This window comes from Artibeus jamaicensis, unplaced genomic scaffold, assembly GCF_021234435.1.
Source record: "Artibeus jamaicensis isolate MK-2021 breed Jamaican fruit bat unplaced genomic scaffold, CSHL_Jam_final contig_233, whole genome shotgun sequence".
In the NCBI taxonomy this organism is placed as follows: Eukaryota; Metazoa; Chordata; class Mammalia; order Chiroptera; family Phyllostomidae; genus Artibeus; species Artibeus jamaicensis.
The window spans coordinates 66,639,989-66,864,970 of NW_026521486.1; the positions used below are offsets into that span (position 1 = coordinate 66,639,989).

General features: G+C 40.5%; 2 protein-coding genes and 1 non-coding gene across 5 annotated transcripts; 2 read left to right on the top strand and 1 right to left on the bottom strand.

Moving 5' to 3' along the window:
- The first annotated feature begins 64,461 nt into the window (after positions 1-64,461).
- LGR5 (leucine rich repeat containing G protein-coupled receptor 5) lies at positions 64,462-217,896 on the top strand. Of its 3 annotated transcripts, XM_037132167.2 has the most exons (18): positions 64,462-64,894; positions 121,898-121,969; positions 136,239-136,310; positions 149,903-149,974; positions 171,462-171,677; positions 173,706-173,777; positions 176,189-176,257; positions 177,838-177,909; positions 181,121-181,192; positions 181,345-181,413; positions 181,555-181,626; positions 185,012-185,077; positions 186,001-186,072; positions 210,312-210,383; positions 211,158-211,283; positions 212,514-212,659; positions 214,197-214,280; positions 215,283-217,896. In XM_037132167.2, the coding sequence occupies exons 1-18, from the start codon at positions 64,683-64,685 to the stop codon at positions 216,368-216,370; spliced, it is 2,724 nt and encodes a 907-aa protein (XP_036988062.2). In that variant the 5' UTR covers positions 64,462-64,682; the 3' UTR covers positions 216,371-217,896. The 3 variants fall into 3 exon arrangements, with proteins under 3 accessions (XP_036988062.2, XP_036988063.2, XP_036988065.2); XM_037132168.2 differs by lacking the exon at positions 177,838-177,909; XM_037132170.2 differs by lacking the exon at positions 171,462-171,677.
- On the bottom strand, positions 105,156-105,261 carry LOC119039434 (U6 spliceosomal RNA). Its single transcript, XR_005080611.1, has one exon. It is a non-coding gene; the product is annotated as a U6 spliceosomal RNA (small nuclear RNA).
- LOC119039426 (10 kDa heat shock protein, mitochondrial-like) lies at positions 122,177-131,742 on the top strand. The gene is made up of 2 exons (XM_053661857.1): positions 122,177-122,197; positions 131,422-131,742. The coding sequence occupies exons 1-2, from the start codon at positions 122,177-122,179 to the stop codon at positions 131,740-131,742; spliced, it is 342 nt and encodes a 113-aa protein (XP_053517832.1).
- Positions 217,897-224,982: the final 7,086 nt, after the last annotated feature.

A 224,982-nucleotide genomic window follows, 5' to 3' on the forward strand; every position in this document is an offset into this window, starting at 1 on the left:
AATAAAATAAAAGGACATGAACTTTAGAGTCTGAGAACTGAACCTTAATCCCATCCCTGCCATTTACTTGCTATGTGGTCTCCGAAGAATTGCTTAACCTCTCATGGTCTCCATTTGTGAGAACAAAGTAATAATGCATTGTTGTCCAAAGTAATAACAGGCATCTCATAAGGTTGTTGTGATGCTCCCATAAGATAACCTACATAAAAGACACAGCACAGTGTGCATTTATATATCCTCAACCACACATCCTCATTTTTTTCTAAAATGCTCCCTGGCGGTACCACTCGCCCAACTACTCCATTGTCATCAAATCGAATTATAGTAAGTGAATAATTTGCCTCCCCAGACTGTCATATCCCCTTCACAATGTACTCATTCTAACTCACAGGACACACATGCATTCCAACAGCAGTCCCTGTCCTTTCCTGGTCTTAGCTGGGACCCAGATGTAATGTAAAAGCCATCTTGAAAGGTTAGTGCATCTAACCCACACTCTTCTTTCCTGGGAAAATGGGGTCGGCCTTTTTGCTTCATTTTTGCTCTCCCTGATGCTCAGGACAAGGCATCCTACCATACCAGGGGGATCCAGGAATTCAGAAGAACAGAAATTACTCCCATTCAGAAAAATCATCTGGATTCCTCTGAATTAAACACTTAGAATTCCATATAGAGACTAAATTCACAAACTCAGATTTTCAGCAAGAGGCAGACCCTTCAGTTCACAATCACTGTTTTGGTAGAGAGATGTTTGCCTCATTTTATTCTGGACTTTCCATTATAATAGTTAATATTTACTTAATACTTACTATGTGCTAGACACTCTGCTAAGCATTTTACATCCATTGTGTTATTAATCCTCATGAGAAACCTAGTTAGGTATTATAATAATCCTGACTTTAGAAAATAAGAAAAACAGTGTCAGAAAATGTGTCCTCCCTCCTGATTTTATAAGGAATGGAAAGTTGGGGTCACCCTAGTGGTTGACTCAACCAAATCAGACAGAGAGCTAAAAAAGAACTAGCAAGAACCATCAGTAAGAATAAGCTATAAAACAGGATGGAAGAAAATCTTTTCATTTCTATGTACATCAGCCTGTGTTTGTATTTCACAACCACCTATCAAATAGTGTTACTTTTATTATAAAGATATTTTCTAGGAAAGAAGCTGAATTTCCCCAGCCCCATGTCAATTTTTAAGTAGGAGAAGGAAATAGAGAGAGCTATACTTGAGTTGATTGGGATGCTTGGTGTTAAAAAGTAAAAATACAAAATAAATTATTTTAAAAAACATTTCAAGATGAAACCACGGTACAGGCTAACTTAGAGCAATATGGCAATGAGCCCGTGATGCCCAGGCTGCAGGTCAAAATTCTGAAACCAGGTAGTTTCCTAATCCACCAAGTGCCATCATTTTAAATGAATTTATTCTGCTGGGAGGTTATTTCTCTCACGCTCTAGACTTTTTATTGACTATTGACTTGATTTGCCCTGGATCAAGTGAAGCCATTTTCTTGAATTGGTCAGCCCTACAGACTAAAAACCAGACTATTCATATGTTTTGCCAAGTTTGATATCAGAAATCACATCATGAATAAGCAAGGCTAATTTGATTGAAGCAAATGAGATCTTGTGTTTTTTGATGATTCAGTGAAATTGAGAGATGTTCATTTTCTCACCCAATCTAAAACATTGCGGTTGAGGCCATTTATTGAAGCCATTTTAAAATCAATTTTTAGGTATTTTTTCATAGGCAGTCAGCTTAGCCTCTATCTGTGACATAAGAAGTAGAAATTTTGTTGGCCCTAAGTTCCCAGATCTGGAAAAACCCCAGCATCTCTCTCTCCTAGTTGGGCATCACAGTGAAAAGCTAGTTGCTTCCTCCATACTTGTACCGGGTGGGCAGGCTTCCACAGATGCCTGATCGTGGCAGCAGGGTGTTGGTGCAGGATTCATCATCCCACGCAGACCAGAAATTCACATAATGATAATGTCCCACATCCTCCCTTGTGACTCTACTTCACAGCCCAAAGTCAGAAGCAGGTTTCTCCAGGTAGTTCAAGGTTACAGGGGCAATACTGGAAATCCTCAAACTAGCAGTTTAGTGATAAGAGGTGGCACTAGGTCTCTGTCCCTGACTTGTTTCCCAAGATGAAAGTCTTGAGTTTTCTGAATTAAAGCTTCTTCCACAGAGACAGTGATCTGGCTGTGCCATCAGCAACCTCCCCTGAGGAGAAAGACTATCTTACAGGTGCTGCTGTTTGGTTGCAGTCTCTTTTCTATCAGCCATTACTCCTCCCAACACCTCTGTTTAACCACAAAGACACTATGAGCCAGCATCAGAAAGGGATATGCTTTGTTTGCTCTGCCATGTTGAAAATTTTGTATTGAAAAGTCATATACTTTCAACCTGTCACCCTAATAACTAACACCATGAATCTACAGCATAATCCACTGGCATTGATAGGTAAGTCTATGTTCACAGCCTAGGCTGTAATCACTAGAGTGCAGATAACTGTTCCACCTGAGGATCAACTACATGGTACCTGACTTGTTGCCATGGTGTTATAGCTGTTTGAGCTAGCCAGCAAAAGATATTTCCTATCCAATTGAAGGATTTTTTTTAAGCATCTGCTATGTGTGTGGTGTTTTGTGTTTTTTATTAAATATATGGGTTTAATGTTTTCTGTCTTTACTTTCTCCATCCTTGACCAAGGTCAGCAAACGTTTTCTGTAAAAGGTTGTGCAGTAACTAGTGTCGGCTTTCAGGGCCATGCAGGCTCTGTCGAAACTACTCACTCTGCCTTTGCAGCATGAAAACAGCCTTAAGCAATTATGTAAACATATAAGCCCAACTGTATGCCAATAAAACTTTATTAACAAAACAGGTGAAGGGACAGATTTGGCCATAGTTTGATGATCCTGATCTAAACCAAAAGGTTGATGAGGGCAGGACACTCTCTTCTTGTATCCCTAGCATACAATGGATATTCAAATCTGTGATCTAAATAAATGAAAGTAAATTTTAAAGGACCAAAAAACTATTCTGGACCAGTCATAACACCTGATATGTAGTGTTTCACACTTGCCAGCATGGTACAAAGTACCTTAGTACAACGGTCCCCAGCCTTTTTGGCACCAAGGACTTTTTGGCACCGAACTTCGGTGGAAGACAATTTTTCTATGGACCATAGTGGTGGGGGATGGTTTCAGGATGATTCAAGCACATTACATGCAAGCTCACCTCCTGCTGTGCAGCCTGGTTCCTAACAGGCCCAGACAAGTAACAGTCTGTGACCCAGAGGGTGGAGACTCCTGCCTTAGTAGAGAGCATTTGCTGAATAATTGAAACTCAACTTTATTTCATACAAAAGATCAATCTCTGCCTTTTATTCTTGACTTATCCCCTGGATTATCTTGTGGACATTTATTCCTGGTTCAAAACATTATTAAATGATGCGTTAAACTTAGGCTTTGCTACAAGTGGAAACAAGGTATTGAAGAGCTGTTTCTTTTTCACATGTTCTGGCTCACATGTTGTTTTAATTTTTCAGCTTCATCAAGGCAGGTAGGCTGCCATCTGGTTGATTTTTGACAGCTCTCAGTGGTTTTAGCTGAAACTTTGGCAGTTGATTTTTTTTAATGAAGGCAGCCAATGTTTTGACAAGATTCAACCCTTCATCCCTAGAGAAATTATTGGGCTTTTAGAACTTGTTTTCGGACCAACTTTTCCCAGAAAGGATTCATATCTTCCCTCTTTTTTCAGGAATTTTCCCTTTTGCAGTCAACTGTCACAGCTGATCATTTCCTGGCTATAAAGGGAGTTTTTAACTTTCAGTTCAAAATAAGCAACATGACATTGCAAATAAGCCTTCAGAGACAGTAAACATAATATTTCGTAGAGACATTTACACAATATCCCTTATTATGACATTCCCAGATGGCAAAATAAAAGAAATAAGAATTATCACTGCCTGAAATAAATAATTTTTCTTCTGATTAAATAGAGAAATATCAGTTTTAGAGGTCAATATCTATAATTTGTCATAAATAGAGTCCTATATAGTTTGCACCCCCCCCCTCGCTTAACTTTTTTGTGTTTTTCCAGCTTTACTGAAGTATAACTAGCAAACAAAAGTCACATATATTTAAGGTGACCAATGTGATGATTCAACATAGATATTGGGAAATGAGTATCACTATCGACCCAATTACCACCCATCACCTCACAAATTACCTCCCTTTTGTGCCAAGGACACTTAAGATCTACTGTCTTAGCAAATTTCAAGTATGTAGTACACTATTATTAACTATAGCTGCCAAGCTACACATTAGCTCTTCAGAACCTATTTATTTTATAGATGAAAACTTACACCTTTTGACAAATGACTCTCCATGTTCTCCGTGCCAGCCCCTCCCTCAGCCCCTGGCAACCATCCTATTCTCTGTTTCTATAAGTTTGAAAGTTTTAGATTCCACATGCAGAAGTTTACATAGTTTCTTAACCAAAAAAAAAAAAAAAAATCTCAATATTCAGGTGAGAAAAAAATGTACCTGACTTCGGTTTTTTTCTCTTTTTAAAAAAATATTACTATAATGTCTTATTTTCTTCAAAAGAATTTATTTAGAGGGCTCAGAAAATTAGCACTGGGAAAGCTAACATTGCCCTAAAAAAAATAGGTTGTAGCTACCTTTCCCTACATGAGCCCAGATATGTCTGGCTATTGAAATCACCTACTCAGCTTTTCAAGCATAGAGATGACCGGGCCCCACTGCAGGGTCAGGCCAGGGAGTCCATTGCTTTGCTTGGCTACTCTCCGAGTGGCCCTGATGGCGTTTCAGATGGGAAGCCCCTGCACCAGTGAAGACTTTTTCCCAGCAAGATTCTGCATCTGATCAGTGCTTAATGATAATTTGAAAGGTCCCAGATTCCTTTTCTCAACAGTGGGAAGATTTTTCTTTTCACCCTTTTGATCTTCACCAAAAATTAGGTGCCACCAACAAAATCCTATTTACTCCTGCTGTAAAGTCAGCATCTGTCTTAACAACCACAGACCCTCTTTCATTTTGTAGCTATTCCACTCTTTGAAAACAGAGGCTAGTGTTCACACACAGAAGTGTACTTTTCTTAAAGCCACAAAACAAAGTGACTGTTTCTAGTTCTGATTGAAGAAAAACCATGTCTAAATATCTCTTGCTTTGATTGCACACATCAGTATGTGAAAATATTTACAGAGCCTAAGTATGAAATTCAGTGCAACCATGTGAAGTTATTCCACACTTCTGAAATTCAGACAGATGAGCACTAGAGATTAAAAGGAAGCCAAGTGACAAGAAGTATTTCTGAGTATCCACATGTGTTAGACAGTGAGGAAATGAACAAAAACTTGATGTAGTGACAGGTTTTTCTTTCCTGATTGCTTAGATTTTAAAGATTTTTTTTATTATTGCAGCTTCAGCAAAACTGTGGACCTGGGTTCTGGCACACAGCTGATCTTACGTACTTGTGACAGTTCATTCAGACTTCCAACAGTGACAGATTTCTCTATGATCAGTTTAGCACACGCTCTTGTCTTCTGCAGGCTCCTGGGCTTAGCTTATGGGGGAGCTTGTGTACTAAGAGAGATTAGTTACAAAGTTAATGCAACTCTTCTGAAACAAGATCTCTTATTCTTCGACGGGTTCATTCTCAAGGCAGTGGCAAGGTTTAGTAAGGCAGAATGAAAGCTCACCAGGCTTCCTGAGACTTGGCTCGCAACTGGACACAGCTCTGCTACTGTACTCTACCAGCCAAAGCAAGTTACAAGTCCAGCTCAGATTCCAGGTGAGGGGACAGACTACTAATTGAGATGTGAAGAATTTCAAAGTCACAATGCAGTGGGTATGGATACAGTGAGAGGTAGAACACTGGGGGCGTTTCTGCAATAAAAATCCATTATTTTCCTGATTCAACCTGTCTTTTCCTTCACCTTAGAAAAAGAGAGTCAGAGATGTATAAAATTCGAGAGATGTATAAAATTCGAGAGCTGAAAGGGAATCAAGCGGTTATGCTCTCAGATCCTTTCACTTACCAGAATGGAACTTCACATACCAGGAGGTTTACAGACTCATGTTCACATAGCTAAGTAGTTACAAAGCCAAGATAAAAGGTTTTCCACATTCTGGCACCATGCCCTTCCAGCATACCATGCCACTGGTTCCCCAGAGTGTTCGACCCTTTCTCTATAAAGTGCTCAGGACGCACTTATTTTGAAACAATATTTGAAAATGTACAGTTTTTTAATGTAAATAATCAAGTCTCCTTTCACAGGAAATATGAACACACAGCAAATTGTTACAAATAACTCTTTCTATCCATCATTGTCCATTATTATTTAGCATATAAACACAATAGTGATCAAACACACTGTATGCTACTGCAGGAAAATTATATAAATGGCTTTATTGTTACTTATAAGTTTGACTCAGTGTCATGGAATTAATAATTTCTTAAAATAGTGGAACGTAAACTGTTCTAATGGCTTATTTAAGAAGGTTTCTAAAAATACTTTCAGAACCATAAAAAGGTGTATTCATGCTATTCAATTTTTCCAGTTTTTTGGTTTATTTTGCTTTATTAATAATTAAGGAACTCTTAGGTAAGAGTGAAATGTGAGTTAACAGGTGATGACAACAGTAGACCCGATGTGCGCAGAAACCAGCTGAAGAATATAGAATTCCAGTCTGTTCCACTCCAAGTGCATTCTACTATATTCCATGATCAGGGCTGATAAACAGGCTGGATGAGAATGATAATAGAGTAGTTCTTTCCTAACCGAAAGTGTGAAACTAACTAAATAACTCACTGTATACTCAGGGAAATGGTTAAATAAATTCTGGATCTTCCAGAGAAATGAATAAGTCAATGGCAAGGAAAAATGTTCCGAAAATAATGTTCAAAAATAATGTTCAAATAAAAAAAAAAAAAAAGATGAACAGAAAAAAAGAGAGAAAATGCATACACACAGTACAATTCCAATTTATAAAATATATACAATAAAAAACTAAAGAGATCTACAACAAAATATGAACAGTAGTTTCTTTCCTTGGGTAAAAAGACTGTAAGATTGATTTAATTGATAATTTGTATTTTCTTTTTATACATTTATTTGTTTTAAAATCAAATCAAAATAAGTAAAACAAAATACATTATTTAAAAGTTTAGTAATTTAAAGAATAAGAAAGAAAGGTAAGCCATAAGATTAAAGTGATTGCATATATTTAGAATGCAACAGACCTTTCTAAAATAATATATTTGAAAAAATAATTACCAGACAAAATTTTTTTTCACTTTTTCTGATTTTATTTATAAAATAGCTGGCCACTTTTCATTAAAAGACTAATACATTTACACAATGTAAAAATATTTAAGTCATAACATGATATGTAGGAAAAACTACATTTAATTTTCACCCCATGTGTCTAATTTCCACTCCTTCCAAGAAGTAACTCTTGTTACTATTACATGTTCTATGCATAAAAAAATAATATCTGGCATATCCCCTCTCCACATTTATGAACATAAATGGGAGTAGATCAGGGATACAATTATAACCTTGCATTTTTTACTTTATAATGTTAGATTGGCCATTGTTCCTCTTAAGTCCATATAGCTTTAATCATGTATAGTGTGCATCTTTATTTTTTCTTCCAAAATTTGGCCAAAAAAGTGCACATTATACATAGCAAAATATGATATATTTGTCATCTGGGGATTATCTGTTAATGCAACATAACCTGCACCATCAGAACAGATATTCTACTGCATCTCACGGGGGTTTGTTTGTTTTTTATATCATTACTGTGTTTATTATATCTATATCTAAATTTTTTTAATTATTTTATTGTTGTTCAATTATAGTTGTCTGCATTTACTGCCCCCACAACTCCCCCTGACTCCAGCCATTCCCAACTCCCTCCCTTGCTTCCACCCTCACCCTTGGTTTTTTCCATGTGTCTGTTATAGTTGTTCCTGAAAACCCTTTTCCCCTTCCCCTCATTATCTCCTCCCACCTCCCTCCTGGTTACTGTCAGATTGTTCTTAATTTCAATGACTCTGGTTATATTCTGCTTGCTTGTACACCCACCTACAGCCCATCAGTTGGGCCAACTGTACCCTTGATAGAAGTCTTAAATATACAATGAAATATTATGTAGCCATCAGACAAAATATTTTTAAATGAGCATCATATATTTTAGTCATTCTGCATTCAAAATGAGTCATGAAACCATACAATTAGAATACATGATTCAACAATCCCATTTCACAGATAAGAAGTTAATTCGTGCCTAGAAAGGTTAAATAAAAAACTTACTTAATAATACACAGTCCACTTCAGAATCAAGACTCACAATCTAGCCATGCTTTTTCTAGTTTATCATTCTGCCTCTGTAAAAAGCACTAATAGAAGAAAGGAAAATACTGTGAGTTAACATTCATTAACTATGTTTCTTTAACAGGTGATTGTCTTGCTTACCTTCACTCATTCATGAATCCATCTCTAGAAAATATAGTAGGTATAGTAAAAACATTCTTACTTTTCCAGATTTACAATATAGGCAAATTTTTTATATTTTTTTATTTTTTCCTTATTTTATTATGTTGATCTCATATCAGACACTTTCCTCTTGATAACAAATCCCAATGTGCTTCAATGGTCTTAGTTTAGGAAGGGGGAGAGTGATACATAGAGATACAACCTGAGACATCTATTCCTTACTTACCAGTAAACAGAAGAGAGGAGCACTTTGGGAGAAGAGGCCAAGACTTGTTAGTGAGTTCCTAACCTGTTGAGATAAAAGGATGCAAATGACACAGGATGCATGTGCCTGGTTTCAAAGAGCAGATGGTAGAGGTAGAGATGAACAAACTAGAAGGGGCAAAAGTTGGTTTCCAGTTGTTCATATGGAAAATAATGTAATAATTACTGTAATAAATCATATTATAAGAATAAACTCTGTGTTTTGCATACTTGCAACTGTAAACCTACTTTTGTCTCCACCTGTACAAGCAACTAAAAGCAATACCGTGTTGTAATTACTATTTAAAAAGTCTTTACAAGCTTAAAAGAGGGGCTAGTCATTTCTATGTTGGGGATATGAGCTAAAACTGTTAAAAGAACCTTTTCTCTTTTTTTTTGGTTTCATGTCTAATATTTATTCTGTAATGTACAACTCTTCTGGATGAAAGTACAGTTGACATACAATATTGTATTAGATTCAGGTATAGAACATAGAAAGATTTAACATTTATATACTTTACAAAGTGATCACCACAAAATTGATATTGATATTATTAATATTCCCAATGTTGTACTTTACATCCCCGACTTATTTACAAGTCTGTGCTTCTCAATCCCCTTATCCTTTTCACCCATAACCCCCCTGCCCAACCCTCTGGCAATTATCAGTTTTCCTGTATCTATGACTTTGTTAGAAAAACCTTTTAAAGCTATAGCTGGAGCTGAAAATTCTTTAATAAAGTACAAGTTACTCACACAACAACAACAACAAAAAACAATCAAGTCACATGACCTTCCAACCCAAACTACTGTTCCATTAAAAAAAAAAGCATGAGTTATTTCATAGCAGAATGTTTGACTCATTTTATCTGATCTCTAATAATGTATAAACATAGATGATTATGAACTGAAAAGAATATAATCAGCCCTATATTAAGCATTATAGTGGAAACAAAAATTTACAAGACACATTACCAGCCTGTGAGGGACATGCAATATTATTGTGGAGTCAATATCTGTACACATAGAAATAAGGTAGTGAATTCGTTAGAAAAAAACAAACAGTGTTATACAAACACTATTTGTATAACAAATGCACCCCAAAATAGACACAATAAAGGTCTATTTTGTGTTCATATAGAAGTCCATTGTGCATGGTTAGAGGTGGCTTTCCTCCATTTGGTGATTGCTGAGAGTTTAGCTAGACTTCCTGTAAAGATGGCGGCATGGGTAAACACGGGTCACCTCCTCACACAACCACATCAAAATTACAACCAAACTATAGAAAAAACATCATTCAGAGCCATCAGAAACTGAGCAGAATGAAAGTCCTATGGCTACAGAATAAAGCAAAAAACTACACTGAGACTGGTAGGGGGGACAGAGAAGTGGAATGGGCTGATCTCATACCCCCATGTGGTAGATAAAATTTAGTGGGAATATCTAAGCAGTGAGGGGTCCCAACTCTGCACAAGGCCCTTGCAGCCCTGGGTGCCAGTGCCAGAAAGATAAGTTTTCATAACTTCTGGCTGTAAAAACCAGCAGGATTGAGGCTGTGGCAACAGAAACTTCTGGATTCCCAGACAGTTCCTCTTAAAGGGCCCATGCACAGGTTTACACAAACTCACTCCCTCTGAGCTCCAGCACTGGGGCAGCAGAATGAAAGGCATCAGAGACACATGAGGAAGAACTGAATTATCTGGCATCAAGGCAAAAGCTGGAGGGAAGCTCTCTCCCAGGCAGAAGTGCTGGTAGAGGCCATTGTTCTTTTTCTGAGCCTTCCCCTCACAGAGCCACAGAGCCAGCAGGCAGGCACTACATGTGAGACTCCATCAACCTGGCTCACACTGTTCGCCCCACTCTTGTGATTCTCTAAGGCCCTGTCCCACTGAATTTTGGGGCCCACCAGAGCTGTTTCCAGTGGCTTTTCCATTCAAATAGCTTGTCTTAGCCTGTGCTTCAGATTTTCCTAAATTCTCTCAAACAAGAAGCATCTGACTTCACTGAGCCCTATAACTCTCTCTCAGTTGCCACAGAACAGGTACTAGCAGCAGCAAGCCTTGATTCACAGCTTGGCCTTACCTGGACACCTCCAAGCCCAGGACAAACAACAACCATCTGCAGATCGCTTTTGTAGCTTATGCTCTGTTACCCCAGACAGAACACAGGTGGTGGCTGACCTTGGATGTGTCAACAGCAATCAAGGCTCAACTATAATAGGAGGATATATATACCCTCAAATGGTGGGTGCACCTTGAGTAACCACCTTGGGTAATAGGGGAGGCTTGTGCCACTGGAACCTACAGAACACCTACTATATTTGGCCACTCTACCGATCCTGGGAGACATAGAAGCTCTACCTAATATATGGAAACAAACACACAGAAGATGCCAAAATGAAAAGGCAAATAAACATGGCTGAAGTGAAAGAACAGAACAAAACTCTAGAAAAAGAAATAAAGAAAATGGAAACAAGCAATCTACTACATGCAGAGTTCAAAACACTGGTTATAAAGATGTTCAGTGAACTTAGTGGGAACCTCAACAGCATAGAAAGATACAGTCAGAAACAAAAAATACACAAATTGAAATAAAGAACAATTGATAGGGAAACAACAGTAGATTGGATGAAGCCAAGAATCAAATCAGTAATTTGAAATATAAGGGAGCAGGAAAAGAACCAATCAGAAGAGCAAGAAGAAAAAAGAATCTCCTCATTAAGGGGATAGTATAAGGAGCCTCTGGAGCAACTCAAAGTATACCAACATTTGCATTATGTTGATGTTGTAAGAAGACAGAGAACAAAACTTTGAAAACCTATTTGAAAAAATAATGACAGAAAAATTTCCTAACCTGGTGAAGGAAGTAGACATACAAGCCCAGGAAGCATAGAGAGTCCCAAACAAGATGAACTCCAAAAGAGTCACACCAACGCACATCATAATTAAAATGCCAAAGGTTAAATACAAAAAAAAAGAATCGTAGAAGTAGCAAGAGAAGAGCAGTTAGTTACCTGCAAGGGAGCTCCCATAAGACTGTCAGCTGATTTTGAAAAGAAACTTTGCAGACTGGAAAGGATTGGCAAGAAATATTAAAAGTGATGAAAAGCAAGAACCCACAACCAAGATTATCCTATCCAGTAAAGCTATTATTTAGGTCAAAGAACAGATAAGAAAAAGCTAAAACAGTTTATCACCACTAAACCAGTATTATATGGAATGTTAAAGGGTTAGAAGAAGAAGGAGGAGGAGGAGAAAGAAGAAGAAGAAGAAGAAGAAGAAGAAGAAGAAGAAGAAGAAGAAGAAGGAGGAGGAGGAGGAGGAGGAGGAGAAGGAGGAGGAGGAGGAGGAGGAGGAGGAGGAGGAGAAGAAGGAGAAGAGGAGAAGAAGAAGATTTGAAAGTTTTACTCAGAATGTTTTTAATTATGAAAAACACAGTACATAGAAAATTGATAAAAAGAGAAAAGTTAAAAGAAAAAAAATCAACTGTAATCTCACCTCTTGGAGATAATAACTGGTCCGTGTGTTATAGAACATTTTCTATGCATAGTTTTTCCTTATCAAAAATGAATGCAATCATCCAAATGACTTTGTATTTTTCATGTTTTATTCAGTAACATGTCCTGATTCTAGAGGAATGGAGAGGCATAATTGTTCTTAAGGGAGCTCGGTGTAGGAGAAAGGAAGAAAGGAAACCAGGGAGTATGAACAGAGAATAATGGGGGATTAAATGGAAAAATGAAGAAAGATTTAGACTAAAAAATGACAAGAAGAAGAAAACTTTGCTAAACTACTCAACAATATTGCTGCCATGGCATCCATTTTTTGTGGCTAAGTGGCCTGCAGTGGCCTTGAACTGACAATAGTTTCTCTGTACAGCACATGCCCTAGATCAGGGGTGTCAAACGCATTTTCACCGGGGGCCACATCAGCCTCGCGGTTGCCTTCAAAGGGCTGAATGTAATTTTCACTCCTTAACAGTTAAGGAGTAGTTTCTACTGCTGCCAGATAGAAATAAGGTGCTGGGCTGGATTAAACAAGGTGAAGGGCCGGATTCAGCCTGATGACCTTGTATTTGCCACATGTGCCCTAGATAATAGCCCACAGAGCCACAAATAAATGTTAGTTCCTGACATGATACCCAAAACTGCCCTGTAATAAGCATTCTCCCTCAGTCTTTTGGTTTGAACTGACAATCTGGCCCTTAGGCCAGCAGCCCCAAAGCACTTCCCCTGCAGACTCTCCTAAAGGCACACACCACAGACGCTGCGGCTCTCTGTGCCCAAACCACGCCTCGGTCTCCCAGGCAGGCAGTTGAGTGCGCCGTGAACCTTCTCCAGGACTCGTAACAAACTTCTCTATTTCTGCCTATCCCCTGTGACCTTTTGTGGAATCAGGCTCACCACCTAACATCCCAGGGCTCTACTTGACAAATATTAATTTAACAAAGTTACAATAAAGATGTTATAAAGATGCAGGCTCTCTCCTTCTTTCTCTGCCACTTTTTGAAAGTCTGTAGACCTCTGATGTCAGCTGGTGGATGATGAAAGATTCAAAAGAGGAAGGCATATCAGTTTTTTTAATTACAGTTTACATTCAATATTAGTGTGTATTAGTGTCAGGTGTACAACATAGTGGGTAGACAATCACATATTTTACAAAGTGGCCTCCTGATAATCCTAGTACCCATTTGGCCCCTTACGTAGTTATCACAATATTATTGGGTATATTTTCTAGGCTGTCATTTACATCCCTGTGACTATTCTGTAACTTCTTAATCTCCTTAGCCCAGAAGTAAAGTAACTCATGTCTCCTATTATCCACTGGCAGGAACTAATGACATAGTCTCACCTACGCCCCGGAGGGCTGGCAGGGCAGCTGCTTCCCGGCAACAGCTCAACGCTAGGGAGGGTGGAGCAGAAGTCTTAGATGGGTATCTGGCCATTGACGCCATAGATTTGTGTGGGGAGTCAGAGTGGAATTGGCTTTTTTTCTACCACATTAAAAAAAAAAAAAAAAAACACCTGGTTGGAGATCTAATTGATGACTCTCTCTGGATGTTAGAAAAACTTGGTCTTCACTAGTATCTCTCTTCAAATCTTAATATTGCCTACAAAGATATGGATGCTTTTCAAACTAGGATCTCTCCTAGTTATTAATACACATAAAGTATGCTTACATTGTTTTTCTCAGATAGTTGAAACCATTTTGTGTGAAACCATTTTGGCACATGACTAAATTGACATCTTTAGTGGCAGAGGGTTAGGTCAGCCTTGAGAATGAAAGAGACAGACCTCACAGTTATTCCAGATGAAGAGGTAACCAGGTTCTATGATCAAAACAATGGTTCAAAAGTATCCAAGATGGCTAACTGGGTGAATGATGAAACCAGAGTAACCTCACAAACAATAAAGTTTTGAGAGGGAAATTAAGTTTCATCAGAGTGTATTATGGTTAAAGTAATTATAGATATCTATATAGAAATTTATCTGGATGTAAAGGAAGTTCTCTAGAGACAAGCAATTAAATGTATAATTTAAATTCAGGTTATACTCTACTTTTTGAACTTCCTTTCTTAAATTGGTATGCAGGGGGAAGAAAGAAAAGATAAATAAAGATCAATAATATGTTTATGATATTAAATTTGGCAAAATTCAATCCTCTTTTTCAGAGGTTCTAACTCAGGGGTATAAAACTCATTTTCACCGGGGGCCACATCAGCCTCGCAGTTGCCTTCACAGGGCAGAATGTAACTCTAGGACTGTATAAATGTAACTGCTCCTTAACGATAGGCAAGGAGCTCAGCACTGTTGCTGGGTAGAAACAAGGTGCCAGCTGGATAAAACAAGGTGAAGGTCCGGATTCAGCCTGCGGGCCTTGTGTTTGCCACCTGTATTCTAACTGCATTTTGCAAATCAAGCCAATGTTTTATAGCAAAATCACCTGTCTTAGTTCAAAATTTAAGCTTTATCACACATTGTGAAACATCTAGCAAAAAGCTAAGTCTTTTAATGACCACTTATTCTCTAAAGTTAAACCAAACTGGGAGATCCAAGATCAGGTAGATTAGGTGGAAGTTATACTCACCTCCTCTCAGGACCAAACTGGAATTACAACTAAATTATAGGACAATCAACCTGAATAACCAACTGAAGACTAGGAAAATCTTATAGCCAAGGATTTACAAAAGAAGCCACACTGAGCCTGGTAGGGAGGGCAGAGAAGTGTAAAGGGCTGGCCCAGCACCCACACGTGGAGGCTCACATTCAGAGGGGACCCAGCTCAGCTGCAAAGGTTCCCCCTGAGAAGCTGCAGTCTCAAGCCCAAGCTGGGCTCTCCAGCCCAGAGCACAGAAGCTGGGAAGAGGTGGCCACATAACATCTGGTTGTGAGAATCAGAGGGCTTCTCCCTGTCAGTGACAGATGAGAGTCAGCTAGAGACACAAGTGCCCCCTTAAAGGGCCAGCACACAAAATCTCATTTGCAGCCACTCACCATGGGCTTTGGCAGAGGGAGGTCAGAGAAGACTGGATGTATGTGAAGAGAGACTGGGAATTGTGGCTCTGGGAAGACAGCTGAAGGGAGAGCTGCCATGACCTCTGGGCTTAGTCCCTCTCCTATGCCGCAGATGCCATATTTCTTGAGTGGAGCAATCTCTACCATATGGAATCACCCTGGGGAAATGCAATAGCTCACCCTTTGGACTCCCTGTTGTCCCACCCTACAGAGCCCCTGTCCTACTCAGGAGTCAGATGCCTGGACCAAGGTATGGAGGTCTGGGGAGACTCAGGAGGTGTCAGTGACTGAGCGGTATGGCTTTGGGGCAGTAGCCAATGCCCTCACTCTTCTGCAAACCTGTCCGGCACCTCCCCCTCACTGGAGATCTACTAGCCTCACTCTCTGGGCTCTTGGTGTCCTGACCCTCCTGACTCCTAGTGGCCCCAACCTGCTGAGCTCTGGGCAGAAACCAGGACAGACTGAGTTATGTGGCTCTGCGGGTGGGGACCACTACTGTCTCCACCTTCTAGCCTGACTGGCACCTCCCCCTCACAGGAGATCCACTAGGCCCATCCTCCCAACTCCTGGCCACCACACTCTAGTGAGCTTAGCCTCCCAACTGAATCTTGAATAAACAGAGTTGTGTGGCTCTAGGACAGGGGCCATTTTCCCCTCACATGCCTATCCAAGGCAGAGCCCTCCCACAACACCACCAAATCTTGGTCTGTTTGGGCCTGATAAACTCTGCTGGCCTCATCCTGACAACTCTTTAGACTCTGCCTCTAAAGGTGTGCAAGCATCTGACAGGTGTCAGCCTGATTTGGTATATGCTGAGACATTTGTTGAGTGGCCTCAGACCCAGCTCTGTTCAACCTGCCTCATCTGGTGAACATCAATCATCCCTATCTGGTGATTCACTGAGAACCTTATGCAACTTGAGCACCGCCAGAGACCTTTCAGTGGGACCTTAACAGACAGCCATTGGAGGCAAGGAATGGTGGGTCCAAGGGTGTCTTTGGACTTTAGCTGACCTGCTTCTGGGCCCAGACCAAGTAAAACCTGGCCTTTGTACATAGCTACATCCTTCCTGTGCACACCTAGGCCCGGCAGAAGCAGCCACAAACTGTGGATTGCTCTGTAGCTCCAAAACAGGTTGTCCAGGGCCAGTCACAAGCAGCATCTGACTTGGTCTTTACTAGAGCCCCTCTCAAGAGGCCCCAGAAGCAATGAGTGGCCAGCCCAAGCAACACTCAGTGGCCAGCTTCAGACATCAAAGTAGGATCCAATAAGCTTCACAAGGGGTACATCCAAAGGGAGAGACCTCGGCAGGTGCCAGACCCTGCTGAGGTGAATATCACTCCATGTGCTCAGCACCTGCACAATAGTTCATACATTGTGGTGGGGATTGATCCTCACAGTCAGCTAGCCTGAGCACCAACCCCACACAGAAATTGGCCATAGCAATCAAGATTCATTTACAACAGAAGGGCCTTCATAGTGCACGCAAGGCACGTTCTTGGAGCACCCAGCACAGGTGATTAAAGAGACTGCAGCACTGAGTCCCACAGGACACCTACTCCATAAGGCCACCCTAACAAAATTGGAAGTCATAGCAGATCTACCTAACACATAGGAATAAACAAAAAAAGGCAGTCAAAATGGAGAAACTAAGAAACAAGACCCAAATGAAAGAACAGAGGAAATCTCTAGAAAAAAAAAGAGCTAAATGAAATGGAGGAAAGCAACTTACTAGATACCAAGTTCAAAAGAATGGTTATAAGAATGCTCAAAAAATGTAGTGAGAACTACAGCAGCACAAAAAGGGACATAGAAACCATAAAAAAAGAATGAGTCAGAAATGAAGAATATAATATCTGAAATGAAGAATACACTAAAAGGAATAAACAGTAGATTAGATGAAGCAGAGAAGAGAATCAGTGATTTGGACAACAAGGTAGCAGAAAACAATCAGAGCAGCAAAAAGAAAAAATAATTTGAAAAAATACGGATTGTTTAAGGAAACTTTGGGACAACATGAAGTGTAACAATATCCACATCACAGGAGTACCAGAAGGAGAAGAGAAAGAACAAGGGATCAAGAACCTATCTGAAAAAATAATGAGCAAAAAATTCCTTAACCTGATGAATAAAATAGACATACAAGTCCAGCAATGCATTAAAAAGACCATACAAAGAATTTAAATAGATACTTTTCCAGAAGACATACAAATCACCAATTGATAAATGAAAAGATGCTCAACATCACTAATCATCAGATAGATGCCAATTAAAATCACAATGAGATATCACCTCACACCTGTCAGAATGGCCATCATCAATAAATCAACAAACGACAGGTACTGGTGAGGATGTGGAAATAAGGGAACACTTCTGAGCTGTTGGGGGGGATGCAGACTGGTACAGCCATTGTGAAAATCAGTATGGAGTTTCCTCAAAAAATTAAAAATAGAACTGCCTTATGACCCAGATATTCCACTTCTGGGAATATATTCGAAGAAACCCGAAACACTAACTGAAAAAATATATGCACCTTATGTTCATTGCAGTGTTATTTATTTACAATAGCCAAGACTAGGAAGCAACCCAAATGTTCATCAGTAGATGAGTGGATAAAAAAGCTGTGGTACATTTACACAACAAAGAACTACTCAACCTTTAAAAACAGAGAAATCTTACCTTTTGCAACAGAGTAGAGTTCTATGCTATGTGAAATAAGCCATCCAGAAAAAAAAACAAATACCATATGATTTTGCTTACATGTGGACTCCAATGAACAAAAGAAGCTAACAAACAAAATAGAAACAGACTCATAGATACAGAAAACAAACTGAAGCTGTCAGAGAGGAGGGAGGTTGGGGACTGGGTGAAAAAAAGTGAAGGGACTAAGAAAAATAAAACTCATGGACACAGACAACAGTGTGGCGATTACCAGAGGGAAAGGGGGGTGGGGAGAGGTGGAAGAAGGGAAAGGCGGGATAAGTGGTGATGGCAGCAGACCTGACTTTCCGTGGTAACACACCACACAATATGCAGATGATGGAGTATAGAATTGTACACCTGAAACCTATATATTTTTATTAACTGATGTCACCCCCCAATAAATTCAATGAAAATGTTTTAAATAATAAATAAGTAAAATAAAACTGAAGCAAACCCTACAAAGGTAACAGTTTTAAGCAAACCCGGATGCATTTTAGGCTTGGTGTGAAAACCAAGTGTCATGGTTCTGCTCTATTTCATCTCCTGGAATTCACACTCTGATTTCAACCGTGTGCTGGTTTCATTTATTTAAACCCATGTACCAGCATTAAAATTCAAGAGGAGGAGAGAAAAGCCTATATTAATGAATTTTTAATGACCTTAATTTAAACTTTTCTCAATGTAGGCAGCCAAGTTTGCACTGTTTTATTTTGTAATCATTAACAGCAGCAGAAAACAGCTGTGCAGTGCTTGTTAGGCACTGTTCTGAAGGTTTACACATATTAACTCATGGAACCTTCATAAAAGCCCACGAGGGAAGGACTATAATAACAAGCATGATGAAAACAAAGAAACTGAGGCACAGAAAGGTTAAGTCATTTGTAAAGGGTTCCCTGGCTAGCAAGCGTCAGAGCTGGAGTTGAAACCCAGGTGGTCTGGCTTTGGAACCTGTTCCCACTACTCCTATGATGTATTGTTTGTCCACTTTACAAATAATATTTCACCTTTGCTGCCCTTCATACTTGAAGACTTGGTCTGAGAGCCCCTCGGACATCATGTACAAAACCCTTTATTCACAGGGTATGTTAATCCAAACTGCCCTGACAACTAATCCAGAGGCCAGCCAGCAGCCACCGTGATCCCCTTCCTTTGCCAATCATCTAATTAAAAACACTGACTGCTGAGAGTTAATAGAACTCATCTGCTGGGGAGGAAGTGGAGAAGATAATGGAGAATAGAGAAGACTCCACCTCCCAGCTGTTCCCTGCCTTCTTTCCTGTAGCGCTAACAAGTTAATGACTGCCTGTCAGAAAAAGGTAAAGGGAAGGGCTAAGGAAGGAGGGCCATGCGGGCACCATTTCACACTAAGAATATATAATTATCCTTGTTCACAGAGGGAACTCTGTCTGAGAGAAGATATATAGCTTGCCCAAGATAATGAGGTCAGAATTTAAACCCCAGTCTGTGGAACGCCAAGGGCCAGGCCTGCTTTCCATGCTGAAGGAGCAAGCTCAGAAGGGGGAGAACAGTGAGATATCTGTATATCTTACTGATTCTTAACTTTTCTTCTATTAAAAAAATGACAAAGAGTAATTTTCAACATTGTTTCCTAGTTGGTATTACTACTAAATATTTACTGTTCGTTATTTTGATGCACAGCATGCAATATATTGAGAAGTGGCTTTATTAAGTAATCTCTAGGGAACATAAAGTGAGCAAAAAGTAGGGTAGTAATCTGGCAATAATAGCCACATGTTTTGTTAACTGCCTACATTGACCTGAATTTGTTTGTTTCCAATTGTCTCTCAATGTGCACATATGTGTTTGGTTGAGATATTTTCATTTAAAATAGTCACTTAAAGTTTAAATAGCTACGCTTATTGTCTCCAGATTAATTGATAAAGGATTGGAAACATTTCTTCAGAAAAAAAAGCAAATGAAAAGCATCAATATTTAAATTTAACAAAAGGTCTGCAAAGGGTTATTGCGGAAATAAATAAGACAATACATTTAAAAAGCATTTAGCATGATGCCTGGTGGGTTTTAAATGACTAATAAGTGGTAGAGATTTTAGGGAAACATTATAAAATACAAATATTAAATAATTCAAAGCACTACTAACTGCCCATTTATAGCTTTTTATATGTTTTCATACTATTTTAACCAATTTCAATGATAAATTTTAACTATTTCATATAAGTAGCAAACAATGCCTTTTCACTTATTTTTATATAGAAATACATACAGCATTTTCAAAAAAATCTTTTTTTTACTATACCTATAAAATACGTGTTTTGTACTTGTCATTGGTACATTGATTTACCCAGATTCCAAAAGTGATAACGGATCATTCCAACTAGTCTTCTCGGAAGCGTATGGCCTCACGTTCTGCATCTTAAAAAGCAATTTGACATTTCAAAAATGTCTTCCTATTGCTTTTTCCTATTCTCCAGGGATATGAATCCTCAGAAAACGCTGGTCTGAAAAGTCAAGTTCTGAGCACATCTGCAGGCAACTTACCCCTGCAAGGCAGTCATCAGAACTGTGAGCTTCACGGTGACCACTTGCCTGCATCGCAACCATAGTGGCTTGGGGGCTGTGGGAAATGCTCCTGAAGAGAAGGGAACAAGATTCTGTTGCATTTGTGACCTCTAGAGGCCAACATGAACGTACTATATTTTATTCATTCAATGATGCCTCAGAAGTACAATCTCCAAGAGTTTAAGATTTATGGGCTTTAGAAAATAGAGCAAATTCAGGGGAAAAGAGGTTCCATTTTAGGTGGATATGTTGCCTCGAACTAGCAACCACAAACCACAAATTGAAGTTTTAAATAATAATTTGAAAAAGCCTCAGACTCTTGGAGAACCTTCATGGAAAATGAAAACCTTGCCTGCTTTTCAGTGGAGCTGTCCAGATTAATTACGGACTGTGGGTAATCGTCCTATTCAGGATGAACACAGTAAAATGCATCCATTGGACCGAAGAGTCAAAACTTGATTCTAATGTTTCCTAGTTACATGCTCTGGAAAAATCATTAACCTCTCTGAGTTGCAGTGTCCTCATTTGGAAGTTAAGTAGTTATAATAAATCCTACCTTAACAGTGTTACTGATAGATTAAATGAGATGACTCAGAATTACCTTGAAAACTGCCTAGTACCAAACCTGTAACAAATTTCATTGTGATTACATCACTATTTGTTCAGATGCTCCATGTTACCTCTAAATGATAATACTTCTTTTGCCACAGTGATAAACCAAAACACATCAGTCAAACAAAGACTTCCATAAGGTGAGAAAACAGTGTTCACAACAGAGCTGGTGGCACTCTCTGCCCGCGTTGTTTTTGCACGACAGTCCTAAAAACTCTGAGTAGTAGAAGCAAGCATGGAGCAGCAGCAAGTTAGCTGCCTGATTAGATTTATTTACCTTTGTCTTAAAGATGACAGTTAGGATATAACCTCTGAAATGTTAGGACATTCCCTCCCTTTTCATCATGGCCAGAAATGGTACCCACTCATCTTCCCACACACTCTGCTATTGTGTTCGGGAGCTTTCTTAAAGAGCCAAACCTTCCAAAGTGGCTCCTTTTACAGTTAACGTGAAGTTTGTATTGATGTATGTTGGTATGTCCATCTATGATATAGGAAAGGTCAAATAGAAGATGGCTAAAGTGATGCTGCGAGCTCCCTTACCTCTTCCTTATTCCTATAAACCAAGTCTTATCATGGACACCTCTACTGGGACCCTTCTTCCATCCCACAGAACACTACAAGAAGAATTCACTTGACTACCATAATTACCTCATCTCTAACCTAAATGTCACTCCCAAAGCCTTACTCATCCGATCTGTCTCATGCTTCACAAAGATTTTTATTAAATCTTCAACATTCACTTCAAAACTGCTCTACTAAAATCTCTCCTGTTATTCTCAACAAATAAATCTACTTTTATTTTCTAGAGAAAAATCAGTGCCTTATAAAACAGGGACATTCCAAACTTTTTACCACCTGCTTACAAGTGCATCTATAGCCACAACTTCTGTTTCATTTGTCCCTCCTGCCTCAGTAAATGAGAATCTCTTCTGCCAGATTGCCACATCATGCCCTGGATATACATTCAGTCACAGATAAGTTCAACTTAAACCAGTTCAACTTCAAATGAAGGAAAACACAAAATATTAGTGGCTTCCATAACATAGAAAGTAATTTCTTATTTTCTGAAATTAAAACCTTACGTTAGCAAACCAGGGCTAATATAATGCCTCCACAATCAGCAGAGATATGATTTCTTTTCATGTGTTGTCTTCATTATCCTCAACATATGGTCTCTGCCGCATGGTCCAAGATAACTACTGAAGCTCCGGCCCATGTGGGTGCATTCCAGTCAACACGCAGTGCAGCAACTTTCCTCCCACTGGCCACAACCTAACCACAAGGCCCACCTTGCTGCAAAGGAAGCTAGGAAATGTGTTCTTAATATGCACAATTATGAACCCAGCTAAAAAATCAAGGGGAGCAAAGAGAGGGATAATGGACAATGAGGGAGGAGGAATAGTCCTAACACACAGTCCTATGAGGCCTTCTCAGCATCTTCTTTACATTCAGTTTCTTTTCCCTGTAGCTTTAATTTCCCCTGTCTAGTGACTCTTTCCCTTAGCTATTCAACCATCTTCCTGAACGGCATCTCAAACTACTGCTCTGTGTCTCTCCTTCTTCTCACCACCAAGTTTTTTGAAGATTTTACTCATTATCCTTACTTCCTTGCAGCATTCCCTTCACAGGCCACTGCAACCTGACATCTGCCCCTATTGTGCATTAAATTGTGCCCCCTCCCCCAAAAATGTTGAAACCCTCAGTACCTGTGAATGTTATCTTATTTGGAAACAGGGTCTTTGCTGATGAATTCAAGTTAAAGTGAGGCCATACAAACCTAGGATAGGCCCTAAATCCTATCACTGGTGTCCTTATAAGGAGGCCATGTGAAGACCTGGTGACACTGAGACACGCTTAGTGAACACAGGTGAGGACGGAAGCAGAGATCGGAGAGTTGCACCAACAAGCCAAGGAACTCCAAGGATGCCGGCAACCAGCCAAAGCTAGGAAGAGGCAACGAAGGGTCCTCTCCTGGAGTCTGCATGGCACTGTGGGTGCCTTGACTTCAGACTTCTAGCCTCTAGAGGTATGTTTATTCCCTCCAGTGAAAGGATAAATATCTGTTTTCTAAGCCATTAAATTTGTAGTACTTTGTTATGGTGCCTAAGCAACCTAATGCAGCCCCCAACCACGCCACCAAAACAGCCCTGACAAATGCCACTGTGGTCTCAGTCACTAAATCCAGAGGGCAATTTTCAAGACTCATTTATTTTCTCTCTATATACATCATTTCACAAAATTATTTATTCCCTGCCATTAAAATCCCTTTACCCTTGACTTTGGGGCACCATTCTCTACTGGTTTTCTCATCTCTCTCAAGCTACTCTATCTCAAACTTCTTTTCAAAACTTATTTGTTTCATATCCTAAATATGCTTATTACCTACATCCAGCTTAATGTGTTAACTGAGCTAAAACATATTTAACTCTCCACTTCCTCCTCCCAAGTTCCCAATGAAATGAATAGAACAATATAACATTTTTAAACCTATCTAGTTCATTTATGTATTCAGCAAACATTCAGTGTCTATTACAATACATTCCAAATGCTGTGCCAGTTGTTAAGATACAGAGATGAACAAGGGAGACTCAATTCCTGACTTCATGGAGCATTCATCCTTCCGGGGATATGATAACAAATTACCAAAGAAATACATGAGACAGTTATAAGTATGATAATACATGACATAAAAGAAACAGCATGATGAGATAGAGCTGAATCAGCACATTTTTCCATAAAAGGCGATTCAGGAAACCTTTTGGGCAATGCAGGCCACACAGCCTTTACCGCAACTACTCATCTTGGCTATTACAACACAAAAACAGTCATAGGCAATACACCAATGAATGGGTATGGCTGTGTTCCAGCCAAATTTAATGTACAAAAACAGGCAGCAGGCCACATTGAACTTGTGGGACACAGTTTGTCAACCAACCCTTGAGAAAGAGAAGAATTGGGACAAATCACTGTTTTATTTATTTATTTTTATTTTATTTTGTTATCCTCACCTGGGGACATGCCTATTGATTTTAGAGACAGGGGAAGAAAAAAAGAGCGAGGGATGGAAAAATAGATGTGAAAGAGAAAATCAGTCTATTGCCTCATACACATGCCCAGCTGGGACCAAATCCATAGCTCAGGCATGTGCCCTGACCAGGAATTGAACCCACAACCCTTAGGTTTTACAGGATGACACTCCAGCTGAACCTCACTGGCCAGGACATGGGGCAGATCACTTTAGACACAAGGATCAACATCAACCTGCTTGACAAGGTGGCATTTGCACTGAGATTTGAAGGGGAGACGGAGCCACACCTAACTCCCTCAGCATACCAGCTTCGGAATTAGCAATGAAAACAACAAAAAAAATGCTTTATTCTTCCTTTGTTAGGATTTGAAAGATTTGAATGATAATCCACATAAGCCACAAAATTCCTAACTCCAGATGTTGGGGAAACATCAATACCTCTATCTCCAGTGTGGGAATTTGCAGAACGAGAAAGATCACTCGACTTAAGACCATATTCAAGTTGTAAAGAGAGCTAAGGATCTGAAACACTAGATTACAATTTCTCTTCAAACAGACCTACTGAGAGAAATGGGAAAAAGCATTACAAAATCTTTTATCTGTATTTTAAGCAAGAGTGAACATATACTGCATATCTGAATGAAAAATTATATTATAAAGTCTACAAATATTGTTTTATTCAAAATCATTTTACCATATCAGCATCAAATTATATAATAAGTTATTGTAGAAAATTGAATCAGTGATTTTGTTTTTTTAAGGATGCAAAAAGCAACAGATATGAAGAACAAGCCAAGAGATAGAAATACTTGTAATAAGAACTCTATGCAAAAATAGAACATATAAAGCAAGAAATTATTAGAAATTGGAATAAATTTGCCTTTAGATGAGTGTTCTTCAACCCAAATGAATTAATGAATGTCAGATCAAATTTACATAAACCTAGATATTTACTGATGAAATTGCTGGATTTGAAGTCTTTCAGAAAAGAAAACTGCAGGTATCCAGGCCAGACTAGGGCGCAGGAGGTGCGGAGAGAAAGTGCACAAAGAGAAAACCGTGTAGAAAGAGATCTCCACAACACTGAATGCTTTGTGTGCTTTCAAAGGCAAAGACTCTGATCCAGGGATTCCGAATTCATTCAAATTATCATTTACATCTAAGAGCAAAAAGGTCTTACAAAGACTCAGGAAGCGCATCACTTCCACAAATAATTACCCTAAGAAGTACTTACTCTGATCAACTGAGACTTGAGTCAAGTTATTTTAAGGAAGAAAAAAACATAACAAAAAAGTTTATGGACAATCATGACAGGTTTTTGTATATGGTAACATTATCTCCATCCTCACAAACTCTTCAGTGATGCAAACTCTTGCTTACCCCCCAGAGAAGAGGTAGAACCTACCTCTCCACCTTCACACATCTGGGGTTTAAACCTGTGACTGCTTTAGCCAACAGTCCATAGTGTCGGCAATTATTTATGGACACTATGCTAGTTCCAGACACAGCTCTTTGCTGACCTGGCAGCTTCTGCTTCCTTCCCTTTGAAGTTCTAAGCTGCAGGTAGGAAGGACCACCAGTTCTGCTAGAGAGAGGGGCTACATGGAGGGGAATGAAGCACTTCAGACATCTGGCCCAGTTGAGCTTTCATATGACCCCAGCCGCAGCCTCCATGTAACTGTAAACACGAGCGACCCCAAATGAAAACCACACTAGAAGCCATCAACCCAAGGGAAAAAAATTTGAAAGATAACAGGGAACTCACGTTTTTCAAACACAAACTTTTGCTATGGTTAGTTATATAGCAATCGATCCTGAAACAATGGAGTGAAACATAATGTATTACCTAACTGTTGTTAATACTACCACAAAACTGTCCAAGGTGAAGAAAAAGTCTTAAAAGATACAATATGATACAAGATGCTAAAAACATTTAGTAACAATATTCTAGATCAAAAATTCCAGATTCTTTCAACAAAAGCTCAAAAGTGGGAGAAGATAGAGGAAAGAATTGAAAGTATAATGCATCTCTCAACTTATATGGAGAGTAAAATAGTTAATATTTCATTCTTGACATTGATAGAGAAATATGCACTTTATTTTCAAAAGGAAAGTAGTTTAATTGTTTCTGATTTTAAAAAATTAGTAAATGCTAATTTAAAAGATTTTTGTGATACAGAAAGGTATAAATAAAATAAACATGATTAGCAATCTCATTTTCTAGAGATACTAACAATATCCGTTTTACACATAATCTTAATTTCTATAGGTATAAAAGCTAGGATGTTAAGTGGCCTATTGAAAAATGACTTCACAGACCGTCAGAGGGGAGGAGGGTTTGGGGTCAGATGAAAGAAGGTGAAGGGATTATGAAAAATAAACTATATATGTATACAGATGTATAGATAGATAAATATTTCAGAAGGTATCCAGCCATGTAAAATGAAAAGCAGAAACATTTATTGAAGGAGACACAAGATACAAGAACCATTGTACACAGGACAATGATGTCTCTGTCCTCTTCAAAGTAGGCACCTTGGGACCTCCCACAGTTCTCCCAATTGCCATCAGCTGCCCCATCGTATTTTCCTGAATCTCACTGATGATCTGAAACCTCTTCCCTTTCAAAGGTGACTTTAGTTTGGGAAAAGCCAGAAGTTGTAGGGCACCAAATCTGGGCTGTAGGGGGGCTGTGTCACCTGGGTGATTTGATATTTGGCAAAAAACCTCAGCTAGAAACATAATGCATGAGTGGGCACATTGTCATGATGGAGCTGCCAATCACCAGTTGCCCATAGCCGCGGCCTTCTGAATCATCAGAATAGTTTCTGTGGAGGAATGTCCAAGCTTAACGCAAAATCTGATGCAGATTCATTGTTCTACTCATTCAGTCATTTTGAATGAGACAGCCACACAGTACACATGCTCACTCAACAACGTCTACCACCCCCACTGACTAGTACAGTGAAGCTGTTGTTCACACATGCACATTCCAGTCCACTCTCCTTGACTGCCAGGTTACATCCATGTTGTACAGACTGTTCTCGTTACATTAAAAATGGCTGGACTTTTTCCAGACAGGTCTCCTCACATAGATTTGGGCAACAGTGTGGTAATAGCCAGAGAGAAAGTGGGGGGTAGGTGGAAGTGGACAAAGGTGGGCAAATGGAGATGGAAAAAAATGGCTTGGGGTGAGAGGCACATTATGCTGTGTGCAAATGATGTTTTGTTGAGTTGCACACTTGAAACTTGTATGGTTTTATTAACCAATGTCACCCCAATAAATTCAATAAAAAGAGTAAATAAATAAAAGCAAAAAAATGGTTTCACAAATACTCCATTTCTAATTAAAGAAATTCTCAACGTGGTAGTATCATCTAGAGCATAGTCATCCACATAATTGCTACACCTTTGAAAAGTGTATGATCTCTTCACTTTCCACATTGAACAAGATTCTTACACAATCAGATAGCAAGCTTTGATACTATGTGTGAGAGTTTGGCAAACTCTCAAACTATAATAGATAACACTTGGTATGGTTTAAATGCAGCACGAGTCTACAGCACTTTCAAGTACAATATTTCATACTAAATAGATCCTATTATGCCAATAAGCTGTTCTCATTTGATAGTGATGTAAGAAGATACCTCTATTCATTGACATTCTAAGTGGGCATGACCTTAAATTTAAGAACTATTCACTAAAAATTGTTTCCCAAGTGTTTGTCCAATGAAATGCTTTAAGAGTAAAAGAACTCAGCATTCAATAATGTCAGAAAATTCTATCACAAACAACTGTTTGTGATAGAAGTTCTCCTCATTCCCCTGTACAAGATTTCCATGGAGGAAACATCCCACTGCTTTGGCAGTATTTAGTAGTATCCAACTTTTTAACTGTTGCCATCCACATAGTTGTAAAGTGTTAATTTGCAACTGTCCAAATTGAGCTTCTTTTCATATATGCTTTTAAGTTATTTAACTTTTCCTCCCTCTGTGAATCGTTACTTTCTTTATTTTTCCATTGGATTGCCTGACTTTTTTTGTTGCTGTTGTCAGTTCGTAGGATTTCACTGTAATTTTTTTTTATTTTATTTAAGTTATTTTTCAAGTACAGTTTTTTGTCTATTTCTCCCATCCCAGCCTGACCCGCCCTGTGCTCCCCACCTCCCTCCCATTTCCACCCCCTTTAGTTCTCGTACCTGGGTCCTTCCTATTTGTTCCTCCAAATCCCTCCCCCTTTTTCCCCTTAAATTCCCTTCCCTCTCCCCTTGGTCACTGTCCCCTTGTTCTCTATTTCAGATTTCATTGTATTTTAATCTTTTATTGGTAGTTTACATCCCAAGTATCTTCTCCCATTCTTTCTGAGAAATTGTTAATTTTGATGTCATCAATTACACCATTTTTTTCCTTATGGTCTGTGCTTTTTCTTCTTAATCTCATTTAAGAAATCATTTCCCACCCTGTTGTTACAAGGACATCATCCAGCATTACTGTATAGTAGCTTATAGTTTCATCCTTTCTACCTTTATTCCAGTGGGAGTTTTTTATTATTTTGTGGTATGAGCTTTGGCCCTGATTTTTTCCTCCAAATATTTTGCCAATTTTCACAATTCTGTTTATTAAATAACCTACCATTTCTTCAATGACCCACCAACAATTCACCAAGCTCCCATATACACATGGATTTGTCTTAGATTCTATTCTATTCAATGTCTATTTAGCATTCATAGTACCAGTATGACACTGAATTACTATAGCTTGGTGACATAAATTAATATCTGATATTTCCCTGTATTGTTCTTTTTAGGAATTATTTTAGCTATGTGTGTATTTGCATGTGCCCATTTCACTTTTTTTGTTTTTTAATATATTTGTTTGTCTTTTGTTTCTTGTAAATGAGGTATAATTGACACACGTTTTATTAGTTTCATGTGCGCTACATGCTTTGATATTTAATTATATGTCTTTTTTATTTTAACTACATTAAACTATGTTCTGATTTGGGAAAAATTTATACCTTTACAATATTGAATCTTCTGTCTACGAGTGTGCTCTTTCTTTCTTCCTAATCAGGTCTTTTTTTATGTCCTTTAATAATGTTTTAAAATATTCTCCATAAACACTTTTTCACTTTTAAGTCAGTTCCTAGGTAACTTATTTCCTTTAGCTATTTTACATATCATGTTGTGGTACATTACATTTTATGTTTAACTGACAATTGGTACAAAAGAATTCTATTGATTTTTACTGACTGATTTGTGTTCAAGCAACGAAGCTGAACTCTCCTTTTTTGCTTTAATAGCTCGTCTGCTGATTCTCTTGGGTTTGCTGTGTAAATAATTAAATCATCCTCACTTACTAACCACTTTGTCTCTTCCCTTACAGTCTTATCCTTTATTTCTTTTGCTTCTCATATGTCATTGGCCAGGACATCCAGTCCTCTGCAGAACAGGGAGGGCCGTAGCCCACACCCTTGTTTGTTATTGACCTTAAAGGGAAGGTGTCTAAGGTTACTCCATTAAGTATGATGTTGAACATTTTTACCGGATCTTCCACTTAGACAACACAATGTTAAATGGTGTGTTTATTAACAGAGAAATTGAAAACCTCATTTTGAGAGACAATTTCTCGCCAATATAACACTAAGCTCCAAACTAAACTAAAAGTTTGAACACGTTTTCCTCACTTAAAATAGTTTTAATTGTGCTTTTACATCCCACATTTCCTCATTTCCCCTTGCCAAATCCTGACCCTGGGAATGGAGTATAACAGTATTTATTAGTAACCATCTGTAAAAGGATTAGAATAATTTATGGCTTCAACTATACTCAAGTTCTGTGCCACTGTATATAAAGTTTGTAACTCATGGAACACTTTTACTCTCAAATCTGCAGTTTTCACATTCAAATTTTTGTGGAAAATTAGTATTTGGATCCTATCTCTATCTGGAAACTAACTAGCTATGTGCCTATAGGCAAGTTACTTAATCTCACTAAATTTATTTTCTCCTCTGTGAAATGTGAATTACATACATTTCAGCTCACAGAATTGTTGTAATGGGAATCAAAACAATACTTAACTCAATATTTTGGTGAAAATTGTATGTTCTAGTGATCACAACACTTACATAAAGCTATTGTTATTATTGCACAAACATTGTATTTAAATCTCACAAAAACTTTATGAGGCAGATTGATCCTATGTACATATGTATTTTTTACTTAACAGATGCGGAAAGTGAAGTTAATATTATAGACAGGGCTAAGATTCAGAGGTATCCAATGACACATTCTTATCAGGTGTTAAAATTTGAACTACTCTCACAAGGATTTACTGCCCAAGCACCCCAAGTTTCCCTCCCCCCTCCCCTCAACCCCGATTCTCCCCTGGGACCCATGCACCTCTCTAAGATGCAGCAACTAAAAGGCTAACAGCTCTCTAGCAGAAGGGCTCAAAGGCAGACTTGTTAATGACCATGAATTTCAGATTGTTAAATATTTTAAGATCGTCTTTGCTTATTATATTTGTCAAATATAAAATTTATACACAAGTCTTCATGATATTATGTTCTAATTTACATTATGGACTAAATAAGGAGGAAACCAAAAGGCCATAGTTTCAATGAATAAGCTGCTCATAAGTAATAAGTAGAATCCAGAAGGAAGAGAATGTCAATAGTGCTCACCTATGGAAAGAATTAAATTAACCAAACAGTGTTTTAAATCTCAATATAGTTAAGGCTGAACATTAATTTTTAAATAATGCATGTGCCACATTTATTATAAGACCATTTTATATTTTGCAGCAGAATTAAATGTTTCACTTCTAATGTAACTACATTAAAATTTTCAAAATTACAGAAAAGGAAAAAAAGTCACTTATAAGTCTACTCTCTAGTACAACCACTGTACCTTTTTTAAAAATGAATGTTTCATGATAAAATATGAAGTTATTATTGCTTTCATTTCGAAGCCTTAGACACATCCTACAAAGGCAGTCAGCGTCATAGTAATAGCCACTTGTTTCATTATCCCTCTTGATTTTGAAAAGTATTGCATTTTCAGTATGAAATTTAAGAGAGAATCCGGAATAGAAAAATAAAGATTTAAAAAAACCATGTTTCCATGTCTAAAATTCCCAATACTGAACGTTTTAAATAGAAATTACCTGTACAAGAAAGTAACTACAACAAATTCAGAGACCCTTATTTGTTACAACAAACAGCACTGTCCAACCTCTTGTGGATTTCATGTGGATTTCACTTTTTCATAAGGAGCTATAGCCTTTGTATCATACAAGTAGAAGTTAAAACTATGATATCTCAGCTCTGGTGGGGTGGCTCAGTTGGTTAGAGCACAGTCCTTGGACACCAAGGCCATGGGTTGGATTCCCAGCCAGGGCACATATAAGAATGAGCCAATGAATGAATAAGTGGAACAACAAATTGATGTTTCTCTCTCTCCCTTCCTCTCTCTAGAGTATTGATAAATAAAATTTAAAAATTAAAAAGTTAAAACTAAGTTACCTCATTAAATAAAAACTCCTATTATATCATTTTAAAAGAATTTATAACGGGTAATAAACGAAGATAATAAATGTTCACAGGTGAACATTTAGCTTACCACTAATTTGGGTTCCAAAAGTCTATGAGCTTGGGACTTGTAAAACTTGAACTCAGGTATCTTTTCTCATTGTAAAAATTTTCTACTTTATTTTCTGTTTTCTTGCATATATGTCATCTCCTACTTAAAATTACAAATCTTTTGAAATCAAGACCCATGTCAAAGTTCATGTATTGCCTCATGGGATCTAGCATCCTCTACTGTAGATGGCACACATCAACTACAGAATAAACGAATACTTGAATTAACAAACAAACTAGCGAAAGGAACTGATTGTTGATAATGAGCTTTCTGGGCCAGCTCAACTTGATTCTACAATTCAATTCAATAAATATTTATTAATCTACTCTGAGCCAGGCACTTTAACCATATAAAAGTACAAAACCTACAGTATAATACCAAATAGTCTAATCAGAATTTACTACGGGTTTACTTTTTTTTTTTTTTCAATGTATGGTTGCTTCTGGTGCATCCCCTGCTGGGAACTGGCCCCTGCTGGGAACTGGCCTGCAACCCAGGCATGTGCCCTGACTGGGAATCGGACCACAATCTTTTGGTTCACAGGCCCGTGCTCAATCCACTGAGCTACACCAGCCAGGGCCTGGGTTTACTTTTTTAGTGCATTTTGAGTTCCCATATCTTAGATCAGAAAAAACATCCTTGTTAATTCCTTATTTCATATTAATATTTTCATAAAACAAAGCAACTCCAGAAAATATGCATTTCTCTCTCACACACGCACACACACTCACAAAACTGAAGCAAAATGTGTTAAACAAAAGGGCACCTATTGGTTAATCATATCTAAATTCAACACTGATTAGCTTACTGCTCAGATTTCCATTTATTTGTCCATAACCTCACTCTCAATAAACATAAGATAGCTCCCAATCATATTTAAAAATAGGGGGGGAATCTCTTTCAAGGAATTTAATGCTCTCTTTTACCTACTTCCAAAACAAAAACCAAAAACAGTTTATAATAGCAAGCATTTGTCAACCAACCCAACCAGGAGCATAACTAAGCTACAAGACCACGTGGTCAGCCATCTGACATGCTGTTGACAAATCTCCCATTAAAATAGGTTACAATGTCATCATTAACAAGCCATCAGTCAATCTGTTGAAAGTCATTCACTATATAATTTCCTCTCTGAAGACATGAGGGTCACATAGCACCACTGTGTTAGACAGCTCTGAGAAATCTGAAAAATATTTAAGATGGAGTACGACATGGTGCATTATTTCCCACTTGCAGTTTTATACTATCAGACTAGCACACATGGCATTCTCATCAATAGCATCAGAGGTTCCATGGACATATCATAAGTAACATAAGATTCTATGGTTGCAATTTGCTTACAGTCATGACAAAAAGAAATTTCATGGTAGCTGCCTAGTTCCAGGAGTCATTTATTTTTATTAGAAAACCAAAGCCAGTGATGACATGAGCCGAGCTGACAATCATTGCTTGGGAGACACTGAGAACTGGGATGTCACTTGGCTGATGGTTAGTTGATACGTGAGTGGAAATTAGCCTAGACCTGGCTTACCCAAGGCATCTTTTGATTTTTTTCCAGCTAAAGCCTAATTTTTAAGGTGATTTTTAAAGAGAAACTCCCTGCTCTCTCTAAAAGTTGAGGGATGTTTAAACACATGGCCTGTTTGTTCCTGTGGAATGACAAAACTTTTTTAAAATTTTTATTTGGTGTTGTAAGGACTTGAGATATTTTTCTTGGGTCTCTAGTTCTATAATCTGTTTCCTGTGATGCTCACCATGGCCAATTTTCTTGTGAGAGAAACTCAATTTCATGGCCTAACAAAGCCCAGGAATCAAATTAAAGTCCAAAGTAAGCAGTCATCATAAAAAAACTATTAATAGATTTTAGTCATTTCAAAATTATCATTAATACAATTTGTTGACCACTTTTATAATAGCCACCGGTTTACTGGTTGTATTCCTGGAAATATTATTAATGCAATTGTTCATAAACTTTTTAAAAACTATAAAAATGATTTTTATGTTAAAATAACTTACACACAAAATAAATGTCTACCATTGTCATATGCTTTATAGCATTTCAAGATGGCTTCAAGGGCAGCAGTGTTACTGTTTTCCTCTTCACGGATTGCTTCCTCTCAATGTCCTTTGCTGGTTCCTCTTCAACTTCCTGGTCTCTTAACACTTCATTCAAGTATTGCAGCACTCCATCTTCAGGCTTCTCTACGTACACTGGTCTCTTCAACTTTCAGGGCTTTAAAGACCATCAAAATGCTGAGGACGTCCAAGTTTATATCACTAGTTCTAAACTCCAAACACGTACATTCAACCACTTACTCAACATCTCCATTTGGTCATCTAATGCATATCTCATGGTTTACATGTCCAAAATTAAGTGTCTGACATCCTAACCTCCCCAAAACATGCCCCTCACACTCTTCCCTATCTCAGTTAATAGCAACTTCTAGTTTTTCAGGCAAAAAAAAACCCATGGGGTCATCTCTGATCCTCCTCTTCCTCACATTCTACATCCAATTCATTAGAAGATTTTGTTGTCTTCACCACCAAAATGTAGGCAGTGGAGTACTATTTGGCAATGAAAAAGAGTACACACGCACAGAGATGAGTTTCAAAATGAAACATTAGACACAAAATGTATGTACAGGATAATTCTATTTATGTGAAGTTCAAGAGTAGACCAACCTAATTTGTAGTGACTGAGATTAGAATAATCATTAGCTCTGGGAAGTTGCTGAGGGTATTGACTGAAAGGGCACAGAGGAGTGTGAGGAGAATTATTCCATAGTCTAATCTGGGTGGTGGTTATAAGGGTGTATACACACATACAAATCCAAACTATTTACTCAATGTTTATCATTTTTATTGTATATAATTCATACCTCAAGTATTCATATGTGTGTAATATACAATGCTAGTGTCTCGGGGGAGTCAAAAGGTTATTCATTCACAAAAAAACCCCTGAAAATATTAAGCACATGACTCACAGACCCTCCCCCCTTACTATCAAAATTAAGTCAAAACAGGGGTGAGGTTATCTAGGAATTTTGTCTATGAATTTGAGAGTCTAGGTACCCCATGTAAGTGGAATCATGCAGTGTTTATTCTTTTGTGACTGACTTATTTCACTTAATATAATGTTGTCAAGCTTCATCCATATTACAGCATATTTATTGCAGAATCTCCTTCTTTTTAGGCTGAATCATATTCCATTGTATATATGCACCACATTTTGCTCCTCCATTTGCCCACTGATGGACACTTGTGTTGCTTCCACTTTTAACTATTGTGAATACTGCCACTATGAACGTGGGTGTGCGAACATCTGTCCCAGTCCCTGCCTCTTATTTCCTTTAGATATACACCCAGATGGGACTGCTGAATCATATGGTAATTTCATGCTTATATTTTTTGAGAAACTGTCATACTGTTCTATAGGGCAGCTCTACCATTTTACATTTCCACCCATGATGCACAATTTCTTCATATTCATGTCAATGTTTATTATTATTTTGTTTTTTAAATAATAGCCATCCCAATATGTAGTATCTTGTGCGTGTTTTTTCAATCCTCACCCAAAGGATATGTTCATTGATTTTAGAGAGAAGGAAATGGGCAGAGAGAGAGAGAGAGAAATGTCCATATGAGAAAGAAACTTGGATTGGTTACCTGCCACACGTGCCCTGACTGGGGATCAAACCCTCAACCTAGGTATGCGCCCTGACAGGGATGAAACCTGCAACCTTTCAGCGTATGGGATGACACTCCAACCAGCTGAGCTACCTGGCCAGGACACTTCGTTATGGCTTTGATTTGCATTTCTCTACTGATTAGTAATGTTGAACATCTTTTCATGTGTTTTATTGGCCATTTCTTCATCTTGTTTGGAGAAACGTTTACTCGGGTGCTTTCTCCCTTTTTAATTGGGTGGTAATGTTGTTGTTGAGCTGTAGGATTATCAGTTCCTTATCAGATATATTATTTGCAAATATTTTCTTCCACTCCATGAATTGCCTTTTCACTCTTTTGATAGTGTCCTTTGATGCACAAAAGTGTTTCATTTTTAATAAAGTCTCCTGTGCCTTTGATGTCCTATCTAAGAACTCGTTGCCAAATTCCATAGCATGAGGCTTTTGTCCTATGTTTTCTCCTAAGAATTTTATATTTTCAGCAATTACTCTTAAGTCATTTTGAATTAATTTTTATATATGGTAACTATGCCAAAATTTTTAACAAAAAGAAGGTAATCTATCTTAAAAACTTACGTTAGACTTGAGAATTCCCTCCCTCTGGTCTGACCCAGCTGCCAAGCTGAGAAGAGCACGGCTGCCCCCCACGCTGCTTCCCACGCCGCCCCCCACGCCCCCGCCCCCCACGCCGCCCCCCACGCCGCCCCCCACGCCGCCCCCCACGCCGCCCCCCACGCCGCCCCCCACGCCGCCCCCCACGCCGCCCCCCACGCCGCCCCCCACGCTGCCCCGGGGCCCTCACACGCCCACCCACTGACCTGCACCCAGGTCTACTGTCCCTCGGCCTTCCTCTCCCCAGTGAACACAGCAAGTATATTTCTGAACCTGTAAATGGAATCAAGTCTGTTATGCAGAAAAATGTGTAATTCTTGTTAGCCCTGGTCTTGTTGAACTTCAATTCGAATAGTAATTTCATCATTTAGTGGCATGTTAAGCACCCATATGTATTGGGGATTTTGTATAATTTTAAAGATCCATTTTTAGAAATGTTACTAATATTAACATGAGCAAACCTAGACTTGTAGGGGGAAAAATAGAACAAAAACCAAACACTAGCCAATCCTAGAATTTTTCCTCATAGTTAAATAATTATGATTACTCAATAGCAGGACCAGAAGAATGAATGAAAATAATTCAATGTAACTAAATTTAGAACATAGGCAGTTATCTGAAGCAGAGGGGCCAGTGGGGAGTTGGGTACATTTAGCCAAATTAGAAAGTGTATGTGTGCATTACCCACCGGATGGGGACCTTGGGTGAGAAGGGTAAGACCCTAGGGGCTAAGGAAGGCCATTCGGGAACATCCCTGAGACAACGGTAGAACCCAACGCAGCCACTAAGAGTCCACAAGACAGGGCCACAGCTCTAGTCAGGAGAGCCTCTTGTTCAAGGCAATAAAACAAGGTACTGCCTAGTGAAGGCAGTCACTGGATCGAAGGATGTAGTCTGCCAAGTGTCCTCCAGTGTCCAAACGCTGTCATTGCATGTTAAAAACAGAAACCTTTCTCAGTTCTTAAGGTCAAAGATCGGTTTTCTCTTACCACAGCCTGACACTTGGTAGTCAGCCCGGTGGTTATTATTTCTGAAGTTTCCACATGGTTTTCCACTTAATCTTTTTTATGGGGTATAATTGACATATAACATTATATTAGTTTCATGCATAGAATGTAATGATTCAATGTATGTATCACCCCAGTTAAAATGGTGTGATAAATGGTTTGATCATTGCAAAATGATCACCCCAGTTAAATCTAGTTAACATCCATTTTTCACTTGATTTTGATATCAGTAGATGAAGCAAACAGTGTAATTGGAAGCATCTGATTGAGCCACCAAAGCATGAGACAGGGCAATGAGAGAGTATGGTCTGGGGGCCGGTAGCCTATGAGAGAAAAACCTTGCATGTCATTTACTGGCTTTGTGACCATGAACCAATGAATTAACCTTTCTGCTTCTCAGCTGACACATCTATAAAGTATGAATAATAACCTCATTACCTCACAGGATAACCATAATAATCCTATGAGGTAATAAATATTTAAATATTATCAACTAAATCTGGAGCCACCCTAACTCAAAATCTTTTTCTTATGGTAAAATACATTTGCCTCATTTTTAAAACCATTTGCAGTGTGCACTTTCTACTCTTGTTGGCAGAGTGGGGGAATGTCTAAAACTCAACACGCCATACTCCTAGTCCAAGGCCCTTTTAACACATAATTCATTTCACTCTTCTCAATCCATAAAAATCAACACAAAGCACACTCCAAATCAGACAAAGCAGAGAAACCTAGTGCTTCTTCAACATGTTTTCCAGATGTGACTACAATTAACCACTTTTTGAAGGCAAGTAATGGATTACCGCGAGATTATAATGAAAAGATGTTGGAAGAAGCAATGTGAAAGCAAAGGATGAGTCAGTTCCATACATGTTTGAAACATCATTGATCAGATTCTGAGATACAGAAAAATATACACAAACAGAGGAATCATTTTGACATGTTTACTACCTAAACAACCAATGATATTACCTCTACCTACTTCCCTTCCCTCAGTCCATCCATGTGGTTAGGATCACTAGTCCCATTACTAGTTCTTTAGTTAGGACCCGGCTGTCACTCTGCCTTCCATCCAATTTACATCCTACTATCTCATCTTCTGGAGTAGGCATTCGGTATAGTTGATTGACCACCCTCCTCTTAAAACAGCTTCTTTCGCTGGGTTTTCATGACTTTAATCTCCTGATTAGCCTTTTACCTTACTGATCTCCCCTGCTTGTTCCTTTCCCTCCTCCCCTTCTCTGAACACTGGAACACCTCTGGATGCAGTTCTCAGACTGCGTCTCCTCTTCATGCTTGTTCTCCAGGGGATCTCACCAAACATCACCTGCATCAGCTGATGACTTCCAAATTTCTCTCCAGTCCTGACTGCTCCCAGAAACTCAGTTTTATACTCAACTGTCTCCATGACATCAATACTTCAATAACAAGCACAAAACAACTCTTGATAACCCTTCCCAGAGTTCTCCATCTCAGTGAACGACACCATGTACTCATGTCACAGACCCCAAATCTAGAGTATTCTTCTCTGTCTTCCACATCCCACACCCAAAATACTAGCAAGTTCCATTGGATTTACCTCCAGGACACATTCCAAATCCAATCCTTCCCTCTAACTGCACAGCCACCACTCTGATCCCATCTTTCATCAACCACTCCTTACTATAGCACTACTATCGCTGCTTCATTCCAGTACTTTGCTTCTACCCCTGTCTGTTATAGCCAAAAAAATATGCTAGAACATGTCATTTCCATGTTTAAACCTTCCAATGGCTTTTTATCACATTCAAAATAAAATCCAACACTTTATCTTGGTTTATAAGACCTTCATAATATGACCTTTGGCTTTCTCTCACAACATATATTATTTTTTGGTGCTGTCTTTTCAAGTTTTAGTTTCTGAGTTTTAACTAAAATCAGTATTTTATTTTTTAATTTTTTAATTGATTTTAGGGAGAGAGATAGAGAAAGAGAGAGACATCAATTTTTTGTTGTTCCACTTACTGATGCATTAAGGTTGCTCCTTGTATAGCCCTGACCAGGGATCAAACCCACAACCTTGGTGTATGGGACAAGTTTCCTTGTACTAGAAACTTGACATAGCTTCCTTCATTTTATGTATTCTTACAAGCCGGTAAGCTAGGTGTTATCACTGACATTTTATAACTGGGAAAACAGGCTTAGAGACATCAGGAGGCTGGCCCTCCAGTCCTCCATAGCTCTCTGTAAATGTCAGTTGATCAAACAAAAAAACCAATGTATCATCCCTGAAATTAACACACTATACTTACCAGTCAAAATAACCATCATTTCTTAGATACTGCGAGAGCCTCCTAACTCATCTCCCCGTTTCCACACTTGCTCACCCCATAATCCATCCCAGCCAAAATGATCTTTGTAAAATGTAATGATAAAGCAAACTGGCTTTAAACCTCAATCATTCCCTGTTATTCTTAAAGTACAATCTAAATTATTTTACCCTGCAGACAAATCCCTGGGCCACCTGCCAAGAACTCTAACTTCAAGGTCCTGTCTCCTTTCTCTCTAACCATAGGACTACTTCTATTCCTGGAACACTCCGAACTGCTCCTACTGTAGAGCTCTTGTTGTTCTGCACTCTTCATGCACACAGATCTTCACAGAGGAAGTTCATGGTCCTTCAGGTCCTGGCTAGAATGTCCCCTCCTCAGAAGGATCTTTTATCATGACAATGGAAAGCATCCCACTCACAGCTTCTTATCACCCGACCCAGTTTCGTTTTACTGACAGTACTAATTACTTCTTGTTATTTTCTTTTTTCATCCATTTTTTTTTTGTTTTTCAGTTCTTTCCATCTGCTCCCATTAAAATGCAACTCGATACCCTGCCTGTTACATTAAGCATTGTAACTCTAGCACGGAGAACAGTACCTGAGACACTCTAAGGTTTCAGTAAATGTTAATTGAGCACTGCTCAGACTTACCCCATTACTTCCAGAGCCAAGATGAAAATTCAAGGGTCCATCCACCAATTCTTTTTACTACATTCTGGCTTCTATATGAGTTTATCTTGGAATATAATAATTTTTAGAATGTACTACTTACTTCATATACACTGCCCCCTATTTACCAAGTCTTTTGAATTAAAATTACATTTATCTTTCAAGGCCTGCCTTCTTTTCCCCATGCTCCTTTTTTCAGCCTTAATCAAATCTCATCACTCCTCTATCCATATTAGTATAACATCTTTATTATATTTCATTTATGAAACTTAGCTTGCTTTGTTCTTTATTTGCCTCCCCACCTAGACTGTAAGTTGATTAAAGGTAGGGATCATGTCTAATTTTTGCCCTCTTTCTCCCATTGCCTATCCACTGCCTTGAACATTGTTCTTCAATAAATTCTTGGTGAATTAAGTTATTTTTGTCTTCATACTAAGATTGTGTTGTTTCCAGAGATTCAGGGCAGTTCTAATACAATGAACATCACTCAAGGAGGCAGAACAACCTGTTTACTGACAATAATGATACCTCTAGGAAATACAATGGAAGGACTAAGGTTCAAGGCCATATTCCACACAATCTAGAGTGAATTCCACAGAGGAACAAATTACATCTCAGAACCTATAAATATTTTTCAAATAATATCTATACAGAATGTTGAATTCCAAACAACTTTTGAAAACCACTAACCATTCACATTTTTCTCCAAATGTCACACAGTGTAAAACTGATGGATCTTTTGTGATCTGATGACATTTGTCTCCATTCCTGAAGGCACTATAATGGAAATGTGGTCCTCTATCATCCTGCTACATTTGGTATAAATCCACTAGATACTTTTAAAAAACATTTTGGGAACACACAGTCATGCAAACCAGTATCTGCCTGCCCCAGCAGGGGATGGTAAAAGACTTCACAAGCACCAGATGGGATTTAACCGCGTTAGTAAAACACAAAATGCTCCAAGAGCACTAAGTCACTTCATGAATGATGCAAAGCAAATATATTTGATTTCCATTATACATATTTTTCTTTCTTAAAAAATTTTAAAGTTTTCCAATAGAAGTTTTATAACAGTCCTCTGACATTTAATTTCTCTTAAAATTAAATTATAATTATTTACCCCACGGACACCATGTATATTATCAGTGGACAGATGACCAAGTTTCTAATTTAACACAAGACGAGAACATACAGAGTTCTAATGAGCATCCCCCGATTTGGGTGTGTTAAATGCCTGCTTCACCGGAAGTCTGAACAGTCCAATGCAACCTTTTACTTTCATTACTTCTAACTTTAATTTTACAACTATGCAGGTGCCGGTATTCTGATAAGTATTTTATAAAATGGTAATTGCTAATCACTTCATAAAATGTGACCTAGAAACACATTATTATCTAATTTTACTTTAAAACATTATTTCTTTGGACTCTTCAGGGAATATAAGATCATGGTCCAAAAGTAAAGCAAGTTTTCTATTCAAAGTGAGCAGAAGCACCAAACAACCATCCCCCCTACAAAATATCACTATGCAACTGGATTCCATATAACAAGCAGGCAGGTTGGGAGTAAGAAGAGACGGGATGTCTACAAATGTTCTTTACTTTCCTTGCACTTAGATTAACATTGAAAATGTTTTGCTTCGCTTAACAAATTCTCAGTAAATGGTTGTAATCCAGAAGAAAGCAGTTGAAAGTCAACCCAAGATTTGATTTCAGTGGCATTTGATATGTTAAGTATATGATCCACAAACAATAAATGACTCAAGGAAAAAAATGTATTTCCGTGGGGCACACTGAGAGCCACAGCCCTGTCTGTGAGCAGAGAGGTGTTCCTTTCCCTCCTATGAACCACCCCACCTACCTTAGATAAGAAAACACTTCAGAGCAATAAGAGGCTACAACAGAAATCAAAGGAGCAGGAGTCAAATACCTGTTAGCTCATTTGATGACAGACTCCATACCAAAGAGGTCAAGGTCATGAATTTGCTCGAGAGTGGGTTCAAGAAAGTACCTTGTTCACAGATGGTATCTTTAATCTCAGTGAGTGAATGTCACAAAAAGCAAATCTGATTATGTCCCTCTCCTACTTAAAACTCTTCAATGGCTCCCCTCTGACCTCAGGAGGAAGTCTGGGCTTCCTCGAAGGCCATCCAGAGCCGTGTAGGAGCTGGGCTTGCTTTCTACTCCAGCATGTGTCCCAACATTCCTCCCCCCCGCCCTCACGGACGTGCAATAACACAGTTCCCCCAAAACAGGCTGGTCCTTCAGTCTAGCACACCCTCCCCTTACTTTCTCCTGGCTTGTTCCATCCTTACCCTCTATTAGAGGCAGCTGCCCCAGGAAGTCCCCGCACCCCCCAAACCCTGGGAGAGCAGAAGTCCCGGGGTTGTGCATCTCTGCTGCTGACCTGCGGTGTGTGCCTCTCGAAAAAGCACATGAGGCCTTTTTGTGCCTTCTTACAGATGAAGAAACCGAGATTTCAGAAATAACTTGAATTCAATTAATTAGTGGTAGGAGAATTAAAACCCTGCACCTTCCCTTAACCATCGCACTCTGCAGCCGTCCAGGGTGGAGTCATTCACTGGAGCATTATGAGATGTGATTACATTAAATGAGATCACATATACAGCAAACGTACAGCATAGGACCTATAACACATACTATATGCTCAGTAAATACTAGCCGTCATCACTAGTATTCGCATTATTACTGTTTGGTCAGAGTTCTCTTTCAAGACAAAATGCTGGGAATCCTGCCAAATCCAGGATCCTTTCCCACAACAGAATCAGTCGTAGGTAATAGTGGTCTCAAACTACTTCCCCTCCTTTGTTTCCTCAGAAATCTTTAAGACCAACTCATGTTATGCTTCCAAGACCATCCAAAAGGGTTTGCTCTCAAACACAGTCCCTTTTCCATCCACCCACCAGCATCGCCCCTTGGTTCTTGAGGGCTCCTTTAAAGAGGCTAAAAGGGGATGTGTCTCACGTCTTTGGTGGTGTTATTCTACCACTGTTTCAGCGTGATATCCATCTTGATCCTTTTGGCTTGACTCGGGCCCATTATATGCGAGGCCAGGGTAAAGTGAATTTATACAAAACTCTTTATTTCTTTAGGGATGTGAAACTGAACCTTGTTCCGATGGCAGCAGCATTTATTTAAAGACAATCTGATTTTGTAGAAACTTAGAAGGAAAACAATGAAAACAGGAACTGTCTGCTATTAAATATGTTTCCTGTAACTCAAGCTCAGTCAATGGAGTCTCTGGGTCTTGCTGTTGTTCCACCTCTGGGAGCCCTGTTCAAATCAGCAGGGTTTTGTGAGCACAGATCAATGGCAGGATTTTCGGTTTCACAAAGAAACAAAGCTTTCCAGGGGAGAGAATCAGCCACTGCACAGCAAAGACCGGCGTCTTAATTACAAATACACCTCAGGGCCCTGAAGAATCGGGTTTGTTCATTGAATCTGAGAGTCATTCCTCCACATTGAGACTGAAGCACACAATTTAACATATTTGGCATTTTCTTTTTAAGGGTGATCCACACTTTGAAATGCCTCTTGCATTACTGCTCCAAAGAGCCCTCATGAAAGAAATAAAATAAAACCTTTGGTTATCATCGTATTCACAGTAGCAAATTAGAGTTGCAATTGAAAACCTTTCCAGTTCCTGAGACTACACTTAACATGTTAACCTGGAATCTGTATCATTTTGTTGCCCAGTATTACCCCAGGTGATTCAATAAAAAGGAGAAAAATAATAAAGTTAACATATTTAGCCATAAAAAAATGTCCAAGTTATAAATAGCTATACAATGTTTTCAGTCAGCTCCCAGATTGGAGATTCAGCTTCTTGATTTAGAATTCACAGTTTTGTTTTAAATTTATGGGTGAAAGAGTGAAAATCTAAAATGTGGCCACCACACTGGAGAACGACAGAGACAGTGACTCCGACCAGACTCCTAGGGTGAGGTGCTCGCATCACACACACGCGCGCACACACACGCACACACACGCACACACACACACACACACGCAGGGCTGACACCCCGGGGAGAAGAACTGAGTAGGCAATAGAACAGTAATCAGACTGAAGGGAGGAGCAGAGGGGAAATCTGGGGTGTCATCCTCATCTCTGAACATCTATGTAAAAATTAAAAAGCGCCTTCATCCCATATCTAATCTCAACATTATACTGCAAGTTCTAGAGATAAAGTAGGAACTCCTCAGGCAACAAAGCGGGAACCTCAAAGCACTAGGAGGCTCTCTCCACCGCCTTGCAGCCCTGTCCTCACCATCTCAGAGAATCGGATGCAGCATCCGGGAGCGGATGGTGGACTGTGCTCAGATCCCGAGACTTCTGCAAACCTGAGAAGGGACCACAGTGCTCCCCTCAGTGCTGCCTCGTGCATCCATTCCAGAACGGGGAAAAGGCCACTGCCTTCTCCATTCCATTCCCCCAGCTCCCACATGCAGGACGCCCCAGGCTTTCATAAACACGCGCCTGGCGACCTCACAGTTGAGCTCAAGAATCTTTACATACTTGGGAGCCATGCACTGTTTTCTCAGTATCATTTTCTTTTTGTTTCTGTGATGCCAAGAACTTAAGCATCATACTGTCCTTTCCTAAATTCCATGAGTATAATCTTTTTTTTTAACTGGGAGGGGGAAAAATGAATTAGCCATTTTAATGGTTCCAACACAGTGATTAACATGCATTTTTCCAGGTTTTCTGAAAATGAGAGTAAAAATATTTTTAAGTAAGAACAATGAATTTCAGGATGCTTAAAGAGGAACTGCATAAATAAATGATCCTTCCTGTCACATGCAGCATTTATTAACATGAACTTCTATAGCCCTCCATGCATCAGTGCACAGCTATTCTGAAAGTCTACGCAAATTTGGATATACCAGCCCAGGAACACTTTCTGTAGACAAAGCCCAGGACTTTTATGAGATTTTAAGTCTGGGAAATGGTCTCCACAAAATTTTAGGGGGGTTAAATTAATAAGAAGTTCCAAATCTTTACTTCATTCTCTTTTTCAGCCCTTTCATGCCACAAAACTTTTGCCCACATTGAGCACTTGGCCTCTGAGGACAGGGAGCATGGTCAAAGGTCCGGCATATGTGGCCATCGGCACAGTCTTTTCCTCTCCCTGGTTTATAAAGGAGCCCTACTCACATCCCCTTCCAGGAGCTACTGACGGTCCCACTGCCGGGGAGACTCATGATAACATCCGGTCCTTACCAAGAGCTCCACACATACGCAGCTGGCACTGTGCAAGGCACTTTGACTCATTCAGTCTCCATAACAAGCCCCTTAAATGACTACTATTAGTCTTCCCGTTTCATACATGAGAGGGAGAAAATGAAATGAGAGGATCCTTGCCCGAGCCTGTGCCATGAAAATGAGGTAGACCAAGGACCTAAGCCGGGTGCTCTGATGCCAGAGCCAGCACTCCGAGCCGTTGCAACATACTCCTCCTGAAGGAATTGTACAGCCGCGTCACTGAGGAGGCGAACGGTCAGGACAGCACTCTGGCTCTTTTCATTTTGATGTCATGTTATCTCGCCATCTTTACATGGACGAAAACTAGGGAGGTTTCACAGAAGTCCTGGAGAAGGGGTGACAGACTGAACAGCAGCAAATCAGTAAATGGAGGCGATGTAAAAGTTCTGAAGTAAAATAGAAGAATAAGTACAAGCGCACTTGTTAAATTTAAGTTCTCTCTCTCTCTGAAGTACTACTTTTTAAAACTATGTAAAAGAACATGGGTGTAAGAATGTAGAATGGTACGGCCACTCTGGAGAACAGCTTGGCAGTTCCTCAAAATGTTACACGCAGACAGGACCCAGCAACTCCACTCTTACCTACGTACCCAAGATAACTGAAAACACGTGTTCACATAAACACGTACACACGGATGCTGACAGAGGCATTAGGAATAAGTAGAAACAACAGTCCAAATGGCCATCAGTTAATGAATAAACAGTCCATACACAGTCTATACGTGGTGTGTCTATACACAATGGACTATTATTCTGCAGTAAAAAGCCACGAACTATGGATACGTGTTACAATGAAGGTGAAGCTCCAAGCCAGTATGCTGTCCCATTTGACCACATAGTGTATGATGCCAATTATACAAAGTGTCCAAAATAGGGAAATCTACACAGACACGAAGATTAGTGGGTTCCGGGGGCTGGGGCAAGGGAGAGTGAGGTGAGGAGTGAGGAGTGGTGGCTAACGGATGGAAGGGTGGTTTTGTGAGATGATGAAAGTGTTCTAAAATTAGACTGTGGTGATGGTTGTGCAACTCTGTATACTAAAAATGATTGAATTGTAATCTTTAAACAGGTGAACTTTATGGCACGTAAGCTATATCTCAATATGGCTGTTTAAAAACCGTTTACACGAGAGCATGGGCTTTCTGCATTTTACCACAGGGAATGGGCAGAAATGGTAAAGGTGTTTCATGCCTGCCTTTCAGCAGGATTTGCTCTCTTCATCTGTCTTCTAAAAGGCGACACTCGCTGCCAGCAGAGGGAGCTCCAACGACAGCTTTACCCACTCTGCTCAGTCCTGCAGCTTGTGAAGGGGGGTGGGGAGAAAAAACTATCTTCAGAAAAGAGTACCTATAGAAAAAGAATATTTCTTTAGAGAAAATAAAGGATAGGTGAGTTTTATCCTAACTTATCCCTACTAAAAGGATTGGAAAGTTGACATAAATATTCATCTCTTTAAAACCAACCCACACTGATCCCCTTGTACATCTCAGCTGCTCCTTTTAATGGCAATGACACACACTCTGGGCCCCTCTCACCGCAGGCACCAGAGTCTGCATTCACTCCAGGTCTCTACCAACAACAACCCCGGCCATATCCTCAAAAAGGACATAGCAGCTATCAAAGGCATAACGAAGCCAACAGTAATGCTGCTTGTCCTTCCTGAGATTATGTACAGCCAATCTTAATAGATTTTTAAAAATCAATCAACTCACTGACATGTTTCCCAGAGAAAACATATATAATTTTTAAAATGTATACGTGCTTCCTAAAATTGCCGGCCTCTGTTGCACCAGCTGTTAGAGTTACAATGGTGCATCAAAGGAGGCTAATCAATTTTACACAGATGAAGAAAATATAATATTTCAAGCCAAGCTTTGGAATTAACTAAATTTATATGCATGTTGTCGTGAAAAGAGCATGGAATGTAATTTCAAAAGATGCGGGGTCAATCCTCACTCCACCACCGGCAAGCTTTGTGACTTCGGGCATTTTACTCAACTTCTGCAAACCTCTGGTTTCTCTCTGGTTTCCATGAAACGTAACATGTAAAACATAATAATGTGCACCTTGCAGAGAGGTTGTAAAGATGAGGTGACATGTTCGATGCTCAATGGCTTCTCATAAGGTTAATTTAAAAAGGTACTTCCAAAAATTGAATCAACTTCTGTGAAAAAGATAGAAATTATTCTAGAAAATTACATTCTCTTTAGCTACATGGTAACATGAATGGCCATGGTAATCTCTTTAATGAATTGAAATATTTTGGGTAATTGGCTAAATCCAAAAAAGGACAAATATATGTTAAAGCAACTGCTTATAAAGTTTAAGTATTGTAGAAGTGCTACATTTGGAAAAATAAGCACACATGATATCAATGGAATGAACAAAATGAAATAATGATACTTAGTTTCTAAAAAAGAGAAACTGTTAATGTCCAAAAGCAACAACTATACCTTGGAGGCTAATTGTTCAGTTAAAGAGTATTAAGAAAATACTTCCAACACCTTAGCTTTATCACTTACCCAACTTTAGAAAAGCCCCTTAATCTTTGCAAACTTCAATTTCCTTACTTACAAAATGAAGATAACGGCACCTAATTCAGACAACATCAAGCATGTACAACACTTGTGCATGGTGCCTGGTGTGAGCAGGTGCTGGATACGTGATAGTTGTTTCTTTTGGTTTTTTTTTTGGGGGGGGGTTGTCTTGATATCTGAAAGCATCATTCAAGTCTTTTTGCACAGAGAATGTTTTTGAGTGTTTTATCTCAGATATTTGCAAATGAATTCTATTATTTCTATGGCTATTTCGAATAGATTAATTGAACTCACTCCAAGTACACTCCATTCCCATCACTTTATCACAACTGTTCTTGTTAACATTAGTAATGACCTGCATGAGGCTAAACCCCATAGACTGACCTTCCTCTACATCTTAAGTCCATTAGAAGCATATTTTACTGTTGATCATTTATTCCCACTTGAAACATTTCCTTCCCAGAGCTTCAAAGAACACCACTCTCCTGATTTTCCTCCTGCATCACTGGCTGCTTCTCCCAAAACTTTGCTACAAATGTTTCCATGCCCCATCCTCTGCAACAGTGACTTTCAACCGGCTTCCCCCAGTAACTTTTAAAACACGCAGCACCTAATTCTGTAGTAAGGGGCACTGACCTCTTTTCCCTTAGATTGCCAAATTCAAAAAAAAATCACAGCAGCCAACTCAACAATAGCTGTCTGATGTGAACGAAGCAGTTATACCTATTTTTTGTCAGGTTGGCAAAAAATAAATATTTTGGTGCTGCAGAACTTTTAGTAATTAGTCTATGTGGGTCAGAATTAACACATCCAGTTCCAACCTTCTTCCCCACCCCCCCCCAGAAACCTTTTCTTCCCACAGTCTTCCCGTCTCAGTTAACAGCACCTTCCATCCTTCCAGTTGCTCGGGTCGGAAACCTTGAATTCCTCCTCGATTGCGCCCTCCTTCTCACAAACCCCACATCCGATCCACCAGCGAATTCTGTCGGCCTTAGTGTCAGAAAACGTCCAGAACCCAGTCCTCATCCGCTGCTTGTCGTCGCCCCCACTACTCCTCTGGCCAAGCCATTGCTGGGATCACAAGAGCGCAGCCCTTTCACTGAACCCATAATCGTCCCTTCCCCACCTAGCAGGGTGGGGACTGAACATTAGACCAAGTTGCTCCTCTGCGCAAAGCCTCCAGCGGCTGCCCATCTCACTCAAAGTAAAATCTGAAGGCCTTCCAATGACCACCTTGAGGGCCCCCTTCCCTCCTTGGAGTCCTCAGGCTGCGCTGGCATCCTTGCTGGCCCTCGAACAGGGAGGCCTGCGCCTGCCCACTTGGTGCCTCTGCATTAGCTATTTCTGCTGCCTGGAGAGCTCCTCTCTGCAGGGGCCTCCGCGGCTCACTCTGAGGGCTGCTCTCGGGGAACCCTCCCCAGACGCTCTGCTCAAAACTGCGTTCGCCCTCCCTGCCTCCCACTCCTGACCTCCCCATTTCTGTTTTAACAAATTATCACGTGACACTCTATGTATTTTAGTTATCTATTTGGTCGTTGTCTGCTTCTCTAGAATGTAAACCCTCAGGAAGATAGAGGGAAAGAATTCCTGGCCGTTTTGTTTACCTGCTGTGTGTCCAGAACCAAGAACAGCATCTCGCCCCAGCAGGCACTCAGGAACTATTTGCTGAGTGAGTGAAAACAACGAAGGGGCGGTTTTCCTAGGCCAAGAAGAGATGTTAATGAACCTCCTAAATAAATTAAAGCCTGAAGGCTCTTGGCACTTAAACAGATCATTTTCAACTTTAAAAAACTTGCTTATGAAGCCAAATCTATTATAACAGACATAATGGTTGCTCCCTTTGCACCCAATACTCTCTCTGTGTGTATGTATATACATATACATACATAAATATATCAAGCCCACTAGGCAAACACACTCCTTTTTAGTGCCTAAGTTTAGTTTACACATCAAACTAAAATTGAAACCACAGGCATATGCTGCTCTTTCCCTCCGAGGATTTCCATTCTTGCTTCTCTTCGGGGATATGAGTGATATGCACTATTGAAGCACTTGCTTTTGGGGAATTAGAGTTAATATATATGTAAGAATTTAAACTAGAAGTCAGGAAACAGCTTCCGTGTTTTTACAATTTCTCAATAGAAGGAAAATTTTTCAATGAAATGAAAACAATACATTTCGTCACCCTAGAATGTACAACCTAGGGGAAATAGCCAACAGTTAAATAAATTACAGGACATGTGAAATTCCATCAAAATTTTTTACTAACCACATTTTGGGGCGGATTTTTGTGCTTGGTTTTTGTTTTTAGTGTACTTTAGGAAAATTGATTCTTACAAAAAGCCATCCTATAGCTCTGGTCAGCAAGTTGGCATAAAAACGATGTTCTAGCCAGAGACTAAATATTATTACCAGAATAAGTATTTTCTTTTTACTATTTTTACTTTATCTTTTTAAAGATTTTATTTATTTATTTTAATATATTTTATTGATTATGCTATTAGTTGTCCCATTTCCCTCGCTTCATTCCCCTCCACCCTGCACACTGTCTCCCACCCACATTCCCCCCCTTTAGTTCATGTCCCCCCCTTAAGTTTTTTAGCTTTTACATTTCCCATACTATTCTTGCCCTCCCCCTGTCTATTTTCTACCTACCGTCTATACTACTTATTCTCTGTACCTTTTCTCCCTCTCTTTTCCTCCCACTCCCCTGTTGATAACCCTCCATGTGATCTCCATTTCTGTGGTTCTGTTCCTATTCTGGTTGTTTGCTTAGTTTTGTTTTTATTTTAGGTGTGGTTGTTAGTAATTGTGAGTTTGCTGTCATTTTACTCTACATGTTTTTTATCTTCTTTTTCTTAGGTAAGTCCCTTTAACATTTCACATAATAAGGGCTTGGTGATGATGAACTCCTTCAACTTGACCTTATCTGGGAAGCACTTTCTCTGTCCTTCCATTCTAAATGAAAGCTTTGCTGGATAGAGCAATCTTGGCTGTAGGTCCTTGTCTTTCATGACTTGGAATACTTCTTTCCAGCCCCTTTTTGCCTGTAAGGTCTCTTTTGAGAAATCAGCTGACAGTCTGATGGGAACTCCTTTTTAGGTAACTGTCTCTTTATCTCTTGCTGCTTTTCTCTCCTTTATTTTTATCTTGGCTGATATGATTATGATGTGCCTTGGTATGTTCCTCCTTGGGTCCACCTTCTTTGGGACTCTCTGAGCTTCCTGGACTTCCTGGAAGTCTATTGCCTTTGCCAGATTGGGGAAGTTCTCCTTCATTATGTGTTCAAATAAGTTTTCCACATATTGCTCTTCCTCTTCCCCTTTTGATACCCCTATAATTTGGATATTGGAATGTTTAAAGATGTCTTGGAGGTTCCTAAGCCTCTCCTCATTTTTTTGAATTCTTGTTTCTTCATTCTTTTCTGACTGGATGTTTCTTTCTTCCTTCTGGTACACTCCATTGACTTGAGTCCCAGTTTCTTTCCCATCACTATTGGTTCCTGTGCATCTTCCTTTATTTCACTTATTTCACTTGGTTGTCTGACTTCCATACAGTTCAATTTTCTGTCAGTTCTGGTTGTTATTTTGTTTCTAAATTGTTGTTGTCCTTATTTTGGTTGTGTGAGGAGGCACAGTGTATCTGCCTACGCCTGCATCTTGGCCGGAAGCTATTTACTTATTTTTAAAGAGAGGAGAAAGAAGGGAGAAAAAGAGGGAGAGAAATATTGATGTGTGGTTGCCTCACAAGTGCCCTCTACTGGGGACCTGGCTCACAACCCAGGCATGTGCCCTGACTGGGAATCAAACAAGCAACCCTTTGGTTCACAGGCCTGCGCTCAATCTACTGAGCTACCCCAGCCAGAGGTTTTTCAATACTTTTAATTTACCACCTAATGAACTACTCTTTTTAATACTCATCTGCCATAGACTTTTTTTGACATTTTTTATTCCTTTTGTCTTACCCACATCATGTAAAATAAACAAAAATTTTACATTTTAAATGTTTTTAGTGAAAAATCTCACCTATCTCAACAGTTTCTAAGGAAAACGAATTAATTTTTAAAATTATTTTATATATGTTTTATATATGCTTTCCATTTATACCTCAGAATAAACTAAGTTGTTTATTTTCCTTTGCAAAATGGCCTCTCCATTTAAATTTTTCTCCATTTCAAAAGTCTGTGCTGTTCACTGGTCCTCTCTGTGTAACTAATACACCTTTTCCTCCGACTTGCCAGATTTCTGCCACATGTTCTGTCCCGGGCTATGAGCGTGGGCTCTCAGTGTGAAGGTTGAAAAGCATTTGGAAATGAAATAAAAAGCAAGTTGTCAAATGTTTTCAATTTCATGGAAAAACACAACCTCTTCTGACATTTCATATAAAACAAACCCATGGTACAAACCAACATTAGAAGTCAATGCTAGCAAGGATTAACAATTTGACTGTCCGCAATGTCTTGGCACTAAAGGGATCACTCAAGAGATTTTTTTTTAATTGGCCTTGCTCTCAAAATATCTCAGCTTAATTGTTACCTAAAGGAAGCTCCTCTACTGTGTATATCCACCTAACACTATGATGGAGGTCGCTCACACACCATTTATAACACTCAAGTCAGCCTTGAAGTCGAGGTGTTAAAATCTTGCTGGTTAATACAATTCATTGCTCTATTTTCTTTGTCTGCTTGCCGCTAGAATAAACCTGCAGTCAACAAGGCACCATCACAATTATACAGCATCACATGCAAATGAGAGGGGGTGGGGGGAAAAGGCAAATGATAAGCGAAACAGAAATCCCATTAATTTAGAAGGATAATAATTTTATGAATGTTTGAAATACTGTTTACTTCATCTATGAAAAGAGGGACTGCTGAACAAATTAATGGTATGAAAACCATTCTAAGAAATCTGGCTCATTTTTGCAGGCCATTTTCATTTTATTCTCTCATTGGTAAATTGTGCCCCGAAGATAATTCATGGCACTCAGATCAGCTTGCTTAAAAAAAAAATTGTGTGTCTGTTTTTAATCAGTGTTGGTCACTCCCACTAGACCAGAAGCTCCAGGAGGTCAGGGACCAGTTTCACTTCACTCACCATTACATCCTCAGTACCAAGCACAATGCCAACCCAGAGTAAGTTCTCAAATATTTACTCAACCAATAAACAAATGTCTCTTTCCTAGCACTGTCTGTGCCTAGCATATAGATTTACTTAAATAGTGGTCAATAAATTTTTATTCAATTGCATTAAGAGGGAAGTAGTTTCAGAATTACAAATTTATTCATTAAACCACTAAAATAATAGTTGTGAGACATTTTAAACTATTCTTTCAGGCATGTGCTTAATTTGACCCAATTTTGTTAAACCCAGTCACAACTGCAGTTTTCTTTTTTGTTCTTCATCCAAATTAGTAAACATATTTCTTTTCAGAAAAAAAGTATGTGAGTCAGACTTTTCTTTCCCTCGAATAAATTATTCTGCCAGCTATTCCAAATTATTACACGGTGTTCTTATATCAAATTTTTATTGACTAGTGACTAGTCTTGGTGCTGAAAAACTAAGAATATTTAAGTGTACAATAGATATAGACTATTATCAACCAACCAGGTACTAGTTCCTTAATAACTATATTCCTTCTGAATATTCTTCCTGGCTATGTAACTAAATAAAACCTTGTTTCAAATTGTGTAGATGCAGCCTTGTTGTTCCAATGACACCTGCATCCTACCCACAGTGAGGTACCTTCCAACAGACATGAAGTGTCGGTAGTATTTGACATTGACCCCCTATCCTCTGACGCCCTTTCTAACTGTCCCATTTGGTCTCTGCTAACTCCTCCTCCTGATTTATCCTCTAAGTGTTGATGTTTCTCAGATCTCTCTCTCTCTCTCTCTCTTTCTCATCTGAAAATCGGCATAAATAACATCATAGGTTTTGAGTCAGCGTGCTTGAGGTCAGACCCCTGATCCAACACTTTCTAGCTGTGTGATCTTGGACCTCACTTTCTTTATTTATAAAATGGGGGCACCGTATCCACAAACTAGGGGAGTTAAAAGTACATATTGCATAGGACGCTTGTCAGGATTAAATGAGATAATACCTGTAAAATGCTTAGAACAGTGCTTGATGAGTAGTTAGGGCTCAATAAATGCAACATATTTATCTACAATTTCTTTCTCCACAATTCCATCAATTCCCACACTTAGAGTCACCTCTTCTCAATGTCCATATGGACCATGAGCACCTCATCTACCAAATCCCTAACATAAGGACATCTATCCCTGCCTCGTCTCTGAAGTACCTGCCTGAAAACTCACCTGAGCCCTGGGCCACTCACTCTCAACACACTCAAATCTGGACTCTTCTTCCCCAAATCTGTTCATTTTTAACACAACCTTCCTCTCCATTGGTCAGATAGGAAACTGCTGTGTTCTAGCCGGTACATCCCACACTTCATAAAGCTCAATAAGTACACACTGAATCAGACCACTCTGTCGCCTTTTCCCTTCAATCAGCCCTCCGCCCTGGGCCAGAGTGAGCTTCCTGGAACCTAGTTCCTTTCCTGCTCACCCATCTACAAAGCATCTAAACTTTAATTATTCTCCTAATCTTCAGTTTTATAGCTTTATCCCTTACCAGAGCTTCCTAAAAGCCCAAAAGTCAACCTAGTTGAATTAATAGTGATTTCCCAAATGTGTTCTCAGCTTTTCTGCCATCATCCCTTTGCTCATACTGTCCCTGCTCTTAAATATCTGTTTCCAATGTCAAATTACTATCCATCCTTTGAGACACATCGCGCATACAACCTACTGCATAAAACTCTCCATGATTCCACCAGCGAGATGTATTCCCTCCTGCCTCCAAACTCCTCCAGACCTCTGGACTTCTCCTAAACAAATTCCCGTATGCTACACTCTAGTATGGTTATTTATTTAAACTGTCAATCTTCCTTGCCAAATTGAGAGGTCACACAGTGATGGAGTCAAATTTGCTCCATATTTGGGGAACTTTTTTCAAGTTCTCTAAGCCTCAATCTCCTCATCTACAGAGCTAGGAAAATAAGTGATCGTGAGGACATTAAACCTGGTGTTTACAGAGATATTTAATGGTGAGGAATATGGTTTTCTCATAAGTGGAAAATTATCACAATTAAGTAAAAATATGTGCACACTAAAAAGACTGAAAGGAAATAGATGTTAACAGCTCTCATCTTCAAGTGGTCTGCACGCTTTTTGTTTTCTTCTATGCTTGCTCATTTTCCAACATATCCACAACTAGCTCATATTCCTCTTGTAGCGGACTCATAAAACAAACATTTGTAGAATGCCTTCAGAAACTGTATTATTATAAACTGATGAGACAAAAAGTATTGAGAAAAAATAGTTTATAAAAGGAAATACTTTTTAAAATTACTAGGGTAATATATGAAGCTCAGTACCACCAAAAAAAAAGTGGCAAGAGACATTTGAGTCTTCAAAATGCATCATATTTCCCCATAATGTGACTGCAAAAGGATCAAGGAGAACAAAGCACCCTAGACATCGCTTTCCCCAAAACACTCACTATCATATTTGGTTAGGACACCGGCACAGCTTCCGAGTTTGGGTTTTGGAGGGCCCTGCACCCTGGTCTAACATTGGGAGAGAGCGGCCCAAAGAAAGAGGCCCGTGCATCCAGCCTGTGATCAAGAATTCATGCCCGGCTCAAGCCTGAGAATCCACATCAAGAAAGATCGAAGCTCCAAAGGTACATGTTATAATCGGCGCCCTTCATGGTTTGGAAACCTCTCAACTGCCAACTCAACATGTCCAATGTTAAATTTATTATCTTCCTTCCAAAGCCTATTCCCTTCTCAGGGCTTAAAATTAAGCATGGCTTTGAAGACTAGTAGGCCACATATTAAATGTCAGCTTTGCCAATAAGTGTAAAATTGGACTTCGAAAATGTTATTTAATTTTTCTGAGCCTTAATTTCCTTATTTGTAAAAAGGAGATATTTATATTTACCCTAAGGTCGTTGATAGAAATAATTTTTTTAAATGTGTTGAAGTCACCCTGTTACCAAACAGAGGTCCAAGGGGGGCAATATTTGGCCCACCTAGGGATGCCAAAAAGCTGCTATAGAACAACAGGTGCCCCTCCCAAGGACGGTATACTAATACCTACTGGGCTCATCTGTTCACTAGAAAGACATCTCTCAATGCCAGAGATTTGTGAAAAGGAAACGAAATGTTTATTCAATGCTATTCAGGCCTAACACCTCCATTAAAATATCAAAGTCCTTTAGGGTATACACTTACACACACACACACACACACACACACACACACCCCGCTCCCTTCTGCCACTGTCCCAACTCCAGGTACCATAAATCAGGAAAAGAGCACACATCCGTTTTTCCAGGCCACTGGTATCGTCAGTTGTGTTGACCGTCCAGGCAGGATCTCCAGTTAATCCAAAGTACTGTGATACCCTCTCATGGTCCACTGGCAAGAGTCCTTTGTACCCAGTTCCAGTCAAAGTCTCTCTTGCTTTTCAGGCCCCGTGGCCAAACGGGGCACCCCAAAGCCGCGTGGGCCTCTTCTACCAAAGCTGCAGGAGTCCGCACTCCACCAAAAGCATGTGGCTGTCTTCTTCACCTGGCTGCAGGGATCTCCATTCTGGCAAAGCTGCGTGGTTCTTCCCTTTCACCTGGGCAGTTAGCCCCTCATGTCCTGGAGCCCATCTTTTCCAAGCTCTCTCACAGGCCCTCTCACTCAGGAGTGCAGCCCCTAGTTTCCATCCTCAGTCCCAGCCACTACCTTCTCTCCCTGGCTCTAAACTTGGCCACTGCTATTTAACATATCTATGAAACCAGTTAAAGGTTATAGATATGTTAAATAACCATTCCAGAGGTTAGCTGCAAAACTATTGCTATGCAAAACAGCTCTCAATGTCCCTGCTCCATTTGTTTCTTTCCCCTGGGGTGGGTGGTGAGGACATCTTATATGTCTCTCCAATATTCCTATACACTTTGAATTCTGGACACCATTCCAAATCTTTTTTTTGCCCCCCCCCTTGGCTGTACCCTGTATCACTACCATTGCTACCATTGTTTAAAAAGCATGTTTTGTCCCCATCTAACTCCTAGGGATGTCCTTCCAGTCCTCAGCTCTTAACTCCTGTTGAGTCTGCAAGAACTCACTCTAAACACCACTTTTTCTATGAAGCCTTCTCTGAGGCAATTAGTTGCTCCTCCCTTTTTACCCTCATAGCATTTTCTTCATCTATGGATTTTACCTATTTTCCAGGTCTGTTTTCTCAACTCAACAGTGAATTACTCAAAAGCAGGTGCCGTATTGTAACCTAACCCATGTAGACTAGCAGGTAGGGTAACATGGGTTAACCTTGTTTAGAGTGTATAACTCTGTCTTGATTAACCTGTGAGCCCACTTAGATCACTCTAAAATTTGTAAAGTTTGTGCAATACTATCTTGTACTTTGCTAAAAGAATCACTGAAAGACAAAGACCAAGTCAGGTGTTTATCTGTATCTACACAATGGTTGATGTAGGTTTCTTATTCCTTTCAAGAACAAGCCCAGGATGTTTTGCTGAAATCGCCTGAGGGCTGAAAGCCCCAGAGATCAGCTGAAGCAGCCTGAAGGGTTCTCCCATGACTTCCTCGAGAACTTTCCACATTATTCCCTCATTATAATACTAAAGTCTCCACCCAGGAGCAGAGATTTTCTACCGTTTTTTAACATATGATGTATGTATAGCCATGTTTTCTGACTGCCCCTGACGAGCTGGAATGTCCCCACCTATATGTGCAACGAGAATGTCTACCTCCATGTTTATGCATGGCTTCCCCTAATAAAGATATTCAGTAGATCAGATGCTTTGCTTTGAGACACACTACTCTGGGAATGATCCGAGGTGTGTCTTTGCTGGCTTAAAATAAAGTTCCTTTTCGGAGTTGTCTTTTGAATGGCAACTACTGAGCATTTGGGCCAGGCCAGTAACAATATCTATTCATCACCACGTTCCCAGTGCTTGGATTCTATTGGATGTGCAGTAGATGCCTTTGAATAAATATATTCTAATTAAACTTGGGAACTGAGGCTTTACTAAAACTGGAAACTGAGGCCTAACTGTAACTCAGACTGTTTCACTAGCAAATGTTTCCAACCAAGGTGATCTCAAAATTTTACGACACATTCTACTTTCATGTGAAACCACAATAAATGTTCAAAGTACCCATGTCATTAGCAAACAAAAAACAAGTGAAATGTTGCCTGTTCCAGTGCTCCTATCTCCATAGAGTTGAATAGGCTTTTTAAGGAAAAAGTCTATAAAAAACAATAGAAAGTCCCTTATTACTACAAAAAAATGTGCTTACTGCAAAAACCCTGAAACAATTAGCTCTCCTTCTAACAACTGGGTAAACTTGGTACAATGCTCTCACCCTGCAAAGGAAGAAAGTGGGCCTTGCAGATGAAGTTGCTATAACTTCCACAGCTTGTAAATGACAGAGCAGAGGTTTGAACCCTGGTCTGTGAGAACCCAAAACTGTACCCTACTGCGATGCCATGTTGCCCTTCTCATACGTGACCGGCCCACCCTTACACCGTTCCACCAGCTCCCAGCAACCCTGTGGGAATTGAAGGAGAAAATGGACATGGGAAAAACAGAAGGAGTGTGAAAAAAAGGAACAGTGAAGGTTGGTAAGGAAATGAAGGGCATTTTCTCTTAGAAAATGTGTTTAGAATGTATTTTTTTTTGTAGCTGCCATGAGATTTCTTTCTGCCAAGTACCTATCCAAAATCTATGCAAAAGAAAAAAATCTATGAAACTTCAAATCAAAATGTTAGGCCTTGTTAAAGAAAAAATTAAAACAAACAGGCTCCTTTTATTAATCCACAAACCTAACAACACTCAACAAAAGGTTTCTGTAAATTTTAATTGCAGCAATCTGGACAATGTTTTATTATGACTCATTGACTTGAGCCACAATGTTTGTGCAATATATTCTGCCCTGCTTTATGAGATTGTAATTGCAGGGAAATGCTACTATGCGTACTCAAGTAAAATACACCAGACTTACCAAAATAAAGCATTTTGAGGAATAGTGGGTTCTTTATTTGTTTATTTTCCTTTATAAATCCTGTATATCCAAGGAATAAAATCTATAAATTTGTTCTTCTATGAGCTGTACAGTTCCTTCTTACTTTTACTACTTCTACTCAATACCTCTGGTTTTTTCTTTTCTGAAAATGCTTCTGATTGTTATTTATTATCTAGCATTTGAGAGAGCCAATTCCTAACACATAGAATATTTTCTACTAGCCATGTCCCAAGCATGTGGCCAGAATAAGAGTCAGGAAGTTGCACCCTGTACTCTGCAAGGGGGAGCATGTCCAGTGAGGGCCACTCACACACCTGGGCCCAGCCATGGCCTTTCTCCTCAGTGGGCTTTGCGCTTGATGGTACTTCCACCTTTTCCTCAACCAATGAGTTCTGACACTCCTGTTCTCTATCTTTTATTTTCTTCTGAATATTGTTTATGAGATAAAATTCCAAGGTTCGTTCATGTTTACCAAGTCATAATCCCTTTGCCAAAATCATAGTGTCACAGACGTTGGAGAATGCCTAATTTTTAAGAATTTTAAAAATAGAACATATCAAGAATGCTATACCATATATTATCCAAAACTCCTAGTGAAGTCGGGATGAGCGCCCTGCAATCGACACACATCAACACTTCTGCAGCAAATTGAGGAAATATTGACATGAAAATGAGAAAAAGACTATAAATAGAAACATACCTGTTCAGATCTGATTATACCACCAAATTTGTTTCAAAAAACCTTTACCTGAAATTTAAAAAAAAAAACCCTTTCCCTTCTCAGAGTTCTTAGGATTTCTGAATTGCAGGTGAGGGACCGTGGGTGTGCGCACACCAGAGACAGGCCCGCTGGAAGCAGTTCTGCAGAGAGGAGCTTATCAGCCCCTCACCATTTGGGAGCAAGGCTCCTGCTCTAAGCCTTGACATTTAAATATGGGCATGTGGACAGAGTGGATGGTTAGAAATTCTAAAGTGTCTTTCTAAAGGGACCAGAAAAAGACCCATCACACTGAGCAAGTGGAAGGGTCTGTCTGGATACTAAGGCAATATTTGGCAGAATTAAACAAAGCATGTGAATAAGCAGAAACGTCATTTAATTTCATGCATTTAGTTTTATTTTTCTCATTAGTTTTATTCCTAGTTTTAAAAGAAAATTTACCCATGGTTTACATGTGAATTTGATTGGACACATGTTCTCAGGAAGCAAGCTGCTTGTCAGGAGAACCATGTTCATTATCACACATGAAATGAAACAAGGGGATCAAAACTAGCTAAAGATTTGATGATATCGTATACTACTATTCTTTCTTTTAGCATGTTTTGAACATATGGACATACTTAAAGTTTTCCTTTATGTTGCATAATATCAAAGACAGATCCAATTGATTTTATATAATAGGCTATTTTAAAGTAACAAATAAGCTGAACGAATGCTTTCTTGCAAAATAAGTAATTCTGAAAGAAAATAGATTTTTATTCTTAAATCCTTCTCTCTTCTCAATTAATTAGATTTTGTTGGTGAAAGGAAGTTAAGAAATTTAGTGTAAGTCTGATTATATCATGAATGTAAAATGAGCAGGGCAAATAATGGGTGCTATACTCTTTTAAACAAGTTAAATAAGTCCATAATAGCCCACCAGTTGTGTAAACACTATTTCACTATACTTGTAAAAGAAATATTGACTTACCTGTTAACTAAAATTATCCTGGCATGCTTCAACTAAGCTTATTAGTAATTCTTGTGGTGTACATGAATGTTTTGGGATTTGGACTTTTATCAAAGATTAGAGAATTAGGAAATCATCCATTTAGCAAGCCCAGAAAATAGACACGTACCAGACTGCTCTTTACCAGAAGGGATTTTAGAAACTTGCAAACTAAGAGTCTAAGAAGTAGAAAGTGATTTAAATCTTGGCATGAGATAGTCCATTACACAACAGCTCATTAACACTGAGATACCATCCAAAATCATAAGTATGAATATCTCAACCAGACAAAATAGTAAATGAACCTACTTTAGCCTATTAACCTACTATCACCTGTAAAGGGTTTGTTTTCCTCTGATGTCTCAGTACATATTCTTTACAAAGAAATATGTGATGTTCTCAATAAAGTGATAGTAAACCCAAGATCCTATTCAGTCTATATGCAGCTACAATCCCAAGAGATTTGGAAAAGGGTACAGAACTTAAAGTCAGAAGACTCATGTTAGAATGTTGGTTCCATCACTGACTTGTGAGTCACAGTTAGGAAAACCACGTGCATTTTTGTCCTTCAACTTAGGAAAAAGAGTAATACCGCCTTTTAATATTGTTATGAGGATGCAGTAAGAGCATGCGAATGTGTGAAAGGCTGAATCAAGGCTGACGGTCATTATTATGCAATTTGAGAAGCTGATCTTTTTTCAATTAAACGGCATCTGCCACAAAACAAAGAGATCACTACTCGATAGCCTTACTAGAACTTTTTTCTTTTTTTGGTGTGCAAGGAATCAGGTTGCTGTGTTTTCATCTCTATCAGCTAAGATAAAGTGATTAATATCATGCATTCAACCAATAAAATCACCACTAGCTGAAACATTCTTATTTTCAACTCATGATTTTCTATGTTTTAAAGTCTACAAGACCTTGAGTGTTCATCAGGTCACTCTTAACATTCACGCTTCCTGGGCTTTCAGGTTTTTACTGAGCATTCTTGACTACAAGCGATCACAGCTAAATTCTCAGTCACCACCTCAAGCAATAAAACAAAACAAATTGGTTCATCCAAGTAAGAGGTAACAAAGAAGAAATGGCTTTAGCTCCAGGTGTTTAAAAGATGGCCTCAGGATTTTGTTTCACTCATTCTAATGTTCATTATCTGGTGAACTTCCTCCACGAAGAAGAATGGCAAGCCATCTGAGCCCCAGATTTCCTTGTCCTTAGAGCTCATGAAGCCGGAGGAGAAGGCCCTCTCATCCCAGGGTGCATGACAACCCCCCAAACAGATGCAGATTGCTCTATCTAGATCATGTAGGTACCTACGCAGGGGTAGGGAGGCGGGGCCATGGGAGTGTTAGAGCCCTACCAGAATCACCTAAAGTTTGGGAGGTAGTTTCCCCAAGGAAAAGTGTAGAGTGCTTTTACCAAAGAGAAAGAGGAGAAATGCTGGGCATGAAAAAAAAGTGACAGATGTTCATTTTACCTGGCTTCCCTTGTTTAAGTGAACTAGAAATCACTCTGCTCTATGTCAATTTATTAACAAGCTTCAATTCCTGAAAAGAAAGACACCACCATAGTTTGAAGATCTACTCTGCTACAGTCCAATTTCCAGACATTTTAAAATTTAGAACGATGTCAGTGACTAATATCCCCCTTTTACAAGGAAGGTAACTGAAACTTAGACTCATTCTGTGCCTCTGATCCAACAGCCCGAAACTGGCAGAAGGTGGATTCAAGGCTAGTTCTGCCTGATTTATTCCCCAACCAAAGTGCTACACCCTTCTTAGCAACCTGAACTCAAAGAAAGGGTTGTTGAATGTCCTTAGATGGTAGACACAATCATATTTGGATGCCTGGATTGACCAATCAGTCAATGAATATTTGTTAACTTCCCACTATCGTGAGCTCATAGTATGAGTCCTACTGGTAAAGACATCTAACTGGCCTAGTCCCTGCCACCAAAACTGTCAATAAAGTTGGAAAAAGGAAACAAACATGCAATCAAGAAAACTCTAGAGCTAGACTGTGGTGTTTATAACGTAACCTTCAGTGAGATTCATTCTATGAGCGGGGACGGAATGGCTGGGAGAAGAGAGAATAACGTGAGGATAAGCAATAGAGTGACAGTGGATGTGGTGTGCCTGGGGACAAGCGAAGGGACAGGCTAGCACTGGGCACTGCGGTGACATCCAGAAACCAGGGTTAACTCACAGTTTTCAGCAACTATTGTCAATTTTCCAAAAATCTCTGGGCCAGAGGTTTTCTTTCTTTGCAAAATAAAGAGTCTGGAGTTTATAAATCTTTGCGACTGACTCTCTCCCTCCATCTAATCCAGAGAATCACAAACTTGCCTACTAATTATGGGATTTACCCAAGAAAAGATCCTGTTAAGAATGCTCATTTAGGTCCAGGAACCTACACATTTTTAATAAGTTCCACACCTGATCGGCCAGGGTTGAGGATCACTTCTTAAACGACAGAGGGTAAATGCACCTCACACAGAAGGGAGAAAAAACCCTCCCAACTATAAAATCCAGAAGTTCATATGGGAAAGTCATCAGAACAGGCTAATTGGAAGAAGATTAACAGAGACCTTGAAAGCCAAAAGGATTCTCTGCTTTCACGAAGCAAGAAGGCATCGTGCCCCGGAGTGAAAATTGGGCATTTTTGTGAGCTAATGCGACAGGCTTGGCACGTCACCTCTTTGAGCCTATCACTCGGGTCCGAAGACAAGGACTTGCCCCTCACTGAGGCCTTCTCTCCAAGGAAGCCCTGAGTCCCTTGCCTCCTTTCTCCTGCAGAGCCGATGCAGGACGCGGAAGGGTGTAAGATCATGCACCTAAGAATCATTTGCCGCGGCCCTGCGCAATGATTCCTAAAGCCCCGCGCCTCTCCCGTGGGTGGGACTGCACTTACTTGGAGAACCCAGCTTGAGATGCAGAACGAACGAGCCGCACACAAAAAAGCAAACAGCCGTTTATCTTTCCCGCATCATTTAACTAGAGGTGATTTCCAAACGACCCTAAAACGCAGGAAACACAATCACTTCTACTTCTCACCGACCCCTCACCGATGAGTGAGGAAGGCAACATTGATTGGAGCGCTTGCTGCTCGCGAGCTGCGTGTGTGCAGCCGTTAACCCAGCACTTTGATTTTAGGGCAAAAGTGACCCAGAGAGTAAGACGTGAAGTGAGGATGAAAACGAACACCCATCGTCCGCCTGGGGCGCCTTCCTACTTCTAAAGTGGATTTTATACTTTTTTTTTTTCTTTAAAGCACTTCATGTATTTCATCCATTATTTCAAGCAGGCTTGGAGGAAACGCGCCACATCCTCCAGTCCCCGCGCGTCCGTCTGTGCCGCCTCAAACAGGTCTCTTTCAGCTCCCGGACCTGGGCAGCCGGGACGCGGGAAGGACTGAGGGTGGGGGTCCCCTGCGGCTCGCGCTGCGCTGCGCGCGGGGAATGCGCCCCCGGGAGGCAACCCGAGGGCTGAGAGCTCGCCTGCTGCTCGCGCCGCCAGCAGCCTCCCAGCCCGGGACTCTGCAAAGGAGGGAGGGGGCTGGAGGAGGGAAAGTGGGGCCGGGCCGAGGGTGCCTGGGAATCGGGGCTGTGCTGACGTCACTGGGCGCGCAATTCGGGCTGGAGCGCTTTAAAAAACCAGCGTGCGAGCGGAGATGCTGCTCCACACCGAGCAGGCCGCCTGCAGCAGCAACGCTCCCCGCCCCTGCAGCGGCTGCAGCCCGGGGCGCTCCGGAGGTCCGTGTGGCAGCGGCGGGCAGGCAGCGCTTTTCCTCGCCGCCCCGCGGGGAAGAGGAACGCGGTGCCCCGCGCCGCAGAGGCCCGCTGAGCGGCGGAAGCCCGCTGAGTCGCGTCTGGTGAGGCACAGTCCGCGGCAACCCGCACTCCGCCCTACAATCACGTCCTCCTCGCCACCCCGTGCTCGGGCACCATGGACACCTCCTCGGTCCACGCGCTCCTGTCCTTGCCTGTCCTGCTGCAGCTGGTGGCAGCGGGCGGCTCCCCGAGACCCGGCGCGTTGCTGCGGGGCTGCCCCCCGCGCTGTCAGTGCGAGCCCGACGGCAGGATGCTACTCAGGGTGGATTGCTCCGACCTGGGGCTCTCGGAACTGCCCTCCAACCTCAGCGTCTTCACATCCTACCTGTGAGTGAGCCCCCTCTCTACTCCGAAATGGGGACAAGGCGGGAAGGGACGCTAGTACAAGACCAGGCTGGGGGTTCCGCGGGTCCCGCCTGCTCCGAAAAGGGCAGGCGAGTTTGCGAAGGTCGTCTTGGTGGGCTGTGTTCGGGCCCCAGGGAAATGCACGTGTGTCAGCTGGTAGCACAACCACATATTCTGGGCCCTCAGGGAGAAGGTTTCAAGTGCAACCCCGGGAAAGCGCTGGTGCGCCGCAGCTCATGGTCAGGTTCTAGGCAGATCGCAGAGCGAATTCCTCCGGGTGTAGGCATTTGCCTGCAGCGTGGGCATTTGTGCCCCTGAGCCTGAAACGCACCGTCCGGCTGCCTGCTCCCCGCCCCAGTCTCCCCTCCCCTCGTGTCCGGCGTCCCCTTCATGCTATGCACCACGAGATGGGCTGGGAAAAGTTTTCCCAAAGGAGAACTCCAACTTGCCCAGCTCCAAAGGAACTTACTCTGCATCCCTTGCAGCGTCGCGTAATGTAACATTTTCTTCTTCCTTTCATTCTTTCTTTTAATGAAGTGATTAGAATGTGGCAACCACAAACCCCGATTAGAGCTGCCAGAATGTTATCTTTACCTTTGGCTGCCCCAGCCGCACTTTGAAGTGCCGCCCGCCACGGTGTAATCTTTAACCATCTCCTCCTCCCGGGAGGAAAAGGGAAGTGGGCTGAAGGCAGCGGGCCGGTAAACAGTGGCGCCGAAACCCAAGAGGGGACCTGAAGCTTTCTGTCATCCCCCGGAGAGCCCACACCCTTTCTTCCCCCCCAACACAAGCTCTAAAGAAAGCCCCAGCCCGTGGAGACGAGGCAGCGGCCCGTTTCATAATTTTGTCTCCGGAAAACCCAGACCCGGAGGGTAACAGGTGGTTGGGTGGATAAGGTGACTCAGGAGGGACCAAGGCAACTACTCCCCCCACCCCCCCGAGGGGAACCCGGGTTCCTTCCGGCAGACAGACCAGGGTCGAGGCCACTCGGGACAAGGGGCACCGGCGACTTCAAGGTGACATGTTTAGGTTTTAGTGTGAGCCCACCCCAAGCCCACGCGATCTTAGTGTCGGCTTCTCTAATGTTACCTTGGCAGGCGGAGCTGGTTGGGATGTTTGTGAACTCATTCTTTTCTCTGTTTAGTTTTTTCCGGAGGGAAGAAACATGAAAGGGCTTGCACAACGCCTTCTGCTAAATAGTGATTCTTTTTCTGGAGACAGAGGAAGAAAAAAAATTTTTTTACGTGTTTAATATGCATTCAAAAAATGGACCATCCTGCTAGAATTTTGGTATTAGCGGTTGGCAGTCCCCTCTTCATCTACCATAACATTATTTTACCTGCTTCTCTTTACCTGAAAGCACTATAAAATCATCTCCTTCCCTACCAGGTTTCCCTTCAATCACACTCATTGATGTGGTGGCAGTGGGTTTGTTTTTACAATGATGGAAATCTATTCTCCTAAGTGATTAATCTCTAAGAATTCACATTTTCTCCTCCTGAACAGCTGTGCTGCGGAGAGTAATGCTCATCCCCAAATCTCTCCGCTTTAACTGCTAAGCTCAGTGTTTCAAGAATCATGTGTTCTCCTGTACAGTGAGTTTCTGAGAGCAGTGCAGCAATTTCCCTTAAGAACCTAGGACTGTTCTTCGCAATCCCCCTAAAGAAATTAACTCTGTACAAGTGTGCAGTGCTCCCCAACCACCTATTAGAACCAAACAGTCCGTTGAAAACATGTTTAAGATACAGAAGATAAATTTATGAACAGCGTCAGGATGCTCTCTCTCCCACACGAAAGGACAAACATTTGTTAGGCTTCTGTTACCAAAATTTGGCATGAAATGCTGCTTCAGATGATTTTCCACACACCACAAATGCATTTAACTGCATCCTCCATGTGTGCGGGAAATCTTCCTGCCACTGTTCACGCTCTGTCGTTATAGATAACTTCTTGGAGTTAAGATAACATTCGGAAATTGTCATCTCATACTATGTGTTGACAGTCTGCACACTGGCCCAAGGGGATGTTTTCTCAGTTCCCTACACAATATTAAACTCCGGGTGTCTGGAAACATGTCACAGTGAATGTTAAATGCTTGCTTCTAGTGGTTAACACTTTGGGAAGCATAAGTGCAACATGTAGAAGCCAGTCCTGAAGTAAATAACTAAGCTGATGTTCTTCCTTATAATAAGTGACTCCACAATTTAGTCTCCTTATCGAGTACTAAATGCCAGGGTCCATGGAGTGCCCTTCTTTCATGGGCTGAGGGGTTTGGGGTTGGGGGGGTTTGTTTGTTTGTTTGTTTGTTTTTACAACCATGGGAAATCTGTGCAGACATTAAGGGTAGATGGTGCCCTCTTTTGGTTACACCTAGAATTATCTAACCATTTCTGCCTTCACTTGTATACTCATAATCTAAAAGAAGAATTTTTATTTACTCATATTCAAATAAAGAAGCATGTATCTTACTGATTCTCTTATCTTAAGATATAACTTCCCTTTGTTCTTGAAAGGGAACAGTGAATTACAGCCCCATTGCCACTGGGGCCCAGTCGTGATTAGGCTTTGATGAGAAAGAGGCTGCCTGTGAGGACTTGTGGGTGAAAGGCCAGACTACTGTCTTTTTTTGTTTGTAGAAGGTTATCAACATTTATTTGAGTCAAAATGTTATCTCCTAATCTTCCTTCCTTCCCCACAAAAGAACAAGTATTTCATTTTCTTCAGACAGATTGATGATGGCAAGTTCCAGCTGTATGCATTTGGCAAATAGATTTTACCACAATCTGAGAGCTGGCTACTCAGACTCCTAGGTAAAGAAAGTTTCCTAACTCTCTTCATAGAAGGCTAGAGCTATTTATGTGCAGTTTTATAGTCTTTCTTCCCCAGAAAAGCTCAGTCTTAAGCCAACATTAATATTAACTCTTTTTTCTTTCTGAACTGCATTGCCCAGCTGATCTGTAATTGGGCCACAGAACATGGTGGAAACACTGGAAAAATCTCGATCTTACTATTCCCTCTCTCTCTCTCTCTCTCTCTCTCTCTCCCCCTGTGGTTATAGGCTCTGACTTTACAAAAGGTTCTAATAAAGCTTACTCAGCAGAAAATAAGGAAAACACCAAGGTCGAGACATAAAAGCAAACAATAATTGTTGACAATGTTTAATATATCTCAATTTACCAGTAATGATTTATCAGAAATAAAGTAGCTCTAGCTTCTAATCTTATTATAAGTGAGTTATTTTAAGGTACCAAGTATGAACATTTTGAAAATACGTTCAAATAAGCTCTTAAAATAAGCTCCCCTCTGCTGCTTTGATATATTTCATCCAGTTAGTCTGGCATCCAAACAGAAAACTAAACTCTCATGAACTCCTGATATAAGAAATACACTTTTCTTTATTGATCTAGAACAGCCATTTTACTTTTAAATGAAAGCAGTTTTTTCTTGCTGTTGCAAGAAATGACATGTATATTTCATCCACAAGCAAATTTATGTCACATGAAGCAAAGGAACCAAAGGAAGATTTGTTTTTTAATTTAATGTATGTAGTTTGGGTACTTTTCCATGTGTAACTTTGGAACAAAATTGAATTTTACACGTAGTTAGTAAAACTGGTATAAATAAAAACCTATCAAAAACTACACTTAGTTAAATTAAGTACAGCCCTGGTGTCATGCGTGTGTTTTAAGCATTTAAAATGCAGTTCCAATATTTTAAAACATTTTTTACATCATTGAAAATGGTTTCATATAATTCTGCTTCCCCTCAAGCAAAGAAAAGCATTTTAAATAAAGGAAAATGTTTGTACTTTAGCAATAGTTACAAAAGTCTTAGCTGTTACAATAGTCTTAAAATTTTTAGCAATTCCAAAATTATAGTTTGCTCTACAACCTACTTTTAAAATTTATTTTGAATATAATGGTGCCCATAACTTTTCTGCATTTTAATCAAGTTCTTTCTTTTTCTCCAGGATTCCCAGGATTTTTTTTTTTTTTTACTAGTGTTTTTGTTAAGGGGCAATTATTGAAACTGTTGACTAAAGTAGTCTGAGTGACTTTTTTTAAGTAGTGGCTCTGATTCAAACAATTCTTAGCATAGGTTTAAAATAAGTATTGTACTCAATATGCTCAACATACAAATGGCAGAGTTCATGTGATAAGAATGAATTTTTACATACAATTAAATATGACCTTCAATCAGATCTTCAATCTTTTACCTTCTTACTCATTTTCTTCAAAGTAAAGGACTTCTGATAAGCAACAAAATGTAACAATCACAAATGAGTTAGAAGATTGGAATCAAAAATAAACTTTGTAGTGAAATAAATCTATTTTTAGATAATGGAACCATTCACATTTGGATATATTTAAAGAAGTTTAGAAACACAGAACTGGTCTATAATTTGTCATAAATGTTATTAATCTGCACTATTTGATTGTTTTTCATTTCTAAAACATATAACTAACTGTTGAAAGCATAGGAATGATAACCATGTAATTAACCCAATAAAGCTATCCTTTCAAGTTAAAGACATGCAGAATATGTATGCTTTTATAACTGATACTTAAGATCTACCTACCATGGTAAAGCACTTTTATATTTCTTCTATTAATTTCATACATTTAAGTCATTTTAGCTCTAAGTTTAATTATGTTTCAAATTAATCCAAGTCACATGCCAGAAGATAGAAATGAAAAACAGCAGTGAGCTCTCTATGAGCAATCTTGTAATTTTTTGGTGTTGTTTGGTTATTTATATAAATTTAGAACAATGCTAAATGGTACTTTTACTTGCAAACACCACACAAGCAGATATTTCTGGTAAACTGGATGCTTTGTGAGAATGCAAACTTCTTTCTTTGAGATCCAGCCACCTCATCCTGTGGTAGTGTTTTTCTTCATAGAATCTCACAGTAGAGAGATGCACCAGACTGGCATTGGAGCCACAGCTAATATTCTGCACACCAAAGAAAACAAGCTGATTACCTAGTTTTGTTGCCCATTTTGTGGAATCTTAGTAAAGTTTGATTTGTTAAGTCTGCTCCTGAATTCAAACCTTTTGGAACTCTTATTCCCAGATCTGTCAGGTTCAATCCACATTTTTGTTCGGTCAGTATACGTACCAACCACAGGCTCAATTTCACCTGTGAAATCCATTGTCTACAGCAAAGGAGACATTTCATGGGCTATAAGGTAAAATTTTAGATAATTTAAAAATAATTTTGTTCTTCATAGGTTACGTGGTAGGAAACAGGCCCATTCTTGAAATCCCTGGCACTTCCTCCTGCCCCTTCCAGTTAATATTTTTTGTTCCATAGACTGGGCCCGATGGATAGGCCTGATTTTGAAACTGGTAGGTAGGACACTAGTCGTTTGATTTCAGACTATCTAGTGATAATGCTAAAAGACTCTCAACAGGGTCATAGCATTAGTAGGGAAATAGTTTTAAAAAGATGCTTCATAAGCAGGAGTCCTTCCTCATACCCTCATCTACCGCCCCTTTTCTCAGTGCTTAAATCTGGGATTGGAGAAGCTGAAATTTACTTTGAGGGTAAAGGAATCAATCCACGTCCATGAAATCATCTTTCTTAAAGTCAGGTGGGATAACAAGCCAGGTGTGGGGATGGGCTCTCTTGCCTTCAGGGTTTATCTTCCTCACTAGACTGTCAGCTCTTTCCTGGTAGGAAATCTTCCCTTTCCATCCCAGAGCCCATATTAGTGTCTGACAGTTAAGAGGTATTTCATCAATATTTGTAATGCCAAATTGAATAGAATTGGCTGAACTGGCTGTTGAAATCCCAGTGGCTAAAAAAGGTCAGAGAAAGATAAAGAACTACCTATCTGCCAAGTACACAGCCTGAACAACATAGGCTACTGGTGTCCCCCAATTATGGTCCAGCCCCATTTGAAATATGGTTAAATTGTGTTCAGCTGAAATGATGCAATGAGCCGTTTCTTTTAACAAACACACCAGAATCTGAATATCTAAATTCTTTTGTTGTTCTAATAACAATAACAATAACAACAGCTGACATTTATGCTGCTCTCCCTGAGTTCCAGGCGTGACACAATCATATGGCCTCCCACAACTTCAGAGCACAGGTACTCTCTTCATTCCTGACTCGGGGCCCTGTGAGCTAATTCCTAGGATATTTCTATTGCTAGAAATATTTTTAGACTTCTTTGAAGTTATCTTCAGGACAAGTTTACCAGAAACACAAGAAAACCAGCTTTCTAATTTATGGTTATGCCTCAAAGTAAATGTGATTGGTGCTGAAATATTTCAGCACATTTTTCTTTTCAGGAACGCAATTTATGAAGCTCTGAGAAGTGTGGTTTTTAAATTTTCAATAAAAGGAGAATTATAGGCCAAGCCTTTAAGTTCTGTAAATACCTTTTCACTTTTTCTTGTCTCCAAGTCAAAGATAAATTGGGGTAGCTCCCTGGGTATTACAAAGAGCGACTGATTGGCTGATAACTTCCAAGTCAAGAATAAAACAATTTGTTTTCTATGACCAGATCTCTGTGTCAAGGAAGGTAGTTGCATTTTTTGGAATTATTTCTCTGTTCAGAGAGACATAAACGTTCTTAACAGGCCAATGTTATTTGAGTTTTATTCACTTTTTATAACTGATGAGATTAAATGAATTGATGTTGTGAAGATCTTCTCCATACTGTCACATATTTGATTGGAAATGGAGAATTATTTCAAAGTTTATATATATATATGTACATATACATAATATATTTTGCATATTATGTATGTATATACTATATGCTAACCTTATATGCATACCTTTTCAAAGCTTACACTAAGAAAAAACATAAGAATTTATGTAGGATATATGTATTGCATAGTTTAACAATTATGACACTGATACAGATTTCTTTGTAATTTATTAAATAGAAATCTAGATGGGTCAGAGAAATAGCTTTCCTTAACGGCACATTTAATTTTTTCAGTCCTTTAATTCATGTGCTGCTGTAAACCTAACCTGTGCTAAACATTTATTGTATTACAAAGTTACCATGAAATACAAATAGGTGGTGAGTTAATTACAAGTGATAGTCATTATAAATAGCCCTGCCTCAAGTAAGTACTGATGTTTAGAAAATTTAGAAGACATTGAAATATAATCTCTAAAATTTCTTAAAATGGTGCTCTCAAATCTTGTTTTCTATTAACTTATCATTAATCTTAAATTATTCAGCACTCCCTCATTTTCAAGTGTCTCATTTTTAATGTACGCACATTATTTTCAGACTCACTTTATCCCCCTGGCCTTCAGAAGGAGTTTTGTTCTGTTTTCTAACGTGGACAGTGCTGGCTGAGGGGGGAGGAAGCGGTCTCACGCACACACTGAGCACACACCGACACCTCAGTAAGAAACAGTTTCTTCTGCGCGGTGGACATGACACGTAACATTGACGTGGCTTGACAGTGGCCAGCCACCGCTTTTGAGGGGAGAGACTGAGCTGGCCGTGTGAAGGCACCTTCAGTTCGGTTCAGAAGCTGAAATGCAGAAGACAATCGTCCTGGCAAAGGGAGCCCAACTCCAGCTGAGCACGCGTGCACCGAGCTGACCTTCCTCCACAGCCTGCCAGCCGAGATTAAGGTTTCCTCAAGTGGTCCCTCGTTAGCCCCACCGTTTCCCCAGCGGTGCTCATCTTTCACAACTGGAAGCCAAATGTTTTAAACTCTTACCCAGTTTTGCAGCCAAATTCCTTTATTTCCTCCTTCTACCTCCTTTTCTCCCTCCCTCCCTCACTGCCTCTCTCTCTCTCTCTCTCTCTCTCTCACACACACACACACACACACACACCCACACACACACACACTGTGCTGGCTAACCTATATATACATACCTTCCTTCCCAAAGTCTATACTAGAAAAGAACCTAAGAATTACTATGTTTTACTAAAAAAACTAGTAAATATTTTTGTGTTTCCTTTTTTCTTGAAATCTTGATTAAGTAGAACAGGAACCTCTACAAAAGATATCTATTTGCAAAAATAACCTGCCTTTGGTCAGAAAGCCACAAAAGTGTAGTTCTCAAGAAAGTAGAAAACCACACATGATCTCAAGTGGAAAAAATAAAAAGAATTTGCTGGATTTTTAACCTTTAGCACATAACAAAGATATTATTTTAAACTCAGTTGGTTAATGTGGGCTGTGTTAGAACTTTCATTGTGTTGTGTTTGGGTTTCCCCAGTGTTATTTTAATGAGTTTATTAGTTCAACACACAAAACATCACATGGCACTTGAAGATCTTAGGCTATAAATTTTCTTGTGAGGCACTTACTTGAAAGAATTCTGTTACATAATCAATTGGTCTTTAAATTTGCCAGCCCAAAAATAGGCTTTTGCTTTTTATGTGCGTATACAGTAAGACTTATTTGATTATAAAGAAATAAAAATTCCCATGGAAGAATTACATTCCCTAATCATCATCTACTTAGTATATGTATTGAGACTTTGGCAATAAGCATCTATTTTGTAATGAATCTACAGAGCGAGTTTGGAGTCTTCCAGTAAAGACTGAGGTAACAAGTCTTCCTCTGACTTCTCCCTTCACCCTTCCTGTTCCAAAGGGACCCTTCCCGGACCTGCCTGCATTTGGTAATAGGTCTATTGTATTATTGTCACAGTGTTAACTGCCCAACAAATTACAGCCTAGCCAAAAAAATTAAAAATGGCAAGAGTGGTAATAGGCTACCTGAGGGACACTGCTGTCCAAGGAACAGCGCAGGCAGCCCTGAGAGACGGAGGCCTCCGCTGGGCGCCCTGACCCCAGATGCTTCACTTCTCCAGTGTCTCTCTGAATCCTTTTCCATCCCTCCCTTCTAGACAGCATCAGAGGAGGGCTGGAAGGATGCATTTTTCTTATCTCGAGACACTTTCTTCCCAGGGCCTCAAACTACAAGATGAAAGAAAGTTAGAAAGAATAGTGTTTGGGAAAAAGTATCAACTCTCAGTGCACCAAAATCGGGGTCTTTGATTTTAACTTGAGGAAGCCACATCGTCGCTATATCCTTGTGGTGAGAGACTTTAACTCACCAGAGCCCTATTCTCTGGGGCTCAGAGCAACAGAGTACAGGAGGAAGTTCGAGATCTTTTTTTATTGCGTCTTCAAGCTCGGGTAGCAAAAGGAAATCCTAGTTAAACCAGATTCTCCCAGAGTGCAAGCATACCTCATTGGAAGAGCTAAAAAATTTTAGCAACATGATTAACTGACAGCAAATATCCACCTTCCACCTTACAGCTGCCGGCGTTCCAGCTTAAATTCCACTTCCCCAAGCTCTTATAATCACGAGAAGTGTTGGGTGGGTATTGACTGATCCCAAATGACTATTATGTAGGAATGTGAAGCTCCCTTTGCCTTAGCTGTAAAAACTCCTCAGAACATAGTTAATTTGTGTATTGGGAAGGAAAAGGTAATTTTTGTTGATTTACATTAATTATAATAAAACCAATTCAGAGCTTGAACTAATAGCTCACTACATTTAGTTATACCATAAAGAACTCAAAGGATAATCTTTTATCCACAAATTACCAGAATGACTAAGCTGTATACCTAAGGTCACATTACACAGTGCAAGACTGAAATTTAATCATGATTGCTAGAGCATTGCCCTATTTGCCCAAATAAATGGAATGAAAATCACCCAGGTGTATTGCAGAGGTTTTGGATGATTCCAACGCAATGTCTACCCATGCCCAGGACTTAGAATGGGGAAGACTTTGGAAGTCACCAATTCCAACACCTTCTTTCATAGATATGAAAGTTGTGCTCACGAGAGGCATATGACGTTGTCAAAATCGCATAGCTGGCAAAAATGGAATTGGAACCCAACCCAGAAACCCTCGTCTAGTGCTCCTTCCTGTCAACTTTTTGCTCCAATGCCAGATACGCAAATGAATTCTAAAACTCTGTTACTTTTCTAGATGTTTCCAAATTTTTTATTTTGTGACCTCAATTTATGAGACCTCAATTTAGGTCTCATAAATGTCTCTGGTGACTGTCCCCATTCTCCTCTATCACTGAAATTACGTTAGTTCGGGCTCTCCTTACTCTTCTCCCGGATAACAGTGACAGTCTGCTCTCTCGGTTTGCGTAGAATCGGCCCCCACCAACAGGACACACACTCCTGGCCGTTCACTAGTTTGTCCAAAATGCAACTTTGCTCATGTCTCTCCTATAGTCAGTCCCTCAGCAGTTTCCTATGGCTTCCGTCATACAACCGAACTCCTCAGTTTAACACACTATGCCAACTTCTCTTGCCTCTCCCCCAGCTGCAAACTCTGCTGCTGGGTCCCCCTGCCCAGCCCCCCATGTGCTCCTCTCTCCAGACATGTCAGACTACCTCCTGCAGTGTCCATGTTTCATGCCTCCTGGTATTCACGCATGTCGGTCCGCTTGAAATGCTTTTATTCTTTTTCATTTTGCTGAGTTCTATGAGTCTTTCTACACTCAATTCAAACATCACAGGGTACTTGCTGTGATCCATGTCATGCTGACCCCACTGGTCACTGTACTTTACTACTGGACTATTTATCCCTTAAAGTATCAGTTTTCTTAGACCAAAGAAGGAGGCTCCCTTGGATTTGGGTCAGAGCACAGAAGTCCTGTGTATTAATCATGTTTTTCTTTTTTTTTTGTATTTTATGATGCTTTTCTCTCTGGGGGCCTTGATGACCTAAGATAGGCTGCCACTCCTGGGCTTAGCTGGTCCCTGGAAGTAGCCTGACTCTTCTGCAGCACACCTTTCCCCTGCAAACCAACCAACCCACAGCCCCCGTCTTTGTCAGGCTCTTGCAGGGCTCTTACACTCTAGGTCAATATTCCTTGCCCTGATCTCCCCAGGGCCACGCACCAGAAAAATGGAAACAGCCCCTATGCCCCACAGCCTGCTGAAATGACTCAACCTAGCAGATGCAAAGCCTGCTTACCCTGTCCATTTCTTCCCACAGAGATCATAGTAAAGGCTCTTGCCCCTGCTTTTCTCCTACTCCGGCCTCTGGACAGACCCAGGTGCTTCCCCATGGGGCCCTGCAAACCAGTGTGCCCCCTACTCTTGGAAGTAACCATCTTTTCAATAGCAGTTGCCTCCTGACCTGCTAGCCATGCCACACCTGAGTAATATTAAAGCCTGCACTTAGAAACACTCTGTGCCCACACATGCCTGTGCCAGAGCAGCTTCAAAAGGGGATGTGGCCAAGGCACATCTGAGAGACAATCGGCACCGTTTCTTCTCTCTGGGAGGCACTCCTATGTTTCCCTGAACTCTACTTTGTCCACACCTAAGATATAAGGAGCGATTCTTCTGGCCATAAATGTGTAACCGAGTAGATGAGCTGATATGATCTCTGGCAGAACCTGGCAATGTGGTGATAGAGATGTCCTGCCCTCTAAATTTGGCAGTTTGTAAACTCCCATGAAAGAAAATACATGCAAATAGTGCTTTTAACACTTTCGCCCCCAGTTTCTCATTTGATCTTCATAACAAACAGTAAAATAATTCTTAACTATCTCCACTTTGGGGATGAGAACACTTCTTGACAAAAAATCACAGCCCTATCTTGAATGGCCCTGGGAAGTGCTGTGTGCCTCGGATTGCTGGTCTGTAAAATGGCAGTAATGATGACATCTGCCACACTGGGCGGGATTGGCAGGATAATGCACCTAAAGCACTTCACACAGGACCTCTTATGTGGAGCGTGCATTAACTGTGAGGTGCCGTTGTGTTTGATGATGCTACAGTTGCGCTAACACGAATCCCACACTTCAGATATACGGTGTTGGCTCTTATTGTTATTTCCTAAAATATTTAAAGTAATTGCCCTGAAATTTTACAAGTGTAAGCATCATTTTCATTACATGAGATTTTTTAAATGTTAAAAACAAGTTAGAGAACAGCAGAGAGGTGCCTAGTTGATAAAAGAATAGGGGACACAGTAGAGGCAGCTTCAAACGAATAGGGCATGACTCAGCATCTGTTTAGATAAAAACATTCTAACTTTCATCTGTGATCCTTGGTTTCCAAAAGATAGAAGATTCTGTGGCTGAATGAAGTTTTAGATTTCATCCGGGTGTATAACACTGTGTAGATACCACACAAATCTCCAGGGTGGCTGGCTACTGAGTGAACGAACGCTTTGTCACAGACTGTGGGCTGGTGGCCCAATGTTAGCCAGTCCTGAGATGTGATTTAACCGAATGGCCCTCAATTTGTGGTCCTAGATTTAAATTGTTTTTGTCATCTCATTTATCATCTCACCCATCTCCACAAGTTTTCCTGAGTATATATGAAAAATTCAGTTTGGTAACTTCTTGGCCCCTTGGAAGCTCCAAACTCAGCAACTGACTTGCTACACACAGCAGCAGGCGAGAGGTGATGGGTTTAAGGGACTGAGAAACGACTGGTACTCCAACCTCTCCTTAGGGCCAAAGACACACTCATAAAAAAACAAGTTTTTAATGAAAAAAAAATGTATTCGGGCATTTCTTTATATTAACTAAAAAAATAATTCTACTCTAAGAAAAAAACTGACTTGAAGAATAGACTTATGTCTCTCTGAAAATACATTCAAAAGACTTGCATTTTTTTCTGAGGAATTTCTTTGGAGCTGTTTTTGATAAAAGAAGCAGTTGATTCGGCACAGTTACAGGAAGAATCTTTGCCGTCAGTGATGACAACAATGCCAAAATTGTTTCCTGGAGAATAATAGGCACCAGTGACTAAAATCTGTGAGGGGAGGGATTCCAAGCTATATAGGGAAGTCAACATACTACTCGCACTTGTATTTGAGCAGGGGGGCCTCTGGAATTAGGCTTAGTGATCCTCAGCAGAGAGGAGAGAGCAGTCCTTGGCCTGGACAGTCTTTTGATCCTGCCAGACAAGCCCCGTGTCACCATCTCCACGGATCCTCACACCCCATCCACAGCAGAGGCCGGCTGCACCGCCCGTCGCCGATGAAAGTAAGAGAGCAGGTCTGTAAAGGACAGGGGAGGTCTCCCCTGTAGCAATACTTTTGTGTCTTACTACAGAAATACAAGTGAAAATATGATTCTGGAACTCTCAAGCACCTACTGAATTACTAAAGCAGGAAGCTGATTTATTTTACAGCCCTAACGCCAGAACTGAAGAGCTTTCCAGGAGACCTCTATCCTGTGTTATCCAGCTGCACAGATTGGAGAAGTGGGATCTATCAGCCCAGCTTTATTAAGCAGTTTGAATAATCACTAAACCGAGAAAGACCAGAAGACAGCAAACGTTGAATGATTTCAAGAGAAGGGTCAGAAGGTCCTCTCTCAGGCAAAGCAAATTCTCCAGGTAGAAGGGGGCTAAGAGGACAGTGACAGCCCTGAGGAGACTGTGGCAAATAAGAAAAGGATCAGGAAATGTCCAGAGGAACTCAAAGGGGAGGTGAACCACAGGACAGAGTGAGCCAAGAGGACATGCCCCCAAGCTGGCACAGCCCCTGGCTATGATCTCTGCTGTGGGGTTGGCTCACCCAGAGGGCAGAGTTCAGTCCTCCAGGAGGTCTACTAACATGCATGCACACTCATGTGCACAGACACATCTCTGCATTTACATGTGGAAGAAAAGGAAACTCATTTTGGAAGCAACCTCAAAATCTCAAAATACAGCCCTAGCCAGGTAACTCAGCTGGTTAGAGCCTCATCCCAATACGTCAGTGTTGCTAGTTCAATCTCCAATCAGGGCACATACAAGAATGAATGCATCAATAAGTGGAACAACAAATTGATATTTTTCTCTCTCTCTCAATAAACAAGAAAATTTTTTAAAATCTCAATATATATATATATATATTTACCTACACTAATCACAGGATGATAAGGCAACTCTTAGGAACCGGGGGAGAAATTAACGCTATGGTGCGGGGAAACCAAACCAAACCAAAACATTAAGAGAGTTGTGCTTAGAAGTGTGGATTCATGGTTCTCAAACTTGTCTGTGCATCGGCTCCATCTGGAGCCTAACATTAACCATCTCAAGACCCTGACCACGCACCAAACCAATGGAATCAGAATCTCCGAAAAGAGAGTAGGCATCTGATTTTTTTTTTTTTTTACTCCTCAAGGCAAATTCAACGTGCAGTCAAGTTTTGAGAACCTCTGAGCTAGCTCTAGCTACCCCACCAACCAGCCATAGAATTTCTGGCAAAATACAGAAACTCTGCCTGTTTCTGCACCTGCAAAATTAGAGGTGAGCACAAGCTCCGAGGTCCCTCCTAGTCCTGCCGTTTTATGACTCTATCAGCTTGATGTTTGCATGTATTGTAACCGCGCAGGTGTAGCCCCCCAAAAGGCAGCTTCTATACACTCATACCATTTTGTGCAGCCAATTTGGGAGCACTGTTTACTCTCCTGCAGCGAGCATTACTTAAAATGACTTTGTTTGTTTAACAGTTTAGAGGACCTCTGCAGGTAGCCTCAGGATCCCATTCATTTCATTAACATTAAATCAACAAGCAGACCTTCTTTCTGCCTCTCTGGAGCAGGATTAATGGATTTTGGCATGATTTGTGCATCTAGCAGCAAAACCTCGTGCTGAGAAAGCTAGCAGGCTTGACTAATTCCCAGCAGTGCTAACTTCATAAACTTACTTTAAGCTTTTAACTTTGACTGAAGATTAAAGGTAATGACTTCACACTGCTATGTTTGAATGCATGATACTCAAGATGTATGAAAAACTGTACCAAAATGATATACTATTTGATAATTAACATTATGTATACATGTTTGTGGGTATGTATATATGTGATTTTACACTTACGAAAATATTCAGTCTTATATATCTAAGGAAGGATCTAAAACACTGAGAGATTTGTGGAATAAAAAATCATTACACTACACAGAGTATTGACAGCTGCATATGTAAAGTGTAGGCGTGAGAACCTGTGGTTGGAACAGCGTGCGTGTGCAAGTAGAAGTCCCAGCTTTGTGTGAAGGTGTAACATTGTAGACTGTTGGGTACGAATAATTTCCCAAGAAGCAAAATGATTCTCCTCTATGAGACCAGTTATCACCTACAAAGAATCCTTCACGTGACTATGCTTGTACTTTCTTCTTTCTGACAGTCTTAAATTCCAAATTCAGAGAGGTCTGCTCGAAGAAGAGAAAGAAAAGGGAAAAATACAATATTTCCAGCCCATCTGACAAGACTACATAAAAGCTTTTGATCAAAGGGTCTTAAGTACACTTTACTGGTGTGACAAACAACATTTTTATCCCTTTATTAGATTTATTTTTCTTCTGAAAACTGCAATGACCAGGGTACGGTTTGTGAAAGAAAGCTGGCAGGGTTGTGTTCTTTGATTCCTAATTAACACCTTCAGTCTCAAAAGAGAACCAACAGAAATACCATAAAATGTTGCAGCTGCATTGTGATTCCGCTTGGTTGGTTTGTTAAAAGTCGGCTGGGCATTGGCAGCTGCAATAAAGGGAGCGCTCAATGGGTGTTTTGTATTGTACCCACTGAAGTGAAAGAAGGCAACCATTTTATTTTTCAAATGGGCAGCTGCAGAAGGAAGTTTAAATGGAGCTAAATACAAGATCTACTGTTAATTTATAGTAAATATATAAAGAAAATAGAACCCAACTCTTAAGTTTTTACAGTCGCATTACTGAAATTTTAGCAAGAAATTACAAAGGACAATAATTTTGGAGTTTTTTAGCAACTGACTGGGGGAATTCGGCGGCAAGGAATAGCATTCACTATTAAAATCAAAATAGCCTTTTTGAAAGAGCTGAGGACGCCAAAGCTTTAGAAATTGTCATTTCCACTTTGAAAGGTAAAGGTATATCTTTCCTGTCTTTGGTAATGGAATGCCCTCCTCCCACTTTATTGAAACCTTAAAATTTGTTCAGATTGGAATTCAGTGAGATTCCATACAGCCCTACCTCACTGTTTTTTAAAGAGCACGGAGTTGAATTTTGCCTTGGGCAGGGGAATAAAGGAGGCATTTAACTCTGGTCAGATAAATCTCACTCACATTCAAAAATGCAATTAAGGAAATATGTAAATCTAGATGTTTCATCAAATGCTAGTGAAGGGGTTACTAGTTCTTTTCTAACACAATGACTGAACTAAAGAACTTCAGTGTCTGTGTAAGAACCATTGTCCGAGCCCCGGTCCCTGTTGGAAACAGAGTCCGGCCCGGCCGTGGGAAATACCTACGTATTTGACACAGGCCCTATTTCTGAGAGAAAGGAGATGGAAAAGAAAGTATGGCGATTTTACTGTTGCATTCTAATCAGCTATGATCTGCCTAATTTGCTTTGATCAGGAAGATAAACTAATTTTTCTATGGGCTGGATAAAAGTAATTAGCAAGCCAAAGCTTTCATGTTATTTCAAAAGAGCTAAAGTAAAGAGGATCAGAAATTGTAATGGTGGGAGTTAAATACATCTTTTCGGCTCATCTGAGACCATTGTTAGTTCAGAATAGGATACTGACACAGAAGAGGAACTCTGGTTAAAGATAGTTTCATGGGCTGCGTAACCATTGTAAATTCCGGGACCCATGATGCTATGAAACTGAACAGAATCACCAGAGAGTGCTTCATAATTGGTGTCTGTCATGCAGCCCTGTTCTTTTGTGAGGACAGCCTTACCTTCATGTGAAAAGGTATGACTATTGCCTGGTTTTAGAGCATTGTGGGGTTTTCCAGAAGCTCTGCATTTTCAGTTGTTATATTCCAGTTCTTGGGGTAGTTGGATCTGTGTACTTGAACCCTCAGCCACTGTTCCCCTAGAGCACACAGACACACAAGCTTGGGATTCTACAGTCCTGGATATACTAGAGCAGGATCTGAGATCAAACTGAAAAAGCTGATCAGGAACCTGACTCCAAAGATGCTTAAATTTCACAGCCTCATTCACTGGGTTTTGTGCCAGTTACCAACTTCAATAATGCGTGTCCTTCTGTCTGGTTTTTTTTTTTTTTCTCTAAACACCCAAACACATGTAGTTATTAGATGAGAAGGAAAGATTTTGGATTATGGGATTTTGTTTCTTCAAAAAAAATCTATTCAGTGTTAACTTTTTTCTTGTTGATGTGACCTTTGCGTTACTTCCTTTTCCAAGCTGTTGTACTAGATACGGTATCTGTAACCCCACCGTAAACTTAATTGCTTTTTTGGCTACTAATCTCCTTTGCTGGGATCTTAGATACCAAAGTGTGCATTTCACTTCAGACCAAATGTGTCTTTAAAATAAGTGGATCTCTTAAAAGGATCTCTGTGAGGTTGGAGTTCACCGAGGTTCAAGGTTATATGGAAACTATTAGTGTAAAATAATTCCAACAGAAACAGGAGTTTAAGAACACTATCCTATCTTTTATAAAAATTATTTAAAATAATCTGATTTACATTTTCTCAAGATTTTCTGCTCTTTTGAGGAAGCTGTAGTCAACAAGCATTCTAACTTTTGCATCATTGTTTGAAAAGTGCTTAGTAATAGCAGTGTTCAAACTTACAAATAAGTCTGTTTTCATCTTGTCGTTAACTATCAAAGGTCTAGAAAAGATGGCCACTACTAGGACTAAGAATTCAATCTACGGATATGGAGGAGATCTTTAACAATGCCAGCTTCACATTCCTGCATATTCATTCATTCACATAATTAATGTTTATTGATTGCCGACTTTGTGCCAGATGCTGAGAGTATAGCACTGCACAAGATGAACAGAATCCCTATCTTTTCAGGGAAGACAGACATCAAGCTACTGCTTATATAAATTTATATTACTAGGATTATAAAAGGGCTCTGATGGAGAATGGGAGCACATTAAAGAAGGAACTGCCTGGGCTTGGTGGCCAGAGAAGACTTCCTCTGGGAAGTGACAGTTAATCTGAAACTTGGAGGAGAGTTGAAAATGGCCAGAACGGGGGATTCTACCCAGACTCTCCCATTTGAGTCAGAGCACTGGTTGAATTCTCCTGAATGCACTCTGCAAATGCAGCATACACGGTGGTGTGGAGACCCCTTAAGTTCCCTGTACTGAGGAAAGTGGGTATTAATACAGTTACCCTGGGTGACAGAATCTCTGAGGCCTGCCCTGTCCTTACTAAGCTTTCTTAAAGGTCTGCATAGCAATGGGCTCGACTGCTTCTGGTCTCATAAGTGGATCTTCTGCTTTACTAGCTTATAGTATCACTGGGTATGCCAAATTCATTTCCAGTCCCTCCTAAACATAAATATGAACATATTTATTTGCACCTCTAAGTAATAACCTGAAAAGAAGAGATGATAATACTGCTATAAGGTCCTGTATGTTTTCCCTGGATTAGGTAGGGAGCCAAAAAGCAGAAGGCAAGATTTTCCATCTGTTCCCTCATTCACAGTAGACTCTTTCAGTTTGTCCCCAAGGGCAAGTTGGTCAGATGTATGGGCACACATTGATTTTAATTATACCTCCTGTTTACTTGGTACTTACTGTCAGGCAGGTTCTAGACTAAACCCAAGAAACAAAGATGAATCAAGGAATGGCCTGTACTCTCTGATGTTCACAATCTAGTTGAGGAAGAGAGATAAGTAAACTAAGGCAGTTTTAGGACTAAGAGCCTCTCTCTAGGGTCAGACACTCTTTGTTGGAATCCTGGTGCTGCCACTTGTTACCTTGAGCAAATACTTCAACTCTTCTGTGGTGTCAGTTTCCTCAGCTGTAAAGCAGAACATTTTTCATAGGGCTGTTCATGGGGTTGTTACTGGAGAGTATTTAGAACAGTGCCTGGCACATGGGGAATACAAGGCAATGTTAGCTATTTATTATTAATAGAGGCTGGTGTAGTTTTAGGAAAGTGTAGTGAAGAAAACCACTCACTCTACCTGGAGTTGAAAGTACTTCTCTGGGAGGGTCATGCTTGCTCTTAAAGCCTGGGGAAGACCCCTCCACCCTCGCCACATCCTCAGGGTGCAGGAGCCACCACACCAGCACGGGATCGGGAGTGTGAACACACATGGCTGGAAATGGTCAGATCTGCTGAAGGCAAGACAACAATAACTGGAAGTGAGAGAGCTATGAAGAAAGAATTTTGGCCAAGATGGAGGCATAGGTAGACACACTATGCCTCCTCAAACAACCAAAATAAGGACAACAACAAGTTTAAAAAAAACAACCAAAACTGCCAGAAAATAGAACTGTGTGGAAGTCCAACAACCAAGGAGTTAAAGAAGAAATATTCATCCAGACTGGTAGGAGGAGTGAGACAGGCAGCCAGGGTGGAGAGGACTCACAGCAAGGCAGTGGATGGACTAGTCCAGGTGGTAACTTGAAGATTGGGTCGTCCCACATTTGCATCCAGATAAACCGGGGGGGAATACCTGGGGAGTGAGACAGACCACGCAACCCAGGGTCCCAGCACAAAAATAAAGCCTCAAAACCTCTGACTGAAAACACCTGTGGGGGGTTGAGGCAGCAGCTGAAGAAACTCCCAGCCTCACACAAGAGCTCATTGGAGAGACCCACAAGGTCCTGGAACATACGCAAACCCACCCACCCGAGAATCAGAACCAGAAAGGCCCAATTTGCTTGTGGGTAGTGGTGGAAGTAACTGAAAGCTGGCAGAGAGCAGAGCAAGCAGCATTATTCCCTCTCAGACCCCTTCCCCACATATAATGTCACAACACAGCAACGTGGGTTGCCCAGACTTGGCAAACACCTAAGGCTCCGCCCCTCACTACTTAATAGGCATGCCAAAACAACAACAACAACAACAACAAAAAGGCCCAAATGAAAGAACAGATCAAAGCTCCAGAAAAAATACAACTAAGCAATGAAGAAATAGCCAAACTATTAGATGAACAGTTCAAAACACTGGTAATCAGGATGTTCGCGGAATTGGCTGAGTATAGTTGCAAAACAGAGAAAAAAGGGAAGGCTGTGCAAAGTGAAATGAAGGAAAATGCACAGGGAACCAACAATGAAGGGAAGGAAAATGGGATTCAAGCCAACGGTTAGGAACAAAAGGGAAAAGTAAATATTCAACCAGAATAGAGTGAAAAAATAAGAATTCAGAAAAATGAGGAAAGGCTTAGGAACTTCAGGACAACTTTAAACGTTCCAACATCTGAATCATAGGGGTGCCAGAAGGAGAAAGACCAAGTAATTGAAAACTTATTTGAACAAATAATAAAAGAGAACTTCCCCAAGATGGCAAAGGAAATAGACTTCCAGGAAGTCTATGAAGCTCAGAGAGTCCCAAGGAAGTTGGACACAAGGAAGCACATACCAAGGCATGTCATAATTACATTAGCCAAGATTTAAAGATAAGGAGAGAATCTTAAAAGCAGCAAGAGAAAAGGAGAGAGTTACCTATAAAGGAGTTCCCATTAGACTATCATCTGATATCTCAAAAGAAAGCTTGCAGGCAAGAAGGGGCTGGAAAGTATTCCAAGTCCTGAAAGGAAAGGAACTACATCCAAGATGACTCTATCCAGCAAAGCTATCATTTAGAATGGAAGGGCAGATAAAGTGTGTCCCAGATAAGATCAAGTTAAAGGAGTTCATTATTACCCAGCCCTTATTATATAAAATGTTAAAGGAACTTATCTAAGAAAAAGAGATAAAAAATATAAATAGTAAAATGACAACAAACTCACAACTATTAACAACCAAACCTAACAAAAACAAACTAAGTAAACAGCTAGAACAGGAACAGAATCACAGAAATGGAGAACACAGGGAGGGTTATCAGTGGGAGAGGGGGAGGAGACAGAAGGGGATAAGGTACAGAGGAAAATTAGCATAAATGGTAGGTAGAAAATAGACAGGGGGAGGTTAAGAATAGTATGGGAAATATAGAAGTCAAAGAACTTGTATGTATGACCCATGGACATGAACTAAAAGAAGGGATGTGGGTGGGAGACAGTGTGCAGGGTGGAGGGGAATAAATGGGGGGGAATGGGACAACTGTAATAACATTATCAATAAAATATATTTTAAAATAAAAAATAAGTAAAAAGAAAGAAAATCAAAAGGCCACAAGAATGCATGAGAAGACTGAGAATTTAATGTGGAGAAACTTGCTAAAATGCACCTCAAATCCTGACTGGCATCTGCCAAATAAAGTCTCAGGGCTTTATTCGGGTTTTCCATCAAATGACAGTAGACCAAGGCTCTGAGGGCCAGGGTTTGCATCTTGCCCTGTAACTGATTAATTATGTGACTCAAGGATACCATTTACACCTTCTGATCTGTTTTGTCAGCTGTTAAATGAAAAAATCCATCCAGTGTTCATTTTAGAGCAAATATCACCCTGGATTAACTTTATATACAGCAAGGAATGCTTAACATGCAACTTGATGCCTCCAGTCATGATTGATGTATAGGCTTTGGGTGTCCATAAACCATGGAAAAGTAGAAATAAAATCAGATTAGGGGCTTCCTCCTGGCCAGCTTCTTCTTCTTCTTCTTCTTTTTTGTTGTTTTTTAAAATATATTTTATTGAATATGCAATTACAGTTGTCCCATTTTTCTCCTCTTTATTTCCCCCTTTTTACCTCCCTGCCATAGTGACTTCCATTCCAACCTGCCTTAGACTTTATTTCTGTTTCTAATTATAAAGCAGGATTAATCTTCTTCTTTCTCCACATTCTTTCCCATCCCCCAAAATAAGAATAAATGAATGGACGGTTACTGGATAGCACTGTCAACTCTGCTGTGTCCCGTAACTCAACCCCACTCTCTTCTGAGGGCCTTCAGTCATCATCGACTCTGCCAAAAACAGAACCATGACAGATCTTCCCTGGAATTGCTTCTTATCCAATCTCATTGCCAGAGCCTCTCCCATTTGGGCCATTATCTCACTCTTGCACCTTTCTGGTCGTAAGCACTGCAGCTGGAACCTACAGTTGAGCTTTATCTAGACTGCCAGGCTCCCGATGACCTATGAGTCCTCCCCACTCCACAACCTCTTCCCTCATGTCTCAGAAGGGACATGTCCTAGCTCTTTCCCATCTGGGGCTTTCCTTTAATCTCCTGGGATCCATGGTTTATTCATTCAGCGAACTTTTACTTGGAGTATGCTATGCAAGATACTATGGGAAAACACAAAGATGAAGACAATACACAGTTCAATTTCCTCTAAAACTTTGAAATCTAAAAGGTTGGTATCATTCCATACTATATTTAAATTTGGTAACCTGGTATGTTAATAAATAGATTTCTATTTAAAGATAGTTATCACATTAGCATCTTCTATTTATCCCTCTTCAGTCTATTTGTAATCATGTTCCCCACTACTTGGCATTTGTAGGTAGTATATCAGTGTTTTCTGTGAGTGGAATGAGGATTCCTCCCTCCATTCTGTCATTTCCTCAAACTCTTTTCTTTCTCCTCCCTTTCACTGCCAAAATTCCTGAAAGAGAAGGCTACACTCACTGCCACAGTTTCATTACCACCCACTCTCTCTTTCATTCCTTTTGAAATCAGCCTGTGACCCCCACCATTCAACTGAAATCACTCTCTCTTAAACACCACCAATGACCTCCTACTGCCAAATCCAAAGCGCCCGTTCTCAGCCCTCCATCACCCCAGACCACTCTGCCACATGAGACTCTGCCAACATCCCCTCCTTTCACCACAAGCAGAGTGACTGCTCCACAGTTCCAGCCTCCAAATGCACCCAATTTGGAATCTGCCAGACCTCGGTTTGGCCACACTCCAAAGCTCAGTTTCCTTATCTATGAAATGGGGCTAATAAAGCCTATTATCTATGTCTGGCACACACACGGTCAGCCTCCTAATAGCTCTCCTTACCTCACTCTCACCTTGCACATGAGCCGCTGCCAAATTAATCTCTCTAAACTTCATAATGATCATGTCACTTCCCTGTTTAGAAGGCTTCAGCAACACCCTGGGGCAGGAGAACTCCACACCTATTGCCCTGCACGGGACGTCTCCAGTCAGCTAAATCCTTCCCGGCTGTGCTCCCACAGTAGCAATCTTGCGGGACTGAGAACCTGGACACACTCCCCTGGTATCTGACTCCTCATTTAATATCTCTTTATGTCTAGTGTCTTCACCAACAAATTGAAGTAGTAGATTATTTTAAAGCTAAAGCTTTCCTTAGCTCTAAAATGCTATGGTTTTTACCTTTTGGACTCATTTTCCCATATGTTCCCTTTAAGTTTCCTATTCTTCAGGCAAACTGAACTGGTCCTCATTCCCCTAATTTGCTCCTTGCTTTCCTGCCTCTGTGCCTCTGCTCTTACCAGTCCCTCTTTCCATCTGCATGTGCAAGAAACCTTTCTGAAGCTCTTCTCAAGTGCCATCTCCTCTTCCATGGCCAAGAGGAATTGTCCCACCCAATGGATGCCAATAGTCCTCTTGAATGGCACATTTACATTACATAAGTCCTGTTAGGACACCTGCAATTTTCTCCTCACTCTCCTCTGCCTCACTGGCTTACCTGTGCACTTTGGCCAATTCTGTCTTCCTATTGCCAGCTTTGGCTTTGTGCCTCTTTCTTCAAGATGCACCGTGCCTTGACATAGTCCAGTGCCTCACGCCCAACATCTTCACCCCAGGTTTCAAAACCTTTCACCAGCCCTGGCTGGTGGCTCAGTTGGTTGAAGTGTCATCCCGTATACCAAGAGGTTGCGGGTTCGATTACTGGTCAGAGCACATACCTAGGTTATGGGTTTGTTTCCTGGTCAGGATGTGTACAGGAGGCAACTAATAAATGTTTCTCTCACACTGATGTCTCTTTCTCTCTCTCTCTCCCTCTCTCTCCCTTCTCTCTTTAAAACAATGGTCCCCAACCTTTTGGCACCAGGAATCATTTTGGTGGAAGACAGTTTTTCCACAGACGGGGGGGTGTGGAGGTTGGGGATGGTTTGGGGATGATCCAAGGATGTTCCATCCAAGCTCACCGGTTGCTGTGCAGCCCAGTCCATAACAGGCCTGAACTGGTGCTGGTTCGTGGCCCAGAAGTGGGGATCCCTGCTTTAAAATCAACAAATGTATCCTTGAGTGACAATTTTTTAGAAAAACCTTCCACCAAAATGTCCCAAATAACTTTACTTCTCTCCTCTGTTGAGCACTTTTCAGGGTAAACATAAGCTAATGTAGCTGAGCTCGTACGTTAAGGGACAATGAGTTATAAGGACCTTGAATTTTTAATGTTAATTGTGTTATGGACTAGAATAATGCCTTTACAAATTAGTGTAAAATCATCAAATAAGCAAAAGTGTACTTTTAAAAACTTCAACTATTATATATATCTTTTTTATTTAAAATCTGGGTACAGTGTTAGGGTTGTAGCATATTTAGCCACTTAACCATAGATCAGGGGAAACTTCGTGTGTGTGTGTGTGTGTGTGTCCACTCTAATTAAGTAGTTTGTAACTGGAGCAAAAATCAGAATCACTCCTGAATATTTTTTGAAGTCCCCATTCCTGGACATCATCCCAAAGATTCTGATTTGGTAGATCTGGAAATGAACCTGGGAATCTGGTCTTGAAGAGTGCCACAGGTTACTGAGATCTGGGACCACACAGGTCAATGAACTGTGCAGTGCACAGTCACACAGCTCCAGGGAGAAACCTGGAGTAAATCTGATTGCATATTCTCTTTACTTCAACTTTAGCATAAAAAACATCAGGGTTAAGATCTTAGCTTTGACACTTATTAGTGTGTGGCATTGAGCATCTGTAAAATGGGACAATGAAAATACTCACCATAGAGGAACATAAAATTAGCCTGAGTCTACAAAACACTCAGGACTGCACCAAACACAGAGCAAGGGATCAATAAATGTCAACTATGATGATGACAATGATGATTATTTAAGTCCCTCTCTTCAAATCTCTAAGTGACCAAGTACTTTGAAGACCAACTTTCATAGTGCTAAAGGAAATATTTAACATGAGTTAGATCACTCTCCTTTTAAAGATTAGCATCTTTTGTATTTCTTTTTATTGTTTGTAGGTGATTAGAGTAAATTTTAGCACATATGAATTATAACATTTTGCATATGTAATATATATGTACATGTGTGTATGATCTTCAGTACACCAAGTGATCATATAAAAGTTCTTGACGTCATCTGGCCTTTAAGGCAAAAGTGTTCAGAAGACTTGACATAGGTAAAAACAAAGCAATGTTTCAGATGGAACTCGACAGCCCTTGGAAGTGTCAGTCTTTGGCCAAATGATACAGAAGCCCTTGCTAGAATATCTTCGCATATAGTGGACTTGAATGCTAGTTTTTTTTAAGTATTTAAATTATGTTTATTCTAACAAAATATATATTTATAACATAATTATAATTATTTATTTGTGTTATGATCAGTTTTGTGTCTCTTTCCATGACAAATATCTCAGTGTAAGACTCTAGAAAGACAGGAACTAAGCCTGTGGTGTTTATATAGAATCCCCTGAGCCCAGCACAGTGCCTGCCACACAGTAAGTCCCAAGTAAATATTTGCTGAGTGGAAGAAAGAAAGATGGGCAAAGCGGAGAACCAAGAGCTGTGCACAGAATAAACTTTGAATTACATGTGAAATATAAAAAAGAAAAGCTTGGCCTACCAAAGCTTACAATCTAGCTAGGGGTATGTGACATATTCAGAAATATGTACCATTCAGCACATTCCGTAAATGTCAGAGAAACGATGATTGTACAGAGAGGAGAGGTAGGGCCTCAGACTGATTTAGAAGATGGAATGAAAGAGACATAAAAATGAACATCCAAGTTAAGAAAAATCAGAGCTATATCACGGAAGGTAGAATTACAGTCCTGGAGTAAATAGAAGGAAAATAGTCCTAAGTCCTTATTAGAGTACGTTTCAATAGACTAGAAGGTGTGAGGATATGCATGTTGTTTGAATAAGTACATTCAATATCATACTTATTTTGATTTATTCTACTAGTGATACTTAATTTGAAATACTTTGAACATTAAGAATTGGCATGAGATTTTTATGTTCAGAAAGAAGGTTAGGGAAAGAAAGTTTTCCTGCAAGAAGGCTCAGTGTTGGAGAGTGAGTATATTAGCACCCCCTTGTCTTTGGGAGCTACAAGGAGGGACCCAAAACAACTGGAATTACCTTCTGGAGGATAGACCCCTTGTGCACAGGCTCCCCGACTAAGTGAGTGTTCTAGGAACCCATCTGTATCCGTGCACCAGCTGGCCTTGTCGTGAGAGGCTGCATTCAGCTTCAGTGAATTGTTTTTGAAGAGTCTTTCACCACATTTGCCCATTTTGTGATGGTTGATTTATGAGTGCACCCGCCCATACCTTGCTGAGTTCTCAGCAGTTTTTGACTAAAAACAGCATGACCCCCATGCTCCACACTCCCTATTCACCCAATCTCCTCCTGAACAACTTTTTTGGTATTCCCCTATGAAAAAAGTCCTCAAAGGGAAATGTTTTGCCCATGTGGAAGAGGTGAAACAAAAAACAACAGAAGTACTAAAAGGCATCAAAATCAATGAGTGCAGAAACTGTTCTGAGCAGTGGAAAAAACATCTCGGGAGGTGTATTGCATCAAATAGAGAGTACTTGGAAGGTGACTAAAGTTTAAATATGTAAGAAAATTTTATAATTTTTTATAAATAAAGTCCTGTTTGGGGGGGCTTCCCCTCATATGTCCCAAGATCCCCAATAAATACCTGAAACCATGGATAGTAACAAACCCTATACAGTGTTTTTTCCTATACATACATAGCTATGATAAAGTTGAATTTATAAAGTAGACAATTTCATGGATAGATTTGTTTTTACCATAGACGGTAGCAACCTCAGCATACAATTTTCCTTCCCTTAAGTCAAGAACTTTCACCTTTCCTGTGAAGAAAACACCTTACAAGTTCTCTTTGGTTTATCCAAATTGCTGGCATTACTATTTTGGGACTTTGGAGCCGTTATTAAGTAAAATCAGTGTTTCTTGAACACAGACACTGGAACCCCATGACACTGGACTGGATGACCAAGGTGACTACTGAGTGACTGAGGGTGGGGGCGAATACAGAGTGGAGACGTGATCCGCATTCCCAGCAGGATGGAGCAGGACAGTGTGAGATCTCATTCTGCACGGTCAGAATGGTGAACAACTTAAAACTTCTGAATTGTTTATTTTTGGCATTTTCCATTTAGTGTTCTCGGACCTTGGTTAACTGTAACTGAAACCACAGATGAGGGGGTACTTATGTACAGAAAGCTTCTTGGGGCATGCTGTCAGGATCAAACCTGTCTGGAGAGAGGGGAGTGCAAGAGGCAGGACTGGGCACAGGGAGTTGAACTGAGAGGAGGTTGCAACAAACCCTCAGCCATTCACATAGGGAACTCTGACGCTGGGGTAGTCCTTCGGAAGAGTCCCTTCATACCTCATACTGGCCAGTTATTGGATGAGATCTCCTCTTCCCAGCCCCTCTTCCTGCAGAGTGTGACCTTGAGCAAGGAGGCTCACTAATTGCTCAGCGGGACGACTCAGCCGGAGCCTTAGCCAGCTGTGAGGATGAGCAATTCAGTCCTCAGGTGGGACATCTGGGCAGCAACCCATCACATCTCCTACAATTTAATCTAGGAGAGGGGGAAACAAGGCTGCCATGCTTCTTAGGAAAGTAATCAGAGCTGACTTGCCAAAATGTGGCAGTGCTTGCTACTCTGAGAGTGACCAACCCTCCATGGGATCCTGACAGTTATTTCAGACTTTGGTCCACCTCCTCCTCCACTTTCTCTTCTGTTCCATAGGCTTTTTTAACTTTCTAGCCAGTTCCTTTTCTATCTTAATCACATGTATATGTGTCTGTGCATTTCTACTCTCCCAGAGAATGTTTGTGCTCCTTGGCTTTTCTCCACCTGCCTTTTAAACAAAACTCTGTCTCCTAGGATTCCTCAGGGAGTTACAGAAAAGCCTCAGAATACTACCATACTAGCTCAGCTTCATCTCCCAACCAGCTGCATAAACTTCCTCTCTTCCTATATTTACATTCTCCTGGTCCATTGGGTAAGCCTCCCACCATGTAACACCTGGCAAAAGTATGTTTCTCAATTCCTCTATTAGCAACTTACCTCTAAACTCACTTTTCAGGTAACATAAACTGATTAACTGGAAATGAGAAAACAAGCAGTCTCTGGTAATCCACAGCACAGAAGTTATCAGATGGCCACTTCCTAACCACTTAAAAAAGTCTAAATAAAAATAATGCAGTGAAACAACAGCAGCAAAGATGTTTTGTTGGACTTCAACTATGAACTCTTGAAAGGCAATAACTGCACCTGTTCTGTGCTCCTTTCCATTGCACAATGTCTAGCACACGGTTAGAACTCAATAGAATGAGATAATTTTTTATCCAGCCCTGCACCTGGGGAGACTGGCAAGCTGCCACCAACTAGATGGCTGGTGTACTTGAGCGATTCCTGCACCTTTACTTAGAAGTAGAAAGTCATGAATTAAAGCATCTAGACAGACTGCTATAAGGATTATCCATCGAATAGAACAGTGTTATGCTTGTATTTTTTTAACGAGGACAAAATATAGTGGTATAATCCTTCTTTATGAATCAAGAAGACAATCAAAGGAGCAAGGAGGATTATGAAATTATGTTACTTCTGTATCATCAGCCTTGAAGGAGCTTAACATTCCTTCATTTCATTTTAGCAAAGATTATACTTTATTAAATAGAATTTTAAAATGTTTTATTTGCTCATACTAAATTTGCAGTAATTTGGGACTTCTTGCCTGGTAAATATTAGATAATATGAAAATGAGGGCATTGTGCAGAGAAAAATCATCTTCCACTGACACCTTTAAACTGAATGGGAAGATAATGAAGAAATGCAAAGTAAATGTGGCAAGTTAAATACAGTTATCCATTTATTTGGAGATAAAAAAGTAATACAAAATATGTTCTACATCTATGATTCTTCATGATGATATTATTTTGCATTTGGAGTTTCCTGCCCCCAAGAATCCAAAATGGGTACTCCACATGATTCTTTTCCTCTGTCTGCTCTGGTCATTAGGGGTAGTACCTAAGGAAGATCTGGCAAATTGTAAGGAATTAAAAAATTATAAGGCTTTCTTAGGTATCTAGGTCTGGTTGTCATTCTCAGATTTTCCAAGTTAGGAAACTGTGGAGATAGGAACATAACTATGGCTCTTTGGGGAGCTATTATTTAGTGAAATTGGCAATGTGTTCTCCTTGCAAATAAGGAGAATGAAACTGATTTTAACATTGAAGTGAATCTGGAGTGATAATGAGAGTTACCAAAATAGTTATTTGAAGCAAGGTCTGAAGACTTGGAGTATGATGAAGGCAAAAAGGAAATAATGTAAACCAGATTTTTGCTGTCTGTTTTTTAACAAAAATAGCCATTATTTATAATGTGCTAGACTTCCCATATGTTATCTTATTTACCCCTGATATCAAACCAATGAGATTTGTAATTTCTATTCTGTAAGTAAAGAATAACATAGCCCTGGCTGGGAATCTTAGTTGGTTAGAGCACTGTCCTGATATGGCAAGGTTTTGAGTTCAATCCTTGGTCGGGGCTCATGCAAGAATCAACCAATGAATGCATAAATAGATAACAAATTGATGTTTCTTTCTCTCTCAAACCAATAAATAACATTTTAAAAATTATATTTGAAAAAAAATCAGAGAAGTTAAGGAATTGTCCAAGGTCACAAACCTAATAAATCATAGAGAGAGGGGATTTTTGAAAAGAGGTCTAGTCAAAGAATATGTATAAATGACTCATGAAATGGACAACAGGGTGCGGATTTTCCATGGGAACAGGGGGTAGGTGGGACAGGGGAGAGCAACAGGAGAAAAATTGGGACAACTGCAATATAACAATTATATATATGAGATTTATGTTAACCTGAAAACAAAGAAGCGCATCTGATTCCAAAGCCTATACTTCCCTAGAACTCCAAGAAGAATATCCAAATGTGAACAGTACTTGAATATCAGCTGTGATGACTATTTTAACTTGTTTTCAGAAGGATGAAGATTGAGTTAATAAGAAGTTACTTTAAAAGGTGGTGAAAGTGATTATACATTTGAAAGAGAATGGTTCAAGATTTCATGGTGTGGGGAGTACCCTGGAGTGAATTTGGCCTGAAGAGCTGCAAACGTAGTAAATGCCAGGGGACTCCACATTGAAGACTCTGGACAGTACCCATTTGTTTTCATTTTCAACATCTGCATCAGGAACAGCTGGCTGTCATTTTAACTGTGTCTCTAATTACCATGATCTCACTTGCGATAATCAAAGTGGTTTTGTGTGTTTGATTGTTTTCCAGTTAATAGCGCTGCTTCCCAAGGAAGGAGTAATTTGCATGTAACTTCAGTGATAATTAGTAACAACAAAAACTATCTTGGAATGATGGTAGAGGTCAGAGCTGATAGTTTCTTTTGGATCTGAAAGGCTAGAATAATTGATGCCAGTTTGGCCGGTTGCGTGGAAATGACAGGGACAGTAATTTTAGTTGCCATAACTCTGAATATTGTGCCTAAACTTGTATAGCATCTCTACTTCCAAAGATTTCCCAAAAGCCTTATCTAAATGCTTACTAATTCTCACAGTATTTCTATAAAGTTGAGAGAAGTACTTTTAAAAGCATTTGATAGAACAAGAAACATTAGGTGATATTAATGAGAAATAAGCAGATTAGTTTTATTACAAGCTGTGGAAGGTAAAAATGCCAATCGAATACTTCGTAATGCTTTATTTAGCCTTTGTCTGTTTTGTTTCTGTGGCTAAGTGCCAGAAGCCGAGCTGGAATGGTGAACTGGTGAGCAAGGCAGCACCTGAGACAGGTACGCATGGTCTGAGCAGGAGTAACTTGTCCACTTGGAAAAATAAAATAAAATCTCTGTTTTAAATAGAAACAATTATAAGGTTGTCAGTGGAAGGCTCCTGTGTGAACTGATTACACTTGATAAAAAATAACAAGCTGTGACAAATAGAAAAAGGCAAGACTTCAGTAATTTACTAAAGAATGTCTCTACTCAAAGCTTTGTGGCAAAAAAAAAAAAGTCTTGTTTGGGTCACAGTTGCAGAGTTGAAATAACAGCCCATGAATACCTACCTGGAGAAAGGACACTGTGCCCAAGGTGAATGCTAAAGCCTTCCCTCTTGAATGAGCCTTTTAATCCAGGGCTTCCCCAGGCTCAGAAAAAGTCTTTGGTGGTCCCACCTATGGATGAACGGGAAAAGCCGAAACTGAGTAGGCCCACTTGCAGAAACAATTTTAAAGATTTACTGATGGTTGACAAATGCCATGTATGCTTTGGAGCAGGATTTAAAGGAAATCCTTCCACTAAAGAGGACAGCTCTGAAGGGTCTCTGAGGTAGCCTCTGGTTCTCAGGTATGTGGACTGACGTTGGGTTTTCTTTCTTGCCCTGCTCCCCCCCCCCCCATATCTTTGCGAATTTCTAAAAGGTGTGGCTCAGAAAAAGACCAGAAGCCTTCCTCTAATAGATTTCTATGTCCAGAGGGTAGCCATATACTTTCACTTGTCAGTGAGAATTCAACCAGTGCTTGCCAGACAGTTGTACACACAGAGTATGTTTCTCAGTCACTTTTCTACTAACCTAGGGGCTGCAAACCCACTCTAATTTTGAAAGTTTAGTGTGACAGTGTTCAAATATACAATTAATGCTTTTTGAAGGATTGCGTTTTTAGTTTTATGTTAATATATAGATTATTTTAGACTTCTGGAATATCGCAGCCACTGATCCATTATAATCAGACTTTAACGAATATAGGCATCCACTTTTCCGTGCATCTTGCCGTTGGTTTTTGGCCCAGGTAAACTTTGTGCAGCCCGAAGAGTAACACATTTCCAAGGAGATTACATTCAAAACGCTTCTTTCTTCACAGGGTAAAAATCTGAATGCAATTTTAAAATATTATGCAGTCACAATAGGGATTAGAATTGGCCCCACTTTCTACTTTGTCACCCTTCTACTCTGTTGGTGAAATCTTGGCGTGGCTTTAAAAACAGGAGAACTCCTATCTTCCCGATCCCCGGATACCTACACAAGTCACTTTACCCAGGGCGTGGCCTCTCAGACCCGAGCTGCCCCGCTGCTGTCCTGGGCGCCTGAGTGTGGGTGGGGGAGCGCAGTGGCAGCAGTGGGGGTGGAGGTGCCCATTTCCCCGGGTCCCTGACAGTGATCTGACAGAAAGTGACACTAACACAAAGCAGGGGACAGGGGCAGAAGATGGGGGTGAGGTCAAAGCAGAGAAACTGAGAAAATCCAGTGAAGTGGAAGCTGAGAGGATAAACGCGTTAAGGCTTAGAGCTACTTTCTCTGCTCACTTCAGTCAGCCGGACACCCCAAGCCAGGAAGAAACGCTGCCACTTAACTGCCTTGGTAACAGTGAAGGGTCAGGAAGGAAGGGTTTGGGCACCATCTCTCTCCGCAGCAGCTGGAAAGACTAACAGCCACTTTCCTGCTTTCTCATTTAAAAGTTAGAACCTACTGAAAACTCACCCGTAGCCAGAGTGGCATTGCACCGCACACACCCCTGTGCAGACGGCTCCCTTCCCGTTCGTGCTTTCTTACCCGGATTGTCGGAATGGCCCCCCAGCTGTCTTCCAGCTCATGCTCCAGGTTGTCACCAGGGCGATCTTTTTAGAAATTTCCTTCTAATACCATGCATGTTTCTGCCCAAAAACCTTCAGTGACTCCTGGGGTGCCCCAGCACCATCAGTAGGCGAGTATTGGTACTTGGTCACGGAATCTAAAGCATCTCATCACTGGTAACAAAGTTACTCCCGTTTCAATGGCCTTTCAGCCCTTCTGGCTTCATCAATGAGAAAGTCTCAGTGAGGGCGATTTTGTCTTCAACACCTCTTTTATGCCCACTAAACTCCCTTCTTATCAAAGGGCAAACAGACATCAGGCTCAGTTTGACCCGGCAGCTTTAATTAGGAATCTGACTAGAATTTAATAACATCTTTCTATTTACAGCACATGCTAAACTGGTTTTCTACTTCTAGGTAGTGGTAGAAGTTTTCCATTCTTATTCGACTTACCTAGGTAATTTGAGTTAATTGATAGGTATATCTATATATCTAAAGGTAATCTACATATGTACATGCATGCATACATATGTATATATGCATATACATAAAAGAATATAAAATAATAGTTCAGTTACTGTTTTTATATGACAAAACAAGGAGTGAGTAGTTTGGGAAACATGGAGCTTTGAAATAAAGCTAAACTCTCTCCATGGCCTAGGAAACCCACTACAACCTTCCTCCACTCCCATCCCCAGGCCGGCCCAGCTCCCTCCACCACTCCATGTACGCCCTGCATAGCCATGCAGAGCGCACACTGGGCCTGTTGGAGATCGTGGGCCGTCTCTATTACCTAGACTGTCTTCCTCAGTCTCCGCATCTAGATCTTTCTTCTTCATCCCTCAACTCTCAGTACTAGGCCGCCCTTCCAGGAAGTCCTTCCGTCCCATTACTTTACCCCCCCCTTCCCATTCTCCCATCGGCAGTTTTAAGCCCCCCCACTGAGGTTTCACAGCATCTTGATTACATCTGTACTAGAGTGTTTATCACTTCTCTACCTCTTAAATTGTTTATCTCTCTTCCTAGTCTATAAACACTATGAGGACAGGAATTTTGTTTAGGTCTCTTACACACCTGTCTGGAATACAGTATTAATTCAATAAATGTTCGACGAATTATCACATTTTTTTTTTACTGGGAAAGCAAACAACCAGGAAAGCTAATAACCAAAACCTTAAAAATAGCACAGTAAATGATATATCAATATGCAATCTCCATTGATTGATAAGACTGAGGGCTCCACCAAAATATGAAAATAACCCGAATGTCCATTTGGATAAATACAACATGCTCCATCCACACAACGGGGCATTATTTGTCCATAAAAAGGGCCAGCACGGATATGTAATCCAACACAGGTGAGCCTTGTGTACGAAACGTCCACAGGAGGCAAACAGAGAGGCTGAAGTACACTAGTGGTCGCTGAGGGTGGAGGGGGTGGGAGGGGCTTGGCTAATGACTGCTAATGGGCATAGAGCTTCTCTTCCAGGGGACGAAAGTGTTCTAGAATTAGATTTGGGTGGTAGTTGCCTAACTCTGTTAGTGTACAAAGAAAATCATTGAATTGTACACTTTCAATGGGTGAATTATATGGTATGTGAATTGTATGTCGATAGCTGTTGTTGTTGTTTTTGTTTTAAAGAATGAGGTGCCCTGGCCAGGTGGCTCAGTTGGTTGGAGCATTTTTCCAAAGAGTAGTGGGTTCGATTTCCAGTTAGAGCACATACCTAGGTTGCAGGTTTGGTCCTCAAACAGGGTATGTAAGGGAGGCAACTGATCGATGTATTTCTCACATCAGTGTTTCTCTATCACTCCCTTCCTCTCTAAAAACAGTGAATGTATCCTGGGGTGAGGATTAAAACAAAAAGAACGAGGGCTCTAAGTCATATTACCTGACTTTCAGTCTTCCGCAATTTATCAGCTAGTGATTGTGGGCAAGGGATTTAGTTTCTCTGTGATTCAGTTTCTTTTTTGTAAAACAGAGGTAATAATAGTGCCCATCACACACGATCATTGTGAAGACTCAGTATGCTGACCACAGTACCTGTGAAATAGTAGCACTCCAAAAATGTTAGCTGTTATTATTGCTAAAAGATTACGTAGCATGTCCTGAATCAACAAGAAAAATGTTACATATTTTAATGTAATTATATTACTCGTCTTAGTTATTTCACAAATGGTAGCATGCCTATACCATATATAATAGTTTTGGTTAATAAGCCATCCTGTATATATTAGGGAAAACTCATAATAAAATGCATGGATATCCACACATTATATTGCAATTTAATTCTCAGAACAAGCCTATAACTATTAGTATCCCCATTTTAGAGACAGAAAAGTGGATACACAGAGTGGGTCACTTGCCTGATCAGTGGCAGAATGGAAAGCTTCTGAGGCACCCCCACCCCCCCCGCCCCCACACTGTCAGTGCCCTGGCCGGTGCTCCAGGCTCTCCTCTGTGCAAGCGTGTCCGCATAAGAACTGCCTGATGGAGCTGACAGGCTCCACATTGCTTTCCTATTTAAACACACCTCCCACATCAAACTGTCACAACAAGCCCTGCTGTCTTGTCTGAGACTTTACACTGAGAAATATCCTCTTGAAATGGAAAACAGGCAGAGCCTTTGTCTCAAGAATGCTGTTAAATAAACATAACCTAAGAAAGGATAGGCCTGGGGGGTCTGTACCACAAGGGTATGATCCTTGTCTCTCAACACCAGCATTACGACACTATTAAGAATACTGGCTAAACAAGTGCTTATAACATCTGACTTCAATCATTGTAGTCAGTAGCAAAAAATGTGTTACACATGGCATATGCATACCACAGCACAGGCTGATTGTATGAGGCACGTCCTATGATCAAAAAGGACAATGCAAAACTAATCCTATGTGGGTAGCATAATTCACTGGGAACATCTGGGCACAAATGTCATGGTTTCAGGTTGAATTTTCTCTCCTAGAGTATTCAATAAATCCATAGGGTGAAGCTTTGGCTCACATATATTATATTATAATAATCCATGTATGAGCATAATCATATTTGAGTATTTAATTTCACTAAATCTCTGCCTTCAAAGAGATTACAATCTTTGTCAGAAGGATTTTAATAGTCCATATTGCATTTGGCATTCCTGGTGCTTTTCATGGGTCTAGAACCTGGAAGCTTTCCAATAAATGTTGGTTGAATCAGTAAATGAGTGAATAAGTGTGTGAATTATGATCTGTAGGAAAACTCCATAACACAGTTATGAATTAACCCTTATTCAACATTTTTAAAAGTTCATTATTAATTTGTTGAATGATGAATAAATGGACTTTAAATGAATCAATATGACAAACTGAATTTTCAGAAAGAGACTGAAAAATGAATAAGGTTTTTTATTCATTTCCATTGCCCTATCTGTTTAATTCATTTAAAAAACGTTTTTAAGATTTGGTTTAAAAAGAAGGGTAAATTTGGGGTGATGACCCAGGTCATTCTTAATTTTCAGAAGATGATTATTGAATTAAACAGATCTCCCTGGTGTCATTATCTGAAACCAATGAAATTATAAAGCAGTTACATATAGACCTTCAGACCCTGAAGTGATGATGCACTCTGTGCTCGTCTGCACCCGTTAAAGAGTCGGAGTCGCACCGGCAGATGAGTAATGCCTCATTTTTGCTGGAGTCAGTCTTCCAGCAGCCTCAGCCACCCAACACCGAGCCAAGGCATGTGATAGGACTCTGAGTGTCAGATATTACTGTACAAATCCCACACACACACTGAAGCCTCTTTAAAGAGGAGCCTTTGACTCTCCTCCATATCCTATTTGTTTTCTTGATAAGCTTGATTACTTATCTTCTGAATGCCCGTTGAGTATACATTGCAATTATATAGAAGCTACGCACAAAGTAGCCTTTCACTTTTCATTAACAACTGCCTGGTTTATGAACTAATAACCCAATCATGGTGAAGGAAAAAGAACTGCCCAATGAAACCCCCCAAATAGAACAACTCTATCTGCCTTCATTTGGTGTGAAGACCAGGAGTCCCACCGATGACATTCAGTAGTTTTGGAAGATGTTCTAGTGCAGGTACTGGTGTTGTTGCAAGGGTGTTTTTATATGGGTCACTGATTGCCTGAGGGAGTAGGGTGGGCTGGAGGGAGGGGCAAGGGTGGAGAAACCTGGACAACTGTAATGGCAGAAACAATAAAATATTTCAATTAAAAAAATCATTGAAACTTCAGAAAAACAAAAGATGCTCCAATGCAGGTACTGGTGTTTTATAATGGCAGGCATGAATAACCAAGAAAATTTTAAGTTATTTTTAAAAGACACTGAAGTAGAGAATAAATTTTTTTTTTAATTTTGGCATGAAATTTTAACATTAAAAAGTTGGGGCATTTTAAAGATAAGATTAAATTTAGATGGGAAAGCTATTCCAAAATAGATCCAGTAAGTGGGGAGAAATTGTTTTTGTATTTAACATATGTAAATGAGTAGTTTACTTCCAAAATTTTTTGAGACACAAGATTAGCAAAAATATGACAAAGCAACATGTGTTACTGACTCTAGATTATGTCCTTGTTTATATTCAGTTTTCACATAACAATATGTGGAAAAATCAATTTACTTTAACCTCGTAAGGTTTATTTTAGATGATGTTAAAAACTATAAACAATGTGGCAAGTGCCCATCTACAAGAATGAGGCTGATAAAAAGTGAATTATATAATGGTTAAACTTGGAAAAGGAGGAAGAATACATCATAGCATAGAGTTACTTTAAAGCTTTAATGTTGGCCAAAGGAGATTAAATTGCCTTTGGGGTGTGCAGATGCAGAAGATTCCGTTGGTGTGCTTTTCAAAGCAAAGACAGATGATATTAGGAAATAAAGCATGAGGGCTTCTGCTTTAATCTGTCCACATTATTGTTTTGATCTATGACTAATTGGAATCGCAAGAGGGTTCAAGAAGATTCTTACAGCCAGTCTGAGGCTAGCAGACATGTAAGCCTCCTAAAAATGCATCTAGGAAGATTGCTTGACCACAAAGGAAAGAACATGTGAAGAATTGTTCTAATTTAAGCCTATCGGTGTCTAATTCAAAATTAATATGCATGTGCACAAAAATGACAAAAAAATCATCCAAAATGAAGAAAATCAATGCTTGCTACCAAGAAAGAGAGGAAATGAACTAAAATATACTACACAATCACCAAAAATAATACATGGCATCCTTTTTATGTCTTTAAATTAAAAAAAAAAAGAACTAACACCCAAGAGTGTTACTATATCCAAAGATGATGTCATATCTCTCTCTGCTAAAAATCGTGCAGTGGCTCTCAGAGCCTCCAGGATAGTCTGGGCTTCTCAACATGACCTAAGAGGCCAGCTTGGTCTGGTTCTGGCCCTTAATGCTCTTCCAGCCTTGTGTTGGGTCGTGTTGCAGCACAAGCAATCCCCATTCAACTATGCCGACCTCTGTGTAGTCTCTGGAGAACAGCCTGCTCTTCTTATGCCCTGATGTTTTTATGCATGCTGTTCTCCTACCACAAATGCTCTTCCCTCTTTCACCCCTCCCTTTACCTTAGCCAACCCATCTTTCTAAGGCTCACCTTAAGTGGTAGATGCCTCTTGGAACACTGTGATAGTAGAAACACTGTGATTTCCTATTTAATGTAAGTAAAAATATCCTTTGTAAGTTTGGTGGAGAAAGATTCTCACACAACTAAAATCTGGGAGGGATTTTTATGAGAAGATTGGTTTTGTATTAGATCTTATAGGACTAAGAAACTTTTTATCATTTTTATCTTACTTAGAAAATTAAGACTTTTATTCTGTATGTCTCATTTTTTTCTTTGTCATTTTAGTACCACCTTGGGACATTGAGAGTTAGCTTAGAGATGCCAGTAGGATAGAAAAATCAGCAATATGTCTATGATTAATCAGCAATATGTCTATGACTGAAACACAGGGTTCCACTACTTAGGAAAGTTGTTTTCTTTGAGCACCAGGTCAGATGGGACTCACACACTAGTGAGGGAATAATAGGACACTGTCACCAACCACATCAGTAGGTGGAGAGCAAAGTTACCCAAATGCACCAGTTGGAACTCCCAACCATTCCCTCTGAACACCTACCGCACCTCACTATATGTCTTCTGACACTACTGAAATCTCCTGTCCTTCTTCAAGACACCCTCCCCAACTAATGAAAAATGTGTTGACATCTTTCTGGACATGCAGCATTTAAAGACATACTCTTTGGAAGCATACAGACTCATAGTGTGGTCACTCCAGGTAAATTACTTTCCTTGCATCCAAGCTGTCTCTGTTCTGGGATTCAAGCATGACTGAGGAAGGGTTTATTTACACGGAAGACCCAGAACTCTCCTAAGAAGTATCTAAAATGTCCAAGTGCAAAACTGGGGTTAAGAGCAGTGGCATCGTTAATGGTGGTGGCATTGGTGATGGTGGTACCAGTAGAGCACTGGACACTTTTTAGTTTCAGTGGAAAATGCCTGGGTTGAGCATCTGGAGCACCATTGACTGATCATTGATAGCATCTTAGCACATCACCACAAGTCAAGGCAACAGCAAGAAGAGGTCAATGGCAGATACCATACCATGGTCAAAAGCACTAGTTCTCAACATACAGATATGTCATCCCAGCCAAAGCTAAAACTTCCAGAATAATGCGGGAAGGAAAAGTTTATTGGAGATTAAAGTTCCTCATTGTGACTAGGAACAATGCCATACAAACACATCACAGCTATTTTTAATCAGGTTGGTATGGATTGGAAAAATAAAGCATTATACCTAAAATGAGTAGATATTTGAATAACTGGTATTGTAGTTTTAGCTTAAGAAAAATATCAGAAACACTTAGCAGATTAAACATGTGTTTATCTCAAGTGGCAGAAAGTATTTTAAGTAACAGAAAAGTACAAAGACAAAGAAAACAGGAGAAACGATTACAGTAGGCAGGATATGCTAACAAACTTGTGAAATGACTTAGCAGGGATAAAATTATGACAAAGATTACATTTTTAAAAAATGACTTAGCAAAGAAATGGCAAGGGGTAAGTCAAGAAGCAAGCCAACTCCAATGCAAAACCCTAAAAAGGGGTACTTTTGAAGGTCAAAGTATTATTCAAAATAGAGTCACTGAAAGTCTTAATAATAGGCAATCCAATGTCTCTCTCAGCTCACAAAGCCAGAACGCTGCCTCCTCACCACCCAAACTCCTGCCACAAATATTAACACTGGTAGAAGACTAGAAAGTTATAGTCTAAAGAAAGTGGCCCCCTAGAGACTTTGGACCAGCAGTTTTCAGCCAGTGTGCTGCAAGAATGTTTAAGACACACACTGCCTATTTAGTCAGGGGCACTGACCCCCTTTTTTTAATCATCAAGTAAAAAAATGACAACAGTCAACCAACAGTAGCCATCCAGTGTGAATGAATCAAAGTTTAAACTATTTTTTTAGTCAAATGGTCAAAAATACATATTTTGGTGTGCCACAGAATTTTAGTAATTTGTGTCTGTGTGCCGTGAGGTGGAAAAGGGTGAGAATCACTGTCCTGGACTAAGAGGTGCAAATGATGGCCTCTGGGAAGTAGGGCTCAGATGTGGAAGGTGGGGCATGGGATTTGTTTTGTCTTGTTCTGTTCTTTTAAATATGGAATGCTTCATGAATTTGCATGTCATCCTTACACAGGGGCCACGCGAATCTTTTCATGTCACTCCATTGTTAGTCTATGTGCTGCCGAAGCGAGAACTTGTTCTTCTATTTGTTTTTCATTATAAAGCCTGTAGTCATTGAAACTGTACATAACCATAAAATATGACATCATACATATGTATATAAGTACAACCGTAAATACATGTGTACATACATATATGATAACTTTGACTTAAACTTTTAATTTTAAAAAGGAAAATAAAAGTATAAAAAGTTTCTAGTCATGAAAGCACACTTAAAAGCACACACTATTGTATTTATGGATAAATCCTTGTCTTATCACTGATAATTTGAATAGCTTTCCTGAGAATTTTTTTTTTTTTTAAATAACGGCCTCTTTTCATGACAACAAACTGCCAAGGACATAGTTGGTAGGACTGCCACAGACAGCCGCCCAAGCTATGACAGCCCCACCTGCGGGCAGCTGGGACTGGCAATGTGACCGCCGGAGTAAGTTTCCATGAGGGCTGGGGCTCTATTTCTTACTGTTTGATTTGTAGTAAGGTTTGTACACTCGCTTCCTCGTGGCCAGCACACCTCCTTGCCGCTGTTACTCCTTCTACTTCATCAGCAGTACGTGCTTGTTGAGTTCCCACACGTGACTCGGCTCCTTAAACAAGATTCGTTGTAAAGATACCAGCACGGGCTTTCCCTTTTGGACTTTTCCCCATTGTTTTTCTCTTCCATTATTTCTCAGTTAATAATTATACATTTGATACCACTTACACTGACTGACTTTTTAAATTTCTGATTCTATATGTAGCCAGACTTGGTCTCAAAGACTCTAAATGCCATACTTTTTTGCATTTCCTTAAGCTGTGTAACTCATTAACCAATAACAATGAATGATTACTCCTCTGGTTGTTTTTTAAAAGTTCATCAGTGACTTATTGGCTCTTGAGGCATTCATAATCGTATAAATTAGTGTTTCCTGGCAGATGTTAAGGAAATGCAGACAACTGCCTTTATGACAGCAATAATTCGAAAGACAAATAGATAAGCCATGTTATTGGCACTAAAATTACATTTTTCTCAAATCAATTCAGCATTTGCTCTTTTCGTTATTGAATGTCGAGTTTTTCAAATCTCTCTTTTAATTGTTGACTCTGCTCCCTCTACTGGAATCTCGGTTAAATTGAATGGAAAAACAGTTTATCTGAAATGGAATGGTGTCTCTTTGGAGCTGACCTATCAGCCCCAGACTGAAACGAAGACAATAAGCTGGAGAAGAGCTTCCTGGGCATAAGAGAGAAGTGCTGCCGCAGCGTGGACAAGCTTTGTGTCTCTCACCTCCGCTTTGAAGAAAAGGACATTTAAACCAAACTCTGGGGTAACTGAATGCAGCTAAAGGTCCATCTTGTAGCGTTTTGCTCTTTTCGATAATTACATTTGTTTTCACTACTTTGTTTTGAGTTTAAAATGCTTAAAAGTATTGCAAAAATAACAAGAGCAAAAATAATCAGTACATGGTAGGCACTCCAAAGGATCTCAGAATATGCTTTATAAATATTGCATCCACATTCCCCATACAGCTGACTTAAGAACAGTAAAGATTCTCCCATTTAATGGGAGAAAAAAGTTGATTTAGGGAGGAGTTTACTTACTTATGAAGGCTGACATACTCTTCAATAGCAAAATAGAAATAGAGTCCATGCCCATCTATGTAATTTTTAAATACAATCATGTTTCCACATCTCCCATATTCAACTAGAAAACTGACTCAAAACTAGTCAATGAGATTTATTGCATTCCTTTGTACTTTTTCTATCCATTCGTATCTATTTAATAGATTAGCATTTGTAGTAGTTATTTTTAAAGGTACATTTTAGACAATTGCCTAAAGAAAACACGGTATTCTTTAATCTGCTTTCTATACTACCCTCTGAGACCCACAGAAATATACTTAGTACAAATAATTCTCCTAGAAATAAGAAAGGAAGGGAATAACGTCAGCAGATGCAGCATTCATTCAACCGGACAGTCACCTAACATAAAGAATGTGTCCATGGTCAACCATGTGCCGGATATCACGCTGAAAGCTGGTGATCTCGCACCCCACCTCCCCCGGTCCTCACGGCATTCAAGAAAGGAAGATGGGACAGTAAATGAAGATGTGACCACAAACTGTTTTAAGTGAAATGAGTGGTGGTGGCCAGTTGTGGAGCGTGGAGGGGGAGGGGGGCAGGAGGAGGCAGAAAGAAGGGCAGGGGAAGGTGGGAAAAGAACTAGTCTGGTTGGAAGTTCAGGAGGACTTATGTGGTGGAACCCTGGCTGGGTTGCTCGGTTGGTGGGAGCACCGTCCCATGCACCAAAAAATTGCAGGTTCGATGCTGGTCAGGGCACATACCTAGGTAGTGGGTTTGGTCCCCCTGTTGCGTGCCTACGTGAGGCAACCTACTGATGTTTTGCTCTCTCATCAATGTTTCTCTCTCTTCCTTCCTTTCTCTCTAAAATCAATAAACATTTCCTCAGGTAAGAATTTTTTTAAAAAGGACAAAGAGGAGCCAGTCTTTGGAAGGGAGAGTGAGGTACAGTGGGGCGCTGGAGGCGCAGGTAAATGGCACAGAAAAGGTCTGGGGAGGGAGAGCACTTGGGGTGTATGAGGAACTGCAGGGTGACCGGTATCACGGGTGAGCCAGGGGCCAGTGAGTCTGGGCGAGGGTGGAGGGCTAGGCGGGAGCCAGATCAGCCAGGGCCTGTCGGCCACGCTAAGGCATTTGGATTTAATCTAGAAGCAAACAGGAATCCGTTGGTGGATTTCAGACAGTGCTAGGGAATTATCTAATTCTGTTTTGAAAAGCTACGTTTGGCTGCCATGTGGCGAGTCGGTGGCGGGGCCAGGAGTGGAAGCAGGAAGTGGGAGAACACTCAGGAATGAGCGATGAGTGGGGTCGAGGCGGGCAGATGTGACTAGGAGCAGATGATGACTGCTTCCTCTGGCCGGGGCCTGGTGCCAGGCGCCTGACGTGCAGTTTCCCGAGTCCGCCCGGCTCTAGCAGAGCCGGGGAGCAGGAAACCGCAGCACGGGGCTCCTCCAAACCCCTTCCCTTGAACAGAAAGTTCATTGGAAATAAACTCCTTGTGTCAATCTCAAAGGCAAAACCTCAGGACACACTGGGAGAATCAAAGGCGGTTTGGTGTGACTGGAATATAGACTATTTGGAAAGGTTTAGAGAGAGGTAAACCTAATCCAGTGAATTGGAACTGGATCGTGGGAACTCCGGCCAACAACCGGTGAAGCCCTTTCCAGTGTCACACACTGAGCTACCTGCACGCACCTACATTACCTCGTTTAATCCTCATTGTGGCTGATGAAATAGAGATATTACAATACAAATTTAGGAAGTTCAGATCACAAAAAGCACAAAAAGGAAAAGTTTTTTGTGCTGTTAGGAAAAGTTTCCTAACAGCAACATAGTAATAGAACCGTCATTTGAGACCCTGGCCCCTTTTCCAAATCCACAGCCCATTTCCCTTTGCTCATTTTACAGCTAGATAGCATCTAGGCTCCATTCTGCAGATGCTGGGCAACCAGCAAAGAAAGGCCTTTTGAACCCATGGGATAGGGTAGGATGATGGGTCGGAGTCACCCTTTTACATAATAACTCAGTTCCTTTACATGTGCTTCAGGACATTAGCTGGAATGTGGATGGGAAAGAGTTCAACCCATTGGCATGAAAGGGACCCATAGTCACACCGTGTTAACTGCAAGATATTTCAGCATCTTGCTTATTGCACAGGGCAGGGAAAACAATAGGAATTTCTGCCTGAGTAAAATAAAATAAACGTAGTTCCTTTAATGAAAACTTTTGGAAGGTTTTCTTTGAAATACTGCCTTGGAGGTCTTTTCTGGGTAATTATCATGGAGCCACTAGGCACAGCCACAGGCCCAGAATTGTTTAAGAGACCCCATGACCCAGCTCCAAAGGCACTCCCTGGATTAGATGAGCACCATATCACATAGCTTTCTGCTCTGCCTTTTATTTTTTATTTTCACTGTCCAATAATAAAGAAATGAAATTATCTGCTAAAAGGTATTTACGGTGTGAAAGAGGAGTATAGAGTGAAGGTCCTTTTTGATTTCCTTTTTTAAAGAAAAAAATCATTAAGAACTTATTTTTTCTGTCATCGCCAAAGGTAAAATTAACAGGTTCCTGTGTGTAATTTGTGAGTATTAGTTCAGCGATTCCCACCCAGGCGTGGGACCTCAGGGGACATGTTTTTGGCAATGTCTGTGCATTAGTTTGCTCAGGCTGCTGTAACGAAGCGCCGCAGACTGGGTGGCTTACCCAGCGGCCATTTATCAAGCTCTGGAGGGGAGCCTCCCAAGATGGAGGTGTCAGCACAGTTGGTTTGTTCTGAAGCCTCCCCTCTGTTTTTGCAGAGGGTTGTCTTCTTCCTGTGTCTTCTCTCTGCCCCTGTCTGTGAGCAGGTTTCCTCTTCTTATAAGAATACCAGCTGTATCAAAATAGGGCTTGCTGTGATTAACTAATTTTGACTTAATTATCTTTTTAAAGACCTTGTCTCCAAATGCAATCCCTTTCTCAGTTATCGAGGGTTAGGACTTCAACATACAATTCTGGGGGGTGGGGAGTGGGAGATACAGTTTGGCCCATAGCTATCTAGAAAAGTCCTTGGCTGTTACAGGTGGATGGGTAGAGGGGCTACTGGCATCTAGTGGGCAAAGCCATGGATGCTGCTTAACACCCTACAATCCACAGGATGACCCCGCGACAAAGAATCATCTGGCCTGAAATGTCAACAGGTTCAAGGTTGAGAAACCCTGTTTTAGTTCCAAAGCCAATTGTTTTGTTCTGTTTTAAGCATAAAGAAAAACAGAATATGTTACTCAAGTGGACGTAATAGTGTGAATTATAGCACGGTCTTAGTCAGGACTCTGAAAATGTCCATGTCCAGATATCTCATGCAGAGGAAAAAAATGTTTCACTGGGTTTTGAAACAGCTTTTTGGAAACATAGTTTAAATTATGTTTTGAAATTTCTGGTTTGGTAAGAAAAATTGGGAAGAATTTGTGGGTATGAAGGTGCTTTGTATATCATAAAGTTCTAGACCCCAAAAAGGAAGCATAATATAAAATACCAGTTCTTTTATCTTTTAGGGGAAAGAAATTAAGATAACTTGAGATGGACTGGGAAAAGGGAGAGGACGAAGGTAGAGAGGACCATTAAGAACTCATTGCACCTGGCTGGTGTAGCTCAGTGGATTGAGCGCGGGCCTGCGAACCAGAGTATCGCCGTTCAATTCCCAGTCAGGGCATATGCCTAGGTTGCAGGCCAGTTCCCAGCAGGGGACACACGAGAGGCAACCATACATTGATATTTCTCTCTCTCTCTCCTTCCCTTCCCCTCTAAAGATAAATAAAAAAAAAAAAAAAAAAGAACTAATTGCAATTGCTCCATCTCCCCTCTAAGATAAGTGGGAAACCCTGGCTGTCAACTGGAATTCTGGAATCTGGAGCTAGGGGAGAGATGGACCAGAGTCTGTAGACCATAGAGCTAAGCAGCTATGATGTCCAGAGGCTAAATAGAAATAGAGCAGGTAGTCCAGAGAGGAGGTCTGAATAGGCTCAATCCCGAGGGGACTGTCCAAGAGGAAAGAGCAGCCAGAGATGCCACAAATGTGTGAACAGGTGCAGAGAGGTGGAGAGACTTGCTCCAAGGCTCCTCCTTACATGTGAGGTACTTAGGAGTGAAAAGGTCAAGCGCATATTAAGACCTGAATTTAAGCTTTGGAAGTGAAAACTGGAAATTAAAGCATGAATTCCAGGATGCAGTGTAGCTGCAGAGGGGCCAACCCCATTAACTTTGGAGTGAGACAGACCTTTTTCAGACCCTGGCTTTGTCCTTTACTGCCAGTGTCACCCTGGGAAAATCAAAGTTTTGTGTGCCTCTGTTTCTTCATCTGTAAAATGGGTTGTTATCTAAAGGTTTGTTAGATTGTGTTGGGGGTGGCATTTAATGTTAGTTACTATTATTCCAGAAATATTTCAGGGATATAATCAATAGGACTAATGACCATTTAGAGAAGAGTGGAGATGAATGGTAGGATAATGCAAAAAAATGAGTAAACAAACCATTGGTTTCTAACTTAGTTGCTTAAAAGAATGGTAATACATTAAACAAGATGAAGAGACACAAAGGGAAAAGCTGGCTTGGGGGAAAGAGAAAATAACAAGTTCATGTGAAATGTATTGCATTTTAGGTGGCTAGTTGATTAACCACAAGGAGGAATTTAAAAAGGAAGCTGATAGAAATGCAGATCTGTAGCACAGGAGCAAGTTCAAGGCTAGTAATTATTCATAGAACATAGAGAAAGGCAGAAGAGATAGAACTTTTATGTTATTCCTAGATATTTAAACTTTTCTGATGGTTTTTGGTGATAGTCCTCTAGAATGTATCAGGTACTATACTATATTGGGGGTGGGGGAATTGGTTCCAAACTGGTTGAAAGCTATTGAAATATCTATAGCTGTAACACTAAATGATCAAAGACTTATGTGTTTTATATTACTGTTATTATTATTCATTGTTATCGATTGCAGTTCTTACATCTGCATTCCCATATCATTACCTGCCTTGTTGAGTACCCCACTGGTAACTTGTTGCCATGAATTTCCAAACACAACTAAACTAAAATACTCACCAAGATTGCCAAAATCAAAAATACTTCCCTTCCGATAGGGACCTTTTCCTCTGAGAAAAGTTCATATAAACATTCATGACTAACTTTGTGGGCTTTTGCATCTGACTGTTCAAAAAGGGTTTGATTTGCTGTAGTTATTTTCTGTTGGTTGTGTTTTGCTGTCTGCTTATTTCTCTATTTTGGATGTGTTGTAAGCACTTGAGATTTTTAGATAAGTGGCCTCCCCACAAGTAACTACCTTATTCTTCTTTTGCTATTGATATAATATAAATAAGGCAGATGAATGCCCAGTCACGTTAACTATTTCAATCTATGAGATCAGAATGATAATGTAATTTTTTTTCAAATGAGCTTTGCTTTGAGTCTCTGTCTTTACAAAGCTTCTATTAAAACATTATTAATGAAGCAAGGGGACCAATAGAACATAAGCCAGCTGTCTCTAAACATGTTTAAAATTATCCTGTCATTTAAAATATATTTTCAAAATAACCATAAGCATCAATTAGCTAACATTTCTCCACTCGTGTTATGTCTGTACAGGTAAGAGTTTCAATGTGTAAAACATTAAGCAATCCAATTATAGTGGTGATGATAGCAGAACAGGTAGTGCTTATATTATGCCAAGGGCTATTTTAAGTACTTTACTTAGAGTAGCTCAATTATTTCACACAACAGCTCTATAATGCAGACACTATTATTATGACCCCCATTTTAGAGATTAGGTAACAGAGGCACAGAGATGTTAAGTAACTTGCTGAAGGTTGTTCAGCTCAGAAACAGCAAAGCCAGGACTCAAACTAAGGCTGAATAGCTCTAGAATACATACTCTTAACTATTTATTACATTATCAGCTATTTCAAACAATACCTTTGAAACCTCAGGAAGAATAATAATATGAGAATAAGAATGAGAACATTATTAGCTTGTCCTTTACAGATCAATGTATAGTTCCATGTTTTACAAGTGTTACTTTTAATACAAAGGTCATCAAATAAGACAAGATATTCTTCTTCAAACTTTGTAAAACAAGGATATCCTGATGGCCAAAAAATCATATGAAAAGATACTCAACTAAGACACAAAGGAAATGCAAATTAAAACCATAATGAGAAACCACTCTAAGTTAGCTATGGTGACTAAAATTTAAAAGAAAAATAGTACCAATTTTGATTATGACAAATGGAAACAACTGGATGTCAAACAATTATAATTTTCTGACAGTACTGGTGGGAATATGCATCAGTCTAACCACTTTAGAAAACTATCTGGTGGAATCTAATAGGAAATTTCTGCATACACGCACCAAGACCCAGCAATTCCACTCCTAGATACATACCCAACAGGTAAGCACACATACACTGTGTTGAACAAAAGTCATATTTAAGAATGTTGATAGCAGCACTATTCATAATAGGCACAGACTAAAAAGAATGCAAATGTTCAACCCAACAGTAGAGCAGATAAATAAACTGTGGTATAATAATAACATGACATACTATATTCCATTGAGACATAAACTGTTGCTTTGTATGGACTACACATGAATGAATCTCATAAACAAAGTGAGCTAGAAAAAAAAACTATGCTGTGCATTACTAGGTGAAAAAAGCCAATCTGAAAAAGCCACATACTGTATGATTCCCAGTGTATGACATTCTGGAAAAGGCAAAACTGTGGAAACAGTAAAAAGTTCAGTGATTGCCAGGAGGGGTGGTCCGAGGAGGGAGGGGTGACTAGAGAGAACACAGATTTTTCAGGTAGTGAAAACACTCTGTGTGACGCTATAAGAGTGGATACATGTCATTTGCCCAAGTCCACAGAATGTAGGACACCAACGGTAAACCCTAGTGGAAACTGCAGGCTTTGGGCAATTGTAACATGTCACTAAGTCCATCGGTGGTGACAAACGTGCCACCATCAGGTGGGCCCTGTCGTAATAGGAGAGGCTATGCATATGTGGGAAAGAGAGCGTATGGGAAATCCTTCCAGTGTCCTCTCAGTTCTCCCGCGAACCTAACACTGCTCTAAAAGTAAACCCTTTAAACAAAACCTATGCATCGTATCACTCCACCTATGGTAAGATCAAAACCAAGCAAAACCTAACAGAAAGTGTTAGAAGTGAGCAGACTCGTTCCTTTCGGGGGGAGTAGAGCATAGAAGGGAACTTGAGGGAGCTTCTGAGGTGATGGCCGAGTACCAGGGTGTGTTCATACTGAAAATTCATTAGGCTGGACGGCTAAGATTCATCCATTTTCTCATATATGTCATACTTCAGTAGAAAATAATTTTCAAAGGTACATTGTTGTGGAGTTAAAAACAATAACATGAGAAAAGTACCTGGAAATAACATTATTCATATTATCATAAAATGCTGCACCTTCCCTTTTGAAGTTCATGGCTTATCTTCAGAAACATATTTGAAAAGTGATCAATTAAAAAGTGCGGGAACGGCTCCAGCCTGGACCCGTTGTTAACAAAGGCGTCTGGCAGAAAGCTAACTGCTGCTGGATCTTCCAAGACAAGCTCAGAATGATTGTACGTGGAAGAAATAGGAATTTCACTGCACTGCTAAAGAAGAAAATATTTGTCTTCAACTGTGGCAGAGATTAAAGAACCATTTTTGCTGTTTCTTGATTTGTTTAATAGTCGCACTGTAAGAAATGGCCTCTTTGTTCACTGACCCATGTGCCGTGTCTCAAGCACAGAAAGTAAAGCTGGATTTTGAGATGGTGGACTAAGTGCCTGCTGCAGTCCTCCCTCCACTGGAAACGTGAGAAAAGATGTTTTAGCAAGAGAAGGAGGAGAAAAGGAAATACAGGAGGAAAGAAGGGGAAGGAGGAGGAAGGGGAAGGAGGAGAGAAGGATGAGAGGGGCCAGCAGCAGCAGGGGAAGAGCGGGAGCTTCCAAGGAATGAGAATCTTTGGGGGGTCCCTAGGACAGAAAGCAAAGATATCAACCGAAAAGAGAAACCACAACTCTAGGGGTGACCAAACATCACTGTGGAAGGTGGGCACAACCCAAAGTGGAGTTTGTTTCCAAAAATGTTTTCTACCAGACAGTTATGTACCTCACACTGAGGAGCAGTGTAGTCAGATGATGAGAAACATTATATATTTTTTAAATGGATATGATCATTTGCCCACTCACAGAAAGGAAGCAGCAAAAGAGGGTTCAATTCGACATTCACTAAGTATCTTCTGCATGGCAAGGCTTGGCTATACTTGGAAGTACTAAGATTAAAGAAAAAAAGCTGGCCATTGGTCGCAAGTACAGCCTCCTGTGGGAGACAGATTTAAACACTTCGTTTTGATGTGATGTTGATAACTGTGTGCAGTGATACCGGAGGACAGAGAGCAAACCACATACACTGACCTTAAAGGTCAGCGCAGGTTTCCTGGAGGAGGTGACACCTTACCTCCGAACTTGAAGGATGAATTAGAATCAGTATTCTCACTCTGAACATTAGCAGGTCAGCGGTGAAGAGTTGGTGTGCTACATGATGGAGCTTGTATGCAATACTAACAAATGTGGATTTCATCTGGAAAGATTTTAAGTAGGGTGCTGATTTGGCTAATTGTGAAACTTTTTATAGATTGTTCTCATTGCCATTTGGAAGATGGCCTATGGGGATGACTGGTAGCAGCCAGCCACAGAACTGGGAGGTGATTTCAGGAGAGACTGGTCAGAAGAGGTGAGGGCCTGCAGCAGGGCAGAGTCAGGAGGCAGAAAGGGGGATAGGCAGAGATGATGAAGAAAGGGAGGAAGACTTGATGGTATCCGAGATTCAGGCGTTTTTGCCTGGAAAACATGATGGCATTAACCAGAAACTGGCTTTTCAGAAAAACAAACACGTTTGGAACAGGAAATAATAATTTCCATTTTGGACACGGTGCATTCCTGTAAGATTGCTAAGTGGACACATCCAGAAGGAAATTAGTTATATGATTCTGAAACTTAGGAGGGAGATTAATGCTAGGAATATGAAGGTTATGGGCCTTTAAGTAATACTTAAGCCTCTGGGAGCCAACACCTCCAAGAATAAAAGGCAGAGGTTGAAGAGCACTAGGCCAAGGGCACAGCTCCGGAGCACACAGATGTTTAAGGGGTAGATACAAGAAAATTCCACAAAGGTGTCTATAAAGTAGCAAGGTTGGGAAAGTATAAAATGAATCCTGAGAGAATGATGACTTGCAAACAATAGAGTTTCCAGAAAGAGCGCCATCTAATGCAGAAGAGAGGCCTCGTAAGCCAAGTGTTGATAAGATTTGACCGTATGGAGGTCTCTGTTTCTGCGGCAAGAGCAGTTTTATTAGTATGAGGATGGAAGCTTGTGTGTTGTGCTTGGAAAGGAAATGAGAAGCGAAGACTACCACTGTAAACCAGAAACAGCCCCAAAGGGAATGAGAGAGATTGAGTAACAGGTAAAGGAAGACATGGCATCAAAAGACCCTGTTTTCCTTTTGCTTTCCTCATGGAAAAGACTTAACTATATTTATATATTGAAATGGAAGAAGGAGAGCTTTAAAAAATACAGGAAATCAAAGGAATTATTCATGGTGTAGTGCACTATAGCATCCTAGACGGGGAGGGACCCAGGAGCAAGTCTGAGCAGGGAGAAAAGTGTGGGCAGAGTAAGCAGGCTGTAAAACAGAACAAGAATGTGGCCCATGACGTGTTTGGTGATTCAGAGAATTCCATTTGTTTCCATGAAGTAAGAGGGAAGGTGTCCCGTAATGGGAGTGGCTGTTGATGAAGAGGTTTGGGGCGAGCGGTAAAGCTGGAAACAGTCCCTCTGGGAGTAAACTGAGCAACAGCAAATAACAGGATTGCGCGGCAGTGTCAAGAGCCCACGAAGGCCATGAATTTATAGTCACTAATCTGCACACTTGTGAGTTTTTATTTTCTAGTATCACTCAGTACCCTGGGATAGTAACAGAGAAGAATTAGGGTGTTTTTCCAGGGCTGGGGCTTTGCCAGGACAGTGAAACAGAAGACGGGCGCTGGGACCTTGAGGGTGTTGGTGACTTAGTGATGCAGGTGACCAACGCATCATCTGAGCGAGACTCAGGTACAACAAGGCTTTGATACTACAAGGATCAAAGGACTAGAGGTTGGAATAGGGAGCAACTGAGCTGAAAAGATAAGAGTTTGTGTCTGACACACAAGGGTATGTGAAGCTAGATCTTAAATGGGGGGTGGTAAGTGGGGGAGCACAGGAAGAGTCATTTGGAAATAGGGAAACGAATGCATTCTAGACAAAGAGAATCACGGTGTATAGACAGAGAGATGCCACGGGGAACAGCAAGAATTTCAGTGTAACTGGAGCACACATTGCACAGAGAAAAGTGGCATCAAATCAAGGTGGAACAAACGTTAGGCCAGACTGTGAAAAGCCTAAGAAGTTTGGGCATTAGTTCCTCCAAGAGGCCTGAAGTTCCCAGGCAGGGAGTCCAGTATGGCTACAGCCGAGCAGGGGCTCCCCCATGCAGGCTGGACTCCAGGCCAAGCTCTGCTTGCCAAGGCAGTCACCCCACTCTGTGGCTGCTTCAGTAGGAGAAAGACCTTCTATGTGATTTACACACGCCTCCAGGGGATGAGGCGTCCCTCTTCCACATCATCCCCCTAGAGAGGGGCGGATGTCTTTCCTATTGGCCGACAGTGGCTCTGAGTAGAGTGATAATCAGATGGACTTTTCAGGGCCCACTCTCTGAGCACAGTGTAGAAGATGACCTAGAATGAGGAGACACAGTATGCAGTAATAGGTATGACAACAACCGAGAGGCCAGATCCTGAAGCAAGCCCTGTCGTAGAATTAACACTCAGCATCTTACAGACTTAAGGACAGTGGGATGACTTTCATTCATTCTCCACTGTGTTCCTAGACCTGCCCACAATTAATGCTCAATTAATATTTATCAAATGAAGACAATAGAGCTACAAACAACAAAATACTTTTCATGAGAAAGATGCTGTCTGATTGGATGGAGTCCTCTAGCTTCGGAAACAGTACCTTCAATCATCTTAAGGCTCCTAAGTTTTGAGTGAGTTGTAGACCTTGGAGCACTCAGCTAGAATTTTACAGGCGCTCCCGTGCAGTGTTTCTCAACCTTGGCTGAACAGTCAAATTACCTGAGAAGCTTTTAAAAATCTCAGGGCCCATACTGGACAAATTAGCTCAGAAACTCTGGGGGTAGTACCCAGGCATTAATAGCTTTTAAAGCTCCTGAGGTGATTCCAATATATAGTCAAAGTCCCCCTTGGAACATTGCAGCCCCTGTTCTATATGACCAGATGTGGTCGTTAATGCATAGACAGAAGCAGGGTAAGACAGGGCAGAGCAGTTTAACATATCCGACCACTGCGGCACAATGAATCATCTGGTTTTTTCCTGAGATCTTTGTACCTAGTGACCAGTTCTTCAAAATTAATTCCAGTATCTTGGCAAAAAAATGAAAAAAATTAAAGAAATCCATTCTACTCCCTCACTGATTTTAGGAAACTGAATCATGGGCAAAATGTGGTGCAAAATAGAGCCACTATTAAAAATAATAGTTTAGAAAGTAAATAATGTGCAGGGTTGGAAATGATTTTAAGACCCCCTTATTTGCTGCTAATATTATACGTGTTCCAGGTGTCTGAAAGACCAAGTCCTATAGAAAAATGAAAGGAAAAGTTTAAAAATAATTTAAGAGTCAGAATGAGGATATTTCTGTACAGAGTGGAAAGATTGTTCTTGTTTCATCATTTTAGACTCAAAGTTAGTTAAAGTACTCAAGTAATTTAAGTCTCTTAGGACTTAAGAGCAAGAAGAACAATGGTAACCAAAGAGGTGTCTAAGGACGCCTCCTGCCCATGGGTGCTTTTTCTGATCCACAACAGATAAGAAATTAAGAGTAAAGGTTTAGAACTTTTATAGCAATTGAATAATCTCTGCTGAATCACATAGAATATTGAGACTTCTACTTTGTGTATTTTTGTGTTTTTATTTTACTTTTTGTAATTAGTTTTATATAAAAATATAAGCCCACAACAAACTAGAAACTTTCAAAAATTGTCCTCTCACCATGGAGAGTTTGGGAACCCCTGGGCCGGGAGACCGCAGCTACAGCTGAACATCGGGGCAAAGGGTGCCCGCAGAAGGATAAAGTGAATACAGCCAATTAAACTCTACTTTACCCACTTCGAATTTATATGAATTCATATTTCAAAGGCCTGCTTCCTTTTACCTTAGACTGTCATTATAAAAAGTTGTTTTCTGCTATCGGCTTATCTGCATTGCTGGAAGCTATTTAAAAGAAAACAGCCTATGTTCAAAAACAGGTGGGAAGTTTAAGGTTTAGCGGTACTAGTTCATTTTCTGAAAGGAACCACAATGTCAAAAAACATGGAGAAGTTCTTAATTCCTGTTGGGAAAAGGAGGTACTCTCCTTTTTAATAAGAAAATTTGGGGGGGGGGAGGTGGGCTGGGATGGGAGTAAAAGGCAGAAAATGTGAACCACAATTGAAAATACAATTGAACAACAACAATTAAAATTAAAAAATAAAAATAATAATTTTAAAAAGAAAAAGAAAACTAAGCCACTCTCTTCTGATTGCAAATAGGTAATCACAGGGTTTCAGACTATTACTGCAGAGATACCTTGTTTAAAAACAAGGACCCCTGCAGAGGGAGGTTGATACTCCCAGGATCACACAGCGAGTGGATGCAGAGCCCTGAATTCAAACCCAGACAATGCTGCTCTCCTTCTGCCGCCTTCCCACAGAAAGTGCTCCCCGGGGGGAACCCTGAGAGGGGATGCTTATATGAAAACTTCACTTCCAGGTAGCTGAAATTAGTAATAAATATTAAAATAATGTCAAATGCTTATGAACCTCCTTAGTGTGTCAGTTTCCTCATTCTACTTAGAGCTTCCTGTGCACAGAGACTAATGTGTGTCCCAAACCGATTCGCACATCACTCAGAAATACACACCAGAGGAGTGCTGTCCTCCTCGCCTGTCTCCATGCTGAGACTGGTTTGATCTGCATTACCATCAACATGCTTCGAGAGCAAACCACCTTGATCCTTGTTAGGAAATAGTGGGATATCATTTATAACATCAGTGCATGTCCCTGACAAATAGCAAGTCCATGTAGAGATTACATAGTCGCTGTGAGGAATCCAGAATCCGCATTGACTAATTTAACCCATGTCTGTTCAGGGAACTAAACAACTGTTACTTCAAAGAAATATTTGCACAAAAAGAATAAAAATGCTAATCAATTATTTGGCTCTCTTATCTAGACAGTGCCAGGAAAATCCAGATTTTTAAATGTGGACAATAGAAATTTTTTCAGTCTGTATTTTTGGCATTGTTTAGTGTTAGCTGGAGAGTATAATCTTTAACTCGGCTATATTATTGTTTACTGACATTAAAATGAATAATTCTGCTTTTTTACCACACTCTAAAACATTTAGCATAATATTTTATATTCCTTATTCATATTAGTGGATTTTTTCTTATTTTTAAAAGAGTTTATTTGAGCCAAACCTGAGGACAATTGCCAGGAAGCAAGGTCTAAAATGCTCCCACCTGTAGCTTTTTAAAGACAAAAAGTACATGGTTCCTCAATTCTTAGCCTCACTGATTAAAAGTTAATATTTGATAAAGCAACCAAGCTATCAATGCTGAAATCATCCAGTAGGTGCAATAGATGTGGCCACTTCAATAACAGGAAAAATCCAGATTTCTTTTTTAAAAGCTCATGGGTGAAATGAGTGAAGGTGGTCAAAAGAGAGAAACTTCCAGTTATAAGGTGAATAAGTGCGGGAATGTAATGTACCCATGGTGCCTCTCGTTGACAGTGTTGTGTTGAGTATTTGAAACCTGCTATGAGAGTGAATATTAACAGTTCTCCTCACAAGAAATAAAACCTTTTTGTAACTGTGTGTGGTGACGTATGCTAACTAAACTTGTGGTGGTGATTGTTTCACAATATATACCTGGATCAGATTATATTGTACACCTAACACGTTATACACCAATTAAATCAATTAAAATAATAAATATGACGCTCACTGTATTATCTCGAGGTAAATTTTAAGTATGTAGACCTGGTCTGAGATTATAATGGCAGTAGTTCAGAATCTTCGGGTTTGAGCAATGAGCCTTTTTTGATGTCAACCTTGAACTGTTAGATTAAGTCTTAGTTGGTCTTGATCAGAATCGGTCTAGCAGTCAGGCTTTGGGGAGCTGAGATACAGACAGCACATACTAGTGATGCTGAGGGATTATGTGGGGCACAATAAAAAAACCCAGAAAAGTCAAAACAAAATAAAATCTAATTACATGGAGTTTCGCTTAAAACAAAAATTGATTGAGTTCTGCCCGAAGTGGCGTGTTGTTTCCTGCGCCAGGAACTACTGTGCGGCCCAGCAGGAAGTGTGCTGCGGAGCGGGATCACATTACACCCTTGTTTTATGGTTCATTTCACTTATTTAATGCAATCTGAGAACCTGCAAAAGGAACACGTTAGAAGGAGGGACTAGGCTTTTTGTCTTGTTTTGTTTTGCTTTTTTAAGTACCTTTGAATCAAGACTTTTTTTTCTATGAACACACTTTACAAGGTGTTCATAGTGCCATAGAAGCAGGACTTCCAGGGTTGCGCAGTGAAGACATTTCTTTTTCTCACACAATTTAAAGCGAGACACAAAGTTGACTTATGTCTAGCATCAAGTTCTGTCTTTCCTTGCCGTCCTATTCAAGTAGTTTTAACGTGAAGAATTACAACCATGACCATGAATGGTCTAAATCATCCTGAGTCCCTCCTAGGGTCTCTAGCAAGCCCATGGTGGTGGAGGGAGGGGTGGGAGGTTAGGAATATGTTCAAGATGCAACATAGCGATTCATTTGTCAAGCAAAAGAATGAGTTCATTTGACTCTACTGCTTGAAAATGTGTGAATTGAACAGCTGGATTTCCTTGGGATGGCATATGCCGCTCCTCACATGCTGTCTCTTTTCCTCTCCAGAGACCTCAGCATGAACAACATCAGTCAGCTGCCCCCGAGTCCTCTGCATGGTCTCCGCTTCCTGGAGGAGCTGTAAGTACCACTGCAGTCATGATGCGTCCAGTCAATGCTGGACGTATTCTTGTGTTTGTCTCTCATACTTACTGTGGGAACCAGAAAAAACAAGGCTGAAAAGCTGTCAGCACCGGCAATTTTGGCACATGAGGAAGCACTTAGTTGGGAGGGGGAAATAAAAGAATTGCTTATGATTCTGGAAATCAACTTATAAAAGAGTTTACCATGAGGCTACAGCCTTCTAAGGTGAGACTGGGCCAAACAAATTAAAATTTTAAAACAAAGGCTGTTTAAAAGAGCTGGATGGCTCTTTGGAAATAGTTAAGCAGCAGGATATTAAAAGTTTGAATACTGGTTCATGTTTATTAAAATAGCAAGTAAACCTATAATCAAAACCAAAAACTGCTGCTTCGTTCGGCTTGTGACAAGGAGTCCGCATTTCATAGCCCTAAAGCTTTTTGTCCTGATCACTCTTAATTTCTATTTTCCTACTTTTAAATTTAGCTTCCCTCAAGGCTTGAGCAGAAAAACATGAATCCACAGAGGACTGAAAACTGGGCTCTCCTAAACTCACTGTGATAAAAAATAAATAAATTACATTAAAAGGGAGGAAGCTAAATTGGCTAATGATACACAGAGAAATCTTGATTAAGTCTAGCAATCAATTTCCAGAAGATGAAAAAGAACTATATAAACCAGAAATCTGCATGTAAAAATCCATTTGATCCTCTTACCCTTTTGAGTGATGGGGACAGAGGAAGTGATGTACCATGGTAGTCTTCGTGAAGACAGTTTGGCACCATCAGCTGAGTAAATCCTCTGACTTTTGATTAAAGGAATTGTTTAGGCAATGACCTCTTCTCGAAATACTTTTTAAAAATAAATCCTAGAACCAGATCTAATTTGGGAGTAATTTAAATTGTTGATGTACCACATGACCCACCGTGGGAATTGGAAAGAGCGTTTCATCACAACCAAATTACACTACATCAATCTTTTTTCCCCCAAAAGGACAATATTCTCATATTTCTCCCCTTTAGTTTATCTATATTTATTTTGACACCTTATATTTTTAACAAATGCTATTGTTTTAATACTTAGTTTGGCTGAATATGCCCAGATTATTATGGAGGGGTTTGCTAGGGAGGCTTAGGTTACTAGGCTGTTCAGCGCATTTTAACCCCTTGGAGAGTGGATGTTCACTCTGGGCTGTCCAGAAAGCTGCTTTTCCATCTTCTTTTTTCTCTCTGGCCATTCCTGTACCTCGAATTTAACATTCCTCAAGGTTGGGGTCATGGCTGTCTCCCTCACCACTAGTGTGTTACAGATGATACATTTTTGAAGAATGAGAGAATGAACTTGTAAGAAAGCAAGATGTGTGAAAAGAGCTTATACAAGTTAGCTGCCTTGGAATAAAGTTAGAGATTTAGTTGGCATAAGCCAATCTTTTTAAAGATTAATTTTAGTAAGCTTCAAACATCAGGATTATTTTCTTATTTACGTGCTTCTCGTCCTCCCACCCCACCATAACTGACATACAATACTTAGTGCTGTTTATCCCCATATTTTTAAGGCATGTATTTCCTATCCTTTTCTCTTTCATTTCCTTATGCAATAGCAAAAGGACACCTCAACATTATACCATAAACTGAATTAATAATAATTCACTTCCCCAAGGACTTTATTTAATAGAGTCCCTCCATTAGTAACCCAACTTATTCAAAATAACTCTTCTTTCTTCATGAGATAAATATTAATTCAGTTCCAAGGCCAGTTTTTCAAAAGATAATTGAGAAAAATCAGGAAACAAAAAGAAGAAGGGAACTACCATTTGAAAATGCTGTTTGTCTGAATTGTCTTTTTTTATATCTCTGGAAACTCCATCAAGTATCTTGACAATGGAATCATAGCATTTCAGAAATAGAGAACACCTTTTAAAGACCATTCCATTTTCTCATTCTGTTCTTGAATTACCTCTGCTGAGCTGGCCAACTTGCTGAATTTAAAAATGAGACCACTTTCCCATGTATAATTCTGTGTTGCACCTAATGATATTCTGAAGACATCATTATTTATTTAGTAGCAAAAGGAGATAGTATTTATAGAACATGGAAAAATGATTAACTCTACTTATTTTTTTTATTCCCAAAGCTAAATTTAGGGGTTGCCTTTATTATGTTGCTAATTGTTTCTATTAGACTTAGCCATGTTGAAGTCTATGTTCTCTTTGAGAATATAAGTTCTTCAAAATGATGTAATTATAATGACAACAATAGCTTGCACTGTGCAAAATGTTCTACCCATATTATCCAACTGGATCCTCTTAACAACCCCATAAAATTAGATATTATTATTTCTAGTTCACAGAATCATTTTTAAAAAGCTAAAGTATAGAGAAATGAGAAACTCACCCAAGAAACTGGAATCCGAACATGTCAGAGCTAAGATTCGAACCCACTTTCAAAGCCAGACTCAGAAAGTAGAAAGAGGGTCAGGAATTGTGTGCTCCATCTGTGCTTTTCTCTTCCTCCACAGCACCTAGTCCAGTGGTTTGCACAGTGGAACACTTTAAAGCTTTTAAATTGAGTTTGTGAAGATAGTGTGTATATGTGTATCTGTGTATGTGTGTATGTGGGGGAATGAAAGCAAGAGACTGAGAGAAAAACTGACAAAAAGCCATCTACCTAGCCGGTAGGGATTGGGTATCCAAGCTATTCATTCACTAGGATCATATATTGTCTATGTGAAAAGTATCATCAGAATTTTCAGGCATAGAATTTCACCAACTTAGCATTGCTCAAAAAGTACAAAACCTTAATTAATGTTTTTACATATGCGTGCATATAAGTAAGCAGTATATTTCACATAATATTCTGCCTGAACTAACAGATGACCAACCATACAGCTAGATAGACATTAGATACCTGTCCTTTCATGTGTGTTTATTATCTTTTATGACAATTAAGACATGATTCTGAAAGTAATTCTTTCATTCAGTTTATTCAGCTCATCTCTATGCCTTATCTCTTTATCCATTAAGTAGAAAACTGCTACTGACACTGTCAATAGTACTAATAGAACTCAAAACTCAATTTTTTAAAATCACTGTTAATAAACCCAAGTTACCAGTCTTTTCCCTTAGTACCAATTATGCAATACAGGGTGGGGCAAAAGTGAGTTTACAGTTGTTCATATGAGAAGTAATATCATAATTAATAAATAATAACACAAGAATAAACTGTGTTTTGTGTAATCACAACTGTAAACCTACCTTTGCCCCACCCCATGTATCATTTCCCTAGTTTAATTCCTTTAACTATATTTTAAACCCTGCAGACAGCCCTAGCTCATTCCTCATCCATCACTGGAACTTACCACCCCTGCCACAGTTCAAAGTGCTCTAGGAATCAGTAAAGCCCTAGAGGTATTCACTGACTTCATATTTAAAAAAATACATTGTAACCCTGGAGAAAGTGACTATCTGGAATAAATACCTAAGAAGAAGAATAAAAGCCATCATAGTTACGGTATTTTGGACTATAAGACGCACCCCCAAATTTGGGAGGAAATGGAAATGTGTCTTATAGTGCGAATGCAGCTTACCTGGCTCACGGTGGGCGGGGGGCAGCAGTGGAGCTGGGTCACAGGTTACTAAATATTTTACCACACATTTTGCTTCAAAGTTTTTTTTTCTCTTTTCCTCCTCTAAAACCTAGGCACGTCTTACGGTCTTACTTACGGTCAGGTGCATCTAATAGTCCAAAAATACGGTAAGTGTCTCTCCTGACATTCTGAGACACTTACTTACTACCTGTGACACATGTTTTGGCACACTCAGGTCTCATTTGTTATTTATTTTTTACAAATCTACAAGGTCACCAGACACGCACAGGCCAAACGTCCTGCTGGTGCAATGCGATAGCGCAGGAGGAGAACTCTTCTCTTTAGGGGGGCGGATGGGGACAGGGAACCCCGTTTGATCTAGGTGTGCCAAGGCTGCACCGTGTGGAGGCAGAAGCCCGGGACTCCTGTCCTGTCCTGACCCTGCCGTTTACTACCTGGTCATCCGCTTGACCTCCCTGCGCCTCAGGTGATGCTGGTGAAAGCTTCCCAGCCTGTGTTTTGAGATGTTTGTGAGGATCAAGTGAAGTGATGATGAAAAAACTTTGGTAAACTAATTTACACATTCAGTTGTAGTGGTAAAATTAAAACACTTTCAAGAAGCTTGTAACTTCCTTTTTTTTTTATTTCATGAGCTTCATTTGGACAGGTATCCAGGGTTTGTGAGAGAAGCTCTTCCCAAATATGAGCTTTAATGCTTTAATGACACAATCAATGTAGACAGTTCTTTACCACATTTTCACATCCCGACCAATAATTGCATTTCCCTCCAACAGTATCTCCCCCATTTTTAGTTATTCAGTTCTACTAGGGACTTAATGTTAATGTTTGCTATTTGGACACATAAAAGATTCTATACTTGGTCACTTAGAGTGTGGCTCAAATGTTAGGAGCTAATTGTGCCTAATGCTGGCATCTGCCCATTCCACTAAACCTAGGTTAGTAGTTCGATTAAACCAGAGGGAGATGAATCGTTACCATTTCAAACAGTCTTAAGTTCTTTATTTCCAAGTAGTATTTACAATATTCCCAGATTCTAATGCTACTGGAATCAAGTACCTGATTTAGGAAGAAAATATGAGAAGCCCTAGGGAGGTGTCTTCTAAGTTTCTATTGTCCCCTCGCCCTGTTTGCTCATACTATGATTGGCCTTGAAGAATCTTTATGTAAATAATAGGTATCTGTTATTGCATATGAAATTTATAATGAGAGATACCACCAAACTTCCTGAAAGTACAACCTATGCTTGTTAGTTCTATTTCCCTACCTTGTTGCAGAAAATGGTGAGAGCTGTACTGCCTGTCTTTTGAGACATTCTTTTCCTGAAGATCAAATGAACTGACAATGAAGGAGCTTTGGTAAACTGTAATTTACATATTGGATCGTGTTAGTGAAATGAAAACACCTTCATGCCCAGGAGCAATCTCCCCGCCCCTCAGCTGTCACACTTCATAATCTCTTGCCTTACGGTTCTGACAATTGATTATAAATGCTGCTTCTTTGAAACTTTTTTTTCTCCAGTGTTATTTCATGAAAGTTGTTTTTGCTTCTCTTCCAAATGTCTCTCCATAGAGGATGTAGGCATTTAGATATCTGACCCTGTGTGTGTATGTGCATAAATATAACTGTATTTATGTGTGTGCGTATTATAATACACATACATTTTTGTGTGATAATTAGGGCACTGTTCTGAAAGCGTCCTACCTCTCTGCCTCCTGTTCTCTTTCCCTTTAGCATTCTATTCCAACTCCTATAAAATTTAGACATTCCCCCGGAATTTCTGCATTTAATTTTATTGTATCCCTGCTCAGTACTTTACAAGTAATTCAGTTCAACACATATTTTTTGAGCCACTGGGAACATAAGAGTGGATATAACTTGCAATGGTTCAGTCATTCATTCATTTAAGAAATGCCCACCTGGGGGAGTTTACAGTCTAGTGGGGAGACAGACAATAAGCAAAGAAACAGCCATCCCTGTTTGAGTGTGACGATCAAATGTTTGACTGTGAGAATAGTGCTGATGAACACAAACATGATTAGGCAGAAAATAATCAACAAGAAAGGGAAAGTCTCTATAAGAAGGTAACACCTAAACTGGGGTCAGGAGGATGCGGAGGAGTTGGTGGCCCTCACAGGTGGGGTAGAGTGGTCCTGGCGGGGAAGTAACGTGAGCAGAGTCCCTGAGACAGGAAAGAATGTGACGTGTCTGTGGGTCTGAAAGAAGATCATTGTGGCTGGAGCAGAGTGAGAGAGAAGGGCTGTGGCATGGGATGGGGCTGGAGGAGAGGCCCAGATCAAGCAGCACAGTTCAGACACTGGATGGAACGAAAACAAGAGCAGTGGGAAGCCATTGTAGGGTTGTATGCAGCTTACTCAAACAGCAGAATTTGTGATGTTTTAGAGTGTCTCTGATTTGTGTATGTAAATGTATTGGGGAATTATGGAAGGAAAGAGACCCATTAGGAGGCCATAGACCCATTAGGAGATCACTGCAGTTGTCTGGGCAGGAAACCCAAACTTTGAACTATTTCTACTATATAGATGACCCCCAAATCCATATTCCTAGTTTAGATGTCTTTTCTCTCTGACTGCTAGCTAGACTGGTGGTTCTCAAAGTGTGGTTGCCACCTGTGGGCTTGTTAGAAATGCAAATTCTGTGCCCCACCCCAACCTAATAAATCAGAATCTCAGGATTGGGACCAGAAAACTGTCTTTCAAAAGATCTCCAGGTGGTTCTGATGATAAAGTTTTAGGACTACTCCAGGACAGTAATTCTCAAATCCTGAGCAGTTCCCAGACTTACCTGGAGTGCTTGTTAAACCACGCCTTGCTGGGCCCCACCAGAGCTTTTTCAGTAGGTTGGGGACAGGAGGGGACGATGTCAAGAATTTGCATATATAGCAAGTTCTCAGGGAATGCCAGTACTGCTGGTCTAGGGAACACACTTTGAGAATCATCAGGTACCTAAGTGACATCTCCACCTACTCCACAATACTTCAAAACTTAACAGCATGGGACCGAATTCCTCCGTGCCTCCCCCCGGGAAAGCTTTCCCCCTGTCTTTCCTGCTTGCCGTCAGCAAGTTCCAGTTATCCTATCTGTCATTCTTTGTCTTCCACCCTATCAACCATTCCCAAGTCTTTATTTTAACCTCACCATTCTATATTGTCTTTCTACCTGTTTACTCTATTTTTATCACCATCTAGTTCAGGGTCTTATTGTCTCTTCTGGATAACCGTTAAAAGCCGTCAACTAACAACCTCTCCCAATTCTTGCAACACTGGAGTGAATCATTGTCTCTGGAGTTGGGGGACCATAAAGGTCTCTGGGTTAATTTGTCAATAGTGAACTATGAGAAATCTATTGCAGTTTCCCACCTTGAATATGCATTAGAATCACTTGGAGCATTTTTAAAACTTCTACTTACCAGGGATCATTCCCAGAGATTCTGATTTAATGGGGCTCAGTGGGAACCCAGACATCACTTGTTAAAATCAATGGGGTGGAGAGACTGAGACCCACTGGGATCTCAGGGATCTGCTGAGATCTGCTGGGATCTCCCCCTGCTATGGAAGCTCACAGCAGAGGAAGACAGTGGGAGACTCATCAGTTGATTGAATGCCGGGGTGTCAGCACTAAAAAGGAGCTCTGAAAGTGAGAGATGACTCTGAGGGAGGTTTTGTGTTTTTTTTTTAAGATTTTATTTATTTATCTTTAGAAAGGAAGGAGAGAAACATCAATGTATGGTTGCCTTTCATGCATCCCCTACTGGGAACTGGCCTGCAGGGAACCAGGCGGCAACCCAGGCATGTGCCCTGACTGGGAATCGAACTGCGATTCTCAGGTTCGCAGACCTGTGCTTAATCCACTGAGCTACAACAGCCAGGGCCTGAGGGAGGTTTTGAGATCAGGTGGCAGGAGACTGATGAGGCACAGTCAATAGAAACAGGACGTTCTGGAGGAACAACTGGTATTTCAAAGGCAAGAGGATGTCTGGTTCTGGATGTACTACATGGCAGGCGCCAGCAGGACAGCCCACTGCAAATGTCGATAATGCAGTGAGAAAGGGGGTCTGGGGCATGATGAGCCTGTTCTAGAGATAACGATGGAATCATTTACAAAGAGGTGATTGTGGACGGTGCTGGGGTAGAGGAGGACCTTGAGAGAGGGTATAACTGTGTTTCCCAGTGTGTTTCTCTATTAAAATCACCTGGACTGCTTATTGAAAATGCAGATTTCTGATTCCTTCCTCCAAGAAACTCTGATTGCTAAATCTGGGTTGAGGCCTGGGGCTCAAATTTGTTATGGCTCCTAAGGCAATGGCAATACACACTGAAGTTTGAGCAGCACTAGAAAGAGGGGGAAAAGGTGTGAGGACAGAGAGTGAGGACCATCTATGTTTGGAGGATGAAAATTTACAAGAGGGCTAGCAAGAAAAAGAAAGACAACCCATCAGGGGTGAGAGCAGCAGATTGTGCAGAATCTGGAAGCCAGTGGGAGGAGGACTTTGAATAAGAAGCAGTGAGCTCTGACTGGTGTTGCTCAGGTGGTTGGATGTCTTCCCCAAAACCGGAAAAGTCGGCAGTTCCGTTCCCGGTGAGGACACGTGTCTGGGTTGCAGGTTCCATCCCCAGTCAGGATGTGTATGGGAGGCAACCCACTGATGTTTCTCTCCCTTCTCCTCTCTCTAAAACTAAAAATAAATAAAGTCCTTAAAAGGAAACTTTAAAAAAAAGCAATGAGCAACAGTTTTCTTATGGATAGTAAGTGATTCAGCCATTTCTGTCCTTGCATTATTTCTGTTTTTGACCAACTTAAGCTCCAGACCAACCTACTTTTAACCAAAGTTATGGTTTAAAACCCCAAATTTTAAAACCAAAATGCTACATTGAACTAAATTTTCTTGTGTAAACTTTTCTGGGTAAGCATGAGCAGATAACTTGACTTCTCCTGGGCTCACTTTCCTTCTCATGAGGGGAGTAATCATGTCACTTGTTTAATATGATTACAATAATTAAATATCACAATGCATATAAAGTATTTAACATTGTGCCTAGGACTTATGAGTTGTTTAGTAAAGGCTAGGTACTATTCGTAGCCTAAAAGCATTGTGCATGCCATACTGAAAGTGCTCAAAGAAATGGGTGGATTGAAACTTGGTAAGTAATGAAGAGGAGTATCCTTCAGTGTTTTCTGATCTGGTCATGAAACAAACCTGGGAGCCACCTTGGAACCGCTATGTCAGACCTGAAGCAACTTTAGGCCTATAGCCAACAAACTGTCTTTGGAAACAAGAGCAAATGATTGATCAATAAATATTGACTCAGCTTCTTGCTCTGGGCAGGCAGTTAAGATTCCTGATCTTAGAAGGTTACAATCAAACTGAGGGGTGGACTACATACAAAAGAGACAATGTTGTATAGAATACGTCCAATAGGAAAGTTGACCGTGCACTGAGGCAATTAAGGAAGACTTCAGAAAGGAGTGGAAAATTGAACTTCATTAATGTCTGGTGAAAAACACCACTGGACATATGCCCACAAAAGTATCCCCCTGTTGTCCTGAGGAGTTCATTGACTTAGTCCTTGAATTTGAAATCTGACACTTTTTATCCTATCTAATGAAAACAAAATGGACAGTTCAACAATACACTGTTTTCAGAAGGAAGACATTTTCCATCTCCTGGGTGCAGCGACAGTGGCCGGGGCAGAGCCCACAGGACAAATCTGGGCACGCAGCCCTCATCCTGGGGAGGGGTGGGTAGTGGGGTGGACATTCCTGTGCACTGGGTGGCCTTTTCCCAAGCTCACGTGTCCAGTGGGATGGACTGCCAGTCTCTCCTTGCAGCCTCAGTTGAAGAGTGTGGTAAGACAGGCATACAGAAATTTTCTTCCCCTCTTTGACCAAGTATTGGTTGAAAAGAACACTGTGGAAACTGTAACCAAAGGAGGCATTATGCTTCCAGAAAAATCTCAAAGAAACGTATTGCAAGCGACAGTAGTAGCTGTTGACCTGGGCTCCAAAGGAAGGGGTGGAGAGATTCAGCCCGTTAGAGTAGAAGTTGGTGAGAAAGTTCTTCCAGAATGTGGAGGAACCAAAGTAGTTCTAAAGGGCAAGGATTATTTCTTATTTAGAGATGGGGACATTCTTGGAAAGTATGTAGACTGAAATAAAACAATATAAATGGCATCGCATGAAGCTGCCCATTCCACTGAAGCTCTGAAATCATTCATGTAAATAATTTCTGTGTCTCTTTTATAATAAACTAATGGTATCCAAAAAGAACAAGGTTTTTGGCTGGATTTCACCAGTTAAATATGCTTAGTTTGTGGTGGGCAGCAGGGAGATACCACAGTTTTTAAAAATTGCAATTTTTTAAGGCATATTAGGAAAGACACTTTTTCTTCAAGGGAAGAAAAACAGTTGATAGAATGTCATAATCTTTGTATCCAAGGCTGCTGAGTAGGCTTCAACAAATCGTAACAAAAAACGAACTGCGGAGGGTTAAACTGTAAGTATCTGGGCCCTGCTGACTAGCATGGGAATGGGTGTCCAGCCTGAGGCCCGCGGGCCACATATAACCTAGGAAGACTATGAATGAGGCCCAACACAAAATTGTAAATTTACTTAAAACATTATGAGATTTTTTGTGTAATTACATGTCACAATGTATTTAATGTGTAGCCCACAGATGCCAAAAGGTTGGACACCCTTGTAACCTACCACAGATGGGCTTGGTCAGGCACAATGATGCATTACTGCCAGCAGAAGCAAGACAGCAGAACACAGCTGACTTCCTGTTTCACCCTACCTGTGCCTCACTCTTTGATGACCCAGACCCTGGCTTCTGTGTGGATGAACCCAAAGCCAAACCTGTGAAAGTGGTGGCCGCCCCCCCCCCAAAAAAAGGAGAGCACTTAATCAATGAAATAGAATCATGGACAGTTTATGTTAATTGACTATTATGTTTGTTTGTTTTTTATTTTATTGTCTTTCGAAAGTCTCTAATAACAATATTATTGTGGTGTATTTTTTATGGTTTTGGTTAACTTTAGGAGGTTTTTTTTCAAATGGGAATATTTTGAAATCAGAAGAGAAAAACTTTAGAGATTTTACATTTAAGTGGTAGTTTACAGTTATTGGGTGAATTATAACACAGAAGAGTGAAGGGAAATTCAGAAATAACAATGGAATCACTGAAATTAACATTGGAAAAATCACAGAGAAGGAAAATAGTACCAGAAAGCTGGAAATAGACAAGGGTCATCCTGCTGTTAGCCCTCACCTAATTTCTAGAACAAGTTAATTTAGCATGTCTAGAATATGCACCCTCTAGATCTCATGTACTTGTAAAAGTTAGAAAGTAAAGCAGTAATTTCTAGGAGCCAGCATGAATTTGCCAAGTAATCTGAAAGGTCTTCTTTTAAATCATAAGGATATCATATTCAAGTTAGTTCTGCTGATTATTTAAGTAGCACTGTCATTACATAGTTTCCATGCTCTATAAGAAAAGACTAGATTACTTAGATGCAACTGGAAAGCAACAATGTTTTTTGTTTTACATAAAACCTGTCTGAGCTTTGGTATCTTTATCTGCAAAGAGTGGATAATAATAATCTCTGATCAACCTCCTGATACCAAGTATGGCAAAGTGCTTTTAAAATGTAAGCAATATGCAATAAAGAAATCTTACAATAAAAACAAAAAGGAAAAGCAGGTAGATGAGAGAAAAGAATAACGGTAAGCAGGAAATATACATGTAAGGTAAAAACAGTTTTAGGGCAGAAAAAAAGACCTTAGTGGAAGAACTCTATTTTTTTCTAATTTTTTTTAATAAGTGAAGTGAGATTCAGGAAGGTAAAATGACTTCCTTTAAGTCTCATAGTAAATCCATGGTGAGAAGAAAGAAAACCAAAAACGGAAAGAAAAAACCCCACAAAACAACTAAGAGAAGTCAAAAGTGTTCTTTTAAGAACTGATCTAAGTGGGCTGGTAGCATTGACCTATCCCTCTCGCTTAGCTCTGAAAATGCCAGTCTGCCTCTGGACCTTGGCCGAGGCGGCCGTGTTGGACCATCGTTCCTCGCACAGTAGTTTTCCCAAGGGTGCCCATCAGAAAGCAGGGTCCAGCACCCCTTCTGCTCTCAGTGCTCACCGCATTTTATCTACACACACCTTTCTCTCCCTGGGCTGATATCCAGAGAGGAGGGATATGGGCCCACATGATTCCTTTGCTCTGGTCCCTCCATTTTACAAAATGAAGGAAAAAAAAACCATTTAGATTACTTTAGAGACCCAAATTACTATAGAGATAAAAAAAAACATACATTCTCAAAAATATTGTAGTTAGTTGGTATAGCACAAAAACACCTAATTATTTGATTCATTTAAAGAGGAATGTGTCTAATGATTTCTTTTTAGTGGCAGTTAAGTCAGTAAAACTAGTAACGGTGGCACAGTATGGGAGCAGGGCCTTTTCCACATGATATAAAAAGTTTTTCTTATGAAGTTGTATCTTCTTGTAGAAATGAAAATGATGAAAGAGAGATCCCCATGGAGTCATTTTAGAAACAGAGAGAAAAAAAAACACCTTTCAGCCAATCGGTGTGTCAGTCTCCAGGGTCAGAACACATTTGCCCAGGGACTTGTTGGTTCAAAGTGTCCCAGGAAAGATTTGTGTGCAGTTCTCACCATGTGTATGCTCATTTGAAAGTCTTTTTTCTGTTGTTTAAAATTACTAAAACCATCCAACACGGCAAAGAAATAAGAGAGGAAGAAGGCGATAATTTCCTTAAATTGTTGTTTTTGTCAGTGAGATAGTCTTCCCTCCACAGCCTAGCAAATAGCCAACAGCACATCATAAATTCTTTTGCTCTAAGACACACTCCCCTGATAGTACAGGTTGGTGGTCCCCCAGCTTAGTTCTGAGCACAGACGCAGGGTCTCTCAATGTCCTTGCCCACAAAGAAAAACGATTCATGTGAAGTAAGTTATGTTTCAGGAAATGTAACAGAAAGGTAGTTGCCCTAATGGTAATTGAAACTAGTAAAGTAAAAAAAGACAACTTTGGCTGAAAAAAATAGAAATGAAAAAATAAACTAATAAAGTAAAAAATAAATAAACGTCACTCTCTCCTTTTCATTCCCAAGTCAGTGTCTCGGACACCCTCATGCTGCTCAATGTCACAGCAGCCCTGGGCGTGAAGGCCCCATTGCAAGGCAACACTCTGGGATTCGAAAACGTGCTGTCGAAGTCATGGCTGTGAACGGGGACTTTTTGGTCGTCCGTAAACAGCTGCTTGTCAGCTTAGTCTGATCAGTTAAACCAGCTGGATCATCAAACTAGCCCGAGCCTTCCTTAGTTCAACAAGCAACTCTTTAATGTCACGGTCATACACAATTCATTACTTCAGTAGTATATGTAGAACTTGGGAAAACTAATCAAACGCGTGCAGGTTATCTGTAATGTAACCATAAATATAAAGTGTTACTCTTTTTTTGGCAGCTCACATTTCCCCTTGACCCTAGTGGTTTGTCGGGTTGGATTTTTCTTTCTTCATATCAAAGCCCACACCTCTGGTCACCTCCGCCTGCTGCGCTGCCCCCGCGCCTAGCGTCTTAACTCTAGTTGTGTCTGTGCTTCCACTCTGGCCCCTCTTCTCCCCCCTAAAAACGCTCCCATCTTAGAAAAGTATGGGATTGTCTAACCCCGATGCTGAGCACCTGAAATTAATACAGAATAATATTGAACATAAACTGTAATTGAATTTTTTAATTGTAAAATAAACAAGAAAAGAGGGCCCACCTGGAGGACCCCTTTAAAATTCAGATCTGAGCACCTCACTCCCCTTCTCCACGTCCTTATTCCGGCCTCCAAAGCGCTGCGCAGAGTGGCCCTGGACACCCCGCCCCCCAGCTTCCCCTCCTGGCGTTGCCCCCTGGTCACGCCACTCCAGCCATGCTGGCCTCCTCGTGGTTTTGGGACCCCACCAGGCCCACTCCCCGCTCAGGGCTTTTGTGGTGCTGTCCTCACACAGACGCCCGCTTGGCTCAAACCTCTGCTGAAGCGACCTCTCAGCACTCGTTTCTCCCACCGTCCTATCTGTAGTGATAGACTTTCGTTCGCCCTTGCTACCACCTCCCACTGCTCCCTATCCCCTCGCCTAGCTTTTGAATAGAAAATTGTTAGAGTATAGATAGATGATAGATAGATAGATAGATAGATAGATAGATAGATAGATAGATAGATAGATAGATAGATAAAAAAGAAGAAAAAGAAAGAAAGAAGAAAGAGAAAGAAAAGAAAGAAAGAAAGAAAGAAAGAAAGAAAGAAAGAAAGAAAGAAAGAAAGAAAGAAAGAAAGAAAGAAAGAAAGAAAGAAAGAAAGAAAGAAAAAGATATAGGTACAGATATATAGTGCGTAAGCTATTACATGGTTTCTGTAAAGTAAGTGATTTATTCTGTATCTTCTTAGGCACTTTTTTTGTCAGCTTATTGATTAGAAATTTACAGAAATTTTTCACAAACTATAACAAAACAAGGTCTTTTACAGTTCTTTTTGGCATTTGCGGCTTGAACATAATGGCACCGTAATTTTTTAACGACTAAATGAATTCCACATGAAGACAGTCACGCTCACTCTCTCTCCTCTCCCTTAAACCCACAGACGTCTTGCTGGAAATGCTTTGACATACATTCCCAAGGGAGCCTTTGCTGGTCTTTACAGCCTGAAAGTTCTGTAAGTAAACTGGACGTTATTTGCTGTATATCTGACTGTTGTGGTGAGTGGGTGCTAATTAACTTGTAAAGACTGAGTTCCGCTAATGAGCCATTTGGAGCCGTGCAATAATTCATCTGAATTCAAGTCTACCTTCATTGGTGCCACAGACCGATATTATACCTGACTGGATTTGTATGGAAAAAAAAACTCTCCTTCTTTAACTTTAATATCTAAAATTGTTTGCCTGTAAATAACCAATTTATTTTCAACTCACACTTTTAAAAGAATGTTTCCAATTTGTGTGTCTGTGTGTGTGTGTGTGTGTGTGTGTGTGTTATGAAGTTGGGGAGGGTTTCTTGAATTATTTGATCACCGAGTGAAGAAGTCACCATGCTAATATAATGAAATCACATCTTCAAGCCACTTGCAAAGTTTGTTTCCTTATGAATAAGGATTAGCTAAAATAACATACCAAGTTTATGTTGCCATTGTAAGTAGATGTGGAAAAGCCTAGTGATTGTACATTGAGTAATTGAGAAACGTTAATTCACTGAGGCATGTAAAAGTGGGTTTTCTTATTATTTAGTGTCCAACTTCCCCATCTGTTTATCAAAAACCTCATTATTATTGACTACCTCCTTCACTGAGTACCCGGTTGTTTAATTTTCTTTCAGTTTATTCTGTGTAGGAAAAAAGGAGGCACCTAGGTAGAGAAAATAAGTAACACAAGTTGGAAGTCAGAACAGAAAATTTTTCTCAGAGAAAATATCCTAACTTTATTTCCTTTCTTTGAGATAAAATTTAATGAACTCTAAAAAGGCATTGATATATTTTGCAGAGTGGAAATTACATTTTATTCACTGCAGGGATACATAGATGATTTAAGTTTAATATTTGTTAAGTATTAAATTTGTTAAAGGTCAAATTCAACAGCAGAACCATTTTTGGTCTGCTTAAGTGATTGGATCTGGCCCCCTCAAGCCTTGAATTATTTTTGCTATTAGGCAGAAATATTTTTAAATTGTCATATTGCCAAAGCCTAATGATAATTCATTATGTGGTAGAATTCCGAATTACAGCACCAACTTCAGGACACATATGTCTCCATGAACACAGCAAAATATTTGGAACCCTTCAAAATGTATCACGTAAATCAAGTTTGGATAAGACAAATAAGGTGATGTGTTTCCTGTGTCAACCTATGCACCTCTAAGAATTTCGACATTGTTAAATTAGGTACACTGGAACTGATTATTTCAACTCACTAAACAAAATGTAAATCACATGTACAGAGCCAGAGTGTATGTGTGTATGTGTGTCTGTGGTGTCTGCATGTAAAGTGTATCTCCAGCCATCATGGTTAGATGTGAATTGTGAATACATAATGTGAAAACATACAAATTATATAATATGAATAGCCATGAATTAGATATACACTAGGTATGATAATTATGTAGAATTATTTTACAATTTTGAATTCTCATGTTTAAATTGCTTAGTTTAGAATGAATCTTTTGGCATTCTTAATTTTCTAATAATATATTTCTAATTTTATCATACTACCCTAAACATGCATAAAATGGGAGACATTGTGTGTCTTGACCACGTGTCTCTCCCCAGCTCCCAGAACAGTGCCTGAATCACAGTAGACACTCAAGAAATATTTGTTGAAAAAATGATTCAGATTGATGATACAGAGAGAACAAAAAGTTTCTAGACTTGTCAACTTTTCTTCATTTTGTATTTAGAACTAGTGCTATATGTCTATTAATATGTTATCTGTTGTGTTCTAAGCAAAAAATATGGTCTTCTACCTGTCAGCGGGTTTTATGTACCCTGAATACTTCTGCTCACACCTTGCTGCTTCCTGTGGTGCATTTTGCCTGAACACTTCAGAGAGCTTTGGATTAATCTGAATTAACAGTGAAAATCATAGGTTAGATCTCCAGCTTGTCATTTTTATATGTACCTTTTCTGCCAGAAAAAAAAAAAAGAAATGTGGTATTTACTTAGACACTCTCATTAATCCTCACCTAACTAACCAATGTCTCCTGTCTCCTATAGAGTCAGGGGTTCAGCAAATGCTAGTGACTGTGACTCTCCAAGTGTCATTAAACAAATTACTGCTGGAAATACAATGATCAATAAGTGCGGGCCACATCCAAAAGAGCTTATAATCTAGTGGTAGATCATGGGGTCAAGATAGTGGAACCAAGGCAGACAAATAGATCACCCTTGATTCTTCTAGAAAGTGTGTCTCGAATTGTGTGTAGAGCACTATGGAACTACAGAGGTTGGGAAGAATTTAGTTCAATCTGATAATTAACATTCAGCTTCCTGGGAGAGATGTTTTTACAAAGAGATGACCTAGGAGTTGAATGTTCAAGCACGACTAGGAATTAGCCAAACAAATAAGGTGGCTGACTAAGGAGACTATATGCACAGAGACACAATGGCAAGAAATACCTGGGAAGGACTTCCGCCAAGATGGAGGCATAGGTGGAAACACTGTACCTTCTCGCACAACCAAGTTTAAAAACAACAAAGTTTTAGCAACAAAAACACAGCCAAACCACAGAAAATTGAACTGTACGGAAGTCTGACAACAACGAACCTTTCAGCCAGACTGGTAAGAGGGGCAGAGCCAGCAGCAGAGCAGGGTCGGGCAGGAAAGATCCACCAGACCTACCCAAGCGCACAACCCAGGTGCACAGGCAGCCGTGGGCGGATCCCAGGTGTGGAGTAGCAGCGAGCGGACCCAATGAAGGCACAAGGCAGCAGGCTGACCGCGGTCACACATTTGCATGCAGATAAACTGGCGAAGGAGCAAGCAGTCAGACAGACCTCTCAGGCCCCAGCAGCAGGAAGCAGCAGACAGAACAGCTATTGCCCCCCTTTAACCCCGCCCCCACATACAGCATCACAACCCATCGACCTGGGTGCCCCACCCCTTGAACACCTAAGGCTCCGCTTCTAATATGTAAGGGGCATGAACAGACCAAAACATGGCTCAAGAAGAACTCAAAGCCCCAGAGCCTATAACTCTAAGCGGCCAAGAAATAGCCAAACTTTCAGATGCACAGTTCAAAACACTGGTGATCAGGATACTCACAGAACTGGTTGATTTTAGCCACAAATTAGAGGAACATATGAAGGCTAAACTAATTGAAATGAAGGGAAATGCACAGGAAACCAATAGTGATGGAAAGGAAACTGGGACTCAAATCAAGGGAGTGGACCAGAAGGAAGAAAAAAATTACCAAACAGAAAAGGATGAAGAAACAGGAATTCAACAAAATGAGGAGAGGCTTAGGAACCTCCAAGACATCTTTAAATGCTCCAACATCCGAATTATAGGGGTACCAGAAGGGGAAGAGGAATAGCCATGAGTGGAAAACTTATTTGAACAAATAATAAAGGAGAATTTCCCCAATCTGGCAAAGGAAATAGACTTCCAGGAAGTCCAGGAAGCTCAGAGAGTCCCAAAGAAGGTGGACCCAAGAAGGAACACACAAAGGCACATCATCATTACATTACCCAAAATTAAAGATGAAGGAGAGAATCCTAGAAGCAGCAAGAGATAAGGGGACAGTCACCTACAAAGAACTTCCCATCAGACTGTCAGCTGATTTCTCAAAAGAGACCTTACAGGCAAGAAGGGGCTGAAAAGAAGTATTCCAAGTCATGAAATGCAAGGACCTACATCCAAGATTGCTCTATCCAGCAAAGCTTTCATTGAGAATGGAAGGGCAAATAAAGGGCTTCCCAGATATGGTCAAGTTAAAGGAGTTCATCATCACCAAGCTCTTATTATATGAAATGTTAAAGGGACTTATCTAAGAAAAGGAAGATAAAAAATATGAACAGTGAAAGGACAGCAAACTCACAGTTATTAAGAACCACGCCTAAAACAAAAGCAAACTAAGAGGACAGCTACATCAGGAGCAGAACCATGAAATGGAGATCACATGAAGGGTTAGCAGCAGGGGAGTGGGAGTAGGAGAAGGGGGGAGAAGGTACAGAAAATAAGTAGCATAGACGGTAGGTAGAAAATAGGGGGGAGAGCAAAAATAGTAGGGGAAATATAGAATCTAAAGAACTTGAGACACATGGTCATAAACTAAAGGGAGGGAATGGTGGGGGAAGGGTGTTCAGGGTGGAGGGGAATGAAGGGGGGAAATAGAACAAGTGTAATGGCATAATCAATAAAATATCTTTAAAAAAACAAAAAGCGGACTTCCGCCAAGATGGAGGTTTAGGTGGATGTGCCGTGCCTCCTCATACAACCAAGTTTAGGGACAACTAAATATTAGCATCAGAAAACACAACCAGAACACGGAAAACTGAACTTTTCGGAAGTCCGCTAACAACAAATTCTTCAGCCCGACCGGTAAGGGGCGAAACCGGGGCGAAACCGGCGTCTGGTGAGGAGCTGCAAGGGAGGGCTTGGTCGGACCCGGGCGTGGAATCCAGACGCGCGAATCCAGACGCACGGGTTCCAAACCCAGGATTGGACCTAGTGAGCGACCGAGCAACCCACCGGGTGAGCGACTGCAGAGGAGACAGTGGGGAGGCGGTGCAGCGAGTTGACTGCGGTTGCCTAATTGCACGCGAGCGAGGGAGTGGGCGGTTGGACCGGCCGCAGTGGCGATAGAGGGCGCCGCCATTTCCCCGCTCTGACCACGCCCCCACATACAGCGTCACAACCCAGCGACCTGGGAGTCCAAGGCGCAGTTTCTCACATTTAAAGGGCCAGGACAGACCAAAAATGTCGCAGGGAGACCTCAAAGCCCCAGAGATAAATCTAAGCGACGAAGAAATAGCAAAACTCTCAGACGCACAGTTTAAAACACTGGTCATCAGCTTCCTCACAAATCTGGTTGATTATAGCCACAAATTAGAGAAACATATGAAGGCTAAATTAAGGGAAATGAATGGAATTCCACAGGAAACCCATAGAGATGAAAAGGAAACTGGAACTCAAATCAATGGAGTGGACCAGAAGAAACCAAATAATGGCCAAACAGAAAAGAGTCAAGGAGCAAGAATTCAAAGAAATGAGGAGAGTCTTAGGAACCTCCAGGACATCTTTAAACGCTCCAATATCCGAATTATAGGGGTACCAGAAGGGGGAAAGACACAACCACCAGTGGAAAAACTATTTGAACAAATAATAAAAGAAAATTTCCCCAATCTGGCAAAGGAAATAGACTTCCAAGAAATCCAAGAAGCCCAGAGAGTACCAAAAAAGTTGGACTCAAGAAGAAACACACCAAGGCATATCATAATTACATTAGCCAAAATTCAAATGAAGGAGAGAATCCTAGAAGCAGCAAGAGCTAAGGGGACAATCACCTACAAAGGAGTCCCCATCAGACTGTCAGCAGATTTCTCAAAAGAGACCTTACAGGCAAGAAGGGGCTGGAAAGAAATATTCCAAATCATGAAATCTAAAGACCTACAACCAAGATTGCTCTATCCAGCAAAACTTTCATTTAGAATGGAAGGACAGATAAGGTGCTTCTCAGATAAGACCAAATTCAAGGAGTTCATCCTCACCAAGCTCTTATTATATGAAATGTTAAAGGGACTTATCTAAGAAAAAGAAGTTAAAGAAACATGAACAGTGAAAGAACAACAAGCTCACAGTTATTAACAACCACACCTAAAACAAAAGCAAACTAAAAGAACAGCTAGATCAGGAGTGGAAATATAGAAATGAAGATCTCAAGGAGGGTTAGCAACAGGGGAGTGGGAGGAGGAGATGGGGGGAGAAGGTACAGAAAATAAGTAGCATAGATAGTAGATAGAAAATAGATGGGGGGGGCAAGAATAGCATGGGAAATATAGAACCTAAAGGACTTGAGACACATGGACATAAACTAAAGGGGGGTAATGGTGGGGTTGGGGGGCAGGGTGGAGGGGAATGAAGGGGGGAATAGAACAACTGTAACAGCATAATCAATTTAAAAAAATAAATTAATTTAAATTAAAAAAATAAATAAATAAAATTAAATTAAATTAAATTAAAAAAAGCAACAACAACAACAAAAGAAATACCTGGGATGAACAAGCCACTTGAGCATTTAGGAGAAGGTGGAGAGTATCTAGAGAAGAGCCCAGAGAAGTAGAAAGAGTCCTGGTCACAAGAATTCCATATGTCCTGTTCAAAAACGCATGGACATTATTACATTCTAGGCACAATGAGAAGTGAAGAAGGAGTTGCAAGCAATGGAGTGGCATGTTTGGACTTCTCAGTGTAGCTAGATCACTGTCACGGTGAGGAGATTCCAGAGGGGTAAAACCCCTGCCAGGAATTGTGTACACTCTTCCCTTTACTTTGCTGACTTAAAGATGAATATCCTAGGAGCAAATTCAACTGCCAAATATTTTGAAAGTATTTCAGTGTTAGAGCAATGGTTCTCAACCATGGTGGTGGTTTTAGAAAAGTGTGAGTGTATCTTTGGTTTCCCATTTGATACCTAGGAGTAAACTGTCGTGTGCTGTGCAGCCCAGCCCAGCATAGAGTTCCACCTGCCACATTACACTTGACTTTGGCCTGCCCCTCCACACCAAATGTAAATCCATAATACTTTCATACCTAATAATACTAAAGGTTTTTCCAAGAAGTTCTGCATAAGACTAATAATTTGTATGGAAAAAAATTAATGGAATAAACACGATCTCTCAAAATGAATAATTAATTTCAACTTTTGCATCATGTCTACTCTCCATATTACATTATTTCTAACCACATATTTAGTTGACAATGCTGTTAGTGCAGTAGAACAAATACCCCAAACACCAAAAAACAATTAAAAATATATAACCATGGAGATGTTAAACTTCTTCCTAAAAATGATTATCATTAAATTGGTAGGGAAACATGAATCATAGGGCTCTCATTGAATATTATTAACAGAGGTTGCTTTATAAATGTTTTGTATTATGGCCTTTTAAAATTTTTGGAGCAAAATCTATATTGTGACAATTATATAATCATTTACTTATTTGGGGGTGGCCTGTTGCTTTTTTTAAAAATCTAACTCTTCCAGTATCCAGCTTCTGTGAGGGCAGCTTCATGCCTACTTCTTTTCCTATCTCAGCCTCAATTTCCCATTGCCTCTGTGAACTATATTCTCCAGGGTCTCTTGAAGGGCTGGAGACCCATGTTTGCTTCAGTGTATGATGGAGTTTTTAGATAGGATAGATGTTTTTTTTGTGATGCTTCAACCCTGTCTTGTCCTGAAAGAGAATTATTTTGACACTAATCATTGATAAGAAACACTTATTTGTGATAATATCCATGTTCATTTGTAAGAATGTCACACTTCCTCATTTCTCCACTATGACATCTGTAATTTGTCTTGGCATGCTGTATTTATTTTAATAAGGGCTATTTCCTCCTTTTTCTTATAATATATGTGTTGTATATGATACATCTTTTTTAAGTCATTATTTTTAAATTTTTTAATATATTTTATTGATTATGTTATTACAGTTATCCCATTTCCCCCCTTCATTCCCGTCCACCCTGCACATCTCCTTCCACCCACATTTCCCTCCTTTAGTTCATGTCCATGGGTCATAAGTTCTTTGGCTTCTACATTTCCCACACTACTCTTGTCCTCCCCTGTCTATTTTCTACCTACCTTCCATGCTACTTATTCTCTGTACCTTTCCCCCTCTCTGCTCCTCCCACTCCCCTATTGCTAACCCTCCATGTGATCTTCATTTCTATGGTTCCCCTCCTAATCTAGTTGTCCTCTTAGTTTTCTTTTGTTTTAGGTGTGGTTCTTAATAACTGTGAGTTTGCTGTCCTTTCACTGTTCATATTTTTTATCTTCCTTTTCTTAGATAAGTCCCTTTAACATTTCATATAATAAGGGCTTGGTGATGATGAACTCCTTGAACTTGACCTTATCTGGGAAGCCCTTTATCTGCCCTTCCATTCTAAATGAAAGCTTTGCTGGATAGAGCAATCTTGGATGTAGGTCTTTGGATTTCATGACTTGGAATACTTCTTTCCAGCCCCTTCTTGCCTGTAAGGTCTCTTTTGAGAAATCAGCTGACAGTCTGATGGGAACTCCTCTGTAGGTTACTGTCTTCTTTTCTCTTGCTGCTTCTAAGATTCTCTCTTTCTCCTTAATCTTGGGTAATGTAATGATGATGTGCCTTGGTGTGTGCCTCCTTGGGTCCAACTTCTTTGGGACTCTCTGAGCTTCCTGGACTTCCTGGAAGTCTATTTTCTTTGCCAGATTGGGGAAGTTCTCCTTTATTATTTGTTCAAATAAGTTTTCCACTGGTTGCTCTTCCTCTTTCCCTTCTGGTATCCCTATATTTCGGATGTTGGGACATTTAAAGATGTCCTGGAGTTTCCTAAGCCTCTCCTCATTTTTGTGAATTCTTGTTTCTCCCTTCTTTTCTGTTTGTTTTTCTTTCTTTCTTCCTTCTGGTCCACTCCATTGATTTGAGTCCCAATTTTCCTCCCATCATTATTGGATCCCTGTGCATTTTCCTTCGTTTCACTTAGTGTAGCCTTCATTTATTCATCTAATTTGTGACCAAAATCAACCAGTTCTGTGAGCATCCTGATCACCAGTGTTTTGAACTGTGCATCTGATAGGTTGGCTATCTCTTGGTTGCTTAAAAGTATTGGCTCTGGGGCTTTAATTCGTTCTTCTGTTTGAGCCATAATTTTTTGGTCTGGTCACCCTTGCTAGGTATGAGCAACAGGGCCTTAGGTGTTCACCAGGGCAGGGAAACCCAGTGACTAGGTTGTGATGCTATATGTGGGGGTGGGGTCAGAGGGGGGTAATAGCATTTGTTCTGCTCTCTCTCGGATTTTGGTTCCTTCTCCCACTTCCTACAAGCAAATTGGGCCCTTCTGGTGCTGGTTCCTGGGTGTGTGGGCTTGTGTACATTCTAGGACTCTGTGGGTCTCTCCAATGAACTCTCCTGTGAGGCTGGGAATCTCTCCCAGCACCTCAACCCCCACTAGTGTTTTCAATCAGTGCTTTTAGGCTTTATTTCCTTGTGCTAGGGCCCTGAGTTGTGTGGTCTGTCTCGCTGCCTGTGTTTTGCCTGGTTTATCAGCACGCGAATGTGTGACCGCATTCAGCCAGCTTCCTTGTGCACCTCAGTGGGTCTGCTCATTGCCTTCCTGCACCCAGGTCCACCAGCCACCACCTGTTCCTTCTGAGACTCCTCTCCCCTCAGCCACCGACTCCACCTCTCTTACCAGTCTGGATGAATAGTTGTGGACTTCTATACAGTTCAATTTTCTGTCAGTTCTGATTTTTTTTTTTGTTTCTAAATTTTTGTTGTCCTTAATTTTGGTCGTGTGAGGAGACATAGTGTGTCTACCTACGCCTCCATCTTGGCCAGAAGTCTGATACATCTCAACTCTACTTCTTACCCTAGTATCTGTCTAGACCTCTGTTCTCATTGTCCTGTTCTCGTACAGAAAAGCTTCTGATCATGTTATTTTTCTCACACCCAACCTTATTTATTAAAAGTACAGACAGTCATCTGACTCATTCAGATAAATGCTCCTAGGATAGTCACATCTAAGCATCATGTATAAAGTGATACATATATCACTTAATTATAAATTACTCTTATTTCTTCTTTATAATACAGTTAGAACAGTACACTATGTTGACTTTTTTCTTTTCAATGATATATGTAGATAGGTTATATTTTTATGAATTTTATCTAGTATAATAGATGAAGTATTATTGAGTCTAAAAGCATTGAGAACCACAGTGCTGGAAGTAAAATGCTGAACAAGACAGACCTGCTCTTACCCTCATGGAAACTCTCAAATGTTTTATAAAGCCTGAAAGTCATGGGAAGAGGAAATAACTGATTATATTGTCTCATGACAAGAAAAACAATATAAAATTAATATTTGTCTGGGGCCCTGACCAATATAAGGAGGGCAAGGAGCTCATATGTTAAAAAAAGAGGAAGGTGATAGTGATACAATCCACTGAGATGGGCAATGCAGAGGGAAGCGGCTGCCTTGGCTCAGACTATCTAATAAACAAATTGTTACTGTGACTCTAGAAGGTCGCTGATGTTTAAGATTATTATCCCTATAAATACTGACCTTCACAAAAAATAAGTTATTGGTTCTGTATTCCAAAGTACCCAGTCCAGTGGGATTCTGAACCATGCTGTCTTCAACAAAGGTTCATGTTCTGTGGTCATTTGGTCAAGGAATGGCTCCTTTCCTACCACCCTCTACCAGAACCAAACCTTGCAGAGGCAATGGGTAAAAGCAACCAGTAGAAAGGTCACAATTAGCCAAAGTTTCCTCATTCCCACACAGGTCCAGAATAGAGCCTTGATCGTTTCTTGATGCCTACACACAGGATAATTAGGCAGAAGAAATGCCTAAGGATCAAGCCATAGGTTGTTACAAAGTCCTCATTCAATATACTATCTCATCTCCCTCTGCTTCACTCACTGCCCATATTCTTACTTAGTCCTGTTAGCAGAAAAGGAAACCAAAAAATTGTACAGTTGGAGTCACACGGGGATGTTGTATGGAATAGTGAATATTTTAAAGCTCTTCAGGGAAAGAAATTAAGAAGCTATGAAGTCATCCTTTGTCTCTAGAGAAAGTGTTTCATTTTGTTTTCCTTCCCATATGTGAATGAAAAAAAATGAGGCTGTAAGTGGCTAGACCCATATTCAGCTCATGTACATTTTACTTATATCCAATGTACTAATAAAAGAGTATTTGCAAAAGAAATCAGCAGACATGTTGGAAATGTTTTCCATTTTAATTGCACTCCATGGTGCTGTAAACGCTTTAATTGTTTTGTCTCCCACTGGAATATCTTGAACAAAAATACAATTTTCTAATTAACTCACTGGAGACTTTTAAGGATGCAATGGAGATAGAGATCTTGCTCTTGTTTTGTCATTTGAACATCATTAAACAAAAGTTCTTTATTTAGAGAAAAATCAGGACTTCAATTGTTTTTTTAAATTACATTTCTGGTGTTTTACTGATAGCATTAGTTAAAAAATTAAATTTTTGGAAAGTAAGTCAAAAGTAGCTTTAAAACTTACTAGTAAAGTTTAAGTTCCATTTTCTGAGGCCATATGTATAAAGTTGCTGAAAAATTTTGAAACTATTTAATGAAGGAAAACAATCTAAATATCTACTATCTTCTACCCCAGTTTTATAATATTTTAGAAAGACCACAAATTAATACTTTCACTGGTTAGCAAAGTATAGAAGAACAATGCAATGTACACTTTGTACCAGCAATATACTGTCTATAAAGTTTAAATATTGATTAAGTTCATATTTGTATCTTATCATCACTAAATTCATCATTCAATCATGAATGATGTAGAAAACATTTCTATGAAGTTAAAGTCATATATCAAAATGGCTCAGAAAAATGTAAAATAACAGAAATGTAAATTTTTGATGTTCAGGTAAATTATGCAACATACAGCATTCAAGCTACAGTTTTTCCAAATTTCTAATTAGCCATTGAAATGTGAGATCTCCCTCAAACTTGACTTTGTAAAGAATTAATATATTTTTAGACCATTAATTTATGAAATGTCAGTGAATTCAAGTTTAACATAATGAAATTATTTGAGTAAAACTATTGGAATACAAGTGACACAATTACATTCCTTAGAAAACAGAATCACAGCTGTGGTGAGAAAAACATACATTTTATGACCTCCAAATATTTTTTATATCTTATTGTATATGAGCTCATATTTGTATTTATTAAAGTATAATAAAAGCCTTTATATTTTAATTCCCACACACCTTATTAATCAGATATTATTTTATTCCCAGTAAATAGATAAAAGATCAAGAGTCAGGGAGCTTAAATGCTTTGCTTCCCAAGACTTAAAATGTAAGGCTTATCTCCAAACTCAGTGCAGCCTCAAGCTCATGTGAAAATATTCTACCAGAAACACTTAGCATAGCACAGGGTGGGTCTCAATGTGTGCTGCCTTGCCCAGCAGCACCAACATCAGCCTGGGAGTTTGTTGGAAATGCAAAATCTCTGGCCCCTACCCAGACCTACTGAACAGTGAACTGTGGGGGTAGGGCCCAGCAAACCATGACTTAAACCTTTCGCTGGATTCTGAGGTACCCTAAAGTTTGAGAACTGCTGGCATGGGTTTTGTTGTTGTTGCTGCTGATTTTCTTTTCTCACTTAAAACGTCACATTCAGTACAATCTCATTCAACTATTGGTTTTGAGAAAGGGTTCATCAATTCACACACAAAGGGCCAAACTTTATTGATTGCTTACTATTCGGCAGGTATTGTTCTACTTAAACTCATTGGATGGTCACAATAAGCCCGGGTTGGTGGGAGGTAGATGTAATTACCGGTCACTGGGTTGGGAGAGATTCAGTGATTTGCCTCAGGCCACACTGCCAGTAACAGGGAAGAGGTATTCAGGTTCAAGAACCCATGCCATACCCTAGTCATACGATATACCATGCAGCCCGAGAACTCTACAGTAAGCAGATATTCCTCAAGAGTTAGACATTCATGGAGCTGAATCCTAGTCCTGTACTGAAAAGAAACTTCAGCAGATGAGGGAACTAGGCAAATTGTTCCTGAAATCCACATATAAGTTTATGACCTATATATGGCAGAAAATTTTCTTTAGAGTATCTGTTTTCCTAAAATAGTCTTTTGCCTCCGGCTTACTCGGGCCATGAAATACTCAGGGGGATGGGATCAGTTGCAACATTATTGTGTTATTTCATGAATAAGGTAGCAAAATATAAGGAATCTAATGGGAATTTTTTCCATGCTATTTCCCCACTAGCAATCATACATTTTTATTACATTGTTGCCAAGTGTCTCCATTCTGTAGTCCTCATGTTCTGAAAAGAACTGTTGAACCTAGGTGAGCAAAGGTGGAAATACATCACAAAAGGAGTGTAATATCAAAATATGACCATGAACAAACAAGAAAAGAGAAGATCTTTAGTCGCCTCCTACTGTTATTCTTATTTCCATTTTGTCTAATCTATATAGTCACCAGAGTGATCCTTTAAAAATGTAAACAAGATCACATCATTTCCCACTTAATCCCTTCACCGAGAGTTTCTCAACACACTTAAAGGTTCATCATGGCCTGCAAGCTCTCCGTGCAATGGCCTCAGGTTCTCTCTCCCAATCTCTTGCTCTCACTCATTCCTCCCCTACTACATTAACAAGTAATGCAAGCTTCAACCTCAGGTCCTTTGCACTTGCTCTTCCCACTTCCTCAGTAGCTCTCCCAGATAGTCTGGTCTCTAATCAAACATCAGCTCCTAAGAGAGACCTTCCATAACCACCTTTAGGAAAAAATTCTCTCTCTTTGTTACCACCTATCCCGAATCCATGCTTTGTTTTTTATTCACTTGTCTGATGTTATATACTGATTCATTCATTTGAATTGTCTGTTACTCCCCACAGAAACTTAAGCCCACAAGGGCCAAGGGTTTGTCTGTTCTCTGCTGTTTCCCTGACACCTAGAACAGGACCTGGCCGCTGTGGTCAGTTACTGTTCATTATTGTTAACTTTCTTTAATATTTCTCTTTATTTGTTTTATGCACAGCATGCTGCAGAATAATCACCTAAGGCAAGTTCCCACGGAAGCGCTACAGAATTTGCGAAGTCTTCAGTCCCTGTAAGTATAGTTGAAATGCAAAATGTCCTCAGTATCAGTTTGGGAAGGAGCATTGAAATGTCCAAGTGACCATGTTAATAAATTCCTTGACTGGGGGCCCTGAGTTGTGAAAGAGTTTCCATTAGAGCAGCAGTTCTTCACATCCTCATTGAACAGTATGTGTGGGAGGGACTAGTGCTGGGGTTTGGAGGTCCAGGGCAGAGACTTAATCCGAACACCTCTAGTGAAAAGCCTCTTACGTATGCTGTATCTCAGAGCAAAATGTGTACCTCCGGCACCTTGGCCTACATTTCCCTGCAATTTGAAGTTCCTGAACTGAAATCGGGAATTATTATGTTCTCTTTCTTTCTAGAAAAAGGGGTGCCACAACCTAGACATCTTTCCATCTTCAATTTATTCTGTTTTTCAGGTGATCTGAGCTGCCTTGTAATGAAATTTGCTGGGTCAAATAAAGGCTTCATTTTTTAAGTTTCATATGTACATCAGGGGTTCTCAAATCTATAAGCTAAGATCTAAAAGTGTTATCATCTTGAAGCCTTACTGCGCAGGTCTACAATCCAAGCACTTCCCCATCACCACACACAAACTATCCCAGAGATACACACAGACCCCTCAGATTCACACATCACACAAAGATGTGCGGACACACCACACACAGACACACACACAGAGACACACACACAGAGACACACACACACAGACACACCCAGCAGTGGTGCTGGTGTGCCCTGCTCTGAATCCACAACTTTTCCAGCACGAGTTTCCACCCTCCACTGATTTAAAACCTCTGAATAAATAAAAATTAGTTCTCAGATGTTCTGGGGCTTGGATTGTAAGCAGCTGTTTACAGTGAATATTTGGCAAGACCGTGGCATGAGTGTTTGGTCGGTAAAGCCTCGTCTCATCAGCACGTGTAACTGTTTACAGTATATTGCATGATTTCCGGTCTACACAGGTGTAATATGCACGCTCCTCTTACCCATATGGTAGGGCCTCCTCCGCCAAATGCAATACTGACTCCTGGTCTAGAATGATGGGGGAGGCAAGTGCATAGGAAAGGCCAATAAATATCGCAGACTCTAGTTGGAAATCACTGTAAAAATTCCACCAGTTAATAATTACACAGAGTTTGCTTAATGCCTTTTGTTGAGGTGACAGGAGAGAAGGAGGAACGTGAGATTTGGAGATGATACTTTCTTCCTTTGATCTTTTTTAATTCTTCAACTGAAAGCAAATCTGTGCCTGAGACCTTTTGAAGCTTTTCACTCCAGTCAAACAAAGTGACTTCCTAGATTTTCACCATCCTATAGATAAACAAGCCCACAAGGGCCCCTTTGTGGCATGGGACAGGTCTGTTGCATTTTCAGGAGCTCCTTAATGACATAACAGTATCACTCCTCCTTTGTTGCACGAGCCTTTTCCTGAAGGAAAGGAGCAGTCAGAGAAGCAAGCGCTCTCCAGTTGGGTTGTCTGTGTAAGGGCACGGGGTCTCATGGCTGAATTGAAAGTGAGATAATAGCAGTGGCCAATGGGAACTTTAAACAGCTGTGAGGCAGGCAGAAGATAGAAGGATAAGAGTTTGTAACCAAAAGCCACTATCAGCTGAAAGAAGAGCACAACCAGAACACACACAGAAGTGAACTCTTTGAGAAAAAGAAAACCATGAATCTTTTGTTCACCCGAACTGGGTGGTGCCTCTCTGATAAAGGTGTTCAGATTTAATTTCTTAATGTCTAGATATTTACTATTCACCAGGTGTCTCTTGCATTTGGTTTCTGGTTCACAAAAACAATTGCCTTTGAAACTTTATAAGTATGTGTTCCCTGTAAAAAAGCCAAGGGTTAATTTTCGAGTATGATGCTTATCACATCCAAACTGAGGCATCTACAGAGACTCTTGGCCCCCAGTGCACGCCGGATCATATCAGCCGGTTATGTCTTGTTTGTCTGGGCTCCCTTCATCCAGCACTCAAACAGGCCCATGTGAGGTGCTGAATGTTGGCCATGCGTACGTCCATATACCACTTTTCCTCACTTATCTGTCTTAAAGTATGTTTTATTGATTATGCTATTACAGTTATCCCACATTTTCCCCCTTTTTCTCCCTCTGCCTGGTATTTCCCTTCCCTCCGGCAGTCCCCCCACCCTCAGTTCATGTCTGTGGGTCATGCATGTAAGTTCTTCGGCTTCTCCATTTCATATTATTCTTGACATCCCCCTGTCCATTTTGTATCTACCAATTATGATTCTTAATTTCCGTACCTTTCCCCCCATTCTTCCTGCTGTCCTTCCCAGCTGATAACCCTGCAAATGATCTCCATATTGATGATTGTGTTCCTGTTCTGGTTGTTTCCTTAGTTTGGTTTTTTTTTTTTAGATTCAGTTGTTGATAGTTGTGAATTTGTGACAGACCCCCACCTATGCTGTTCTGGAACAGCTGTGGGGTCTGATTGCCCACCGCCAAGAAGTGTGACTCCTGATGCAAGAATTTGGTGACAAAGGAAAGGGTCTGTTTATTTAAAGGTTATACAGATTCAGAATAAGGGCAGATTTCTGCCATTAAGTCCCACTTTCCTTTAAAACACCCCAAAACACACAATCCTGCCTCCCTTTGCCAACCCAGGCCAGGTTCAGAATATGCCAGTCGAAGGTACCTCTTTCAGAAAAGCAGAAGTCCACGGGGCAGCATTTCCGGTCGCAGCTGAGCATCCTGGGCATCCCCCAGGAACCCACGTTTGGTTGGGCAGGTGCCCGTAATTCCCAGCACCGTCAGCCATGCCGCCTGTGTTCTCCAGGCAGGTTTCCCAGCAGGTCTCCTCTTTCTTACCCAGGTCTTAACCCAAAACCACGTGGCAACTCCTCGCACACCAGACCTCATGATGGGTTGTGGGGGGCAGGGGGCACCTTCCACATCCTTTCAAACCACGTGGCTGCACCCTCGTGTCCTCTCAGGCCACGTGACCAAGTCCTCAGAGGAGGAGACAGAGCCTCTCCCTCACCACACACAGCATGGTGGGACATCTCCTCCTCTTCCCAGAAGCTTTTTCTGAGAAATCAACTGATAGTCTTATGGGAACTCCCCTGTAGATAACTCACTGCTTTTCTCTTGATGGTTTTAAGATTCTCTCTTTACCTTTAACTTTTGGTATTTTAATTATGATGTGTCTTGGTATGTTGCTCTTTGAGTCCAAATTGTTTGGTATTCTCTGTGCTTCCTGGACTTGCATGTCTATTTCTTTTGCCAACTTAGGAAATTTTTCTTTCTTTATTTTTTTTCAAATAAATTCTCAATTTCTTGCTCTTCTTCTTCTCCTTCTGGCACTGCTATGATTCAGATGTTGGTACATACAAAGTTGCCCCAGAAGTCCCTAAGCCTCTCCTCATTTTTTTGAATTCTTTTTTCTTCCTACTCTTCTGATTGAATGCTTTTTTTACCCCTGTGTTCCGAATCATTGATTTGATTCTCTGCTTCATCCTCTCCACCACTGGTTCCCTGTAGATTTTTCTTTATTTCATTTAGTGTAACCTTCATTTCTTCCCGTATGTTTTTACCATACTCAGTGAGCTCTTTGAGCATCCTGATCACCAGTGTTTTGAACTCCACATTTAACTCCACATTTGACTCCACGTTTGAACTCCAGAGGTTGGTTATCTCTGTTTCATTTAGTTCTTTTTCTGGGGTTGTGTTCTATTCTTTCATTTGAGCCATATTTCTTTGCCTCGTCAATTCGGCAGCCTCCCTGTGTTTGTTTCTGGGTATTAGGTGGAGCTGTTTTGACTCCCTGTAAAAGGCACCTGTAAATTGTGTGGGGCAGAGGCTTAGGTGGCAACCAGGGTGGGGCAACCCGCTTCACTACTTTGTGGCTTTGTGTAGGGGGAGGGCTTGGGGAGGGAACAATGCTGCTGCCTGGCTTCTTGAAATTTGCCCTACACTCACCCTGTTTCCAGTCACTTCACCCACTTCCCAGATGTGACTGGTGCCATTCCACCTGTTGCCCTGGTGGTAAGTCCCAGAGTGGGTGGGTTTGTGTAGGCTCTCTAAATGAACTCTCCTGAAAATCTGGAAGTTACTTCTGCCACCTCAGCCCCCATTGGTTTTTACAGCCAGAAGTCATGGGGCTTTATCTCCCCAGCACTGAAACTCTGGGCTATGCAGTTTGGCTTGGGGTTGGGATCACTCATTCCCAAAGTATCCCTCCTGATTTTTATCCGCCACATGTGAATGTGGGACCCTCAGTTCTACTACCACCCCCTCTCCACGCCACGCTGTGTCTCTGTGAATCTGCCCCTCCTACCTGTCTGGATGAACGTGGCGCCTTTAAATCCTTGGTTGTCAAACTTCCATACAGCTCAATTTTCTGACAGTTCTGATGGCTATTTGTTTTGAGAAGTAGTTGCAGTTCTCTCCGTAGTTGTGCAAGGAGGCAAATTGTATCGACCCACACCTCCATCTTGACCAGAAGTCCTCACTTGTGTTTTTGTGTGTGTGCTGCTTTGACACAAGAATTCAAATTTGACAAGAAAGCATAGACTTAACCACCAACCACACCGACACCAAACTGTACCAGGCAAAGGTGCCCCCTACCCAGTTTGTAGGTCTGGGCAATAGTGAGCCCCTTTAAAATGTTAGTATTGTCCCAGATTTAAGTTGTTTAATAGTATTTCACTTGCTTTTAAGCATTAATTTTGAGTCTAATGCCATCCCAAACATTTATTCCTTATCCCCTGTCCATTCACTTCCCATGCCATCATTAAGCCTTCATGCTACTTGTGTTTCGGTATGAGTAATGAAGAGGGTAAGACCTGTCCCATCCATTCTGCCCACACCTGGGAGACCTCCCTTTGGTTACCCAGCTCTTCTTGGATTGCTGCTAGTCTTAGACCTTCACCCTTCCCCTAATGGCCCCTCTCTTTGCCTCTCTCTTGAATTCACTCCATCTTTATTGATGTGATTAATTTCCTTGTAATATATATGCACTGTCCAAGAAGCAATCCACCCTGCCCAGAGGAGTGATTGCATCACCCCTAGATACTTGCCTGGCTTTGTAACTTCTCAATGGAGAATCATCTGAAGGATCCTGCCCCCCAGAACAATTAAATCTCAATGTTAGTGTTTTCTAACAGGCTTCATTACAGAGTGAAGAGCTTCTTAAATGAAGGTCAGGAAAACTAGTCTCCTGAAACATTCTTTCAGGTGATATGTAGATATTCCCCTGAACTCTTTTTAAGCATAAAATAATAACAAAATCCATACTTTGCAATCCAGTATGAACTAACATTCTTAGAATATGAAATAAATGTCAGGGTTGGTTGTCTTGTTTGTGTTTCATTGAAACAGCTTACATCTGCCTATTAATTCTACTGACTACCTGGGGCAGGTAAAGTTAGGAGGCCACATGCTGTGTTGCCCTGGTATTCAAATGTGGTCCAGCAGCATCAGCACCTCCCAAGATATGCTGAACCTCGAGCCTCTTCTCTGCCATAATTAAAAACTTCATTTTAACAAAATTCTCAGGTGATTTATACAGCCAATGCACTTGAGAAATCAACTTTTTTAGTGTCCTGTGACCCTAACAAAGGGGTGTACAAGCCAGAATGATTAAGAACTACTGAAATAGATCACTGGTATACTTTGTTCCACTCATATAAACTTGGCTTCATTGAGTAATGTTTAAGAAACCTGATATATTGAAATTGGTAACACTGCTGCAAGGAAGAAACAGATTGTCCTCAAGTTTCAAGAGATGTAATTTTCCATTGATTCCACATAAACAGAAGATATTTTTGCTTTGTCCATAATGAAAACAGATAGGTACACTTGTGTTCTTTTAACTCCCTCCCGATGCTTACAAATCGCTCCGCTAAAGAAGAGGAGGTCGGGCTGCGCAGCCCAGAGCCAGCCCTGCGTGATCTGCACGTTGGCCTCCGATGTGGTCGTGACCGCCCGGACACCAACTGGGTTTCGTAATGTAATCAAACATAACTTAATTTCCTTTCTGTTTCTTTGGAAGGGAATAGGAAATGTAATCAGAATTCACAGTGAGTTGTATTTCACCAAGAAACTTTTGGCATCATAGTCATTTCGGGACTGGGGTCAGATTACAGTGATTTGAGGGAAACTCCAAACTTAACCCTCCCTTACCCTCACACCTTGTATTAGTGGTTAAGAAATCTATGTACTAAAAAGTCTTTGCTTTATTTGCTGATAGCCATTAATGATGTTCAAGCATGTCATTAGTGAAGCTCAAGATGATCAAAGAAAATGACATATCCAGTTAACCAGGGTACTACTTAATACATGCTGGTTTTTATTTCAAGTCTACACTACCAAAGTTAATCATGGAGCATGCACGGTCACAGAAATAATAGTGTGGTAAATAGAAAATGCAAGAAGAATGAGACGTATCTTCAGTGCTGTCTGTATTCCCCAATTAGCTAATACTCACCTTCAGAGTATCAGGCTATTTTTTTAAATCTATGAAGAATGTGTAAGTCCTGCCTGGAACATGATCTCCCCATGCCTCTTATTGTCATACCACTTTCAGGGCTACAGACCCCACCTTTGGCCCTGTGAAATGTCACATCACCTCACCTGGACCTTTTATAGTAGAGCACTGCTGATAATAGTCCAGAAAGAAAGAAAAGTAAAAGGAATGGGTGGGTGAGGAGGAAGCGGCGGGACTCACAGTGCTGAGCAGAAAGTAAAGCAAGCCTAGAACCAGCAGCAGTTTTCTCCGGTTAATATCCAGAAGCCTATTGGGTTTCCAACCCCCGGATAAAGAAGGGGAAGGAAGTAATAGAAGACAAAGAGGTGTGGGCAGACACAGAGAAAACAAGGTGAGGTAGCCAAGAGGATGAGATTAAAGGATCAAAGGGGTTTAAAAACAAAGAAAGTAATGGTTTTAGTATTAGTGACATTATTTCTTCCACTAAAATACCCTCCAGAAAAAGAAATTACAAACCTACTTAATAAAAATACACCATGGTTTTGGTTTGTTTTATTTGATCACAAAAGTGCCAGCATATTTTGTGGGATGGAATGGACTTAGAAAGGGATCAAAGATTTTGTCTATAGCACTAAGAGTTCACTGTAAGGAGCCAAGTACAAACTGGCACCCAATGAATTGTTACAAGAATTTTTTTTTGCCTTGTCTTCCCACCTCATTTAAACATAGGAAGAAAATTACTTTCAGAGACAGAGCCCTTTCTATGCAGCGTTTATAAGAAGAGAGCTCAAATTAGAGCATCGTCCTCAGAATCATATATGACAAAATATGAATACATCATGCAAGACCTCATGCATGAAAGCTCCCTACATCAAGTCATCTGCCAGCGCTACGATAAATCACATGCATGACAGTCATCGTGGATAGACAAATACCTAAAAGAGAACATGAATGTTGTGGAATGAGAAGTAAAATAAACTTCTTGTAGTCTTGTGAGGTGAAATGAAGGTTAACTTTGGAAAGTAGATTAAACTCTTTGGAGAAGCTAAGGGGTGGAAGCTATGGGAAGGCAAACTGTGAATGGGCTAGGGTTTCCCCTTTTCAGGATAGAAGGGGCCTGTGATGGATTGTGAACAGGCACAGCCAGAAGCAGCAGAGTATGGGGACACTGCAAAAACAAAATCAGAATGTGGAACTGATTTAAAAAGCAGCAGCCAGCAGTATTTATTAAGCACCTTTGCCTGCGTCATCCCACTTCATCCCTGCAGCCACCTTAGTGAGGAGGAAGCAAAAAGCTCAGAGAAGCTAATTGACCTCAAGATCACATGGCTTGTGGTGGAGTCAGGTTAATGTGTCTGCAATAAGTATTCTCATTTTTCTGGCTCCAAGATCTGCCCATTTTCCCACCACACTATCTCACCTTCCTCAGGGAACCCCTTGCAGAGAACAGACTCACAGCAGAGCACACTAAGGTCAGGGAAAGGAAGGAGCTTGACCAAAACACATGCTCCTTTAGGCATTTGCTTGTGAAGGTTTACAAAAAGAAAGAAAAGCCATAATGCTGCATGACAGAAACAAATACATTGAAGGAGAAAAGGCAACAGTTTTGGGGTGTTTTTTTTTTACAGTGTGGCCTGGTCATTTCCTTTTAGTGTTTCCTTACTCACTTGGTCATCTGATCCCTCATTACCTGTGAGGTTGAACTTGACTCCTCTTTGCTAATGAAGAAACTGTAGGTGGAAGTGGTATCTTATCTCTGCTGTAAAGGTAGAAGTTGGTCAGACAAAGACAAAAGGGACACGCATTCCAAACAGAGGGAAGTAGATGTATAATTTTTTCTTTTTCTTTTTTTAAGTATATTTTATTGATTATGTTATCCCAGTTGTACCAGTTTTTCTCCCCTTTAGCCCACTCTGCCCTGCACCTCTCCACCTCCAACATCCCCTCCTTAGTTCATGTCCATGGGTTGGACACTAAGTTCTCTGGTTTTTCCATTTCCTATACTGTTCTTAACCTCCCCCTGTCTATTTTGTGTCTACCAATTATGCATCTTATTCCATGTACCTTTCCCCCCATTCTCCTGTCTCCACCTCTCCACTGGTAACCCTCATTGTAATCTCCATTTCCCTAATTTTCTTCCTGTTGTAGTTGTTTGCTTAGTCTTTGTTTTTGTTTTTTAGGTTTTTTAGGTTGTTGATACTTTTGAGTTTCTAGTCATTTCACTGTTCATAGTTTTTTATCTTCTTTTTCTCAGATAAGTGTCTTTAACATTTCATATAATGATGGCTTGGTGATGAGGTGTCATTATACTTTACCTTTACTTTAACTTTACTTTATCTGGGAAGCGCTTTATCTGTCCTTCCATTCTAAATGATAGTGTTGCTGGATAGAATAATCTTAGATGTGGGACCTCGCCTTTCATGATTTCAAATACTTCTTTCAAGCCCCTTTTTTTCCTTTTTAGTTTATTTATTTTATTTTCTAAAGATTTTATTTATTTATTTTTAGAGAGAGAGGAAGGGAGGGAGAAAGAGAGGGAGTGAAACATCAATATATGGTTTTCTCTAGCACATCCCACTCTGGGGAAATGGTCTGCAACCCAGGCATGTGCCCTGACTCGAAATCAAACTGGTGATGCCTTGGTTCTTAAGCCCCTTCTTGCCTTCAAGGTTTCTTTTGAGACATCAGCTTATAATCTTATGGGCACTTCTTTGTAAGTAACTCTCTCCTTTCCTGTTGCTGCTTTTAAGATTCTCTCATTATCTTTAATCTTAAGTAACTTAATTATGATGTGTCTTGGTGTGTTTCTTCTTAGATCCAACTTCTTAGGGACTCTCTGAGCTTCCTAGACTTGCATGTTTAGTTCTTTCACCTGATTGGGGAAGTTTTTCTTCATTAATTGTTCAAATAAGTTTTCAATTTCTTGCTCTTCCTCTTCTCCTTCTGGCATCTCAATGACTCATGTATTGGAACATTTAAAGTTGTCCTGGGGGTTCCTAAGCCTCTCTTCATTTTTTTTTTTAATTCTTGTTTCTTCATGCTGTTCCAATTGGATGTTTATTTCTTCCTTTTGTTCCAAATCATTGATCTGAGTCCCAGTTTCCTTCCCTTTTCTGTTGGTTTCCTGTATGTTTTGCTTTCTTTCACTTTGGGTAGCCTTCATTTGTTGTTTTATTTTGTGACCAAGCTCAATAAGTTCTTTGAGTATCCTGATTATCAGTGTTTTGAACTCTGCATCTGATAGGTTGGCTATCTCCTCATCACTCAGTTCTTTTTCTGGAGTTTTGATCTATTCTTTCATGTAAGCCATATTTCTTTGTTTTGGTGCACCTGTTATTGTAAGGGGCTGAGATTTTGCTATTCACCGGGGCAGGTTAACCAGAGAAACTGGGACTCAAATCAACAATATGGGACAAGAATAAATAAACATCCAACCAGAACAGAATGAAGAAACAAGAATTCAAAAAATGAGGAGAGGCTGAAGAACCTCTGGGACAACTATAAATGTTCCAATACCTGAATCATAGAGGTTTCAGAAGGAAAAGATCAAGAGCAAGAAGTTGAAAACTCATCTGAACAAATAATAAAGGAAAATTTCCCCAACCTGGAGAAGGAAATTGACTTCTGGGAAGTCCGGGAAGCCCAGAGAGTCCCAAAGAGAAGCACACCAAGGCACATCATCATTAGGTTACCCAAGATTAAACATAATAAGAGAATCTTAAAAGCAGCAAGAGGAAAGGAGAGAATGACCTACAAAGGTGTTCCCATAAGACTATCAGCTGATTTCTCAAGAGAAATCTTGCAGACAAGAAGGGACTCAAAAGAAGTATTTGAAGTCATGAAAGGCAAGGACCTACATCCAAGATTACTCTATCCAGCAAAGCTATCATTTAGAATTGAAGGGCAGATAAAGTACTGCCCAAATAAGGTCAAGTTAAAGGAGTGCATCATCACTAATCTCTTATTATATGAAATGTTAAAGGGACTTGCCTAAGAAATAGAAGATCAAAAACTATGAACAGTAAAATGACAACAAACTCACAACTAATCAACTACTGAACCTGAAAAATCAAGGAAAAAAATGAAAACAAAAATTGTGCAAACAACTAGAACAGGAACAGAATCAGAGAATGGATATCACATGGAGAGTTTTCAGTGGGGAGGGGAAGGAGAATAATGGGGAGAAATGTACAGGGAATAAGAAGCATAATTGGCGGGTACAAAGTTGGGGGGTTAAGAATGGTGTAAGAAACAGAGAAATCAGAGAATTTATATGTATAACCCATGGATATGAACTAAAGAGGGGAAGGCTGAGGGTTGCAGGGTGCAGGTTGGGGGGGAATTTGGAAAACTTGTAATAATCAGTAAGATATACTTTAAAAACATTTATATAGATATGGAATTAGTACTACCCATGTATAATGCACATCCTTATTTTTCCCTCAAAATTTTGGGCAAAAAAATTACACATTATACAAGGCAAAATGTGGTAAATTGGGGAGACTAATCTGGCAGCAACCTACAATATTAATTGAAGAAATAAGAGGTCAAAGGCAAAAAGGATCAGCTCAGAGGCTGTTGTGGTAATACAGGTGTAAAAGATAAGAGACTGAACTAGACAGTGGAAATGGAAAGTCTTGGAGATAAAGATAAATGGAGAAAACTTGATGAATGGATGGAAGGCAATGGAAGATTCAAAAATGACCTCCAGGTTCCAAACCATGGTGGTACCTGGGAGACAAATGGTGCCCCTGACAAAAAGATGGTATTCTTTTTCTATGGAGAAAAATAAAACTGAAGAAGTTAATACTCATGTTACTTTGGCTAAGGATCATCTCCATTATAAAATCTACAGCAGCAGTGGTGACCACTGAGAAACTGAGCAACTTAATGTAAATTGATTTTAAAATATATTTCTTACCTGAGTCTTGCACTCCAAATGATGCCAGGGAGGCAGAGGTTCAGGTCAGTTGGATTTCATCTGGCTGCTGGTCCAGCCAGCTGACCAGTCTCAAAATCACTGCACTTCATTGAACTTGATGACTTATCTCTCCCCAAGCTATAGAAGTAGGAAAAAATCATTTCTTACTTTCCAGGGGCAAGTCTAAAGCAATAATTTTTCTTCTTGGTTTACATTAAGTTTACCAGCAAATAAGATGGAGAACATTTATAAGACAAAAGCAGAAATTCCCATATAAATAATCATGATATTTATATATATTCATATGTTTAGTATCTTCCCAGGATTAGGGTGGGAAATTTCATTAAAATTTTACTTTGCGGCCACTCTGCATTTTTTAAAAGCAATACTAACAACAAAAGTGACTCATATTGAGACTTCCGCCAAGATGGAGGCATAGGAGGAGATGCCGTGCCTTCTCACACAACCAAGTTTAGAGACGACTAAATATTAGCAACAGAAAGCACAGCCAGAACACAGAAAATTGAACTTTTCGGAAGTCTGTTAACAACAAATTCTTCAGCCTGACCTGTAAGGGGCGAAACCAGCAGCTGGCAGAACGGAGTAACACAGGAAAATTCGGTCAGACGGACTCAGGCACGTGGAATCCAGGCGCAGGGTTGGACCTAGTGAGAGACCCAGCGACCTCGGGGAAACAGCAAGGGACCTGGGCTGCGGGTTGACTGTGGTTGCGCATTCGTGCTCGGATAGACAAGCGAGGGTGCGGGCGATTGGACTGGGTCCCAGCGGGTCCCCATGGCGAGCAGCAGCGGAGGACTCCGCCATTTCTTTGCTCTGACCCCACCTCCACATACAGCGTCATAACCCAGCGACTCTGAGTGGCCCGGCCCTGGTGAACCACCTATGGTTCTGCTCCTCACCCAGTGGGCGAAACAGCAGAGGGGGCCGCCATTTCCTCGCTCGACCCCCCAAAACCACAGAACCACATGAGGCTCTGCTCCTCACCCAGTGGGCGAAATAGCAGAGGGGGCGGCCATTTCCCCGCTCTGACCACGCCCCCACATACAGCATCACAACCCAGCAACCTGGGAGTCCAAGGCTCCGCTTCTCACACTTAAAGGGCCAGAACAGACCAAAAATGGCTCAAGAAGAACTCAAAGCCCCAGAGCCTATAAATCTAAGCAATGAAGAAATAGCAAAACTCTCAGACGCACAGTTTAAAACACTGGTGATCAGGATCCTCACAGAACTGGTTGATTATAGCCACAAATTAGACAAACATGTTAAGGAGAAACTAATTGAAATGAATGGAATTGCACAGGAAACTAATAGCGATGAAAAGGAAACCGGGACTCAAATCAATGGAGTGGACCAGAAGAAAGCAAATAATGGCCAAACAGAAAAGAGTGAAGAAGCAAGAATTCAAAAAAATGAGGAGAGGCTTAGGAACCTCCAACACATCTTTAAATGCTCCAACATCCGAATTATAGGGGTACCAGAAGGGGGAAGAGGAACAGCCACCAGTGGAAAACTTATTTGAACAAATAATAAAGGAGAATTTCCCCAATCTGGCAAAGGAAATAGACTTCCAGGAAATCCAGGAAGCTCAGAGAGTCCCAAAGAAGTTGGACCCAAGAAGGAACACACCAAGGTACATCATAATTACATTAGCCAAGACTAAAATGAAGGAGAGAATCCTAGAAGCAGCAAGAGATAAGGGGACAGTCACTTACAAAGGAGTTCCCATCAGACTGTCAGCGGATTTCTCAAAAGAGACCTTACAGGCAAGAAGGGGCTGGAAAGAGGTATTCCAAGTCATGAAATCTAAAGACCTACATCCAACATTGCTCTATCCAGCAAAGCTTTCATTGAGAATGGAAGGGCAGATAAAGTGCTTCTCAGATAAGATCAAATTCAAGGAGTTCATCATCACCAAGCCCTTATTATATGAAATGTTAAAGGGACTTACCCAAGAAAAAGAAGTTAAAAAAGCATGAACAGTGAAAGGACAGCAAACTCACAGTGATTAGCAACCACACCTAAAACAAAAGCAAACTAAGAGGACAGCTAGATCAGGAGCAGAACCATAGAAATGGAGATCACATGGAGGGTTAGCAACAGGAGAGTGGGAAGAAGAGAAGGGGGGAGAAGGTACAGAAAATAAGTAGCATAGACAGTAGGTAGAAAATAGATGGGGCGGCAAGAATAGTAGGGGAAATATAGAATCTAAAGAACTTGAGACATGTGGTCATAAACTAAAGGAGGGGGGATAGTGGGGGAGGGGTGTGCAGGGTAGAGGGGAATGAAGGGGGGAATAGAACAACTGTAATGGCATAATCAATAAAAAAACATTTAAAAAAGTGACTCATATTATACTGAAGAATGTATATGTATCAATATGAATGTGATCTATAGGAGTTCATATAGATAAAATTCTATCCTGATAGAATTTTAGTATACTGATCATCTAACTCCAATGATCCACTGGTTCCAATGCAATAAAATTTAAAAGCAATAAAATTTTATCATAGCAAAGATGTAAGGTACTTCTTCAAATTGTATTTTTAAATCATTTTTTTTAATTTTTCAATTACAATTGATGTATATTATTATATTAGTTCAGGTGTACACCCCAGTGATTTAGCATTACATTACTTACTAAGTGATCATCTAATAAATCTCACATCCATCTGACACTGTACATAGTTATTAGAATATTAACTATTCCCTATCTTGTTCTTTACATCTCCGTAACTATTCTGTAACAACCAATTTGTATTTTACCTTTTTCACCCATCCCCCCAACCACCCTCCCATCTGGCAACCATCAAAATATTCTCTGTATCTATGAGCCTGTTTCTGTTCTGCTTAGTCTTTTATTTTGTTTTTAGATTTAGTTGTTGATGTATATGTATTTATTGCCACTTTATTGTTCAAATTTTTATCTTTTTTTCTTCTTCTTAAAAAATACTCTGTAACATTTTATGTAAGTGCTGGTTTGATGGTGATGAACTCCTTTAGCTTTTTCTTGTCTGAGAAGCTCTTTATGTGTTCTTCAATTCTAAGTGATAGCTTTTCTGGGTAGAGTAATCTTGGTTGTAGGTCCTTGCTTTTCATCGCTTTAAATGTTTCTTGCCCCTCCCTTCTGGCCTACAACATTTCTGTTGAGAAATCGACTGACAATCCTATGGATTCTCCCTTGTAGGTAACTAACTGCTCTTCAGATTTTTTGTCTTTAACCTTTGGCATTTTAATTATGATGTTTCTTGGTGTGGATTTCTTTGGGATCATCTCATTTGAGACTCTGTGCTTCTTGGACTTGTATGTCTATTTCCTTCACCAAGTTAAGGAAATCTTCTCTCATTATCTTTTCAAAAAGGTTTTCAATTTTGTGCTCTCTCTCCTCATTCTGGCACTCCCATGATATGAATTTTGGTATGCTTGATGTTGTCCCAGAGGCTCCTTACATTATCCTCATTTCTTCATTATTTTCTCTTTTTGTTTCTGATTGGGTATTTTTGCTTCCTTATATTACAAATTACTGATTTGATTCTCAGTGTCATCTACTCTGCTATTGATTTTCTGTACATTATATTTAATTTCAGTTATTATATTTTTCATTTCTGACTGGTCCTTTTTTATGATGTTGAAGTTCTCACTAAGTTCATTGAGCATCCTTTTAACCAGTGTTTTCACTCTGCATTTAGTAGATGCTTGTTTCCATTTTGTTTAGTTCATTTTGTGGATTTTTGTGTTCTGTTCACTGTTTGGGACATGTTTCTTTGTCACCTCATTTTGGCAGCCTCTCTGTGTTTGTTTCTATATATTAAGTAGAGCTGCTATATCTCACAGGCTTAGTGTCCTTATGTAGTAGGTATTCTGTAGGGTCCAATGGTACATCCTCCCTGATCATTCAAACTGCATACTTGATGTGTATCCCCCATGTATGCTGCATACACTCTCCTCTTATAGTTGAGCCTTGATTTCAGTTGGTTCATCAATGAGAGGAATTTACCCCTATGCTGATAAGCTACAAGGACTGGCTGTCACTGACCACCATAAAGGATCAACTGGGCAGGGCCCAACCCACAGAGCAGGACTTACTTCAGCAGGGCTCTGGTGCCTTCTGGGTCCACCTCTCAAGTGTATCACTTGTGGAGGTGGTTTAGGGGTGATGGTTCAACGTGGTCTGAAGCTGTGTTCTGTGCACTGGCTCTAGGGTCTTATGGAAGGTGCAGACCAAGGCCCCTGGCCTTGATATATGGATGGATGCTACTTGTACTGGGCTTAAAGGTGCTCAGGAGAGGCCAAAGTGGGAACGAAGACAGGTTGTTGCTAGTACTGTGCCTGGGGTCCCTTAGCAAGAGGTATGGGGCACACTGAGGCCAGATGCTGCTATTTGAGAGATTGTTTAAAAATCCGAAGCATCAGCCAAGACAGGCCATTTATATGGAAAAGCCAGTGGAAACAGCTTAGGTGGGCCTGGAAATTAGGTGGAGCAGGGCCTCAGGGAATCACGAGGGTGGGGTAAACAGTGTAAGCCAGGTCGATGGAGACTTAGATATGGTACCCAACCATAGGCTCTGTGAGTAGACAGCTCATCAAAGAAACGGTGGCCTCTGCCAGCACTTTTGTCTGGAAGAAAGCTGCCCCCTAGCTGTCACCCAGATACTGGACTCCTTGTATGTCCCTGATTCCTTTTAAGCTGCTGCCTAAGCACCGAAGCTCAGAGGAGTGAGTTGGAGTAAGTCCATGCATGGGCCTTTTCCGAGGAATCGCCTGGGGCTCCAGGAGCTCTCCATCTCACTCAACCACAATCTTCGCTGGTCTTTACAGCCAGAAATTATGGGAACTTCTCTTCCTAGCACTGGAACCCTCAACTGGGGGTCCTGGTCTGGGGCTGGGACCCTTCACTTCTCATGGGGACCTCTGTAGCCAAGATACCCTTCCCAGTTTTTATCCACCACCCGTGAATATGGGACTGCCCCATTCTGCATCTCTGCCCCTTCTACCAGTCTTGGTGTGGCTTCTTTAATTCCTAATTGGAGGACTCCCACTCAGCCAGACTTCAGGTAGTTCTGAATGATGGCTGCTCTGTAGTTCAGTTGTAACTTTGATATGATTGTGGAAGGATGCGAGTTCTGCACTTATCTATGCCACCATTTGACCATAACGTTAAATTACATTATACACAAGCCTGAAACAACATGGTTTCATTTCATAGCAAAAGTAAAATAATAATTTAAAATGCTTTTATTTTTTAAGGTATTATAAATAAACTAAATCACCGTGGTCTTTTGACTATTCATGAATTGTTCAAAAGGGTCTCACAAAATGTATGAATGGATATACAAGAGAGTTGGTCATTCTTTAAACTTATGAATAAAAGTGTTGATCCAGATATAAAATAGCAATGTCAGTCATGAAGATGCCTTGAGTCATAATGAACACTTGTTTATTGAAAGAACCCTCATTTACTGAAAGAACCCTTATAAGCTATTATACCTGCAGCTGCAACATTCTTCACACCTTAGTTTTTTTTCCTTGAGTCATCCTTGTTAATAATTGACATATTACACTCACCTCAGATATGAAATTAGCCAAGATCAATGGCTTATCTTTTGACTAACGCTTTCTTCCTTGTACTTAATGGCTCATCAAAGACATTCTCAAACAAAGATACAAGTTTGTGTGATAACATTCACAAGGTGTCATATAAAAGATATATGTAAAGAACTGTTTTTCTGGAACAATAGCAAAGATGAGGTCATAGATTCTCTAATCCCTATAATAATGCCATTTAGAAATCAAAAATTCCTTTCAGGGGTGTGGAGCAGACTGGCAACATATTTTTTTTAATTATTTATTCATTGATTCTAGAGAGAGAGGAAAGAGGAAGAGAGAGAAAAAGAGAGAGAGAACAGTCTGTGGTTCCACCTATTTATGCATCACCCATTGGTTTCTCCTTGTATATGCCCTGAGTAGACATGGAACCCACAATCTTCGAATATCAGGGTGATGCTCTAACCAACTGAGCTACCTGGCCAGGGCAAAATAATTCTTTTAAAAAAGAAAATGTGTCCAATTAACCTTTTATACAGGAAAATATTATGGAAGAAAATTCAGACAGAAGGCAAGAAAATGATCACTTTTGTTTTGTCCTTGCCTGACATAAAAGATTGATATTTTTCTTTTGCTTGTTCTCTTCCCTAGCCCATCATCATGTAGTATGTGTTGATATTAAAGAAGTACGTTCACAGCTAACATGCAATTCTGCATTATGTTTAGTTTGTATAATACTGGGTAACACTCACCCCTGCTCCTACGTGGGCTACATCCCCCCAGATGCCCAGGGTGGAACATGGAGTCACCATAAGTTCCTTGCCTCCCGCTCTGGCAAGTCCCGTGTTCTGTCAGTTTCACTTACTTAGCATCCCTCGTATCAGACTTTCCTCTTCATTTCCATACTTCTCTCAGGGTCTCATCTTTTCTCATCCTGACGACTGCCACTGCTTTAGTCACTTTCTCATCAGCTCTTCCTGCACACTGCTCTCAGAGTGATTTTTCTACAGCCATTCCCATTGTTAAAGTGTTTTATTTTGCAGTGTCTGACTGCATGCAGGTTTTGTGCTGCCTTATCACATTACTTAAATGTGATAAGGTGCTTAAATGCCAAGACCATTGGTGGAAACTTTCTTTGAGAGTGTGACATCTATCACATGTCACCACTTCTCCTTTGCCATTAGAAAGAAGAGGTTATATTCTGTAATGTATCATGAACAAACACTAATGTGTCAGAACAAAATACTCACATGCACACACACAATGATAATACTGAAGGCTGAAAAATAAGGGTGACTTAAGTCTAATTGCAGACATCTCTTAATTATTTCTGTTCTGAGAGATGAAAGAAGTCATCTGCATTTCTCAGAACTGAAATTTCCTGGCAACTTAGCATTTATATTAACTAACTTTTGACTGAGGCAAAATTTGGGTCTACCTCTTTTCTTCTGAGTTACTTTGATGGTGAAAAGACAAAAACACATCCTGTTAACCAGCTTCAAGTAATAATAATTTAAGATCATTAAGGTGCATTACACTTCACAAAGCCCCATTGTATTATTTTCTTTAAAAAGCAACCCTATAAAATAAAGATGCATCATCTTGTTTGTACAGGTGTGCAAGCTAATTCTATTCACTTGGCCATAGTTACAAAGCTACTATGCTGTCTTGGACCCCAGGAGTTTTCATCCAAAAAGTCTGCACTAATTCACAGATTCTGAGCTGCTTGCACACACACACACACACCCTATTGACTTACATGAAATAGAAATAATAATAAAGAAATGCTTAGAAAATGGAACTATATAATGTGTTATTTTTTGTTGTTCTTGACAAGGTTATAGAACCACCTTTTTATGTGTTTTCATGTTCTGTCTAGTGTTGTTTTTCTTATTCCCCAGTGCTTAAATATTGCATCTTTCTATTTTCTTGAATAGAACATGTCCAGCTGCCGAAAAAGACCAGACTGATATAATACAGGCTCTTTGTTTACTCACAGAATAGGCACAAGTTGCACCCTACCAGCTGCTTTGTCCACAGCCTTCACTTTGTTCTGTAAAAATCACCTGTAAGATTGGTTGGATAGTTAACTCCATACTCTGGTTTAGCCTGGGGACCTTCTGTTAAGATTAAATCAGATATTGCCTCTGAATGTGAATAATATACCACTCTTTGAATTAGCTTCCACCACTAAGACAGGACATGGACTTCAAAACACTGCCTTTAGAAGGAGTAGCATTCATTGGATCTTCTTACATGAAAAAACTGGTCAGGCAGAGTAACACTTTAGTGCTACACTCAGAATATCTGAGTACTGGGTCTGGGAGTATTAGCACTCAGCATGTTAAGGTTATGGAGAATTGCCCTGTCTTGCTCATTGCATTCTAGATAAAAAATTGCTCTAAGACTTCAGTGTAGAGGCCAGATTACATCCCTTTTTCTGGGGAAAAAAAAAAAGTGAGTCCTAAAAGATGTCTATCCAGAGAAAGGGACTTATTAACATTAGAAACTGAGCCCAGGGTCACTTCAAGATCCAGCAGAAACTCTGGGATTCCCTTAAATGTCAAAGAAAACAAGCCTATGTCTCAATGCTGAGAGAGTCTTTTCTTTCTTTCTTTTTATTTAAAAATTTTTATTTCTTGCCTTTAGGGGCAGAGAAGGAGGGAGATAAAGAGAGAGAAACATCAATTTGTTGTTCCACTTATTGATGCATTCATTGGTTGATTCTTGCATATGCCCTGACCAGGGATCAAACCCACAACCTTGCCATATTCAGACAACACTCTAACCCACTGAGCTGCCTGGCTAGGACAAGAGAGCCTTGTCTATAAACGTACCCCACAGTTTGCACTCAACTTTAAGGGTGGTCATTTTCAGAACTCTTAGAAGCCACTAGGCACTTCAATGCATGAGCAACTGGCAATATGTCAACTAAAACACAGAAGCTCATATTATTTAAATAACGTCTTCATTCTTTAATCAGTACAATGATTACAGAGAGTTCATATACGTGCTTTACTTCTAGTTGAACAACAACAATCACCTCCCAACCTGCTGATGGGCCGAGCTGGTGGTTGTGGAGAAAAGGAGAAGAGATGGAGTCGAGTTTTCCTAAGTATTTGCAGCTCCATTTGCTGACAGAATCTTGAGCTCTATGAGAACTGTGACTCTGCTGCCTAGAGTAATAGTTGTTCCATGGGAAGTTTAATTGTGAGTGGGCTATATCACTGAACTCTTAAAATTTGTTCTAAGTGACCTTATCTCCATTGCTGTTAAAATCTGGCCCACGGCACTAAAGATACCCCACGAGTTCCCATTCATTCAGAAGTAGGAGCCAAAGGATGGGTGAGTGAAGAGACATTTGTGACCAAAAGTGAGGAAGCCACTCTCCATAGCGCCATTTTACAGAGAACTCTCTCACGTCTAAATTGTTTAAAGTTGGTGTGCAGGGGATTATTTCCTGATCCCGGTGTTCTTCCTACATCTGTTTAGTCTTAAATGCTTCCTAAAATATTTTTCAAAATCCACTTGTGATTTTCTAATCCTTCTTAATGCATGGACTGCTTACAATGCAACTCTTCTTTTTTTTTAATCCTAGATTTGAAAAATGCAAACAAATGCATGAGCCTTAAGAACAGGTTGGAAAAAAAATAAGTGAGGGCTGTTGGAAGCCTAGCTGAGTGAAAGTGGTTCTATTGTTCCCGTACATACAGAAAATTTTAATTATTTATCTGCCCGGTGTCTTCAATCAGAACAGGGAAGGCGTTGTAATCACAGTCAATGTTGGTGTCAGATTCGGGAGAAATAAACGTATTGCACTCCCTCTGCTGGCGCTGAAGTTGCAACAGCTCATTAACTGAACCTGAATTTAGAAGTCTTTCCTATTTAAAAAAAAAAAGTGTGGGGGGAGTAGGGTGGAAAAAGGAAGCAAAAGCTGGGAATGCTGTTAATTTTATTATTCATTTAAAATGTCGGGAAAACCAAACATGTGCCCAACGCCAACGGTTAGGATGAGCGAGACAGCCGGCAGATTTTAGGCTTTCTAGCCCTGTATTAAGAGAAGGGAAAGAATCCCCTTTCCTCTCTCTAATGCCCTTTAAAAACTACTCTGTCCCTTTCAAATACTGAAACAATCTTTCCCCAGTGCTTAATGAACAAACAGCTGGATTAGTATGTTCAGTATGTTCAAAAACTGTCCAGGGAACACAAAGCCACGTATTTAATTCAGGGTGAAAGGGAGGGGAGAGAGTATCTTTCTCTTGGTGTCAGAAAGAAAAACTAAAAGATCCTCAGCTGAATCTTTATGCCTCAGGGGAGCTGCCCACAAGCCAGAATCAGAGCACCATGGAATTTTACAGCCAAGGGGACCTAGCAAGCAGTAGCTCTAATCCTCAGCGAGAAAGAGAGCCTACGAAGTGAGCAAAGGCTCCAGATGTCAAGGGATCATGAGGGCCCAGGCCCTGTTTCACTCGTGTTAACCAGCACACAGAGTTTTCTTGGAAGGCTCATCTTGCCTGGGCTCTGCTCTCTTTTCCATTCCTGCCTGCTTTCTTCCCCAGGCGGCTGGATGCCAACCACATCAGTTATGTCCCTGCCAGCTGTTTCAGTGGCCTGCATTCCCTACGGCACCTGTGGCTGGATGACAACGCTCTGACAGAAATCCCTGTCCAGGCTTTCAGAAGTTTATCAGCACTGCAGGCCATGACCTTGGCCCTGAACAAAATACACCACATACCAGACTATGCCTTTGGAAACCTGTCCAGCTTGGTGGTTCTGTAAGTTCTATTGATTTTTTTTCCTCTCTCCCTTTTAAGTTTCTAAATTCATAGTGAGACCTTGGCCTTAAAGTGCTGGCCATTCAAACCTCTAATAGGGGCATTTTAAGGGTGAAAGCCCCTTGAACCTCTCCCTAAAATGATTCATAATTTTTTTAATTGTATGAAAGGATAAAACAACATTTATGGAACCTTCTGAGTGCCAAGCACTTCTGGGCATTCGAAGGCAATAAAATAAAATCTCTGCCCACTGTGTACTATACGAGTAATCACCACACTGTACAATTAGTAAAGTTAGTAAAAATGCCTTTTTCTGATAATAATTTATAATTCAGGTCAAATTGGAATATGCCTTTCTAATTATTCCATGAGCCCTTCTTGAATTCCCTACCAAGGAAAGAGAAGCAAGAATGAACCCAACAGTGAACTCTGCATGTATATGCACCCCCAATGGGTCTGGGTTTCCTGATTTCAGTAAATCCAAGTGATTCTCAAGAATTTGGGAACTCACTCTCAAGAGTGATTCTCAAAACCATCAGTCTTCTTTAAGAGTGCAGCCACATGCCCAGGTGTCAATCGATGCTGACACAGGAAAATAGCAGCTGCTTACCAGGCTGTAAGGTCAGTTCCTGCAGGAACTTTAACCAAAGCCTCTTCTGACTTACTTGTCCCTCGGCTCCACACACGCCCTCCTGCCCATTGCTGCCTTCAATCATTCCACTTTGCTTCGTTGCATCTCTGTCTCTCACACCGTACTATATACTACTTTGAGGGCTGGAAGCATCTTACCCATTCTTTAGGTTCCCCTCTACCCCCTTCCCTATGTGTTGCATGTAGAAGATCCTCAATAAATACTACATAGATCTCACAGGAACCCAAAGTATATTTATTAGACTAACAAATTTTGGGTGATATTAACAAATTTCTAAACTGAATTTTACACACAAAGATGATGCTACAGACACACCAGAAGCTGGATAGGTGCTTTAATTTATCTTCCACTAGAGCAGCAATTTTTAATTGTTTTTATCCCATGGCACATATAAACAAATTACTAAAATTCTGTGGCACGCCAAAAATAAAAAAATTTTTCTCAATCTGACAAAAAACAACAGGTATAATTTTGATTCATTCACACCAGTTGGCTAGTATCCCGTTGGCTGGTGTCATTTTTTTTTTAATTTGACAGTCTAAGGTAAAGAGGTCAGTGCCCCTGACTAAAGAGCCAGGTATTGCATGTTTTAAACATTCTCGAGGCACACTGGTTGAAAATTTCTGCACGAGGGGAAATAGATTTACAGAGATCCAGCTATTCTTTCTCACTGTGTCTTCCTTAAGCTTATTTTCCAAAAGTCTCTTTGGGTCTTGGTACAGTTTTCAGTCATGCACACAGTACTCCCACTGGCTTTGACCTACCTGACTTACAACTGAGCCAAAGGTGATAATTATACACACTAATACTGTGTCAAGATAACTAATTTCCTTGGACAGTCTAAAACTGATTGCTATATTCTGCAGTCAAAAGTGCTCTTTTCTGTTAACCTGTCACCCCATTCTGGGAATGTAGCCTTTATAAGCCATCAGCTTTAATAGAAAATGTGCTTAGTACACCAAGGACCATTCCTCCATCCTCCATTTGTCAATGACCATGAGTATCTCTGCTTATCACCCCGCATCCCAAAGCTGTGCTACATAGTCCATGTGGGAAGATCCACGGAGCAACCACGCCAAACAACCTGAATTCACTCTCATCAATCACATTGCTCGTATTATGATACATTCCCTGATATTTCAAACCCAAAAGGTGAAACTGGGACTGCCTATTCAGTTCTAGGGTATAGAATCATTTATGGTGAGAGTAAATGGAGCATATAGCCCTTTTTTACAACAAGTAGTTAAATAAAGCATTTGTTATGTACAATCAGTGCGTTCTTCAGTGGAAGATTCTTTGGAGTTAAGCAGTCAGGATGTCGCGCTGGCTTCCTTGTGCAGCAAGCCTCCCTGACCGTCTGTACCCTTGTCCTGCAGGCATCTCCATAACAATAGAATCCACTCTCTGGGAAAGAAATGCTTCGATGGGCTCCACAGCCTAGAGACCTTGTGAGTTGACCCTTTATGTGTTTCCCTTTTTCAGTGTTTTCAGTGAGTATTCTGAACAAATCAAGATAGCCTTAAAGTCAAGCTTGCTGTTTTGTTTGGTTAATTGCCTGAGTTTTAAACAGATATTCACAGTGGCTTTATCTTACACACCAACACACGCCTCACAGAGCTAAACAATAACACAAATTGTATTTGAATCTAACAAGAGTGAGATTCTAAGTTACTTGGAATCCTGATAAGCTAAAATAGATGCTTCCTACTGAGCAGTGACTATTTGCTTCGGAGTGTGAATTCTCTGTCAAGGATCAGTTCTCTACTGTCACCCCGGCTCGCTCCCCATGGGATGGGAGGACTCAGACCAGGCTCCAGCCCGAGATGAACAGGAGTCTCATGAAGAAACAGCAAGGATTCATGCAAAAAAACAAATCTACAGACTAAAAAGTCATGGAAGCTCCATGTATTGAGTATATCTATAGTGAAATATTGTACTGGGCATTTGGCATATTTTGTTTCCTCTGAGAGCAGACATTATTATCCCATCTTAGCTCTAGTGCTATGAATTGTTTTACCAACATGACAGCTGATCAACAGCGTAACTGGGGCTTGCTTCATTCTCTAGTTTGACTCTGAAAACCATGTTTACTGCTATATTCTTCTTCCAAATAATAGGTCAAATATGGAATTTTTAGTTGTTACCTATTATAAAAAGAGAGCCCAGCCAGCTGCCCATAGCCTAAACTGTATCCCAGAGTCACTTGGAGAAGGGCTTCTTATGGGCCCCACTGGGCCGAGCCTTTTCCCAGGTGAGGAGCTGCTCTTCGCTGCCCTGTTGAGTGGGAGAGGTGCGATGAGGGTGGAATGACAAGCAGTGAGGGGTCCGAGTGTGCTGGGAGAGGAGGGTGGCTCCAGCTGTGCCCCCAACCCAAAGCCCCATGTTTTTAACACTCAAGGGCCATAAAGCGCACAGGGCCACTGACTCTATACCGCCGGCTCTGACCGGGAGCACAGGAGGAGATGACCACCTGTCCTCTGGCCATGGGGCTCATTATTCATTTGCATACAGATCTTAGCAATTTGCATATGATTCGTTTAACTTCTACTCAAGTCCGGTCCACTGTTGTTGGCCGTCTTCTTCAGGCCGATTGGCCCTGACAGCTCTCCTCCCAGGGTTTCCTAGTCACTCTGTGTTTCCTCCCAGAAGAGAGGAATCGTCCTCATAAGGAGATGCCAAAGAAGAACTTGTCCAGGCAGGACTTTGATGTCAACTTAATGGCACAAGCAAGCAGTTTCCATCAGCTGCTAGGAAAAAAAATGAGAACTTCTCCCTTATCTACATAGGGCTGGGCTGGGGATCTCGGCCATGGAAAGCACCTCCTGGTCCTTTTGAAACTCAACAGGGACAAAAACAAGATGGACTTTGATGGGTATTTCCATAAACAGGGTTTCTCCCCCACCCCATGTTTAAAGTGAGGACACAGGATTGCGTGTAAATACTGTAGAACAAAACATTCCAGGACACAATCCTGAGTCTTTTTGCCCCACCCCCCCTTACCTTGCCCAGGGCTACAGAGGATCAGTAAATTGGTTACTCCCAACCTCTTCCTTTCCCTCACTCGAAATCCAAGTAATTTATAAGGCCCAATCCTTTTTTAATCAAAACAGAGCATCTGGAGAGATTTACAAACAGGAAGAAAATTTATGTCCACAAAGACACAAGTTTCCTGCCTGCAGTATAGCTTCAGGATGGTTTGTGTCAGACAAGTAGGGATTTTGATTCATGTTTAACTTAGTTAAATTATCTCTCTCTTAAAATTAAATAGCAATTCTTCTCCACAGAGGAAGATCTAACCACATCTGATTGCCTGGCCAAAAGGTTTCTCTGAGTCATCTGGGAAATCTGCCATTCCCAGAGACCAGCAGGCAATCGCTTTTTCATGTGAAGATGTAGATAGAAGGTGGAGCAAATCTATTAAGCTCTTGTGAGTAATAGAACTGAAAAGCCATTTGTCTCATAACAAACAGAGAAATTAATTATTTGGGATTGTTTGACTATTCCATCTTTGGTCGTGAAAGGTAATACGGAGCTTTGTGTCACAGACCAAGGAAAACATCACAGTTCTGATCCAAATCATTATTTGTGTCCCTGAGAAAATTCTAGACCTAATGTCCTTCGTGAGAGTACTCTGCATATACAAACCTCTCCAGAAGCAGGTTGTCATCCTGGACCTTGGGTTATGAGGGATACACGCCCCCCACAGGACTCAGGGACAGAGCAGTCCTCCAAGATGTCCAGAATAAGAATTTTCATCAATGATACTAGCCCTTTGAAGTGGCATGTCAACTTTCCTTGTAATGGTAATATATGTGAATGTGTAGCTAAAAAACTGAAAAGACTGTTCACTTATTTTCAGAGATTTAAATTATAACAACCTTGATGAATTCCCCACTGCAATCAGGACACTCTCCAACCTTAAAGAACTGTAAGTATATAGGACAAATATAATGGGAAATCTCTATTCTTTTTTTTTTTAAGATTTTACTTATTTATTTTAGAGAGGGGAAGGGAGAAAGAGAGGAAGAGAAACATCAGTATGCAGTTACCTCTCATGTGTCCCTTGTTGGGGACCTGGCCTGTAGCCCAGACATATGCCCTGACTGGGAATTGAACCAATGACTCTTTGGTTCACAGGCCAGTGCTCAATCCACTAAGCCACAGCAGCCGGGGAAGAAATCTCTATTTTTCATAAATTTATTTTTAAAATATGTTTGATCACTATACATGTGACTTACTAGAAAAAAATTTAATTCATATAAATGACAGTCAAGTATACTTGAAATATACTTTAATTGATTCTATTACCAGCAAACATCAATCTTTTTAAATTTATAATGGATTTCTCCAATATATGTATATTAGAAAAACTGTACATATTTCTCTAAGCCATACTCCTTTCCTAACATATATTACCCCAAAATCTATATACTTTATAGATTTGTACAGAACTATAATAGAATTCAGTTAATTGCTGAGCATTTTGAAAAACATTCCTAGGCTGCACAAGTCGCTACAAACCAGAATAAAATGTATGTGTCTAGTGTAGTGCTAGATGCTTTCACATTCTTTAAATACTTCGTGAATCTTATTTAATTAAACAAACTACAATTTTACTAAAATAAAGCTAACTTTCAGGTCTTGGGTTACATATATTGTCTTTTGTATGCTATAATTAATTTTTCATTGTACCTAAAAATAACCTATGTAAGCAATGTTCTAACACTTAGAAAAGAAAATAAGCATAGAGCTATTTTCCTGGCAGAGAGAAACAAGACACACAGCCAAAGGAGGTAGACAAGAAAGCTTGTTTGTTAAAAGATAATAATAATAAAAACTTTAGGAGGTTCAGCCTCAGGATAACCCACCTGTGGCCAAGCTGGGAAGTAAGTCATCAGCATCACCTGTGGCTGGGCGGACCAAGGACCGCCACTCACCTCACCCACAGGCCCCCGAAGACCTTTGACTCTGGCCCCCTCCCATTCAGACAGCACCAGCAACAACAGATAAGAATCAATCTGCTTCCACAGATTTCCTGAGCACCTTCCTTTGGCTCAGGAAATTCCATCCTCATAAGGAGATTACTGAAATCTCTATTTCATTGAAGCTTACCTCACTTTTCTCTTAGCTTCAAATGGGGTCAGGAGGGGTGTTCATAATCCCTCTCCAAAGACAGTTCTCTCTGTCTCAAGTTGTTACACAGTGTGGTGCTCCAGCAGATAGTAACAGATGGATTTTCTTTACATAACATCACGTCATAAGTTGCCATAAAGCACACTTACTATTTTCAGCTTCTTTATTTCTCTTTCAAGATGGCAGCTGGCGATTTCCTTTTCTCCTACAGAGTCAGTGAGGGCACCTAAGCTTCCTTCCAAACGCATAGGTGAATGTAACCTTATCCTGCAGTTACTGAAGGGGCTGGTTGTTGCCACGTGAGAAGGGTTGAGGACTATTAAATAATTTTACCCCACACATTATTTTTTATAAATTGTTTTTTCTTCTTTCTAGAGGATTTCACAGCAACAATATCAAGTCAATACCTGAGAAAGCATTTGTAGGCAACCCTTCTCTTATTACAATGTAAGTGGCTATAGTTCTTTTCGATTTTTTCATCCAGAGAGTACGTATTGCTCCTGTAAATATGTTACAATGAATGTTCTATATTTGCCCAATGTTTTTCTCAGTCAATGTAAGACTATGCAGAGGAGTCCATAGAGAGGTGCTGTGCCAGGTTTTAGCTGAATGCTGAAATAACATAAAAGATTCTTTTTTTCTAGAACCTTCAAGTTGCACTGCATATGCGTCATATCTTCAGACGCCTTGTTTCACTTCACAATAATCTTGCAAAAATGCTTTGCTTCTCTCTATTTTCTAAGGAATAAAACCGATTTTTAAAGTATCAGTGTCAAGGTCAGCTGGTCATTCAGAACATGAATTCAAGCATGCCAGAACTATCAATTATTATATACAAATAGGAGTCTTTTACCACGACAGACTCCAGCCTCAGCTGATGGTGGACGGTGGGAATACTGTTCTGTGCTGCCTCTATATCCATTCATTGTTAAGCCCAAGCATTGAGTCACATTTATACGATTACAAGGTATGTCGTAATTCTAGAAATATGCATATGTCATAGAAAGACATATATGATGATTTATGTACTATAAAAGTATAAAATAGACTTACAACTATAACATATAATTAATGCTGTTTCACATTTAGCACAGACATAAGATTGATCCTATACAGATATGTAGGAAGATGAAAATATGTTAGTATTAAGCTGGCTCTTAGTTGAAAGACCATCTGGCAGACTTGAAGTCATGAGTGAGGGGTCTTGAATATGGGGGGAGAGAGTAAGGACAACTGCTGAACATGACTCTAAGGGCGTTTCTTGGCAGATACCCATCCTGTGCCAACTTAATTGAGAGGCTTTCTGGAACTGTGAAGCATTTGTCACAAATGAGCTGGAGTCCGTCTCAATTAGCCCTGACAACTGAAAGAAAAATACCATTCATCATTCCTGAAATGTTCTGACAGTATGTTGGAAAACGAAGGGTTTTAAAGTTTATTGCCTATAAACATTAGTCCTCATTAGAGAGTATTTACATAGTAAGAGGTTGGCAAATCGCTTTGGCTTTGCTTCTTTTGCCTAGCAGCCACAAGAGGGGGGGGGGTTTAAATCATTCTTTTGATATGCTAATACTGGGTGAGGAGGACCAACAGCCCCACCCACCCACCCCACCCCCCGCCGCTCCACCCCCTGTCCCATTTATTAATGCTTCCCTTCAGCATTTGGTGTTGACTGAATCCCCCTGAAATTCTCCTCTCCTTGCCTCTGTCTCTGTTTCCATCTCTGGTCATTGTCACCCCCACCACACCTTCCATTCCCACTTTCTGTGAAGGCAAGGGCTTCCTGTGTGCAGACTACCCAGACCTCATGGCCACCCTCTGTAGTCCCAGCTGCCCATCAGCCTGTCTGCTAGCCCTTACCTCTAGATTGTTATCAGACTAAGGCTCATCTCCCTGCCTTCCCCATCTCTCTTGAAACACAGTATCCATATTGTCACTCTCTTACTGTAAAACACAGAGATTCAGGATTATTTATTTACATTAAATACAAACTCCTTACCCTGACATTCACAGCCTTCCTTCCATGTGGCCCAAGCCAACCCTCTTGATCAGTTCCCCAAAGCTCTACCCAGTTACCCTGTGCCAACACCCAGACCAACTAAATTCATGGAATGAATTCCTTTCCTTATTTCCTTTGCTCCTACGATTCTCTCCCCTCACTATGCTTATTGGAATTTTGTTTTCCAGGGTCTATTTCAAGTGATATTTCCATGAAGTTTTTCCTGGCTTCATGAGAGAACTCTCTTCTGAGAATCCTATAACTCCTTATTTATATTTGTGACGCTTCTGCCTCATGTATGCAAGCATGTGCATCTTATGTGTCTAGTGTGTACATATATGTGAACATATAAGCATGTAGTGTAGATAAAGGATAATGTAACATTGTGAAGAAAATTTCTTTTGTAATCCTAACACCTATATTCCAGCTCTTTCTTTTGGAACCTATTTAGTGCAAGGGAAAAGAAGAGGTCAGAGGCTAGAAGCACAGAAGGGGACTCAGGTTTGTCAGGTGACAGTGACATCCCAGGCAGTGTGCCAGATGTTATGGACGCATTAGCTCTCTCGATGCATACACAAATGCTACACGTTAGTATTAGTTTCTCAGTTTCACAAATTAGAAAATTGAAGCTCTGGGAGATGATGAACTTGTCAAAGTATTTGAGCCTAAGTTTATTCCTCCAAATTAAGGAGAATAGAATTTCAGTGTCTACACTATAGATTTTATTAAGTTGTTGGGTGGATCCATGACAAATGCTTTGTCAGCTAGAAAGTGATAGAATCTTATGTATTTGTTTTATCCTGGATGATCCCAAGGTTCTTTAGGGAAGAGACATTTAATTGTTCTTCTTCAACTCCCAGCTGTTAGCACAACACCAGGCGTGTGGTAGCTACTAAGGACAGCCTCCCCAGCGGATCGGTCTCTCGGTCCCTGCACTACCTACCCTCATATGTTGAGCACAGTAGTTGCCAACAAATACCTATTGAATTTCACTGAACTAGAGGGATGTCACAGCTCAGAAATGTTTCTGCGGCCCATTGGCCAGGCGATATAAACACCGTCACATTGAGAATATCTGTAAAACAAAATATTTCTAAGCTCTAATAACATCTCACCTTTTAGAGCAATAACTAATTCCAAAAAATCTGACATTATTGTTTAAAAACCCCAAATACCTCATTTCCTCTCAGATAATCTTTGGTGTCAGTTTTGTGTATCATGATAAGGTTGGACCAGAGGATATCATCTTCATGTTCACATATAGAACTTTCCCTTTATGTAATTCATGACATGCTTGCCTGCCCCCCCAATTATCCATTGCCATTCAATTGATAGTGCACAGATGTTGGAGGCAGGGAAGATTTTTAAATACTAACTACAGTCAGTTCACTTGCTTTCTTTCTTAGAAATTATCACTCTATCTTTCTGTCAGAAATTTTTAATTTTATACGGCATGAATTTCTTACCAAAAGTCTCATAATATGAGTTAAAACATTTTTGAGGTTTGCCTGAAACCACACAATCAAGAATGTCATATAATATAGTATAATCAAAATTACATAAATACACTTAACGTACTTGTTGAAATTTGAACAGATACTCATCTGCCATTCAAGTTTTATACTAAGACATTGTTTTTTTATTATTATTTCTTTTCAGACATTTCTATGACAACCCCATCCAGCTTGTTGGAAGATCCACCTTTCAACATTTACCTGAACTAAGAACACTGTAAGTTTTTCTCATACATATCATTTTCCCTTTGTAGAGTTGCTGTAAAAAAGCAGATGCATGTTAGAAGTTGAAGTGTTTTGAAAATGAGAATAAAAATTACCCCTTTCTAGAATCTTCTCCAGATAATACTCATGTGCCCCTCCTCCTAGGACTTTGAATGGTGCCTCCCAGATAACTGAGTTTCCTGATTTAACTGGAACTGCTAGTCTGGAGAGTCTGTAAGTACTTGAGAAGGGTCTTGACTTTGACCAGAACAGGCACTGCTTTTAAAGTCTGACCACTCTGAATGTCAGTGAATCAAACTATGTCACTGCGGGATGCCTGAATGAAAGAATCGTGTCTGGTTTGTGTTTCCACAGGACTCTAACTGGAGCACAGATCTGTTCCCTTCCTCACACTGTGTGCGATCAGTTACCTAATCTCCAAATGCTGTACGTATCGGTAAAGCAATAATGTTGTATAAACAGGCAACTTCCATTTAGGGAAAGTGGCATGCGTTATTTGGGTAATCCTTTAAAGGGGGAGAGTCCTTTCCTTGCAGGTCTCCAGGAGGTCAGGCCTCCTTTGCCCACTTTGGGCTGGGGAAGTGGCTCTGACGTGACCCTGGTAACGATGGCCCGTGCGGCCTGTTTCCAAACCCCAAACATTCTCCCGTTCAACTTCCAACTGGCACACATTTCCTCTCAGAAAATGGATATGAATGAGCCCAAATAGCTTCATTTCCCCTTCTAAAGACTTTGTAGAGCAGGAAAAAAGAAAATAACAAAATAGATCGAAAACCCACTCTGATGCCAAAATAAAAAATTGTGCTATCAGGCCCACACAAAGCCTGAGGAAGGCAACCAGACATTCATCGGGTACCACTGCAAGTGCCATGTTCTAATGTTTCACCTAATGGTTAAACTGTTGGCATACGTCATTTCTGTTGGCTTGGAGCTTTTTTTTTTCTCTGCCTTTTTCACGTTTTATGAAAAGTAGTTTAGAGGACCTAGAAGAGCTTTGTTTTGACCTTCCATTTTCAGCCCTCTCCCTCAGCTCCCAGTGAACCGTATCGTCGCCCTTGCAAGCAGGGTTGGGACTTAATGAAAGGGCCTCTTGCCATGGCCCTGTTCTCATACAATAGACATCTACGGCAGTTGAATGCCTGCAATTCCATCATAGGCTCTACCTAGCAGCAGAACTACAAGCAGCACTCCAAAGGCTAAGTGGAAGAATGGGAATGTCTGCCATGCTGCTTCTGCCTTCCCTGACTCCCGACCACAGTTGCTCGGTGATACGGGGTTGCAATAGCTCCATGTGATAGCTTTGGTGTTGGCCATTCATGTTTGAAAGAAACATACAGAAGTAGTCTCCTCTTCTTCACTCAACACTTTCCTGGGGGGCATAGATACAGTTGAGAAAACTGAGAATTAGGGAAGTTAAGTACATTTGTCAAAGTCATACTACAAGAAAGTAGCAGAGTCCAAGATGTCGGTAGAGGCATTTTGGTTGAATAGGTAGGAGAAAGTATGAGTATGGCAGGTGGTGGAAAACTTGGGGTCGTCTCAGAATTCTGCCTACCATACCCAGAATAGCTGTAATTGTCCTCATTTCTTCTGGGAATGGGCTCAGTAACATGACTAGGATTTCACTTCCTGTAATTGATAGTAGGGAGCCAGTATTTAAAGTGCATCTGTCTCCACTGTGTCACCCACTAAATGGTAAACCACTCAGGCCTAGAACTGCATAAGTGGAGGCTGACTGACAAATTGGTTATGAACAAAGGCTCTGGGGTCTGTTTTCCTGGTTCAAGTCCAGTCTCTGCATATACCTGTACAGCATCTTGAGCAAGTTTTTTGTTCCTTCTTGGTTCTGTTTCCCAATCTATAAAATGGAGGCATAATTACTTCTTTCACAGGATCATCATGAGGACGAAATGACTTACTGCATGTCAGATACTTGTATCAGCACCGGCGACATTGTAAACTCTCAGGCAGTGTTAACTCTCATCATCATGTTTCTCACTTGCTTTACACCATTATTCTTTCCTCAAGTTGAAACTAGAAAGGCCTGAAAAAAACACAAGTACTAACCTAAATGGCAACCTATATTGCCATTTCCAAAGCATTTCAGCCTACAATATTGATTTGTTCTTCATAAGAACTCTGCAAGATCAGCAAAGCAGGTATCTTCTCCTTTAAGAAGAAAACTGAGAAAGATGCCAATGCTTTGGCCAGTGTATTAACCAAACACAATCAGTTGAAGTTGAGAGCAGAACTTGGGGTCCTGACCTCTACTACAGTCTACTTTAGGCTCTAAAAGTAGAGGTCAGAGAGCTCCCCTTTGAGGCTGAATCGTCCACTGAGTACTTGTTACTTGAGGAAACTTCACCGTACATGAGTGGTTTGGCCCCAGGTTGCTTCACCTCCATGGGCATTACTTGGCTGTGTGTGGCCATCCCCACATATTAGCAAAGCGGTGATCTTTGGTGAGTCATTTCACATCGTATGGGGATAATCCTAGTGTCTGCCTCATTAAGTGACCATAAGGATTAAATGAAATAGTTCAGGTAAAGCTGTAAACATGGGATCTATATATGAGGAGTTCTTGATAAGTTAACCATGAAAATCATTAGGTAGAAGTTAGGTAGGAGGTGATAGATACTGTGTGCTTATGTAGGAGAAGGTTTTATGTACCCTGCACTAAGGGCTACACAGGAAGGAGTTGTCTCCTTGAAGTCTGTGGAGATGAGTGAACTAAATTATTACCACCTTTGGTAATATGTGTGTCCATTTTATTTTACTCACTTTTCAAAATAGCAAATCATATTGTTAATCAGGTGTAATTGTGTATAGGTGGAAGGTATGGTTTTGTTATTTTGTTCATTGATTCAGTTTGGTCTTCAAAAACTCTAGTGTACACTATACATTTGTGTTTGTAAACAGCTTTATCTGAAATATATGCATAGTAAATTATTGTGTTTCTATATAAATTTCATTTATTCAATAAGCATAGGATGAAGTGATCAATTAAAGAACAAAATAACTTAAAAGCCTCTTAGAAAATAGTACTGATTTTTTTTGTTGCAGAGTAGCGATCTGGTTTTAAGAATTATAACTGGGCATGAAAAGGTGTTAGCTGATCAGCTGATAGCTTCTGAAACATGAGAAAAGCTTCATATATATATTATATATATATATATATGTTATACATATATATAAATGTTACTTTATCTACCATCTTTCTTTTTTTAAGCTTTCTGCAAATTACCATGGCTTGTTTTAGATTAGTTATATTATCCTCTAAATATATCCAGATGTTTTTATTATTCTGTAATTCGTTGAGTTTTGGCTGAAGATTTTTTAGATTTCCAACCCCCCCCCTCCAGTGTAGTGATTGATTTCAAAATTAGTGCAATGTTTGGAATTGTTGTTGGGATTTTGTTTTAGTTGATTAGAAAAGAACCAACAATGATTCTTTTTAGCTGTGGAAATACAGCAGCCCTTAGAAAGGGAGGCACAGCTATTTAATTTGATTTGTACTCATTTCAGTAAGATAATAGCTACAACATTGAGATCATCACTAACAAAATATAAATAAATTCATTGAGTAAATTATTTAAATAAATTAAAGAAGTATAATAGTTACATTTTAGCAAACATTTAAATCTACTGCTTAATCCAGTCATACTGGTGACTACCCACCCCAGGTCAAGAATGGAGAAATGTTCCGTGCCAGCCTTCGGGGACACCCCATCGTAAAGGGAAAGGGGAGCAAAGCATGCTTCCTTACACTTAGCATGTAACAGATATTCCCTCTGTGCCTTCTGTTTTTCAGAGATCTCTCTTACAACCTGCTGGAAGATTTGCCCAGTTTTTCAGTCTGCCAAAAGCTTCAGAAAATGTATGTCTATAGAGTCTCTAAGTCACCTAGCAAAAATAAGAGGAGCCCAAACCCACATTTCCAGGGGTCACTAGGGAGATATTTGATGTGTTCCCTTTGGACACACACAAGGTGTGACTATGTAGGATGGGAATAAGGTTGGGAAAACAGACAATATTATTTCACCATGCATTGTGTGATAAGTAAACCACTTACTAAGCATTTCCCTTTTTTATCATGAACTTGGTGTAATAATGATGTAGGTTTGTTTGAGCTCTGGAGTTTTGCTAAACTTGTATACCCAGTACACGATGGTGTATTTTTTCATATGAGGGACTTGAGTTTGCTGGTATGTTTGTTTCACAAGAGTCATCTTTGGAGGAGGTACCATATTTGCCATATTTGAGGTGCCATTGATGCTCTTACACAGGAAACATTTCAGAATTCCTCTCTTAAAATTGCCTCCTCCATAAAACCTCAGCCTTATTGCTGTATAGTGATACTTTGTTTTCGATCAAAACAATGTTAACCATCTATCCTCTCCCACTTAATATTTTTTTCTGAAAGCCTTTGGACAATTAAGGGGGAAAAATAATCCATCTTTGAAAGGTAAAGATTTGAAACTCCTGAAGACCCGCAAATGCAAGAAAAGCTTAGAAGGTAGAGCCAAGAGAGGCGCCCTTAAAGTGCTTCAGTGAAGATGGCATTTGGAGGATAGGTTCATATTCACTCAAAGAAACCAGCTGCTTTGAAAGAGAAAAAAACAGTACTTAAGTGTGTAAATTGTAATGTGTTTAAAAAAATTGTTTTAAAGGTCACTTGATAGTCTCATTTCATGTGTTTCTTTGATTGAGAGCAAGGTAATCACTCTGTAAAAGTTCTCTGAGGACTAAACTTTGAAACCAGTGACTTTGAAATCAACCTTTGGAACTCTGTCATTTCAGAGATCTGCGACATAATGAAATCTATGAAGTTAAGGGCGACACTTTCCAGCAGTTGCTTAGCCTCCGATCTCTGTGAGTATTGCCTTCCAGCACCTTCCCCCTGCAGAGCACTTTCTTTCTTGAGTCTTCCCTTAATACTTTCTTTTCACTGTATATGTATGTTATTGGGTCTTTTTGAATGAATTTGCTATGAAAAGGCAAATATTCGGGATCCTTTCCAGAAATAAATTCAAAAGTCATAAATTTGCACTCTGCTCTCTGCCAGTCAGCAGAACTGAAACTTTGATAAAGAGGAAGGATGCTGTCCTGATCAACAGCTGACAAAACGTGTCCCTGTCCACAGCCTGGATTGTCAGGGCTTGTTTGCATACAGATATGAAATGGCCACAAAATTGTTTCTGCCATGTTTTCTTTGGTGGTCGAACAGTTTTTCTTTTTTTTTAAATCATTTAAAAAATTTTTTCAATAACAGCTGACATGCATCATTATATTAACTTCAAGTGTTACACCTCAAGGATTAGATATTCTATAACTTACTAAGTGATCACCCTGATAAATCTCGTGCTCATCTGACACCATACACAGTTATCAGAATGCTAGTCGCTATATTCCCTATGTTGTACTTTATATCTCTATGATTATTCTGTAGCAACCAATTTGTACTTCTTAATCCCTTCACCTGTTTCACCCATCCCTCAGTATAGTCTTCTTCATGCTTAAGAGACTACACCTTCATAAAGTAATACCATTCCTTAAAACATTTTATATTCACCTGTAAGAATCTCCTCCAAAAAATTTAAAACCACCTTGTTTTTACCTTAATTGTGTTGCCTTTTTCTTACTTTTGGTCTGTGAGGTTCTTTTACTTTTTAAAATAAGTGCAATACAAAAATATATTACTTACTTTTATATCCTACCTAATTCACCAGGTTGGAGTTCTGGTTGTTTCCAACAGTCAGAGATTTTGGGGTTTTTTTTGATAATACTATATTGCACTATTGACATTTGTTAAGAGAGCAGAATCAATTGCTGTCACCAAAAAATATATCTTATGAGTAGATTATATATTTATATGCATATATAAAAGAAATTAAAGACTGACTTCTAAAGATAGCAAAAGAATGTGATACAGACTCTGAAGGCCAAAAGCCTGAGTCCCCTGAATTCCTCCTCCCCCTTAGACCTCCCGTCCAGTGACTCCCCAAACTCGGCCATCTTCATTTCTCCTACCCACTCTCCTACCACAGGCTGAGGGAGTCACTCACCTGGATTGCCCTGCCGTCCTCCTTCACAGTCTCTCCACCATCAGTCTCTATCCACTCATCTCATTCTCCAAAGAGATTCTTTCTTGAGTATAAATGGAATTGTGTTACTTTTCCACTTCAAAAAACTTATTCTCCTATGTCTTCAAGATCAAGATCAAATTTCCCAGCACTACCTTTTAAAACCTGCTCCCAACCTCCTGGAACACTCTCATCTCTCACCCATGCATTCCTAGTCCCCTGACACACAGACACTGTTTTTCCTGGTCTTATGGCCCAATAGATTCTTCCCCACTCCTAACTTGCCCTCACCCATCCTGTGAGAATATGAATCTCTGATGTGCTTTGCACGCTCTCTGCTGCAGGACTCAACCCTCTGCACTTTCACTGGGTACACCATACCCTACTTGAAAATGACAAGGATTTCTTCATTTTCTTATCCCCAGGTCTAATGCAGTGGCTCTCTCATTAGTTAAGAATTTCACACATGCTCTGAGCAAAAGATCAGCACTGCAATTTTTCCCATTCTAACTCAATGCTCCAAATCTGTGCTGTTTCTCAGTTGTTTCTTTTGAGATGGACTGCTGCCCAATGATTTCTATAAGAAGAGGTGACCAGCTCAAATGACCCATAAGACCACTGAGTACAGGACGCTCAGTTGTGCTTAGACATAGTTCCTACATATTTCTACTTTACTCTTGTGACTAAAGATATGCATAAGAAACATTGAGAGCCAGTAGGGTAGTGGAGTGCTAAATTGCATTGCATAGACAGAGAATAGGAGAGTATATTAATTTGGTGATTACACAGCATAAAGAATAAGTGTGAAACAGGTACATAATGGAGAAATTGGTGAGGGTTGCTGTCTAAGCCATGAAATTGGAATGAATGCCTTTTTTTTTTTTTTTTTACCTTTTCACACTTCCAGATAAGATATACTCTCTGGTCAGATAACTATGTGACCCAATCTAACTCAATTTTAATAAATAAAATAAACCCTTTTAATAAATTAAATCTGTTTTTGCTTGGGGTTGGAGAGATATCTCTATTTTTATAGATCTCCATGGGCCTTCAGAAGTGGACTCAATTTTCAGATCCTCTTCTTCCCTTTTCAGATTTTCTAAAAGCTGTGGCATGGTTAGAATTGTAGTTTTAACTTTGTGTTTTGTTTATGTGGCATTTTGAATTTCAGATTCCTCATCAGTAAACTGAGTGAAATGTAGAAATGAGTGTGGAAACTCATTGAAACCTGAAAATCACATGTGAATTATGAATTACTAGTATTTGGGGGGAGAGCATGTCATCAAGTTGTGAGCCATAGAGATTAGAAAGCTCTGGATATGGTCTAGAAATGGGAAAATAGTGGTGACATTCTATTAAAAGCTGAATGAGACCCTAAAAACCCAAATGGTGATATATATATATATATATATATTTATTTTAATATTTACTCGTCTATTTAACCAATAATTACCAAATGTCTTACATGGGCACGGCGCTGTGCTGGATGCTGGGATTAGAGAGCAAATATGCACACCAATCTTTGTCCTTGTACAGTTCAGTGAGATTTAAAAAATCAAACTAATATGTGTAAATTCACAACTATGATAGATATTTTGAAGGAAAAGACTATGTTGTCATAGAGCACATAAGGAAGAGATGGAGTGTTTGACCTGTTGAGCGAGGTCAAGGAAACACATCCTCAAGGAAGTGATGGCTGCTCTTGGACTTAAAGTGCAGGAGTTAGCACAACACGTGGAAGAGGAAGTGAGAGTATTCCAGGCCCAAAGACGAACATAGGCAGAAGTCCTAAGGGAAAAGGCAGACTGACATGTTCAAATGTCTCAAACCCTGCTCTCACCATACCACACTCCTCCCTGAAAACTTTGCTGAACTGTAGAAGAAAGTACTAAGCATGTCTTTATGAGAACAGTCAATAGGTTAGCAGGCTAGACACGACCATAAATGCTGCCTGACCAGTATCAAGTCGTGACATTCTTCTAAACAAATGGTGCATCCTATTTCCTTTTCTCAATCACTGAAAAAATGTGATGCCATTTTTAAATGTAGGTGACTCTGACACTCCTTACAGAACCAGTACCTGAATGCAAAGATGTGTCCATTTGTAGAGCTTGTAATGAGTCCCGTCTATTCACCAAAAAACCTATCTATTTGCATTGTGCTCATATACATGACTGAAAAATACATATTTCCATTTGTTTGGATTTATTCTTTAAAGTATGTCTTCCCTTGGAGAGGAATGTGTTTTCTTAGCATGTGTATGCAGTATGACATGCTTTGCACTCAGTGGTTGCTCAATTAATATACGATGTTGGCTGAGTAAGTGATGAAGAGTTACTTTCTTTCAAGTCAAGACCATCGGGCTCTTTGCCAATCAAACAGAACTCTTAAGTGTCCTGTCAAAAGCCAGATAAAACCCTGCAGTCAGCAAAAAGTCACTTATTTTGAAATGCCAAACATTTTCTTTACAGTACCTTAGTCTCTGTTTAGGGTGCCTCACCCAGAGTAATCTGGTGGCTCAACTGTTTTCTATTATATCATAACATTCAATACTATATTGTCAAGATGATGAGTCAGAGGGACAGGAGATACCAAATCAGTCCCCAGGGACTTTGTATTCTATCTTTCAAGCCAGCATGAAGTGATAGGCATCTCATAAGATAACGAGTTCAAAAGCTAAGAAAACTTCGGTATGAAAAGGAGAAATGTGAGCTAGGGCACTCAGTGGCCAATGAGTCCAATAACTAGACTGGCTCCACTCCATTCACACAGTGCACGTATGAGGAGACAAGAAGAAATCCCAAGTCCGAGGCCGGATGTGGGCAGGCTGCCCTGTGGCTCCACGCACAGTCTCTGAGTTCGTGTATGAGGGAATGAGTTCGTGTATGCTCATTGATGGCATTCAATGCTTGACCTAGAAAGAACTCAACTATCATGGACTTTGAGCAGTAACAAGGGGCCCAACTATCTCCTGGGGAAGAAGAAATTTCACAGGTAGAGCAGTTAAAGAAAATCCCAAAGATACACAAGCCCACACACCCAGGAACCAATACCAGAAAGGCACAATTTGCTTGTGGGTAGTGGCAGAGGGGACCAAAATCCGAAAGAGAGTGGAACAAATGCTATTGCTTCCTCTCTGACCCTGCCCCCACATTCAGCATCAAAACCCAGCGACGTGAGTTACCCCACCCTGGTGAACACCTAAAGCTTTGCCCCTCATACATAACAAGTACAACCTGACCAAAACATTATGGTTCAGGCAGAAGAACAGCTCAAAGTCCCAGAGCCAATACTTCTAAGCAACCAAGAGATAGCCAACCTATCAGATGCACAGTTCAAAACACTGGTGATCAGGATGCTCACAGAACTGGTTGATTTTAGTAACAAATTAGATGAAAAAATGAAGGCTACACTAAGTGAAATGAAGCAAAATGCACGGGGAACCAATAGTGATGGAAACAAAACTGAGACTAAAATCAATCAAGTGGACCAGAAGGAAGAAAAAAATAACCAAACAGAAAAGGATGAAGAAACAAGAATTTTAAAAAATGAGGAGAGGTTTAGGAACCTCCAGGACATCTTTAAACATTCTAACATCCAAATTACAAAGGTAAAAGAAGGGGAAGAGGAAGAACAGTAAGTGGAAACTTTATTTGAACAAATAATAAAGGAGAACTTCCCCAATCTGGCAAAGGAAATAGACTTCCAGGAAGTCTAGGAAACTCAGAGAGTCCCAGAGAATGTGGACCCAAGGAGAAACACACCAGGGCACATCATAAATACATTAGCCAAGACTAAAATGAAGGAGAGAATCCTAAAAGCAGCAAGAGAGAAGGGGACAGTCACCTATAAAGGAGTTCCCATCAGACTGTCAGCAGACTTCTCAAAAGAGACCTTACAGGCAAGAAGGGGCTGGAAAGAGGTATTCCAAGTCATGAAATCCAAAGACCTACAACCAAGACTGATCTATCCAGTAAAGCTTTCATTTAGAATGGAAGGACAGATAAAGCACTTCTCAGATAAGATCAAATTCAAGGAGTTCATCATCACCAAGCCCTTATTATATGAAATGTTAAAGGGACTTACCTAAGAAAAGGAAGATAAAAAAGATGAACAGTGAAAGGACAGCAAACTCACAGTTATCAACAACCATGCCTAAAACAAAAGCAAATTAAGAGGACAGCTAGATCAGAGTGAACCATAGAAATGAAGATCATGTGGAGCGTTAGCAACAGGGGAGTGGGAGAAGGAGAAGGGGGGAGAAGGTACAGAAAATAAGCAGCATAGATGGTAGGTAGAAAATAGATAGGGGGGTAAGAATAGGGGAAATACAGAATCTAAAGAATTTGAGACACGTGTTCATGAGCTAAAGGGGGGGGAATGGTGGGGGAGGGGTGCACAGGGTGGAGGGGAACGGAGGGGGGAATAGAACAAATGTAATGGCATAATCAATAAAATAAAAAAATATTTTAAAAAAAGAAGGATCAGCACCCAGGACTTGTCTGATCTGTTGAAAAAGTCAAGGAGCTCAGCCCTCTTTCTGGAAGAGCCAGGCACTGTAAAGCAAATAAATCCTGCCTACTGCTGAGAATGAGTAATAAAATTATTTATTGCCCACTTCCCTCCCAAAGTCAACAAAATTATAAAGTCAAGAAAAACATTTCAAAAGCTCCATGGTCATTGGGCACAGTCACAAGTATATAATTGCTGAGCATATTGAAAGAGATCGTTGCCTGTTTCTCTTTTCTTTTTTTAAACTTGACTTTCGTCCGGACAGTTTCACATTAAATGCCTGATCTTTGGGTCTGTATTTTCCTTGCTGAAAGATATCGTTATGCTAAGAAAATATTCTACTCTGCTGGTATCATCCTTAAAGAACTATTAATACCATAATTATAAATGGATATAATTAACTCACAGCCTGGCAGCTTTTTTCGAAATTCTGTCTCTTTTCTCCTTCCTGAGCTTATTCTAATCTCTGACTGTAACTCGTAAACATGTCTGGAATTGTGAAATGACCCAGTTTGGGTCCAAATCAGGTCGGCAACACACTGTCACGTTTAGGAACTTAGTATCACCAACGTAAGGTAAAAATTAACGAACTAAACTAAAGAGATATACTCAGTGTTGCAATTTCACCAACATTTATACTATTTATTATTTTGTGCAAGAAACGTGTATAGGATATTTTTATTTGCAAGGAGACACAACGCTACACCTAGGAATGCTAAAATGAGTAAGATTAAGACATAGCGGCCAATGAGACTAGAAGATTGCTGTGTAAAGTGTCCTACATACCCTAGGCCCTCAATAGGTACCCACAAATGCCTTCAAAAAGAACTTGCAAATGAGTAGATAGGTGCCGTGGTTTGATTACAGGCATTTATCATGATACCCATGACAAATGGTATAGAGAGAAAACCTCACAGGCAAACCGCTCTAAAGAGTCCCCTTTACACGAAACCGAGACTCTGGGTAAGATATGTGAAAGGAAAATAATTACTAGAATAATATGTTATAAATGTGATTAAAACACTCAATGTACTGAAAGCAGGGAGATTTCATAGACGATTAATTTGAAATACAATGTGCCAGAGGCTCCCCCAGCCTGTCCACCCCCTCTCCGCCTCCATGAAAGGGTAGAATATGACCCAATATATTACCACACCCTTTGTGCCCCTACAGGATCTTTTCTCCACAGATTTCAAAGTGTTTTTACAAAAGTAAATTAACAAGCCTCATCATCTCTTCTCTCCACAAAGATGGGTCATTTAAGTAGCACAGAAATTTACCAAAGTGGCCTACTCAAGGTCACACGAGAAGTCCTTCCTGTGTAATCTAGAGATGGGTATTCGAAATGTAAAAATACCATCCAAATTCACTGTATGCTTCGGCAAGTACCGCTGGAGGGACCAATAATCTTTGATCTGTTCAGCACGCTCTGGCCAGCTGGCCTTTCCTCGGCCTCATCAAGCACCCACACACCTGGAAACCCAGACTCCAGCCCTCCTCTTTCCCATCTTATCTGCCGCAAAAGCTGAGTGAGGACAGAACATGACTGGTTTTTTAAATTTTTATGTATCACTTTGATTAAATAACTAGTTGGCCATATCTTCTTTTGTTTTCCCAAACCCTTCTATTAATCCAGTCAACAGATATGTATTAAACACTTATTTTGTTGCCACTCACTGTGCTAAACAGCACAAACGCTACAGTCATGCTCCGGCCTTCCTGGGAAAGACCTACAGACAGTAAGCAAGATTCAGACACGTGCTCAGCACTATGAAGATGACAAGTGTGACGAGCTCAGTGAGGCGGGTGGGGATGGATGGACCAGGGAAGCCCTCTCTAAGCAGGTGGCGCTTAAACTGAGACCTGGAGCATGAGAATAAGTCACACTTTTTTTATTCTATGTTTTTGTATTTTACAGATTTTTATTTCTAATAAAGTCAATCAATAGCAATCTTTAATATCCTACGTAACAAGCTCTTTGGATATCCTTTTCTTTTTTTATTTCCAGAGTAAAGGGGTCTTAAAACCAAAAAGTGAGAAGATCGTCATGGTTTATCCCCAGTAGTGATGGTCCATTTCTTGCTATGCCCTCATAAGATGCCACCAGGATGGAATTACAAACCACTCTTACACAAGACTGTGGCCGAGCTGAGGTTTTTGTCCATTATAGCGCAGGAAGCTGATCTGTGGTGACCTGTTAGACCTGGACTAATTAGCTTGTTTTCTTCTTCTTTTTTCCTTATATTTTTGCTCTTTCTCATTTTTCTTTACTATTTTAATTGTTCTTGTTGTTCTCTTTTGTCATTTTTTTCCTTTTTCATATCACCTTTTTCTCAGTGTTTCTTTTCTTATATTTCAAATATTTTCTTCTTTTTCTTTAGAAAAATTTTTTAGTCAGTATAGTTAGTATTGGTATAGTTCATATAGTTAGCATTATTTATTAGTACTGGTAGTTAGCCTTTTTAGTGCTGTTAGTATACTTAGTATTGGTATAGTTAGTATAGCCATCATTGCTTTTTAGTATTGTGTATTAGCATTGTTAGTATTAGTTACCATAGTTTGTATAAGTAGTATTGTTAGCATAGTTAGTAAGCACAGTTAGCATTCATTGATAGTATTGTCAGTGCAGTTAGCAAGTCACCATGGGAAATGAACTTGTAGCTCCCTCTGCCTACATGGAGCTCCGTATTGGCCATTACAAGCTCCTGAACACCGTTGGCAGGGAACCTTTGCCAAGATGAGGTTGGTCCAGCACTTTTTGACCAGAACAGAGTTGGCTCCTCTAGACTTTTTCAAGAAGTCCATTGTATGAAGACGTTGAATCACCCAAATATCACAAAGTTATTTTAGGTGATTGCCACGTAGGAAACATTATTCCTTTTCATGGAGCAGTGAGTGGAAGAGCCTTATTTAATTCTCCGGAGTCCACAGCCACGTGACTGAGAAGGAGACCCTAGCCATGCATGCTCCAGCCGCTCCTATCGGCAGTACAGTGAACTGCCACCAGTGGGGCAGCATTCGCAGAGACCTGGGACAGAAATTATACTTACAGGTGCTGAGCTGAATGCAGATTTGCAGACTTTGCCTCAGTAGTAAGTTACTGGCCAGAAGCTGAGCATGTTCTGTGGTACCCTGTTTTATGTCACCCCAGAGTCTTCCATCACCAAACCTATGATGGATGACCCTGGGGTTGACGTGTGGAGCCTGGGGGTAGTTCTTTACAGGAAAGTGACAGGACTATGCCATTTGTGGGAGAGGAATTGTGGAAAGTGAAGCAGCAGGCACTGAGTGGGCACTTCCATATACCACACTATAGGTCTATAGAAGATCAAAAACTTTTTAAAACAATTAATGACCCTTCACCCCACAAAAGAAGAACCCAGAGGATATGATGAAAGACCCATGGCTCGACATGGCCTGGAGTAGGAAGTCAGGCCTTACAGCAAGGTGCTCTATGATGACATGGACCCTCAGGTAGCAGAAGTAATGAAGGACCTGGGATTTGAGCAAAACAAGACCCAGGAGTCAGTAACGGGAAGACAATATGACAAAGTGATGGGCATGCAACCTGATCCTAAGTATCACAAAACCAAAGTGAAAGGCTGCATCATTGGTAAGCCCCTGCCCCCTCCCCTGAATCCAACAACTGCAGTCATTCCCCATCCCAGGAGGTTCAGGCATCGGAGCAGAAGATCGAAGAGCCTGCCCAACCCTGAGCTAGCCTGGGGTTGAGGACGACCGTTCCTGCAGCCTGGCCTTCAAGCATAGCCCTGGGGGCTCCCCCTTCAGCCACAGCAGCAGCAGCCACAGTGGTGGAGCCCCAGAGAAACCAGCAGCGATGAAAACTCCCTTTGTGCGAGGCAGCCTGATGGTGAAACCCCAGCCTCTTCCTCTGGCCGCAGCCAGGGCTGGCAGGGAGTTACCAGGAGTATCTACAGTTTCTTATTAAACTTAGGTGGCTGTGGCCATCCACTAACAAGCAGCATCTCAAAAGCATAAGAGTCAAGACAACATAATTTATAAAATTGTCAACAGCCAAGACAGAGCCACAGTCAAAGACTCTGAGGGAGGTCGAGCCGCAGTCCCTGTATTTTAAATGTGGAACTTGAAGGTGCTGAGCTCCAGGGTGGTTGGCCAGTGGTGCAGGAAGTCAGCCAGAGGCTGGATACAGACAGTGGTGGGTGAGAACGGTGCCCGAAATAGACCCTGTGTATATGCAGGGCCCCTGGGTGAGAGGACTCGGTGCAGTGGACAATGGAGATGTGCAAACTGCCATGGTGTTCTCTTCCCGGGAATCCTAGCAGGAGAATAGCTGGCATCTCCCGACCTTCAGAAGCATCTTATCAAATTTTTCTGCTGAGCTTGGAGGACGGCCTGGAGGCCCCTGGGGGTCAAGAGGAAAGGCCGCCTTGGCTACAGGTTCACCCCTGAGCTCCCACCTGAATGAAACTTTACAGATGGGATTGTTTCTTCTGGGGGCCTTCTCGCCTCCCCTGCTTGTCTTTTCTTCCATGTTTGTGTGGGTTCTTTTTGTTTTAATCCTTACCCAAGGATATGTCCACTGATCTTGGGAAGAGGATGGGGGAGAGAAAGAGAGAGAGAGACACTCACGTGAAAGGAAAACATTGATAGGTTGCCTCCTATATGAGCGGGATCAAACCTGCAGCCTAGGTATGTACGTGCCCTGACCGGAAATCAAATCCCTGACCTTTCAGTGTATGAGGCAATGCTCCAACTGTGTGAGTTCTTATTAAAGTAGTTGTCCTTCCAAATTTTGTAATAAACTTGATGCCCCATAGAGGTGTATTGGAAACTCTGTTTTTCATCCTCCCTGCACAGAGTCGGGGTTGTGCATCCCCCAGTTTGAGAAGTGTGTAGGAATGTACTACTTAGACTTTATTACGGGAACTCCCTCATAGCAACGAATGTGGTTCCACAGGAAGAAAACCAGCCCCCAGCAGCTGGGCCAGTTCCACCAGCGCACAGCAGTGGGTGAGTGAAACAGGCAGAGGTCTCTCTCTGTTCTCTGCAGCTGATAGTCTGCCCTGTGACCTCAGCAGGAATCATCTCTCATGACCTCTTGGCTTTGCTTACTTCCCTTTCTGCTGGTGTCAAAGGGCAACTGGGCCTGCCCATTCTATAAGTCAGACTTTTAAAGTCCTAGAGAAAGAGTGCTTCAGGCACAGGGAACAGCAGAGATACAGAAAAGTGCTAAATGGATAATATAACCAAAGACACTGAAATAGAGAACAGGCTGACAGTGACCAGAGGGGAGAGGGGAGGGAATTTCAGGGGAAAAGGGGAAGGGTTTGCAGGAACAAGTATAAAGGACACATGGACAATAACAAGCACAGGGGATGGAAGCAGGAGGGGGCTGGGGAGGGCTGCAGGGGTGTGGAGGCTCTGGGATGGGAGTTAAAGGCAGAAAACTTTACTTGAACAACAAAAGGAAGAAAGAAAGATCTTGGCATTTTTCAAGGTGGCCAAAGCTTAATGAGCCAGGGTGAGAACAGCAGCAGGTGTGGCTGCAAAGGAAGTGCAGAGCTTGTGGGCCCTGGGAAGGACTGAGGATTTTTTCTGAGAATGATGATCAACCCCTGAAGGGTTTTAGGCAAGGAAGTAACATAATCTGCAACCATTTTTATCTGTCTCTACATATTACAAGATTCACCAGGCAGGGCAGGTTTTTCTTATGCCTTCGAACCAATGAAGAAATGAGCAGGGAACAGCATGTTTTTCCCACTCTAACCCTTACCACACAGTTTCCTGAACACGCAGGAATGCACATGAAAACATTGTTTTAGCTCTGGCTGGTGCGGCTCAGTGGATTGAGTGCCAGCCTATGAACTGAAAGGTTGCTGGTACCCAGTCAGGGCACATGCCTAGGCTTCAGGCCAGGTCCTCAGTCGATGTTTCTGTCCTTCTCTTTCTCCCTCCCTTCCCATCTCTCTAAAAATGAAAAAATAAAATCTTTTTTTCATAAAAATATTGTTTTAAAAAGAAAAGACCCTCTTGCCTCTGTGAAGCTAATTCATCGGTCTGGTTTAGCTGATCTTGCCCTTTGACTGAGGGGTGCCTGTGATGTTCCTTTGATTCATCTGTCCCCCTGTGATCCCAACAGCACAGGGCATAGACCTGTGAGTGACTCTCGTCACATCGTGTTGTCATTAAGTGGTGCCCTCCCTCTCCTTGCCCTGATCTTCCTTTCCTGAGTTCTCTGAGGACCGGGATCTGTGTCACTCACCTTCATGTTTCCAGTCGCTGTCACAGGGCCAGGGCCAGAGTAGGGGCTGAGAAAAGACAGATGCGCATCACTGTGGCGACTATACAGTAAATTGTCCCAAATCAGGACACATTAAAGTATAAAAAAGAATGCGATTAGTGATTGTGCTAGGACAGCAATGTACAGTAGGAAGGGGATTGAACTGGGATGTGTGGTCACCTTAATATTCGATGTAAAGAATAATAAACAAAACTTCAAGTTTGAAAATCTTTTAGAAGGCATTAATATTCCATTTGCCTGAGGTGGTTCAGACCAATAGTTCCCAGAGAACGTGGACACATGACAGCAAAGAAAATGTTTGTAAGTAGCAGGGATTCAAGATTAAGTAACATAGACTCACACTTTCATAATTGATTCCCTTTTTAATTCTACTTTAGCTTTTTTTTTTTAAGATTTATTATTATTATTTATTTATCTTTAGAGGGGAAGGGAAGGAGAGAGGGAGAGAAACATCAATGTATGGTTGCCTTTTGTGCGTCCCCTGCTGGGAACTGGCCTGCAACCTAGGCATATGCCCTGACCAGGAATCGAACTGCGATCGTGTGGTTCGCAGGCCCGCGCTCAATCCACTGAGCTACACCAGCCAGGTACTTTAGCTTTTTTAATTATTACAAAGAGAAACTCAGTTTGCAGCTAGGTTATCTTTAATCCTCTCAAGCTCCTGCTAATCTTCCTTTTTAAACAAAAAGTGAACAAACCTCGGGATCAGAACCTTTGAATAAGAAATGGTATTTGGCTGGAATTTAATATTACTAAATTAATTATGTTTATTTTATGCTTTCGTTTACTACATGGCAAATTATGATCATTTTCCATATAGGATTGGGATATAACATTTCATTTTTAATTAAGTTTTTGAAGTAAAAAAGAAATAACATTTAAATTATGTAGATGATAAAGGTCACACACAGATTTTAGCAGAAAAAGCATGAAGTTGATGTACAAATGACTGAAGTTTGGAAAAAATAAATCAGATGACTCCAACTCTTATTTCTAAACCTACCTTGAGAGTCCACATTATTTTTTAAATATTTATATAAAATTCATTTAAATTAAAGTAATTTATAAAATAAATGTGTAGTATATATATTACTTTTTCATTTATATAATTTTTTCTCATTATAAAGACTTCATGCTTATTGCTGGGATATGACCCTAGAAAATACACAACAGTGTAAAGATATTTAAAAAATGAAAAACACAAAATAACCCAATCCAGGGAAAAACACATTTAATATGTGAATTGCTTTTTTTATTATTTTGTATTTTTAGAAATATAACTTTGAATCTAAAAATGTTAATATATATGTAACTCTAAATTTACCTAAAAGGCATAAGAGTTTTATTTAAAAAAATAATTAATAGAATGAGTTTAAGTATCAAACCTTCCCTTGAGTACTTAAAAGTTTAATTTACTCAAAAATAATATACATGAAATATTTAGCCACATACTTACCCAGTAATTTAAGACACATCTTTGCCAAATAAAATTTCGTACAATTTTAACAAGTTATAATGAGGTGACTGAAGCTTCCTCTTGGAAATTGTGCCCTTAAACCCCTGCTCATTTTACTTGCTAGGGACATACACTACCCAGCTCTTTGCAAAATTTCCTTTCTTCTATGGAGAATAAAAAGAGCACGTTGAGCTGTGTTCTAGTTTTCTATGAGTGGAAATGGCTTCGACTGCATCGCCACACCAAGCCAACAGGTGTAGGCAGATAATTATCTACTTTTAAAAATGGCACAGGTGTTGAAAATATCTACATTTTTTCCAAAGCGGAATGTTAGCATGGTATAACTATTACCTTAATCACAAACAGGCAAGGTGGTTAGAAAACAACAACTGCAACAGCAGCATTAACGAGCACTCCACACCAAGATAATAACCCGCTGTTCCACCGACAGCTTTATGTTCCACCCCTCCTTAAGGATTTCTCTATGCAGGAGAACGACTGCACCATCACTTAATTTTCATGTTACAAGGTGAGAGAGGTTGGGATTATATTATTTTATTGCAGCACTTTGTCAGGAAACATAATGACGCTAAGAGAATAACCCATGATTTTGAAACAAAGTCCTGTCCATTCCCACCAGCTCCACCCAACCTGAATACCAATACAAAAGACTATCGTCTCCCTGAAGACTAGGATGCCAGAAGGTAGCCGCAATCTCTGTGCTTTAAACAGTGCTTGGTTCTTAGAAAACTGTTTAATATTGTTGCATCAATGAGCCATTAACATAATAGTTACTCTTTCTAAATACCCAAAATGTATTTAGTCCTATTATTTACGATACCACTTCCAGAAGTTCGAATTACCTGTTCAGTCTCACTGAGAAAATAGGCTCAGAAGTGTCAAGTAACGTGTCAAGTTCACACAGTGATGTCACTTACAATTCCAAGCCAGATATGTCTGAGGCCAGTGCTTCAGTTTTTTTTCTCCTACAGAGTGGAAAAGAGTTATGACTTCATAAAGGGTTTCGTACATGCAAAAGGAAAAGTCTAAAAAGATTCAGTGCTTTTTTTAGAAAAACATCTTTATTTTTTATTACAGTTTACCTTCAATATTATTTTATATCACTTTCAGGTGTTGACAGCACAGGGGTCAGACAGTCACAAACTTCACAAAGTGTTCCACCGATATTTTCTGTGCCCACCTGGCACCATACATAGTTACGACAAAATTATCGACTATATGTCCCATGCTGTACTTTATGTCCCTGTGACTATTTGTAACAACCAACATGTACTTCTCAGTTCCTTTGCTTTTTCTCATCCAGTCCCTCAACCCCTAACCATCTGGCAACCATCAGTCTTTATCTATGAGGCTGTTTCAATTTTGTTTGTACATTTATTTTGTTCTTTAGATTCCGAATATAAGTGGAATCATATGGTATTTGTCTTTTTTCTTTTTTCCCATTCTGAAATGAATTTATTTTTATTGTGTTTTTCCATCACCATTTAGTCCACTCATGACTCCTGCCCCACAACCACCACACTGCTGTCCATGTCCATGAGTCCTTTTCCCTCTTTGCTTGACCCCTTCACCCACTAACCTCCCCACCCTTAGCTATCATCTTGGTCTCCATCTACAAGTCTGTCTCTAGATTCATTGTTAGTTCAGTTTGTTCAGAGTTTCTACATATGAATGAAATCATATGGTATCTGTCTTTCACTGACTGGCTTATATTTCACTTAGCATAGTGTTCTCTGCACCCATCCATGATGTCACAAAGGATTAAATGTTCTCTTTATGACTTAGTAGTGTCCCATGAGTTTTATCCACTCATCTATGGATGGACACTTGGGCTGCTTCCATATCTTGTCTATTGTAAATAACACTGCAATGAACATAGGGGTGCTTCTGTTCTTTCACATTAATGTTTTGGGTTCTTTCAGATATCCCAGGAGGGGAATCATTGAGTCAAAAGGCAGATCCATTTTTTCATTTTTTGATGTGTCTCCATACTGCTTTCCACAGTGGCTGCACCAATCTGCATTCCTACCAACAGTACAAAAGGGTTCCCCTTTTCTCCACATCCTTGCCAGTACTTGTTTCATGATTTATTGATGGTAGCCATTCTGACAGGTATGAGATGGTATCTCATTGTGGTTTTAATTTGCATTTCTCTGATGATTAGTGACATTGAGCATCTTTTCACATGTCTGTTGGCCATCTGCATGTCCTCTTTGGAGAAGTGTCTATTCAGATACTTTGCCCCTTTTTAATTGGATTGAGGTTTTGTTGGTGTTGAATTTTGTAAGTTCTTTACAAATTTTTGATATTAATCTCATATCAGATGTATCAGTGAATATGTTCTGCCACTCTGTGGGCTGTCTTTCTATTTTGTTGATGGTTTCCTTTGCTGTGCAAAACCTTGTTAGTTTGATGCCGTCCCATGTGTTTATTGTTTTCCTTTTGTTTCCCTTGCCTGGGGAAATGTATCCGATAAAATATGACTACAAGCAATGTCAGAGATTTCGTGGACTATTTTCTCCTAGGATTTCTATGGTTTCAAGTCTAACATTTAAGTTTTTAATCCATTTTGAGTTTATTCTTGTGTGTGGTGTAGGAAGGTGGTCTAGTTTCATTTTTCTGGACATGAGGGTTTATGTCTGGGCTCTCTATCTGTTCCATTGACCCATGTGTCTGTTTTTATGCCAGAACCATGCTATTTTGATTACTATCGCTGTCGGATAAATGGAGGCAGTCTGGCTTCCTCGCCCAGGTGCCTGGGTAGCTAAGGGAAGCAGTGTTCCCACAGCCTTAGAGGCACCTGATAACTAGTGTTCTCATAGCCCTGAGACTGGGTCCAATAAAGTGTTCCCATAACATAAAGTGAGCTCCCATTCGCAGAATTATGCTATGTAATTTCTGGCATCTTGCCAGCTTTGTTCCCCTCTAGTATTTAAACAGGTAGGGACTCCCTGCTGGGGGTGGTGATGATGAGAGACAAGCATGGGGACAGTTCCCAAGATGGGTGCCACACTGGGAAGCAAGGACTATGACATGAGACATGCAGATAGACACGCAGCTTGTGGCATGTGTGGCTTGCCCACCCATGAATAAAGACGTGCCAGACATCCCAACAGCTCCATAAATATTTTTCCATCTGCACAAATACCATGAACCTGCTTGGCCTTGAAGGGTGGTAACACAATGGCCTTGTAGGATAGTTTGATATTAGGTAGTGTGATACCTCTAATTTTGTTCTTCTTTCTCAAGATTGCTGTGGCTATTCAGAATCTTTTGTGGTTCCATGTAAATTTTAGAGTTCTCAGGTGAAATATGCCAGTGGTATCTTAATAGGAACTATGTTAAGATTGCTTTGGGTAGTGTAGATATTTTAGTGATGTTCTTTCTGTCCATGAGAATGGTATATGCTTCCATTTATTTGTATCTTCCTCAATTTCTTCAGTATCATAATTTTTTCAGTACAGGCCTTTTATCTCCTTGTTTACATTCATTGCTAGGTATTTTTTGTGCATTTGTAAATGTGATTGTTTTCTAGTTTCCCTTTCTGATAGTTCATCATTGGTATAAAAATGCAACCAATTTCTGCATATTTATTTTGTATCCTTCTGCTTTACTAAATTTATTTTTCAGTTCTAGTGGTTTTTTGGTGAAATTTATGGTTCTCTATATACAATATCGTGTCATCTGCAAATAATGACAGTTTTATTTCTTCCTTTCCAACTTGAATGCCTTTTATTTTTTCTTGTCTAATTGCCATGGCTAGGACTTCCAGTATTATGTTGAAGAAGAGTGGTTAAAGTGGACATCCCTGTCTTGTTCCTGATCTCTTTTAGATTTTCCCCATTGTGAGATCAGCTGCGCATTTATCATATATGTCCTTATTATGATGAGGTATATTTCTTTTAGTCCCACTTTGCTGTGAGTTTTTTTCATAAATGGGTGCTGGATTTTATGAAATGCTTTTTCTGCATCTAATTACATGAGCATGTGATTTTTATCCTTCATTTTGTTTATGTGGTGTATCACATTAATTGATTTGCAGATATTGTACCAGCCTTGCCTCCCAGGAATAAATCCCACTTGATTACATTGTATGATCATTTTAATGTATTTCTGGATTCAGTTGCTAATATTTTGCTGGGGTTTTTTGCCTCTATGTTCATCAGAGATACTGGCTTATACTTTTACTCTGTAGAGTCTTTATCTGATCTTGGAATCAGGATAATGCTGGCATCATAAAATGAGTTTAGGAGCCCTCCCTCCTCTCTAATTTTTTGAAATAGCTTGAGAAAAAGAGGTGTTAGAAGAAGCTGTGGTCTCAGATATGGCACCAGCTTGCTGGCTCTTTGGGGGAATGTTTCGGAAAAGGGGCAATGGCATTTGCTCACCTCAATCAGACATCTCAGTTTTCTCCCCATATGCAACTGGGGCCTTGTAAGCAGCTACTCTGTCGCTGGAGCCCAGAAGGAGCGTGTCTGAGCAGGTGAGTCTGTGTGTGGGTTCTTTAAGAGGAAATGCTTGGGGCTCTAGAAGTTTCTTCCATTGACTCAATCCCCACCAGTTTTTACAGCCACAAGTTGTGGGGGCTTATCTTCCTGGCACTGAAACTCTGTGCTGGGGGGCCTGGTGTGGGGCTGGGACTCCTCACTCCCAAGATATCCCTCCTGAATATTTATCCACCACACGTGGTGAGGGACCAGCCTGTTCCATGTCTTCACCCCTCCCCCTTCGCCAGTCTGGATGGATATAGTTTCTTTAATGCCTTAGTTGTCAGATTTCCAATCAACCCAATTTCTGACTGAGTGATGCTTGTTTTATATTTTGTTGTAATTTTGATGTGGTTGTACAAAGAGGTGAGCCATGTCTACCTACACTGCCATCTGACCAGAAGTCATTTATTTAAGTTTTTTTCTTTTTTCTTGAGGTGTCCTCTAATGCTATGAATTTTCCTCTTAGGACTGCTTTTCTTGTGTCCATAGATTTTGGATTGTGTGTTTTCATTTTCTTTTGTCTCAGGGAACCTTTTGATTTCTTTTTTGATCTCATTGTTAACCCATTCATTGTTTAGTAACATGTTATTTGGTTTCCATGTTGTATGTTTCTCTGTTTTTTCCTTATAATTTCTAGTTTCATACCATTGTGGTGAAGAAAAGAAAGATTGTTGATAGGATTTCAGTCTTAACTTTCTTAAGACTGTTTTATGTCCTAACATGTGGTCTATCTATGAAAATGTTTCATGTGTGCTTGAGAACAGTGTATATTCTGTTGCTTTGAGATGAAATGATGTGAAATATCAATTAAATCCATGCAGTATGAGTGTGATTAGGACTACTGTTTTCTTATTGATTTTGAATCTGGAAGATCTACCCATGGATGTCAGTGAGATGTTAAAATCTCCCATGATGCCTGTATTACTGTCAGTCTCTCCCTTTACGCTCATCAAGATTTGCTCTATATACTTAGGTACTCGCATGTTGAGTACAAATATGTTTACAAGGGTTATATCCTCTTGTTGGGTTGATCTCTTTATCACTAAATAATGTCCTTCTTTGTCTGTTTTATTCTTTGTTTTAAAGTTTATTTTGTCTGATGTAAGTATTGCTATCCCAGTTTTCTTTTCATTTCCAGTGCATGAAATATCTTTTCCCATCTCTATGCCTCCGGTCTGTGTGTTTCATTCTGAGATGGGTCTCTTGTAGACAGCATGTATAAGAATGGATATTTCTTATCCATTCAGCTACTCTATGTTTTACGATTGGGATATTTAAGCCATTTACATTTAAAGTGATTTTTAATAGGTGTGCATTTATTATTATTTTATTCTTTTTAAATACATTTTATTGATTATGCTATTATAGTTTCCCATTTTACCTCCTTTATTCCCCTCTGCCTTGCGCACCCCCTCTCACCTGCATTCCCCCACTTTAGTTCATGTCCATGGGTTGTACATATAAGTTCTTTGGCTTTTACATTTCCTATACTATTCCTAACCGCCTCCTGTCTATTTTCTACCTACCATTTATGCTACTTATTCTCTGTACCTTTTCTCCCTCTCTCCCTCTCCCACTCCCCCACTGATAACCCTCCATGTGATCTCCATTTCTGTGATTCTTTTCCTGTTCCAGTTGTTTGCTTCATGTTGTTTTGTTTTTTTATTAAGTTCAGTTGTTAATAATTGTGTTTGTTGTCATTTTACTGTTCATATTTTTATCTTCTTCTTCTTAGATAAGTCCCTTTAACATTTCATATAATAATGGCTTGGTGATGATGAACTCCTTAAACTTGACCTTATCTGAGAAGCACTTTATCTGCCCTTCCATTCTAAATGAAATCTTTGCTGGATAGAGCAACCTTGGATGTGGGTCCTTGCCTTTAATGACTTGGAATGCTTCTTTCCAGCCCCTTCTTGCTTGTAAGGTCTCTTTTGAGAAATCAGCTGACAGTCTGATGGGAACTCCTTTGTAGGTAACTGTCTCCTTTTCTCTTGCTGCTTTTTGAGATTCTCTCCTTCATTTTAATCTTGGGTAATGTAATTATGATGTGCCTTGGTGTGTTCCTTCTTGGGTCCACCTTCTTTGGGACTTTCTGAGCTTCTTGGACTTCCTGGAAGTCTATTTCCTTTGCCAGAACGGGGAAGTTCTCTTTTATTATTTGTTCAAATAAATTTTTAATTTCTTGCTCTTCTCCTTCTGGTACCCCTATAATTCGGTTGTTGGAACATTTAAAGGTGTTCTGGAAGTTCCTAAGCCTCTCCTCATTTTTTTGAATTCTCATTCCTTCATTCTGTTCTGCTTGAATGTTTCTTTCTTCCTTCTGCTCCAAACCATTGATTTGAGTTTGGTTTCCTTCCCATCACTCTTGGTTCTCTGTAGATTTTTCTTTACTTAGAAAATAATCTGACCTTCATTGCTGCCTGGATCTTTTTTATGCCATTTAAGTACCCAGTGAGTTCCTGGAGCATCCTAATAACCAGTGTTTTGAACTGTGCTCCCCTATCAGCCAACTGATAGGTTGGGTATCCCTTCATTGCTTAGTTGTATTTTTTCTGGAGCTTTGAACTGTACTTTCATTTGGGCCTTTTTTTTTTTTTTTTTTTTGGTCTCGGTGCACCTGCTATGTCTTGGTGCACCAGGGCAGGGCAACCACATTGCTGTTTTTTGACACTGTATGTGGAGGAGGGATTAGAGAGGGAACAAAGCCTCTTGCTCAGCTCTCTGCTAGTTTTCAGTCATTTCCCCCACTACCCACAAGCAAATTGGGCCCTTCTGGTGCTGATTCCATGTGGGTGAATTTGTGTACATTCTAGGACCCTATGGACCTCTCCAACAAACTCTCCTGTGAACAGAGTTTCTCCTGTTGCTGCCTCAACCCCCACAGGTATTTTCAGCCAAAGATTTTGAGGCTTTATTTCCCTGAGCTGGGGTCCTGGGTTGTGGGTCTGTCTTGCTCCCCAGTTGTTCCTCCCAGTTTATCTGCATGCAAATGTGGGGCCACCCAGTATGCAATCCCCCACCTCACTGGGTCTGCCAGCTGCCTTGCCCACCCAGGTCCTCCAGCCACTGCCTTGCCATGAGTTCTCTCTACCCAACTGCCCATCTCCACCCCTCCTACCAGTCCAGATGAATGTTTCTTTAACTTCTTGGTTGTCAGAATTCCATACAGTTCGATTTCCTGTCAGTTCTGGTTGTTTTTTGTTTTTAAAATTTGTCGTTGTCCTTATTTTGGTTGTGCAAGGAGGCACAGTGTATCTACCAATACCTCCATCTTGGCCAGAAGTCATCATTTTGTTCTTTATAATTTTGTTTCTCTCTTTTTTTTCTTTCTTCTTATTAATGAAGTCTCTAGCATTTCTTATAATATGGGTGTGAAGTAATGCACTCCTTTAGTCTTCCTAATCACCTGTGCTAGGTGCTCCAGGAACATCCTTTGTGTGGGGTAAGTGAGCCATCCTATTGTAGTTCTCTAGATTGCTGTTGGCCCATTCATTGGTTGGGTTGACTCTCAGGCTGGATGACTATGAGGATTGTCCTTGACTACAGCGCATGAGCTGGTGTGCAAGGGCTGACCCCATGAAAGGAAATTCACTCCAGCAGGGGCTGGTGCCTGCCGAAATCTCCCTTTGGGTATGCCACTTGTGGAGCTAATTGGGTCAGGCTCTGATGTGTTCTGAAGCCCACAACCAGGTGTGTTGGTTCTGGGGCCTCTTAGGAGGGATTCCAGGGCTTATCAATATCAAGTGCTGCTTATAACAAACCCTAGGCTACCTGTTTGGAGCTACAAAGCAATCCACAGTTTGTGGCTGCCCCTCCTGGGCCTGGGTGCAAATAGAAGGGGCCAAGGCAAACAGCAAGGCCAGCTTCCATCGGCACCAAGCCCCAAGGCATGTTAGCAAAAGGCCCACAAAACCCTGAGATCTACCTCCATCTGTTAGGCTCAGTCACTGAAAGAGCTTCTGGCAGTATATGTGTTGTGTGAAGTAGGTTGTCAGTGAGTCACCAGATAGGAGCAACTTGTGTTCACCAGGTTAATACAGATTCCCACTCAGCACCACTGCTGGGTCTGAGACCACTCAGCAGAAGTCCCAGGTGTACACCAAGGTGAACACCACCCACCAGAGGCCTGCAGACCTTTGTGGTGGGGAGAAGTCTCAGGGAGTCATCAGGGTGAGGTCAACAAAGTTCATCAGGTTAAAGCAGACCAATATCTGGTTGTGTGGAGGGAGCACTCTGCGTAGGAATGGTGCTATCAGGTGCAAGGGCAAACGGCCCTTGCCCTATAGCCACACAACCCAGTCTCTGCCACTCCTGAGTCTTCTCAAGAGCTGTCCAAGAAAGTCTGCACCGTGGGCCCAGGGTGACAGCATCTAGCAGACTCTGCCACAGAGCTAGAGTTTGTCAGTGCAGGCCCCCAGTGAGTTGAAGGATGGGGCCAGTGGATGTCCCTTGGGAGTTGGGGGGCTGCAATGGTTTGGTGTGAGGGGGGAAAAATGGTCCTCACCCTAGAGTCACAAAACTTAGTCTTTTCCTGTTCATCTCTGACACACTCTGAGACCATCCAGACCTTGTTCTGGGCCCTCTAAGCAAGTCTGCACTGTGAGCAGTCTGGCAGCAGCCAGCAGACTCCTCCTCAGGGTAAGAGTTTGGCACTGCTGGGCCACAGGGAGTCAGGAGGGTGGAGTTAATGCGTTCACTTAGGCTGGTGCTATACGGAGAGGAGTGCTCCACCCAGGAAAGATGGCGTCTGTGTGTGGTATGGGTGAGGGACTCAGCTAACGGGACTTTGGCAGTTGCCCCTCAGCCTTCTCTCTGAAGCCACACTGCCTTCTGAGTTACATCTCCTTTGCCAGTGCCTATGGTGAGTGGCTGCAAATGAGATATTTGCACTGGCCCTTTAAAAGGACCTCTGGCTTTCTAGCAGATTCCCATCTCTCCCTGGCAGACAGAGTCCCCACTGATTTTCACAGCCACATGTTATGTGAGCATCTCTTTCCAGTTCTGGTTCTCCAGGCTGGGGAGCCTGGCATGAGGTCGAGACCCTTTGGTCTCAAGGGGGGACCTTTGCAGGTAAGATATTCCTCCAGAATCTCAGCCACCACCCCTGGGAGCGGAGCCAGCCCTTTTTACTTCTTTACCCTTCCTACCAGTCTCTGTTCAGCTAGTCTTCAGTTTGTTATTCAGCTAGATTGTTCTATAATTTAGATGTAATTTTGGTTTTGTCCTGGGAGAAGGTGCCACCTTGGATCTCAAATCTCTTTTAATTTATTCAAATATGTACGCTTTTGTTACCTGTTTTAGTTAGGGATTTAAAAATATAGAAATTTTAAGTTCTTTGCTCCATTTTTAAAATGTAGAAGTTCTTATTCCTCTGAAATTATATGTATATGTGTGTGTGTGTGTGTGTGTGTGTGTGTGTGTGTGTGTGTAGGGGAGGAGTATGGGAATTTTATTTCTCTTTACACTGTAGATTTTCTTTGTTGTTAAAGGATTTTATTTTCAATGTATGCTAGCCCCTCTTTCATTCATTTCCCAGTTAAAAATTTAAATGTCAGCCTAACCCACCTGGCTTAGTTGGTTGGCCATTGTTCCACAAGGCGAAAGGTTTCTGATTTGATTCCGGTTGGGTCACATGCCTGGCTTGCAGGCCCTCATGCAAGATGCAACCAATCGATGTTTCTCTTCCTTTCTTTCTCCCTCCCTCCCCTCTCACTAAAAATAAATAAATAAAATCTTTTTTAAAAAAGGAATTTAAACACCTGCCTCATTTACTAGGATTTTTAAAAAAGCTTCTCTGATTTCCTTAAGGCCTGGCACCATGAGCAATGTAGACAAATAGACAAATTCTTGTTGAATTTCATTATATCCAGGGACATTTTCTAACTTAAAATGTGCTTGCTGACAAAGCATTCGCCCTGATCACTCAGAAGTCCTATCTCTTCCCACTCCCCTGCCACCACTCATCTTAGAAATGCCCTAATAAAATTTTATAGCCATGTTAAAGTCAACTTCTTACCAAGAAGAGGTTAAAAATGAAAATATCCACCTGAATAGTTTTCCTTGATTGATTTAAACAAGGTTGCTCTAAAGTTCTCTTTAATCATTTTATACTATTAGTATTTTTATCTGAAGGATGATTTGACAAGTTAATTGTTCCTATACCGGATTAAAATTAAATTTTGTTAGAAGAATGAATATATATGATAACACTTCACACAGTCATTTTTTTAATGTATAACCATCTCACTTTTTCTTTTAAATAGGAATTTGGCTTGGAACAAAATTGCTGTGATTCACCCCAATGCATTTTCAACGCTGCCATCTCTAAGAAAGCTGTGAGTGTTGTATCGTTGGTTTATGGCAGGTCTTTTAATAGTGAGGGACCACCTAAGCTTACAGTGCGGATTGCCCAGCCCTCAGTGTCCTCCACACTAGAATTGTCAGACCAGAAAGGAGCCCCTACCCCTCCCAGACCATGGGGGACATTGTGTGGATAATTAAAGATCTGAGTGACAGCTGGTTCTGGTGCCTGAGGTAAAATTTTGCATTTTTTTGCTGAGTGATCAGGTGGAATGGACTAAGATGTCAATATTTTTCTAAAGGTCTTCTATTTTATAATTGGCTATCTTAACTAATAGAAAACCTTTCTGTCCCTGTTTTCCTTCCCTTTCCACCTCCTGCTCTTTCCCCTCTTCACCCCCCCTTGTCCAACAGAGAAAGAAGGAATTGGTCAAATAGAAGTTAAGGGGAAGGGAATAAATCCCCAAGGACATTTTTCCCCTCACCCCTAACTTAATCCAGTGGGCATCACTTCCAAATTAGATGTAGCAGCTGCCACCTCACTTTCGAACTTCCCCACCCCTAGCCAAACTCAGCTGAATACAGAAATGCCCATGTGGATGGGACAAAAACATTTCCCCTCTGCAATTCTGATTGTAAACAGAAAAGGTATAGGAACTCAAAACAAGGTGGCTACTGTTACCATTACAAGGGAAGATCCTGCTCAGAAGTTTCTTTGGAACAGCTTAATAATCACAAGGTTGCTTTTTTAACATGAGCACTTGATGCTAGCACGGTCGGAAAGCCAACTGCTGTTTGATGTTTTGCAGGGACCTATCGTCCAACCGCCTGTCGTCTTTTCCTGTAACTGGGTTACATGGTTTAACTCACTTAAAATTAACAGGAAATCATGCCTTACAGAGCTTGATATCATCTGAAAACCTTCCAGAACTCAAGTGAGTTTATCATTGAGACTAATAAGATACATTTGTGGTCATGTGAAATAACAGACGTGTTATAGTGGTTTTCAAAGTTTATGAGGTCATGGGACCCTTTTGAATTGCATTTCATGCCCTCGAGTCTTCTGCCCGAAGCATCGTTCGGGTGAGTTCCGAAGTGGGAGAGAGGTTCTTCCTGCCCACACTGCCGGCTCTCGGAGATGCCTCCCGGAATCATGGAGTTCACGGAGAGAGTTTAAAGACCACGGATCCAGGGGACAGAAACTAAGACATGTAATTAAATAACATAATAGCATTATTGTACTCCTGTTTACATTCTTAAATTCATCTAGCTTGTGTATATACTCTAATAAAATGTACTAAATTAATATTTGCTTGAGGAAGTAATGCTCTTTAAAATCTGTTATGGTTATTATCGATAGACATCTCATGAAAGATTATATATACATGTATTCTTAATCAAAGTATTCTTTATGTACTTTCAAAACCATAACCCCAAAAGAGAATTTGGAAAGTAGAAGGGGGGGGGATCTGAAAATACCCTTAAACAACTTTTTATGCTATTTCCTTCCAGACTTTGTTTGCAATGTATTTTTTAAGGTTTTATTTATTTATTTTTAGAGAGATGGGAAGGGAGGGTGCAAGAGAAGAAAAAAAACATTGATGTACTCCAGTGTTTTTTGAAAGAAAACAGCTGCCTCTCACACAACCTCTAACTAGGGAAGTGGCCCTCAACTCAGGCATGTGCTGTGACTGGGAATTGAACCAGTGACCCCTTGGTTCACAGGCTGGCACTTAATCCCCAGAGCCACACCAACCAGGGCTCTAATGTATTTTTAATTGTTAGAATCATAGTACATATATGAACTTTTATGTTTTCACCACTTAACATTTTGTTATACCATAAGCACTTTTTAATGATGCTACGATTTTCCTAGTAGTCATTTTGTAACTGTTTTATTATGGAAATTTTCAAACATAAAAGTAGAGAAAAATATACCTATCACTCAACCTCAGCAATTATTAACATTTCAGAGCAATAATTTTAATAATTCCATTGTTATAAATAGCATTATAATAAAACATCTTTATGCACATAGTTAATATTTTATTTACTGAAGCTGAAATCCAAAAGTAGAATTAATGAGTGAAAGAAGATGAACATCATATTTAACAATTTACTTCTTAAGTGTATGTTCTTTTTTCTTTGGTTTTGTTCATTTAAAGGGTTATAGAAATGCCTTATGCTTACCAGTGCTGTGCATTTGGAATGTGTGAGAATGTCTATAAAATTTCTAATCAGTGGAATAAAGGAGACAACAGCACTACAGATGATCTTCATAAGAAAGATGCTGGAATGTTTCAAGTTCAAGGTAAGATCAACTGCCCTGGCAATGAAATTGTGTCAGGAAGGGCCTTGAAAAGTCATCAAACAGATCATCTGAACTCCAGACACCTCCCTGGGAATCAGTCCATGCTGCGAATCCATGCTGTGAATCCATGCTGGAATCCATGCCACCTTTTCAAGACTCCCAGGGAGAGAGAAAGCTCCTTGTGCATTCATTCTAAAACTTTCTTATATTTATTAGATCTCCCTTAGCACATATTGTATAAATATGGGGTGATTATTAATAATGATGTCAATATTTCCATAAACTTTTAAAAGGGCCTTCTCTCTGTGGACACTTTCTTCAAACATGCTTCTGGGCTCTTTTCTTCAGAAGAGAGAATTCATTTCCATTCTTATGTTCAGGACATCGGCATTTTAGATGCCTCCATATTTCCGCAGAAGGGCTTAAGAATCCAACTTCTTATCTAACTAATTCCAAAACATTTCTCCCTCCTACCCCCCACAGGGGGATCTGCCAGGAAGGTGAAATGAGATAATGTCTGTGAAGCACTTGGCTTTCCTTGAAGTAACACCTTACTTAAACAGACACCAATGTACCTCAAACCACACCTGTGGTCATGAGGAGGCCCTCTGGGCAGCCTCAATTTGCCTTTCCCTGCCAACTCTGCATGTTTGCGCAGACTGGCTTTTATTCCTTTGGGCCTTAATGATCCGTTGATTCCCAAGCAAGTATGACTCAGTCTCTCTGCATGTAACCTTCACATTTCTTCCTACACACATCAGTTTAAGAAGCTGATATTTCGGCCCTTGGCTTTTTTTGTTTTAGGCCACAGCATGTGTCTTGCACTTCTTGCTGCTTTAACTTTTTGCTCTTAAAAAAAAATAAAGTAAAACAATCAGAGTGCCTACTATGTGCCAGGCAGTGTTCTAAGCCCTAGAGGTATACAATGAACAAGCGACACAACATTCTTGGTGGAGTTTATTTTCAACAACAGGGATGCTCAGCCTTGGGCCACCTATTGGAATCCAATGGAAGCTTTTAAAAAGTACTCATGCCCAAACCCCACGATTTAATCCGCACCTTTGAAAAGTGTGTTAGATCACAAAACTCCTGTTTCACGCGTACCTAAACCAGGCAACATCAGCGAACGCAGCCCAGAACACTTCACTGCAGCTCTCCAAGCGTTGGCAAATAGGGTAAAAAGCTTCTTGCACTGGAGAGGTTCACAGCCTTTTTCTAATTTAGGTCAGTGCCACGTGGTGCCATCATGAGCTCCAAGGAACTAGAACAGAATGAGAACTTAGATGTTAGGACCTGGAGTCCAAGGTTATTTTCCCTTACGCCCAGCTTTGCGGGGTAGCCTGAGTGAAGCATCCAAAAGCAACCATATAGCGGACTTGCAAGGAAGCCAGAGCCCAGGGAAGAGCTGGATGTCTGACTTTCAGTTCCCTTTGTAACCTTTCATGCCTAAGAGCAATCCAGGACCCTCCTTCTTGATACCTGGTCCCCCTGAAAAGAGAGACAGAACTAACCATTCCAGGACCTCTCATTCCTGCAGATGAGCGTGATCTTGAAGATCTCCTGCTTGACTTTGAGGAAGACCTGAAAGCCCTTCACTCAGTGCAATGCTCCCCTTCCCCAGGTGAGAAAGACACCGGAACGGCCTCAACAGCAATCCCCGCCACCGACTCTCAGGCCATCGGTGACATGTGGCTGCACCTCACAGCACAGTCTGTGCTCCCTTTGTGGCTACTCAATGTCCTGCCCCATTGGGACCTTTACAATACACATATTCATTCCCTGGAGTTGGTCTCCATTCGTAAATAAAACTTTTGTGGGAGACTTTGATTCAGGCTAATGGAAACTATGGCTGGAAGCATGTGTAATTTTTTAAATGATATTAGCAATTTGGCCTGAACTACTAAGCAACAGTCTTGCTTCCTGTAATCACTGATTTTTGAAAGTGATTTCTTCCCTAAATAGCTATTTGGTTAAAGCAAAAAATAGTTTCTACGTATAAGTAAAAAATATCTGTATATACAGATTTCATAAATTGTCCCATTTCCAGAAACAGGAAGGGCCAGTTGGGAAAAAAAAAAAGACAGCTGGGAAGGTTAATATTTTAATTTCAACAGTTAGCATGTCCCTTGCTCTCAAACATCAAGTGCCATTCCAAACCTAAGGCAAGATTTTCAAGAAACATGCCTTCATACTATCCATATATCTTCTTCCAACATTATGGAGTATTTGCCTCGGATTCGCCTTCCCTGCTTACAGAATCTTCTTGAAGCACTCCGAAAGAGAAAAAAGAAATACTGCAAAGCCCAGGAGACCTGGGTTTTTACCTGGCTCCAGCTTTGCTGTGTTTAGGGGCCCTTAACTGAGTGATTTAAGTTCCCCAGCTGCATGTCTCTGTGCATAGCCTGAAAACATGAGCGCCTGGGTGTGCTCACCTCATCATTGCCACCCAAGGCAGTAATGACGGTGGCCGAGGAAAGTGGAGTGTGCCCCGAGGAGACTGGGTGTCTCTGTGGCTATTACCTGCCGCTATCGCTTGGTGTCCCAATAAGAGAAACAGAGGTAATTTGGCAAAAGTCGTAAGCCATAATGTGATACCCAGTCTTTTTCTTCCTTGGACTTCTAGGGCCCTTCAAACTCTGCGAATACCTGTTCGGTAGCTGGCTGATCAGGATTGGAGTGTGGACCATTGCAGTTTTGGCCCTTACTTGTAACGCCTTGGTGACTTGGACAGTGTTCCGAGCCCCTCTGTACATTTCCTCCATCAAACTGCTCATCGGGTTAATAGCAGCGGCGAACATGCTCATGGGGGTCTCCAGTGCGGTGCTGGCTGGCGTGGACGCGGTCACTTTTGGCAGCTTTGCACGGCACGGTGCGTGGTGGGAGCAAGGGGTAGGTTGCCAAGTCGTCGGGTTTTTGTCCATTTTCGCTTCAGAATCATCTGTTTTCCTGCTGACTCTGGCAGCGCTGGAGCGTGGGTTCTCGGTGAAATACTCTGCGAAATTTGAAACGAAAACTCCCTTTTCCAGTCTGAAAGCGGTCATTGTGCTCTGCGCCGCGCTGGCCCTGACCGTCGCCACGGTGCCCCTGCTGGGCGGCAGTGAGTACAGCGCCTCCCCGCTCTGCCTGCCGCTGCCCTTGGGGGAGCCCAGCACCACCGGCTACATGGTCGCTCTCGTCCTGCTCAACTCCCTTTGCTTCCTCGTGATGACCATCGCCTACACCAAGCTCTACTGCAGCCTGGAAAGGGGGGACCTGGAGAATATTTGGGACTGTGCTATGGTGAAGCACATTGCACTCCTGCTGTTCACCAACTGCATCCTTTACTGCCCCGTGGCTTTCTTGTCCTTCTCTTCTTTACTGAACCTCACCTTCATCAGTCCTGAAGTCATTAAGTTTATCCTCCTGGTGATTGGCCCCCTTCCTGCCTGTCTCAATCCCCTTCTCTACATCCTCTTCAACCCCCATTTTAAGGAGGACTTGGGGAGTCTGGGGAAGCAAGCCCACTTCTGGACGAGATCCACACACCCAAGCCTGATGTCTATCAACTCGGATGATGTGGAGAAGCAGTCCTGTGACTCAACCCAAGCCTTGGTGACATTCACCAGTGCCAGCATAGCCTACGACCTGCCTTCCAGTTCCAGCTCACCATCCGCTTACCCAGTGACCGAAAGCTGTCATCTTTCATCCGTGGCATTTGTCCCATGTCTCTAATTAATGTGTGTGTGAAAAAGTTCTCAAAAATGGAAAACCCCCAAATGTGAGATTGAGTAGTAGATCAGAGCAGTAACTAAAAAGAACGGAGTTGACACTTGATTTTGTTTTAAATCTCTTAGTGTTAGAAAGCTGAAAACTTATTGAGGCTGGAGAGTGAAAAACAAGTCTAAATGCTGCTTGTAAAGTTTGTTCAGAAAGAGAGAGAGATCAGACGCACTATTTAGGTAAGCCCAGAATTTTTTTTTTAAAGCAGATTGAAATGTTCAAAAAAGGTTCTCTGTGATTTCAGTTCAATTCTTTTAAAACTCACCAATCTAATGGTGGGGGGTGGAGCGGGGAGAGGTGGGTCCTTGCTCACAAAAGAGGTTTTAAACCCCTGAACCCTTTCAAAGGTGGTTGGAGGTATTGGGACAATGAGGGTCGTAAAAGGCCTGCAGTACCGAGTGAGGTTGTGACCGGTAGGATTTCACTTTCCTGACCACATGGAGATGTTTCAGTTCTCCTTGGCCTTTGCTCAGAAAGGATCATCCCAAGTCACCAGTCTCCCCAGGGAATGGCTAATAGAAGGCATTATTAATTGACTCGTATTCACTTCATTTTTAGAAATGCCTGGTTTAATTTATCTGCACTAGATGGTTCCATCTTCAGTTAAATAAAACTGCTTACAAATATTCTGAAAGGAAAATGAACTTAAATTCTTAAATTGCCATGAAGGCAGCCCTCTCCAGGTGAAGTTTGCTTGTCGAACTCATTTTTAACTCCCTGATGCCCAAAACTCAGAAGAAAATTCCATTGCCAGCAATGGACACACTTACTAAAGATGGTAAGCAACCTGGGATTTTTTTTTTCCTTTCTCCTGGGTGAGTGCACATTTTTTTGCAGGAGGTTTTCTCAGTTGACTCAAGCTGAGATATACATCTAAGGTAATGATCAAGTGCAGACATGACATAAATTAAATCCACCGACATAACTTCTCACACACATATCTCTAGCAGCTCCAGCAATGATGTCTGAAACCACTGTGGACGCAGCAGCAATATGGTAACACATTACCCCGTTTATTTAGGTTGGTTTTAGCTGTGCGGTCTTTGGTCAGCCCATTTGACATCAGGAACGTGACTTCTCTGCTTATTTCATATTTAATACATGTGTTAGGTATTTTAAGAGGCAAAATTATTAAACACTAAAGGTCAAAGGATTAATTCATAACTTTATTATACTATATTAGCTTCAATACACCCAAACCAAAATACTGTTAGGTAGATCTATTTTTATATAAGCATGTTTATTTTGATCAGATGTTTTAACTTGGAATTGAAAGAATACATTTATGAGATGTTTTATAAGATGTGTAAATATAGAACTGTATTTATTACTACAGTAAAGATTCAGTAACACAAAGGACCATGATAATAAACCATGTACAGGCATATTCTTCCATATATATTGTGTTTCCCTGCCCACTTTCATTAAATTCATTAACTGTATATAATATATGCAAATGTATAGTGTTGTAAATAGATTCCAAACATGCTTTTCTATTGGATACAAAATAAAGAAATTTGTATTAAATGTGTGATTATAAAACAAAATATTTTAAAATATTTTATTAAGCCCAAAGGCAAATATACAGTCTCCTAAATGTTCTTGCTTTTTGATGTGTAAGTATATTTTCTATCTAAGTATTTGCACTTTAATGTGTTAGATATTTTGGACTTACCTCAAGAAGTAGATCTTTCACAAGAACAAAACAAAATATCTTTACCATATCCTAGACTGTTTTAACTGTGATTGACAAGTCATTTAGTCATGACAAATTGGGGAAGGCAGGAAAATCTCAAATGAACATCCCGAAACTCAGGGCATGTAGCTGTGCGTCATGAGTGCCAGGCGTTCAGTTAGTCCCTTCAGTGATGATGAAGGATGAAGACCTGGGCCTTAAATCCCCTTCGTAGAGACTTCAGCTCTTGATCGCCTCTGATGCTTCCCTAAAGCTACTGATGAAACAATAGCAACTCTCCAAGGTTATAGTGTTACCTGCCATGTTGGCTTTGAAACTGGTCCTTGGTTCTTGAATTCCACAAAAAAAAGAACTCAAAGCCAAGAACTCAAATTGAAGAGAAAGCTTATTTAGAAAGTTACAGAGGTAGTAGAAATCAGCCAGGTGGGCTGCATAGGCTCAGGAAACATGGTACTGAAGCAAAAGACGAGCCCCTGGAGCTCAGGAGAAAGGCAGAGGTGATGCACCTGGGGGAAGCAGGTGGCAAGCAGAGGTGCAGGCACGCTCCCGAGAGGGAAGGCGCATACAGGGGCCTTCATCTCCAGGGTTTTAAAGGGCGAGTGTGTAGGGGAGGTCTTAGGGGAGGATCTCAAGAAAATAGTCATCAGCTTTATGCTGCTGCACCAAAATGAGATTTATTCCCCTGACTTCATCTGTCCTTGGATGTGGTTGGCACAAATGGCACTAATAAGATTTCTGCTGTCTACCTCCCAGAGTAGGGGGATGTAAGCTATTTACCCTCGAGTTTGGGAGAAATATAATCCATTTACCCTTAAAATTTTTTTTATTGATTGATTTTAGAGAAAGGTGGGGGGCAGAGAAACATTGATTTGTTGTTTTACCTATTCATACATTCATTGGCTGATTCTTGTATCTGCCCTGACCTGGCATCAAACCCACAACCTTGACATATCAGGATGACACTGTAACCAACGGAGTACCCAGCCATATCCATAAGCCATCGACTAGTAAGTGTCCTTGGTTAGAGAAGGTAGGATTTTTCGATTCACTAGATGGCTGTAAGCTGCTTGACCTTTTACCTGTCTCAGCTTCCCTATTCCACGTGTCCTGGCTTGCTAGCCTGTCTCAATAGCAGGTTTAAAGTCTGTTCTTTCTGCTATCTCTCTTCAGGTAGTGAAAGGGGCAGGTAAAGGCCAAGGAAGCCAAAGAGTCACAGCACAAAGTCACAGAATATACCAGCCAAAAAACGCATGGATAGGTAGCCAAGCTGACACTCCATTTGTCAACTTTTCTGTTCAGCAGTTTCAAGTCCTTATACATCTGTCTTTTACTCACTTTTTGTCTCTCTTCTTCCTTCCCACTATTTTCAATCCTAGGCCGTATATATTCGAATACAGAGGTGACATATTCAGTATCTGTGGTTGGTTAGGCTTCCTTGATCATAAGTAATGAAAGAGCAAGAAAAATAATTAGAAGGACACGGGTGGCAATAAGAAAAACAAGAATCTCAGGGGAACACAGGGACAGTGGAACTGACCTCGCTCAAGCTCTCAGCATGGTGTTGGAGAACTGGGAGCCTGCAGCCCTGCTCCAGGAACAGAGCGTTCTTGATACCCATTCAATTTATGGATCTCTTGCCACTAAAGTGACCCAATTTTTTGGTTTTTGTCTTTGCTTCAACCACTTCTATTGCTACCATCTCTGTTCTGTAACTTTGCTCTAACTCATAGTTTTTTTAAATTTATAACTTACTATTATTACTCATGACTTCAGCCTGTTTTCCCCTCAAAGGGACCCCACCTCCCCAAGATTTCACTTTAGGACCCTCACTTATTACTATTGTCTTTTTCTATAGCTTCTACTCCAACTCTAGAATGAAAAGGATTCGACTGATCGTTGTCCCTGTGTGGCAGAGCTTTGGGGGCTAGACCAACTCAGGTCACTGCCCGGACAACGGATGGGCTATCTCTTGGTCACATGACCTCTTCTGATTCAATTTCTAATGGTGGTGAGAAACGGCAATCAGGGTCACATGGTCAAAACCCTGACCATCTATGCTTAAACAACTAGCCAGGGTCACCTACCTCTGCATGCGACCATGGGCAAGGATCCCATGACTTTTAGGAGTCTAGGGACTTTGATTGGCCTGTTCTGTATACACAAATTATTTTGATTTTCCTTACTAAGGGAAACAAATCGGAGGTACCTCATGTTTTGGACTACGAGACACACTTTTCCCAAAAAATATGGGAGGGAAATAGAGGTGAGTCTTATAGTCCGAATGTAGCTTACCTGGCTCACTGTTGGGGGTGGGGAGCGGTGGTGGAGCGGGGTCACAGGTTATTAAATATTTTACAGTTTTTGCTTCAGAAATGTTTTTCCTATTTTCCTCCTCTAAAACCTAGGTTGTGTCTTATGGTCCGCTGTATCTGACAGCCCTAAAAATACGGTACTTGTCCAGCCCAGGCACGCTCCATATTTGCAACTGCTTCCCGCCCACAACCCCTGTTAAATTCTTCTTGGCTCAAGCCAGGTCAATCAGGTCCTCTTTCCAAAGGATTTGGAATTAGGACACTAAGACAGGCTAAGTCATATGATAATGGGAGGGAGGCTTGAACTGAAAGATCAAACAGAATTTTGGCTAGCACTGACACCCTGAGAAGCCAAAATTATGTGTACATTTAAATTTGGGGAAGCAGAAATAGCCACTCTGCAGAGAAAAACAAACGACATAACAAGCAGCGAGATGAGGTGGCAAGCAGTCTGATGGAAGATGGATTTCTGGAAATTTCCATTCCCCAGTGACCTGGTTGTGCTTTTTGTCTCAGAGATGTCCATAATGTTGCTTACTGCATGCTCTCAACCAGCCAACCCCTTTTTTTTTTCACTGCAGCTAGGGTAAAGGAATTCTTATTGAGGTTACTGTCGCTCACAAACAAGTTCTCTCCAACTAAAATGCCTACCTGCACTGTCCAAAATGATTTTCCCCCCATGGGGTTCGAGTTCCGCAAAAGCACCAGCTATCCCAAGGGAAACTTTGGAGGGAACCAGCTACCAGATGGTTCCACTAGTCTTTCACCCCTATACCCAGGTCAGACCACCGATTTGCACGTCACAACTGCTATAGACCTCCGCCAGTTTCCTCTGGCTTTGCCCTGCCCGCTAATAGTTCCCCATCTTTTGGGTCCTAACATGTGCGTTCTTGCTCCACCTTCCTGGGCAAGGGGCCAGTGGTGGGCCCTCAGCAGGCTGGAGAGGCCTGCGGACAAAACGATTTTTTAAATCCTTGCCCGATGATACATTTATTGATTTGAGACAGAGGCAGACAGACATCAATTGGTTGCATCCCATACATACCCCAAATGGAGGACTGAACCTGCAATCTAGGTATGTGCCCTGACTGGGAATTGAACCCAAGAACTTTCAGTGCAATGGGAAGACACCCCAATGAATCAAACCACACCGGCCAAGGCCAAAATGTTTTTAAACTGCTCTATTGTTTCTCCTAAGTGCCTGGGTGAGATCTTTCTTGCCTCCTTCCCCCAGGTTCCACTGGCACATGAGGAAATACAGCAGTGAACTGCCAACCCCTCCACGTGACACCATTTTCTCCTCCATTTACGATAGTTACTTCTTGGCTTCTCGTACTGATTATATTGGACTGCCACAGACCTCTCCTCCTAGGTGTGTGTTGCCATGAACCAACAGCAAGGGGGAACAGAACCAAATGCTAACCTTCTTGAGGGCAGTGACAGAGGCAAGAAGACTGATTTCTTATAAAGTCTATGAGGATACGTTGTTCATTCTCCCCACAGGGAAGTCCGTGAGAGGACGGAATGCAGCAGTTTTACTATAATGAAGCTGCCCCACGTGGAAGAAAACCCAGGAGGCAGGGGGAGTGTGATTCCTTCCCAGACCCTTCGGAATGATTTCTTCTTTAAACTCAACACTTTAGGCTAAAGCAGTTGGGCCCTGAGCGACTGAAATGGCTGTCCCCTCAGGGGAGGGTAGCAGCTGAGAAGGCAGTTTCAGTCCCACCTTCACAAAGCCCCCGCCCCCCACCTCACACGCACAGCAATCACAGTTCCTTGGAGATACCTCCTGGGACCACTGGGTACCGGAGATTTTATCTCCAGAAGGTTCTGTGACGCCATGTTTTCCAAAAGACCTGGTCTTTTATTAGCTTTCAAGACTTGGCTCAGACTTGCTTAATACCCGTGCAGTCTGTATAAAAACATACATTCATCTGTGGACACAGCCTCCATAAACCTCAGTAATCTGCCAAGGTCAAAATACTACATTGTTGAAGCCTCAAACCTCATCTTGGATTTCAAGATTCCAATAACCAGCACCCTTTCTCTTGGCCTGAATTCTAAAGAAGTGAGAAAAAAAATAAGGCAGATGTGATCAACCTGTCACATTTTCTAATAATAAACTTATTATTGCAGACTGTGGTTCAAATATCTCACCCAATACACTTTCCAGAGTTCGTCTTCTTCTCTTCCAAGACCTAGGCAGTGTTAGATGACCGCGGCCTCACCACGTGGGGGCCAGGCTCTCTATAGTTGCTCCATGGAGAGACAGAATCCATAGTTCCTAGTTCCAGGGGTTACCCAAAGGCCTCTCCCAAACTTGTCAATAAGATCTATCATTCCACCGACTGGTGTGGCTCATTTGGTTGGAGTGTTGTCCTGTAACCAAAAGGTTGTAGGTTCAACTCCCCGTCAGGGCATATACCTAAATCCCCAGACCAGGACCGCAGGGGAGGGGACTGATGGCCGCTGCTCTCACACCAGGTGTTTCCCTCTCTTCCTTCCTCTCTCCGTGAAGGCAGTGGGAGGGGCAGGGAAAGTCCTCAGGGTGAGGGTTGAAAAAACCAGCAAGCTCTACCATCCCTACGGCCCCGGGAGAAGTCACTGAGTGGGCTGAGAGGCCAGGGTAGTGACAATCATGAAGCTTCCCTCTACTGAAAAGGAAGTATTGAGAATGAGAAATTTTTTTTTATTGCTAACAGCTATTAATTTATCAGTAAATATATTTTAAGTAGTTCTGTGTCTGGAAAACGCAGCTCACTATGATAGTTAACTTTTTATTGGAGACTTGATTGGTCAAGGTAGTATCAGGTGCTCTTACGTGCAATACCTCATTTAATTAGGAGGCGAGCCTACTAATGGGTTGGGTCTTGTCATCGTCCCCATTTTGCAGATATGATCCCCACCAGCTGCAGCACAGAATTTTGATCAAAGATTTGAGCAGGTACCTAGTAAATAGCGAAGCTGGGTTTCAGAGGCATTTCTTTGGGCAACTCCACAAATGATGCTCAGGCTTCACTCCAGATCTACTGACCCAAAACTCTGGAGATGGAGTCCAGCAGTGTTTTAACCAGCCAGGGGGGAGGGGAATTGAGCCCTCACCCCTCAGGCAAAAGGGAGAACAAGAGGCCAAAGGAAAATGAAAGGTAGCAATCCTGAGTGCAGAGAAAAGGGGAGTCATGGAGAACATTTATTCCAAGTTAAAGAAAAATGTGTGAAAATTTTGGCTGAAGCACTGACTAGGAGAAATATTTATAGAACTCTGTAGACATCTCCATTTTTGGTTTACATTTGTCTACAAAGAGTTTGTGTAGCACACATGTAGATAAATTCAACTGTTTAGTAAACATGCATTGAGCGGTTGAGGAGGAATATAACACAGGGGTAGGACATTCAGATTCGGGGGCCAGGTGGCCTAGGTTCAAATCCCAGCTCTAATCCTTAAGTCATGTGACCCAGTGCAAGTTTGTTCACATCCCTTCTTCGGAGTGCTCATCTACGGAATGTGTTAATACAATACCCGCACTATGCTGCATCCATCAACACCGCTCGTTTTCCAGTTAAAATGGGGCATAGAGATATATTAACTACAGGAAAGCTTTCATTCATCGAAGGGATTTGCAGCTGTGCGACTAATATTTACCTAATTAACTGCTCAAATTTTAAATCTCCATTCCATTAGTAGAAAAAGATCTTGTTTAACATTTTGGTTAAAACTGGGTAGCCATTGATAGGTTTATTGGAAGCAAAAATAAGGACGTGGTCCACAAAAAGAGAACATTGTACTTTTTACCCAAGGCTTTTGTCTTAACAAGCGGAGTTGGCCCTCTGCATTATGGAGGAGGCCTTTTCTCTAAAGTAGGCCAAATGTCGTTATTTCTGATTAACCCAACTTCATTTCCCAATAGAACAATAAGATATCTTGGTACGTGGCTTTGTTACAATTAGAAAAAGATTATCTGATTTTGCCTGCTATGATCACTAGAATATTTTCTTCTGAATACCTTTGTAATGAGGAGTAAAGTTTCATATTTTTCACATGTGGCTGAAGGTATCTATTCCAACCAAAATTCAGTGGAGATACACAGTATTGTTTCCGCACAATTTAATTGTAATAGTTTATGGCCAATGCGATGTAAAGTGGGGTGGGTTGGGTTGGTTACACGCCCACACGCCTGGTTCACTGAGACGCTGCAGGAAGATGCACAGGGCTGGTTAAGGAGGAGGTGACATCATCTGAAGTAGGATGCAATCTCATTTCTAAGGCAAATGGCACCAAAGTGATGGAAGGTTATTTCACTACCTAAAGGCCTGCTGCTGATATGCAGATTTTCATGGTTCACCATTAAAAAGTTTGGGGTGGGGAGGGTAGATTAGAACAAGCTAGGAACAAGCCACTGACTTCACCCTATGTTGTATACTCTATTTGATGGCGGGGTGGCAGATGTTTTGCTGGTCCTAAATATATAATCTTTCATTCTTGAATTTTTGCTGCCCACATTGCCACCCAAAATACATTTCCCATTGGCCACTTTGCAGTAGACGAGTGTTTATGT

What these genes read in the sequence shown, in the direction of transcription:
- LGR5 (XM_037132167.2), top strand. Translation starts at nt 64,683, where the DNA reads ATGGACACCTCCTCGGTCCACGCGCTCCTGTCCTTGCCTGTCCTGCTG. An exon ending in AGCGTCTTCACATCCTACCT is followed by an intron (nt 64,895 to 121,897) that starts GTGAGTGAGCCC and finishes TTTCCTCTCCAG; the next exon opens with AGACCTCAGCATGAACAACA. An exon ending in CTGCCATCTCTAAGAAAGCT is followed by an intron (nt 210,384 to 211,157) that starts GTGAGTGTTGTA and finishes GATGTTTTGCAG; the next exon opens with GGACCTATCGTCCAACCGCC.
- LOC119039426 (XM_053661857.1), top strand. Translation starts at nt 122,177, where the DNA reads ATGAGGCTACAGCCTTCTAAG. An exon ending in TGAGGCTACAGCCTTCTAAG is followed by an intron (nt 122,198 to 131,421) that starts GTGAGACTGGGC and finishes CTCTCCTTGCAG; the next exon opens with CCTCAGTTGAAGAGTGTGGT.